The sequence below is a fragment of the Gopherus evgoodei genome, chromosome 1, assembly GCF_007399415.2.
Source record: "Gopherus evgoodei ecotype Sinaloan lineage chromosome 1, rGopEvg1_v1.p, whole genome shotgun sequence".
NCBI lineage: Eukaryota > Metazoa > Chordata > Testudines > Testudinidae > Gopherus > Gopherus evgoodei.
In genome coordinates this window covers 64,116,935-64,405,292 of record NC_044322.1, presented here as the reverse complement: position 1 = coordinate 64,405,292, position 288,358 = coordinate 64,116,935, and the positions used below count along the sequence as shown (strand labels likewise).

The 288,358-nt window shown below is 41.2% G+C and overlaps 1 protein-coding gene and 2 long non-coding RNA genes across 11 annotated transcripts in view; 2 read left to right on the top strand and 1 right to left on the bottom strand.

Annotated features, from left to right (window-relative positions):
* Positions 1–69,253: 69,253 nt before the first annotated feature.
* On the bottom strand, positions 69,254–181,986 carry PCDH17 (protocadherin 17). Of its 7 annotated transcripts, none has more exons than XM_030566105.1 (6): positions 179,249–181,986; positions 151,448–151,506; positions 151,143–151,315; positions 101,615–101,698; positions 83,089–83,163; positions 69,254–73,881 (listed from the first exon to the last, which is right to left on the bottom strand). In XM_030566105.1, exons 1-6 carry the CDS (start codon positions 181,850–181,852, stop codon positions 73,199–73,201), a joined length of 3,678 nt encoding a protein of 1,225 aa, XP_030421965.1. In that variant the 5' UTR covers positions 181,853–181,986; the 3' UTR covers positions 69,254–73,198. The 7 variants fall into 7 exon arrangements, with proteins under 7 accessions (XP_030421965.1, XP_030421977.1, XP_030421985.1 ...); XM_030566117.1 differs by having other exon boundaries at positions 151,143–151,312; XM_030566157.1 differs by having other exon boundaries at positions 73,809–73,881; positions 83,089–83,158.
* On the top strand, positions 181,756–182,176 carry LOC115653240. Its single transcript, XR_004000887.1, has 2 exons — positions 181,756–181,846; positions 181,978–182,176. It is a non-coding gene; the product is annotated as an uncharacterized LOC115653240 (long non-coding RNA).
* Positions 182,177–276,697: 94,521 nt separating this feature from the next.
* LOC115653233 overlaps positions 276,698–288,358 on the top strand; it is a 20,005-nt gene continuing 8,344 nt past the window's right edge. For 2 of the 3 annotated variants that reach the window (XR_004000886.1, XR_004000879.1), the window contains exons 1-3: positions 276,698–276,803; positions 287,796–287,944; positions 288,312–288,358. The exon at positions 288,312–288,358 is cut by the window's right edge. This is a non-coding gene — a long non-coding RNA (uncharacterized LOC115653233). Of the gene's footprint in view, positions 276,804–285,133; positions 285,276–287,795; positions 287,945–288,311 lie in introns of all 3 variants that reach the window. The other variant, XR_004000885.1, reaches the window with a different exon arrangement.

The following is a 288,358-nucleotide window of genomic DNA, read 5'->3' as shown; positions in this document are numbered from 1 at the left end:
TGGAAATCTGACTCCCAGGCCCAGGATCTACCAGATAATCACACTGCTTGTGAGGATTTCTGATTCTTTTCATTAAATTATGCATTACTGGTTACAAGGTTAGTATCTTTTCTCAATTAGATTAAAAAAAAATCTTTGAAGCCAATTACTATAAAATTCTATTTTAAAACAGTTAGAGAACTATAAAACCTATTTCTAAAAAGAAATTCCACCATACTGCTGTGCTCTCCCTGTAATAAATTAGCAACATAACACACAATGATAAGAGTCAGAGTCTCTCACATAATTTCCATTTTTAAAAGTATTTTTGTAGGTCATCCAGACACCTGATGATATCCAAGATGGCAATTTCAGTGTGTCAATATGATGTTGGAGAAAGAGAGAAAGAGAGAAAAGGGGAGAAAAAAAAACTATTCACAGGAACTGACTTCTCATTGTTCACCCCCCAGCTAAGATGCTGGTTCTCAGAATCACTGCTCAAAGAAGAGGTGTTAGTCTTTGTTCCACACAACGTTCCCTGAATGCTGGTTTGCTGTCTGTTCACAGCAAGTGGGAAAGATTAGAAACTGATCCTGTAGATCAACAACTGGTGCTCAGTTGTTGCAATAATCCCTTCAGTCTGCTGATTTCTATGATCAGCTGGCTCACTCTTCCAAGGATAGCCATTGGACTTAGGCTGAAATGTCAGAATGAACAGCAAGGCTAAAGTCAGATATAATGCAAGCAGGCACTGTGTAAGCTCCAACACAAGCCTGCCAACATGACTCATTTCTGATTTGTAAAAGACCTTCAATTCCAGCTCCTCTTCTCTTGAGCAGTGATTGTCAGTCACGCTGGATTACACCACAGAAGAATCTCAACATCAAGCATAAAAATCTGTATTCAGTTTCTCGCCAATGACCTTCTGTTCCTATGAGGGTCTTAGTACTGATGTCTTTTTTGCTCACCATGATAACTTCATCACCAATGAATCTGTTGCTTGTAACGGATGCTCTTGTTTGGCTCAGGCTGAAGGACTTGATACAATGAAGATAGAGATGTTCTTTGCCACAATCACTTCTGCTAACTAAGAACTGAATCCTGGGTAGCTTATTTATGCAGTTAGTCCAGGAGGATTATTTGTGTAAAGGCATCAGAATCAGAGACTAAATGGGCATCAATACCAGAACATCAATGACAGTCATAGCAAGTTGATATGATTACTATGCTATCTTGCTGAAATCTACCCCGGGGCCTGCATGGACACTCCACAGAAGGCGGTAATACAAGACTAATGTAGGTTGGAAGGAATGTTTAGAGCTTTTCATGAGCTCTGTGCACTTGCACTTATTGTATACCAGTGAAATTCATGCAATATTTGTACATACCATGAAGAGCAAGAGCGGACTAATCTAGCTGAACAAAAGTTTTGGCTTTATAAAATCAAAACGCTGTGGCTTTCCGTCTCTTGCTGGAGAGCTTGTGCACAACATATGGTGCTAGAAATTCCATGAGCCACTGTAGCTTGCAAGTAAAAAGCACTGAAATTAATAAGAGATGTAAGGCTAGTAAAAGAGCAGCCAGCCTATATACTGTGCCCAGTCTTAAACTCTGGTATTGTCTGAACCCCTGTTATAAGAGAAATACATTAAAGGGAATTAATATATATATATGAAACACAAATACAGCACTGGATTTACAGGGCTGGACTCCACCCTTGGGTGAGTATGTGCAATTCTCTGTTGATTTTCATTGGGATCTGTACAGGTATAATTGAAAGAAGAATTTGGCCAAAGTACAAAAGGCCTGATCCTACACCTCTGAAGTTTTGCCGTTGACTTGAATGGGTGCAGCAGCAAGTCCTAAATGGATTAACCAGAGTTATGTAAAGACCTACAAAATCAACACAGCTATTGTGGATCCATTTGTACTATGCATCTAGTGAGACATCCACCTTGACTCTCACCCTGACAGCTATCTATGTTCAAATACTACCTGTTTTCCATGAATAGGTGATTAAGTCTTTTTCTGTGATGAGCCACTCTCCCTTGACATCCATCTAATTCATATAATCCTCACCCTCCACTTTAAAAACTTTATATTCTTTCTTTTCCAAAGACTTTTTTTCAGTATCACTACAGTTCACCCCATATTATTACCTTTCTTCTACCCCATTTCCTTTTATTATTGCACTCCGCCATCTAAACTTGTTTTATTTGTTTGCATTTTACTTTTTATTATAACATTCTTGTATTTTATATTGTTTTTAGGAGGACGAACAGTGGCTCAGAGCTTGGCCCAGGGGAAGGTTGCTTTATAAAGATCACTTATTAATTAATTAATTATTACCTGCTAAAGAAATACTTTATCAGTGCACTAATGCCAGAAGCATGTAAGGTCTCTTTCTGTGTCTATTGCAGAAAATGGTCCAGTTTATGTCTCTCTGCACTGCTGATACTTTGTATTTCTGCAGCCAGTTTACAGTTTTACTCTATATGAAAAATATTAATATTGCATGATTTCTAGCGCACCACCTGCAAGAAAAATGTTACACAACAAATAGTCTGCGTCCCTGTAACAATGATATACTAGTTTACAACCCATGTCAACAAACAGCACCTAAATCCAGCACTAATGTATTCCTAAGGGCTGAATGTCAGAGCTGGAATGGAGGCCTGGTCTTCCATTCCACAAAGCAAGTGTTTTTAAAGCATTTCTTGTATTCTTTTATATATATATATATATATTTTAAATAAAAGCCTGAATATTTTGTAATGTTAATTAAAAGTAATAGACAAGATAGCAATCCAATGATTAAAGACTGTGGTCATACTTTTGACTGGTTGATATTGTCCCTCCAATTAATACTGTGTCACGTTTCCATGCTTCATGTGTCCAACTGCTGTGCAGGGTAGCATTCATCCATTCCCCCAGTGTCTCAAGTGGATTAATGATTTTGGTTTCAGTCCATTTTGGATGATAGTTTTCTAAAGTCAAAGGGCATTTTCTTCTTGGTACATTAAATATTATTTCAGCTCTGTGTTAAGCAAGGCATGAGGGTGTCTCTCATTTGACTGAAATGATATGATATTTGGGGGAGGAGGGGTGCAATTCAACAAGCAGAAAAGTCTTAAACAGATTGGAGAAATCAGTGTAACTTCATTTGGAGATTAGCAGGTGCACGATGTCAGGTATCGTCACCTACACATTAGTAGCTGTTTTAGTACATCTGTTAACAGTAAGTAATACTGGCTAGTGCTGATTGCCCAAGAGGGCATCACCATCTTGTGGAGCTAGAGAATTGGGGATTTGCATTAAAATATGACACCTGTCTCTCTGCCCGAGAAGTGCAGAATGCCAAAGAGTACATGGGACATTAGCAACTAGGGAATGAATTCCTACTGTGACAGGGAATGGGCCGGTAGCATTACCTAGTGGTTAGGTCACTGGGCCTCTGCTCTCCCTCCCATCTCTTGCCGGCAATTCCTCCGACATCGTGAAGCCCACCTCTTTGTAGTCAGCAACTTGACCCTCCAGCTGGGTCACCAACTCAGTTGGCCCCCCTTCTGGGGTAACAGAGTTCAAAGACAAATATAGAGTCCCATGTCTTCACAATAGGAAGGTCTTAAGTCTACCTCCTGACCTTTGTAGACAGATCACCCTTGCCTCGGGGCTTTCAGTGTCTCTAATCTCTCCTTACTTCTGAGATGGGGATTGTGGAAAAGAGTTTTATGACTCCTCTGTAACAAGGGTGGTTGGTAGGGGAGTCTGGGCTCTCGCACTCCACTGGGCTCCGACCTAGGGCCCTATGAGAGAGAGCACCCTGAAGTGCCTCAAGACTGCTTCCCTGGGCCATTTCCTATCATTCACCTCCCCCAAAAAGTCTCACAGTCCAATGTAAGAGGGCAAAAGAAAATAACTGAACCTTCAGACCAGCTGGGCTCAACTGGTAGCCTCTCCCTGGCAGCAAAGGCCTCTGCAATAACCTTGTTAATGAGCTCTCAGGATAGGTCTGTCCTTATATCCTGTCTGCCTCCTTTTGAGCTGCCTGATTCCCTTTAAAACTCCTCCTCCATCTAGAGCAGGCTTTGATTGAGTGTGAGGAGCAGAGTTACCTGGGTCCAGAACTGCTCCTTGAGCCATTCAGTTCCAGTGTAGGTTTATACACCACCTCACAAATAATAAACACTGAATTTCACAAATGTCAAAGGTATCCAGGTTCTTAAACTGCCTCTCCTTGCTCTCCTTCAGACTCCTCCTTGGGTTTCCTGTCATCTCTCAGTCTTTTACAACCTTCTGTTGATCTTACTCATGTCTTCTCCATGACTGCTGACAATCTTGTTCTCTATCTTCTTCTTGGCTCCCTCCCTACAAACCACTTGTGGTTTATAGCTCCCTCCCATCCACCCTGATGCTATTTCAGTCAAATATGTTCTCTTCAAGGAGTGAGCAAGATAAGATTTGAATGGAGAAGCACCAGGGTCCTCTTCACAAATACTTTCAGAAGCAAGATCCTTGCCAGCATCCTGCTCTAACTGTAGGGAAGGCCACAGTGTGGTAAAGGAATAGAGGCATATGGACATCTTAGAGGCATTACAGGAAGGGAGGATGAAAATCTCAGGCCTGGTTTACCCTAGAAAATTAAGTCAGCTTAACTACATTGCTAAGGGGTGTGAAAAATCCACACCAGAGTGTTGTAATTAAGATGACCTAATCCCCAGTGTAGGCAGCGCTAGGTCGACAGAAGACCTAACTACTGCCTGTCCAGGAGGTGGGTTACCGACACCAACTGGAGAACCTTTCCCATCAGCGTAGATAATGTCTACAGTGAAGTGTTTCAGTGGTGAAGTCATTAGGAAAGGAGTGTTGTAGTCATCAGCTAACATGAAACTAAAACTGAAGCCTTGGACTAAAACTGAATACAACCCCAAATATGAGGGCCTATATACATCACTCTTAGCACCCAATAAGGAGAACACTTTTCTGGAAATGGTTTACATGGTAGCTACTAAGGCTTAAATTCAGCCAGAGCTGTCCGGAACGGAGCTCCAATAAATATTTTTAGACCAGTGAGGCTGAAGCCCGGAGACCTGGTGTGCTCTGCGAGGCTGAAGTCCGAAACCTCCTGGCTCGTAGCTGAAGCTTGGAGCCCCATATCAAGCAGAGGGTCTGGGGGGATTTAAACCCTGGTGTAATATAACAGTGTAGTATTTTCAGTGTGTCAAGTTATAATAAAATATAATCCTTTCTCAGCTGCATAAACTTTATTTAAGAAAGATTTCAATGAGCACATGTTCGTTTAGTCAATCTTGCACCTATAATTGGGTTTAACATATGAATAACAGCTTAAACATATGTGCGTCTCTATTTATCATAAACTACAGTACCAGCAGTCAGTACTAGCTCAGACTGCTATACAGCAACGAAAGATATCTTTGCATACATATATGCAAATGAACACTGCACTTACACAAATGCACTCACACTTCTATCTGCAGTTTTGTCAACTCTCACAATTTCATTTCAAATCTTGCTACATTCCCTGGGTTTTTTATACTCACAATGACTGGAGTATTACACTTACGAGGGATTCCCAGCTTCCATACAAAATACAAAAACATTATAGCCCTCCTAGATGGAGAAAAATATCTGGAAAATGTGATCCAAGTACATCCTAAAGGCTCAGAAACCAAAAAGAAAAGAAAAGAACCCCAAATGTATTTTTTTTTTAAAAACCCTTCATGATTCCTAAGACAATCTAATAATTTTGGTGGGCCTGACACATGAATTGTGAATGTTTGGGGTTGGCAATACTATGTTTGCTTCTAATAACTATAATATCACACAGTTAAAAAGAAGTTATATATTGCTTTGTTGATTTAACAGAAGAAATGGAACAGACAATAGAGTGAGCATTATCAAATGGAGGAACAACATATTTTGTCTTGCTGCGGTTCAGAAAATTCACAAAAAGGAGAAAGGCATCTGGAGGAAGGGGACAAGCCGGGGTACAGGAAGAAGAAAGACATCCGAGGGGAAAGAAACAGTGGAACAAAAACACCCAGAGGGAGAGTCTGGTCCACACAATTCTAGCCATCTCACCAAAATGAAATATCAAAGTAGACTTCTCTTTATATACCTTTGCAGCATGCACCCGACATTGCCAGCTCTTAAAGTGGCACTGTCAGGATGGAAATAAAATCACAGTGTATTTACACACACACACACACACACACACACACACACACACACACACACACACACACACACACACATTCCTGTTACCTTTTCCTGTAGCACCAGTCAGCAAACAAAGCGATCTCAGACTTTTGACTCTGGCCAAGATCAGCAATATACATATGTACTGTTTATATTTAGTGGTCCATAGAAGTATGGTTCTGAATCTCCTCTTACTTACACAGACGTAAAGAAAGAGTTACTCTATTTACTTCAATGGAGTTACGCTGGAGTTAAATATCAATGTGAGAGGAGAATCTGGACTTTTGTGTTTATTTTCCCCAGCCCTAATTTACAAACACAACTATGGTTCTTTATTGAAAAAATAAGCAATTGCTGGCAAGGTTTTGTTCTCTGGGATTGGATTTTGGTACGTCATTTTCCCCCATATATTTGGTAATGGAGCATAATCCTTTATATATTTATATTTCTGAACATAATAAAAAACCATCGGGCAGCATTTCTTTTGAAATCAATATCAAAAGTGATCCTGCAAAAAGTCAATATATCCTAGGGAGAGGCATAAAATATGGTTGAAACTGGACTGTGATAATGCTGCTACTAACTCTTCCACATGACACAGTGCTACTGTGGTGATGGCTCCATTAGAAATCAATAGATAAATAATATAAATTTCCTAATATGGGAACAAATACAGTATACAGTATTTTTTAAAAAAGAAACAGAAAAAAAGGAAATTGAGCAGGGAGCATGAGGTAAACCTTTTAGCTTGAACTGGCGGTTGCTACTATCTATATGAAAAAAAATAATGGCCCATAGCAGGGATCTTTTCTCCTCTCTTTTTATCAACTCCATTTTAGGCATCTTTGTATGGGAGTTCTATAGAGAGCAGTGCTCTTTCGTGGACTCTGAGAGGGATGAAAGGAAACTGAGGTTTTTACTGGCTTGACACAGAGACCTTGAAGAACTCAGAATAATGACAGAAATGTTGCCCACCACCAGACATAGATTTGCAAAGGGCAGAATGTGATATAAATTTTGCTTCTCTGCTCACATGCAGAGGCCTGATGAAAATCTGAGTTAAAAGATGTTGCAGCATTTACAAAACAACAAAAGCTTCCAGCCCTTAGAAATGGCTGAAACCATTGCCCCTAAAGTTACACTAGGTTTCCTCTCTGCTCCATATGTACACATCAATCCCATCACACTTGTAGAGATGTCGCTGGGTCACCTCAACTGACTTGTAGAGAAGTCGCTGGATCACTTAACTGAGTCTAGGGGCATTTCTACAACATAGGGTTAAGTTGACCTAAGTTAAGTCGAGTCCAGCTTTGTTATTCACGTTGCTGGAGTTGACATAGCTAAGGTAGACCTATTGCGGTGTCTAAACTGTGTTGGGTCAATGGGAGAAACTCTCCCATTGCTCCCTGCTTCTTGTTCCAGTGGAATACCGGAGTTGATGGGAGAGCGATATGTGGTTGATTTAGCAGGTCTTCGCTAGACCCACTAAATCAGGGTTCGGCAACCTCTGGCAGCGTTGGCAGGTTCAGCCAATTGTGGCTCCCACTGGCCTCGGTTAACCGTTCCAAGCCAGTGGGGGCGGCGAGAAGCCATGGCCAGCACATCCCTCACCTGCGCCTCTTCCTACCACTCCTATTGGTCTGGGACAACCAACTGTGGTCGGTGGGAGCCGCAATCAGCTGAACCTGCGACGCAGCAGGTAAACAAACTGGCCCAGGCCACCAGGGTGCTTGCCCAGGCTGCCAGAGTGCTTACCCTGGCAAGCCGCATGCCAGAGATTGCTGACCCTTGCACTAAATCGACCCCCTGTGGATCAATTGCTGCAGCATCGATCTGCAGTAAGTGTAGACATACCCTAGGCTCATGCTCACCAGTACCTCCGTTTCCCCTCTTGTCATAAACAGATAGTTAAGGGTTAATGTCTCTTTTACCTGTAAAGGGTTAAGAAGATCAGTAAACCTGCCTGACACCTGACCAGAGGACCAATAGGGGGACAAGATACTTTCAGATCTTGGTGGAGGGAAGTCTTTTGTTTGTGCTCTTTGTGTTGTTGTTGTTCGCTCTCAGGACTGAGAGGGATGGGACATCAATCCAGACTCTCCAAATCTTTCTGAATCAGTCTTTCATGTTTCAAACTTGTAAGTAATTAGCCAGGCAAGGCGTGTTAGTCTTATGTTTGTTTTCTCAACTTGTAAATGTTTCTTTCTGCTGGAAGGATTTTACCTCTGTTTGCTGTAACTTTGAACCTAAGGCTGGGGGGGGGCCCTCTGGTCTATAGGAATCTGATTACCCTGTAAAGCATTTTCCATCTCAGTTTTACAGAGATAATTTTTACCTTTTCTTTCTTTAATTAAAAGCTTTCTTTTAAAGAACTTGATTGATTTTTTTTTGTTTTAAGATCCAAGGGGATTGGATCTGGACTCACCAGGGATTGGTGGGGGGAAAGGAGAGGGATGGTAAATTTCTCCTTGTTTTAAGATCCAAGGGGTTTGGATCTGTGTTCACCAGGGAATTGGTGAAGCCCCTCAAGGCAACCCAGGGAAGAGACAAAGTTTTGGGGGAACAGAGAGTGCCTCAGACACTGGAATTCTGGGTGGTGGCAATATGCCAGAGCTAAGCTAGTAATTAGGCTTAGAAGTGTCCATGCAGGTCCCCACATCTGTACCGTAAAGTTCAGAGTGGGGAAAGAAACCTTAACACTCATGCTCACCAGTGCCTCCGTTTCCCCTCTTGAACTCCTCAATAATCCACAAAAGCTTTCTTGTGTTTAATAATACCCCTTCTTGTGGCCTGGTTTACATGAAGTGGAAAGGGAAACACAAAACTTCCAGGTCAGGCTTTTCTTTCCACTGACTTGTTCTTTGTACTTAAGCCTTTCTAGCTGGTATAGGCTCTCTGAAGTCAACAGGCATTCTCCTGTCACCTGGCTCCACAGGCCTCTCTGTTCTAGACCCCAGAGACCTGATTTTAACCACATCGTCTGCTTTCACGTGGCATTACTCATTCTCTCCACCTAGGAGGGGAGTTAAACTTATCACCAATGGGGCTGGGGAGGGATAGCTCAGTGATTTGAGTATTGGCCAGCTAAATCTAGAGTTGTGAGTTCAATCTTTAAGGGGACCACCTAGGGATCTGGGGCAAAATCAGTACTTGGTCCTGCTAGTGAAGGCAGGGGGCTGGACTTGATGACCTTTCAAGGTCCCTTCCAGTTCTAGGCGATTGGTATATCTCCAGTTGTTATTATTATTATCTCCCTTTAAAGAGGCCAGCCACTCTGACTGGAGACAAAAATAGACTGATGGTTTTCCTCTTCTGTTCTCTTATTTTGCTTTCTCCCTATTTATTCTTCCCTGCCTCAGATGAATGCATGACTGCAACATGACAGATGAGACTGAAACTCGCAACTCAAGAAATTTTGAGTTAAATCTCCCGCCACAACTTTAGTTTTATTCCTTCAAGTGTATTAACTGGACTTTCATCACAAGATCATGTAATACTGGATAATGTAATTCATTAGGATACAAACATGTACAGATGTATGCCTATCCTTAGCTATGCACTGTGAGCAGCTCTATTGCTGCTAGTGGGGGAGGGATAGCTCAGTTGTTTGAGCATGAGCCTGCTTAAATCAAGGGTTGTGAATTCAATCCTGGAGGGGGCTACTTAGGGATCTGGGGTAAAATCAGTACTTGGTTCTGCTAGTGAAGGAAGGGAGTTGAACTTGATGACCTTTCTGGGTCCCTTTCAGTTCTATGGGATAGGTATATCTCCATTTACTATTATTGCAGCACAAGGTTGCAATCTTGCAGTTGATAGCACACAAGTGGACTGCTTGCACCCAGAGTCCTGTTGACTTCAGATACAGCATCAGAACCTTCATTGGCAAATGTTGATTTTATAAACACGGATTAAGTACGTGGAATGATAGAAATATTTCACACTGTAGTATTTACCACCTTATACAGCAAATTGACATATGAGCACTTCCCAGAATGCTAGAAAATGAGTTTTCACATTTCACACCTTTTCCAAATTGTAACTGTACATTTAATGCATCTTTCAGATACCAAAATTTCCATTTTTACTGAAGAAATTAACAAAGTCATATGAATAAGTAAACATCATCAATGCTACTTACAAATTAAAGATTTAAACATACCAGTACACTCACTAAAGCAAAAGGAAAATAAATTTAAGCTATGAATATTGGTAAACACTTAGGAAAATAAAGAATGTGGCAAATGTATTATGTAATTGAGATGAAAGTACTAAAAATCCTTATGCACTTTTCTGAAAAAGAAATAAATTGGCTCAGTACTCTGGTGTGCCCCATTTCCATTAGCTGCAGAAGGCCATCAGGTAGTTAACTGCAGTTCCCTGATTCTCTGATTAGTTCTAAACCAGTTGTGTGTCTGGCAGACTTTAGAGCAACCACAAGACTGCTTTAAAGTCTGTCAACTGTAATGGTCCCAAAGGGCCATATTTTTCTTAGGCCACATCTTCTTGCTATTTTCTGGCCCCAACATCACCCCAGATCCAGGGGTGACTCTAACTTTTTTGCCATCCCAAGCACAGCAGGCAGGCTGCCTTCGGTGGCTTGCCTGCGGGAGGTCCCTGGTCCCATGGATTTGGCAGCTTGACTGCGGAAGATCCACCAGTTCCGCAGCTTTGGCATACCTCCTGCAAGCAAGCTGCCAAAGGCTGCCTGACTCCTGCCCTCGCAGGGACTTGCAGGGCACCCCCTGTGGCTTGCCACCCCAGGCACGCACTTGGAGCGCTGGTGCCTGGAGCCGCCACTGCCCAGAGCTGCAATGAGGAAAGTGGTGTAGGTACTACACCAACACCGTATCTGCTTGAGATCAGCAGACACCAGGAGGCTCTCCATCCAAGGAGATATTTGTGGCTTCTGCTCCATTTCTGCTACTTGAGAATCTCAAAAAGGAAGGGAATCTGGCTTTGTGCTAATAAGCATCCAAGTATTTTTTAATACCTCCATTAAAAAAAAGATTTTGTTTATTTTTTAACAAGATTTTTAGAATTTTGGAGGTCAAATCTTTTTATTTAGGTCCAAACCATCCCTTCTGCCTGTGCCCTGTGGATCCCAATTTGGAGGAGATGTGGAAGTACAGTGTGATTCCTATTCCATAATTCAGGGATTGGCAACCTCTGGCACATGGCTCGCCAGGGTAAGCTCTCTGGTGGGCCGGGCCAGTTTGTTTAGTTGCTGTGTCCACAGGTTCAGCCAATCGCAGCTCCCACTGGCCGCGGTTCACCACTCCAGGACAATGGGGGAGGCGGGAAGTGGCGGACAGCACATCCCTCACCCACGCCACTTCCCAAAGGTTACAATTCTTCCCTTTCTCCAGACCTTATAGAAATCCTTTTCTGGGATGGGGGAGCCATGTAGGTGGAGGGAACAGGCAGCATCCCTATGTTGTCCCCACACCATACCTATATATACCACAGCCAATATCGCAGGAATCAGAATTCAGTCAAGCATGCATGCATGCATGCTTGTGCACATGCGCGCACACGCACACACACACACACACACACACACACACACACACACACACAGAGGTCATGTTCTAGAATCTCTACCTTCCCCAACACTCCAAAGGTTGGTTCTAATGAAGGTTCTTGCAAAGGCATTTGGAGTGACGCAATTCCAATAAATGCTTCTGCCATGGAGCCAACAGGACACAGAGACAGCTGGAGCATGAACATTCTGTGACTTCTGGCAGATAACCCAAACTCTACAGGTTTTGTGAGTGAAGTCTTGGTCAGTTTTTTTCCCCTTTGGGGGAGTTGGGAGGAGCTAAAAGGGGAGATGGATAAAGACAATCTAGCCCATCCTCATAATAGATTGCTTCAGAGGAAACTCCATAAGGGGAATGTTGCTGTTTCCTATCTTCAACAAAGGCCATCTGTGCCTTTATTTATTTATGGCCATTTCTGTAGCATTCACTACTCTTGTATCTGAATGAATTGTTTTATGTATAGCAACAGTTCTCAAAATTTCCCTTAGCATAGACCACATGCTAACAGAGAGATTGTCGAAATGACTCTTCCCCTCTCATTTTTGATTGGATAACATCTTGGGGCATCTATAGCAACTGTTTACACAGAAAAGTCACATCAGGAAAGTATTTATGTATATTTTTTGTGTAATAAGTGTTTTGTTCTTATGGAAAACAGTTAATCATACAGACTGGTTTTGCTCATCATTTCATCTCTTCTTTCCTTCTGTTCTTTTCCTCTCACTTCCTTTGTGCCCCCTGCTCTATCTGGTCCCATTTGTTCCCTCTAATTCCTTAAACAGCTTTCTTCTCTCACCTTCTTTAGACAGCACCCTCTAATGGAGGAAGTAAGGCTGGCCTGCCTCCTCTTCCTCCTTGAAAAGTTATCCAACAATCCAGGCACTTCTTTGCAATGAACAGCCTGGACGCCTATATTTGAGGTAGGGAGTGACTGGGAAGCTCTCTGTGCAAATACTTTATGGACCACAGTTTCTAGACCACTGCTCTGTAGTGTTTATGGTGCTCATCCTCATATTATCAGAGAAATGAAGGCATTGGAGGACCAAACCTGCCATCTTCATTCAAAGATGGGAATTTTAGATGGGAATTTTAGATGTGGAGTCAATGCAGGACCTGGCTGATGAGGAGTCAGTTTCTGCATTCAGGCACAGAGCCTATTACCTGTGTACCAGTAGCATTGTCAACCCTCCTGAAAATGAAGAGATTAGCTTAAAAATCAGGAGATTTTAAAACAACACCTTTTCATTTTGTCTTTTTATTTCCCCTTTGGTGCTGAAGTGAGTGGTTTTTATGCTTTCAAGCTCTTCTCCACAACCTTTGAGGCAAGAAATGTAATATTTTATTTAGATAAAAGCTGAGATTCTAATGTAATAACCTGATTCCAGAAGGTAGGGCTTAAAACTATGCACCCTAACTATAATGAGAATCACAATAAAATCACATGAGCTGGTAGCATTGTTATGTGTGAGGGTAGAACTGGGACCTAAAAAAGAAATGTAAGGTGGTACAAAAGAATTCCTGCAACTTTGCGTCACTTAAAAGGAGTTAACACGCATATGACAAGCGGCAAGTACTATAGGAGCAGTATATAATTTTACTTAAGAACCAGAGTCTGGTATTTCTTATCCAGGCAAACTGCCCAATGACTTTAGTGGCAATTTTGCCAAATGACTGCAGGATAGGTCTTACTAATAGAGATTTAGTACCAACAGAAGAGGTCCCAGGAACTCAGGAAAAAAACCCATAAAGGAATAATAAATACATTTCACAGATAATTAAAGAAACAAACAAACAAAAATATGTTAAAGCAGCTATTATGCAGAGATCAATATTTGCAGAATCCCTCTATTGAATGCTCACAAAGGCTGTATTTATGACTACAGATGAGCTCATAACAGCAAACCTCTATTCAAAGATTACATTTGTATTTGTATATTCTGAAAGACCTCCAGTATTCACATGGCTCTTCTCTGTTTAATTTAATTATATAAGGGGAGCCAGGGAACAATAAATTGTTGATCATTTTCATTCAAAGAGGAGTGCTTTTCCATAGTCACTGTATACCAGACTCATTTGTAGCCCTTCCCACTCATTTGGCAGAGTAATGTATTCCCATGTTCTGGGAATTGTCTATTTAGTGGCTATGATCATAGGATTGCATATGTCAGGCTGAAGTTAATGGGCCAAAATCTGTCCCCAGTTGTAGTCTTGCATCTCCACTGAAGTCAAAGAGGATTCAACGATGTAAGTAAGAGATGATTTTGATCTAATGTGTTTGTCATATTGGTCAATAACATTAAGAACCCCCTCCCACCAGCCATTTCTATTGCTTATTTCAATGTGTATAGTCTCCAGGTAAGATACTGATGCCCCTGCTGCATGTGAGTGCAGTAGGGGGGTCAGAAAGAGTACAGACAGGCTCTTTCCTCCTCTCCCTCCAGCACACCTGCTCAGGAGCCAGACACAATCCAAACCTACCTGTCCCTTTAGTGACTGACATGAGGCCTGGTTAGTACATCTGGCAGGGCTCCAGAGCCACAAGAGGGTCAGTCAGTTAGGGTTGAAATATAGCCAGGGTTTCCCTTGTGTGCCATTTGGCAGTAGGCACCGGAGACATGGATGTTATACATTTCCAAACCAGCAGTGAAGACTACTGCTTCCTGCATTGCCTCACATGAAGCTACAATCTTGCTCACCAAATGCAGTAATGTAACACACAGATAGGTTCACAAATAGCTTGCATGGAGTTACAAGCCACATGCGTCCTAAGCGCACACCATCTTGGCGTACAGATATGTAAAACAAGAAGACATCACTTGCTTGGTGTATTGCAACACCAGTATTCTATGCAACACAGGTAACTATCCTTCTTTCCCATAGGAAGAACAGAAATGGAGACTGATTATTATGATTCATACATTCAGTCACAGATTTTAAGGCCAAAAGTCATCATCTAGTCTGACCTGGTATGTTACATAGACTATCGAATTTCACCCAGTTACAGTCATGTCAAGCCCAATAACTTGTGTTTGGCTAAAGTCTCTCTTTCGGGAAGGTGCCAAGTATCAGAGGGGTAGCCGTGTTAGTCTGTATCCACAAAAACAACAAGGAGTCCAGTGGCATCTTAAAGACTAACAGATTTATTTGGGCATAAGCTTTTGTGGGTAAAAACCGCACTTCTTCAGATGCATGGAATGAAAATTACAGATACGGGCATAATTATACTGTCACATGAAGAGAAGGAAGTTACCTTACAAGTGGAGAACCAGTATTAACAAGGCCAATTCAGTCAGGGTGGATGAGATCCCTTCTCTTCATGTGTCAGTATGTTTATGCCCGTATCTGTAATTTTCACTCCATGCATCCGAAGAAGTGCGGTTTTTACCCACAAAAGCTTATGCCCAAATAAATCTGTTAGTCTTTAAGGTGCCATTGGACTCTTTGTCGTTTTTCTTCCAGGATGTCATCCAGTGTTTATCTGACAATACTAAAAAACATTAAAAAACAGCTTTTAAAAAAGAGTACACAGTATTCTCCTGAAGCCTGTGATGTGCTGACCGTGGAGGAGTTGCACCAGGGATTGCTCTGTTTAGAGTGACCAGATGTCCTGATTTTATAGGGATTGTCCTGATATTTGGGGTTTGTCTTATATAGGAACCTATTACTCCCCACTCCCGTCCCGATTTTTCACATTTTCTGTCTGGCCATCCTAGCCCTGTCTGACTGGTGAGGAACAGCGGGGCCTGGATACCTTGCTGTCACTGCAGGAGCTCTCTGTTACAGTGCAGTAGCTCCCTACAGGCAAGGCCCCAGGTATCAACGGGTTGCCATCTGAATTCTACAAAGCATTTCTGGCATCTTATTAGTCCTGACTTTTTTCTAGTGATGCTGGAATGTATCCAGAAGAAAGAGCTAGCCCTCAGTTGCTGCAGGGCAGTAATCACCCTGCTGCACAGGAAAGAAGATCTCCATCACTTATGGAATTGGAGACCTATTTCCCTGCTCTGCTCTGATAATAAGATTTTATCCAGAGCCTTAGCCAACTGGCTGAAGGACATCTGGACTCTCTGATACATCCTGAACAAACACTGTATTCCTAACTGCTGTATGATAGATCATTTGGTTTTAATTTGCAATTTTTTACTGTTAGCAAATTTTGTAATCTGGATGTAGAGCTTGTTTCAATGGACCAGGAAGGCAGTCGATATAGTTAACCATAGTTAACTGTTGGAATTGGAACAATGTTTTCTTCTTATATTTCTCTATTGGACCATAACGTTTTTAGTATCCTAAAGATTAATAGAGATCTTCGCTGCTGCTTCCCAGTTCGCAGAGGCATTCATCAGGGGTGTCCTTGTCTGGGATACTGTATGCACATTCTCAGTAGCCATCTGACTGGCCTTTCTGTGCAAGGGTTGCCAGATGCTTTCCCAGGTCATCTGTCGGCCTATGCAGATGATATCTCAGCTTTTATGATGTTTGACAGTGATGCGTAGGCACTTTTTGCTTTTTTACAAGTGTATAAATAGGCATTAACTGAGCTAAGCGCAATGCGATCTTACTTGGCTTTTGGCAGTGCAGTGGTCCCCCTTTCTTGCCCCAGCAATTATAATAGGGCATTTCTGGAATTAAGGTGTTGAGGGTCTTTTTCAGATGTGAACAATATAGGTTAAAGAACTAGGAGGGGGATGGGGAGACAGTGCAAGGCTGGCGCTGGCTCCTTCTTGGACTGTTTTCAGAGACGAGTTTTGATTGCCAATAATCCTGTGACATCAGCTCAATGGCGTGGCACCAGCTTGTGTATCATTCTGGGCCTTTTGGACAGGAGTCAGAATCATATTAACCATTTTTTAAAATAGCTAACACTGGTTGCACCTTTCTTTGCTGTTCCTGCTATTAGATGAAAGGTGACATGGGCACAATTTAGTCAGCAGGGTGTTGAACTTTCACCTCCAGTCTGTTCTGCAATTGCTGTTTTCTGACTTCCTACTGACTTGGAAATACATTGCTTTTTCTCTCATCTGTGATGCTGCAGGGGTGAAGGGGGAGGAGAAGGGTATAAGATGTGACTCCCCTATTTTTGTTGGCACCTGATCTATTACCTCCATTCTGTAATGGTCTTTCTGATGCCTGGTGACTTCTGTGAAGTATGGGACCAGATCAGGTGTTTTCTTCGAAGAGTCACTGTTTTTAATCCACTTTCCCTCACTGAAGCTTTCTTGTCCAGGATCCTGTTTTCTGCCTTTACTAAGGCTAGGTTGACCAGGCTGTTCCACCTGATTATTCCTAATTGAAAATCAATTGATTGCTGTTCAGACCAGAATCCAATCTGTGTGGTTTTTGGATAAGGCCCTGTCTGAATTCCAAGCAGATCTCTCTCAGCAAGCGGTTCAGTATTTGCAGAGATTGCTCTTCCAGGGAGGACTCCTGTGTTCCCCTCACTAGCCAGCTCTCCTTCTATGGCTCAGATCCTGGTGCAACCAGGTGTCCAGGAAGAGTTTGGTAAATGTTCCTTTTGAAACCATGAACAAGAAGCAGCTGTATGGTATGTATGCCAAGGTACAGCATTATGCCATCCTCTCTGATACAGCCTGAACAATGCCTCTGTCCCTTGATGACTCTATGTCCTGAATCATAGAATACGAGGGTTGGAAGGGACCTCAGGAGATCATCTAGTCCAACCCTCTGCTCAAAGCCAGACCAATCCTCAGACAGATTTTTGCCCCAGATCCCTAAACGGCCCCCTTAAGGATTGAACTCACAAGCCTGTGTTTAGCAGGCCAGTGTGAGGACAGAGTAAACACCTCCTTTTCCTACGGTGACTTGCAGTGAAGGGTCCTGCACAGCATCATAGCAACCAATCGTTTTGTGCACCAAATTACCCTGAAGTGTGTGCTCAGTGCATCTTCAGTTCAGCATCAGGCACGGTATTTCATTTTTTCCTACATTGCTCCCACTTGGTTCCTTTTTTTGATTTTTTGCAGAATTTTTCAGTGGTTTGGGATTGGTTTTCTCCAAGCCCCTATTTATTTTTGGAGCGAGATACAGCGCTTGCATTTGGCCAGTTTCCCGCCTGGCTCACTTTTTGCTGGGTCAGGCAAAACTAATTGTTTAGAATTATTTTCACTATAACAGAATGGCCAGAGACAAAGAGAGTTGATGAGCTAGGGCTGTTTCACACACTGATTGTGGCCTGGCTGCAGCTTGCTTACTCCTTTTATAAATTGACTTGTAACCTGGACACTTTTCAGTTGACTTGCTGTGTTAACAATATTTTGAGTGAACCTGGTGATGACAGTGCTTTAGTGATCCATGCTTAATGTTCACTTGAGATAGATTTTGCATGCCAAGTCTGTAGGTGTCAGCTAAGCACTGATAAATTCATAGCTGGAAGGCAGACCAGCTCACCTATATATTAGTAGTGTTTAAAATAGGTGTTAGAATTTTAAGAATGTGTTAGTGCTTAGACACTACAAAATACTTGTAAGTTGCTGCCTGCATTAAGCTTATTTCTAGTGTCTGTATCCCATGCTACAAGGTACATGTACGTTTGTTTTATACTTGTGAATCTAGGTTCTTCCCCCACATCAAGAACTATCAAACCTAAATGGGCCATTCCGGGACCCTTTGTTCATTGCCTCCATCCACCAAAGAAGTAGTTACGTGCAAGAGTGCTGGTCCCATCCATTAGAACTCTGAGGGATGGGCACAAAGATGCTCATAAGAAGCAATGATAACTATTTCTGTTTGGACTCTCACAAGCACTGAAGCTAAGAAATGAAAGTAGGTATCTCCAGGGTCAATCTGGGTTAGCTCTAGAAGACGTTCAGTGGACAGATTACTGTATCTCAGTCACCTTTTGAAAGCATAGACTGTAACTCATTTGTGCATACACATTACCCGCTTTAACCTGTAAATAACTTATTTCTTTTCTTCGTCAATAAATCCATAGTTAGTTTTCTATAGGATTGGCTACCGGCATTGTCTTTGGTGTGAGACGTAAGGCACAAATTGATCTGGGGTAAGTAACTGGTCTCTTGGGACTGGGAGAAACTTGAGTATTTTGTGATCTTTCATATAAGTGACCATTCATCACTAAATTCAGCGCTTGCCTAGATGACAAGATAGGCTAAAGGAGGACTGTCTGTGACTCCTTGATAAGACTGTTACAGTGCTCAGTTCACATTTGTTACTGGGTTGGTGAAATCCAATTACAAAACATATCACCAGTTTGGGGTGTGTGCCCTGCTTTTTTATGGTCTGCGCTGATGTTGGCACTCAGAACTGTGAGCCACACCAGACAGTGTGACACAGATTGTAATTTTATAACATTTTAAATAGTTTTAATGTGAATAAAGGTATTTTCATGTCATGTCTCTCTAATGACTTTTCAAGTATTTATCCAGTGTAAAAAAGTTTCAACAGCAGAAACTTAAAAAGCCCCACATCAGAATAGCCCATGCCAAGCACTCACTTGAGAAGTGCAGATATACTTGTTCCACTCCCTCGTTTTTTCCCTTAAGGTAGAGGAGGGACTTGAATCCAGTGTCTTTCATATCCCAGGTGAGTACTCTAACCACTGTAGTAAAAGTTAGGTGGGAGGTGGTCTGCCTCTGCTGGCTTTTTGGAAGAAGACCATAGGTGGCTAATTCCAGAAGGTTCACAGATGAGTATTGCTAGCAGAACTAGGCATCCTCCTGCAGCTTAGACTTAGGTGCCTAGCTCTGTGAGGGGGTGGGGCTTAGTAGCCCCCTCTGGTCAGCATCTTCTATTGTCTAGCTTAGGCAGCTCCTTACCTAGCATACTAGCTTTTGTGAATCTCAATTTAAGGGACCTCTCTCTTCCCATTCACTGTTTAGGACTATACGCGCACGACTCAGGCTTTACCAACTGCAGTGATTTCATAGAAGTTAGGTATTGTGATGCTCAGTGTCACCATACCTAATTCCTTTTGTGCATCCAGGATTAAGCTCTTTGGGGTGGGAGCCATGTTTTCCTCTGTATGAGAGCATCACAAAACATATCACTTGCTCTACCATAATACAAATAGAAAGCAATAGTAACATACATACTCATCGGGAGAGCTTCTTCTTGCACTCCCCATTCACTCTGCCTTTCTTATATGCCAGCCTTAGTCCATATCTTTCTTTCACACCTGTTAGAGCCTCTTTACACATTGCTCCCCATGCATGTCCCATCAGTTCTAGATCCCCAAACCACCAGTCTCTCTACATTAAAGCCCTTCTGAAGTTTTACCTATTCCATGATAGATTCATAGAAAATCAGTGTTGGAAGGGACCTCAGGAGATGATCTAGTCCAACCCCCTGCTCAAAGCAGGGCTGATCTGCACACACATTTTTGCTCTAGATCCCTAAATGGCTCCCTCAAGAATTGAACTCACAACCCTGGCTTAGCAGGCCAATGTGCAAACCACTGAGGTATCCCTACCCTCTCTGCCCCTTTATGATGCTCATATGAAGTGAGAAAAACCCATAACTCAAAATGAGTGTTTTTTTCTGGGCTTCACAGTGTGTTTCTTCTTTGATTCATGTTTAAGACTGTAAGACCTCTGGGGCAGGGACGCTCCATTCTATCTCTTGTGGAGTGCTGAGTACATTATTGATACATCATGTTCACCATCATAGTGTTACCAACAAAGTATTCCCCAGTGATATGGTCGAGTATTGTTAATGGGCACTTATTGTAATCTCTGTCCTGCTTAATTCTGGCCACATCCTCCTATTACTGGAGGGGAGTGAGTCCCAGGCAGCTGATATGTGCTACATGTTCTGTCTGTCATCAGGAAGCACTGAGTAAGATTAGCGAATTTAGCATTTGTCAGGAAATTCTGTATCTTGATGGTGAACTCAAGGGGTGCAGTTATTCATAATGCAATCACAAGGCAGTAGGTTATAACACTTCCAATGAACATTACATTGTGGAAGACAAACTGAGGGCTAATTATTAACCCTGAAATGCATTCAACCTCACTTCATTATAACACCTGACATATTGTCTCTTCAAAATCACTCAAGGTAAGCTAAATTGCCCAGTGATTGATCACGTAATACAAGACTGTATCTGAAGGGGCAGCAGGAAAGTGGCTGTGAGCCATCCACTTTGATTTTCCAGAGCTTAAATATCAGCTTCCATTTTCTACCAACAACATATGATTCTTTTTTTGCACACTGGTTTATTGTCCAATTTATTTAATCATGAAAAAGATAGTGTATGTTGCTTTTACCTTTCCCTTTTATGGTTCTATTAGATAGTGTTTCCTTATTGTTTCCCAACAAGAACCAGTCAGATGGCTTTACTACACAGCATAACAGGTGTCTGGCACTTTCTCCTAGTGTAACTAGAAAACAAATGAGACAAAGGACATTGGCAGAAGTATATCTAGATTTAAACTAAAATAATTGTAACTGAAGATAACAAAGGAAGCAAACTGATGTTAAAAATTTGCTACTGATTATCCTGGAAAAGCATTATGCGAAACTCTGAATGAAGGAAACAGCATAAGAATAAATAGATTTACTGTACTGTAGAATAGATCAACTAATCAGACAGGTCAGCATGTTAAAATGATGAAATTGTGATATAAAGCAAAAATGTTTATAGAAAAGAAGAAAATGGGAGTAATGATTGGTTCCAGCCACCTGAACATTAACTGGAATCCATGTTAAAACTCCGATCCAGACTTTCACATGTGCTTAGCTTTCATTATGTGAGTGGGCTTATTGAACTCAATGGGACTACAAACACATTTAAAGTTAAGCATGCGTGTAAGTCTTTTAGGATCAGGATGTAGTGTAAATGCGTGGCATGGTCCAGCAACTAGGGTGCTGACTTGGGAAACTGGGGGTTTCAATCCCCTACTCCACTATAGACAGCCTGTCCTACACTGAATAAGTTTCTCAAGTTCTTCAATGGGGATTTTAGGTGTTGCTTGGCGGAAGGGAAGACCATCTAAATTCCTAGGTGGCCTGCAGCCTCATGGAATTTCCAGCTCTGTGTTAGGCAGTTCTGGGCCACCTCAGATCCCTTATGAGTTCCTGAGGATAGTTAAGAACCTAAACAAGGGACTTTCAGAAGCCGGCCAGGTGAGCAGTGCCAGGAAGAGAAGAAGCGTTTAGGTGGCTGACCTAACAGGCCAGAGATATACAGTTCTTTCTGCTTAGGATCCTGAGATATGAATCCTGTCCTGCAGTTAGGACTTGTCTACATAGCATGGCAATGTGCACTAGTAGGGTATGATGTCGCACTCTCATGGGCCAGTGTAGATGTGCTGGCACATACTAAAAGATTAACATGAAGCAAGAAAATTTTAGTGCACACTAGACAGAGTTTATGTGGGCCAGTTAGTGAACAACACATTGGCGTGCTTTAGAAATCACGCCCTTCTAGTGTGCACTGCACTCTGAGTACGCTTACAAGGTCGAGGCCTGCTGGCAAGATAGGTAGTCCTTTGCCTGATTTGAGAATCCCACTCTGGAGCTTCTTGGGCTTTGGCTTGAGCTAGGGTTCCAAACAGCTCATTAGCCGGGGGATGGTAGCAGTGCTTCTGATGCTTTTAAAATGCTGAAGAGAGAGAACTTAGGCCTAAGGGGTTCAGGCAATGCCTGAGATGCAGCTTTGACAAACTTAATGACACTTACATGGTGGATTTAGGTGCCTAAGCCTTTTAAACATCTGGCACAAGGTCTCTCTGTGGCTCAGTTCCCCATCTGTAAAATGGGTACAGTAATATTTCTCAGGGATATTGTGAGGATAAATGTTATTATAACCCTGCTGGCTCTTTAGCAGGAATGGTGTTAAGCCCCAGTGTGACATCCAGCCAACAGAGAGCTCTGTAATCCCTTCAGCACAGGAAAGAGAACTGCTAATGGGAATCTGACTCAGGAGGAAGCCTGTGGGAGCAACAGCACGAGGCCAGGGGCAGCAGCTTGGGGCTGGATGTGGAGAGGTGACCGGACCGCTTAGGAAACACTAACAGTCAGGCAGGAAAGCAGCTTGTTGCTCGCAAGGAGGCTAGTGCAGATTCTTGACAGTGGCTGCAAACAAGGGACAGATCTGAACAAAATGACTGACTTCAGCCATGGGATAGTCTGGCCATTGTCATGGGGTGACACTGGCCTTTTAAAGGACGAAGTGCATCTGTGATTCATCAGCTACTTCCCAGTTAGGACCAAAAAACAAAAAACAAAAAACAAAAACACCTGGGTATATAAATGGGAGAGCCTGGCAACAGAGAAAGAATATGTGGGAGTTACCAGAGACCAGGATACTGTGGATAGCCCCTGAGCAACAGTGCTGAAACTGAGGCTGGGAGAGGAGCAAGAGGAGATTGTCAGTAGTCCATGCCCCCCACTTCTTCATGGGTGTAGTTTGGGAAACAGGGAGCAGGGTTGCCCCTCCCAAACTGCAAGCCTTGGGCAGGCACAGAGTGGCACCAGCAGGGGCTGCACTTCGTGGCAGGGGAGCTATCAGCTGGCACCACTACGTGCTTGCCCAAGGCTTGCAATTTGGCTGGGGCAGCGCTGCCTCCTGTCCCCCAAACTACACCCATGTTAAAAAGCGGGAGGCAGGGGCATGGCCCCCTGGCTTTCCCAGTTCTGGCACCAGTGCCCCTCCTCCCCTTTTACAAAGGTTCTCATGCCCTTGCCCCTGAGGAAAGCTGTAGGCCACTGGTTCCCAAACTTATTCCACCGCTTGTTCAGGAAAAGCTCCTGGTGGGCCGGGCCGGGTTGTTTACCTGCCGCGTCCACAGGTTTGTCCGATTGCAGCTTCCAGTGGCTGTGGTTCACTGCTCCAGACCAATGGGAGCTGCTGGAAGCGGCGGCCAGCACATCCCTCGGCCCATGCTGCTTCCAGCAGCTCCCATTGCCCTGGAGCAGCGAACCGCAGCACTGGGAGCTGCAATCGGCCAACCCTGCAGATGCGGCAGGTAAACACCCGCCCGGACTGCCATGGGCTTTCTCTGCACAAGCCGAGGAACAAGTTTGGGAACCACTGCTGTAGGCAGTTCCTAGGAGAGGCTGAAAGCAGGAGAGCAACAAGAAGGATTTTCTAGCTGAGCTCCCAAAACCGAGATCAGGGCTGAAGGCCAGAGAGCAGCAGAAAGAGTTGCCTGTGTCACCCTAAGACAGTTTTACGGTGACCAAATGTCCTGTTTTTAAAGGGGACAGTCTCGTTTTTGGGGACTTTTTCTTATATAGGTATCTATTACCTGCCATGCCATCCCCTTTTTCACCATTGCTATCTCGTAAACCCTACCCTAAGTGGCCTTCACTGCCCTATGGTAAAGGGTTCTCTGTCATAACAGCAACTCCTGTCAGGTTGGACAAGTTGACTACACTTAACACACTGGTGTCCTCGTATGTATCTATAAAGAATAGGTGTAAGGTTTCAGGTTAAAACTTAGAACACACTGGTCATTAACATCATTTTGAAATGTAGGTATTAACACTGTATGAGGAATTATGGGTACTTGCTGATATTATGCTTTAAATCTGTAACAAACAAAGGGAGAAACACATGGTTTCCAGACAGGAGAGAAAAAGTAGTTCTCCCTGTCTCTAATGTAAATTAAGCGGGTTTAGCCAAAGACAATAGGCTGCTACTCTGAAATTTGGCATAGTAAGTCAATGGGAAAAGTAATTAACAAAGGGATGTGAAATCAGCATGGGAAAACACTACGTAAAAAAGACTTTGGGAAATACAAAGAAAAGAAGAGGAATATTTTGTTATCGATTTCACTGAGGAACATTCCTGGAGGAGGGACATGATTCATGAAAAATTTGGATCCTTATTTAACTGAAAGCTAGCAAGCTCTGCAGAAAAGGACTTTGAGAATGAGAAAACTGCTTTGGCCAAAAGACTGTAGCTTGTCATTTTTAGGTCACTAGAAAGTGTGTTTTATACTCTGTCTTATGTGTAACTATTTTCTGTTTCTATTGCCTTGCTTAGTATCACTTAAACCTCTGGTTTTATTGATAACCCTATAGTCCTTATTATAAATTCATCCCCGGGACTGTTATATTAGATTGAGGTAATGCATCCTCACTGAGTCAACAGGCTGGTGTGGTATATGGTCTCTTTGGAGAGATCATTGCTTAGGGCTGATACTGAAGGGGAATGCTCTTCAAAGTGGGCCTGGAAACTGAAGAGCACCACGTCTTTGTAAGGCAAAGTAAGGGCTGATAGAGTCTTGCGGAAGTATTTGCTCGGCTGGCTAACAGAGGCTGACACAGCAACAATCTCTTGCTTGCTGAGGCAGAGGGGGTACAGAGTGACTTACAGTTCTGAATGCCCAAGAAAGCATCAAAGCCTGCTGACTTGAATCTGGAGAGCTGACTTAAAGCTGAGAATCAGATAGTACTGAAGGCAGGGAAGCAGCAGAAGGGTTTTTGCTAGACAACTGGATCCAAAGGGTTGGAGAGGGCTGAGGGTAAGGGATAGTGAGGGGCGCTCTCCAGATGAGATGAACTCCCAGCAGAGAGGCCCTGGGAACAGTAGGTTTGCACTCTAGATGGATGTGTTGGGGTGGCTGCCTGGTGAAGGACTGAAGAAGAGCTGGAGGGTGGAAGATGCCAGGAAATAGTAATTCTGTTGCTGGACTACAGGATGTGGGATTTTAAGAACTATATGCACTGGGTACTAGAAATGGATTATGTTTTGGGACTTCTGTTGTGGATTATATGAACTATGTTTTTGTAAAAACCTGGCCCCAAAGAGAGGGATTTTTAGGCAAGAGTATTGTTGTTACTTGGGACTCTGAGGCAGGGAAACTCAGGCAGGCATGCCTGTTCTGCCACTGGAGGGTGCTCCAAATGGGTCACCTTATCACAAAGCTTTTCTGGGAGATGAGTGGTTTGCAGTCAGTATTCCTGAGAGTAGGCTAGAGGAGCCCTACCACTGGCTGAATTAGGACTGTTTGATTTATGTTTTGTTTGTAACTTGCAATGCTTATTCCTAACAACCCTAATAAAGGAAGCATTTGTTATTCATCAGACCTCTGTGAGACTTTATGGGAATTCACTGAGAGCTAAGCCAGAAAAACCTGCTGCTGGGAAGTGTTTACCTCAGATTGTGGTACACTCATCTAGGGGAGTGGTGTACCACAGTATTCACAGCAACTCCCTGCAGTGGGGGAAATTACAAAACATTAAAAACTATGAGATGCTCAGATACTACAGTAATGCGGGAGGATATCTAAATACCTTAGATTCTGCATAGGCAGGATTGTAAATGGAGTTTGGGATGACTAATAACAAGGGAGATGTTTAATATACAATCTAATTTAATTTTGAATTCTGCAGCATACTATATTGTAGAAGAAGAAATGTTTAGATAATAAACGAAGGGCAAATCACTGAAATCAAAACAGTGATTTTTCTTAACATTTTACACTTCCCCGGTGCCTTTCTACTCTGTCTGAAAGCATTTTTCAAACATACATTAATTAATACACACAACTAAAGCTGGTTTGAAAATGTTTAGTCCGTGGAAAATCTTGACTCACTAGCAAAAACCTGAAATTTTGGCTGACAACTTTTTGGTTTAAAATAAAAATTTGATTCAGCAATATGGTGCCTCATGGGAATATTAGTTCAGGTACCTCACTCCCCCCCATTCTCCTCTATGAGTTGGACTCTGGTCAGACTCCATCGCCTGATGCACCAGGGTTTCTCCTTTTGGAAAGTCATTGTGGTGCATCCCTGGACATAATCTGGCTGGGCAACCCATATTTCCCATTTCCGGCCTATTTGTTGCTTTTACACAATGTAACATATGTACAGTTATATTGTGAGATCTCTGGGACACGGGCCATGTCTATTTTATGTGTCTATAAATTGCCTAAATGCTCTGCCAAACAATATTATTTTTAATTATTAGAACTTTGTATGTTTTTACAACTAAAGTCCATGACAGATCCTTGCAGTATTAGGGCTGACTAACCCAAGTACCTTCAGGAGAGCTTGGGATCACATTCCACAACAATAGCTTTGACAAAGGGTGCTGTGTTTACTCCCGCTCTGCTATCACAGCTCCTTTGGCTGGCATAGCTAGCAAGAAGCAGTGCATGGCCTGCCCCCTACTGAAGAGTTCACTGCCACTGTCTGTGCTAAAAACCCCTGGCTCTTGTGTAATAGAAGCTCAAGGAGCAAGACGGTAGTGGCCCTTTGCCACTCATTTCAGGCTAGCCAAAATCTAAAGTAATTTTCTCAAGGTCAGACAGTGTGACACAGTGTGCCAGTGACAGAGCTGGGAATAGGACACAGGAGTCCTGACTCTTAGTCTAACTACTAGAGCACACACATATTGCTACTTTCATAGTGCAAGCTTTAAGACTGCTAGAATGTTTTCATGAAATTACCTGGGACAAACAATGGAGGGAAACAATATCGGGAAGATGGAAAACCTTAAAATATGAATGATGAATGCACCACCATTCTTAACACCAACTGACCATAAATATGCTAACAGAAACCAAAAAAAAGTCAATGTGAAGGACCCAGAAAGAACAAAAAGGTAATCAAAATCACACAGAGGCTAATGCAAGGTATTAAAAAAACAGGATAACTGAAAGATTTAGAATGCAGCTGAAGAATGTATAGCTTTCTGCTAAGAACAGTGAAGGTGGAAAATTAAGGAAAATTGCAGAAGAGGGTAAGATAAATAAAAAGATATTTTTCAAATACATAAGGAATGAAAGTCGTTGAAGGAGACAGTGGAATTTCTAAGAGATGGCCAGGGTAATTTACTGACTGAAGAGACAGACATTGCTAAAACACAATCAAATGAATTCTTTGCCTCTGTGCTCACATAGAAGGCTCGGGACAGATGTCAGAAACAGACATAAATTTCCCAGGAGAGCAAGAAAAAAATATAGAAGGAAGCAAGCTTCATGACAGAACAAGTGATCAAGAAATTAGAACATCTGAAGATTACCAAAACTCTAGGGCCAAAAGGAACCCCCCAGGAATTCTAAAGAAAGTGGCAAAAAGGGACAGGAAACATTTCCGTACGGATCTTTGGAAACAGGGGAAATTTGAATAAACTCATGCATCTATTGAATAAGGAGTAAATCCTGCCACATTCTACTCTTGTGAGTGCAAAAGGCACAACTATCAGTTGAATTAGCCTGGTTCAACTGTGCAAAGCTGGAGGCAGAATGTAAGAAGCCCTTCAGAGACTCTACATCCCCCTAGTGGGGCCACTGAAGAAAAGCACATTGAACGGGAAGACAGCATAGAGGTGTAGCTCGTGAACTGTAACCATGAAGATCCAATGACTGAATGCATTTTGGGGGGAAGAGAGGATGCAGGACTGGGTGGGCTTCAGTTGCAATTATAGAGCTGCTCTTCTACCACTCTGAGAAACAGCCCATCATCAGCCTGCCAGCCTATTCACCGGGGATTGGTGCAAGAACCAAAAGTTGGTCTAAGGAAATTCTGCAAACTTGTAATCATTCCATTTCTATTTCTTTTTTACTAAGAAAACATGCAGTTGGAGGATTAATAAGCATTGCAAAGTATTCAGACTTGAATATCTAAGGTTAAGGACCTAAATGTGTATGTAGGATACTTAAATAAATAGCCTGATTCAGAGATGCTATACCTTCCTGGTTCCATTGAAGTCAATTGGTCTTACGGCTTTGTGCTGTTTTTTGCATATATAAAGGGCTACATGGCTGAAATCCACTTCACCCACATAAAGCCAGGGGTCAAATTCACCTCTTAACCTGGTGCGTAGGTGCTGGAGCGCAATTTAATGCCCCTGGCCTGGAAGTTGCTGATTATCTAATCTCTGAGCTGCAATAGTGGACACAGCCCATCTGTGACAAGAGGCTTCCTGCTAAGAAAGGTACTTCCTGCATCAGCCCAGAATTATCTTAAGCAGAATGAGCAAATACAAAGATACACAAAAATGAGAAATTAAAGTTAGCCTAACTTGTTTAAACGTCAAACAATGTAATCTTCTGGCTTGTTATGAGGAATGAGTGCAGGTTTAGAATAGTTGTTATTTTATCTGAACTAGTTCACCCATCCTTAGAAAGTCTTCTTAGAATATAACAATCAGAACAAATCCTTTGATTATGCGGTTCAAGTTAGTGTCTCTGCTCTGCTTGCAACTCTAAAAAAGACTCCTTCTGCCACACAGTAAGAGGCCACTATCACCTCATCTAATATATGCTGGTAACCTCTAAAGGGCTTCTGCACTCCCTGTCTCATCAATAGGACCCTTACCTATGCACCCCAAACAGAATAAAACAAAACAGAATACAACAGTAGTTGCTTAATGATCTCCTCTTTGACAGTAGGCTGGAGAGACAATGCAAGTTTTGCCTGTCTCAGACGAGCAACCCTGCTGCAGGTGTGTTAACAGTAAGACAACTGCAAGTTGTACATGTATTTTTATGTCTGCACATACTACGGTATGCATATTTGATTTTACCTGATTTGCCCCTAGCTGAAAGATAACAAAAGAACAGAATCTCATACTCATATTTCACATAATATTATATGATCCTTCATATTATTTGTCTTCACTCTCGCACTTAGTTTTTGCACATTTTCAGGAACAAGCACACGTCCTTACCACATTGAGAGCACCTTCCCTGTCAGTTACTAGTGTTCACCTTCAGAAACAAGTAGTACTGTTTTATTGCTTTTTGCTAGATGCAGAAAGGCAAATTCCTGCCCTAGGCATTGTGAAGTTTGTATGCCAGAAGGAATGAGGTAGTGCTGAAAGCCTAGGTTTTAATGTATTTAGACTTCCTCAACATCATGGTTCAAATCCTTAAAAGGTCAATGTCATCCTTCTCAAAGATGGTAGATTAATGAAATTTCAAAGGTGGGAATCTTTCAGGTGAGCCCTTAAAAATCCAAACTTCTGACTGCTCCTGCATGGCCATTAAAGATTCCATGTAAGGTTTCACAGCGGTAGGGTCCTGATGGGTGTTCTTGGTCAAATTTCTGCGCTGGCCAATCAGCTGTGGTTTGTTAGTTGCCTGCTATCTTTTATCCTAAAAGCATGTCAGTGACATTCTGTGTAACTAGGACCCAATCTTTTCTCACATGGGTAACCCTTATGAATGTCATCATGCTCACAGTTTGTAAAGTGCTTCAAAGTGACAGCCATTAGATAAAAAAATAAAATATTATTAAAATACCACCCCTCCTTAGAACCCTGATATTCTGAGTGAAATCCTGGCTCCATTGAAGTCAATGGCACAACTTCTGTGTTGAGAGAGAAAGTCTGGAGATCATTTGACATCTCTAGTATCCGTCTCCCAAACCTCTCTGATTTAAGCATTAATTGTGATTATATATGACTGTTCTTCTGTCCTTTACTGCTTTAGAAAACGGTTCCATATCCCCTGTTGTTGACCTTATTCAATGGCCATCCTTACCTAGGCCCAGCAACTAATCAGCACATCAAAGAGAATACATTTCTGGGTAAATGCAATAAATAAAGGTAATGGTGCAAACTTGTGAGAAAGGTCCTAACATTAGTTTTGAGGAATGCACACAGGAAAACATACTTTTAAAAATCAATACCAGGGTCTCGTCTCTCATCAGACACCTTTATTTATTGCATTTACATAAATCCCTGTCATATAAGACAATAAAATTGCATGCAAAGGTTCATTCTAGGAGGTTAGTGAAAACTGAATCCAGATATGGAGTACCTGAAACATTTTACTTCAAACATTCTATTTTTCTTTTGTCACTAACAACATAAATAGTACCCAGAGCCCTGTGTCTGCCCCCAAGCCTGCAACTCCAGACGGTCATCTGGGTCACCTGTCCCTAAATCCAGCCCTGCATTCAAGCCACTAATCGCATAGGGGTTGATCCTGCAAAGTGCTTGGCAATCATGTGAACTTGTACTGATCGCATTGGGAAGAGCTAGCAGGAAAAGTGCCCAGTATATTGCAGAATCCATAAACAGCAAGCCCTTAACAAAATTAACAGGAAATCTGCAAATTAATGAAGATGAGAAAAAGAATGATGCTTTCCAAATCTATTTCATATGTGCTTATCTTAAACCATATATGAGATCATATGGCCCCCATTCCTATACCAACTGAGTGCCTTACAATGTTTAATGTATTCACTCTTAATACTCATGTGAGATAGGACAGTGTTATTATACCCACTACACAGATCAAGAACTGAGGTGCAGATTCACAGTTACTTAGACACCATTTGGGTGCCACTGGCCTTCACAAAACCACTGTTTAGCTGCTGCCTAACATTACAAGTGCCTAAGTCCCTAGGCACCTAAATTCCTGATGAAACAAAAGTGCCTAGGTTTCCACCAGTGGGGGTGCACAAAACTACCAAGGTGCTAATGCTGCCAAGGTATTCTGTGCCTTAGTTCATGGCTAAGCCCCAGGCAGTATTTTCAAATTAGGCATTTTTCCACCTATCACACCTGTGGGGCCTGATCCAGTTGGCATGCTTTAACTCACACAAAAGATAGCTAGGCTGAGCAAGCACGTGTCCAGAATACTCAACAGCCCAGAGATTAGGGCACTCCCCTAGGAGCCAGGTCTGCATCCCCCCCTCAACCTAACTTGAACCCAGGTTTCAACTTCCAGCTGAGTGCCCTAACCACCCGACTGTTGGGTACATTGGGTAATATTCTCTCCTGGTGCAACTGTTCTACTTTGAATAAATAATCAAATATTCACTGAAACAGGGACTTGAACCTTGCTCTTCCATATCTCTGCAGTGTCCCATAGCCACAGGCTGTTGGCTGTAGAGGGAGAGTGTACCTGCCTATTTGATGTTGTTTTTTGTAAGATGAGGTTCATGGCTGTGACTTCCAACCAGAGACAGGTGTCTCCCTTCAGCCTGTCTGTCATGTGCCTAAGTGCTGTTGTGGATCTGAGCCCTAAGCACGTATACAGGAATTATAAAATATGACCCTTACTTTTTAGAGGTAGCCCAGCCCGTGCGGCTTCCCACAGCTCTCATGGGCCGGGAACAGTGAACTGTGGCCACTGGGAGCTGTGAGTGGCTGTACCAGTGGATGCTCAGGTAAAAAAAGCATCTTGCGGCCTGCTAGGGGCTTACCCTGAACAAGGTGCAAACTAAGTTTAGGAACCCCTGGTTTATGTTATACCTTTCTCTGCTAGACTAAAAAGCCCATTGTTAAACATTTGTTCCCCATGTAGGTACTTGCTGACTAATCAAGTTACCCCCTTAACCTCTTTGTTAAGCTAAACAGGTGGAGCTCTTTGAGTCTATCACTAGAAGACAGGCTTTCTAATCCTTTAATCAGTCTTATGCCACTTCTCTGGGATTAATAATAAGAATTTTAGATATACGTTGGGGACGCATCTGTTGGAAGCGACGGAGGAGGAGAAGGACCTTGGGGTATTGGTCGATAGCAGGATGACTATGAGCTGCCAATGTGATATGGCTGTTAAAAAAGCAAATGCGATTTTAGGATGCATTAGGCGAGGTATTTCCAGCAAGGATAAGGAGGTGTTAGTACCGTTATATAAGGCGCTGATGAGACCCCATATGGAATATTGTGTGCAGTTCTGGTGTCCCATGTTCAGGAAGGATGAATTCAAACTGGAACAGGTCCAGAGATGGGCTACTAGGATGATCCGAGGAATGGAAAACCTGCCTTATGAAAGGAGACTCAAAGAGCTTGGCTTGTTTAGCCTGGCCAAAAGAAGGCTGCGGGGGGATATGCTTGCTCTATATAAATATATCAGGGGGGTTAACATTAGGGAGGGAGAGGAATTATTTAAGTTTAGTACTAATGTAGGCACGAGGACGAATGGGTACAAACTGGATATTAGGAAGTTTAGACTTGAAATTAGATGAAGGTTTCTAACCATTAGGGGAGTGAAGTTTTGGAACAGCCTTCCAAGGGAAGTAGTGGGGGCAAAAGACTTATCTGGCTTCAAGACTAAACTTGATAAGTATATGGAGGGGATGTTATGATGGGATAGTTTAATTTGGGCAATTGATCTTGGATTATCACCAGATAAGTCTGCTCAGTGGTTTGCGGGGAGATGTTGGATGGGATGGGATGGGAACTGAGTTACTGCAGAGAATTCTTTCTTGGGTGCTGGCGGGTGAGTCTTGCCCACGTGCTCAGGGTTTAGCTGATCGCCATATTTGGGGTTGGGAAGGAATTTTCCTCCAGGGCGGATTGGCAGGGGCCCTGGAGGTTTTTCGCCTTCCTCTGCAGCGTGGGGCATGGGTCGCTTGCTGGTGAATTCTCTGCAGTTTGAGGTCTTCAGACCAGTTTTGAGGATTTCAATAACTCAGTCCTGGGTTAGGGGTTGTTATAAAGTGAATGGGTAGGGTTCTGTGGCCTGCCTTGTGCAGGAGGTCAGACTAGATGATCATATTGGTCCCTTCTGACCTAAGAGTCTATGTCCAGTTTATCAATTAGCTTCTTGAATTGTGGACACCAGACCTGGACACAGTATTCCAGCAGCAGTCACACCATTGCCAAATACAGAAGTAAAATAACCTCTATCCTCATACTCAAGATTCTCCCATTTATGCATCCCAGGATCACATTAACACTTTAGGTCTCAGCATCAAACTGGGAGCTCATATTTAGCCAGTTATCCATGAAGACCCCTCAAATCTTTTTTTCTCCAGAGTCATTGTTTCCAAGGATAGAGTCTCCTCCATGATGTAAGTATGACTTAACTTTTCTCCTAACTACATTTACATTTACAAATGTATATATGTATATTGTACATATATACATTTCCATTTAGCCATATTAAAATGCACTTTTTGCTTGTGCATAGTTTACCAATCAATTCAGATTGTTCAGTAACATGTTCATTTCATTATTTAACACTGCCACAATGTTTGGGTCATCTGCAAACTTTATTAATGATGATTTTTTTTCCAGGTCATTGATAAAGACGCTAACTAGCATAGGGTCAAAACTGATCCCTGCAAGACTCCACTGGAATCAGACTTGCTCAGTGATGATTCCCCATTACAGTTACATTTTGAGACCTACCAGCTAGCCACTTTTAATCTAGTCAATGTGTGTCATGTTAATTTTATATTATTCTAATTTTTTAAATCAAAATATTGCTTGGTACCAAATAAAACACCTTACAGAAGTCTTTCACTACACCACTATTAACTTTATTCACTATATTTGTAAGCTGATCAAAAGATACCTAGTTTGGCAGCATCTATTCTCCATAAACCCCATGCTGATTTGCATTTATTACATTACCTTCATTTAATCCTTTATTAATAGAGTCCTGTATCAACCGCTCTTGCCTGGGATTGATGTCAGGCTGACTGATTTATAATTATCTGGGTCATCCCATTTCCCCTTTTCAAAAATTGGCACATTAGCCTTCTTCCAGCCTTCTGGAACTTCCCCAGTACTCCAAGTCAACATTAATGGTCCAGAGAACTCCTCTGCCATCACATTTAAAACTCTTGGATGCAAGTTATCTGATTTAAAAATGTCTAACTTCAGTGACTTCTATTTAACATCCTCCAGAGACACTACAGGAATGGAGAGAGCGTTATCACCATATGGTGAGACGATATCATCTGTTTTTCCCCCCTAATACAGAACATGAATATTTATTTAACACTTCTTCCTTTTCTGCATTGTTATTGATAATTCTATCATTTCCACATAGTAATGGACCAATACCATTGTTAGGATTACTTTTGTTACTAATATATTTAAAAGACTCCTTATTGTCCTTAATTCTGCTGGCTATAGAGTCCACCTTGTGTCCTTCGGCTTATCCATTTCCTCCAGTTTCATGCTCTTGAGTCCCTTGGATACTTGCACCTGCTCTGGCCCTACATTGTAGACATGATCCAATTAATACCTTAAACTTCACCTGAAAATTGACCGAAAGACAATGCAGATCATGTAACAGATGTGTAACGTACTGTCTGCCTGAAATTCCACTAAAAAGTGGAACACAGTACTTGTGTCTTGTTGCAGCTGAGGAGATCCTTTCCAGCCTCCTGGCACTGTCCTTCACTTAGCTCTGAAACTTGGATTCTGGATTTCTTTCCTCATTTGCTGTATTGCCATTGGTTGCTGGTTCCCCTTCAACCTGCTCTTCTCCTACCCATCTCTTCGTATTATGCTTTTCATCCTTCTACTCTTCCCGCTGCACTACCACCCTCCCCCTCAATTTCTCTCTTTACCTACTAAACTCCTACTTTAACAATCCCTTCTCTTTCTCCACTTCAACCCCAAATGCCTCCCCAAAGCAAACTACTGCACTCAAGTACATTTGTAATAAAGAACATGAAACTAACACAATTTGTGCCTGCCATCACTCTGACCACTTCATGTATATATTGGATCACTTTCACTCACACTTCTTTGATTTATTGACTTTTTAGGTTGTACACATACATGATTAGACAATCCTAGCACAATGGCATCTTGATCCTGCAGAATGAATTTCAGAGGGGCTCTATACAGTTCTCTTTGTTGGTTCATGATCTTGGACACTACTCCAATAAATAAAATAAAATGATAATAAAACTAACGATCCTGGGATATTGGAGATTGGGAGCCAAATAGATCACAAAGCTGAGAATTTTAAAATAAGTGGTGTAAGTATTTTCCCCAGTCCCACAGTTAATATTGCTAATATAACTTCCACAGTTTTGGTTTTTTTCTCCAACCTTTGATCATTATCTCAATCTTATCTAGGTTGAGCCTCAGCCAACTAGCAAAGAAAGCTTAAGTGAATTATCCTTGACAGATAAAACAGAATAAGAGAATACTCCCCTCTACCATAGGGTCAATTTCTGAGGTCTTTACTCAGTCTTTACTCATTGAAATTTATGAGTTTAATTTCTGAGTTATGCATAGGCAGGGATTAAGTCAAAACTGAGTATTGCCAACTGGATTAAGCACATGGTGATCAGGGAAGTATATTTGACATGTCTTCTTAGTTCCAAGCAGTATTTTTAGTTACATTTTAAAAGTATAATTCTTAATTGTAAAGTGAGCTAGCATGATGTGAGGTAAGAGTATAGGGAACAGCAAGTATTGGTGGAAGTCTAATGAAATAAATTAGTTTCTAGGAGGGATCTGTACTTGATGAGGGAGCACTACTGTAATATCTTCTATGCCCCCCTCCCCTTGATATTTAAGTCTGTTATAATACAGTAATTCCTGCTTTACCAATTATGCCTTTGGAAGGTGAACATGCTCTTCTGAAAAGTTGATTGCATTTCTTACTGCTGTTAATGCACAACTACATAGGCAATAGTAATGCTATCTAAATTTTATTCAATAGCTTAATACTTGTGTGGTGTTTAGATGTTGCTTGTAATTATTAGAACTGGGAGCACTGGCTGTTGAGAGTCTGAAAGGACAGGAAACAGGAGAGGGGAGGAGTTGAGGAGGCAGAGTGAGAGTTACAGAGGGTGAAGCAGCAGCTTTGTAATGAGGTTTCCACTTTAAAAATAAAGTCCTGTTGAAGTTTGTTAGCACCTTATCTGGTTGATACAACAACTTGAATAGACCTTATGCCTTTATAAGGCTGCACAAAAAAGTTTCAGGAAAGCTGAATCTGTGATAGTTCAGGGTCTGATCCTACTCCTGTTGAATTCTATAGAAGTTTAGCCATTGACATCAATAGTAACAAGACTGGGGCCTAAATGGGACTAAAACATTCTTTTAGCCAGTACATCTTAACTGGTCCATAATAACCTGTTGGGATTGAAAAAGTTCAAGCCAAAAGCTGTTGATTTTTCTGGAGCCAATCAAAATGATAGATACACTGGTGCAAGATCACAGTTGACTGGGTTCAATCCTTTCTTCACTAGCTACAGATGGCATGTAATTTAGAGATGCCCATTTGGTGAAATTTACCAGTTTCTCTAGAGATCACACATATGGGTTTGCATTTAAAAGACAATTGCACCACAAATGGCATTTTAAGCAAGAGTTGTAAGCATTGCCAGTAAAACAGTGTCCAAAAAAAGCAGAATATATACACATAAGGGAAAGAGCTTGTATGGTGCTTTATAGCACTCCATGTGGCCTTTTACCTTTACAAAAAGGACAGAAAATAACTATAAAATCAATGTATACAGCACTTGCCAAACCTCCGAAATTAGATATGAGAGTCTGTCTTAACAGTTTATGGCTTTCCGGCATTTAACTTCTTTTTTCCAACTTCATATATCACAGCCACAATCTTAAATCTCCAAAGAACATAGACATGTGGTTAGAAGAATTAGTAGCTGGACTGAGCTCTTTGCTTGCTTTAGAAGCTAGGTGTTGCTGGAAGAAAGCATGCAATGAGATGATTTGATAAAAATCTCTCTTTAATTCGGAGAGAGTTTTTCCACTAGTTATTAAAGATGGTTCTAGATATCAGCTATGCAGATTTCCAGCTGGATGCATGTGTAAAATAAAAAAGGAATGAATTGTGTAAAATTGCCTTATTGGTAAAGCAGATATCAGGGTAAAATAGCAATATTGACCTAAACTAGCAATAAACAGGCAATCACATTCTCAATGACTAGGCATAGAAAACTGTGTAAAATACAGCATTAAAGTTTCCCTGGCAAAACAAGTATCTGATTTCCATTTTTCTATTCAAGCATAGTTATGTACATTTCTTACAGCGAAGGTGTCACCAATTTTTTATTCAGCAATGTAGTCTGGTAAATTTCTTTTCTTCACTATAACATCACATATGGAAGGGAAATATAATTAAGAGGTTAGACTTGGACATCAGGCTTTTCAGATTGATTGCATGAAGTTCCATGCTACTGCCCCCCTCCCCCTTCTGATGTAAATAGCTTGGATTGCAGCTAGACACACAAATTGTGACATTAAAAAGCAAGATTCAGTTTTTCTGGCTGCTTATGAATGGCATCAGCTGAAAAATTGCTAGGGATGGCACTGTTTTTGTTTGTGAAGTGGAAAGCTGGGCAACTGGTGCTGTTCTAGAAAGTTGTAGAATACAAAACTGGCTCTACAAAGCAAAGGACAAATTGATATTAGTTCTGAAATGTTTATAACATCTTTGTGCATCTGTAGTGAGGGACTAGGGGTAAGCCATTCCATATTCTACAGTATATGTTCAATTCAGAATCAGCAGCTGTCATACATCTTCCTCCACCTTCCTATATATATATTTACCTAGAACGTTTCTATTTTAAGCTAGTAGACTGCAAACTTGTAGCAACTTTAGAGTACTCTATTAGACAAGTTCACATGACTCCTATACTTTCCCACATAAGTTGAAAGTGTGAATACAGTTTTTATGTTGTGAGAAGAGTTTATATGGGCTGAGGGGTTTCAATAAATGTTGTTTATGACTTTACCTTGTCAGTTAAGTATTGAGTCAAAGCAAGTGTTAAGGTTACAATATATGGCTGGAAAATATCTTGGAAAAGATATAAAACTGAGGTCAGGATCACCTCCAGTCATTAGAGATGTCATGACTAAAGTGATAGATTTAATGTTCTGAGCAACCTCTGATGTCAGTATTTTTCCTACAGTTTCATTTTGGGGGAGGGGAAGTCACTTTTCAAAGAAAGTTCTGCTGAAGAAGAATGGTGTCTGTGCTCCACCCCACAGATGTCTGTCTCAATGTAGACAGAAATTATCCCTATATATAGGCCATATGTTCAGCTAGTGTGAATTGGCATAGCTCCATTTGCTTTAATAGAAAAAAAAATCAATTCACATGAGCTGAAGATCTGGCCTGTAGCCTCTAAAACAATTTTGGATCCTTCTAGCTCAAAAAGTTTGTATGGGGCAGGTCTATCATAACCTAGAGGGGCAATCACTTACTGAAAAGCAGGGCATAGTTTTTTGGGTGGCTAGATAATGAATAAACACTGCTGGGTCATGTCTTTAGATCAGGTTTTCTTTCTGGGACTCAGAGGAGTAGGCAAGAAAACCACAGGGCTTTCCACTGATGAGGGGATAATTATTTTCTGTTAGAATTCTTGTTCTTGTGAGCGAGGAAGTGAGCAGAAGGGTGATACCTGGGAAAGGAGTTCCATTTCTTTCTCCAGATAAAGTAGCAGCTTGAAAATCAAATTACCACAGGGCAGGTCACTAGGAAAACGGGAATTTCCATATGGGATCAGATCAGTGAGCCATCTAGTCTGGATATTTCACAGGTGTCACAGAACTAGTAGAGCTCCTTCTCTGGCTGGAAACTGAGGCTGTTGTGTTTGGAGCCCACCTCAGTGGGGCCCATGTGACCTTCAAACCTCCCAAGTCTGAACAGAATCCAGGCATGGCCCCGGCTTGGGGTCTCTGGCCCAGATTCTGAAAGGCATTTAGGGGCACCTTACTCCCATTGCTTTCAACCTTTGAGGATCTGGGCATCCAGGCAATTATTTGGGGTGCAGATCTTCTGTCTAGCATCCCTTTCTGAATGCTGCTTAGCCCCCAGGACTAGTGCTGGCCCCTCAGACTTCCCCATAGTTTAAGTACACCCTTTGGCAGAATTCAGAGGTATTTAATATTTACAGTTTAAATTTTCAGGGGCACACGATAGGGAAAGCAAATGTACACAGAGATAGACTTTGCACAGGATCCTAACCATTGATCTTTATTTAGGACAAGAGAGATACGGATCTAGACAAAATAATAAGAACACCTATATGCATTTCCCTGTCTCAGGTTCCTCACCACTTGGGAGAGTCCTTAGGACTTGGGAGGAGTCCTCTGGGGTGTCCAGATCCTTCTCAAAATCATGGAGTCTTTCTGCCTCTGTAAGTAAACTAGCTTTCCTTTGCCCTTGCTCGTAACAAAGTTACAAAGGACACCCTTGCTTCAAAAGCATGCTCCTCCCTCCTGCCCAAAGTTTCCTGTCTATCTCTTTGTATCCCTCAAGTTTATATGTCCCACACTTGGATCCTTTGTTCCATTTCCCTCTCCCTGCAGAGAACTAGCTTTTCCCATGTTCAGTTAGACTTCTGTCCCAGTGTGTTACTTCCTGTATAGCCGACCAGTTAAAGTCTAACAAACAACAATTGTACCTGGTCTGGAAAGAATGGGTTACAGCCCTGGCTGACTCCATATCCACAGAGGCACTCCATGATATAACAATTTCATCATAACTTCATAGAATCAACCAGAACTCATAAATTGCACAAGAAATACTCTCTCTACAGTACTGTAGGCTGGGAATGTGCTGCTTTACTCAACACCATAATAAACAGAGTGGAGGAAAACAGGAAATAATGGGGAGATGGAGCATAGCACCAATCCATAATACTCTGAATAACCCAGATAACCCCTTGATGAGCACTTTACTACAGATTCTCCAAATCATCGCAACAGGGTATAATAAAACCCCTTTGATGGAAAATTTTCTTACTGACCTCAGGTAAATAGAGGCTGTTTTAATAAATTCCCTGAATCATAAGGGTCGATACCGTTATAAGTATTTCTTTTAGCTGTTGCAACTTTGGATATTCTTATGAAGGTTTAATCCTTTTTTGTTGTACTAAGCTCTAAGCCTCAATAATATCTTGTGACTGTGAGCTCCACAGGTTAATTATTTGTTGTGTAAAGCTGTCTTTCCATTTACTATTATTATTCTGTGTTTCCAGAAGAAAACACTTTGTGTTACGAACTGAGGCCCAGATTGTTAAAGGTATTCAGACGTTGCTCTTCTCAGCATTGCAGGACATAAGGGTCCAGATTCATATGAGTATTTAGGTGCCTACTCTTGCAGATAGGCCCCTAATGGGATTTTTGAAAATTCCAGTTTATGTCAGTGGGAGGTAGGTGCTTTTGAAAATACCACTAGGAGCATATCGTCATATTAGGCACCTAGATACCATTAAAAATCTAGGCCAAAAGAAAGAAAAAAGGCAGCACTCAACTTAAAGAGTTGACAGTCTAAAAAAGACAAAACAGACAAAGACGTGGAGGGTGGGGGAAAGGAGAACAATGGGAATACTTGCAGAGCAGGAAACTATTTAGCATGAGTAGGGCTGCTGGTTTGTCCTAAAGGAAAAAGAGTCACAGATACTATGATTTTTTTGTTTGTCTGTGACCTCTTTTCCTGTCCATGATTTTCCCAGAGGCTGTGTCACCAGTCTGGCATGGAGGAAGGGACAGTGACCCTGCTCTGCTCTCACCTCACAGCAGTGGCTCCTGTCCAGTGGGGCTGGGCCTAAATCCCTGCTCTGGGAATTGAGTCTGCTGCACTGCCACTCAGGTTTCACTCCTCTTTCTCACTGGCATGAGGAGGGCAGCGAGGGATGTGTGTGATGAATTCCTATCAGCACTGCAATCCTGCAAAGCAGGGCACAACACCCGGAGCAGGGTGAGCCTAGCCCAGCCTGAGGTAAAAGAGCTGCCACCTGCAGTAAGTGCAGGTTGGGCTTGCTCTCCAGCTCTCCTCCACTCCTGGGGCCTTCCTTCCTCCCAGGCAGAATTACAGTTGTGGACGGAGGGTGCTGCTGGGGTTGGTCAGTAGCACTTAAGCAAGGTGAGGAGGAGAGCTTCTTTAATCAAAAATAAGGGAGCAGTCATGGTAAGTGTGGTAACTCATGACTTTTATGACATTTGCTGTGATGACTATGTGATTTTTGAGACAATCTGCAGCTCTAAGTGTGAGTAAAGTTGGCAAAATCTGGTCTAGTGTATTTTAGGGAATTTCTTTCTTAGACTACACTGCCAACCCATTCAACACTGTTCCTGTGCTGTCCCCTGTCTGTTTTGAACTATAGTCCAATCTGATTGCACTCAGGCATTATGATTAATAAATGAAGGATTATAGATGGTATTTTATTTCTCTTGCACTTCTGCTACTCCTTTTCATGTCATCAGCAGGGTGGGTCTTCTTAGCTTGATTTTTTTTTTATTAAAATCAATATCTACCTCTAAGTATTGTCTGGCAATTTTAGAGCCTTACATCTGTACCTACTAAATTGATTGAAATGATCAGTAAAAACAGAAGAGCAAAACATGTGCAAGATCATACAGTGGAGCCTAATCAGGATGGTTTCTGTAGTATATTGAGGACTGTGTTGGAACTGCAAGCTATTGCTTTAAGTGTGGGGGTGGAGAGATTGCTGGTCCTGCTTGGGGGATCTGTGGGAAAGTATGCAATCAGAGTCAGTTATGGAAATAGCCATCTTAAAACAAGGGGTGGGGGGATGAGTTGTGCCCTTCTGCCTTAGAGAGCAGCCTGTTTTCAGGTTCTTGTATGTAATCATTCTGAATTCTACAAAATAAAGTAGTGGTACACTGCAAGAGTATTTATGCTTTTATCGAACTTCTCTCTGTGTGTGGCATGAACTTAATAGTTTCTGGAAAAGAAAATTGTGTCTCATTCTTCTATAAGAATTCTTTGAATGGGTCAGGAAAGTAGTGGGGAAAGGAGAACTGGTTGACCTAATTTATTTACACTTCCAAAAGGCCTTTGACAAGGTCATAGAGTTCAAGGCCAGAAGAACCAGCAGATCACCTAGAAAGATCTTACACAAAAGACTAATAAACAAGCTAAGTAGTCATGGGGTGTGTAAGCACTAGGGTTTGCCTTGCGGTTAGCACCAGGTACAAGCAGAGGGCCAGAAGCCAATTACCAAGAATCAGGCCAGGTTGGAAAATCAGATCAGAATCAAGAGACAAACCAGAGGGTGGGATCAAGATTCAGTTACCAAAAGTCAGGATACCTAGAGGTCAGGATCAGAAGGCAGTCCATGACAGGATGAAGCCCAGTTGGTCTGACAACTTCCTGTTTCCTCTTCTGGCTTAAATAGGGCTGAGGCCCAATGTGTAGTGTCAAAGCTCTCTCAGTCAGAGTGCAGGAGTGGGGCTTGTTCCTCAGTTAGGTTTCATGTTGGAATCCCAGCAGCTGTCTGTGAGCTGCCAGGTGGAGGATTGGAGTGAGCTGTCTCCCACAATTCCTACAGGTTTAAGACATGTGGGACCTGACATGAGCCTCTCCCCCAGGGGCACCCTCAAGGCACTGTGAGTCCAGGCTTGTTGAGGTGGTTCTCATGGAAGGCTTATATTAGAGTGGGAGCATGACCATTTTCCACTGATTCCCACATACGATCCTCAGATGATCTTGTATAACAGTTTACCCCATCAGCATTTAGAATCCACTGTCATGCACAGCATATTCCTCACTGTCTTGTACATGCACTGGCAGGGGAGGTGGTTGTGTCCTGTTTGGAAACGAATTCTTGGTATAGGGTTTCAGAAGATAAATTCCAGGTGGGTCTTGAGAGAGGTGTAGTTCAATACTGACTAGGTTAACATGATGACAGATTTGATACGATCCAAGGAACTGAAAATCCAATTTACATGAGGATCTGTTTATATGGAGATGCTCCATCAGGAGCCACACTTTTTGTCCCACTGAGTACATGCAGCAGAGTTGACTGTTGGTCTACATCAGGGGTCAGCAACCTTTGGCACGCAGCTCCCTAGGGTAAGCACCTTGGTGGGCAGAGCCAGTTTGATCATCTCCCGCATCTGCAGGTTTGGCTGATCGCGGCTCCCACTGGCCATGGTTCACTGCTCCAGGCCAATGAGGGCTGCGAGAAGCAATGGCCAGCACATGCCTCGGCCTGTGCTGCTTTCTGCCACCCCCATTGGCCTGGAGCGGAGGACCGCGGCCAGTGGGAGCCACAATTGGCCGAACCTGTGGACGCAGCAGGTAAACAAACCAGCCCGGCCCGTCAGGGTGCTTACTATGGCGAGCCGCATGCCAGAGGTTGCCGGCCCCTGGTCTATGTGTTGCTTTAAGTCAGCCTTCACTTTTTTTCAGGTGGCCCCTTACTTCTTCCTGGATTTGATGAATTCTCTGCACCAAATCTGAAGCAGTTGGATTAGGATAGGTCATAGGTGACTGTGGGTGGAATCAGAGGCAGTACTCATAGTTGGAAAAGAAGGGACTTTTACATTATTGTACACAAACTCCATGTAGGTTAAAAGCAAGGACCAACCATCTTGATCGTGGTTAATATAACATCATAGGTGTCACTCTAAAATCTGATTGACCATTTCCATATGGCCATTGAACTGAGGGTGGTAGGCAGAGGAGAGGAATAGCTGGACACCCAGGAGATGTGGGGCCTCGCACCAGAATCAGGCTGTAAATTGTGACCCTCAATCAGAGATGATGAGATCTCGTAGGACATGCAGATGAACCATATAGATAATCTACACCTGAGCTGTCTCTTCAGCAGAAGGTAACCCAATTCAGGGCATGAACTGGGCCATTTTAGTGAAGTGGTCTACCACCATCAAGGTAGTCACAAAGCCATTGTGCTCCGAGAGCGCCACCATAAAATCAATGCAATAACTTCCCAGGATGGAGTGTCTATAGGTTGGAGTAGGTCACAGGGTTTGTGGCTCAGTATTTTGGCTCGAGCATACACATCACAGGATGCTATTAAGGCCTTTATTATTTGACACATTTGGGGCCATCAAAAAAGATGGAACGTCAGTTGCTGAGTCTTAACGAGACCCAGTTGTCCCACCAGGTGGGAGTCCTGTCGTAGCTGGAAGGCTGTTCTTGCCTTGCCTGGAGGGACATAAATGCAGTTATTCACAAACATGACCCCCTCCCCAGTGTCATGCGGTTCCATGTTGATGGCAACTAGTTAGTCAAGTAGCATTTCCAAGGCAGAGGCAGAACACCTAATCAGTTTGATTAGGTCCAGGCAGCATTCAGGAAGTTGCGAGGCTTGAGGATGTGGGCTAGTTCCTGGTTCAGTGTTAAAGCTCCAGGACAGAGACATAGTTTGAGACCTGCACAGCCTGTCAGAGTGAGAGGCAAAATACTGTCATGGATCAAAAACTGGGTGGGCAAAAAAAAAAAAAAAAAAAAGAGTAGAATTAAATGGTTAATGTTCATTAGAGCAAAAGATTAACAGCAGAGTTCCTCAAGGTTCTGTACTATGTCCCATATTGTTTAATATATTTATGAATTATCTGGAAAGGGGGGGCAAATAGTAAGGAAGCAAAATTTGCATATGAAGTACACTGTACAGCAGGGGTTGGCAGCCTCTGGCATGCAGCTCACCAGGGTAAGCACCCTGGCGGGCTGGACCAGTTTGTTTACCTGCTGCATCTGCAGGTTCAGCCAATCTCAGCTCCTACTGGCCGCGGTTCGCCGCTCCAGACCAATGGGGGCTGCGGGAAGTGGCAAGGGCCGAGGGGTGTGCTGGCCATGGCTTCTTGCAAACCCCATTGGCCTGGAGCGGTGAACCGCGGCCAGTGAGAATCACAGTCAACCATACCTGCAGACTCGGCAGGTAAACAAACTGACCCTGCTGGGTGCTTACCCTGGCAAGCCACGTGCCAGAGGTTGCCAATCCCTGCTGCACAACATTCTAAATTAATCATATCCACTCAGGACAGGGGCCTGGGCATCATTGCGGACAGTTTGACATAAACCTCTGCTTAATATGCAGCTACAATCAAAAAAGCTAACTAAATATTTGGTTGCATAAACAATGGTGAATAATATAAAAAGGATAATACCTTTAAATAAGTCAGTGGTGTGGCCTCATCTAGAATACTGCTCACCCCTTCTCAAAAAGGATATTGCAGAACTAGAGGGGGCTGAGAGAAGAGACACTAAAAAGTCTCATATGAAGCAAGATTGAAAAGATTAGGATTGTTTGCTTAGAAAGGAGATGAATAAGATAAAGTATAGAAAATAATGAATAATCTTGGAAAGGTAGATCAGGAACTTCTGTTCTCCCTGCCTCATAATCCAAGAACAAGGGAACATTCAATGAAAATTTAAAAACAACTAAAAAAATACTGTACTGTTTTCACACAATGTGTGATTAAACTGTGGAACTCAGTGCCACAGGAAGTCATTGAAGTTAAGAGTTTAAGATTAAAAAGATTGTATGGATATTAAGAATATCCAGAGTTTTCATAATTAGTGATAACAGAAATTCTGGAAGGGATAGTAAATCTCAGGCATCAAGGATGAAGCCAATCTCTAACTATTAGAGATCAGATTGAGACCTAATGTGAGGATCCTACATCTGCTTACTGTGTGGTTCTTACATCTCCCTCTGAAGCACTGGTGTTGGTCACTGTCTAAGTGAAAGGATATGTGACTATATGTACCTTGGGTCTGGTTCAGTACGGCAGTTCCTATGTTTTCATGTCCTAATTATAGGTGAAGCCTAGTGCAATGCCTATTATTAAGATTGCCCAAAATTTCCTTTTATAAGACATTTTTTCAGTAGTTTATAACTTTGCCAAACTGTAACCACTTGGGTTGAAATTTTCCATGTCTCAGGCTGACTTGTTTTGGAAAATTTCAGTCCAAATGGTTGTCATTTGTGAGAGTGAGGCTAGAGCAATATACATTGTTTGCCCACGTTAAGAATTTCTGATAATCTTTTCTTACCCAGGCAAGCTGCATGCCAAAGGTTGCCGACCCTTGCTCTAGTGTGACATGCATTGGAGCAGGGATTTATAATTCAGCAATGGGGTGGGCTGTGTATCAGCAATGTGCCTTTTGCCATCTCTGTGAAAATCTGGCCAAATCTGGCGAATTTACAAGTCTTTGAAAAATCACAATTCAGGAGAGCTGTCTTAGCTTTTAGCAGCTTATTTCCTCCAAGATTCCATCCACACTGGGCATGCTCCAGCCTAGAGCTGAGCAGATCTTTCCTTTTGATTTCAACTGTGCCTGCTGTAGGACATTCGGGGTCCAGGAACATGACTGTCTCTCTTGTGCCCTCAATGATCTCCACCTCCTTGCAGGGCCCAACCAGCATGGATGGGGAAGCTGCCTAATTCGAATGCAAAGTGGACAAGTGCCAGCCCTGCTGAGGAGGAGGGGGTGAGAGGAATAAATTGGCACAAGAAGCCTAGGGCTAATGGGGAGAGGGAAACAGACTGGAATTGGAGTGGGAGGGAGACTGGGGCTGGCTGGGCAAAGACACTTGTTCAAGAAGCTGGGGAGAAACCATGAAACTGGACAAGGAGCCAAGGGAGGGAGATTTGGACTGAAAGCCAGTGGGGATGGGGAACATGCGTGGGGATGGAGGGTCATCTGGAGGCCAGAGTGTGGGCGGCGTGACAGATTGGATTAGGAATTGGGAGATGGGGAACTCAGATTGTCTGGGCCAGGAGACTGGGACTGGAAGTGGGTATGAGACTGGGAGTCCAGAGACATAAGACTGGGATTAGCTGGGCAAGGAGACTGGGAAATCAATGGGAATGGAACACCTAAATAAAGTTGTGGATTGGGCCTCTGTTCCCCATCTGTTCCCCTATCACCCCCTCACCTCACAGGGGTTTCTGAAGATAAATTCTTTAATGTTTGTAAAGCACTCAGATACTTTAGTGATGAATTCCCTGAAATACGGGGAAAGTAATAGTTCTATCTTCAGAGCAGGGTTTGAATAATGTGCAGTAAATGAAGCCTGGGGCCACCTGTTGAATGATGAGAAAACAAAATAACAGCTCCATACTGAGTACTGAATGACGCAAGGATCCTGTGAGAAAAAATAGTGAGGGATCATGAAATTTAAGGCTATATCATAATGCATATACCCAAGGGGGCAGAAATTCTGGTATTATCTAGTGTTTATTTTGCAACCTTCAAAATGTTATTTTAATATACCGGTAGTTTTTGTGTGTAATATAAAAGATATACTTTTGATCCAATGTCTGATATGATTTTGAATTGTATTTCCCTCACAGGGCGTATAAACCAGTTGGCATTTTATATCCTTTCCTTTCATGCTATAGTGTGGCAAAAATGCTCTGACATGTGAATCATAGCCATTGCCAATATCTGTCACACAATGCATTGGGGTGCCTTTCTTCTTTTCAATGCTTACCCCTAGGTGCAGAACAAAACATCCGGCAAATATGACCCTTATGGTTGCTGTTTCTGAACAGCTTATTTTTAAAGCAAGGCATTCATATATATGGAATTATAATGCTAAAAACAAGCCATACCTTGTTTGCTGATCGCTTTTCCTTTTGCTTTTATGGCTAGATCATGTGTCTGACATTCTAGACCTTGTTTATTTTGCAACTCTGTTGCATCTTTCACAGCTGTCTCCGTGGAAACCACAGTCTTAATTGCACACTTTAAGGTTAAGTCTGTTTCTGTTAAAAGCTGCATCAATGTGGGCTCATTAGTGTGCAGGATGTGCAATGAATCTCTCAAGTATTAGGCGGTAGCTATGTCAGTCTGTATCCACAAAAAACAACAAGGAGTCCGGTGGCATCTTAAAAACTAACAGATTTATTTGGGCATAAGCTTTTGTGGGTAAAAAACCTCACTTCTTCAGAAGCATAGAGTGAAAGTTACAGATGCAGGCATTATATGACACATGAAGAGAAGGGAGTACCTCGCAAGTGAATCTCTCAATGCATCACCAAACTGGCAGTGTTCAACTAGTCACCTTAACTTTGCTTTGTAGGCTGCACTGGATTCACTTTTCTGTTGACACTAATTGTGAAAAACAGGAACAATCTACTACACATTTTGCAGTGGTGGAATAAAGAGAGGTTTACCTTATATCTCTCAGACTGGACGAACTGTTCAATTTACAACAGCGCATAGTGATTAAATTTTTATTTACAGATCCACATTCTGTAGAAGTAAAAACTATGAAATAATAACATAGGGCAGGAAGGGATCTTCGGGTCATTCAGCACCATCCCCTGCTATCACAGAGAACACTGTCAGATAATCCTGTTCATAATCTTATCATTTTACAACCAGTTAGATTTCTTGCTCCCACAAATGCAGTGTCTTGGCTGGAAACGTGGTTCTGTACAGGAGTTTTACACACACACACACACACACACACACACACACACACACACACACACACACACACACACACACACACACTCTCTGTTGTGGTTAAATTATTACAAATTTTTTGCAGACTCTAAAGGAAAAATAAGTGATTGAATTGAAATTCTTGCAACATTTAGGGCCAAATCCTGCTTCCAGAGGCAGAGCTGGTGAAGTCAGAAGCCAGTATATGGGCAAACAGAACCAGAGTTCAGTTTTATGGGGGCTCCATGTGTAGATTTCTAGTGCAGGAGCAGGGTTAGGTTGTAGATCCACTCCTCTGTAGATCCACTGGCCATTATCCCCAGCAAAGCAGGTGCATCAGAGTTTTTGAGGCCATTGCAGCTCAGATGTTGGAGAAGTGAGCCAAAGATTCATAAATTCTAAGGCCAGAAGGGACCATTTTGATCATCTAATCTGATCTCTTGTATAACGCAGGCCATAGAACTTCCCCACAATAATTCCTAGAGCAGATCTTTTAGAAAAGCATCCAATCTTGATTTAATAAATGTCAGTGATGGAGAATCCACTATGACCCTTGGTAAATTGTTTCAATGGTTAATTACTTTTGCCATTTAAAATGTATGCCTTATTTCAAGTCTGAACTTGCCAATCTTTAGCTTCCATCCATTGGCTCATTTTACACTTTTCTCTACTACGCTGAAAAGCCCATTATTAAATATTTGTTCCTCAAACACTATTTATATATACCCAAGTATAGATACAGCTGTTCTGCAGCCTGGAGAGCAAGCGCCTTGCTTTCTCATTTTTGTTTGGATCCCTAAACCAAGTAACTGGTTTAACCCAGTTATTTTGGCTGTGCATGGGGTCAGTGAGTGTTCATTGTTATCCTTTGGAACCTGCTGCATTATGCTGAGAAAACTGTAGATGAGAATTACATGACATCTTCTTTCTCAGGTAAAGAAAGACATGGACAAGAAGCACCACACTACATGCTCAATGGAGTTCAGGATGTCTGAGCTTGGTCTGGTGTAATGCAGATAGCTACACATCATCAAAATTTAAGATAACCATAGAACAGTACATTTAAAGATTGTCAATACATCACATGAAATATGGCAGTACAAAAGCCAAGCCGTCTTTATTCAAACATTCCATATGAGCTTTGTGGGAGAGTAGGTGACTCAGCTATTAGCAATGGTATAATTAGACTTCCCTCTGTATAAGCTGCTGCATCAAATTTGGCTCAAATTGGGAGTGACCTAAAGTTGTTACCATCTACAGGCTACATGGTGACCTATGTAAAATGAACTGATGATTTTAGTCAGGTTCTTCTGGAGCCATGACCACGGCATAAAAACCATCATCACAGTTGGAACTGTGGAGCAGACACAGTTCCAGATGAGAGGCCAAGGACTGAACAGGCATGGACACTGAACGTCCTTTTCACCTCTTGAAACGGACCTTCTAGGATGGTTTGAGGAATACTGGTTGAGCTGTGAGGGGGCAATACCTGGTGACATTGCTCTTTAAAGATAAGATTCTGGCAGCTTTACTCCGGCTGAGTAGTACCATGCTCCACAAGGAGTGCCTCAGGATAAAGTACTATACAACATGAGTAAAAGTATAATAGAGTCCTTCAGCCTTCAAAGCTGTTTGTCTAGCAAGCCACAGAAAAACAGTTTTTGCCTCCTGGGGTAAAACTTGCAGGTGTTTACCAGAGGCTCTGTGCTAGGTACCCTGCGACTCTTTCTATTTCCCATTCAGCACAGCTCCAAAGACACCATGTTGTCAGGACTTCTTGACATGGAGGCTGTTTCTGGGCCCCCTTAAAAGAGATGGGATTTCACTGCACATAAAGGGGACACTGGAAGGGTGACACAGCATGGAGCTGAACTGCCACTTCAGCAGTGTTGCTGCTGGCTGTTTGGAGGAGGGGACAACAGACAACTCTGGCCCATCTGTCCTATTCCTAGAAGGACTCGGTGTAGTCTGAGGCAGGGAACTATGAGGGAATGGTCTGCAGAGGCAATGTGGTAGGGATGATATTCCACAGGTGGAAAGGTCCTTCAACATGGATATGTAGGGCAATAATCTCCCCCACGGTATTAAATGGCAATAGCCCCAAATGCTTTACACGTGTCCTCACAAGCTACAGTATGTTCAAGGAGAATACAGCAGTAGTTGTTTTTTTAATGTGAACTTTTACAAGCACTAAAATGAAGCTAATAAGCAAACTGTATGCAGGTGTTTAAATATTTTCTTTGACATCTGAGTATTTACACACACTTTGTACAACCTTAACCTGTAGAAGACAAGTATTCAAAAAATGAAATAATGCAAAAAACATGGTCCTATAAAAAAGCACACTCAATACAAACTAATCCCCAAGGATTGATATTTTAATACTGATGCATTTGTGTTATTTAAGCAAATATATTTAGAGAATATTTATTAACAGACTAAAAGAAATTCCATGTGGAACTTTTGTTAGAAACAAAATGACTTCAGGAAAAATATAATCTAGCTTCTTGAATATATTCACACAGGGACATGGGAATTGCCAGATCAGATCAGTGGTCTGTCTACACTGATACCTTGTCTTGATATGTCCAGGATCAGATGCTTTAGCAAAAGTTGCAATAAACCCCAAAGAAGAGAATTCTGGAGTAATCTGCCCTTAGGGGAAGTTTCTTCCTAACTCCCATCATTTAGAAGCAGTCTCCACCCTAAAGTAGGAGAATTTCATAGATTTTAAGGCCAGATGGTATGACTGTGATCTAGTCTGAACTCCTGCATAGCACAGGCCACAAAATTTTACCCAGTGATTCCTGTCTCGCTCTCATAAATATGCTTTCCTGACCGTTAATGTGATCCTGGGGTTGAGCAGAAAGATTATTTTAGCTCTGTATTTGGCACTGGTGTGAAGTCTACTGGAGTACTGTGTCCAGTTCAAGTTCCACAATTCAAGAAGGATGTTGATAAATTGGAGATAGTTCAGAGAAGAGTCACAATATTGATTAAAAGATTATTAAACATGCCTTATAATGATAGACAGTAGTGCTGGCACATTTTTAATAGTGGGAGTGCTGAAAGCCAGCCCCCTTACCCCTATCCACTCCTCTTCCCCAGAGCGGAGGCCAGGACCAAAGCCCCGGGTGCAGGCCAGCAGCCAATATCCCAGGCACAGTGCAGCAGCTGGGACACAAGGGGTGGAGCAGCAGCAGAGCCCCGGGCATGGGGCTGGCAGCTGGGAGCCCAGGGATGCTGAAGCACCCTCTGCACTCCTAGTTCCCTCACCTTTGATGATAGACTCAAGGAACTCAACCTGTTCAATTTAACAAAGAGAAGGTTAAGGGTAACTTGATTACAGTCTATAAGTATCTATTTGGGGAATAAATATTTAATAATTGGCTCTTCAGTCTAGCAGAGAAAAGTATAACATGATCTAATGGCTGGAATTCATAGCTAGACAAATTCAGACTGGAAATAAGGCACACATTTTTAATGGCGAGAGTAACTGACCACTGGAACAATTTACCAAGGGTTGTGGTGGATTCTCGATTGGATGTTTTAAAGAAAGATATACTCTAAGAATTATTTTGGGGGAGTTCTATGTTATATAGGTCAGACAAGATGATCACAATGATCCCCTTGGAATCTATGAATCTGTATATAAGATGTCTCAAATTGAGCACTCAAAAATTAAGCCACTCAAATCATTAGCTATTTTTGAAAATCTTTGTGATCCCTCTGTCACAAAAGCCTTACAATCTAAAGGACCAATCCTGCAGTCAGATCTGCCTGGGTGGGTCTTCCCATGGGCATTGGGTGCAGTCATGAATCCAACTGGAGGATCAGAGTCAAAGATCCTGCTTCAGTTCTCATTGAAGCCTGTGATAAAATTCTATTTACTTCATTGAAAGCAGGACTAGGCCCCCAAACCATCAGGTGAAATAATATAAAAATATTTAACACACCCACTAGCTAGCTGGAGGTCCAGATTGAAAACGGATCTAAATTTGGTGGTTGTGTCTGGGTTACTGTTTTGTTTGCAGTGAATTTGTTTCTATGGTGGATTATCACAGAAAGGAAGGGTGCAATTCACCTCAGTGCAGAGGGGTCATACAGATTGTATGCACTACTTAAGCGTCGTGTGAAGTGGTCCGTAGGGTCTTGTATGGGCCCCTTTTAAGTGGGATGCATTTCACCTTGTGTGAAGTTGTTAAGCCTAGTAGGAGGTATATTCTGTGTCCAGTCCCTAGTCTGGAGGTGGCTTAGTAAGTTGCAAAGAAGAAAAGTTTTATCCCATGGGGATGAGGAAGTGGACATTTTATTTCATGATGGCTATTCTGCTTCCTGCCACAGCCAAATCAACAAAACCTTCCTTTTAAGAGCAAAATACAAGATTAAAAAAAACCAGCAAAAAATCTGAAAGGCTGAGGACAAGTTGCTGAAGTTCTTTGTGACTTATGTCTAGAAAAAAAAGAAATTATATGCAAATGAAGCAAATAGACTGTAGTTGTTATCCTCCTAAGAGCTTCAACCCATTGCAAGGGTTCTAGATGGGAGCTTAACTGCACAACTGAATAGGGCCTTCTTCGTAATTAATATAAAAACGTATTTGTGAAAAAAATCCTTTCCTTTTCTCTTTTTTGAAAGACTTTTTGGAAAAAGTCTGTCATCCTGGAGCATTTCTTTCAATGTAGTGCTAGCACATCTTCTTGATGGTTTATTAAAGTTTCAAACAGGACTCATGCAGATTAGCATAAATATCTTATTTTGCCTTACCACCAGATTTCTGTTGAAACAGAACAAATCACTATATTCATTCATCATCATTTGTCTGTGAGGTTGCAGCATGCCAAAAATAGTAAACACTTGTGGAATCTACAGTAATTGAGAGCAACGGTAAATTACATTTTAAGTGCTCATCAAGGTGAGAATGAGGCACTTCAATGCCTCTTCATACATCCTTGTTAGGAATTTTGCCAAACTAGAAGAACATGCAGGTTCATAGAAGATGCCAACTCTAACCTTTCTTTGTTTCTTTTGAAGTTCAGATGAGACAAAATGTTGTTTTTAACTGTGGTTTGCTAGATGTACCATCATAGTGTGATCTGCTTAGTTGACAGCATCTCTTTCCCATCAGCCCTCCCTCCCCCCACCATTCACACACCATTCAAGGAGCTGAAAAAGTTTGTTTTTCCATTAACAAGATGTAAACAGTTCTTTATCATACAATAGTGGCAGTGCAAACAATACAATTTATGTTATTACATGATCACTATATTTTATAGCTGCCTTGCAAAATTGCCATTAACATTTAGCATTGTAGGTACAAAATCCACTCATTTTACCTTTGACATGATAACTGATGATAAAAAAACCTAATAATATTTTACTCATCCATCACAACAATAGCAAAATTGCATACCTAGGATGAGCAAGGAAATAAAATTTCACAATGCTACATATTTTATTATATTATTTCCATCACCATGGTATCTGGGAACACCTTTCATCCCAAAATACAGAGACAGTGTTTCACAGTCCCAATATTTATGCCACAGGACACAATACACCATACAATAGTTTCAGACAGACGCTTTGTCTATACTAGAGTATTCTGTATCTCTTTTTCCATCACAGCAGATGTACTAAAAATGGTGACAGTACTTGGGTACATAAGCAGTTTCATCATTGCTTCATGACCCTGTGCTGGAAGTATCTGACCCCTGTCTACACTAGCACTTACACTGTTATTAGCACCAGCTCAACTGTACCATTGCTGGAAAAGAGCCTTGTTGTTGTTTTTTTTGCTGCAGATGTACAGGAAATATAGCAAAAAGAATTTAATTTCCCAAACTGAAATTTGGTCAGAATAACAGAGTTAAAACCCATTATCTTGCAGAAAGTGCCATGGAGTCATTAATGATACCATGTATTTAGTAGCTCAGTTTTACAACTCATCCAAACCCAGTACTTCTGACAACACACAGGGCCGGCTCCAGGGTTTTTGCTGCCCCAAGCAGCAAAAAAAAAAAAAAAAAAAAAAGACAAAGCCACGATCAGTGGCACATCAGCGGCAGCTCTACCACACCGCTTCATTCTTCGGTGGCAATTCAGCAGCTGGTCCTTCCCTCTGAGAGGGACTGAGGGACCAGCCGCCGAATTGCCGCCGAAGACCCAGACGTGCTGCCCCTTTCCATTGGCCGCCCCAAGCACCTGCTTCCTGCGCGGTGCCTGAAGCCGGCCCTGACAGCACATTATCTCTATTTCTCCTATCACCAGACTGGCCTTTGGTTAACTGACAATTGGTTTACTTAGGAAGAAGAGTACAGTACCATCTGGTAAATAATCAAGCTCATTTACCAGACTACTTAATGTTTTCCTTAGAGGTCTCTCTTCCAAGAGTTCATAGAATCATGGAAAGTAGGGTTGGAAGGGACCTTGAGAAGTCATCAAGTCCAGGCCTCTGCACTTGGACAGGACCAAACAAACCTAGACCACCTCGACAAGTGTTTGTCCAACCTGTTTTTAAAAACGTTCAGTGATGGGAATTCTACAACTTCCCTTGGAATTCCAGAGCTCAATTACCATTATAGTTATAAAACTTTTCTTAATATCTCCTTGGTTACAGATTTAAGCCCTTTACTTCTTTTCCTGCCTCTCACTGTTACCTCTCAGTCTTCTTTTCTCAAGACTAAACATGCCCAGGTTTTTTTACCTTTCCTCATAAGACAGGTTTTTTGTTGCTTTTCTCTGGAGTCTCTCCAGTTAATCCATGTCTTTCTTAAAAATGTGGCACCCAATTCTGGACACCATAGTGCTGAGTAGAGCAGGACAACTACCTCCTGTGTCTTACATATAACAGTCCTGGTAATGCACATCAGAATGATACTAGCCTTTGTTACAGCTGCATCACATTGTTGACCCAGATCCTTTTCAGCAGTATGACTGTCTAGTCAGTTAGTCCCCATTTTGTATTTGTGCATTTGTTTTTCCTTCCTAAATGAAGTACTTTCACTTGTCTTTATTGAATTTCATCCTGTCACATTCAGACCAATTTTCAATTTGTCAAGGTCATATTGAATTCTAAACCTATCCTCCAAAGTGCTTGCAATCCTTCCCAGCTTGGTTGCATCTGCAAATTTTATAAGCATACACTCCATTATCCAAATCATTAATGAAAATACTGATTAGCATCAGACTGTGACTGACTCCAGAAGACCCCACTAGATACACCAGTTTGACAGTGAACCCTGGATAACTACTCTTTCAACCCATTGTGCACCCACCTTATAGTAATTTCATCTAGATCATATTTATCCAGTTTGCTTGACTAGGGCAACCTCTGCTTAACTTATTGGATCTGCCACAAAAACATGCTGTGGTAATACGGCTGCAGTAAAAAGGCCGTTCTATCTAATGAAATGTGAGGACATATCAAGGGTGTCAGGACACCAAGGCCATGCCACACTGGCTTAAAATTTGTATTTCACATACCTTTGGAAAATGGCAGGGAAGTTATTGACAAAGGCCTAGATCCACAAAGGCACTTAGGCAGAAAGTTAGTCCCTAGTGAACTCTTTCAGTGAAAATTTAGGCAGCAAGTGAGTTTAGGCACCTAGAGGGTTAGGAAGTGGCTGAGCAGGGATTTTGTGGATTGCAATAGTGACTAAAATTGGGATTTGGGCACTTAAACATGGGCTTTAGATGCCTGCATCCCTTTCTGGACCTGGGCCAAAGTAACTAGCGATTAACTGAAATATGTAATGTGAAAAATGAATTGGCATGGAGCAATGCTGGTTTAAATCAAAATTTTAGGTTTGGTTCAGATGAGCACCTACTATTTGAATGCTTATCCAGACTCTAAAGGAACCTCTTGAATTTTTGAAAAAGAAATACCATAAGAAAAATTTTTCTAATGTTATTTCAACATTTCCTCTTTTAATGGGACTAGCCATAAATAGAAATGGCAGAGGTATATGAAAATGAAAAAAAAGTTTCAGTAGCCAACTTTGCGGTAAAATAGTATTATTCCTTAGCTTCAAACTTATACATTTGAATCAGATGATAGTTTATCTGAATCAGTTGGCTCATTTTTAATCCATTTACTTTCCCATGATTTTTTCCCTGGTGGTTTTTTAAAAATTCATTTTAACATTCCACTAGAGAACATTCAATATAGTTTGCTAACGATAGCCCTTTTCTCTTTTGCATAGACCTTGAAAGAGAGAAAAGGGACCACATATCTCTACTATTATTTTAAAATGCTTAAAAAGAACTTGGCTAAGTCCTTCTATCTTCTCAAAAATAATTGCACCGTCACACTCATTCACATTTCGCTATAACTGTCAGGTGCTGGTTTTGATATGTAGCAAAAAGCAGAAATCAAGCATAATCAAGTGCTTATTGCAGTTTTTTCTGTACAACATAATTATAAATGATTTTGAGTATCATCTGAGGAAAGGTCAATTCATTATCTTAAATCAGGTCTAGTGGTTGGGGTGATATAGTAAGCATTTATCTAAAATTCCATTAAAACAATATTCTTTCTGCCAGATGATTTGACTTTGAAAAATCCATAGTTTAAATGACTATCTGAATCACATAACAAGACTCAATTACACCAGGTGGTATTGACTGATGTATTTAATAATGCAATAAAGATGCCATCCCTGACAGGATTTGTTAGCTTGAAAATAGGGCAAAATGCCATTTTACTACAAAGTTGGCTAATGAAAAATATTGCTTACAAAGTGATGAGACCTGTCAAGCAAATTTACAGTATGCAATATTTATAAGCTCTCATATATTTCAACAGAGTGTGGCGGCAGGGGCATACAATAGCAGACAATATGATTATGGTCACTGTGAATAAACAAGAATAAACAAGCTAAAAAGGTGCAATAGGTGAAGTTCAGACTGCTAAACAGTCCACAGTAATCAATGAATGAAAAACTTCAGGGTTGGAAAATGGCTCCCAGCTTCCTAAACTGAGTTTGCTATTCTTGTGCTTATACAGGCAATGCCACAATTTTACTGCCACCTGGATGTTTCACAGGCCCCACAATTCAAACAGATTCTGCTTGTGGGGGATTAAAGGTTGTGAGTTGGATTTAGTGAATCCAAATCCCAGAAGTCTGGCAGAGGACTCAGTTGGTTCCTGGGATGCCAGCATTAATGGCTGAGGGCCAGATTCTAATCTCAGATGCATGGCATGCCTCACCTCCTATCTCAATTAGCCACGTCTGCGGCTAGCACAAGTAATGCACAGCAGCAGTTTTTATGAAACACTTGGTGATACCACTGCTGAGCATCTGAGATTAAAATCTGATCCTGAAGATATAAAGATGCATTAAATACATGAGCTTTAATCATTTTGAAGGAGTTGGGGAAAAATGTCTGCCTTTACTTCATTTTACCTTTAACTTTCCATATGCCTTACCCCCAAATGGGGATCTGGTGAGTCAAAAAATACATCACAGTAGAGAGAAAAGAGCAAGTTAGGCTGACATGTAAAGAAATCAAATTAGTAGTAGAGGCATCACAGGAAGATTATTTCCCTCACCTTCTAACTTTCTCAGATATATGTTGGCCATAAAAAGATTTCATAAACTCACAAGTATTTATTCTTTAAGTAATTCCACAGTGTTATAAAACACGTGCAAACTGCAGGCTAGAGAGAAGTAAGAGTGTCAGCATAGCAAAACTCGATTAGAAAGTTTGATTATCTGTACCTTGTTTGCATCACACTGCTGCTTTACTCAATAGTACCTGACTAGAATATTTTCATTGCAGCCTGAGCAGGGAAGCTGGGGTTCTTGACAGAATACTAGGCAGCAGGAAGCATGACATTTTATGCTGGAACTTTCCAGCATACTAATTGCTGCTTTGGAAATTATACTCGCTTGATCTTGTCTATCGGTTCAAATGGAAGATATCCAGAAAGATGTGGTTGATATTGGAGATAAAAAACCCAGGGGTTTGAGGAGCTGAAAAGTACTAAACAAGTAGATTGATGCAATGTCTTAATGTACTGGCCTTGAACTACAGGAACTTGATGGTGAATCCAGCCAGATTAGGGAGACTGAGAATCAATCAGTTTCTGATGGTTGTAAAAGTCACAATAAAACAGAAGTTGGTTGTATATTTATTCTCAGAGAGCTACACATCAGACTCTCTTCTGCAGTAATAATTAAAAAAAAAGTCAACTAAAGAGGTTAGCTTGAAAAGCAAGGAACAAAAACGCCTGACCTTTTTGCTCTCAGAAGAAAGCCCATTAGTTGAATGATTGATTTTGTGCTTAACTTCTTTTTTCTTCTCAGCATTTATTTTCCCCCTTGTTCTCTTTCTGTATGTTAAATGCAATACCACAAAACATTTAGTAGCCATTGGATACTTGTCCCCACCCCCATACACACACACTCACTTTGCTCCTCCCCCACAAAAAATAGGATACTAAATTAAAAGCTCTTGTAGTATTGGATTTCATTCTTGCTGAGCAACTTTAACCTTCAGTTCTAACAGGTTAGTCATGAGAAATCATACAGTATTTTTCTTTAAGGAAAAGGAGGATCTGTGCAAATTGTGTGCCTTCTTTTTATCCTATTGTTTCATTTGTCTTTCACCTGTGTTCACTAAAAAGAATTAAAAGGTGCTGCAAAATTAAGCCTCCTGCTTCAAAATGCAGTAAAGGAGGATTCTGTTTACATTTACTGTTGGTTTGACTTTGAGTGGACTGACTTTGAGTGGACTACATTGTGTGCACTAAGTTCATATATAATGTAGATGAGGCTGGTAAGGCCAGAAATCTTAATTTATTCATTGTACTAGAGTAAAGCCAGCCACCTCCTGTTTTCATTATACCAATCGAATGCCAGCCATTTCCTGTTTTCATTAGACCATTGTAATGCTAGCCTCCTACTGTTCTCATTAGTGCAGGACTGTGAAATGGCAGCCACCTCATGTTTTCATTATAACAGGACTATATAGTGCCAGCTGCCACTTGTCTTACTTTACAGAGTAGCATTTGACCACAGAATGTATTGTTTCCGTGAGATGGGACACAGACAAGTCAGAGGTCTTAGAAATTCCTGTTGAGATACTGGAAACTCAGTGCAGTAGGACTGAATTGATGCCACAGTGATGAAAGGAAAAGCACGTAAAAGAGATAAGCACTCGGAAAAGTGGTAGGCACTCATGGAATACAGATATATTCTAGTAAACATATTAGAACCCTATTTTTTGCCCCATAATCTATCTCATCCTCTGAGGGTAAGCAGAAGGATGGTGTATGGTTAAGGTATATAACTAAATCCCTGGAGAGCTATGCCCATCTCCATCCCAGATTTCCTGTGTGAGCTATGGGAAGCAACAGTTTCTCTGTACCTCAGTTCTCCATCTATGAAATGGAGATAATAATACTTCATTTCTCCCACCCTCTGTCTACATTTCTTCTGTGATCGTGTGAAGGCAGGGAATGTCTTCTACTGTGTTTGTACCGTGCCTAACACAATGTAGCCCTGGTCTTCGATGGGTGCTACTGCAATACTACTAGTAGAACTTATAAGGGTCTGATCCTGCAAAGACTTACACAAGTAAGCCTGTAGAAGGCAATAGGAGATGTACAGTTTATAATACTAGATGCTGCAATTATATCTAACCCCTGTCGTTACCTTCTCGTTATGGGACTTTTGTGCTAGGCACTGGAATCAAAAAGTATAATGTTCAAAGTAATTGAAGTGTGGTGCATTCAGTATGAAAATAAGTGGGTATTAATAAGTATTTTACCTAAACACTTAACCTGCTGGTGATATTAGTTGGTGGTAATAACAGATATCAAACCAAAACATAATTGCACTTTGCACATTGAATGATTTCAGTATAATTATTATAAAATGTCATTGCAATGAAACTAGTAGTCTGAGGAGGGGGTTGCAGGCTCAGGCCCTAATATAACAAGGAACTGGGTATGGGGCATGAGGCAGACCAAGAGCATATATTGCTATGTATATTCCTGGTATCTTGGCCTCCAAAGTTCTAGGCCTGTGAAATACTCAACATCAAGACTTGAAAAAGTGCCATAGTGGAAACCTCTCTTCTGCACCTGGGCAAACTTATCAGTTCTAAACAATGACTTCGTTTTTAATTATTCATGTGGTTCTATCTTGTCATGTTTTATCTGCTCTACTTTTTAATGATTTATGGTTTTAATGTTGGTTGTGACGCGCCAAAGAAGGCTACGCAGACAGATCCCTTAAAAATAAAATTCACTGCTATTACAAATAGTGGCACTTCTCATCATTGCTTGGGAGGAAGAGAACTCTTCTGAAGAATTTTTGTTCTGCTTTCTATGGAAAAGCTGTAGTTTCATGAAAAAAAATAATAATAATAAAAAAATCTTTTGTCATTCTCAGCTTGCTGTGTTATTAACATTACTAAATAATTGACAGATGTATATAAGTTTTGTTCAAATGATTAAAAGCTCATGAAAATCTTAACCTGTTAGTGTTCCCTGGGAAACAAAGACCTATCTATCTGTTAAAGGATTCTGTAAAATCTGTAACGAGTTATCTTTAAAATGACAGCTGTCACCCCAGGTTTTGAGCCTTGAAGGAGGAGTAAAAATACAATGAAGTAAATATGCACTGTTAACCAAAACCAAAGCAACAAAAACCCTCCTAACTTGTTGTTATTGTGATCACCCTACAGTGGGCTGAGGAATCCCTTGTAATGTACCTGTGATCTGCAGTGTTTAGACAGGGTCCAAGTCAATAACAGGGCAGTTATGCTAGAGTGATGTTACGGCTTGATAAAACAATGTATGTCTCCATATATCTTCACACTTGTCTGACACATTCTTCAAAATAAATAACATTTTACAGGGATGGTGGCGTGTGACAGCATCACATGAAAATTACTTCTTCTGAATTGCAGAAGCCAAAGAAATCTGAGAATGAGGGCATGAACACATTCTTTTTTTTTCTTTTTCGGTACATAGGTTGTGCGTTTATCCCCTTCTCCTCCCCCTTCCCCTTTTACCTCGGTTGTGGGAGACTTTGATAAGGATAGCAAATTTCTAATTTCTTTTCTGGTGCCTTTCCATCTCCCCATTCTGGTATGTTGTCTGAAGTAAGGCAGGTGGAGTCATAACATTATTTGTGAAATAAAATGCAAATTCTACTATGCAAATAGACCATTAAGAAGTAAATTAGATTGAACAGCAGTGGTAAATCAGCAATTATATTGTTTTTTATATAGCAAGATTCCAGCACAAATAAAATCCAACAAGTTTGCAACACATGTTGTGGATGGTAATGCGAGTCACCACTGGAACAGCAACCCTAAGGCTGATGATGTGCTTTACTAAATCTGGTGCACATTTTACTGCCACTTTGATGCAGTCTTTAAAGCAGTGAATGCTGAGCAAAGTGCTTTTAGTCTGCTGGTAATACAGTGTATTAATTACTGTTTATAACAACTTCCATTTTTACATAACTGTTGCATATTTGTGCATGTTATGCCAACTAAAATCCTCAGTGTGGACTGATTATGATTAATATTTATATTGCAGTTAAATTGTGCCTGCTTTAGCAAAAGAAGCCTGTCATCCTAGATTATTTTTTGAAACACCTCCCCAAATCCAGGCAAACAAAAAAACAGGTGGTTTTTCAAATACAAGCCGATGTGAATTTTAACTGACTGCCGTATGCAGAAACTGTGTCTGCTGCACAAAACAATATGCACATGTCCAAAAGGCTGGTCTTTCTTTGGTTCACCCTGTAAGCTTAGAAATGTAGCTTAGTACTCGCTAGTATTCCTTAAAAATAATTAGGATGGATTAAACAAAGAAACATGAATGAGGATGGCTGTAAAACACTTCAGAAGGAGCTGTGAGTTAGTTTCGGGATTTAGTTGCAGCCTCTGGTGGCTCTTTGCTGCCCAGATTTGTCATTGCCTGTAAATGCTTGGATTTCATCCAGGTAAGAGGTGATGTGAACAACACCTTGGACTAAAAGAATCACTAGTTATCAGCAGAGCTGTCTCAGCTTTACATTCCTGATCCCACATTAAGCTTGGCCAGGCTCCAGCAAAGCTCTTCAAGCATGAGAGCCTAATTCAGATGTCCTCCAGCCTTCCTGTCTCGCCTCCAACAGCAATGGTATGGCATGTCCCTGGCATTTCACTTCCTCTCCAGAGATGTTAAGGAACTAACACTTTCACCATCTCCAAACAATCTATTTCTCTCTTCCTCCACCTACTCTACCTCCACCATCACCACACATACCCATCCCAAAGAGTTTTAGCCTTTTAGTGGTTTTAAAATTCACCAGTTTGGTAGATATTGCTTTTAAGCTTAAGGGTCAAGGAACAGGTCTTTTAGGAAAGGTGATTCAACTGGAAACCAAATGATATATAAAATCTTCAGCATAATATTGTAGGTCTTTTGTTTGCTTTATAGCAAAGTTCCTTGATCTTATATTCTCCTCTTCTCTTTTAGCTAAAGTGGAGCTGCTGTAGTCATAGGTGCTGAAACTAGGGTGATGAGGGTGTTGCAGCCCCTGGCTTGAAGTCTTTTCCATCATATAAGGGTTTACAGTTTGGTCCAATGACTCTCAGCACTCAGCACTATAAAAATTGTTCCAGCACCATTTGCTATCATTAGAAGTAGTAGTCAGGGCTGTCCTCATAATCATCATCTGTGCTAGTCATCTGTGGTAGCAGTGTACAGTGATGTGTCTTCCATTTCTTTTTTGTTTTACCTCAGAGATATGATTACTCTGTGCTTTTATTGCTCTGGGATCTCTATAGATTACTTTTTTAACCCTTTTAGGCTTCCATAAACTAATGGCGTGTGTGTGTGTGTATACACACACACACACACACACACACACACACACAAACTGTAACCAAGACATCATTAGTTGGGGGTGGTAAGACAGCATTACACAATAAGGTAGAAGGCATTCAAAACATATTAGAGGCTTGATTCATCCATGGTGATGCATGTTACAGGGTATGGTGGGAGTGTAATTAATATATGACCATACACTGGAAGGCTGCCTGGATCTTCTCTCAAGCCAAGGTCAAGAAACCAGTCAGGAGGGGCAAGGAGAGATTGGGGGGCAAGTATAAAACACAAAGAAATGCCTGTCCCTGACAGTAGCACAACCTCAGTCCTCACCCCTCCCATCAGATACAAAAGAGGTAGAATAAAGACTCTAGACTCATGACCCTCCAAAATCTAACATGACTATAAATTGTAAGGGGTGGGACCGAGAGTGTGCATTACAGATATATTTGGGGCCTGCTAAGGAGGAGGTGGGAGACGGGAATGGGGAGGGAGGAATGGAGAATGAGAACAGAGGCAAAGGCTCTTGGTGTTAGAGCTGGGAAGAGGGGAGATGGGGTAAACTCTCTGCAGCATCAGAGCTGGTAATGGGATGCTGGGAAACAAGGCTTTGTGGCATAAGAGTTATGGAATATGTGCTTGCTGGAAACTAACCCCAATAAACATCACATTGCCTGCACTTTGGACTTCAGGTTTTCTGCTTTCTGTCTGCATGACAAGAACCTGAGGAGGGAGTGAAGGGAAAGACCTCTAATAGTGCATGGAGGTGCAAACTGCATCATGGAGGTATTCCCCAACTTCTGTGCATTTTGCCCAGGGTGATGGCAATCTCCATGGTTCCATAAGGCCCTCTGCCAAAGTCTAAGATGCTTTCCACTGGCACAGAATCTGGAGTAAGTGAAAGCTTAGATGTTTTTCAGAAGTCTATCTTGTGGCCAAAGATAAAGATGTATTATCAGTTGTTTATCTACCTTCTAAACACCTAATAAAACAGTTTGTTAAAATAATAATACAAGTTATTCAAATAATTTCACATTTGGACTATTCTTGTTCTATACACATATTCTTTTCTTGATGTACTATAGTGAGTCCTTATCAAATGATATGGGGCCTGATTCTCAACACCCTAGCAACTTGTACCAAGTGGGTGCTAAATGCTACCAAATCAGAATAGTAGTGGTTTACACACACTGTGCACTTGGCTTGCACAAGATGTAAGGCAGTAAAGAATCAGTCCTTTTGGGGAACGTCTATTTTTAAGGCCTAAAACTTGACACCCCTCAAAATGCAACACAAGGAAAATTAACAAGTGTTACTTTTTTGGGGTAATGATTCACAAATATAAGTGGACTTTGAGTGAAAAAGGTCTTTGAAAACCCATGTATAATACACACATACAGCATTATGATACTGGAATATAAAAGTGAAGAATTGCAAAATAGTAAGATTAAGAGCTTTGTTAGTTATACCATGATAATTTTTAATAATAGACAATGAATCAGTTTAGATGAGGTCACTCTTAGGTCAGTGTCTTGCTAGCATGATTGTGATTTCGTCAGTTCTTCTCCCTTTACATAGATTTGTTGATTTGCTTAAAATGATGTTGTTGCTGATAGGACAATGATGATGTGCTGGAGGATTCTAGGTAAAATGTACACAAACCTGTAATGACAAGAAGTCACAGAAGCAGGGTGACACAGAAACAGAATGACATGGAAATAGTATAAACAGAAAAAGTTGTGTAAATTTAAGCTTATGCATGCATATTGTATGGGTCACATAAACAAATGCATAATATGCTAAACATTGATTGGAAAAAGGTTAATTAATATGTAAAGTGGAAATGAATAAAAACATCCAAGTGAATAAGGCCCAAATCAGAGAAAATCTGGACCACAAACTGAAGGAATGGGTCTGAAGGATCAGAAGCAATGATGATCATCATGACATACAGGAGAACTTCCCTGTGCCTGGGAATGTGGTAACTGGTGCCCTGTACTAATTCCATCTTATGTTTATCATCTGTAATAAACTTATGTTCAAACACTATAAGAGACAACACTTCTGTCTGATATTGTATAAATAAAGGCAAAAATTGATTAAGCCTAAATTGGGTGGACTTGTGACTCAGTTTCCCACCTTACACTCCCAACAGTCCCTATGGTAAATATTAATTTAAGTCATTTTAAACTCAAATAAGACTTCAGAGATATTGTAATTTATCACTGTGTCAGTATTCATTATATAGCTATGAACTATAATACATTAAATATATATTAAAGACATATATTAAACATGCACACCAAATAGTTTGACTATTTCCACGTTTTTTAATAGAAAACACTCAAAAGTTATAATCAAGGTTATGGATGAACTATATACATAGTTTCTTGTTAAAGCAATATTTCTATTAGAGCTGTCTTATCAACTAAGACAAGAGCACAATCCTGCTTTTGTTCTGTATCAGGAGCTCCTATCAGACCCCGTAGCAGTTTTCAGTAACAAAGAATGTAGGATTTGGCTGTAAAAGGGCAAAAAAAAGTGTTTGAAATTGGTGAAGTGCTATTTTTTTTTTATAATCTAGGATCTTAAAACATTTTAAAATGTATTGAGACCTTTTCTACCCAAGGATCACTGTGAATGTTTATTGTTTATATAGTGCCAACAGTGTGTTAGGCTCCTAAATATGGACAAGGGTTCTCTGCCCCCAAAAGCTTACTCCCAGAATAAATTTATAATGGATATGACCATAAATCTTCTATTTTATGAAATAAAAGTATTTTAAGTGTATCCTTTGTTTTACATTTTTAAGTAAAATTTTATTATAAAGAGAAACATTATGGGGCTGCTAAAGAGCAGCTGGAGAGCAAATGAGTATGTGATGTAGAAGTTATCTTCTGTGAAACTGTTTCCTTATACTATATGAATATTAAATGAAAACTTACACTGAAAACCATTGTTACAAATAATAGTGGCTACTTGCAACTCTGCTGAGGACCCTAGTAGAAGGAGTGGGTAAAAGGCCTTTTTACATGAGGCTAAAGGGGTGATGTTTTCTTTTGGATGCAGATCTCAGCCTGGTTGGATCAGCAGATCCATGTCTTTGTCACCTTCAGACAGGACTGCTGCAAAGAATTCTACACGTGACTATTTCTTAAGACCACTTAGGGTTTGTCTACATGGTTCATTAGTCCACAAAAGAGGGTTATAAATTCTAGTGTGTTAGCACATCATGCACTAACTTGCCCCTGTGTACCCTGCTGATGTGCAATAAAAGTTCCCTAGTGTGCTAATGTAGTTCCATTTCAAACAGGATTACATTAATGTGCACTATGGGTGCGTTCCACTTGGGTCCATGTAGGCCAGTTAGTACGTAACATACTAGTGCATCCTAGAAGTTACACCCTTTTGGTGCAGACTAATGCAACATGTAGATAAGCCTTTAGAAACTGCAGCTAGCACAGAATGTGACAGGATTCGTTAAGGAATGTTTCTTCTTGAAAGCATGTTAAAAACATGATTCATCTGCACTGGCTTCTAATTCATTTCCACGTGCAAATTATGCTGCTGGTTTTAACCTAGAAAGCTTGGATAAGTCAGAGATTGCCTCTCTCCTTGTGATACAGTGGCAGCAGATTCCAGAGGGGTAGCCGTGTTAGTCTGTATCAGTAAAAACAACGAGGAGTCCTTATGGCACCTTAGAGACTAACACATTTATTTGGCCATAAGCTTTTGTGGGATATAACCCACTTCATCAGATGCATCAGTAACAACAGAGGCACTTTAGCTGATAATCTCCGTGTTAAATAGTGAGGGTCCTTGACTGCTCCCTTTCTCCACAGGTTAGCAAGAGCCCAAATTTGTTGACTACCAGGCAGTGCTGTAAGATCTACCTGTGGTTCGTGTCCTTATCAGGGAAAATAGAAAAGTCTTTGTGGACATATTACATTTCTGTGTGAATAAAAAAAACACCCAATCATATCTGCTCTAAAATACCTGTAGAAAAGAGGCATGCCTATAAGCATGTTTTAAAACAGACTCCACAGATTGATTCCAGCATCTATTAAGAAAGAAAGCTAATATTGTCTCCTAACCATTAAGGGAAACATTTCTCTTAATCTTGAATTTAACATATAGTGAGCGGAGTCATGTTAGTAAACAGAAGCAATGAACAAAGGGCAATATTGTGCTCCCTATGTATCCCTCTGACACCACAAGCATCCTGGAAAATGTGACTCAAAAGGCTTAAAGATAGCTCATTAACTTCCTGATCCATTTCTGTGTGCACTACTGATACTAAACTGACCTTTTACAAGTCAGGTTACACATGTACTGCATAGCGCCATCTACCCATTACTGTTAGTGAAATTCTGCCTGTAGGGACATATAACTAAGTGAAAAAATATACTTTCAGCTGCTTTCTTGTCTCAGACATATAACGGTTGAGAACTGGATATTTGTCCCTTGAGTGAACACCCAGAAGCAGCTATATGTGGTTGGCCTAGTGGGGATCTAACAATCTTTATGCAACAGACTGGAAACTTTCCAAATGAGAAATCAATGACACTGTATTCTGGGGTAATGGGAAGCTAGGATGGTTTATTTCTCTTTGTTCTACATACAGTGTGTTCCCAGCCAAGCTCTGAATTACACAGAGTTCGTGACAGCAAGACAGCAAACATCCCCATGTCAAACAAGGACTTCAGGAGCATAAGGTACATTCTGGCAGGATTCTGCATAGACAGGGCTTGCTGGATTTTGGAATGCAGCCTGTGGGAAGACAAACATATGCTGCAGAAAGCAGAGAAGAAAACGATAGGGGTTTTCTGTGTCCAGAGTAGTCAGTCAATTAGATGCAGGATGGTTTTGTTTCTGCATAATAGAGTTATAGAAGATATGGAATGAGTGAATAGCCATCTTGCCTGTAGGACTGTAAAGATCAGCCTCTGGTAATACAGAACCGAAAAGGACAAAAGACTATGCTAAAATAATCATGAGCTAGAAGTTGGGTATTTACAAATATCTCCCTAATACCTGCAGTATCCTGAATGATCTAAATATGGCTCTGTCAAAAGCAAACACTATTCTCTTGTTGGTTGAAAATTCGTGGAAGAAGCTCCCCCAGAGCTCCACATATATCAACCTGGGGTAATGGTTATGCCACATGGGTAACCACAGAAGACATCAAATTAGAGCACTTAAAAAAAGCCCTTTGGCATATCATGTGGTGAATTCATCTTGATGCAAAAACTGAATAAGTTACAGGCTAGTTAGGATCATATATTTTGTCAACAACTCAAGCAGCCAGATTTAATACTTATTAACATTTTCCCCCCATTGCTTGTCATGTTGCTTACAGCAGAATATGAATAGAGATTATTTACCTCTGTTACCAAGGACATCAAGAAAGATTAACCCCCCCACACCTCTCCAAACTCTACATCTTTTGGATTATTTTCCACATGTACACTTGAGCAGTGATTAGCTCTTTCTTGCAAGGCTGACAGCCTTTGAGAACTGAAACCCTCATTTATAATACTTCTGGTGAGTTCACTTCAGTATAGTAAACCAATATAGTAAAGTCCTATTACTGAAGCTCTATACTGTTGTAATAATAGCCTGTAGGGCTTCATCACATCAGCTGCTTAAAAGATAACCCTACTCAGCTTGATGAAAGGTCTTCACCACTTTCCTGTTGAGAGAAAACGGTTACACATTTCTAATAAATGAAGCAGGAACTGTCATTTTTTTGGCAAACTGTTAACAAGTTGTAACAGCCGCATTGCCACAAGTTGCTTTTCCAAAGTAATTACCATCAGGCTCCCAGTGGTATGCAGTGTTTAACACATTTCTTTTCTGTTAATGAATGCAAGAGCAGGCAACACCACTATTAGTAATTGCTTTTTATTCGTAGTCCTCATTTTCCAGATAGGTCACATTAAACACAGCCATTAAACAATAGCGGTTGAGATAATCCATACAATGTATGCTGCTTTTGTTTGGTTTTTTTTAGTGTTGTTCACTAGTCACTTGGTGCAGCTCTTAGCCATATGGGGAGACAAAGGTTGATAAATGTGAACTGCCAACCTGTGGAATAATGGGACCAGAGAAGTCAAGACCTTAATCAGGTTTCATTCAATTACACTTCAAATCAACAAATCTTGATAGCCAAAACTCCCATTGGAATTAATGCACTGATAAATGCTGCCTGATGTCAAAAGAATGTAATTAGACAATAATGAGTGGGCGTATAATATGCCAGACTTCAGACTACATGTTGACCTCAGCATTTCTACTCCATTAGGCAACAAACAGCTGGAAAGCCAGTTTGAATAAAGCATTGAGCTTCATCACTAGCATCTGCATGCCTTTTTATGGTCATATTTCTAAATGGACAATCTCCTGTGTGCACTAATGGCAAATCACATTTCAAGAGAAGTTCTCTTCTGCTGGACAGGCCTAGAAAAAAGTAAATTTTCAAACTGATTTTGAATTCAGTTGTTTATGATTTGGTTGGTCAATATTTTCTGAAATCACAGGAAATGTTACTCTGTTATTTGCTTAGGTTAATATACAAGTGGCATAGACATCCATTCCTCTTCACTCATATTTCATTCATCTTTATTAGTTGTTTAATGGATTTCCCCTTGTAACAATAATTATTTTTACAACTGTTTGGTGGAAGTTTTCATTTAGTATTAAAAGTCACTTTTAAAATCTGCCTTATGCATGCAAAAAATGCAAAAAATAATCCCTGGGTTTTAGTTTTAATTGCTGGGTTGTTTCCAGTTGTTTGCAGGGAGGCTGAGGGATAGACAGTTATATTTTACTTCTCCCATGTGTGGTATTTCCTTCACTTAATCACAAAGATGCTAACTTAACCCTCAAAACCTCCCCCCACATAAACTTTATCAGTTGATCATGATGTATCAACAGCAGTGGCAGGTGACTCCTAAATTATGAAGCAGATATCATATTACGGAATACCCTCATTGGAAGCAATATGCCAGAGTTCTGCAACACAAGGCAGTTGCTAGACAAATTAAATAAAAGCAAGATTTGCTAAACTCAGCTATAAAGCTGTGAGTCATGAATTCCAAATTACCTCAGACTGGTAAATAAATAATCACTACTAAATACAGATAATGTGTTAAACAGCTCAAGCTAGTAAATAACTAGTGACAGAGAGCCTTAAGGTAAATTTCTTTTACACTGGCACGGCCCTTTCTCAGAATGTTGTGTTTTTATGTCTTCAGACACATACAATGAATTGTACTATTGGTTTCTGAGTTTTAAAATTGTTTACAAAATACAGAAGCCTCCGTCACTTGACTACATTTACATACTGACTTAGCTTTAGCTGAATAATAGATCTCATTAGCTAAACTAAAAGGTTCGTGCCCATGAACTTAAGTGATGGGCACCATGGAAATAAGGATAAAAAACAGACAAAATAAAAAGGGATTCTCTCTGGAATTTTAGCTATCAAGCAAAATCAACTTTGAATCTCCTGGCAAAATAATACTGTAGAACACAGATAACAACACATTTTAGATACACAAATTGTCCAAAATATGGAGAGTAGCTTGAAAAACATGTACAATATCCTTTGACTACATATGATAGTAGTCTTTCAGTACAATGGAAGTTGAGAGCAAACTTTTGGAATGGCTGGTTTTCAAGAACCAAAGACAATTCATTGTAGGACTGACTAGATGAGAACACCTTTTTCACGGAATACACAACATCACAGGCAGGTGTTGGTCAGCTTTGTTTCTTGAACTGATTAATATTATTTAAGTATGGCCTTGTGGGATCTGAAATGGCCAACCTGAATTAAATTCACTCTTTTAAATACATGTAAAGATATGACAGTTTAAATTTAGTGTAATCCAGATCCACAGTTTTCTGTAACTATGTTTCATGGTGCTATGTCATAGAGAGTATTTAAAATACCCAAAGGAAAATGTTAGTCTAAACTTTTCCTCTGCTGCTTCTTGTGCTTGTGCTAGTTTCATTTTAAGTAATTATTTAAATGTGTATTTTTTTCAACTTTCATCTAGAAGCAATTTTGAAGTTTGCCAAACACTGTTAAAAAGGGTTGAAATTAAATACAGGAATGAGGGTGTGTGTGGGAGAGAGAGAGAGATTCTCTTGCAAATTATTCCAACAAGATGATAACAAAGCAATTTAAAATAATAGTTAAAAAAACAAATAAAAAATAAGCAGCCCACACCCTGAACCTTTGTAAACCATAGCACTTTCCAAGAAACCAGAAAAAACAGTGTTTGTACCACACAGGCTCTGACACATTTTTATACTCTATGAACTTAACAGTAGCATAAAACGTTAAATATTAGGATCTGTTGTGATTTCAACCAAGAATGTGTTACTTAAACAGACTATCTGCATATGTGCTTGGAAAAAAACAAGGAGGTTTCAGGTGTTGGTTCAAGTGTAATTTTTGTTATTAAACATGGGTTTGCAATAGAAGGACTTGCACATAACCATGACTGATAGTTGTATTTGTAGGCCGTTCAGTTAGCTCCATCAGCTCACTCAAACACATTCTGAACAGATTATGTACTGAAGTACTTTGTAGACCATACATTAAACAAGAGACTTTGCTCTGAGGCACTGCTTCCCACACTCCATGGGGAAAAGGAAGCAGGAGAAAACAAAACTCATAGAGTTCGACAGCTACTGAGGCAACACTTGCCATTTACAATATAAGCCCAAATATTTTTGCAACACAACTATATATTAATTTAATAAAATACACAATATAGCTCTTATACACTCAACAATTTGGCTCATATGCACTGAATCTGCAATAAATCAATAAAAATATGTCATTTGATGTAAACACATTGAATCTTCTTACATTTGCACATTTAAATGGTCATGTAATTTGTGTAGATGTCTAAGACATTTTCACTTTCCTGAGCTATTTTAGTGTCCACAAATTAATAAAAAAGTGTTAATAATGTTATTTTGTTTCATGTATTACCGTTCAAAGGTAACAATTTTTGCGAACTCATATTATACCTCAGGTTTGTTTCTAACTTAGTGCTAACTATTTATATTTTTGTCGGACACTAAAATGCTAAATAGGCATTAAAACCTTTTTTTTTCTTTTTATCAAGTGAATTAGCTTATGTGTGTGCAGGACAAAATGGACTATAACATTTTACATTTAACTTTAATATGATATGAGTTGTGTTACTAACGACTAGGATATGTTTTGTTGAATAATGATCTGGAATGATTTTTGTTTGTGTTTTTGTTTCATTTTTTTGTGGCAGATAACTTTATACAGAAATGTTTACCACAAATGAATGTTAATGTTTGGTGTAGCTTGGACTACTACAAAATCTTTTTTAGGACTTTCAGTAGAAGTCTGTGGTGACTGCTGGAAATCCACCACAGATCAGAATGATTCAACCCTGCTTTTCATGGGGTTTATAGGTAAACAGTAAAGTCAGCATCAACTATTGAGGACAGTCTTAAAATATCAGACATAGTTCTAGTCCTCATTTCTCATACCTTCCTATCAGATTGTCAAAATGGCACTGTCTTTCCTTCTTTCTCTTGGTTCTTAATGTACTTCACACTGTCCTAATGAAAGTTTGGTCAAAATGAAACAGTATTTTATGTGAAAAAGAAAGAGCAGTGAAAAGAACATACTTGTGGGCACTTCAGACGTTCACTAAAAGCCTTAAAGCAGCATTGGTCTTCCTTCATCCCTGTAAAATTGTTATAACCAGGGGCGATCTTTTATTTTTCTCCAAATAAGCAGAAGAGGCAAGTAAGTGCCAGCCTACACTTTTTTTTCACTTCCTCACAGCTACAGGGTCATTTCCACGACAGTCCTGTAAAAGCTTGTCAATTTCTCTCACAACTTCCTCTGCGTCCACTGACTCTCTCCCTAGATCCCGATTTGAGTGGTCTAACTGCTCCAGAACAGAGTCCATCTCACTTGAGTCTCGGCTCACTCGGGAATGTACATCTGCAAAGACCCTAGCCATCTGATCTGATGCAATGAATGGAATGTCTCTTGACTGTTTACTAGGTGATAGATACTGACTGTCAGTTGACAAGTACTGGCTGCTTGGTTCAGCCAAGGCTCCTGATTTCACTTCACAACCATCCAGTGGTCCTTTTGTTGAGGTGCAAGGCTCAATGCATGTCTTGGTTGGGCTGCTCGATGCTGAGGGAACCTCCTGAAGAAGAGGACTCAGGGCACGTTTGGCTTTTAAATAAGGTTTAACATTGGCAATGAGAATAGTGTGCTCTCGCTTGTCTTTCCCAAATGTACAAAAAGTCTTTTTCCCGGTGGGATTCACAGTTTCGTAAGTCTCAGTCTCAACGTTAGCTTCAACTGTGGGTACAAAGAGATTTGTGCGATAATCTGCATTTTCAGCCTGATTGGTTGTAGGGAACTGTGGCATCCAACACCTGTCAGAATGACCGAGTACTCTGCATTCATCTGTGCAATTAACACACTCTTCTTGTTCTGTAAAGCAAATGAGAAAAACAATAACTCACGTTATTAGGGTTTCCTTTAAACTAATACAGAGGCTACGATCAGCTCTCAGTTTGGCTTGTCTGACCTCTGATTTCTTAATTATGGAAAAAAAGGAATAATTAAAACATTTCAGGAGGACTGCATAAACTAACTGGTTGAGACAATATATTTACTTAACTCTATTTCTCTCACTATTAAAGCATTCACATAACCCAAAGGAAATAAAAAGGGGTCATTAGAGAATCATTCTCAGTAGAATTGAGCTTCATCTGTAAACTAATCTGCTGTAGAAATCTTTCAGTCTTTGTTCTGTAGAACTCATCCTAGAAAAAATAGTGAACAGTACTTAAGGAACTCAAAAGGCATTATCAGGATTAATTTTTCAAATCAAATAACTGAACAATGACTGGCTCTCTGGAAGTACAAACACTTCATAGAAATCAGCTAGCTGAGTTTTCATTTTTGTCACCTCCATTTTATTTGTAATTTCTATGCTGGGTGACAGTCATGAAATAAAAAGATTTTCTTAAAAAGCCAGCTCTTCCTGATGAGAATAGAGAACTGGAATTTTCCATCTGTATGGTTCAGTATAAGCTTGTCAAAAATGCATACTGCTATTTTATTAGACATGAGAATGGATCATGTAATCAGTTTCCTCCTTTTTTGTTTTGGTGAATGCAGGTGAAAATGGATTTGTTCAATACATACAATTTGGAAGAATGATAAGCCTTGACACACTATTTGAATTGATAATGCTTTTCAGTTAGGATTTTTATATTTCTATTTTATCAAAGAGATAATGGAATATAGCTAAATAAAGCATTTTTGTTCACTGCATTTTTAAAGACTAAATGTGGAAATTTCTGGTCCTACAATTCAATTCAAAGGCATACATAAGAACTTTGAGCTAGATTAATGGAGGGACTAACGGTTACCACACCTAACTTTTAGGCACCTTACTGCTCAGAGGAATCCACAGCCTCAAGTTAGGCACCTAGGCTTCCTGTACAGTGCATAGGTAAAAGAGAAATAGGTGCTGATTGTGGTCCCCTTATATCTTTCAGCCCACTGGTTAGAGCACTTAACCAGGATGTGAGAGACCCACATTCAGTTTTCCCCACTGCCTGATGCAAATAAGGAACTTGGGCCTTCCCCATCTCAGGAGATTACTTTAACCATTGGGCTATGACTTATTCTGGGGCAGGTTTCCTTCAGTCTCACCTGTTGAATGACTCTATAGTCCAGTGGTTACGGCACTCACCTAGGAGATAGGAGACCGATCCCTGTTCTCAAATGCCTAGTTAATTAAACCAAGCAGCACAGATCCAACAGGACAGACTGAGAGAAGCCTACCTCAGACTACACCCTAACGCAATGGCTAGGGCACTCTATTGGGAGATGGAAGAACTATGTTGAGATTCCTTCTCCATACAATGCAGAATGAAGAATTGAATTGGATCTACCACATCCCAGCTGAGTGTTCTAACCAGTGGGCTAAAAGTTAAGGGGCACCACCAGCAGCTGTTTTGTGTGGATTTAGGTGTTCTCTGAGAATGCCTACTGGATTGTATTCCACAGGCAGGATAAGCAGGGGAACACGTAGTCTGAGCATTCTGCTGGGGCTTCGGCATGAAACAGGTGTCTAGAATGGGACAGCTGTGTGCATGCTCCCTGGCAGAAATGTAGGTGCCCTAGGGGACTGTAATGATGGAAATTCAGGCACCTACAGAGGTGGGCGGCAGGTGAGCAGTGGTTTTGAGTATCTCAATGGTAACGAAATGTCAGACTTAGACCCTAAATCAGGCTCCCAAGCTGCGGCCCGCATGCAGTCCAAAATTGGCACACAGCTACAGGCCACGTGTGTGCTAAACGCCACTGGACCCACACGGTGAGATCTGGGGCCTTTGCTCTGCTCCTGGCCTCACTCTGTGGAGAGGTCTCTAGGTGGGAGGCACTGGGTTTGTGTGTGTGTGGGGGGGGTTGAGGGGGAGGGAGAGCATTGTGGTTCTCAACTTGCGGCCCAGGTAACACATTGTGGGCTGCATGAAAAACAGGTTGAAAACCACTGCCCTAAATCCTCTGGAGAACGTATCCCATTCTGCTTAAAAAAATGTATTTTGGCTGGTCATCTTGAGCCAAACCAATTATTTTTGGACTGTAGTTCTTCACCCCCGAACTCCACTTTGTGAATGACTCCAGCTCTATATCAGGAGGCTAGAAAATTTCAGAAATACCCTTTGAATCCCTTATTAAGGGAGTCTTGATTGTAAGGGGAACTACTGCCCATATTCTCAGTACTCTCCAGCTAATACTGAGAGAGTAAATATCAGATGTCTTGAGTCCCGGGTTTTCTGTACACTGTTCCTCAGCTGCTAAGAATTTCCACCCACTAAAGTAGCAGACAGGCCTCCAAATCATTATGGTTTTTTAAAGAATTTGTTAGCTATATAAATGTTCAGACCTGGAATTCCAGCTGTACTAAAAAGATTGAGATCCTGATATATGTATGCGTGCGCACACATACGTATACACACACACACACAAAAGGTCTTGATCCTGAAAAATGTTGAGCACCTGTAACTCTTACTGACTTAATGTCAAAGTGTATTGCAGGTGAACTGCACCTATCAGGATCAGACAATAACTATTTAATAATCTTAGAACATACATCTCTATGTATTAAATATATACACACAAACTACACAAATCCACGCACAGATAAAAACACAGAGAGGCATCTAGCAGAATCGAATACTATAAAACAGCATTAATCATTTTCACTTCAAAAAAAATCACACATATGACTGAAGCTTGAGCTAAGTTTAATTAAAGCTGTGCTAAATCACTTTATAGTAAAGTAATTTAATTTATGGTGAGAGAGTTAACCTAGATATATTATTAATAATCATTTACAGAGTACTGCGAATTCATGCAGTGCTCTACACATGTTCTTGACCCCAAAGAGCTTAAAATCTAAGACTGACAAAAGAAACAAACATGAGACAGAGTAAACTGCTATAGGGGGAAAAGAGTGTGGAGAAACTATTGACGAACAGAACATAGCAGGAAGGATTTATGGAAAAAAATAGTAGAGGATCTCTGAAGAACAAGAAGTTGGACACTCTTCTTAGTGTATGGGGAATGGCGTAAAGTAAAGATGGCTAAAAGCGGGGAGTATAAGAAGAAAATGAAGAGAGCACACCAAGAAAGTGCTGGCAAGAGCTTAAAGACTGGGGTTGAAGTTTGTGATGCCTATTTTTATCCTGTACTAATGAGTTGGCACTAGTGCCCATATGTGGTGACAATTGCTTAGTGACAAAAATGCAGAGCCACACAGATAAATTATATTCCTCTTACACCTGCATTTCACCAGTTAGTCAATCTCTATCAGTACTGCTTGAAAATTTCAACTCCCTTAGCAGCTTCAAAAGAACCAAATGAAAAATAAATGGCTGGCCAAAAAAAGAGAAAAAATCCCGAAACAAACCAAACAACATAAAACGTCCATCACCTGCTAGAGCATGGTTTCTCAAACTGGGGTCCGCGGACCCATGGGGCTCAGCAAGGGTCCTCCAGAGGGTCCACCAGCCCCACTGATCAACTCGTCCCTCTCCCTCCCTCAATTCTTCTCCCTCCCAGCTGTTCAACGGCATGCAGGAGGTGCTGGGAAGGAGCAGAGATGGGGCACGCTGGGGGAGGAGGCGGAATTATGTCTGGGGCCACCAGCCTCACTGATCAACTCTTCCTCTTCCCTCTCTCAATTTGACTCCTCCCTCCCAGTGCCTCCTGTACGCCTTGGAATGGCTGTTCAGCGGCGTGTACAAGGTGCTGGGAAGGAGGTGGGGGAGCGGGGACGGGGTGCGCTCGGGGGAGGAGGCGGAATCATGTCCAGGGCCACTGCCTCAGCTGATCAACTCCTCCCCCACCACCCTCCCAGTGCCTCCTGCATGGTGGGGAACAGCTGTTCAGCGGCATACAGGAGGCTCCAGGAAGGAGGGGGAGAAGCAGGGATGGGGTGCGCTAGGAGGTGGTGAAGAAGAGAGGCAGGGGTGGAGTGGGAATGGGAAAAGGTGGAGCAGGGGTGAGGCTTTGGGAGAAGGGGTGGAATGGGGGGCTAGGCCTGAGATGAGCAGGGGTCATGGAATCTGCAAAAAAAATTAAATTAAAATGGGGGTCTCGGGTTGTTAAAGTCTGAGAACCACTGTGCTAGAGAATATTCTTTTATTTTTCATCCCAAACAATGGCATATGCCTCTCCAAATGATGCCAGTCAGGGTTAGAGCAGTAACAGATAGAGTGACGTGTGAATAAGCAATATTTTTGGTTTGCTGGCCGAACTGAAAAAACAAACAAACAAACAAACATGTTTCAAGTTGAAACAAAAGCTATTTGGTTTTCTGGGTGAAACAAAAAATCCTGAAAACAAAATAAAAAATCATTTTGGGTTGAATTAAATGTTTTGTTTAAAGTCAAAGAAAAATCTGGGCTGTGGGAAACCTTGCTTCAAGTTCTTACTCTGTCCTATCTGGTAGAGATTTGAACTTGTTAGATCAGTGGTCCCCAACGCGGTGTCCGTGGGCGCCAATGCGCCCACATCCCGACCCTGGGAGAGCACAGGTAAGCATTGCCCAGAGCCCTCATCTCATACTACACCCCAAATTCCAGCCCTGCACTCAAACTCTTGCTGTTGCTGGAAGGCGTGGAGGCCCTAGACTTCCCCAGCAGCAGTCAGTGAGGCTAGCCTCAGGGCAGCCTCAGCTGCTTGGGCAGCCCTGAGGTCAGCCGCACCAGCCACTGGAGAAGTCACGGAATCCATGACTTCTGTGATCTCCATGACAACCTCACACCCTTATCTATAGTTAACATTCCGTAAGTGTTCCAATCTAAACAATATTTTCAGTTTTATAATTTTTTTGGTCTTTTAACTCTTGGGCTGAAATCTGGCTGTTCTGTTCTGTCTAAGGATTACTTTAAAAAAAATAATAATGTTTCAGCCATTTTTGAGAATGGGAATTGATAACTTTCATATATGGAAGTTGTATTTTTTTCTCATTGCCTCCCATTTTCAAAAATGGCTGAACCAGTTGTACTTTTTTTTTTTTAAAACAGTAGTCCTTGGACTGAGAACAATCCATTCAAAGATAAAAGACCAAATATATAATAAGACTGAAAACAAAATGGAACACTTATGAAATGTTAACTATAGGTCTTGCTGTGCATTCTGTTAACTATAGGTCTCACTGAACGCTCTGTCTGTAATTAGGATATCTTGCAAATTCACGGATATCCATTTTATATCTGCAGATATTCGCATCCGCAGACGTGAACTATTTTTGCTGATTGGGAATGGATGCGGATCCAAATTTTATATCTAAATCCCTACAAATTTTGTATCCATACAGGGCTTTATCTGTAACGTACAGAAAAAAACCATGTGGCTGAGATTTTCAAAGCTGACTAGTGGGCTTCAACATGAGTTCTGTGGCTAAGATCCCTAGTCAGCTTTGAAATTGTCAACCTTTATGAATACATGTGTGTGCATACATATAAGTGTTTACATACATATATGTGTAACTATTACACACTATTTGTCCCTCATCAATAAAGTACACAAAGAAAAATCTATGCTCCATTAGACTTGGCGATCCCTTTAAATAAAATGAATACTTATCTTTATATATCATATTTATCTTTCCCCTCTAGTTTCCTGAATTGGCTAAAGCTGTTTTTATACTTGCATTCATATTTGCAGTATTGACTAACCTTCCATTTCTGTTCCCTGGACATCTTAGCACTGACTGAATTAAATATGAAGCAAAAAAAGGAGAGAACAGTTTTGTGAGGAAAAAAATACAAGTTGACCTTGAAGGGAAAACCACCAGCAGTGCATGAGTTTTTGCATTACATTGCTGAAAATCTGTAGCTTTTTACTTCACTCTTTTATGTCACATCATAGGAAGAAGATTTGGACTATTGATTATCATACATTATAAGCTGCTCACCTCACCATTAGCCTGTAATTTTGACTGCTGCTGCTAGCAGACAGTGAAGAAAATCGAACAGCCACTTTTGTACTAGCAGCAGAAATTATAAACACAAAGTGAACTATCACCACCAAGGGCCAAATTAGTATTTATGAGAAAACAGAATCAATTTAAAGGTAAAAATAAATATATAAAATAGGTCATATGCAGAATTGTACAGCAAGATGCACTGGAAGGGGGATATGCACCATTGGACTTTATCTCTACTCGTCTACCTCCTGTTGAAAATAAACCCTTAACAGTCCAAGTGTGTACAATAAACAGCAGCAGCCTGGAGACTTTCCTCAATCTCTGGAGCTTTAAGAGTAAACAATCAGAAGTGCTGTATGCACTTTAGGGAGAACAAATCCTAAAATAACCTGCTAAATTATCAACCATAGAAAGAAAAGGAAACAAGCTACCTGGCAAATGATAGTCACCTAGATTGGAAATCTGTATCAGAAAGAGAGCTAAAATAGCCCAGGATAAAGTCATGATGGCAAAATGCAGACTGTACAATATAAGATATATATTTGAGCAAAAATATGCTACATCTGATATACTGTTTTAAGCTACAGCAAAAGCCAATGCAAAAAATGGTCATTTGAGCTAACCTTAAAATGAAAGATGAACTTCTGTGGTTCTTTCTCTAATTCCTTACTCTTTCCTCACAGTCTTCATAAAAGAGAATAAAATAAAAACAGTGCCATAGTTCTCTTTACATCACAAATACACTGCACTACAATGATAACTAATTAGTGGGTTCATATTGCTGACTTCTTTCATATGGCTAAAAAATGGGAAATTATAATTTGACTCATTAATTCTTAAGTGTCTTCTTTTTTATCTCAAGGTGAATTTAATATAATTAAATTTTTTTGCTTCTAACAATGATTCAGTGTAGCTAACCTAACTTCACAAATATGGTTTCACTTGGCTCTTAGATGTCTATTTTAAATTACTTTAAAAATAAAAGACCAAACATAAAAAAAAAATTGCCAAGAAACATCTTATATGCTATGTTTATAATCTCCAGGTCACTACAGTTTGTGTCCAATTATTGTACATAATGTAATAGTGTATGTTCATGTTTGTGTGTTTATGTATGTATGCTGACTTCACTTACATATAAGAAATTATATAAAATCAAACAAAACAAAACCACAGTACCCAAAACCACACTTGAATGAGGCAAACAGGATTTGGCCCATTATGCCTTATATTGGCTGACTCGGTAAATGATAGCTCACATGCATTCTTTGCCTAAAATCTCATTCTCGTGGCATTTAGCATGTGTAGCTATGCATCACCATATAGGCATATAGCAGGACTACAAAATAGATAAATAGATTTTGTAACACTACATATTACATTTACATATTAGATAAGTAAAGGAAGAACACTTACTTTTCTACCATTTATGGGCAGTGAATTAAGATGTCAATAATTTTGTTAATATATGTTTTTACAGTCTTGGTGGATACTAGCATATGCTCATCAGTCTTACATATTAATATGCTTTATTCTTTTTCTTCTTCTTTCAAATAACAGCTGATCTCCTGGATAGCTGGAGAGAAAACCTGGTTCCACCAAAATCAATGAAAGTTTTGCCATTGAGCCAAAATTTCACCTGTTTCCTATTTTCTCTGGATACTGCCACACATGTTTTACCTTGTTCACCTTTATAAATGCTAAAGGTAAAAAAAATCAAATCCTACAAATCCTTAATGGTATGCACAGTCCAGCTAAGTCAATGATACTGCTCTTGTGAGCAGGGCTATTCAAATGAGAAAGGGTTTACAGGACTCGGCCCAAAAGTTTATATCTACCTGTTCTTAACGCATGATAATGCTATTACAGTCCACCTCTTGCTCGTGAAATGTTCCCCTTTCTACTGCATTACGAAGTGAACAACAAGAATGTGTTTTTTGAGCTTCATTACATATTAAGTGGGGAAAGATTTGTCTTTGGGTGCATGCACAAAGTTCACACTGACTTTCCTGGAAGCTGACCCTGTCATTTGACCCTGGATTTTGTATATTCGTTACTGAAAATAGTTACATATAGAACTCAAAAATGAAATAACTACAGGACTCTTGAAATCACACATATTTTCAGTCTAGTTGCATACAAAATTATGCAAAGTGAAAAATCAGCATTTACTTTAGACCAATAGAATGCAATAACTTTTATGTACTATTTTAATATTTTAGTCAAAATATTAAAATAGTACATAAAAGTTATTGTGTTCTATTGAATGCCTATATTTATGTACACATAGGTATAAATGGCTGTACACTTAATTGTATATATTTTCCAAAAAGAGATATTAGTAACTCTCTCTTTTCTGATCAGAAAACCTTCTAGAATTAATATGAAACCTTAATTAATATGAACCTTCTAGAATTAATATGAAATTGTGTCTCGCTTTTAATTTGAGGGAGGCAGTTACCTTTACTCAAAAATGTTGTCACCTGAAAGAACTATTTATCAGTAGGCATCTATTAGAGACAAAAAATAATGGCTTCTGTGACATGCCCTAAACATTAGGGTTATATGACACTTCTGATGAGAACAATCAACTAAAGTACTACTTCTGAGGTTGGATTCCTGTTTAATTACAATTGCTTTTGACATAAATAAGCAGAGGTAAACAAATAATTCTCTGCACATGCTTGCATTTATTAAACAGAGCTGTTTGCAATCTGCATATTTATATTGGCTTGTCTGTTTAAAGGCTTCTTTCAGTTAGGCAAAGCAATTTGCTTAGATTAGAACGATGATTGACAGTTGAAACAAAATGGATTCCCATTTTTTTAAACCTCTTAACTCTTGTGGGCTTTTCTTCTGATATTACAACTATCAATACTTGAGGATTATTACCCTTATACAGAGTTTCCCTCTAGTTTTCAAGGAAACAGGGTAAGGGAAGGATATTTCTAACATTGATATGGTATAAAATATTAGAAAGGCAATTAAAAGGTGGTGGCCCAGTATATTTAGTCCTAGTTCATCACTGCTGTGTTAGTCCATAAACATTTAAAAAATAATGCAGGGCTGAGAGGATTATTACATACAGTACATTAAAATATGCTTTGAAATGTATGAAAGAGTTAGTGTCAGTCTTACATATTTTTAGAGGCAGTGCAAAAATAAGAAAATGTACTTGTTACCTGAAAATTTTCCTTCCTCACAGCGGGCTGGTCCACAGATCCCAACAATGGGTCTTTGGCCTCTGCCTTGCTGTTCTGGAGGCAAATCAGATCTGTGAGTCACAGACAGAGATAGGCTCCACTTTCCCAAAGCCCACCAATGTGAACACTTCCTCAGTAGAAAAATACTATCTAAACCTGAGGGGGCTAAAACATGTGGTCCTGGCACCACTTGTGGCCCCTGAGACTCTAAACTGTGCTCCCTTGAGGGTGATGACATTGCTAAGAACATTTATAGTTGACTGTGAATTGATAATGTGTTCCCTGAAACATATCTTGTGTAATTTGTCAGTTGAAGAGCTTAAATCAATCCTCCCACTCTGCAGTGGGGGCAAGGGGATCAGTTTCTCATGTAGCCCCAGGAACAGCTCTGATAGCTGGCCACCTGCTGCACCAGAGGAAAGGGAAGAGAGAGTCTTTCTGGCTGCTCCATGGTACCTGCTTCCCTACCAGGGTTTGGGAGCCCCAAGTGAGCAGGATAAGAGGTCAAGTGGTTCTGTATGAGCCTAGAGAAGTGTTTAGAAAAGGATATATCCCCTCTTTCACACAGGACAGCTCAAGAAAGGGAAAAAAGAAGTAGAAAACCAGCAACCAATTTTGGATCCCTAGTTCTCTGCCCCTGTACCAACCCTGAGAGGGGCTAGAATCTGCTTTAATTTGCTGACCAAGGGACCAAATGCCAATTGCGGATAGACAGAGCACAGCACATGCTGGCTCTCCCCAATCCCACCACCAAAATACTCCCTGAGCCAGAGCTGGAGGGAGGAAGATATAAGAGCCAGCTATGCCAGCTCTATGCTTGCTGAGGAATTCCTCACACTAAGGAAATCCCCAGCAGAAGACTTGCTGGTGGTTTACTTGCTTAAACAATTGGCCTAAACTGATAAACTATTAGCATTTAAACTGTGAATATAGTGACTCCTTGTTGTAAAGCCCAAGAGCTGTTTCCTGGAAAAGAAGAGAAATATGACTGCAGTAATTAATAGGACAGATCTGTGGATCTGTTAGAAAGGACATTTTCAGATGAACACATTTTCCTATTCTTTGTCAAAGGCAGGTCCGTAGATCATACAATGGGATTTTATCAACATTATTCCAATGAGATGGGATTGCTCTAGTTCAGAAATTTACTTGAATTTGTATAATTATTTACCAATAATTCATAAAATTCAAATGATCTTTTATGTTCTGTTCATATCTATTGTGGTAGTCTTTAGGAGCCCAGTCAAGATCAAGGCCCCATTGTGCTGGACACCATACAAACAAATAGTAAAAGCCAGTCCCTGCTCCAAAGAATTTACAGTTTAGTTAGAGTGAAGAGGCAACAAGTGACTATGAGAAATAAAAGAAAAGAATGAGGGAGGACAGACAAAGGTAATGAAAACATGATCATACTCTTGATCCTTCCTGAACTAATATTTTTTTTAAAATAAACAAACATTGCTGTCTCTGACTGGCACACAATCAAGCACCAGTGGTTAGCTTTATATTACCACATTAACTATTTTTCATAAACTATCAATTAGCTTAATACACAGTCTTTACAGTGATAGCCAGAAGAGAAGCCTTTTGCTTTGTAAACTGAGATACACCATCTTAAAAGTTTGGGGATGGCAGATATTTTTAAAGGACATGTCTGACTGCTATGTGGCGTTGGTGACATGGTGGCTCTCTGAAGGATTCTCTCTTGTTTATATACCTGTTTCAACAACCCTGCTGTCATCCAGAGTATGTCATCACTTCTCTTTGATTGTGATAGACTGAAGTCAGTAGGTTTCTGTGAGGGAGAATGGGTTTGCCTATTGCAGGATCATTGCATTAAAGTTTGTCAATAGGTACTCAATCTTTTATACATGGTAGACTATGACAAGGAGACATGGCCTCCCTCAGAGATTGACAAGGAGGGACCACAACCCGCCCCTTGGGTTGCAGAGCCAGGAAGGTCACTCCTGCCCTGCTGGAAGCTGAGAGGTGGGACAAGAAGCGGAAGTATAAAAGACAGGTCCTGCAGCTCAGTTGGGCTGGAGCCACTGAGGGAGACAGATATGTGCATTCCGCTTCCTGCTGGAGCCTGAGGAAGACCCTGGCCATAACAAAGATTTTCCAGAGCTGCGGGTCTACCAAGATGAAGAGGAGCTTCTGGGAATGCTGCTCGCCACCTACTGCAGGGAGATGGAGGACACCCATAGAATGGAGGTACACATCAAGGGGAAGGTAGGAAGTAGCCCATGAGAAACAGATGACAGTCTGGTTGGGCTTTGGCCTGATACTAGGTCAGCGTGTTGTGGGAAAAGACCCACTGACCTAGTGGTGGACCACTTCACCACTGTTATGGCCTTGGGCTGGGACCCGGGCCCCTCATCGCCTGCTACCCCAACCTTCGGGCAGCAGCCTCCACACTGTAGACCACATGGCCTGCATTTGTCTGAAGTCTGCCAAAGTCAGGATGCCTGACTGTTGCTGCTCTACCCTGACTGCAGGCCAGAGCCCCTCACTTGGTGGTGCCCCACCCTGCCAAAGGGCTTGAGCACCCAGAGTCGATGCTGCTTGGCCAGCTCAGGTGGCCTTAGCTTTAAAGACACAAATTTTCCTCTGAGTGAGTGCTGCAAAAAGGGTGTGACTATGAGGAAGCATGGCCTCCCTCGGAGATTGACAAAGAGGGTTTGCCACGCACCCTTACATAGACATAAGTACAATCTGAATCCAGGACCTATATCCTAATTTTGGCCACCTTTCGACCACTATCCTACCAAATGTGAAAAAAATTACTATTTCTCTCACACTTTTGCCATCAAGCACTAATGTTACATTTAAAAACTCTCTTTGCCTGCCAGGGCAAGATCATGTCTGTTCTTACTGATAGGGGAAACCCCCTGAACATCACTTTCTGTTTCCAAAGGTTGATATTATGCTATGGTCATACATCTTAATCCTTGTGGGAGGCAGAATGTTTTCCAATTCCTTCTGAAGGCCATCATTGCTACTTTTGCTTGCCAAGATTCAGCTATCAGATCACCACAAACCTTTCCCTTGCTGGAGTAGGCTGGGAGATATCTGAGGAAACCTAACTTTATATATGGGTTTAGAGATGTTTTTGTAGGAAGGTGGGAAAAAAAGGAAATACCTCATGTGAGATTTGCCCTAGGTCAGGATAACCAGCAGGGGATATTACTGTTTGACTAAATGGCGCCATGGACTGTGATTTTATCGATTGCTGACTTTATGTTTTATTTGTATTATTAGTGCCTTCAAGTCAGAGATTTCCTGGATGGAGTTTTCACTTATCCCAATTTATGAGGAATCCACATTCTTCTATGATTTTGAGTGTCACAAGAATATCATCCTTGGCTTTTTGCCTGGATGATGCTCCATTACAAGATAATTCAAGAGAGAAAATAAATAAAGATGCCCCTTTGTCTGAAAGCTGCCACTCTAACTATGAGAACTTTGGCATAGACTATTGGGAACACAGAGAGATGCAGTCAGATTTTTTTTCACGTTCACAGTCAATAATTATTTTTTAAAAATCTCTAAGATATTCTGTTTGAAGATGACTTTTAGAGTCTTCATGCTCAACTTTAATTTCTCCAGATGCCTGATCAGGAGTTTCAAGTTCCAGATTGTGCTGTTGTTTTTCAATACTTTGAGGATCATAATTAGAATAGAATATAGACATTAACAATTCTCTGTTGGAGGAACTTTCTCTGTTCTTCTGATTTGCATGTGTTGAAATAAGCAGCTGAGTCACCTTGGTATCCATTACCTTTGAACTTGTTGCATCTCCATCTTGTACAGAGATCTATTTGTGTACTATGCCATAACACAGGGGTCAGCAACCTCTGGCATGCGACTCGCCAGGGTAAGCACCCTGGCGGGCTGGGCCAGTTTGTTTATCTGCCGTGTCAGCAGGTTTGGCAGACCGCGGCTCTCACTGGCTGCAGTTCGCCGTCCCAGGTCAAGGGGGCAGCAGGAAGCTGCAGCCAGTACATCCCTCGGCGCTTCCCGCAGCCCACATTGGCCTGGGATGAAAACCGCGGCCAGTGGGAGCCGTGATCGGCCAAACCTGCCGACACGGCAGATAAACAAACTGGCCCAGCCCACCAGGATGCTTACCCTGGCGAGCCGCGTGCCAGAGGTTGCCGACCCCTGCCATAACAAAATGTCTGTCTGTTTTATAGCAAGACCTGTAGTCTTTTTTGTTTTTTTCCCCAAATATTTTGACATTACTTGTCCACAGGTTTCCTAAATAATCTTCTTGCATATAGTCAGGAGCTACTTTGCCTGGCTATTAGCTTCCCACAATCTGGTTTCTAACCATTAGGGGAGTGAAGTTCTGGAACAGCCTTCCGAGGGAAGTAGTGGGGGCAAAAGACTTTCCTGGCTTTAAGACAAAGCTTGATAAGTATATGGAGGGGATGTTATGATAGGATTGTTAATTTGGGTAATTGATCTTGGATTACCGCCAGATAGGTCTGCTCAATGGTCTGCGGGGAGATGTTGGATGGAATGGGAACTGAGTTACTGCAGAGAATTCCTTCTTGGGTGCTGGCTGGTGACTCTTGCCCACATGCTCAGGGTTTAGCTGATCGCTATATTTGGGGTCGGGAAGGAATTTTCCTCCAGGGCGGATTGGCAGGGGCCCTGGAGGTTTTTCGCCTTCTCCTGCAGCGTGGGGCACGGGTCGCTTGCTGGTGGTTTCTCTGCAGCTTGAGGTCTTCAAACCAATTTTGAAGATTTCAATAACTCGGTCCTGGGATAGGGGTTGTTATAAAATTGGATGGGTGGGTGGGGTTCTGTGGCCTGCCTTGTGCAGGAGGTCAGACTAGATGATCAGATTGGTCCCTTCTGACCTATGAGTCTATGAGTCTATCTGAAACATATTCCTTTGAGAAACTACACTACATACTACAGAACTGGACAAGAAGCCAAAGGGCATCCACATGCACAACCAAAATGGAAGATGCTGTTAGTGCAAACTTTCTTAGAAATGTTCTCTATTATTTTATCCTCATGCTTTATTGAGGAGCTACAGTAAGACATTCCATAGTCTAAAAAAACAGCTCAGGCAAAGCAGGTAGATGCTACTGCTGCCCTTAAGACTACTGAGGAAGCCTCATCATTTCTCTTAAAGATAAATCATACAATATGTCGGTCCATGGATTCCTTGGGAGAAAATCTCCATTCTGTAAATGACAGAGCCTTTCATTAAGGCAGACATGGGTGCAGACATTTAGAAAGATGACCTTCATATATGCTTTCTACTAAACCTTGATTTGCTTTTGTTTTATATTAGACATCTGCTCTTAGTCTTTCTGTGTGCATGGAAAGAAAAGGTGAGGGACTTCTGTGAGGGTTTTTGGCTTGGCTGTCTGAATCATTTGGCTCATAGAATGAAAAATAACAGGGATGTGAAACAACTGATCCCCAAAGGTTGTCTGATGGTCCTAAAAGTGACCAGTGGATTTCTGAATAAGACATTGATTTGCTTTATTTTTCTTGTAAAGAAAAATGTTGCTTTGACCATTAAAGGGCCAAAATGGATAAGTAGCACCACATCTAACTGTACTGTTTGTTGTTCTTTAGGAAAAACTGCATAAGGAGCTAAGGATGTAAAGAATTGTTCTTAAGAGAAAGAAAACTATTTTTTTTGTCTTCGTGCTGCCTTGTACTGTACAGGTACATCATATATCATGCTTTGTAGGTTTCAGGCATGTAATCTAGCTAAAATGATACAATGGCAGAGCTTTAAACTTATTTGTCAGGGTCTCAAGTGACTCTGTTGTAGTTCCAACTGAAAATGCATACAAAGCAGTTAATTTGTTACCACCAAGGAAAAAATGTCATAACATAAAAAAAATTCCCTCCCTTAGCTCAAAATTGTCTAGTGTCTGAGGAGCCCACGTATTTGTAAAGCTAGTATAATGCATATGCTTCCAGTGTAACTGCTACACATGTATACTTAGCATCCATCTCTATGTAAAAATAGACTTAATTGTCCCTAGTATGATTATGTGAAAATCTCTGTTTCTGGATATTTAATATAAAATAAATAAGTAAAAGGACAAATGTGATGTTGGAGAACTACTGTTATATTACTGGCAAGGTTTGCAGACAGAATGTGCACCGCATCATGGCTATCAACAAAATAGTTTATTTCTGCATTCTAAATATCTCTAAAGAGAAACAGTGGTCTTTTTGTAGTATGACATTTGGTACTTCTCAAAGCCGCTTACTCAAATTCAGAGCTGTTTCCATTAGGAAATGCTTAAACTGGAACTTCATTTCCATTTGTTCTCATTTTTCTTTTTTGATTGCCATTCCTCCCTTCTTCATCCATATTAACTTTCCCAGAACCTAACTGACTGGCAAGGCAGGTGAGTAGTCATTTTTGACACTATGCCCATTAATGTTTTTGGGTGAGCTGCAGTGGTACTCTACAGCTTAATGTAATTTTCAGCTTGCTAATGGCAAAAGACTGCATTACCTAGGCAAAACACCTGATCTCACATTTTCCAACATTTTGAAAAATTCCAAGCCTATGGCTTCTGGTCTAGCAGTTCATGCAGAATAGTGGTCCATTAGAATAGCAATGCAATTGCACAAAACTAAAGCAAATGCACAAGCTAGAGGAATGCCTAATCTGAAATTATCTGAATCTCTGTGCTAATGTTTGCATCAGAGGAAATGGTGACATTAGCAATTGTCTTAATTCCAGATGAAAAATTTGTGTATAACTTTAATAAAAATGAATTCTTCTTGTGAAGGAGCACAACAATCTGCAACATGCTAGAAATCTGACATCCCTTACGAATTATAACAAACACTATAACTGCTCAAGGTCTTTATTTTTGTAACGCTTATGATTATTCATTTTCCTCCACAAGTTTATAGGCTCAAGTGTTCCTTCTCGTGGAAAAAGAAGTCACTTTGTAAAATGACACGGTGGTGGTACATATACATATTTACAATATGACTTATGTCATATTTACGCAGCATACTAGTCAAAACAAGATTTCACCTATTCTTCCACATAGTTATTTCCATACAAAAATAAAGGTGCATTCATCCTCCTTGTCTATCTACCTACAGAACTGTGGTAGACACTATCAGAAGTATACAATTTAACTTTTGTTTTCTATAGAGTAAGTCTTAACCCATATTTATTTACAGGTTTTTCCATGATTGTCTGCCTGTTCTGGTATTGTATAATCACTGGCTTTGGATTTTGAACTTCGACTTTAAGTAAGCCAGGCTCACCACCAGTAAGTAATAGCTGGGCAGGAGAGAGATCTGTTATATGAAGCTTTTCTCTTTTCTAACAGAAAAACACAGAAGAAAGTTTACTTGACTAAAACAATGTACCTGTAATATTCATTGTGATATATCACTGTTCCCCTCTTGGTATTGGTAGAAATGCACTCTGAGCCAGAAATTCCTATTTCAAAGACTCAAGAGGCCTGACCTCTTTCTTTCCATTAGGTCTGTGGCTTCTGAAAACTAACTCAAATATCATTTATGTAAATACATTCGCAGTTTAACTATTTGATTCAATAAGAGTACTTCTTAGGGAGCCAGAGTGGAGTGATAAACAAAGGTTTCCATATTGTCAATAAACCTCATTGTAATATATAAGCCTCTGCCCTTCTGACAAATTGATATCACATATTTAGCAGCTAATTTCTTAAAACACAGTCAAGTGGAAAACAATGACAGCAATCCTGTAGAGTGCACCTGCATTACAAAATATTCCCATGATATATTGTTACGGATACTTTCATACACTAGAACCTACTGGTTTTACATCATGTTCAAGTGAATTCAGTGGCAGCTGGATGCTCCGATCTGCCTCAAACATTTGCAGCCACAGTTCAATGCACCTGAACACCTTCAGGGAATGTTTCAGAGGCTTACTGACCCTCTGGACAGAGTACTGAGACTAACATCTACAGTAACTTCGGGGCTATGTATTGGCAGCCTGTAGAATGAGAAATCGGAAGGAAAATTAAAAAAAGATAAGCACTGAAGTAAAAGGACATAAGAAAAGAAATATGAAAATGGCCAGTAGAAATTAATAAACAAAAGGTAACGTTAACCAATTAACTGTTCTCCAGTAGAAAAAGTGACTTTAGGTATTCTGAACTTCAAAGTGGAAAACACAAGGGGGATAGGAAATTATATATGAGATCTAAAATGTCTTCCCTAATATTTAATAGAAATAGGCAATTGAAACTCATTTCATATAGACTGTTCATATTCAGTCTCTTTTTCCAAGAAAATCTGAGCTGTAGCATCTAATAAGCGAAAGTTAAACAAAATCATGTTTTATTTTATTTTTCTCATTGGTAGCATATTTTATAAAAAAACAATCAGCAAATGTTGTCTTTGAGTATAGTGGCCACTTCAATCCCAAACTACAAATCTAATGAGGACAAAAGCGGAGAATAAAGTATTTCAGACAGAGAGGATTATTAACTACACTATGTGTACTTCCGTTGCTTTGTATTTTCTGATTTTGAAGGGGAAAAGCACAGTTTTCTAAATGCTTTCAGTGTCACTGCTAGCCAACTCTAGCTCTGATGACAACATGCATCTTTGATGACATGGATGAACACATCTAAAATTCAAGTCCTCCTTCTAGCAAATCCTGTACAGAAGGTCAAGGAAAATACGCCTATTAAACCCAACCAGTTATAAGCTGTAAGCAACATTTTCCTGTTAGGATTTCTCTCTCTCTGCTTTGCTATCTGATTTCTATAGGGATATGCACCTGTTTATCATGCTAAATCCTGTTGTTCATATTTTGCTTCTAACACATTTCCTTTGTTCATTTCCTAGTGGTAGACAAACAGAATTGGTGTTATTGGTAGCATTCTCCAAAGCCACAGTCAGTGCAGATGCAGCTAATCCCCTGCTGCTTATTATTCAGCAATCAGTGCCTGCCAGTAGGATTTGGGAGTCCCAAAAGACTGTGTTAAAAGGAAAGGGTTAAATTCAGCTTGCTTAATGACATTCTCTGCTCTTGAGACTATTCATCATATTCATGGAACCAATTCCATGGAGGGAGCTAAAGTTGCCAGTTAAGTTAAATTAAGCTAGATGGATAGGAATCCAAGTGAAGGAGATCACTGTCAGGATCTAAAGTGTTCTTTTAAGGGTGGAAAGCAATTTGAGCAAAGATGGTTCTTTTAATCAGATTTCTAGTCCCAGATATGCCTTGTAAAAAGTTCCATTTGGTAGATACCACCTGTAGAGCTACACTACCTAAAAAATTATCATATGGAAAATAACGTTCTGGGTTACGTAAGTCAAAACATTAAAGTGACCTTATTCATTTTCTCTGTCTCTCCCTCCAAAACACCCAAAAATTAAAATACTCCTCCCCCCACAACTATTAAGTTGACAATTTCTGAGAGACAAATTGAATCATGAAAGGCTACAGTGGGGAACCTGAGGTCTTTTAGGATAGATTTACACATAGAGTTAAAATCCTTCTGAAATGCCAAATGAAGATCTTCAAACACAGTAATGGGCTAGAAGCTGAAATGCCTGATTTGCCAACCTAGGATTTAGAATTTTTTTTGGTCAGCCCAATACCTAGGCCCATCCACCAAAATCACAGAAAGGATCAAGAGTTTGGGACAGAGCAAAGAAAGACATTAAACATCTTTAGCTGTTTATTGTGTATTCTTTCAGTGCTCACAAGCCATGCTAGGAGCTCTCTGAGCAATTCCCTTCGATTTTGTTGTACAGCTACACATGAAGCTTTGGCTACGTCTTCACTACCCGCCGTATCGGCGGGTAGCAATTGATTTCTCGGGGACCGATATATCGCGTCTCATCTAGATGCGATATACCAATCCTCGAACGAGCTCCTGTCAACACTGGAACTCCACCAAGGCGAACGGCAGTAGCGGAGTTGACAGGGGGAGCCGTGGACGTTGATCCCGCACCGTGAGGACGATAGGTAACTCAATCTAAGATACGTCGACTTCAGCTACGCTATTCATGCAGCTGAAGTTGCATATCTTAGATCGATTTCCCCCCCTAGTGTAGACCAGCCCTTACTTTTGTCTTTTCTCATTTACATCTTTAAAAAGGGAAGCAAATTTCTATTTTGACTTAATTGAGAATACTTATATGCTTAAAAGTAGGCATGTGATCAAGTACCTTGCTGAATTGGGGCCTATAATAGTAACATTTTACATACAGAAAAGCTGTTACTGCTACAGAGCTGAATCTTGCCTATTACAGTTTGGGCAAAGGTGAGTTTTGAGAAGGAGGAAATTTCTGTTTGATGGGTTGACTTAAAATAATGATGGCATTAGAAAGGCTTGCAGGGCTGGACTGTTAGAACAAGTCCTCGGGAAAGGGACTAGTTGCAGGGGTAGGTCAGGCAGGCAAAGGTAAAAGATAAAGTCATTTTATCACATCTCCTTGCAATTTATCATATTGAGATCAGCTTCACATACGTATATGTTAAACTCACAAGGATATTAGGGATATATATTATGGGGACAAAACTGTCATCCTACAAATGGATGAAAAAGATTTAATTATGCTCTTACTATACTGTAATTCTAAAATCACACAGAAGCCATATCAATATTGGGAGTATGGGAATACAGCTCACAACACTTGCATGACAGAACATAAGATACAAGGCTTGCTTTGATCCTGTATGCCTCCCACGCTGCAATCAAGTGCACTGACAACAAGCCAGAGGTGTTCACTGCATGAGCAGGTGAAAAAGGTGATTGTAAGAAGTGTGAAGACAATTCTATATCCATAATACATTCATCCCAATGTGCAAGGACATCTGTTAAAATGCTTTCTCTTAACAAGCACCTTTAGAGATCCCTATGAGAGCAGCTGAAGAGTCATAAACAGAAGATAAATTAACAAGGAGCTGTGAGGTGGCACAATGAAAGTGGAGAACATCTATTGTGAGAAACACAGACCATGAATAAAAGTGGTGATAATTATAGGTAGCAAATAAATACTTTGAGGACCAGCTGTTACTCTTTGTTACATGAAACAAAATCTGCTTGAAGAGTTTCCAAACCTCTGATAGGATTTGCTGTGTTTTCCTTCTGCTTTAAGGGAGGCCTCTTAGTGGAATGTAGAAGCCATGGCTCTGTGGGGTGCAGGTAGGAGCAGAGAAGATGATGAGCAGAAATGAGTAATGAGTATGCAGCCCTTTCTCTGTAGCATGGTCCTCTCAGTGCAAATCTACTTGGGAGTCACCCACCAAAATCATAGAAAGGGTCAAGAGTCTGGGATAGGAAAAAAAGTACCCTTTCCCCGCATTTATTTCACTTACTCTTTCAGTGCTCACAAACCAAAATTTTCATTCAGGCCCTCATATTCTGCAGGTACTGGTTGTTTTGTTTGCAATTTGATTTGATCGCCTCACTACTCCCTTCAAATCTTGACCACACCTTTGTCAGCTTCCTGCACAAATGCCTCTGCCTTCTTCTATGCCCCCTACCCATGACCTCCTTGAACTCATCTGAAAGACCACTTCTCTGTTCACATTTAATTCTCTCTTGAAGACCTACATCTACTATACTGTCTACATTTCTTAGTTGACTATATATATAGATCTATATATCCCTCTTGCATATATAAATACAAGTAAATACAGGGATATTATATATATTATACTCCCTGTATTTATTTTTTCAGGCATTCAAGAATGGAAAGTTCTCGCCCAAGCAGCTCACAGTCTCAGGACAGATAGATAGATAGGACTGGCCATAATATATCTCCATCTTTGTTCTTCTTCCCCTAGCCTCTGTCTACCCTGAGACTATGAGTTGCTTGGGCAAGAACTTTCCATTCTTGATTGCCTGGGAAAGTGCCCAGCATATCACAAGTGCTACAATAAACTAACTAATCAAAATGGGCTAAAATGTTCAAATGTGGGTTTGTGAGGTTAGTCAATTAAGTGTGAATCAAGCACCTAATGAGGATTGAGGTGCCTAAATATAGATTTAGGTTTCTACCTTTAGATATAAACATTTGAAAATTTTGGACTTAGATCCTAATTACTGACTTCATAGCTCTTCTCATGGTAAGGTGGGAAAATATCCTTTGCAGACAATTCTGCTATCAAATATGAGCAAAACTGCAGAGCCAAACATCCAAATGGATAGTTTGTGTTTCTATGGCATACAGAACTCAGTCTATTTTCATAATGAAATCTTATATAAAAGTTTTTTTTGTGCTATAGCTGCTATTTCTCATACTCATTTTTTCAGGAACATGTTTTGTTAATTTCTTGGATGACATGCTATAACTTGTCATGCCCAGTTGGGTTAAATCACTCAGCAAGAAATTTGCACATGGTTAATGAAACACCTTGCATCCACCAAGCAGCAGATAGGAAAGAAGAGCTAATTTAAAGAAACTTGCTTATAACCCTATCCCTTCCATGAAGGTAGAGAGTATCACTGCTGCTAGAGACTGGCCTACAGGGCCCCTAATGGCATCCTCCAGACATGGAGAACAGCAAACAACCTCCTATCCATACGGGTACAGGGCAAGAAAGTAGCAAGAGCTGACAGAAAATCTGGGGCAGGACTGGCCATAATGGTCTGAGGTACTTACATCTACTCAGAACATAAAGATATTAAAAATCAGATATACAAATACTATGGAACTGGCAGCAAACAAACCAGAGTATACACATAAGGCCCAATCCTACAATCTTGATTTGGGCAACAGTACCATTGACAATAATGGGAGCTTCGTCTGAATCGGGACTGAAATTCCAATTCAACATTCTCTAGAATGCAAGACCCATTGGTTCATAAACCTTGACTCACTAGTAATTTAGGTGCTATTTTTAAAATATAATTTTAAGTGACAAAAGGGATTTGTTTATAAAAGGAAAGCACACTCATTAATGGAGCCCTTTAGGTAAGAACTTCAATGTGGGACAAATGTCAAGGAAAGGCAAACTTTATACTTAACAACCTTGATTATGCTTTTTTTTTTAACATAAATAGAAAACATCGTTCACTAAAAAAATTATTTATTCAGAGGTCATTCTGAAAAAATAAAGGCAAAAACCCTAACAAAAAACATTTACACATGCACACACAGTATACACAAACACACAGAGGCAGTAAATAGGATGTCTGACATACACCTGCCTTGCTTAAGGGCAAAATTTAAAAAAAAAAACAAAACTAAAAACAACTCTGCCCAAACATTTAGTGGTTACAGAAAACGCCCAATCCACCTTTTGAGTAAGTTGCTGCCTTTCCCGCCGTTCAATCACAAATCCCTGCAAGATCAGCTTAATGCTTTGATAAATGGCTGTGGTTAAGCACAGGTGGATTTTTTAAAACTGACATCAAGCAAAAATAAAAGAAAATCCTATGCAATGCAAAGGATAACTGTAAGAGTGTGGACCTGCTGCCTTTGCTTACCCCAAGCCGCCCTCTGCAACCCCCAGTACCTATTTGCCTTCTGCTAGGCCAAAGCCTGGGGCTTTCCAGGCTGGAGCGGCCCAGCTCCTCTGCCTTTCCCCAGCCGTGCTTCACTCAAGTACTCCATTTCTAGCTCCCTGCAGCCAGGCCTATCTCCCTCTACAAACAGAGAGAGACTCTTGAGCTCCTGACTCTCAGCCTCTTATATAGGGTCAGCTGAGGCCTGATTGGGGCATGGTCCAGCTGCTGTTACTTCCCCAATCAGCCTAGTAGCTTTTTCCCCTGCCATAGCCCTCTCCCAGGGCTCTCTTTAAACCCCGCAGCACCTCCTGGCCTGGCCCGGCCCAGTCGCGCATGCGCCTCTAGAGCCGCCCGCTTCTTTTCTGACTTCTCCAGCTGGTTCCGCAAGTTGATCCCCTCCTCAACAACAGCTGCACATTCATTCACAAGGTCCAAGGCCCTTGCTTCGGCATTGCAGCGAGCCCGCTCTGCAGCCTCCAGCTATGCGTGCAGGTCAGACTCCTCCGGGTCCTCTTCCCTGAGGGTCTGGGTCCCCACTGTTACATGGGCATCCCCCACTTGAGTCTCAGCCTCCCGCTGGGCCCATGTGGTCTGGGTCTTGTCATCAGTGACTGACCCCTTGACGGTCTAGGTTCCTACCTCCTGCAGGGATCTCTCCGTCCCAGTTGCTGCCTCTGTCTGTTTTGACCCTTTTGGGCGGCACAGGCACCTCCTCCGGCCTCTCCTCGGTTCCCCTGAGGGGGCAGTGCCTCTTATATGCCCGAGTGCCTGGCAGCCCCAGCAGGCATCCGTCTCCGTGCTGTCCCGGGCCTCAGCATCTTTCTTTCATCCCTCTCTGGGCCAACCCTCCCTGGGTTGCCCTGGGCTGTGTTCCTTGGGGCAGGGCACTCCCGCTCTAAGTATCCCTGTTGCTCACAGGCCCAACACGCCCGCAGCTGCCTGGGTCCCCTCACCCAGCGGCCTTCTTGAGGGATTGGGTGTTGTCCCTTTCAGGGTGAGTGTCATAAACAGATAAGTAAGAGTTAATAGAACAAAAGTGATTCATATCTCTTTTGCCTGGAAAGGGTTAACAAGAACAGTGAGCCTGGCTGTCACCTGACCAGAGGACCAATCAGGGGACGGGATACTTTCAAATCTTGAGAAAGGGAAGTTTTTGTGTGCGCTGTTAGAATTTGGTTGTTGTTCACTCTGGGGGCTCAGAGGGACCAGACGTGCAACCAGGTTTCTCTCCAATCTCCCTGATACAGGTTCTTATAAGTTCAGACTAGTAAGTACTAGGTAGATAAAGCGAGTTAGGCTTATGGTTGTTTTCTTTATTTGCAAATGTGTATTTGGTTGGAAGGAGTCCAAACTGGTATTTTGCTGAAAAGATTTTAATTTGTACTTGAATACTTAGGCTGGGAGGGTATTCCCAGTGTCTATAGCTGAAAGACCCTGTACCTATTCCATTTTTTAAATTTACAAAGATAATTTTTACTGTTTTTTTCTTTCTTTAATTAAAAGCTTTTCTTGTTTAAGAACCTGATTGTTTTTTATTCTGGTGAGACCCCAGGGGACTGGGTCTGGATCCACCAGGGAATTGGTGGGGAGAAAGGAGGGAAGGGGGGGAGAGAAAGGTTAATTTTCTCTCTGTGTCAGGATTACTTTCTCTCTCAGGGAGAGTCTAGGAGGGGGAGAGAGGAGGAGGGGGGAAGATGAATTTTCCTCTCTGTTTTAAGATTCAAGGAGTTTGAATCACAGTGATCTTCCAGGATAACCCAGGGAGGGGAAGCCTGGGAGAGGCAACGGTGAGGGAAAGGGTTTACTTTCCTTGTGTTAAGATCCAGAGGGTCTGGGTCTTGGGGGTCCCCGGGCAAGGTTTTGGGGGGACCAGAGTGTACCAGGCACTGGAATTCCTGGTTGGTAGCAGCGCAACAAGTACTAAGCTGGTAATTGAGCTTAGAGGAATTCATGCTGGTACCCCATCTTTTGGATGCTAAGGTTCAGAGTGGGGGTTTATACCATGACAGTGAGGTACCCTGCCTCCAGCCCCATAGGGACAATCCCGTCTTATGTGTCCTGTTCGATCACAGGCATAGCAAGCCCTTGCCATGGGCCTCCTGGCCCTGGCCCTCCGCAGCCCACGCTTTCCACGGTCCCTGTTAAACTCCCACCCAAGGAGTGTCTGCAGGGCCCGCTGCTCCCTCACCAGCTGGTCGACTTGCTCTTGGAGGGCCCACAGCATCTCCCACAGTCCCTGCTGGGTCCCCCAAAGTCCTTCTAGTTCTTGTGTCCCCTTCTGCCGGGCGGCTGCCCCTGGGGCCCACTCAGGGATGACACCTGGAGCCTCTGCATAGTATACCCCAGTGTACCGAGGATCCATCATCCACTGTATCACTCCCTTCAGTATTCGGGCAATAGTCCCGCTGTCCTTACTCTAGCCCCTTGTGTCAGGGGTGGACCGCTTCTGTCCACATTCTCCACCACTTGTAAGGGTGTGGACCTGCTGCCTTTGCCTACCCCTGGACTGCCCTCTGCAACCCCCAGTACCTACCTATTTGCCTTTTCCTAGGCCGCAGCCTGGGGCTTTCCAGGCTGGAGCTCCTCAGCTATTCTGCCTTTCCCCAGCCCTGCTTCATTCAGGTACCCTGTCTCTAGCTCCTTGCAGCCAGGCCTATCTCCCTCTACAAACAGAGAGAGACTCTCAAGCTCCTGGCTCTCAGCCTCTTATATAGGGCCAGCTGAGGCCTGATTGGGGCGTGGCCCAGCTGTGGCTACTTCCCCAGTCAGCCTAGAAGCATTTTCCCTTGCCACAGCCCTCTCCGAGGTCTGTCTTTAAACCCTGCGGGACAGGAGCGGGTGACTACCCCGCTACACTAACAAAGACCGGTGACTGTGGGGCTTGCTTCCGCTCCATGGTCCGATCACGCATCCGGGCGGAGTTCCTCTGGGCGGCATCCACTGGCTCCCTTGACGCCTTCGAGGAGCAGTGGGCGCTGTCCGGGGTTCTCTGCTCGGTGTCCCCGTTAGGTTCCCTCCTTCTGACCCTTTGACCTCACTCCTGTCCCTGTTCTTTTATTAGTTGTCCCCCGCACTCAGTGGGTTCTGTGGCCCTGTGGTTCCTCCCCTTAGGCTGGGGGAGGATCCTTTAGCAGTGGGCGGGCTTCGCCCGCCCACTTCCCAGACACCCAATAGGTACACTAACAAAGAATGTTTCATTTCCAATAAAAGCTAAACAACAATGCATTTCAGCACAACTTCCCCCCCATTTAGCTTTATCAAAAATACCCACCAGGTATTTTTCTTCATGTAGCTTTATCAATAATAAATAACTAAAGCAAATACTGCATGTTAAATTCTGTCATATAAAACTGGGAGTAAATCTACCTTGAGAAAATGATTGGGCTGAATTTTCAGAGGTACTGAGGAACTACAATTCTCTTAGACCCCCTCAGAGTTGCAGTTGCTCTGAACCTCTCAAGAACTGGCTCAATGGGAGTTTTGCATGGGTAAAGAGAGCAGGATTTGGCTTCTATTGTCCAGGGCATCTGCAAGCCTAGAAAAAATTATAGATGAGGAACATGGAAAACAACTACAAAAAAGAAGGTAGTTTCTACTAGCTATAAGCTGATAATGATGACAAATGCTGTTATTTGTTAAAAATCATTTACTTTGTTTTCTTTTTCATTCCACTGTTTTACAACCTATTTTCAAATTCAGAACAAAAATGATGTGATATGCTTTTGTTAGATGACATAGGTATAATAACAAAATGATATACTGATTTCTATAGAGGTAACCCTTTTAATTAATTACTAGAAACCCCCAAACCAGAAGAATATTCATCAAACATGGCAAAACCTGAACAGCTATTCTTTAGTTATGTTACTCCGCATGTGATCATCACTTCCACTCTTTTCTTCTTTAATAACAGAATTAATAAATCAAAAATATTTCTAACCACCATAACATGACATCAAGTGTGACAGTGAGTTTGTATATACATGTCAATCTCTTTCTCTCTCTCTCTCACACACACACAAAATGGAAGAATAATGTTTCAAGCCCAATAAGTTTGGGTCAGATGCAGAAATCTCCACAGACAGTGATTTGAGTGACTATCTTTCTTCTCTGAGCTGCAGGAGAAGCCTCGCCAGCTGATTTCTGTGTCTTGCAGTAAAGCAGATAATGACTAGATAAAGTATTTCATGTACTTTAGCAAAAACTGCCTTTTCAATAAATTTACACTAGGCAGTAATGAGCTATATTGTGTGGCGGTTAATCTGCTCTAAAAAATATAGGAAGAAATTCTTCAGCCCAGCTCTCAGGTGTTAAGTTCATACATCTTTTATGTTGACAGTTCAGCTCCAGGCTATAAAACAGAAGAACCTGTTCTACATCTACTTTTTAAAACAAGCGCAGAAAACCTAAACCCCCATCAATCTGCTGTCTTAGTTTTACGACTTATCTGTGGCAAAAATGAATCATAAGAAAGATTTGTCCTGATTCCACAGACAGATCCATCAACCTGCTGGTGCTTGTGAACCATACGATTCCTACAGAGATTGGTGGTAGTGGTAGACTTGAAGTATTAAATGTGTTAAAGTGTTGAACTACGGATATTCACATCTGATAAATTTCAGTGAAAGTCTGCAATAAGAGCATGCCAAGAAAACGTACACACACACACACAGAAAAAAATTCATTTCTCTCATACCTCTACAATCTCTGCATTGCATACAATCTTTTATAAAGCTCTGTCAAGACTAATGCAAATATAATGAGGCAAAGTGATTTAACTTTGAATATTAGTCAGATGAAATTTTGGTTCAACTCTTCTGGAATATAAAATGCATACAAATCTGCAGTCTTCCTCTTCATCATGTTACTTGTAAGCCCTTTAAGAAATAATACAGTCTAATCAAGTTCTAAGCCATAGCCTTAAAAAAAAAACAAAAAAACAAAACCAAACCAAACCTAAGAAGATTTATAATTACATGTAAAATTCTGATCACAAGAGAAGACAGCTAGCAGATGAAGTATTTGCTCACCTGGCAGAAGCAGATCAACAGACTGAAGTCTACTTGTGATGGTGTGTAGGGTGAGGATAGCAAAGGAAAGCAAAGTCGGGAATGCTTGAAAAATAAAATATTTTTAGTTAACAAGTAGAAAAATAAAATGTTGGGAAAAGGATCCGTTTCAATTCTGAATCCGTCTTCCCAAATGGTCTCTGCTTTTGTATAAAACAACCTTTTTGAATGACCATCTCTAAGAGTAGGGCAGCAGCATCACAGAAATGCATGAGGCCTCCAGTTAAGGACTAATGGCCAATCCTATGTAGGCCCTACTCAGGAAAAACTCTCATTGAAGTCAATGAGTAAATTATTCTATGTGCTAATGATAGTGGGACTGTCATAGTGGTGATGCAAATAGTTTCAGATAATACTGTGTTGGCTCTGTATGTGTCTTTCAGCACTCCATTTTGGCTATACCACGGCTCACTACTGACAGCAACTTCAAAGTAGTAATCTACTAATAGTCAAAGCCAGAAATTATCCGCTAATGAGAGGAAAAAAATGGGTCCCACTCTCTCAAGTAAAAGGTGGTTTATTGCCTTTGCTCTAATGTCTGAGGCGTTTGGGGGATGTCTGAAAGGTGACATTAAAAAAAAAAACAAAAAAACTTTGAGTACAGTTTAATGGCATTTATCCCACAAAGACTGGGAACAACTATCCAATCTATTGATTATTTAAATATTTGTACAGAAAGTAAAAACAATTAATTATATAAGCTAATAGAAAAAAAAAAGCTCATGCAAAGTAATTGCAGTTTTTTTGACCTGATATCAAATTCATTTAATCTACTTTATGAAATTGCTTGAGGAAACATTCAGCTGTTTTCTGAAAGACTGACTTGGGGATTACTGAAGCTGTATAATTGTTCAAATGATCAGACTTAAAAAGAAACACTTTGTTTTACATTAATCTTACTGAAATGGGCAATGAATTTGAGAAATAGATTGCTGTCTAAAAGTCTTGCCAAAAAAATGTCTAGCTGAGAGCAACTGTAGCTCCTTTCTAATTTTTTTTATTTTAAACAATCTCATTTTCTTACTTTCAATCTTTATTCAACATCTGTTGTTTCCCCCTCCTCTGTAACATAATTATGCAGAATTCCAGCGTAAAACAGGTTGAGTAGTTAATAACAGCCAGCTTAAACATTTTTTTTTTGCACTATTGCCTTGCAGATGTTTCTTTCGTTTTTTTCTTTGTTTCTTTTTTTTTTTTTTTTTGGCTTCATGTTTAGTTTGTGTCTGTTTCTGTCCTGCTCTTAAAGTGTGCTCTCACAACATATGGACGCACCTGAAAGTAAGTCTGGGATATGCACATGTTTATAAGGCTACTATTATGATATTCCGCACATCAAAGAGCAGAGTGAAAGGCATGTTATTTGTTTTGTTGAAGCAAAAGCAATTAATCTATGAGTCATCTTGTTACCATACTCAAATTGATACTCCAGTGAGTTTTCCAGAGCTTTTAAAGAGATTCTTTATGTAGGTCCACAGTCTTTCAGTATTCATAAATGTTCTCTTTTCTCCAAACAGGCTTATTTTTGCCTTCCTAAATTTGACATAAAACCACTATATATCTTAAAAGTAGTCATGCTTCTATGATAAATACTTCTCATTTTGTAATACTTCATTTCAGTAAGTAGCACTTGACATTCAACCTAAAAAAAAGGTGGAAAATGTTACACTGACAAATGTATGCTCTGTCTAAAAAGGCCCTCTGAAACACACAGCTCCTCCATGCAAACAGAATGCTATAACATGCTCCGTTTTCCATGAATTTTCAAAGAGATCATTTATTAGGATGAATAAGGGGTCCTAATTCCAATGCACAAGTGAAAAATATGTTGTGACAAGTACGAGCTAACGAAGAAAAACAACAAAATGGTCTAATTAATCTTCACTTTATCCATATTAGAATAAAAGGGTAAAAACAATGAAGGAGCGATTGAAGTCATATTCAAAAGAAGATACTAGATAGAAATAGTGGATCTCATCTTACATATGATGGATCACAAGTGAATAAAACGCAGCAGATTCTGGGAAAATGTGTGCTACAGCAATTCGATATTCCTATCTTCAGTTCTCAGTAAACATCTCAACTGAGATTATCCAGTGAATACTAAATTATTGTAAACAAGATGGATTTAAATCATTCTTAATAATTTAAAATGGAATATTTTATCCACAGGGTTATGAATTAATAGTTAATCAAGTTTGTGCTCTCAGGACTGAGAAAGGCTTTTTATGTTGTAATAGGTATGTGTGGACACCTTTGTGTATTCTCTCCATATTTCTTGGCAGGCTGTTATACAAAACGTTGATTTTAATCTTTTTTCCAGTTTGCTCTGCAGAGTGCAATTTTTATTCCTATGTTGAGTTCCACTGACAGTTCATGTTACAGTGGGAAGGGATACTATCCTTTATTAATAAAACAGAATATCATTTGCAGGCCCCTTTCTGTTTTTTTCACAAAAGATTGCCTTATAATTTTTAGTTTTAGTTTTTTAGTGCCGAAGACAAAACTTAATTTCCTATTATTCCTAGTTAGCATCTGCTCTTTAAAGAAGGTCATAAAATAGTGTGCAGCTCCTAACCTTCAGGCTTTCAGTAAAAGAGAAATCATGATATTTCAGTAGCAGAGTCAGATGTAGATGAATAAAAGAATGCTTTTGAACTAAATATGAACAGAAAATATTTCAGAAAGCTTAATATCTTTTCTTTGGGCAAAATTATATTTAGGAGATAGAGTTACAGATTATCAGATTATTCCCTCCTCCACTTTTTTTTTGGTTCTCCTGAAAGACGTCTTTTTTTTTCCCCAAGCAGAAGGTTAAAAATCATTTTTAAATGAAACACTTCAGATTTTAAATCTCTTTTTGTGACAATGCATTTGATTTTTTTTAAATAGCACCTAGTTCTAGAAGCTGCTCTAATAACGAAAGATGACGTGTAGTTTTTCTAAATGTGGCCTGTAAAGTTAGTCATAAATATGTGCATATTTAACATGAAATTTCTTTTGTAATGTAAAATTTTACTTTGGAAAAAAATACTATTTCTGTGCAGAGGTTCTTCTGCATATGCTTGAGATAAATCTCTTTACAGTTTTGCTTTTAATTTTTGTAGTTACAAAAAATCCTTTTGTTCCACACCATCCTCACCTGCTCTCAACAAAAGAATCAAAGCAGAAGAGGCAGTTTAGAAACGGAGAGAAAATGCCACAAAATGTTAAAAGAAACTAAAAGACAACACCCCACATCTGGCACATCCTCCAACTACCTGAGAAGACTGTGAAGGAAGACTAGTTTGTACTAACTGCCACATATCAGTGTATTGTTAGGTATTGTGCATTCATGTGTGCATAGAAAATTGGGAATTTTGAACTGATCCAGCCAGGTTGTAAGTTGCAGCAAGACTTTTGAACCTAACAGTGTGTAAAAAATGATAACAACATTTTCAATACTAATACAAGAAACTATTTTATATGAGATTGCTACAACTGTGATATTGTTTATAGGAAAATCTTTCTGCCACATTATTACAGTTTCCTTGGATGAAAAAGAAATGCATACTATACTGTAGCACTGCAAATTACACCCTGCTCACTTAGCTTCAAGCAACCTTTTCACCAAACCATACAAATATCTTAGGTTACACTGTTTCCTGGTGGGAATTATACAGAACTAAACAGATTTCTACAGGGAATTATGTTGTGATTTAATTTAATTTTGCATGACATTTAGCCTATAACCCACTATATTGATCTGAAAAAGATGCAGAATTATATTTTAAATTATTATTATTATTAGAATTATGATCAAAGAAAAGAAGAATGATATACAATAGCATTATGGACACATTATCTGCTGCACATTTGAGTACTCTGTAGAGCAGATTATATCATTTCTTAAAAAAAAAAGACATAAAAAGCCATATATATATAATCATCATTATCTTTTAATATGGCTACAAAAAAGGGGAAAAATAATTTCAACCTTTTCCTTTCAATGTTAAAATAAAATGGCACACTGACAGTACATGCTGGATTGTGATTAATCACCTTGTCTTCTCAGATTTTATATATGAATTCAGAGGACAGTTATTTCTGAATTAAAAAAGAAAATCTTACATATAAATTTAATCCAAGGATTTGTGGGTTTTTTTTCTTTCACCAAAAAATACAGACCTTTTAAGTGCCACTCATGTCTGCGCATTCCGGCCACATGCACTACAGTGCAACATCACCTTCTGAGTTCTACCAAGATATGATAGCTGTCAGACGAAAGTACCACACATTCTTTTGCAGGGAAAGAATTTGCTGGGTTTTTGAAAATGACATCACCAAGCTGATAAGCCTGAAATCAGACCTAGCAGCACTTGTGAGTATGTATGCACATTGCCAACCTGCCGATCTGTTCTATTTTGTGAGAAATTTAAGAAGACCTAAAACAGTGGTTTCCATCCTTTTTTGCTGAAGCCTCTATTTGTTGTGGATTAGTAGATGGCCACTCAATAGTCCCCTTACACTATTTCCTCCTGCCACAGATACCACTGACAGACCTCAGACAGAGACCAACACCCATAAGATCTTCACCAAGCATTCTCAAAAGTACGATACCCGCACAAGGAAACAAGAAAACAAATCAGCAGAGCCAGACGTGTGCCCAGAAGCCTCCTGCTGCAAGACAAGCCCAAGAAAGAAACCAACAGAACTCCACTGGCCATCACCTACAGTTCTCAGCTTAAACATCTTCAACGCATCATCAGTGATCTACAACCCATCCTGGACAATGATCCCTCGCTTTCACAGACCTTGGGAGGCAGACCAGTCCTCGCCCACAGACAACCCACTAACCATAAGCATATTCTCACCAGCAACTACACACCGCACCATAGTAACTCCAACTCAGGAATCAATCTGTGCAACAAACCTCGATGCCAACTCTGTCCACATATCTACACCAGCAACACCATCACAGGGCCTAACCAGATTACAACATCACCGGTTCATTCACCTGCACATCCACCAATGTTATATACGCCATCATGTGCCAGCAATGCCCCTCTGCTATGTATATTGGGCAAATTGGACAGTCCCTATCTAAAAGGATTAATGGACACAAGTCAGATATTAGGAATGGCAATATTAAAAAACTTGTAGGAGAACACTTCAATCTTCCTGGCCACACAACAGCAGATTTTAAGGTAGCCATCCTACAGCAAAAAAATTTTAGGACCAGACTTCAAAGAGAAACTGCTGAGCTTCAGTTCATTTGCAAATTTGACACCATCAGCTCAGGATTAAACAAAGACTGTGAATGGCTAGCCAACTACAAAAGCAGTTTCTCCTCCTTTGGTGTTCAAACCTCAACTGCTAGAAGAGGGCCTCATCCTCCCGGATTGAAGTAACCTCGTTATTTTCAGACCGATTCTTGCCTGCATATTTATACCTGCCTCTGGAAAAAGATGGTTACTGACCTCTGTAACTGTTGTTCTTTGAGATATGTTGCTCATATCCATTCTAATTAGGTGTGCGCGCGCTGCGTGCACATTCGTCAGAAGATTTTTACCCTAGCAACACTCAGTGGGTCGGCTGGGTCGCCCCCTGGAGTGGGGCTGTTATGGCACCGGATATATAACCCTGCCGACCCAACGGCCCCTCAGTTCCTTTTTGCCGGCTACTCCGACAAAGGGGAAGGAGGGCAGGTTTGGAATGGATATGAGCAATACATCTCAAAGAACAACAGTTACAAAGGTGAACCGTCTTTTCTTCTTCGAGTGCTTGCTCATATCAATTCCAATTAGGTGACTCCCAAGCCTTACCTAGGCAGTGGGGTCGGAGTGAGATGTCGCAGAATGTAAAACTGCTAAGCCAAATGCTGCATCATCTCTGGACTGTTGTACCAATGTGTAATGTGATGCACAGGTGTGAATCAATGACCAAGTAGCTGCCCGACATATCTCCTGGATGGGAGCATGGGCCAGGAAGGCGGCAGATGAAGCTTGAGCCCGAGTAGAATGGGCGGTGAGGTGGCTAGTCGGAACATGAGCCAAATCATAGCAGGCACGGATGCAAGATGTCACCCAAGATGAAATTTGCTGAGAGGAGACAAGCAGGCCCTTCATCCGGTCTGCCACCACTACAAAGAGCTGAGGCAACTTTCGAAAGGGCTTTGTTCTTTTGATATAAAAGGCGAGAGCCCTGCAGATGTCTAGGGAGTGCAGCTGTTGTTCCCGACGCGACGAGTGAGGCCTCGGGAAGAAGACCGGAAGGAAGATGTCTTGATTGACATGAAAGGTGGACACCATCTTAGGGAGGAAGGCGAGGTGTGGTCGCAGCTGTACCTTGTCCTTATGAAACACCGTATACGGGGGGTCCGCTGTCAGGGCCCGAAACTCAGATACTCGCCTTGCCGAAGTAATGGCGATGAGGAACGCTGTCTTCCAGGAGAGGTACAGCAGTGAGCAGGTGGCTAGCGGTTCAAAAGGAGCACCCATAAGCTTGGCTAGAACCAGATTGAGGTCCCACGTAAGGGTAGGGCGGGTACAAACGTTCCAAGCCCTTGAGGAACCTTGAAATCATGGGCTGAGAGAAGACTGATCGCCCGTTCTCCCCTGGGTGGAAGGTGGAGATGGCTGCCGGATGTACTTTTGTGGAAGAGACCACTAGGCCATGTTCTTTCAGGGACCAGAGGTAGTTCAGGATAGTAGGAACTGGTACTTGCGTGATGAAAGCATTACATTGAGCGCAGCAGCAGGAGAAACGCTTCCACTTGGCCAGACATGTCAACCTAGTGGAAGGCTTCCTACTGCCCAAGAGTACCTGTTGGACCAAGGCAGAGCAACGTAACAGGGACTGGCTTAACCACACATCAGTCATGCTGTGAGGTGAAGAGACTGTAGGTCTGGATGGTGAAGTCTGCCAAAGTCCTGAGTTATGAGATCCAACCAGAGTGGTAGGGGAACTAGGTTTGCCACTGAGAGGTCGAACAACATGGTGTACCACTGCTGCCTCGGCCATGCTGGAGCGATCATGATCAGTTGGGCCCTGTCCCTGCGGAGCTTGAGGAGGACCCTGTGGACCAGAGGGAACGGTGGAAAGGGGTACAGTAGACGGTTCCTCCACGATATCAGGAATGCATCTGAGAGGGAGCCCGGGGAGTGCCCCTGGAAGGAGCAGAACAGTTGGCATTTTCTGTTCTCGTGGGAGGCGAAGAGATCTATGTGGGGAAAACCCTACTTCCAGAAAACAGAATGGATAATGTCTGGACAAATCGACCACTCATGAGACAGAAAGGATCTGCTGAGGTGATCCGCCAGAGTGTTCTGAACTCCTGGGAGAGAGGACGCTACCAGATCGATTGAGTGGGCTATGCAGAAGTCCCAGAGCTGGATGGATTCCTGACAAAGGAGGGAGGAGTGTGCTCCGCCCTGCTTGTTTATGTAAAACATGGCCATTGTGTTGTCTGTGAACACTGAAACACAACGGCCTTGGAGATGCTCTCGAAACACCTGGCATGCTAGACGAATCGCCCTCAGCTCCCGCACATTGATGTGTAAGGTTAGTTCTTGAACTGATCAGAGGCCTTGAGTGCAGCGGCCCTTGAGGTGGGCACCCCAACCCAGAGATGACGTGTCCATGGTTAGGGCCATCGAAGGTTGCAGTAGGTGGAATGGCATCCCTGCACAGATTAGAGTGGGGCTAAGCCACCAGGTTAGGAGCCTAGAACATTTGGGGGAACAGTGAGTATCGAGTCCAGGCTATCCCGACCTGGCTGGTATACTGAGGCAAGCCAGGTTTGGAATGGACGGAGGCGTAGCCTGGTGTGTTTGGTCATGAAGGTGCAGGCGACCATGTGACCTACTAGGCTGAGACAAGTGCGAGCCGACGTTGTCGAGAAGCTTTGGAAGCCTTGAATAATTGTAGCCATCATTTGAAAACGAGGCTGCAGCAGGCAGGCTCTGGCCAGACTGGAGTCCAGAATTGCCCCAATGAAGTCTATTCTCTGCATGGGTATCAGAGCAGACTTCTCTATGTTGATCATCAGGCCTAGGCTCCTGAATAGGTCTCTGACGATGTACAGATGATTTCTCACTTGTGACTCGGAGGTCCCTCAAATGAGCCAATCATCGAGATACGGGTAGATGTGCATCCGACAACACCTGAGGGAGGCAGCGACTATGGCCATGCATTTTGTGAATACTCACGGAGCCGCAGAAAGGCCAGATGGAAGGACCGTGAACTGAAAATGTTGATGGATGACCACAAAACGGAAGTACCGTCTGTGTAGTGGATAAATTGCGATGTGGAAATATGCGTCCTTCATATTGAGGGGGGCATACCAGTCTCCGGGATCCAAAGACGGGATAATGGTCTCCAGGAATACCATGCGGAACTTCAACTTTATCATGAATTTGTTGAGTCCTCGCAGGTCTAGGATTGGTCGTAGACCTCCCTTTGCCTTCGGGATTAGGAAGTAGCGGGAATAAAACCCTTTGCTCCTTAGGTCTTTTGGTACCTCCTCTATGGCTCCAATGGTTAGGAGCGACTGGACCTCTTGTAAAAAAATTGCTCGTGAGAGGGGTCCTGAAGAGGGACGAGGAGGGAGGGTGGGAAGGTGGGGTTGAAACAAACTGAAGGTGGTATCCCAACTCCACCGTGCGCAGGACCCAACGATCTGAAGTTAGCTGGGACCACGCAGGGAGGAAATGGGAGAGGCAGTTGTAAAAGGGAGGGGAAGGATCCGGGAAAACAACTGGTGGGCCGTCCTCGGGCATCCCATCAAAAGTTTTGTTTGGTCCCCGCCGGTGGTTTAGGGGGGGCCTGATTTTGATCCCCCTGTGGGCCAGACTGCCTCCGTCGATTCCCTCGGCCACACTTTCTGCTGAAGTCCTCTTATGGCCTAGGCGGGGGGTAAGTATGGTGAGGCTGGGGTTGGAAGGTCCGGCGTTGGGTCACTGGTGTGCGCATCCCCAGCGAGCACATTATTACACGATTGTCCTTCAGACTTTGTAATCTGGGATCAGTCTTGTCTGAGAAGAGCCCCTGGCCTTCAAAGGGCAAGTCCTGAATGGTTTGTTGTAATTCAGGAGGAAGGCCTGATACCTGGAGCCAGGAGATACGCCTCATCGTCACTCCTGATGCCAGAGTCCTGGCAGCGGAGTCCGCTGCGTCCAGAGAGGCTTGGAGGGAGGTTCTCGCCACCTTCTTACTCTCTTCAAAGAGGACCGCAAATTCTTATCGGGACTCCTGGGGAAGAAGCTCCATAAACTTCCCCAAGGACGTCCATGTGTTATAGTTATACCTACTTAGGAGGGCTTGCTGGTTTGCCACCCTAATTGAAGGCCCCCAGCCGAATATATTTTGCGGCCTAGGAGGTCCATGCGCCTAGCCTCCTTCGACTTGAGAGCAGGAGCTTGCTGGCCATGATGCTCCCTCTCGTTTACTGATTGAACTACTAGGGAGCAAGGAGGTGGGTGTATGTAGAGATACTTGTACTCCTTGGAGAGAACCATGTATTTTTTCTCTACTCTCCTGGCTGTGGGGGGGGATCGAGGCTGGGGATTGCTAAGGGTTAATGTTCTTTTACCTGTAAAGGGTTAACAAAGGGAACCAAACACCTGACCAGAGGACCAATCAGGAAACAAGACTTTTTCAAATCTGGGTGGAGGGAAGTTTTGGGTGTGAGTTCTTTGTTCTTTGTCTTGGTTCAGTGACCCTCTCGGCTCTGAGAGTGATTTTTCTATCTCCAGGCTTTCTAATCTTCTGTTTCCAAGTTGTAAGTACAAGGATAGTAAGACAATAGGTTTATATTGTTTTTTCGTATTTACATGTGTGTAGTTGCTGGAATGTGTTAAATTGTATTATTTTTGGATAAGGCTGTTTATTCATTTTTTCTGTTAAGAAATTGACCCTGTATATTGTCACCTTGATACAGAGACCAATTTTATGCCTTTTTCTTTCTTTTCATATAAAGCTTTCTTTTTAAGACCTGTTTAAGTGTTTTTCACTGGTTAAGGCTAAGAAACGAAGGGAGGGGGAAAATCTCTTTGTGTTAGATTTACTAAGCCTGACTTTGCATACCCTCTGGGTGAGGGGGGAGAGAGATTAGATCTCTCGGTACTTGTGTTTCAAGGACTTGAAGCAGGGAATCTCCCAGAGTACCCAGGGCGGGGAAATCTGGGAGGAGGTAAAGAGGGTGGAATCCCTTTGTTTAAATTCACGGAGCTTGAATCTGTATATCTCTCCAGGAACCCAGGGAGGGAACACCTGGAGGGGAAGAGGGAGAAGGGAAGTGGGTTATTTCCCTTTGTGGTGAGACTCAGGGCATCTGAATCTTAGGGGTTCCCCAGGGAAGGTTTTGGGGAGACCAGAGTGAGCCAGACACTGGAATTTTTCTGGCTGGTGGCAGCGATATCAGATCCAAGCTGGCAATTAAGTTTGGAGGTTTCATGCTAGCTTCTCATGTTCTGAACTCTAAGGTTCAGATCTGAGTAGGACAGTTATGACAGAGATCGAGGCTGGGGATTGCCAAATAGTGTCTGCATTTGCCTGTATAGTGCGGATAAATGGCAGAGCCACTCTAGTAGGTGCATCTGCAGATAGGATGTCCACTACTGGGTCCTCTATTTCAGGGACCTCCTCCATCTGCAGATTCATATTTTGTGCCACTCGTCTCAAGAGGTCTTGATGGGCCCTTAGATCAATTGGGGGAGGGCCAGAGGAGGATGTTCCTGCCACAGTCTCGTCTGGTGAGGAGAAAGAGGAGAGGCCAGGGACAAGAGGGTCCTGTGGGGGCTCCTGTTCTTGAGGAGTGGCGTCAGACTCAGGTGGGACCTGGGTGTCTGCAGATGGTACCGAAACCTCATCCATACCCACGGGGGGGGCGGCTTATGGTTGCCTCTGGTGCCCGGTGTTCCGATGGGGCAGACCATGGTGCTACTAAGGGAGCACCGTGGGCTTGGTGGTACGCCCATGGTGTCCAGAAAGACCACTGATGGGGTCCTTGCTCATGGCCCTGGCTCTTAGGGAATACATGGCTGGGGACATCGGAGTCATGATCCTGTGAATAGGAAATGCTACCAGCCTGTGATGACACTGAGGTGTGTCTCGACAGCCAAAGGGGTGCTGATAGACCCTGAGAGGGAGCCACATCTCGGGATGGTCTTTCCCGGGATGGCACCGGGGAGCGGTACCGGGAACTGTAACGGTACCGCCAGCGAGATTGGGACCTGCAACCGTAGCGGTGCTAGGAGGTCGGCCAGGATCTCGAGTCCCTTTGTCTAGAGCGGCTGCGAGATGCGCAGTGCCGTGGACAGTGCCAGGAGTCGGATTGGTACCGGGAGTATCTGGCGGATTAGTACCGGGAGCGGGATCGCCGGGTTCGAGAGCGTCGGTGAGACCAAGATCTTAAACGACGTTTCTCTGCGGGTCCGACAGAGGGCAGCCTCACCAAGGCAGGTTTCCCAATGGATTGGATGACCCGCACCAGCGGTGCCGGGGGTTGAGGCCGTGCGGTCTCCATCATGGCTATCAGCTCTCTTGCTGTGGAGAAGGTCTCCGGTGTAGATGGGAGAGCATGCTCAACCACAGCATGAGCCGGGGAGCTTTCAGGCACCAGACTCAACGGCCCCTGCGGGACTGGAATCAACGGTGCCTCACTCGGCAGTGCCAGACTCGGTGGTGCCGCGGAAGATGATGGTGCCAGGCGATCCATCTTCGACGGGTGCTCCTTTTGCGGTGTGGATGGTGCAGAAGCAGCTGGAGCGCTGCGTTGCTTCCTGGGGCGCAGGGACAGGGAGCGGAGCCAAGCAGACGTCGGTGCCTGTTAGGTCCGATGCCATGGCTCCTTCGCAGTACTGGAGCAGTCCAGAGCCGAAGGAATGCTCCTCACCAATACAAGCTGTTGAGCGCTTGGTACCGATGTTGCAGGGCTAAGTGCTGCCTCCATGAGGAGCTGTTTCAGTCGAAAGTCCCGCTCCTTCTTCATCCTCGATTTAAATGACTTACAGATGCAGTACTTGTCAGGAAGGTGGGATTTCCCTAGGCACTTGAGGCAGGAGTTGTGGGGATCTCCTATTGGCATCGGCTTTTGGCACGCCGAGCACGGTTTGAATCCTGGTGACCTGGGCATGAGCCCGGCACTGGGGTGGAGGAAAGGGGCTAATCCCCAATTCCCCCTCAACTATATACACTAACTATATATATACACAACAACTAACACTAACTATAATTGTAAAACTCGAACTATAAACACAATTAACAGGAAAGAACGACAAGTAAGCTAGGGAAGTGGAGATCAGCAAAGCCGCGCTCCACAGTTCCAACGACCATCATGGGCGGTAAGAAGGAACTGAGGGGCCGTTGGGTCGGCAGGGGTATATATCCGGCGCCATAACGGCCTCACTCCAGGGGGCGACCCAGCCGACCCACCGAGTGTTGCTAGGGTAAAAATCTTCCGACGAATGTGCACGCAGCGCGTGTGCACCTAATTGGAATCGATATGAGCAAGCACTCGAAGAAGAATTTCCATTACATGCATCTGACGAAGTGAGTATTCCCCCTCGAAATTTTATGCTCCAATACAGCTGTTAGTCTATAAGGTGCCACAGGACTCTTCGTTGCTTTTTACAGATCCAGACTAACACAGCTACACCTCTGATACTAGATAGCACTAACTTTCTTTTCTCTCTCTCCTCTCCCTTTTCTGTCTTCTCTTTTCCTGCTTGCCATTCTCTTCCTTCCACCATTTTCCTTTCTTAGGGCTTGTTTGCACTTACCGGTGGTTCAATGCTTGGTGACAGATGCATCAGATGGCGTTTAGCAGGTCTAGTGAAAACCCGCTTATTGACCACTGATCGCTCTTCCGTCGATTCCTGTACTCCACCTGAACAAGAAGCGCAAGGGGAGTCGACGGGAGAGTGTCTCCATTCGACATCACATAGTGTGAACCCCATGGTAAGCAGATCTAAGTACATCGACTTCAGCTATGTTATTCATGTATCTGAAGTTGCCTAACTTAAATCGATCTCCCCCCGTAGTGTAGACAAGGTCTCGGTCTTTACAACATTTCTACATGTTTTGTCTGATTCACCTCCCCATTCCTAATCTCCTGCTGTCTGGGAGGTCTGAGCCCTCTCCCAGTTCCTTCACTCATACACAGACTATATGCTGCTGGGAGAGCATTATCTATTTGTGCAACAGGGGCAAAAAAAAGTTTGACTTGTGGGATGCTGCCTGAACCTACAATCTTGTATAAATGGTATTGCAATCAGCTATTGCAATCAACTACATTAAGGATCACAAGGAACAGGAGCAGAGAAGGATTCTGGCTTTCAGAGAGCCACCTGCTTCTTTTCCCACAGACACAGCAGCATGTTTGCAATGTGTGCATGTGAATTTGCAAACCTATGGCTTTGCCGATCCAAAGTGATCATACTTATCTACTCTTTTATCTTGGGCCCACATAACTAGTTCCCAAAAGACGGACATGCCCCTCACCCCCAGGTATTAAACACTGTTGTAAAACTGAGGTTCTTGTAGGTTTCAGTACCTTGCCTCCCTAAGTGAAAAAAAGAGAGCACTAAGCAAATGGATGAGGTAACATCGGCATATGATTAAAATTATCAAAAACTGAGTTTGTTTTGTTTGATGGTAGAGGATCAGATACCATGAGGATGAGTGCAGTATAAAGACTAATATATAACAGAGAGATTGGGAGACCACCCAACTCTGCCTGGCTGAGTCCCTCCTCTCCTCCACTCCACTCCCTCCTTTCTGGAGGTCCCCGCCACTTGGCAGTCCTCTCCTCCACCCCCCACCCCACAAGGTTCCTCCTGCTCACTGCATCCCTCCTGTCCTCCACAGCCCCTCTTCCCCCATAGAGACTTAGTGAACCATGGGCAGAAGCCTTGAGGCGCGATGGAGAAGAGGAGGGACGCGGTGAGTGTAAGCAGAAGGGGCCTTAGGGGAAAGTGGTGTGTGGAAAAGAGGAGGGACAGAGGGAATGGTGGGCGGTGGGGGCCTTGTGAGAGAGGGAGTGGAGGAGAGGAGGGATGTGAGGAGTGGCGGTGGAGGGGACCGAGCAGGATAGGGAGATAGAGGTGAGGAGGGATGCAGCGAGTGGCGGTAGTGGGAGGAGGACAAGAGCGGATCATGGGTGGGGTCTGGGGCATAATGTGGGTGGAGTATTGGAGGGGCCCTGGGAGGAATGGATGGGGCCACAGCAGAAAGAAGCAGGACAGGGACCCATGAATATCAGACTGTTTTTTTTCAAAAAGAACATTTAAAAAATCAGGATTTTTTGTTAGAGCAGGCACAATTTGGGCTCATCAACCTTGGCACTGTGTTTCCTTTGCTCTAAGCAAATTGTGAACCAGTAAGCCACCAGTGTTCACTGAGGTTGAGAAGAAAATATGAAATGTGTTTAGCCTATGAACCTATCTTTTTGTTAAATGCACCCACTTCATCACTGACATATGCTCTTTTCCAGTGGTCATTAAGAGTAAATGCAATCACTCAAATGTGGAAACTCCATATTAAAGTATTTCTCAGTTATTTATTCCAGTAATTGTAGAATGTGCCCAACATGATCAGGAAAACTTTAAACACAGTACCCTAATCTATTAAATATTGCCTGGAAGTTGCCATTTAAGTTAAGTCATTTAAAAGAAAGACTACATAGGATATCAAAGCTATAAACAAAGACAAAATAGTGTATATAATTCGTGTTAAAAACAGAAAATAAGATTAGAGATATTGTTTCTGATCAGAGACAGACAAAGTAATAGAACAAGATTAGCTAAAAAAAAAGAGAAACTGGGGTCCCAGCATGTGGGGAAAAGTGAGGGAAAGATTTAAAAGACAGACTTTATGTACAATAGGCAGAAAGTGATCAAAAGGTAAAAAGTCAATGATAAGATCAGAGTAAGAAGCAATGTCATAATTAATGGATATTAAGAGGCAGTCAGAAAAGGAATGAAATGAGAAACTACAAAACAGCATGTGATTAGCAGGGATGATCATAAAGAACTAAACAAGAAACATAAGAAGGGTAGTAGTGCAAGAAAAAAATATGCAAGAACATTGAAAAAGATTGAGAGAGAGAGAGAGAGAGAGAGAGAGAGAGAGAGAGAGAGAGAGAGAGAGAGAGAGAGAGAGCATTAAAAATAAAAATGCAAGAGCCTGAGGAGAAATGTAATGTAATGATTGGATCAAAGGTGTGTGCTGGAATCACATGAGCGTTACTAAAAATGATTAAGAGTAATAATAATGATGAAGATGACTGAGCCTTTAAAAGAAAAAATCTGGAGCCTAAGAACCTTTTCATTCTTTTATATGGAAACTAAAGCAGTTCACATAAAAGAGCAATTTGAACCACTTGAAAACGCCACTAACATCAGTGCAATCTGACTAAATGTATACTTCCTAATGCATATTTTAGTGCCTATCAACAGTACATAAGGTATTACACAGAAATGCATGCATAATAATAATACAAGCCTAAACCATTCAGCTGTATCACAAATAATAATTATCTGGGACACTAAAAGATCATGGCAAAAGCTAATCTAATAAGTCTTCCATTATCCTTTAATACTTTAAATCTGTGCCGTGAGCTAAACAGTTGTCAAAATTGAGTTCTGTTTACAGCGAGTTGAATAACAGTGAAATAAACAGAGATCACTGCTGAGCTCTAATTACAAAAACAAATTGTTCTCTCTGTAATCGAGCTCAAAAGGTTAGCTCCTTCCCACCCACCCCCACCCTACCTTACTTTATGCATGCAGTAGATTTAAAGACAGATGAAAAATCATAGGTCATCAGTTGTGGAGACAGGAATTGTAAGAGACAATATATAATGGAACGACCCACCAGATATCCCCTATTAGCAGCTGGCTTGCAGGGATGAGGTCACAGAGAACACAGTGGCCATTTTATACCAGATATGGTATTTCAATATAACTCAGTTAATGGCATACTCTTCTCTCTCCAGAGCAGGGTGACTGACGTGATGCCTTCATTGTCTTCATCATGAACAGAAACTACATATCCAAACATGCAGTAAAGCCTTCCGCTCAGCTCACGATGGAACACTGTAAACTACTCTCTAGTCTCCATGATCCATACATCCATGTTCAAAATCATGGCTGCATCTTCTCCATTTAATTCAAATTAGTTGCAGTCTATTGGCTACCTGAAAGTTGACAACGTAGTGCTTGAGGAGGTAAAGTTTTGGTAATCAGGACTTACACCGCATGCTGTAAGTCTCCAACATTAGGGAAGTTCTGTTGGATGGTTGGACAGTTCCTTGTACTCAATATTATCTTACGTTCTGATTTTTTTATTTATGGTTCTTGATGAAAGATCACCTGGCATTTATTGAACACAATAAAGACAAACAAGTCTAGACATTGAGAAGAGAACCTCGCCATCCTAACCATCCCAACCTTGCCAACATTCTCTCTTATATCACAGCCACAGGTTAATTCACATCTGGCATCAATACAAATGTTCATAGCTGAAGATAAAATGTTATTTAGTGCATAATAAGAGCCATGGTTGCATGCAAAAAATCACTACTCTATAGGTATATAATTAATTTCTTGAGAGAAACATTATTATAATGCAACTAAATTTAACAGTTCCTCAGCAGGTACCACTGGGGTGAGAATAGCCCACCACAGTCAGACTGTAAAAAACTGTTTTACACAAACTGGTCTCTGCTTGTTCACTACCACAGATAGTTCATTTTGTATCATCATGTAAGCTATTCTGCTTATGTGGCATCATAGTTACAATCTATATTTCTCAGCTCTGCACCCCAGGGACCAAAACTATTGAAGTAAAAGTAAAGCAAGTAGTCTGAAAAAGGATAGTTCCAATTCATTGTGTGAAGAGACAACTAGAGTCACAGATTTCCAACACTCTTATACTCTTATCTAAGAAGGCCTCTAAATTACTATTCTAAAACACTACCAGTCTACATACACAATTTTTATTTTATGAATAACTGGTACAACATGCATATGCTCATTATAGAACTAGTGGAAAGGTACTACCTCAGTATAAATAGCACACAGTTATTCATTTAAAGAAAACAAATGTATGCTGCTCAAATCAGGGGAAAAGGACCTTTGAAAATCCAGACTAAGTGCTACAATGGCCAAGAGTATTGTTTCTGTGAATAGTGAATACAAATACCCAACAGGCAATTAAACTTACTTAATTTCCAGTTCTTACAAATCTACATCAGAAATCCTAAAAATTTAAGGCTCATTTAAAACATACCAAGTGGATAATTAACAGCATGTTGAGTACGTCAATCAACTGGAGATGTGCAAGGAATTTAAGCAGTTATAAGTACTGCCAGTCCTGATGTTTGATGCCTTTATTTTTCTTCTACGAAACAAGAAAAACTTCAGTCAGTTTACTTCCCTAACATAACTAAAAGCTTTCTTAGACTGTAGAATTTCTATTAATAATTCTTTGGCAAGGCATCATTTTTAACACCAGAGATGTGAAAAAGTCTTACACTTTGGAAACAGAATGACTACCTTCTTTATCCAGGGTAATTGATAAAACATAAATTTAAACCTCACTACTTACTGCCATGAAATTTCTAATATATTTATCTAGATACAATGTATATGCACTTACATGAGGTTTGCAAAGTCTGATTTCTATAAATGTTAGGATCTTAACATGGTGTTCAACAATACTTAAATACTTTAAGTTGCTTTGTTTGTCTACAGTACAACTCTTGAGCTTTTTACTAGGAAAGTAATCACTTCACAGCACCCATTCATGATTTGAAAAGAGAGCTATTATCCCTGGATATCCTTTTCTATAATTTTCCTCTTTAAAATATAAAAGCATAAAGTCAATATTCTATACAGAAATAATATCTGAAAAGAAGACTACACCTATTGTTCTCAGTTTAGCTTTATGAAAGTTCACATTTGTTTGCACAGTTTCTGTACAATGGGCAATTTATCTGACTAAGACTGTGACAGAAACATAGAGTAATTAATAAATAATAGCAACACATTTTCCAAGGTCTTACCTGTAAAAAATACTTTAAATTTTCAAATTTACAATATAATCCTACTTCACTGCATACAGACATATCAGTTCAATATCTGATGTCCCATATCACATACAGGAACAATTTTGATCCTACTTTAATTCTGATTTAACAATCAGGAAAATTTGTCTACTGCTTAAACATTAAGAGCCAATTTTTCAGTAGAACAAAACAGAAGCAACTCTTAAAATGTGTCTGCACGCACTGAACACAAACCGAGTAGTTCTGGTAACTGCACAATTTTGCAGGCATACTCATTATGCCCTGCTTAGAAATTGTGGCCCTAAATTCAAACATTCATAGTGGAAACATGCCACCTCCATACAGGTTGTGAAAAAAAACCCAAATTTTCTTCTGCTCCAGCAGTGGTGAAATCACAGTTAATAGAACCGTTCAGTGCAGTCAACTGCCTAATCACCCCAGACAGTATAACCTAAACATCTGGCCAGAGCACTGATCACTGCAAAATTTGTCAAAAATTAAATTTTAACAAAAAATGTAAACAAAAGTGTTACCAATTTTTTTCCATTTTCCAGCCAGTTTAGTAAGCAGGTCCTTTTCTTCCAGGATAGCGAGCAACAGCAAAGAGCAATTAGGCCTATCACTGAAAGCAATTATCAATGCCTCCTTCACTAAAGATAGTTTACCAGACTTCTTGAAAATTGTGACAGTCCACTTTCTCCTTAAGAAACCAACATTTGATATGGATAGTCTCCTCCCACTATTACCCTGTCCCTCACTATCTCTTCAAATTTTTGCAGCATGTGGCATCTTCCAACATCCCAAATCCCACACATATTCAAGCTTTAGGCCAAGGTTGGACATGGAGATGACTCTGATCCACTGATGGATGACTTCCCAAAGGGAAAATGACTGATATCAAATCTCAGCGCTTACAGTATTCAACCTATTTTAAGCAATAGCCATAGTGAGTCACAAGCTGTTGCTGACCTACTTATTAGACCTAGCCAGAGAGGATGGTGCAGCACTATGTGACTCAATTATTTCTTTCAAATAGTATACAACATGTAATGTGCAGCTGCTCTACATTAAGTTCTGCAGGTGTCAAGTATAATTCCCAATTCTGGACCTTAGCGTCCAAAATATGGGTACTAGCATGAATTCCCCTAAGCTTAATTACCAGCTTAGATCTGATAGCGCTGCCACCAATCAGGAATTTTTAGGGCCTGATACCCTCTGGTCCCCCCAAAACCTTCCCAGGGGACCCCATGACCCAGATTCCCTGAGTCTCACAACAAAGGGGAATAAACCATTCCCTTCCCCCTCTCTTCTTCCTCCCAGCTCCTTCCCGCCCTGGGAACACTAGGAGATCGCCTGATATCAATTCCTTGAAACACAACACAGAGAGCTCAAGTTTCTCTCTCCCCCTCACCCAGAGGCAATACAAGCTTACCTTTCCCTCCTTCCTTTCCTTTCTCCCACCAATTCCCTGGTGAGTACACAGACTCAAGTCCTTTGAGCCTTAACTAGGAGAAAACTCAAACAGGTCTTAATGCAAAGCTTTTAATAAAAAAGAAAGAAAAAAGTAAAAGGTTTATCTCTGCACTTTAGATGGTAAAAAGTTACAGGGTCTTTCAACTTATAAACAATAGAAAGAAACTTTCTCCAGCAGAAACACAATTTAAGCTACTTCCAGCAAGTACACACATGTAAATGAAAAAAAAAAAAACAAATTAAAGGACTATGACCGCCTTTTCTTACTCACAATTCTGAATAGATAAGAGACTGTAGCAGGGAGATTGGCAGAAACCTGGTTGCACCTCTAGCCTCATCCAGGACCCAGAGAGAACAAAGCCAAACCCCAAACCCTCAAACAAAGGCTTCCCTCCAAAAGATTTGAAAGTATCTTGTCTCCTGATTGGTCCTCTGGTCAGGTGTTTGCAGTCACTGTTTGTTAACCCTTTATAGGTGAAAGAGACATTAACCCTTAGCTATCTGTTTATGACAGCAGGTATCAGTACTGTTCCCCCTCCTCTTCAATTTCTATTGGAGACTGTTTCAAAATGATGAGACATAAAGGAGCTCCACTGCTGATGGAACCCTGCTTTATATCACCTTCTAAACAGATGTCATCACCAAGATGCCATATTACCGACAAGAGATTAGTATCTGGACGAAAAGCAGCTGGCTTCAACTGAATCAAAGCAAAACTGAAGTGATGATGGTGGAAAAAGAATAGTCTGAGAAGATAATCAGGACACTTAACTTTTCTCACCACCTGAGACATAAGCACTATGTCTATCTAGGAAGTACAATGTCTCAAGATCTTACTATATTCATCACCAATCCTGAATAATAGGTAGAAACAATAGTGAGAAATGCCTTATTTAACTTCCATCTTTAGAACATAAGAATGGCCATACTGGGTCAGAATAAATGTCCATCTAGCCCAGTATCGTGTCTTCCGACAATGACCAATGCCGGTGCCCCAGCGGGGATGAACAGAATAGGTAATCATCAAATGATCCATCCCCTGTTGCCCATCTTTCCAGAAAATTATAACCATTTCTTTTGGTCCTGGTTCTGACCACAGTAATCAATGCATTAGTCACTTCTAGACAGGGACTGATCACTTTGGCCAGATGCAGGAGCAAAAGACAATTCTCACTGTTATTGCTACTGCTATTGTTGGCATTGGAAGTAAATGGGGAGCCAATGGGGAATGTGGACAATGTTGCTTTCACCCTCAATGACACATAAACACTCCAACTTTACAGAATGCTGACGCTTGGTTCTTCAGAAGGAAAAACTATCAATAACATATCACATCCATTTCTGCATTCTCCGCTGGCTCCCATTTTACTTCCAATGCCAATGCAAGATCCTGGTCAAAATATTTAAAGCCTTTTATGGATAGAATATATCTGAGAACACTTCTCCATTCATTAAACACTGAGACAGCAGTTGTTTTCTATGCCAATATATATAACAGCATTCCATGTGAAACTCTAAAGAACAGAGACAAAATGCTCTTAGTTGATGGCTGACATCTGTGGAAAAACCTACCAGAGACATAAGGAGGGATCAAGCCAGAACTTTTCAGACCACATTGCAATCTTAATAGCACACAAAAATCAAAGTCCAAAAATTACAAAAACATCAAACAAACCAAAGTAAGCAAAATCAGCCAAACCTGTGAAAGGTGAAGAGCAGACTCAATAATGTGTATCTGAATTGCTAAGTTTAGCAACATGATACTATATAGACCAGGGATCAGCAACCTTTGGCATGCGTCTTGCCAGAGTAAGCACCCTGGTGGGCCGGGCCGATTTGATTACCTGTTGCGTCCCTAGGTTCGGCCGATTGCGGCTCCTACTAGCTGTGGTTTGCCACTCCAGGCCAATGGGGGCGGTGGGAAGTGGTGGCCAGCACATCCCTTGGCCGGTGCCACTTCTCGCCGCCCCCATTGGCCTGGGACAGCAAACTGCAGCCAGTAGGAGCTGAGATTGGCTGAACCTGCGGACGCGGCAGGTAAACAAACCGACCCGGCCCGAAAGGGTGCTTACCCTGGCGAGCCGCATGCCAAAGGTTGCCGATCCTTGCTGTAGACAGACAGACAGGCCTGCAGCATATGAACTTTCAAAGCTCATATGTACAAGGAAGGTTAATGCAAGGAAAGCTAATGACACATGGGAAAAGGAGATTGTAAAAGATTTATCTGACTTTAATTTGTTTTTAGAAGGCAACAATGGACTCTTTATTTTTGTTTCTCCTCATATTGCATCACTGTCCATTTTTATATTAATTTGTCCACAATACCCAAAAGTCACTATTTTGGCATTCTAATTCTAAACAAGAGGTGGAGAGAGCAACTTTGGGACCAATATCAGTTCTACTGCATAGAACAAATGGTAGGATATCATCTAAGAATTACATGGTTGGCAGTCATTGCAGAGAATAAGTCATGTTAGTTCTCAGTGTGCATCAGAGTGGAACTCAAGCTTAGTTACTCAGAGTTTCAAGTATCCTTATCCACTTTTGAGCTGATCAGTCTGACAGTGTAGTGGACCATGGCTTTGATTCAAACCTGCATTGTTTTTTTTAGATTTGGAAACCTCTGAATATGGGATTGATGGAACTGCTTGACTGAATCAACCTATCTAGTAGGGTGACACTGTCAGGCCAAATATGACACAAATTTCAGGCTTTGTAAAAACCTATTTTAGCTATAGTTTTAGGAATAGAAATATTTCAATTTTTAAGGTTCTGACAGAATATTTTAAAATAAATATAAATTGCAAACCAAACATTACATTAGTGAATGAGAACCTATAAGTGAAAGAGATTAGAAACTGGCCACACCCTCACAAAGTAACTGCCATAAAACAACCACTCCGAGATGCCTCTACTGTGCCTTGAGAGACAAACTTGGTCTGGTGGGACAAATTCTGGAACTGATACTGGACTTATTCAATGCCAGGTTAGTCGATTGGGCCTGATGTGCCACCTCTATCAGGAGGTGTGTCTGAGTCAGCCCAACCAACTCCTGCAGGTCCCAATAGAGCCCAGGCAATACAGGTATCTCATTTTTTCTTTTTAAAGAAAAATGTGAGTAACTGAAAAACTAACTATAAACAAAAATTTGCTTCAAAAAAGGCATAAGAAGAAAGAGAGAAAGCTAAAGAACCAACAAGAAAAGTATTAAGGACACTGTGCAATCCAAGTTAAGAAATAATTAAAAAATATGGGGTGATTGGGGCCATTCCCTGTTTTATACCCTCAGAATCATCCAAAGGGAGGGAGAGGAGAGAAAGGGGAGGGGCATGTGGCCCTAATGGACACTGCTTTCCAGAAGGTTGCAGAAGCTCATGGTTCAGGTGCTTTGATTCTACAAATGGGAATATGTGGATGCTACTCAAAGAAAAAAATGGTCATTTCCCCACAGAGCAACTACCACATTCCTACCCCATTTTGATATGCTGCATAGCGAGGCACTGTGAAGCAGATATCAGGATGGATACGTAGATTCTTCTTCTATGGCCTCTCCATAGCCTTGTTCTCCAATGGAATAGGGCATGGTGATTTCACTACTTTTGAGCTGTGAGCATCTGTGGGTGTCATGACTCATCCCTGATCTAAACCCTTTACATGCTCTGCCTTTTCCTGAGTCCTGCCACCTCCCTTAAGCTAGGATGCAGCAGGCAGTGTGAAACAACATCAGTTTGTGTTAGGTGGCAGAGTAAGTGGCATGAAGCCCCAAATATCTCCATACAAGAACCTGAAACAGCAGTGGATGTAAAGTGGTCTGGTAGCTTAAGGTGTTGTTCTAACAGAATATTATTTTAACACAATACAGTATGTGAAATCTAGAATATCAAATGTTGAGATTTTATACATTTGGTTACAAAACATTATGTAAAAGAAAAAAAATCCAATAATCTTCAAACAAAATAATGAGATTACAAAACATTACTTACTTCGTTTAACAAAAAATGACAAAGGAAAGGCTCTTTGAAAAATAAAAGAAGATATTTCATAAAAATACTTTATAAGTATTTGACTTAGGTCAAATTAAAAAGGATGAATATAAACAAATAACACAAGTATGCAGGGACAAAATTAGAAAGGCCAAGGCACAAAACAAGATCAAACTAGCTGGAGACATAAAGGGTGACAAGAAAACATTCTACTGATACATTAGAAGCAAGAGGAAGACCAAAGACAGGGTAGGCCTATTACTCAATGAGAGTGTGTGTGGGGAAACAGTAACAGAAAATATAGAAATGGCAGAGGTGCTTAATGACTTCTTTGTTTCCGTTTTCACCAAAAAGATTGGTGGTGATCAGAAGTCTAACATTGTGAATGCCAGTAAAAATGAGGTAGGATCAGAGGCTAAATTAGAGAATGAACAAGTTAAAAATTACTTGGACAAGTTAGATGTCTTCAAGTCATCAGGGATCAATGAAATAGATCCTAGAATACTCAAGGAGATGATTGAGGAGATATCTGAGCCATTAGTGATTATCTTTGAAAGCCACAGAAGACGGGAGAGATTCCAGAAGACTGGAAAAGGGCAAATATAGTGCCAATCTATAAAAAGGGAAATAAAGACAACCCAGGAATTATAGACCAGTCAGCTTACCTCCCCTCAGATTTGAAAGTATCTTCTTTCCTTATTAGTTCTCTTGGTCAGGAGCCAACCAGGTTATCTGAGCTTCTAAACCCTTTACAGGTAAAGACTCAGTACAGCTACCCAGGAATGATTTTATGCTATCCTTATCTGTATGTATATGACAATATTGGAGCAAATAATTAAGCAATAAATTTGCAAACATCTAGAAGATAATGAGGTGATAAGTAACAGTCAGCATGGATTTGTCAAGAACAAATTCCGTCAAACCAATCTCATAGCTTTCTTTGACAGGATAACAAGCCTTGTGGATGGGGGGGAAGTGGCAGACATGGTATATCTTGACTTTAGTAAAGCTTCTGATACTGTCTTGCATGATCTTCTCATAAACAAACTAGGGAAATACAACCAAGATGGAGCTACTATAAGATGGGTGCATAACTGGTTGGAAAACTCTTCCCAGAGAGTAGTTATCAGTGGTTTAAAGTCATGTTGGAAGGGCATAACAAGTGGGGTCCAGTGGGGATCAGTTCTGTTCAATATCTTCATCAGTGATTTAGATAATGGCATAGAGAGTAAACTTACAAAGTTTGCAGATGACACCTAGCTGAGAGGGGATGCAAGTGCTTTGGAGGATAGGATTATAATTCAAAATGATCTGGACAAACTAGAGAAATGGTTTGAAGTAAATAGGATGAAATTCAGTAAGGACAAATAAAAGGTACTCCACTTAAGAAGGAACAATCAGTTGCACACATACTGCCTAGGAAGGGGTACCGCAGAAAGGGATCTGGGCTTTATAGTAGACCACAAGCTAAATATGAGTCAACAGTGTAACACTATGGCAAAAAAAGCAAACATCATTCTGGAATGTATTAGCAGGAATGTTGTAAGCAAGACACGAGAATTAATTCTTCCGCTCTACTCCGAACTAATTAGGCCTCAACTGGAATATTGTGTCCAGTTCTGGGCACCACACTTCAGGAAAGATGTGGACAAATTGGAAACAGTCCAGAGAAGAGCAACAAAATGAGTAAAGGTCTAGAGAACATGTTCTATGAGGGAAGATTGAAAAATTTATTTAGTCTGGAAAAGAGTAGACTGAAAGGGGACGTGATAACAGTTTTCAATTATGTTGTTACAAGGAGAAGAGAGAAAAAATTCTTCTTAACTGCTGACGATAGGACAAGAAGCAATGAGCCTAAATTGAAGCAAGGGATGTTTAGGTTCGACATCAACAAAAACTTCCTAACTGTCAGGGTGGTTAAACACTGGAATAAATTGCTTAGGGAGATTGTGGAATCTTCATCACTGGAGATTTTTAAGAGCAGGTTAGACAAAGACCTGTCAGGGATGGTCTAGATAATACTTATTCTTGCCAGGAATGCAGAGGACTGGACTAGATGACCTCTCGAGGTCCCTTCCAGTCTTATGATTCTATGAAATTATAAAGGAAACCAGATGCACATTTTGTGGCAATCTGAATTGCAATCCAAATTGAAACTGTAGCTGATGTATTTGGAAGCATATGTGCCAGAACTAATTTATGTATTTAGAAACTTGTATAATAAATGAACCAATAATAATCTTATTCAAAAGTATTTTCATTGAGATGTACCTTTGTCTATACACTAATCTAAAGTAGATATAATCACTAAATATAACTTATGATAATTTTCCACTCCTGAAGACAAAGCTCCCAAGAAGGATTAAACACAAGCAAGGAATTGGTAGCTTTTACTGATTACTAACACTGTTAGGATATTCCAGAGAGAACAAAACTAAATATCGGACCTTTCATAAGGCATCTAGTAGAGACAGACACATCTGCCTGACCCTTCAGTAACAGACATGACAATGGGAGATCATTTTCATTAAGAGGTGCTGATAAAGTCAGTCGGGTCACAAGGAAGGCTAAAATCTGAGAAAATGACACAGTGATTATTATTCAACTAATTTTGGACAACAGTTTTGCTGCCATGCTCTTCTGTACTAAGCAGGATTTGAAGATGACATCACATTTCAGATTTCCTCATAGCTTCAACCACTATTGCCTGATTTAGACACACTTTCTAGACAGCCTGTGTGTACATAAACTTTTTAATTCACACAGATGTAGATTTTACAAGCTAAATTTTTGAATTAGTGTCGTAGTAGCTGAATCAGTGTTACATGCACCTTGATGACAATTTTTATTACACTTGCTTTCATACCATTATTTTAAATGTGAGTGAGCTATTTTAAGTACCAGCTTAGTTCTGCTTAAAATAGGTTTTAAAATATCTACATTAGAAAAAAATTAAAGCAGTTTAGCTTAATTTATGTTGGTGAAACCAAATGCTTACCCACTCAACTGCTTATCAACATGCAACAAAAAATGTCTGAAAGATATTGATACAATATGCCCCTTTAAGAAAAACACTGTGCAGTCTGCTTTACTACAGTGCCAAGTAAAAAATAGGCATGCCCTCGATGATGAGGAATCATGTCAGAAACACAGTTAAAAATCCCATAAGTCCAGAGAGAATAAGATTCTAGATATCCTTTCAATAGCTTCACATGACAATTATTATTATATATCATATGATATAATTATTTTAACCTGAAACTCCTTTTATTTTTATTAATTTTATTGATAGTCCTGCTTCCTACCCTTCCTGTAATGACAATACTTAGGTCTTATGTTTATTAAAATGTAATTTTACAATGTATTTTCTGTAAAAATGAATGAATAATTTAATGAATTTTCAAAATACAAGAGATCTGGGGCCAAGTTCAGAAGGGATTGATAAGTTAGTCTCCCTAACACCCACTGGACACATTCTAACTGATGCAGAACAAAGTCTAAGAGAGCACAGAGCATAGAGAAGCCCTGTGAAGCTGTACAGTGTGGTAAATGTAAATACGGTGGAGCAGGGGTCGGCTACCTCTGGCACGCAGCTCGCCAAGGTAAGCACCCTGGCGTGCCGGGCAGTTTGTTTACCTGCTGCGTCGGCAGGTTCGGCTGATCGCGGCTCCCACAGGCCGCGGTTCGCTGCTCCAGGCCAATGGGGGCTGCAGGAAGCGGCGTGGGCTGAGGGATGTGCTAACTGTGGCATCCCGCTGCTCCCATTGGCCAGGAGCAGCAATTTGTGGCCAGTGGGAGCCGCAATCAGCTGAACCTGCGGATGGGGCAGGTAAACAAACTGGCCCAGCCCACTCAGGGTGCTTACCCTGGCAAGCTACGTGCCAGAGGTTGACGACCTCTGGGGTAGAGACTACTTTAACTTACACTTGGTTCGGAATCCTTTGTGTGTAAGTTATACACACATGGAATCTTTTATACATCAGCAGAGTGAATTGAAGTGTGTGTAAGGGAGCCTAAAATAATGTAATGGGATCTAACTTACAAAATTAAAACAAAAGAAAACTAACGTTAACATCTCCAGGTCAAGAGGTTTTGACTGGTGTACAATACAGCCAGATTTGTTCTGTAGGAAGTTTTTTGATATACGCCCAGAGGGCTAAATATTTGATAATGAGGCAACTTTGAAGATGGGAATTTATGCAACATGATTTTTTTCTTGGGAAGTCCTGTTCTATTTGCCAAATGTGCAGCCCCCTAGTGTATCCTTACATATGTGGGCCTTTTTAGAAGGCAGAATGTTCACTGTTAATAATGTTGATGCTAAGCAGTATTTTGTGATTCTAGTGCAAATAATGATACATGATGAACTATGATAAATATAGTAGGGCAGGACAGGGCCTCAAGTGTCTTAAATACATATTTATTTAGATTTAATAAGACTGTTTCTGTATGTTTATTAAATGCTGACTGATTCTTAAACACATTTGCCAAGGATTAACAGCTGTTTAAGAATTTAATGAACATACAAGAACTGTCTTAGATTTAATAAGGTTAGATTTAATATTATTGTGAATTATTTCAAACCTCCCAATGATACATTAATTGCTAAAGATTAACATTATGTAAAATATAGATATCATACACTGAAGTTAATCCCTAAATTAATGTTTATAATCATTCATTGGTATTTAATTAACATAACTTTTAACAGCTCAAGTGGTCAGATAAACATGCTAATGATTTTGACTTTTAGTTTGAGTCTCATATACGCTTGGCTATTAGTGAACATTTTCTGTCAATCACTTGAGCAGAGTATTTCTGTGCAATCTGGCTTTTCAGAGCAAAGCTACAGGCAGACCTCAGATTCTAATTTTAAATATTAAATGCACTATTTTTATAGTTTTTGGCACCAGAGATACAAGCCCAAAAGGATTCCAGAGCTAAACAGATGAATATTTGACTATAGCATCAAGAATTAAGGGCCCTATTCTGGTCTCCACTTTTGCAAGCGAAGAATAGCAGAACCTAAGTGTGGGAGCAGGCTCTGATATAGGATGCCTCTTCTCCATAACTTTGTAGAGGCCCTTCCATGGGTAGGTATGCCACAGGTATTACAATTCTGATGTGGAGCAAATAATCACTGTCTCTGGCATCATCTCCCCACTAATTTAGAAAAGATCTGAGGAATAAATTAATGCTTCCATTTCCAACAACAACTTCTGCCAGACCCCTGAATGGCCAGTGTGCAAGTCCATGGTAACATAATTCTTGAAGAAACTTTGCTTCTATATTTAGGAGACTGGAAGGCAGAGGACCTCCATGGCCACTGGCAGATGCTGGGACAAACTGCAAATTTTGGAGACTGAATGTGATTTCCACTTCTTTAGAAGAGCAAACCAAGGAAACTCTCTGAGTTTTAACTCTTGCAATTTCCATGTCTTTACAGATGAATAACCCATCTAGGGGAGAATCTTGGCCTAAGTTTTCATTAGCTTCATTAGTGGAAAAGTTTAACTTTATTCAACTAAACATTCTTTTAAAATTGCTCTCTTTCTTAGGTAAGTTAAATTTCCCGGATTTCATTAACAATGTGATGGATATTTTTCTCTCCCTTTTAAAATTAATAATAAATGTTTATTAAGATCTGGACATACTGACAAATAAGTTATTTTACTTTCTTCTCCAATTTTTCATTATGTTTACTTCTCAACTTCTTCCAATAATTTCTACTAAATGTAAATATTAAATAGTCGCAAAACCCATACACAAAAAAATGCTGCTATGCCTCTTTTACTAATCTGTTTCCCTTTTAACACATAAAATCTCACACAAACAGAAGAGACATTTGGCAGAGAAAACTAAAAGTTAAATTATGCTAAATCGATTTACAGCAGTAAGGAAGGATTATATTGTATTGATCCAAAACAGGAAAGGGCGGGTCTGCTCTGCCTAACCTGATTAGTCTCTACAGCACACAACAAAGTGTACTTACAACATGGTAAACCTCACTACAACTTAAGTTTATTTAACTGCTCCCAATCTTCAGGATGACTAAACAGATTTCTGCTTTATTCTTAACAGAGAATTAAAAAATACCACATTCACCAGAAGGCCACACTATGCTGCTTTATGCGTAGGGTTATTCTTAAGGAATCTAAATGTGTCATGGTTATTTGCGTTTTTCTCTTTGGTATTACATACTACATTCCTACTAAGAATAGGAGTACTTGTGGCACCTTAGAGACTAACAAATTTATTTGAGCATAAGCTTTCGTGGGGCTGCAGCCCACGAAAGCTTATGCTCAAATAAAATTTGTTAGTCTCTAAGGTGCCACAAGTATTCCTGTTCTTTTTACGGTTACAGACTAACACAGCTGCTACTCTGAAACCTACATTCCTATCCAGTGGGAGTCGTGATTGGCCAGACCTGTGGACAGGGCAAGTAAACACACTCTGGTTTAGAGAGACTCTGCATCATCACAGCAGTGCAAAATATAGTGTATACAACAGTTTCCGCCTCCAAAATCTCATTCATTCCTATAGACTCATGCACCCCCTCCCTAAATTTTACCCTCCTTTCTTAACCACCTACATTCCTCCATACACACAAACACCGGTCTTCCTCCACCCAGCCACTCTTCTGCATTCCTACATTCCTCCAAACACATCTTCCCTAGTTTGCACCCTACCCAGTTGCCTGTCCTCCTTGTTGAGTAGACTTGATAGTTTTATAAAAAGAAATATTTAGGAGTATGTACAATAGAACAAACGCTATCTTTCATTACTGAAAATGTGTCTGTCAGTGGAAGCTGAAGAATAAAATCTCTTTCAGAGAACCCAAAAATAATTGCTTTTTTTCAAAATGGCCACCATCTTCCACTGTTCTCTATGAGGCTATGGTCCGAGGCCACTGTCTCTCAAAAGGGAATAAAGCCAACATGCCTTCAGGGAAGATGGTAACCCTCTATGTCTGTCAGAGGTGAATGGAGACAGTGTCCGTCTCTGCTAAGGGCATCCTCTGACCTCAATCCCATTGAGAACAATGGGAGATGGCAGCCAACTGAACTCAGTTTTTCCTGGAATTCTCTGAAATAGAATATTATTATTCTGCCTCTGCTGAAGAAGAAACATTCAGGTATGAAGAATAACACCAAAGCATGACAATTATTCCTAAATAAACAATTTTCAAATTGGACTGAACTATTGCAATGTCAAGGGCTCTAGATCAAGAATTCAAAAGCTAAGAAATTCTAAAAGTTAAGGTTGCAACATTAACTCTGCCATGTTGCACATATAATATGGTACAATTTTCATTAATAATAAATACAGTAGAACCTCAAGAGTTATGAACACCAGAGTTATGAACTGATCAGTCACCCACACACCTCATTTGGAACGAGAAGTACACAATCAGGCAGCAGCAGAGACAAAAAAATAAAATAAGAAAGCAAATACAGTAAGTACAGTACTGTGTTAAATGTATACTAAAAAAATAAAGGGAAAGTTTAAAAAAAATTTGCAAAGGTAAGGAAACTGCTTCTGTGCTTGTTTAATTTAAATTAAGATGGTTAAAAGTATCATTTTTCTTCTGCATAGTAAAGTTTCAAAGCTGTATTAAGTCAATGTTCAGTGGTAAACTTTTGAAAGAACAACCATAACATTTTGTTCAGAGTTACAAACATTTCTGAGTTATCAAAAACTTCCATTCCCAAGGTGTTTCAAACTCTGAGGTTCTACTGTGGTAATGTTTTGCACTGAAAAACTGAGAGAGCAGAATAAAATTGTCGCAGCCCTAAAGCTTATGCTCAAACATGGCGTCTGTTTGGCCAACTGTCGGTCAAAAGGTCACATTGGTACCGTGTGCAACACCGTAGTGCTGTGTGCCTATTCCCGCTTTTTTCCCTGGTCACCTAAGGGTCAGGCTAGTGCCGTGTGCAAAAATACCAGTGTGCCTGTTCTCAAACTTTCTGTCGGTCAAAAGGTCAAGTTGGTGCTGTGTACAAAAGCATAGGGCTGTGTGCAAAAGTAGTGTGCCAGATGTAGCTCCTATTAACGTAGAGGGCACCAGCTTGGAACCTGGCTGGTGAAGGAGCTAGGGACCAATCAGATGCTGACACGAGTAAGAGTGTCCAAATAAAATTGTATCTCGCGCCAAAATCTACAGGAGTATCCGCGGGTTAGCTGGAAGTCCTGATCACCCTTTCAGCCAGGGTCTCCTACAGATTTAGCTGGCTCGCGTCATGTCATTTTGGTTTTTTGGATTACTTCCCCTCCCCAATTCGCCATGTCCTCGGTGTCTGTACTGCTGGTCAGCTGCGCCTGGAGTGTGGTACGTGCATTTTAATTTCTGTAGATACTCTGTTTAACTTCTCCCCTTTTACCCTTCCCTTACTTGGTACCAAGTTGTGTATATAGTATATGAAAGTCAAATTGTTGTATGAATTGCTATTGTGGTTAGTTGGTGTATTTTTATGGTATTCAATTAATATGTGTACAGTTGACTTGGTTTGTGTATCTGCTCTGGTTTTTAGTGAGCAGTTGATTATAGACTGCTTGGTTTCTTGTTGTTGGATGTAAATAGACTGTTTCAAGTTCTGTGTATATTCCTGTTCTGATAGTTTTGTTAGCTGGTAGAAGTGCTCCTCCCCAGCCCAAGCTGCAACTCATTCCCCATTAATAAACAACCACTTGGTTTTGAATTACAATCTGTTTTTCGTTTTGATTTTCCTCTCTCAATCAAATCCTTACTCGAACTTGCATTGGTCTTGGACGTATGCAATGTTGCCAATTGACGGTGCTCAAAGCAATTTTAACTTTTCTTTGCTAGAGGTCACAATCTCAAAGCCTTGCCTAAAGAAGTTCAGCCAGAATATTTTTAATGGAAAAAGCATTTTTTCACCCCTTTAAAAATCAAAACAGCTGAAGGGAATTAGTTAAAACTCTCTGAACTTTCTTTGGACAGATAGCAAGTATTTAAAAAATCAGTCCAAAAGCATAGGAATTTAACCGAAATTGTTTTGCAACTATTCTCATTGCCAGTCCTCTCTAAACCTGTTAGAAGTATATCCTAAGAATATACTGTTAATCACACATGCAGATTTTACACTATCAATGGAATATTGCTGGAAAAGAGATGGGAAGCTGGCATTTTATGAAATAATTATTGCAAAGATGCAGCAGACAATTTTCAAAGTTACACAGCAAATAAAAAGATATTCCTTCTTCAGATTAGAAAAAAATATTGATAATATTATAAATTTACAGACCAAAGGCTAAATACTAGAAATGGAGCAAAGCCCTTTAATGCGGGCTTTGCTCACAGTAACAAAAAAGTCACAGGGCTAAAGGTCAGAATCCTCAACATCAACAGCCCACAGACCCTAGGAATGGAGCAGTAGAAACAACACATGCTTTTCCTGTATGTGGGGTTTAGGAACAGTGGATTTGTATAGTGCAGGGGTTGGCAGCCTCTAGCATGTGGCTCACCAGGGTAAGCACCCTGGCGGGCTGGGCCAGTTGGTTTACGTGCCGCGGTTCGCCATCCCAAGCCAATTGGGGTGGCAGGAAGCGGCGTGGGTGAGGGATGTACTTACCCTGGCGAGCCGTGTGCCAGAGGTTGCCGACCCCTGGGATAGTGGCCACTTTTTGTGGCCACTCACATTGCAGAGATTGTCATAGAGATTTTCTTCACAGTATGAAAGGTGATGCTGTCCTTCTGCTGCACCTGGCCTGCACAGCTTTTAAGAATCTTTGAACCTTATTTGGGCAGGTGAGGCATCCAAGGATTTGGCCCAAAGAGACTGCCAAACTTCAGTTTTTACATAAAAACTGGTTTGAGTTATGCAAGCTCACAATAACCCACAAGGAGGAGGGCTGAAGTTAAATATTCTGTTAAAACCGCCAAGCCTTCCTATATTAGGTTTTTCTAAGGTGCCCATTAATGCACAATTTTTAAAAAAAACACTAACATTTTAAATCTTTCCTCTTATAAAACACTCTCTCACTTTGGTAGGGTAGAGATATTGTACACTAAGTTTTATCCAGCAGCAGTTTTTCCCCTAGAATTCTTAAACTTCACAAACACAGAGGTTAACTAACTGCCCTGGCACAAGAGCACACTTGCAAACTGCATTCACTTTTAGAGTCTGGGAACAGTTATAAGAAATGCACAAGTTCGAATTTTTCACACTGCTCCTATAATTCAAAATAAACTGGGATTTTTTAAATAATCAACTTTCAGAAACTGTTGGTTAATAACATACTATTAAAGAAAAAGTTAACATCTGAAATATTAGGAGTTGTGGGTTATATGTTGCCTGATTGCCTTGATTTCAATGCAACTATTCATGTGAATACGGCTAGCAGAATTTGGTCCTAAATTTGTAGAACACATTTACAGATTTAAATAAAGATTTTCTGATGTCACAGCATAACTTTGTTACATTGGGCATATGCTCCCCTCCATTCTGTGTAGCACAAGGGAGCAGATGGCATTAAATGTTGCTTGGCATGCTGCACAGGGGCTGCTATGCAGGATCACCCCCTAGTAATACGCAGCCACTATCAGCTCCTTTAGAGAAAACAGACAGCAGAGCAGCAACATAAAAAAAGGGCATGTCACCTTCAGGAAAGGGTAGTAGTCAGGGAACATCTGTTATATATGGAGTGTTCTCGGTGTAAAGAACTGTAACATGATGAGATATGCACCAGAAGTTTCTGCTGCTCTCAGGAGCAATAAGTCTCTTTCACAACATATGAAGCCCACTCGGGGCAGGGAGGTTACATCAGTACAGCTGCTGGGATGAAGAGGAAGTGGTAGCAGGACATAGAAGCCAGCTCAGCTGCCATTTTGGATTTTGGGGTAGCTGATAAGTGCATTGACTACATATCCATACACATTGAGTACTTATACATCAGCAACCCTGGGGTTTAAACCCAACTTGTAATTAGTATTAATCAGTAAATGTTGTTACAGCACTGTGTCTAAGCAAAGCCCTTTATAAAGGCTAAATATTATTATTATATTCCATGGATTCTTGCCTTGGAGCACTCAGCAGTCCACACCTCCTGCCAGTTCTGCACCACAGCCAGCCACATGTCATAGAGGAGAGGATGCTCACTGACAAAAAGCCCTGGGATTATTCAATGCAAATTTTCCCTTTCTGTGAATTTTAATGAAGGAAGGGAGGATATGGCCCACCATCATATTTAATTATGTACATGCTCTAATTATGTAATTTAAATAACTGGATACATACACAGACATAGACACGTACTTTTAAATAAAACTGAATTCCATACAAGAAACTATAATAAAGGAAGGGAAAGTTATAATATAAGCCCACCAAAACAAGAACTTTCTCAGAAAAAGAGTAAAGGGTACAATCATGTCACAAGAATACGGGTTTTATAAAGTCACCATGAATTTACATGTGTGTGCCTAAAATTTCTATTCACAAAAGTAAGCACAACAGAATAGCTGTTTACTACACAGAAAAATATATAAAACCTAAAACAATAAGAACTGTCTCTTTTTTGGTTGCCTTGTTCCAAAGTTGTTGATCTCTCAATGCCCCCACTTTTCTTTCCATTTACAGAAAGAATCTGAAAGAACATTGTTAGCTCAAGATAATAATTTTGACACAGAAGTGGTTCATCTTACTGAGCACTGTGAGCCTTTTCTCTGCTTTTCTTGCAGTAAAAAAGCACAAAGCTCTACTATGTGAAATACTTATGAATTCCAAGAACAAATCACAGTACTATGAGTTTGCACCTGACTACAACTAAGGTGGTTTCAAAATAAGGATTACAGAAAAAGGTATAGAGGCTTAAACTGGGGGTGAGGGTATTAAGGAGTGAGTGGCGGGGGATGGAGGGGAGAGGAGATGACTTCTGCATTTCTAGCTTTCAAAAATACATATAGAAATGAGCATCTACAGTATAGTTCCCAAACCTTACCCTTTACACCCAGAGTTCAAACACAAGACCTGTTGTTAAACAGTTGTGAGCTTGAAAAATATCTTAGTTACTGATGTGCAAACAAGCACATCAAGCAAACAGCATTTGAAATGGAGTAAAATTTATCCAGGTCAGGTTTCAATCCCTTCTCCTTTAAGAATTCATCAGCATCATATAGCAAATTAATCTGGTGCTGAAACTTTGTCTATAAAATACAAACATAAAGATATAGAAGCAAAAATATGGAAAACATTTCACAACTGACCCTTCAAATATCAGGGCTGGGTTGCCAGTCCCACAGGACAAGTCTTCTTTCCCACAGCCAATGGGGAGAAGGTCCCTGGAGGAGAGGAGCAGACTGGCAGGCTTGGAGTAGAACTGGGCTGTCTGGCCTGGCTAACCTCCAGTTAAAAAGGAAGGTGAATTGTTGGGAGAAAAAACGAAGCACCCTGTAAAATGTTGTCTAACAAAGTGGCATAACATAGCAATTGGTGCACATACAGTGCCCTGCTGTCTGATTATCCGCTTTGTATTGCAAAGACACATTTCTGTTTCCAGATAGATACACAAGTACTTTTCGGTATGTTTTGAAAGTCAGTCATAGAGAGTTTCCCCCTATTTTTTTTTGCCTAAATAGCTTTATTTAGTTTCTCCCATATACTTAAGTACACTGCCAATACACCAAGATATCCTAGTGAGCCCAAACAAAATGAAACATGCCCTTGGTTGAAAAGCTGGTCTGGATGAACCCAACTTCAGTTAAAATGCAGCTTGTCGTAATAGTAGACAAGGTATTCTCATGCAAAGTGTGCTGCTCATTGACTCTTCAACTCCTGTAACATCTGCCTAAATTTATCTGTTTTATATATATTATAAAGGCAGTAAATAGATAGAAACACTAACCTGACCCCTTCTCCCATCAGCGGGTCAACACTTCATATAATTTTTCTGCCCATTTTTCTCATAGCATCCTTTTCCTCATCCCACTCCCCCTTTGTTTCCACTGCCAGAACTCCCAAAAGCTTCAAAGACTTGAGGGAAGCATATTGGTGGAGGGAGGCAGCATGCGGGAATTCTCTTGTCTTTATGGCAGAAACCCAGCATAGAGGCTTGGACCCTGCTTCTCAGCAGCTGTTATTGTCTCCTAGCCTGACATCACAAAATGCCATCTGAAAACCTACACTCAATACGGAATTGAGACTGAAAATGAAGAATTTCAATCTAAAAATTAAGTGATAGACTCGAGTTTAAAAACAAAACATGCAAACAAAAAGGGGATTCATTATTAAAGGACTTTTAAAGGAATGGGACAAAAAAACAAAAACAAACCCTTCCTCTTGCAATATAATAAACACACTGTACATCCTCCAGTTCAGTAAATACGAGCTGGATATCAGACAGGGTCAGGCTTAGTTTTGTTCAAAATATAATTTGGGGGTAGGTTCTCCCATCATATAAGATACAGAAATAGATACTTCTCAGAATCATACATTTTAGATGTTAAGATCATCTGGTCTGGCCTCCTGCATAACAAAGGCCACATAATTTCATTCAATAATTCTTGCATCTAGCCCAACAACTTGTAGCTGAACTTTGCTAAAGCATATTTTTTATACTCATTGGCCTTACAGGAGAGGCCACTATGAAATATTAGTGGGGCAGTACATTTACAGAGACTAGTTCAGATCTATATTTTTGGTCAGAAACTCTTTTGGTCAGAAAGTCTACCTTTAAAATCCTTGAACAAATATTTAGTGCTATAAGCATTCAAAATGGACAGCTTACAAGATTCAACAGGAGAACCTTTTAAGCAAAAGTGGACTTCGGCAAAGCCATTTGAGTATTATTATTACCAAAAATGCTAGATGATTGTCTCAAAAGCAGTATTACACCAATGGAAAGTCACAATGTTCAGTCTGTTCATTGCACCTAGGACTTTCATGAGGAGGACGCGGCCAGTGGTACAGTTGATCAGACTCACAAGCTTAGATGTGCTGTTTTCTTGAACAATCTACTGATAAGAACATAAGAATGGCCATACTGGGTCAGACCAATGGTCCATTTAGCCCAGTATCCTGTCTTCTTACAGTAGCCAATGACAGACATTTCAGAGGGAATGAACAGAACAGGAAATCATCAAATTATCTATCCCGTTTCCCACTCCCAGCTTCTGCAAACAGAGGCTATGGACACTTCAGAGCATGGTTTTGCATCTGTGGCCATCCTGGCTAATGGCCATTGATGGACCTACCCTCCATGAACCTATCTAGTTCTCTTTTGAACCCTGTTATAGTCTTGGCCTTCACAAAATCCCCTGAAAAGGAATCCCACAGGTTGACTGTGCATTGTGTGAATAAATACTTCCTTTTATTTGTTTTAAACCTGCTGCCTATTAATTTCATTTGGTGACCCCTAGTTCTTGTGTTATGAGAAGTAAATAACACTTTCTTATTTATTTTCTCCACACCAGTCATGATTTTATAGACCTCTATCATATTCCTCCTAAGTCATCTCTTTTCCAAGCTAAAAAGTCGTCAACTTATCTCTTCTCGTATGGAACTTGTCCCATATCCCTAATCATTTTTGTTGCCCTTTTCTGTACCTTTTCCAATTCCAATATATCTTTTTTGAGATGGGAAGACCACATCTGCACATAGTATTCAAGATGTGGACATACCATGGGTTTATATACAGGCAATATGATATATGCTGTCTTATTATCTATCCCTTTCTTAATAATTTCCAACATTTTGTTAGCTTTTTTAACTGCTGCTGCACACTGAGTGTATGTTGTCAGAGATCTATCCACAATGACTGAAAGATCTCTTTCTTGAGGGTAACAGCTAATTAAGACCCCATCATTTTATAAAAGCAGCAAAAAGTCCTGTGGCACCTTATAGACTAACAGACACATTGGAGCATGAGCTTTCGTGGGTGAATACCCACTTCATCGGTGGGTATGCTTTTACAGATCCAGACTAACATGGCTACCCCTCTGATACTTGACATCATTCTATATGGATCATTGGGATTATGTTTACCAATGTGCATTACTTTGCATTTATCAACACTGAATTTCATCTGTCATTTTGTTGTCCAGTCATCTAGTTTTGTGAGATCCCTTTGTAACTCTTCACAGTCTGCTTTGGACTCAGCTATCTTGAGTAGTTTTGTATCACCTGAAAATTTTGCCACCTTACTTTTTACCCCTTTTTCCAGATCATGGATGAATATGTTGGACAGTACTGGTCCCAGTACAGACGATTGGGGGACATCACTATTTGATACTCTCCATTCTGAAAACTGACAATTTATTCCTATCCATTGTTGCCTATCTTTTACTCATAGACTCATAGACTCTAGGACTGGAAGGGACCTCGAGAGGTCATCGAGTCCAGTCCCCTGCCATCATGGCAGGACCAAATACTGTCTAGACCATCCCTAATAGACATTTATCTAACCTACTCTTAAATATCTCCAGAGATGGAGATTCCACAACTTCCCTAGGCAATCTATTCCAGTGTTTAACCACTCTGACAGTTAGGAACTTTTTCCTAATGTCCAACCTAAATCTCCCTTGCTGCAGTTTAAGCCCATTGCTTCTTGTTCTATCATTGGAGGCTAAGGTGAACAAGTTTTCTCCCTCCTCCTGATGACACCCTTTAAGATACCTGAAAACTGCTATGATGTCCCCTCTCAGTCTTCTCTTTTCCAAACTAAACAAACCCAATTCCTTCAGCCTTCCTTCATAGGTCATGTTCTCAAGACCTTTAATCATTCTTGTTGCTCTTCTCTGGACCCTCTCCAATTTCTCCACATCTTTCTTGAAATGCGGTGCCCAGAACTGGACACAATATTCCAGCTGAGGCCTAACCAGCGCAGAGTAAAGCGGAAGAATGACTTCTCGTGTCTTGTTTACAACACACCTGTTAATGCATCCCAGAATCATGTTTGCTTTTTTTGCAACAGTATCACACTGTTGACTCATATTAAGCTTGTGGTCTACTATGACCCCTAGATCTCTTTCTGCCATACTCCTTCCTAGACAGTCTCTTCCCATTCTGTATGTGTGAAACTGATTGTTCCTTCCTAGGTGGAGCACTTTGCATTTATCTTTATTGAACTTCATCCTGTTTACCTCAGACCATTTCTCCAATTTGTCCAGATCATTTTGAATTTTGACCCTGTCCTCCAAAGCAGTTGCAATCCCTCCCAGTTTGGTATCGTCCGCAAACTTAATAAGCGTACTTTCTATGCCAACATCTAAATCGTTGATGAAGATATTGAACAGAACCGGTCCCAAAACAGACCCGTGCGGATCCCCACTTTTTATACCTTTCCAGCAGGATTGGGAGCCATTAACAACTACTCTCTGAATACGGTTATCCAGCCAGTTATGCACCCACCTTATAGTAGCCCCATCTAAATTGTACTTTCCTAGTTTATCTATAAGAATATCATGCGAGACCATATCAAATGCCTTACTAAAGTCTAGGTATATCACATTCACCGCTTCTCCCTTATCCACAAGGCTCGTTATCCTATCAAAGAATGTAATCAGATTAGTTTGACACGATTTGTTCTTTACAAATCCATGCTGGCTATTCCCTATCACCTTACCACCTTCCAAGTGTTTGCAGATAATTTCTTTGATTACCTGCTCCATTATCTTCCCTGGCACAGAAGTTAAACTAACTGGTCTGTAGTTTCCTGGGTTGTTTTTATTTCCCTTTTTTATAGATGGGCACTATATTTGCCCCCTTCCAGTCTGTATCACCTGAAAATTTTGCCACCTGGAATCTCCCCCGTCTCCCATGATTTCCCAAAGATAATAGCTAGAGGCTCAGATACCTCTTCTATTAACTCCTTGAGTATTCTAGGATGCATTTCATCAGGCCCTGGTGACTTACAGGCATCTAACTTTTCTAAGTGATTTTTAACTTGCTCTTTTTTTATTTTATCTTCTAAACCTACCCTCTTCCCGTAAGCATTCACTATACTAGACATTCCTTCAGACTTCTCAGTGAAGACTGAAACAAAGAAGTCATTAAGCATCTCTGCCATTTCCAAGTCTCCTGTTACTGTTTCCCCCTCCTCATTGAGCAGTGGGCCTACCCTGTCCTTGGTGTTCCTCTTGCTTCTAATGAATTGATAAAAAGTCTTCTTGTTTCCCTTTATTCCCATAGCTAGTTTGAGTTCATTTTGTGCCTTTGCTTTTCTAATCTTGCCTCTGCATTCCTGTGTTATTTGCCTATATTCATCCTTTTTAATCTGACCTAGTTTCCATTTTTTATATGACGCCTTTTTATTTTGTAGGTCACGCAAGATCTCGTGGTTAAGCCAAGGTGGTCTTTTGCCACATTTTCTATCTTTCCTAACCGTTGGAATAGCTTACTTTTGGGCCCTTAATAGTGTCCCTTTGAAAAACTGCCAACTTTCTTCAGTTGTTTTTCCCCTCAGTCTTAATTCCCATGGGACCTTACCTATCAGCTCTCTGAGCTTACCAAAATCCGCCTTCCTGAAATCCACTGTCTCTATTCTGCTGTACTCCCTTCTACCCTTCCTTAGAATTGCAAACTCTATGATTTCATGATCACTTTCACCCAAGCTTCCTTCTACTTTCAAATTCTCAACAAGTTCCTCCCTATTTGTTAAAATCAAGTCTAGAACAGCTTCCCCCCTAGTAGCTTTTTCAACTTTCTGAAATAAAAAGTTGTCTGCAATGCAGTCCAGGAACTTATTGGATAGTCTGTGCCCCGCGGTGTTATTTTCCCAACATATATCTGGATAGTTGAAGTCCCCCATCACCACCAAATCTTGGGCTTTGGATGATTTTGTTAGTTGTTTGAAAAAAGCCTCATCCACCTCTTCCACCTGATTAGGTGGCCTGTAGTAGACTCCCAGCATGACATCACCTGTGTTTTTTACCCCTTTTAGCCTAACCCAGAGACTCTCCACACTTCCGTCTCCTATGTCCATCTCCACCTCAGTCCAAGTGTGTACATTTTTAATATATAAGGCAACACCTCCTCCCTTTTTCCCTTGTCTATCCTTCCTGAGCAAACTATACCCATCCGCACCAACATTCTAGTCGTGTGTATTATCCCACCAAGTTTCAGTAATGCCAATAATGTCATAGTTGTATTTAGTTATTAGCACTTCCAGTTCTTCCTGCTTATTACCCATACTTCTTGCATTTGTATATAGGCATCTAAGATACTGGTTTGATCTTGCCTCCCAGCTTTGCCCTGACCCTCCTTTCTCTCTGCCATTATAGCCCGTGCTCCCTCCTGTTTCCAACCCATCTCCCAGGTCTTGTTCCCCACTTATCTGTGGGCTTTGCTCACCTGTCCCCGTCGAACCTAGTTTAAAGCCCTCCTTACTAGGTTAGCCAGTCTGTGCGCAAATAAGGCCTTTCCCCTCTTTGAAAGGTGAACGCCAGTTTTTAACCAGTTAATGATCCATGAGAGCACCTTCCCATGATAGCTTACTTTGCTTAAGAGCCTTTGGTGAGGGACCTTGTCAAAGGCTTTATGAAAATCTAAGTACACTATATTCACTGGATCACCCTTGTCCATATGCTTGTTGACCCCCGCAAAGAATTCTAGTAGATTGGTGAGTCATGACTTCTCTTTACAAAAAATATGTTTACTTCCCCAATAAATCATGTTAATCTATGTGGCTGACAATTCTGTTCTTTACTATAGTTTCAACCAATTTGCCTGGTACTGAATTTAGGCTTACCAGTCTGTATTTGTCAGAATTGCCTCTGGAGCCTTTTTGCAAAATTGGTATACATTAGCTACTCTCCAGTCATCTTGCACAGAAGCTGATTTAAACGATAGGTTATATACTACAGTTAGTAGCGCTGAAATTTCACATTTGAGTTCCTTCAGAATTCTTGGGTGAATACCATCTTGCCCTGGTGACTTATTACTGTTTAATTTATCAGTTGTTCCAAAACTTTCCTCTAATGGCAAAGCAGTCGGGACAGTTCGTCAGATTTGTCATATAAAAAGAATGGCTCAGGTTTGGAAATCTCCCTCACATCCTCAACCGTGAAGACTTTATCTTCTTTGAGTGCTCCTTTAGCATCTCGATCATCCAGTGGCCACACTGGTTGTTTGGCAGGCTTCCTGTTTCTGATGTACTTTTTTTTTCTGTTACTTTTTGAGTCTTTGTCTAGCTTTTCTTCCAAATTCTTTTTCGGCCTTCCTAGGTATATTTTTATACTTCACTTGCCAGAGTTTATGCTCCTTTCTATTTTCTCAATGGGATTTAAGTTCCACTTTTTAAAGGATTCCTTTTTGTCTCTATCTGCTTCTTTTACTTCATTGTTTAGGCATGTTGGCATTTATTTGGTCCTCTTACTATGTTTTTTTAATTTGGGGTATACATTTAAATTGAGCCTCTATTATGGTATCTTTAAAAAGTTTCCATAGAGTTTGCAGGGATTTCAGTTTTGGCACTGTGCCTTATAATTTCTGTTTAATTAACTTCCTTATTTTTGTGTAGCTGCCCTTTTTGAAATTAAATGGTACCAGGGTGGGCTGCTTTGGTGTTTCTCCCTCCCCCACAAAGAGATGTTAAATTTTATTATGCTATGGTCACTATTACCAAGCAGTTCAGCTATGTTAACCTCTTGGACAAGATCCTCTCCTATTGTGGGTTCCAAGAAGCAGTCATTTAAGGTGTCAAGAAACTTTATCTCTGCCTCCCATCCTGATGTGACATGTATCCAGTCAGATAACTGAAACTCCCATTATTACTGAGTTTTTTTAAAATTTTTTATAACCTTTCTAATCTCCCTGAGCACTTCACAGTCACTATCACCATCCTGGTCAGGTGGTCAGTAGTATATCCCTACTGCTATATTCTTATTATTCAAGCATGGACTTACTATCCATAGAGATTCTATGGTACAGTTTGGTTCATTTAAGATTTTTACTTCATTTGACTCTATGCTTTCTTTCATATATAGCACCATTCCCCCACCAGTACGACCTATTCTGTCCTTCTGATATATTTTGCACCCTGGTATTACTGTGTTACATTAGTTATGCTCATTCCATTAAGTTTCTGTGATGCCTATTATGTCAATACCCTCATTTAGTATGAGCCCTCAAGTTCACCCACCTTAGACTTCTAGCGTTTGTACATAAGTGCTTTAAAAAAAAATCACTTTTTAGCTGTGTGCCTTTATGTAATGTAATTGAATGGGACTCTTTCGTTTGACTGTTTCTCCTCAGATCCTACTCACTGCAGAAAATTAAGAAACCTTTGGAGCTGATCATAAAAGCCATAAATAAATAATAAAAGTCACAGTGGGTTCTAAGTCTTAAACTAAAATCCCCATCGTTCAAATGATACCGCATTACCCAAATATGTCATGTGGTGTTGGTAACTGATTTGGTCAGAGACAGCTGGCTAGATAAGTCGTTTCATTGATACAGCAGCTTTGTTGCTAGCATTTCCCATAGCAACTGCTTACATAAAACTACTGATGTGCTTGCTTAAAACATAGAAGTCAGAAAAGGAGTGGGAATACCAGGGAATGTATGGTAAGGAACAAATCTGATAGGGCTAAAACCCCATTTCTTTTGGGCACTATCAAATAGTTTCTATACTCTATAGTTCTAAAAACTGATATTTCTAAATCAGAATGAGAAAAGTCTCTGGAACATCAAAAGGTAAGAGACTCTATGTATAAACAAGCTGGCATTGCTCTGGGTCTGGATAACACTGAATCAGATGAAAGTGAAGAATGGGTATTGCGTGCAAGTCCTGACATACAACAGCAAGGTAGTCTCTTACCTGACCATGTTAGGGGTAACCAAGTTGGAGTGGATGATACTCTTGGACATAAAGATTCTTAGGTGGCGTCAGAACAAGTAGTGCAGTCTGACAGCTATTCACATTCTGGGCACAGAGAGAATGTGATAGAAGATGTTCTGTCCGGGGGGGAAAACCTATGGGAGGAAGCAATGTTGAACAAAATATTTCACAGGTTGTGTCAGTTTTTGGGGGACTCCCAACCTGAATTAGTTTCTCAGCAGAGGCAATCACCAAACTGTGAAAAGGAATTTCTCCACAATCTTCTTGTTTGGATATCTCATTAAATTAATGCACTTGTATAACAACCCATCATTCCAAATGGCACAAAAAGCATTGGTGATGGTGTCAGAGAGCAGAACAGAATTGTGCCTAATCTTTCCTCACTGACCATCAAGGGCTGATTTTCAGTCAATTAAATAGATCCCAATGGCTTTTAATTATCCTGGGGACCTCAGGAATTGTGACAAGACTATCAAGGGGGAAATCAGAAAAATTCTTGGTTAAACATTCTTATAATCTCATGCTTACTATTGGGGAATCAATGCAGAGTACTGGATTTTAAGAACAAATTATCACACTCTTGCTCAAAGAGTGGAAAAAATCAACAAACAAGCTATAACAGACTTTAAGGGACTTTGTTCTGTGGACAAACTCAAGAGTTCAGAATATTCTTTCAGATGTTAAAACACTGATAATGTTTTTGTTATAAGATTGTTGCAGGTAGGCCTACTTCAGTTAAGATGCATATGTATTTTTGTTGTAAGAAGAAAGAAGTATTATATTTTGCAGTTGATGCTTTAGTATCTCTTATTTTTCTTGGGTGTTCATTTTGCTCTTTTTATACTGGTTAGCTGTAATGTGTAAATTAGGGAAAACTGTACCCTCTTGCAGAGAAACCTAGTAAGCACATTATTGGGTTTAAAGGAGTCTCTGACATGAATCTTGAAGAATTTCCTTCTAATTTTCCTCTCAGGAGGCTCCTCTGTCCTTTCTTTTCTCTCAAGAATAAAGTTATTGTTAAGTAGGCAATAGCATTTATGCAAACTCCTCCTACGAGGTGTGGATGAAAAGCAAACTTTGATACCATATATTTGAAATTCTGATACCACACTTTGTGTCACAGCAAATACTGAACAAGACTATCAGATTCAGAGAGACTTGATCTAAAAAGTAATTTTGACAATACCATAAAAAAATAGTTTTATGTAGGAAAAAGTAGGGATGTAAACCAAAACAGAAATGAAATAGAAATCCTGCAGCATTCTAACCAGGAAAAGGATTTAGGGGTTATTAGAAAAAAATCCAGCTTTGTGGATAGCTGAAAGAAATGGAAAATAGATTTCTAGGATGCACTAACAGAAGGATGGAATACAAATTATTTTGCTATTGTATGTACTAGCCATTTTCTAGATATCATTTAGAATATGATTTTCAGTTCTGGTCACCTTTTCCAGGAAAATATATTATTGCCCTTATGTTTAAACCATAGGCATCCAAAAGGATGATTCCAGTATTTAAAAAATACTATTGAAAACAAAAATACTATGAGCTATTTCAGTTGGAGCAGTAAAGAGTTTCAAAGTAACTTAACAGGAACTGTTCAAAACTGTTAAAAGTGTTTAACAGTTCAAACTGTCCTGTCTGGTGAAAGGGTTAAAATAACTCAGGGATACAACCTAAAAATGAGGCATAAACAAAAAATTCTGGCAAAACAATAAGCATATTAAATAAGTTGCTTAGTAAGAATAGTGAATCAGATAGTGTAAATAAGTTTAAAAGACAGCTAGACATTTTTATAGAAAGAGAGGACTGAAGTATACAGCAGGATGGTTTCACTGGAATAAGTGAATGGAGACATGCTTGTTTGGTACACAAGACTTATTGTTCCAGTGACTTTTTTAAAAGTGTGTGGGTTTTTTTTTTCCATTGAGGCTAAATGTCTAGTTTTGATAAAAATGCCCTCATTTGCAGTTTCTCCCATATTTAATAGTATTCAGGCCAGCGCAAAACAAAAAGTGCCATCTGTAGACTTTCCCTTCAAAATCAAACTTTCTCAACAGCAGATGCATTGGAGCTTTGCTTGCCACTGTTTCTTTCCTTTGGTGGAAGCTGAAAAGTGAGCTGGGTTGCACAGATCCTTATATCCAGCCAGAAGCTATTTCTACTCTAGACATTTTTCTCATAAAATTTCCCATTTTGCTACCACTGTGTGGCTGTACAGGTGGTAGCATAAGTGTAGATCAACCAGTGACATTTAAGCGTCATTTAGACCTGCTCTGTGCCAGGTTAGATGACACAGTTGTTAACATATCAGTAACCAGTTCACATTAAGCAACAGAGAATCCTGTGGCACCTTTAAGACTAACAGATATATTGGAGTATAAGCTTTCCTGGGTGAATAGCTTATGCTTCAATACATCTGTTAGTCTTAAAGGTGCCACAGGACACTCTGTTGCTTTTTACAGATCCAGACTAACACGGCCACCCCTCTGATACTCAGTTCACACTAGTGTTCCCGCTGCTGTTACCATGGCTGGGCCTGAAGCTACATTTCAGATAGGAATGCTTGGAAATTCTATACAAAAGTTTGCAGACACAAACTCAGGCCAAGAGTTTCAAAACCCTAACATTAGGTTCCTGAATCCATTTAAGCACTATCTGATATTAAAAATGCTGAACACCTAAAAATTATAATTGACCTCAGATCAACAAAAGCAACAGCATTTTAAATCTATTTAAACAAACACCACCTGGCTAAAATTTTTGTTACAAATTGATGGTTTTCCATCCTTGAATGCAAACTAGAACGATGACAGAGCCAGTAATTTCGCTACCACTTTGAGTTCTGGTCTATACAGCTGGTTTTTGGTCACTCTTCCATTTCCTTTACCCTGGAAGTCAATTTTTCTTTATGGAAAACAAGACCATTTTCTTTCACTATCTTACTTGTCATACGTCTCCTCCCACAAACTAGCCTTTTCGTTCAAAAACAAAACCTGTTTTCTGAAGAGAAAGAATACACTGGTGCAGGTACAATTACTGAGCCCAATACTGCTTGCATTAAAATCAACAGTAAAACAATCACTGACTCGGTAGGAACAGAATTGGGCTTTTGGGCTTCATTTCTGCAACGATCTCTCCATGGATGAACCTCTGTGTCCATATGAATTTCAGTGAAGTTTTGGAACCTTAGTCTACATAACTCTACCATCCATTTTGTTACTGAAGAACTCACAGGAAACAACAAATGAATAGCATCACCCTTTTAAATTACATTTGAAAAATAGCTCCCTTTGACTTCTCTCTGTTTATATTTAATTTGTTGTGCAACTCCCCCCGCCTCCAAAAAAAACAGATTTACCTAAATGTTTCCTGATGATATTCAGCAACAGATTGCACTTAACATTCATAGTTCAATTTCTGGATAAAAAGAAACTGAGGAAGTAATATGAGCCAATTGCATGAGTAGTTTTTTTATTAATAGGACCCCTCATCCAGATATGATGACAAATGCAAACTTCTGAATAGCTCTTTGCATGATTACAAAAATAAGCAATATGAATGGTTGAATAAATTTGCTTACTAGTCTTTTTGTAATCTGACCTGTACCTGGGTTGATGTGTATAACATGTTGCTGCACAAAATGCAATAATACAAACTCTGTCTTTTAACTCTTTTCTAAAAATGCACCTGTTTTGTTTAGATTATTAAAACATAACTTTCCTAATTCCACTTTTTTTCAGTCTTTTGGAATTCCATTGTACTTTCAGGTTACCTGTTATGTTGAAGCCTGGAGACCCTGTCCTCTGTTTTCTATACAAAAACTGAGAAACTTAGATCCATGTTCAAACAGTTTCTTTTTTTTTTTAAAAAAAAAGTCCAGCACTGCATCTTTATACAGATCAATGTCCAATTATAAGTAGAGTCACTGTGGTAAAAGGTCAGGAAAAAAAATAATCTTTCTGGCATTTATTACTTGGAAAACAAGGGCTTGTATGAGGTCAACCCTCCAATACACACAGAATAAATTATACTGCAGCATTATAAATATTGTACACAACAAAAATTATATTGCAATCTCAACATGACCAGAAAAATGAAGTAGTGCGTGTATTTGCTGATGAATGTGCTACAGATCAGAGGATGCTAGAGGCAAAAATCTAATTCCAATTAATAAAAAGCTTATAATGTATTTCTGCTTAATTATAAATACAGCTTCTCATTAAGAATGACTTAATTAATCAATTTTTAAATATCCTTAACACTGGGAATCACTTTCCACACAACAGACTAAAATCACTAACAGATATGTGACAGTAAATTCCAAAGAATTCATTTGTTCATTTCCTCATTACTTTTTGAGACTACAAACAAAACACACAAACACACATGATGCTGGAGCATTCAGTTTGGCTGACATTGTTAGGAAATGTCATATTTCTTTTGAAATAGAAGATATAATTAGTGAAAAGGCATAAAAAAATGAAATGGACACAGACTTTTAGGCAATAAACATGCTTATTTATCAGAATGTATGCTTAAAGAGCATTGCCGCTGTCCTAGTATAAATCATTGTAGCAGCTTCACAGACACTTATCTGCATCTTTCTTAGGGTGTGAAAGAAATGATTATACTGAAAATCATATGATGCCATTATTTGACACTTCACTTCTTATATTGAAATGAATAGTGAAGTCAACGTTACAAATAGGAAAATATAGCCATGACCTGAAAATTTCTTCTGATCCAGTTTTTTTTTTTTCCCCTGATATCCCAGGTCTTTTCTTAAACCTCACTCCAAACTATGTAAAGAATGGAAATAACTCGATGTTATTTTGTCTGTTGTTGTAATCATATCTAATTTCAATTTTCAAGGCATGCCTAGGCAGAAAGACTGTACACTATACATTTATGGAAATATCCATGCAAACAAAGTATACTCTAATAGTTTTGGAAAAACATTATTTTTTAATTATTTTTTTAAATCTTCTTTGGAATAAAAAAAAAGGCCATTGCAATTTCATGTTTATACTGAAAGATATTGAACCTTCTTTGCTCTGGGCCAAGATTTACTGTTTCAGCTGATAGTATTATCAATGGGCTATTCCACCATGATGAACTCCAATTGCAGCACTAATAGGTTTATAATGATTGCTTAAGCTTACACTTTGAAGCCATTGGAAGATTCACTCACCTTGCTCAAGTGGCTGGCTTTTAGTTGAAGTAGTTTTCATCTTGAGTGCCTCCCTAACAGACATGTCACAGCAGGAGCCTTTGTTAGTATCTTGGTCACTGTCAGCCTGATCACTGTCCCCATGCCCGCTGTCCCTCAAGCTGGCTCTTTCTGGGTCCTTGAACGTGGAGCTACTGAAATATATATTTTAAAAAAAGGAGAGAGAGTTGTATTTACTTGTTCCAATTTGAATTGTACTCTCTGGCAAAGCAATTTTGACAAGAATGCAAATAGGGAAGCCGAGAAAGTTATTTAATAGGCCTTACCTTTGAACAAACTGCTGCCTGCTGCCCATGTAATTGGGCTCTGCGGGAAAATTGTCTGTCTGTGAAAGAGAAGGAAAAAAATACGTATAGTTGTACACTGGACAAATCTCCTGCAGAGCAACAAGATTTCCTAGAGGAGAAATGATTAATAATTCAAAAAAATCCCTTAATCTTCAGATTTGTACATTTTAATTAAATTGGAAAATGCTGGCATGTAATTATGTACTCAGAACAATTAAATGATTCCGGTCCACAAATTACCTGCTAAAGTAAACAATGAGGCTCCAATAAGTGGTATTCTCTGTCAGTAACCTGACAGATGACACTGTTTATGTGTTTTTCATTAGTTAGATATTAAGACTGATGTTTATTAGAGAGGAAAGAAAAAATTACCCAATTTTTGCATATTACAAAAGTGAATTATTCAATAATATTCATTTTTAACATAGTTACATCATTCTGATGGCTTTATTGCGAATACAATTTCATTTAAAGGAGCACATTGCTTTTGAATTGCAAAAAAAATAGTTTAAGAAGCTTTGTGTTTGTGGCTTATGGGTTTTTTCTTTTAAATATTACTAGAAACAAATGCAAGCATTATGCATATATTTGATTTTCTCTCTCTAATTAATTCTCATCAGCATTAATAGCTGTTTCTGAACATTCAGGAATGCATGCACACAATAACATTAAATGATTGTTGTTGCCAAACATTTTTTAAAAAGAAGATATTTTATAAAGTTGGTGACTAGTGTATTTTTAGAAGTATGAGCTAAGTAACTGTAGAACAGGAGTATTTACAGCATCCAGACTGACATGGAGTTCTGCCAAAGGGAACTGAATTCCCCTTGTATCATCAACTAGAGTTCTTTGGGAGAAGAGAGAGAAAGAGACTGTATCTTTCATAAAACACCATATACTATACATTCATACACGTCATGACCTTCTTCTTGCAGCTGACTTAGTGACAAAGCTTCTACTGTTTTCTGAAACACTTCATATCACGCCATTATGCTCCGCAGCAATGAGTTCTGGAACGGCATCTAGCGCATAAGTATCAGTAACACAGGGAGCACTCAATTAACGAAGCAGAAGGCCCCAAGGTAAGGTTTAATGTTGCAGGACAAGCATTTACATAAATGACTAGTCTCTTAAATATTTGTTTTCCCTATTCACTCCCAACTTAATTTCTTAGGTTTGTTTATTGTTATGTGCAACTGATGAAGATCCACTGTAATAAGAATGATTTCCTGCCGTTTTTAGGTTGCATGGGAAGTTTGGGAGAATGTGACCCTACGTCTGAAATCTACTCTTCTAAGTTGCTTGCTGCAACCAACTATCAAACATCCATCAGTCTCCCAGTATATGTAAAATAAACGTAGCTATATAACTTGTGGTGAGGTTTTTTTAAACTACAGATTATTTGGGGGAAAAACTACATTCTCTCACCCACTAGCTAAAGAAGAGTATTTATTCTGTGGGTTTTTTCCCCCCCTTACTGCTTATGAACTTTTTGGCACAGATAGCTGGTACAGTATTACCAGGCATTTTGTATTAACATTTGAAGCAGTTTCAAATTTCAGATTTGAAATGCACCACACTGTGTATGTTGATTTAAAAATAATCTGATTTTGCACATGTGAGAGTTTTCTTTTAAGAGGTGTAGCAATGCAAATCATATGTCTGACAACAGAATAAGACTTTTACTCCTCTTTTTTCAAAACAAAATGTTTTAGATTTATGGCTCCAATTCATTGTTGTAGCCTCAATCTTCACAGTGCTTGTCAAATATAGGGGTTTATATATGCATATAGCAACTGATTTTATTCAGATGTTAGAAGGTAAAAGGGAATTCTGTTGTGGGAAACATCATATTCTTAGGTATAACCTAAGAAAACATAGTCTAGTGAAATGGAATTTTGGAGTTATGGGTTCTAATCCCAGCTCTTCCATTGGCTTTGTGTGTGAACTTAGGCAAGTCTCTTAGGATCAGATTTTCAGAAGTGCTCAATTCTCACTATTGAGGTTAGATTTTGAAAAATGCTCAAAGTAGGAGCTGTAGGGAGCTGAGCACTTTTGAAAATCCAGGCACTTCATTTAGATGCCTAAACAGAAGCAGTTTGGTGCTTGGCCCTTTTGAAACTTGATCCTTAATATCTACTATTAAAAAAAAAGCTTCTGTTAGCTTTTTATTTATATTAAGTTTGCTACTTAACATGTAGGCTGTAATATATTAATGAATATTACAGTTTTAAAAGTTAGTTATTTAAAGTAATTAAAATAACAATAATGGAATGGGGAAAGGAAGATAAACTGTAAGAATAGACTCATAGACTTTAAGGTCAGAAGGGACCATTATGATCATCTAGTCTGACGTCCTGCACAACGCAGGCCACAGAATCTCACCCACCCACTCCTGTAACAAACCCCTAACCTATGTCCGAGTTATTGAAGTCCTCAAACCATGGTTTAAAGACCTCAAGGTGCAGAGAATCCTCCAGCAAATGACCCGTGCCCAACACTGCAGAGGAAGGCGAAAAACCTCCAGGGTCTCTGCCAATCTGCCCTGGAGGAAAATTCCTTCTTGATCTCAAATACGGTGATCAGTTAAACCCTGAGCATGTGGGCAAGACTCACCAGCCAGCAATCAGGAAAAAATTCTCTGTAGTAACTCAGATCCCACCCCATCTAACATCCCATCACAGATCACTGGGCGTATTTACCTGCTAATAATCAAAGATCAATTAATTGCCAAAATTAGGCTATCCCATCATACCAGCCTCACCATAAATGTATTAAGCTTAGTCTTGAAGCCAGATATGTCTTTTGCCCCCACTACTCCCCTTCGAAGGCTGTTCCAGAACTTCACTCCTCTAATGGTTAGAAACCTTCGTTTAATTTCAAGTCTAAACTTCCTAGTTTCCAGTTTATATCAATTTGTTCTTGTGTCCACATTGGTACTAAGCTTAAATAATTCCTCTCTCTCCCTGATATTTATCCCTCTGATATATTTATAAAGAGGAATCATATCTCCCCTCAGCCTTCTTTTGGTTAGGCTATGTTCTCTCTTAAATGTTCACATGTTAAATATCACATAACATATCCCCAAAACAACCTTAACTCTGTCCCCATATCCTGTTCAGTCTCAGCCTATAGACTAGAAATGCTATTATACTCACCCAACCTACACTATATACAGTCTGAAAACAGTCTACCACTGCTCACAAATCACAGATCATCCCAATAGAACCAACCACAGACCATTTTCCAGATTCCATTCATCTTAACTATTATTGGCCAGAGATACCAACCTCTTGCTCTTATATTCACTAATCAGACATTTGCCTCTTCCTAATCCCAATGATGTGCTATGTTCAAGAGACCACCCAGAATCAACACTGTTCCCATCTATCATTCCACTGTGAGGCAAAAAGCCAAAATTACCTCATCTAGTATACTTATATAGACTGGATAGCGCAATATAATTTCTTTTTTTATCTTCCTAAAATCAAAGATGCTATCTTACAGATACAGGCCAGATATTAAATTTAGCTCAATCCACCTTACATCTATGCGCATGCCTTGTAATACTCTGTTCAAACTTTCTATCTAGATTCTTGGAACTGCACCAATCATCATACCATCTGTATCATACATTATACCTATCCTCCCAAGGAAAAATAACCAAATCACAACAGGCCATTTCTGCAAACTTCTCACTCTCTTTCCTCCGAGGCACTCAGGGTTATGATGTTTAAAAAATAATAAATAATAAATAAATAATTATTATTATTTCCTTTCCTTCACCAAGGCTTGCACATTACTTACTTATATAAAGGAAGAGAGATAGAGTAGGTCTAGAATATATTATTACACTTTCATTTGTAATCCATGGGCCAGTGCCAATGGTATACCTGGGGAAAGAGTGTAGATGGCTTTTTTCCATCTTTCCCTTCCAATCCTGGGATCATCTGAATGTATTTGATCACTGGTGCAAGACAGAGCAAGCCATGTTACACTGTTTTGTACTTGCCCCATATCAGTACTGTATTGCCAGTATTCTCGGAGCAATGTGTGTTGTGGCCACACCCCCTTCAGTCTCTAGTATCAGGGAGGATAGGAACAAGGTGCATACAGTAGGCTATACCAGATTTGTATCACCTGGGGATTTGCCTACTTAAGGGGAAACCAAGTTGACTGAGTGAGCAAGCTGTTTGCTTTCCACTGCCAGAGAAGCACAGAGGAGCTGGGGGGAAGGGTGGCAAAAAGATTTAGAACTAAGAGTTATAAAATGTCTAATGATGTAGGTGTTATGGTGTAAAGCATAACCCTGCTAGATGGATGACAGTTCGGTATACGGCAACAGAGTTAAAGTTGTTTTTTGAATATTAGATGCGACATTTTATGAACAAACATTTATTCAAGAGGTTGTATGGAGTGAGTATTTGATTATTTACTTCCCATTTCCATAATTTTAATTTTTTTTGTATAAACTAACATTCTTTGGCATATATACATTTGAATTTAAATGTTAAAGTGAATTTTAGCTGAAAATACTTTTTCTATGCCAAGTTACAAGGGATAAGAAAAACAGGGTTCATAATGGAACCCTAATTGCAATCTTAACTATAGAGCTGCTACCATAAAGCTCCATATTCAAAGTAAAGGTTAATGACCTGTAACTCAATAATAATTGGACTGATTTTCTTCATATTATGCTTAGCAGAAAAACAAACAGTTGGGTGCCATCCTACAATAAGTTCATTGTTATAAAAGAACACATACAATTACTAGATAATCTATGTATTGTTGCAGAACTAAGTGTAAAATCCTACTCCTCCAACTCCAGAAACAGACTTTTTACCACTTAAGCTTGGAAACTCCCTACCAATGATGAGCTACAGCAGGACACTCTAAGCTAGAGGACAAAATCCTTACATACACTATCCTTACATACACTGTAGCCATTGATAATAAATACTAAACATTAAGCTTTGAGGCGGACATTTTCAAACGCGCTTAAGGAAGTCAGGTTCACAGCTCACACTGATTTAAATTATCTGGGTGCCTAACTCACATAGGTTGTATTGACAATCCCAGCCTAAATGAGCAGATGTTAAAAAAAAAATTTAAATGTAATACTGATGAAAGTTGATACAAAACATTTTTACCAAACTTCATCTTAAATATTTTCAGCAGACATATTAGTCTTGCTGCTTTATACCACACAGCTGCAGTTCTAAGCAATGTATGGCTTTTGAAAAACCTAGCACCAGCAAAAAGAATTTTTTTGCACTCTGACTATCAAAAACCTTTCCATGTTATTAGCTGCAGATATTGTTAGTGGTACACTGTATGCCCATATTCCCTGCTAACTTTTGAACTCATTTACATGTAACACAATCATTTATAGGAGTTTTATTGATTGTAATGGGATTTTAATTACTTAAGTAAGAACTATAGGATAAGACCTCAAGTGCCATTGATATCACACAACCAGAGTAACAGAGTTAAACTTTAAGACTTAGTGGCATTACAACAGCAGATAATTCAGTCTTTTGTGTTTGGAGGAGAAGGAAGATAAAAGGGCTGGCAAATTACACCTCTATTAAACACTATTTATTATTGTAAATGTTGCAATCTAAGCAGTTCTCTTAAAAATTTTAATTTTTAGGAAATAATTGGTCAGCTTTTGTCTGAACTAGATGTTGAATGGATATTCAAGAATCAGAGCTGAATTGCCATTTATAATTATTAGAACTGTCCACAGAATCATTGCATAGTAGGGCCTAGTTGGGGCAGCCACGCTGGCTGCTAGGCAGGTGTTTTCGACACCAGATTCAAATATATTTGGGCAGAGAGGTGACATCACTTTACATATATTCAGTGATTAGGAATCCCCATATAAGGGGTGCAGGGCAAGAGCTAATAATCTGAAGCCTGGAGTCGCCCATCCAAGGGGCTACACTAATGCACCCTGGTCTGCTCCCCAGTTGAACAGGCAGATAGCATTACCCACCTTCCCACCAAAACCTCAGAGAGGATAGCTTTTATAGCATCAGATTTTGGAGATCTTATTTGGAATTCAAGATGTTCACTGAGTAAAATTAACTAACAGTGCATTAGACAGGGATCAAGCATGGTGATAATAAAGTACTTATGAAGAACATACATACAAATTCTGCTATTAGTCAGAAGAAATGCCGGCTGGATGGAATTTGAAATTGCATGCTGTGGTACACACCTACCTATCCACATTCTGTGATATCAGCTGGGATCTGTGACTCAGAAGTACATTTCAGTACACCAACACTGTAGTTGCTTATTCCTTACATATGGGGAACTTAGAATTCTCAATTTCCAAATTCACAGCCATGTGACCCAGAAATTTGCATGTCCACTGGTTAGGCTCTACTATTTAATTTTACAATAGTTACTACTTGCAAAAAGATTAATTTAAGAGAAAGGAATGGAGGAAATTGAGATAAAAATAGGCTGAATATTAGGAACAGCTTCCTAATGAGATCCACTAGAGCAGGATAGTCTCCTATAGAAAGATATGAAAGCCCCACCATTTTAAACATTTTAAACAAGACTGGATACAGCACTAGATGCTGTTGTATTACAGTGAATATTCCTTTAGTGGCGGGGGAGGATAGCCTGGCAAGGCTAACAGGTCTCTCCTATTTCTAATTTCTGTGAATCCATGCAAGGGAGTAATGTGGGCACTGAAATCTATATTAGTTGAAATGAAATGTTTTTGATGTTTTGTAAATTAAGATTATATCTACAATGGCTCTAGAGGTTTTGTTCTTTTGGGAAGATTCGCAGGAGAAAGGAACGCCCTCTGGGATCCACCAGGTTTGCACACATCCCACTATTTCCCAGTGGAACAACATAGGGCAACTTTATGATACCTGTGGAGATTTTCTCCTCCAGAGTCATTTCCGTTGGGTATTATGACAGAAGAATATGATCTGGATCCATATTGGAAAAATCAGTATATCCCTTACATGAGTATTTAATTTCCAAAGGGGCCTGAACCTTGCCTCTTAATATTTGTGTACGCAAAATCCCACAATGGTGCATGCAAAGGTTTTTACTGGCACAAATTTGGGTGTTTGTGCATGTGTAGAGCTTCCAAAATCATAGGTGCAAATTTAAAAGCTGTTTTACAAAATTAGGCCACTATTACACTGTAATTTTCCAGACTGAAATCCACTATTGGTACATTTCTAATTAGCTTGTATAAAATTATTAGAAAATAAGACAGAAAATTCAAGATTGCAACTTAACAGCTCCCTCCCTTGTAAAAATAAACATCTAAAAACAACACAATTCCAGAAAATTTTAGAGAAACATAGTATTCAAGGATTCTTGACAAAATGTGCTGAGAAATAACTGTCATATTAGAAGAAGATTTATTCTAATATCTAAAAAAGAAGACAAACATTAATCAGATTTATGAATATTAGGCAACTAGAATATTCATAATCTTTCTCAGAATTACAAGAACAAGCATGACATCTGCAAAATGTGTGATTCAATGCAAGTCTATTTTATGTAGATGTTCATACCTGAAACTACAATAAAGCAAAATCTCTTTGCTGACTCTAACATCTTTTTAATTAAACATTAGCAGAAAATGAAATGGAACATCGCTCCCCTTTATCAGTCTGCCACTTAATATCTAATTCAAGCATCTTCCAATTCTTTTCTTGAAAACCTTAATTCCAAGTATTTTCCTCCTAGTGAAACAGAGCTCTTACATACTGGCAATCACTTCGCAAGACAAAAGAACTGTTTTCTGCCAAATCTAGTTTTGAGAGAACAGACAATTGTCTTGATTTTGTTAGAAACGGTGTATGTTCTACCTGGTACAACTTTCCACAAAGAGAAAGAAAAGATTTCTTGGTAAATCTGCTGCTGAGTGTGTTTACTTGGCCAGAAGACGTACTTTTTTATTTCAGTATAAAAACCTTAAACCTCAGACCTTTACCATTAACAAAAGTTATTGGCCCAACGGCGAACAAGGAGTACATATATCAGCAATGAAGAATTTTAGCTATTTGGAGGATAGAATTAAAAAGTGAAACCATTCTAGAGAAATCTAGGAACAACTGTCCTCAGGTGCTGTGCTCTCATTTTCTTCTGGAATTGCACCACTGAGGCATATTTTATATTACATATATACATGGCTGGGAAGCTTCACACTAGTAAACTGTGGGTTTCCATATTATAAAATGTATAGTGTACTTATATGACTTTTTCAATATGATAATATATGATATTGCGCAAAAACACATATTCATCTGCAAATTTGACACCATCAGCTCAGGATTAAACAAAGACTGTGAATGGCATGCCAACAACAAAACCAGTTTCTCCTCCCTTGGTTTTCACATCTCAACTGCTAGAACAGGGCCTCATCCTCCCTGATTGAACTAACCTCGTTATCTCTAGCTTGCTTCTTGCTTGCATATATACACCTGCCCCTGGAAATTTCCACTACATGCATCCGACGAAGTGGGTATTCACCCACGAAAGCTCATGCTCCAAAACATCTGTTAGTCTATAAGGTGTCACAGGATTCTTTGCTGCTTTTACAGATCCAGACTAACATGGCTACCCCTCTGATACATGTTCATTAAGAAAACACATGAAACCAAAAATAAACAAGGGCACGTGTGAAAATTTGTACCACTGGCCTCTGCTGTAGGGATACTGACCGCAGGCTGCTGGTAGCATGCATTTATTTTGCCCAAAGAAAGTAGGATTCTTGTGGAAAGGCCATGGATTGCACATTCAAACCCATATAGACACCTCCCATGGAAAGCAGAGAACAAAAGAATGAGCGATATCCACCACTCTCTCCATCTGATATAATAAACTGGAGCATCTCAGATTATCCTGGCCAAATCAGTCCTCGATCTATGTATTATTATTTATTTGCCAAGTTCTGCCAATGGTGTACTTGGCAATTCACCAGACACAAAAGACGCAAGAATACTTGCCAAATTTTCTCCCAGCCCTTGTAAAAAGGAAAAGTGAAAGATAGAAGGGAAAGGGGATGGACAGATCCTGGCCAAATTTGCATCTGAAATAAAAGACCTAAGAGAGAATGCAATCTCTTCATGATCAATTCTTCCCCTCCTCAGAGGGAAAATTCTTTCAGACTAACACATCCTTTTTTCTTCCCATCACTTCAAGAGGAGATGCAAGAGACACTTAGCAGCCAAATCTCTCTGTGAAAATGAGAACTAGGGAAAGGGTGACATCCTCATTCAGTCCATGACTCCTCTCCTACTAAAATGGGAATCAGAGAGAAGGCTTTGAAGGCCCAACTCTTACTTCCCTTGCTGGATTTTTTTTTTTCCACTAGGAGGTCTTTGAGCCTCATTCATATGAGATGTAAACATCTGATGAGAACATAAACAAGGTGAAGGAAAAGTAGTAAGAAAATATTTTTAATGGTAATATGACTTTTTAAAATAAACTATTTTTTGGAGAAGGCACAAGAAATTCATATAGAAAGATGTGCCAAATACCACACTGTATAAAGAGCTCTGGCTGAAAATACAATAGCTCTGCCTCTGCTATCGCAGAGCAGAATCAATAAATAAACATAATGAAATTCATGACACATTATTACATTACTCTGTATTGCCTCTATTCATTTAAAAAAAAAGATGAGCACATTTAAAATAATTCACAACATGTCAAATGCCTGTAAGCATTGCAGCTGAGACTGATGCTTTAAGAGGTATTTGTGAAGTTCTTATGAGGGGACTTGATATGACTTATATCAAAGTTAAGATGGCAGTATGGGAAACCAGAACAATAACTACTTCACTCTAGCCTACTAGTATAGTTCTATCTAATATATTTTCACTGTTGACCAACGATATGTACTTACTAGAGCCACATTGTCAATAAAAACCACATTAAGAACTTTTTGAAAGAGCTTCCCTGTCAATTAGGCTGCAGATGCATCCTATTGTTCTAGTTTTCCTGACAATTTAATATACTGGATCATATTAACAGCACTGACTTGTCAATAATGTAGATCTGAATCCTATTAACAGAGTTATGCTACCAATATAATCGGCTTTGTATTTATCAAGCTCCCCAGTATTTGGAAAAGCTGTGAAATGGGATTACAAGGTTATGTTGTGTACATCTGTCTCTATATTATATAAAATATTTCAGGAATTTGATCCCACCAGCTGAAGAAACACCTGTCTAATCATTTTTTTCCATCACATGAACTTCAGACAACGGAATAGCATACCATCACTGAGAGGACATTAAATCACGCTCACTTATCACAACATGTTTCCTGCTTGTTCTAAGTAACCCTGTAATTTTACAAGAAACTCTATCTGTGTGCCACACATGTAGGAGAAGTTCTAGGGGATTGTGTGTACTATCCCCCTGTATGAGACAGCATCTGTGCCAGGAAAAATACAAGGAAGGCTATGAAACTAAGCATGCTTTCGGAATGAATACCTGAAGTGCTATGTAATTTCAGTTCTTATTTAGCCTCTGTGTCATGCTGTATAATCTTGGTGTGATTGGAGCTTGTAAGTATAACTTTAGTGTAACATGGACCCCTGGAAATAATTAATAAGAGGTAGTAGTTCGTGCATAAAATAACAGTAAAAAGTTCAGCAAGCCTCCTATTTACCAGAAGCCTTAATAACGTTGAACATTAGTTGCTTTTAAGCATATAAAGTATTAAATAACTACTTTGACTGGATTAGCAGAATATACAACAGACCATTAAAACCTGATTATATTTTTTGTTAAAATTGCGCAAAAAATAATCACATTAAAATGTAGTGGGCATTGCTCTTATCAAATTAACTCTGACTTGAAAATATAGATTTAAAAAACATAGGCCAAAATGACAGTTAAAGGTCAATGAATCAAGTTTCCAATTATATTTTCTGGTAGCAGATGGGTGCAATGAAACTTAATGATTGAATCTGAAATGCTTTAATGCATCTTTTATCTATGGTTCTCACCGTGTTGAATCTACCTTAGCATTCCAAATAAGATGTTATGTTTACTACAATTAAATGACTAGATGATATCTCCACCATCTTATCATTGTATCAGCTTGCTCTAGGACTTGTGAATCACAAGCAAAAAGAGATAATACATCTTTGATATCAACTTTGATACCAATGTCATCCTGATTTACTTATTAAATGTTAACACTGAAAGTTAAACCAATTAAAAATTACATACAAGCTGACAAAAGCAAGGATATTAAGTTAAGGAGACAGTCCAAGTATTTTTGCATAATTTAAAAAAATATTCTCCTTCCTCTCCCTCTGTTTGCAACTCTCCCTTGGAAGTATGAAAACAATCTCTTTATCTTCTTACATTTTTCTTTCTATCATGCACACTGGTTTTACAATGCTCATGAATGCTGATCTGGGGGCATTTTATTTTTAATTTTGAATGAAATCCAAAAGTTCTTACTCAAACTTCCACTCAAGCAAGTAAATACTTCAGGATTTGTCCTATTTTTACTACTATTGTTTTTCTTTTTCTAAGAGCACTGAAACATGTTTTCTAGGGGAAAAATATAAAAGTAACAGTATATGGTAGGGAGTTAGATCAAAATGTGTCCTTTTATTGGTATACTATCCTGAACTCACAGTATACTGATGAGAGACATTCTGTTTTGAATGTCTTAGATTTATTTAGTTTGTATTAACACCTTAATATACTGTTTATATAGTCTGGGGCTGCTCCCTCTCCCTCTAAAGAAAATGGCGAAACTCACACCAAGCCTTATCCAAAGCCCAGTGAAATAAACTGATGTTTTTTTCCCACTGTCTTCAATATGCTTTGGATCAGCCCTTTACTTCAGCTGGAGCAGAACTGAGTACTTACATAGGGGTTTATATTCCCACATACATATACACTGAATGCTGCAGAAAGGTGCAAAGGTGCAGAAAAAAGATTACAATGGGCTCTTTACAAGTGAAATGATGGGTGAAGGAATTCATGTACAGTATGTTCCACCCCCCCATACACACTTGCAGATGCCCTTCTACACAGACACATGGTTGGGGTTCAGTAGGTTTTTGAGGGTGATGATAGGGAATGGTGAATGACCAAGAGAGCAGATCCTGTATGTGACATGTTCTACTCCAAACCCAGCAGATTTACAAATGTAAATCTGCACAGGTGTTAGTACTCTGACTCCATGCTCTTGTCTCCACGGAAAATCTAAGATATAGTACAGTTTTGGAGCAGGGGTTGGCAACCTCTGGCATGCGGCTCGCCAGGATAAGCACCCTGACAGACCAGGCCAGTTTGTTTACCTGCTGTGTCCGCAGGTTCGGCCGATTGCAGCTCCCACTGGCCGCGGTTCGCGTTCCAGGCCAATGAGGGCTGTGGGAAGCAGCACGGGCTGAGGGATTTGCTGGCCGCGGCTTCCTACCGCCCCCATTGGCCTGGAGTGGCGAACTTTGGCCACTGGGAGCCGCAATCGGCCGAACCTGCAGACGCGGCAGGTAAACAAATTGGCTTGGCCCGCCAGGGTGCTTACCCTGGCGAGTTGCGTGCCAGTGGTTGCCGACCCCTTTTAGAGCTATCATGCTAGAGGCAGAGGACACAAATGAGCTTGGCATTGGACCTGCTTGTCAGTGCAATACTTATGAAACATACAGAGGCAGATCTGCATTTTCCCACTGTTTTTTCAGTTACTTTTTACTTTAAATTGGTGCCCTTCACCTGCTTCTGGCACTTTAGGAATTGTAAAGGAGCATTCAGAATATTTTCCTCCCTTGAAGATTTTCTCAGAGCCAGTCAGAAATTAAGCCTTTAATTTTATTTAATTCCTCACTGAAGGCTATCTACATTATTTACATCTACATTATTTACTTCTGTCCGGGCTACTGTTTATTTAGGTTCATGTAACTATTTATTTCAACATTTTAAAGTTGTTATTCATGTACTTTGGTTCATGGATATGATGGTCTATTCTCATGTAGATATAATAACTATGAACTAGCACTAGTTAGAGTCACATCCTCTGTATATGGAAACACCTGCAGAACTGAAAATTGAACCCACAATGAAGGAACACCAAATTATCGAATCTGATGGCATCACATGCCTGTGTGATGTACATCTGCAGCTGTAAAATTTTGTGATGTTGCTTTATCATCTATGACATAAGATAAATAATTTAGGCCTGCAAAAACTTAACAAGAGGTTATTTCCTTAAATAAATGTTAGAACCATAACAGTTATGTATCTTCATATAAGCATTTTGTAAAATATAAGGTTTGGATCCAATGCACCATTAATATAGTAGTGGTGGTAAGGAAGGCATTTCACCATCTATGCCTGCCCAGAAAAGTATGGCCTTAATTGCTGGATGCAGATCTTTCCTCCATGATAAACGCCTTTATGACTTCGAGGTTAACCTATTGCAGTACATAAACTCGAAAAATATGCCCCCTTGGCGGACAGCCTGCGGGCAAAGGGCTACGAGGTTTACACCGATGCCCTGATTGTCGGGGCCCTGGGTGCCTGGGATCCCTGTAATGAACGTGTACTTAGGGCCTGTGGGGTGGGCCGTCGCTATGCACGGCTCATGAGACGTTTGATGGTCTCGGACACTATCCGGTGGTCTAGGGACATTTACATAGAGCACATCACCGGCCATCACCAATACCAAGAGTGAGCCAGCGTGGCTCTGTGCACCCACAGGGGGAGGAGGCCTATAAACCCCCCCTACTGAACCATATCCCCTAAGCCCTAAAGCCACCGACCTAGATTCCACCATGTGAGGGTCATCCTGTCCCCATTACCCGGCCCACTTACTTATACCCATGACTGCGTGTAACCCACTGTATGAGCGATGTACCCTCACTGCTTCCCTACTGCTTCTTGATCCCACCCACCATACACCCCGCATTGGGGGACCTTGCAGACTGTATATGTTATGTGCTAACCAATTCCCACATATCAGCGTCCCCCTATACTCTGTATGTTGCTCCCAATGACCAACAACTGACGCTTTGAACTCTTTGTATCATTTTTATTTAAACATTCTCTAATAAACTTTTAAATGTTTTCACCTCTCTTAGCCAGAAGGCCGAGAGGAGCTGTGCATGAAACTGGAACTAGCACCAAAGGCAGCAAATAGCTTGATAAGTGGTGTATTTATACACAAGACATCTCATGACACCTATGTTCTGGAACCTGCACTGGTTTTCTGTGAGCTTCCATAGATTTTAAGGTGATGGATTGGACCTGTAAAACCCTAAACAGTTTGGGATCAGCCCACCTCAGACTGCCTCTCTCCTGTGATAGATTGCCATAGTTGTGGAGGCTTTGAAGCTAGAGTCGCTTGGTAAAGTAGAGAGAGGACAGCTAGAAAGGTATTCTCTGTAAAGAGCCTGGGATTCTGGAATTCCCTCCTGCCCCATACCAAAATAGAATGGATTTTTGTCAACTTTCAGGGAAGAGCTGCTGGGCCCATTTGTTTCACATGGGGATGGGAGACTGATGTATAGGCCAATATACGTGATTGTTAATATTTGATTATAAGCAGCTGCTTGGTAGGACGGTGAGTTGACTGAATCGGTACTTTGATTTTATAATCTTATTTAAATGACAAGGCACTCAGAGCCACAAAAGGATGCTTTAATTAAGAATAAATAAATCAATTGATATTGTGGTGTGATGTATAAACCTATTTTTTCCCATGGATTTTCAATTAATGGGCAGTAAAGGCTCTAAGGAAGCCATTCCAACCTGCTGTGTTTGTGACAATGCCCAAATCAGAAAAATGCCATAAAACCAGTTAAGTGTAGTGAAACAAATAATTCTTCTGACTTTAAAAAATATCCCAAATCACAACAGCAATACAAAATAAAATTACACACACATACACACACACACACAGGTGAATGTAAAGAAAATGGACACATTAAGGTTCCTTAAATTGCTTTCTTTGAACACTCATAAAGCACTAATCCCTAACACAGGCTAATGCTGCTCCCTGCAGGTGGACTCATGAGCCCATGTGCAGCCACACTGACTTCAACAAGGATTCCATTTGGAGGCAGGAGTTAATCTCTGCAAAGCTGTTTACAGGCTATGAGCCTAAGGACACAATCTTGAAAATACCTATGCACACAAATAACTTTACTCAGGTACGTAAAGTTCATTAGGACTTGAATAAGACTACCACACATGAGTAATTCAGGTGGATGTTTCAGGACCTGATCCTGATGGCTCACTGACATTCCACTCTAAAGAAACATGGTAGTTCATGTGCCATTGTGAACAAAACAAAAGATCCTAAAGGCAATATGTGGCCCCTCAGATCACAAACTATTCCATCAATGTCACTATATGACCGTAAGAACGATCCAGCTATTGTAGTAAACTTTTTTTCTTTTTTTAAATCTGGTCAAGGATAAAATAATAACATATATCCCAATCCTCTTTCTACTGAAGTAAACTCTACTGGCAAAACTCCTATCGGTTTCCCATTCAAGCAGAATTGAGTTCTCACTGCTTGCCTGAGACCTTGTGTGTCAAGTTTCAATTTGGAGAGAATTTTTATGGCAGAGCTATAGAGCCATATTTCTAGAGACTTACAACGGAAGTGCTGACTTAACTTTAGACACAACATTACAAACAGTACCAGTGTAAGTAGACTAAACCAAACCACTAGCAACCCTAAAAATTCACAAGGAACAGATAGACCTTCGCAGGGATTAATCTGCCATTTTCACATATCTGCCCAAGGGAGGTATTGTAATTGCAAAAATTTACTCTTAGACTGCTGAGACTCATAGTAATTATGTTTCTTTTTTTTAATAGAAATAGCCACAGGTGGTAACAAATTGGGTTTTGAGATAGGGAACTGGGCATGTATTCTAACCCAAATTACTATGTAATTGTCTTGATTATAAAATACTGTAGAAAACCTATTGCTCAAAATTTAAATCAGAACAAAAAGTCTCCTTAAAATGTATTCTCCCCTCCTCTTGCTACTCAGCATGGATACCCATTTCTTCATTTATTGGTATCAGCAAGACTAACACAACTGCAAGGAATCTATAATAGATCTTTGCAATACCAGCCAAAATTCCTGCAGCTTGCATTTGTTTAACCGTAGCAGTTTTATCTTGTTTTAACTTCATTCAAGGATAAACAGTAGCCTCACAGAGCAGGTCAAGATCTGGAAAGCTAGACACTAATTATTAGGATTGTTCTGCCAAAAATCAAAGTGCAGGGGATGCGGGGAAGATGGTGATGTATAATTTTGAAATGAGCTGAGCTTAAAAGTTCTATCCAAGCTTCTGGAAGCAGAAACACACAGGCATTTAAAATTGCTTACTTTACTTCTGAAGAAATCTTTATTTCATGACAATCACATTATTGAGTTAATGAGATGTATACTCTTGAAGAGACTTCATATATAATGGTGGTCAATGAATAAATAACAAAACAAATCCATCAAGTTAATTTTATCACTATTCAATATTCTATTCTGCCAGGCCTGAAAAGAAGTTACAGGTGGCTTAAACAGATAGAATACATTTATGGACTTACTTAAAGAAAGGACTATACTTCAAAAGAAACATCATGAAGAATTTTGTTTTCCCCCTTTTCTACCCACTGCCTACATAGTTGAATGATTTGTTACATACCTTGAAGCTATGGGAATGCAAATTACTGTGTGTTTTTAATACCTAATGCTGTTAATAAAACTGATTGAGTGCTGATTATTTCACATTCCACATGATTTACACCGCCTCTTCATCATTATTCTCAGTATTGAAGGTTGATAGTTGAATACACTGTTTTAAGCAGGATGTTTAACTGCAACTATGCACTAGAAAGGGAGGCCGTTCCTTCATTACACTTTTGCCCCAGGAAAACATGACAACAGAATCTGCCTCTAAACCTGATGCTTTCTCATTTGTTGCCAGAGGGTACAGACCGACAACATCTTCTCCAAGACTGCTTAACAGTTCTTTACAGGTCATGTAACACATAAAAACACGCCATTAAAGGTGCATTGTTAACTCACATTCTTTTCCATTCAACCTGTAGATATCTCTTTTTGAAACACATTGCACCCTCTTCTGCACCACACACATACACACACACACACATTTATTTTGTTTGAAGTGTGGGTTAGATATTGAAACAGTTTCTAGGGTTTTCTTGATTGCCATTTTTAAAGCTTTTAAATCCACTATTTCCCAAGCACTCTAAAATCCCTATATTCTTATTGTCATCTGATCCAGTGAAATGATGATGAGATCAGTAAAGAACACACTGGGTACTTTACAGCTGTGGCTGGATAATCTTGCTCATGATCATCAAAGCAAGATTGTTTTTATGATCTTCAAATCTGCATATCAAATTACACAAGTGTATGCAAAACAGCAAAAACTATCAAATATTCAGTCATCAGGATCATCTCAATAGAGTATTACAGAATGCAGTTTGAGGGGAAGTGAAATGAACAGCTTTTGCAGTTTGGATTCAATTTTGGGAGATGCCACAGGGAGGAATGCTGATAGTAAATTCTGGGCCCAATTCTACAGATATTTACACATGAGTAAATATCATGCAGAATTTCACTCACAAGTGATCCCATTTAATTCAATAGATCTATTCCAGTGGTGGGAAACCTGCTGCCCACAGGCCGCATGCAGCCTATCAGGGTAATCCACTGGTGGGCTGCCAGACAGTTTGTTTATATTTGCACAGGCCTCCCGCAGCTCCAAGCGGCCATGGTTCACCGTTCCCGGCTAATGGGAGCTGCAGGAAGTGGTGCAGGCCACAGGGACGTGTTGGCCACTGCTTCCGGCAGGTCCCATTGGCCGGGAACAGCGAACCATGGCCACTGGGAGCTGGGGGCAGCTGTGCAAACGTAAACAAACTGCCTGGCGGCCCACCAACAGATTACCCTGACGGGCCACATGCAATCAGTGGGCCGCATGTTGCCCATCACTGATCTATTCTCATAAGTTAAAACACTTTTCTGAATAAGTATTTGCAGAATCAGCCCTTTTGACCTGTAATGCCAGTGAAGTTGTTCTATCTAAGGAGTTGTTATAGCTAAGGAGGTTAGTTTTCACAGGTGTTAGAGTTAATCATAAACAGATTAAGAGCATGATCCTGATCCACTAAATTAATGAAAAAACTCTCATAATGTTGTGCAAGTAGGATCCAAGTGCTGTATTTGGGTGCAGTAAGAAAGCTATAAAAGACCATTTAATTTAACAATCTTTGTGTTTTAGAGTTTTATGGCAACTCTCTTCCAAATTAAATGACCTTTGTAGTTTTATACAATTAAACATCTGGCAGTTATGACAGTTCCTGATAAAATTTTGTGTACTCTTGCTCAGTTTTTATTGAATTGTAGCCACAACAATTCTATCCATAAGTGGTTGCTTAGCAATCAGTAATGATCCAGGCAGAAATACAGTAAGTAAAGATATTGACTGACATACTCTGTGTTTGAGTCATGATGTTCATTAAAATACAAAAAACACTATGAATGAAAGTTGAAAACTAAATGTATAAATAAAAGACTAAGTATTATTGTCTTTAGGAACAAATTATTAATTTAAAAACTACAGATTGTGATTCACGTCAGTTATATATAAAGATCCTTAGCTATTATTAAAAATACATTAAAATCCTTCAAAATTTTGATGAAGCCATTATTTACCTTTTGTTTTTAATTCAATTGTCAAGTGTACTCTGAATGGTTTTAAAAACATTATATATCTACAAAGCAAGGAAGAGTTTATAGCTTTGAAGACTTGAAATTGATTTTTAATGCACCAGCTTTCAAACACTACAAAGGCTGCTCTTCGCTGATAAAGACAGTAAACAAGAAATACTCCTTTAAATGTTCCCTTTAATGTTTTTCTTTAATTAAAAATCAATCAAAAACATTGCAAGTTTTTTAAAATGCTTCAGGTTTTTGACACACAATGTGTTCAAATTAAAATGGAAACTTATTATTTGTTACTTTTGTTTATTTGTGCTATTTTATATTTTCTTTGCATTGTAAGCATTGGTAATCAAGAAATAAAAAAACACATAAAAGTAGTTTATCACTGAACATAGCTATCTTTATTGAATAGAAACATAACAAAAATAAGATAAAATAAAACTAGATGTCATAAAGCTACTGAAGCAAAATACTTTTTAATACCTTTAAATTATTTTAATGTATTCCTTTCCTCTAATCAGACCAAAGACTATTTATGTAAATTAGTTACATCTAGAGTCTCATTTATCCAACCTGTATTTATCCTTTGATCACAAAGCTTGTTAACTTAAATGGTCTTTTATTGTTATGATTCGTTTTCCCATAATTATGCAGTTTAACTGCCTGATTTTTTTCAAATAAATATATGGAAACGCGCCAGTCATATTCAGCAGTATTATGCTAGATGCTCAATGAACTGTAAGAGTCATTTCAATACAATAAAACTGTCTGGAAGTGTTCCAGGACAAGGATTGCAAATACCAGTAATCATAGTGTCACTAGGATTAGAACAAGCAAATGTAAGTGTGTCATACATATATCAATACATTGTCTAAAACACTGTCTGAAACTAATTTCACGTCTATCACTGAAAGAACTTACAATGAATCGATAAGTTGTGCCATCCACACAGCTGAAATTCTGCATTTATATTTTCTAACAATTCTCTCATTTTACACTTAGAAGTCTGCTGTCCCATTCATTGGAGACTGTAGCACTCAGTCACACAGCACACTGATGTCAGTAAGGCCTTTTTTATTAAAGCTAATTTATTTTAAGTAATCAAAGGACATCTCCTTTACTGCAATAAGCGGACAGTCCATCAGCATAGGACTGTATAATTTTAGAGCTGTAAAAGAAGACATCCTGAAAGTAACTGAGAGATGAACTGATCTTTATACTGTCCTTCTGCATAGCACCACTAACTGGTTGAAACAATTCAGTAATAGAATTAGATGCTTCTGTTGTGACCTTAATAAAGCATGAACTGTATGCTGCAGCCTCTGGGATTTATCTATAAAATATATTAGTGTTTGGGAAGGTTATATAAAGCAATAGCTAATATCTAATTAATAGGTGTGTATGTACAAATTTGCTTACTCTTCAGTGTAGTACTTAACAGTGGAAATTGTATACAAAATGCTTAATACTGTCAGAATGTGTGCAATACTGAGTTCCATCATTTCAGAACTATCAAAAAGCCAGACCTACTAGCTTCTCCCTCTTCCCCAATAAAAAAAACAAAATGTTCCTTACTCTCAAAAAATATATATTTTCCCCAAAATATGCTCTCCCTGGAGCATTTTCATCTCCATGTAAGAATCTGCATTCCCATCTGCATTCCCATGAGAGGCAGATTTCACTCATTCCCTACCTTTTGGTACCCTCTCATCATGAATTTTACACTTCTGTTTGTACAATGTAAGCACTGATATGACTGAAAATAAAAGTCCTCAAGCTACTTTCCAGAAAAAAAAAATATCCAAAATATTTTCTTCTGACCTCCTGACACCAAAATACTGCTTCTCTACTAGTAGAGATAAAAAAGGAGCTGCGTTTCCGCTCTGGTCAACAAATCATTGTTTAAAGATCCTTTCAGTGAAATTCTTAACTGTTGCACAATATTTTTTTTTCTTTCATCTAATATAGACATACACTCCTCAAACTTGAAGAGTTTGTTACCTCCAAATAGCAACACTGCTACAGGTGTTCTTTTGTTTATTTTAAAAACTTCTGACAAGTGAAATACACTGACATGGATTTGTGTAATACTGCCTGAAGGGAGACAAAGTGGCTGTAAAGAGAAACTGGAGCTTCTTCATATTAAAAAATCACACTCAAGAACTGATTTAGGGTCCACTTTTGCAATCCTTAATCAGGTAAAACTCCATTCATTTTCATTAACTTTTTGCGTGAGTAGCAACTGCAATATTTGATCTATACTTGATTATTTGTAGGTAAGAGCTGCAAATACTTTAAATTTACATAGTGACAATTTTCCACAGAGCTATATTTGCCATGTTTTATAAATAATAGTACATTGTATACATGGTTTTAAACAAACAAATATTTGTTTTGATAATATAAAAGCAAAAAATGTTCTTTACGAACAATTCAAAGGAGTCCTAGATATTTCTGACCTTTATATCACTATAATTATTAAATAATAATTATTACTATGTTATTATATTATTTCAAACTCCAAACATAAATTTGGACATTTAAATTATATATATAAAGATTGAATCTCCCCAATTCTTCATTAGAAAAAGATTCTGCACCATTGTGCACAGGCTGTTCCCATATATATATAATGAGCAATTTTCCACATCTGCTATGACAGATGATTTTTATGGCTGAGTTCTAAATATAAAGACCAGATTCTGTCACCCTTACTCACATTCCACAGAACCCTTAGTAGGAGGCTTGATCTTGCATCACTGAAGTCAATGAGAGTTATATTATTGACTAAAATGGGAAATAGATCCCTTGTTGTGAAGTTTGACTGAATTCAATAGGATTATGATTATTTGTAGAGTAAGACAGTACTTAATGTAAGGGTGGAAGAATCTGGCCCAAAGTTATTGCTAAACCAAAAGTTAAATCTTTAAGGGCTCAGCTGTACAAACCTTATTCATACTGGTAATCACTTATACACCTGAGTACTTCCATTGAAATCAAAGAGACTACCCATGTAAATGGTCACCAACATGAGTAAAGCTTCAACAACTGTGCAGCACGTAACAGTCAATGGGCGTTTCACCCAAATAAGGATTGCAGGATCTGTCCCTTAGTCACTTATTTTAACTGCACTAATTTTTTTCAGCTCTTATATGTCTCTTTTAACAGAAAATAAGTCATACAGAGCCCTTGATCCTCTTAACCATATGGTTAGTGAGGATTTTTATTTTGGAGGCATTGTTCTTTTTCTCTACTCCCGATATCTGCGTTTTCTCCTCTTACTCTTAATTTGTCTCTCCCTTTGCTATTTTGTATTGTTTAACTCTGTAATGTTTAACCCCACAATTTTCGAACATAGGGCCTTAGATTAATCTCACTTACACCTGCATAGATCAGGTTTAACTATAGTGACATCAATGGAGTAACACTGTTGTAAAAAGTAGGCAGAAGAAAGATCAGAATCAGGCCCAAAGGGTCTATAATAGACATGGTACAAAAGAGGGGGAGCCTGATCCTGCAGCCATTACCCACATTAGTAATCCCAGTGGATACTACTGTGGGATATGGTTGCAAGATCAGGACAGAAAGTACATGTGCTTTATGTAACAGCGTTATATTCAAACAGAGTAGCAGTTGGGCAATATTTATTGTTGTGCAAATATAAAGAAAATGTTCAGTCCTGCAGGTCTTATGCTGGCAATACTTGCATTGACTTTAACATACAATGAAAAATAGGCCTAGAATAGGGGTTGGCAACCTCTGGCACGTGGCTCACCAGGGTAAGCACCCTGGCAGGCCAGGCCAGTTTGTTTACCTATCATGTCCACAGGTTCGGCCGATTGCAGCTCCCAGTGGCCGCAGTTCGCCACTTCAAGCCAATAGGGGTGGCGGAAAGCTGTGACCAGCACATCCCTCAGCCCGCGCCGCTTCCCGCAACCCCTATTGGCCTGGAGCGGCAAACTGCAGCCAGCGGGAGCCGCGATCGACTGAACCTGCGGACGCGGCAGGTAAACAAACTGGCCCAGCCCGCCAGGGTGCTTATCCTGGTGAGTCGCGTGTCACAGGTTGCCGACCCCTGGCCTAGAAGCTATAGAAATGTGTATAGTGTAATTATACCCAGTGCAATATATATTTATAAATCTCAAATATTTAATAGGGCTATTTTGCATTACATCTAATCTAAACATACACATTATAAAAACTATCATAATACTTCTCAGCCAGATAGCTCTGACATGAGATCAGATGTTACTCTGGTAGTTTTTTATTTGAGCTTAGAAAATACTGCTGGTAAATCCAAATGCCTGGGAAATATAATGTCCAAACTGCAAGCCTGCAATTGTGCAGAATTTCCACTGACTTTTCCTATATTCTCCTCTCAATACATGTCCTAAACTTCCACTAGCTCTAATAGAAAAATTAGCTTCTGCATCAAAAGAAGAATATTCCCCCTTTGCAAAGGATATAAAAAACAAAAAACATAATGTGAGTCTTCTGAGATTGGAATTCTGAATTCTGGGAATGAATGCAATTTGTTTTTTAATTATTTCAGTTCTCCTGATATTGCAGTGTCAGCACATTTCATTCTGCAACACTGCACTCTGAAGAAAACAATAATATATTTGAACACATAACAGCATGAAAACAGCTTACAGGTTTTTTTCCCCCTTGAAGTCTATATCTTCTCAGATACTACTAGACACCTGGTGATGAGGCTGCATTGGGACTTAACAGTAATCTGTTGACACACTGTAAACATCAGGTGCCTGGAAGTATTAAGAATGATCTACACTTTATCTTAAAATGTTACAGGACTGCTTACTGCAGCAACTGTGGTGACTCCCAGCTTGATAGTTCCTTGTAAAATGGTCTCTTTCTTTCTTCTTCTTCTTCTTTTTCTTTTCTATTCAATAAAATCTGTGACCACAGTTTCCCCATTCTGTCTCACTTGATATATTTACAAATCTCTCCACACTGCATCACAAGTATAATAATAAATATTCTCTATGATCATCAACACTCCTGGCATATGTAGAGTTTTCTACACTACTGTCATGTCATTTTAAAGAATCTATTTCTGCTGGTTTCCCTTTATCCATCCACTCTTTCATCTACTGGAAACTTGAAGAAAAAGAAATTGTGGCTTGTTTGCCAGCAGAACTATTCGCCTGTTTTCTGTTAAATATGTAAGCAATTCATGCTAACTATAGAAGTTTTTGATAGGGCTGAACATGAATGCATGTACTTGTAGAATACAGAGCAAAGTCCCGTTTGTTACAAGATTAAGGGCTTGGATGGAAGTTCGATTTAATCTGGCCATGAAATTAATACCTTTTGTCCTCTATGTGAGCCATTTAAAATTTTGGTTTGTAAATAAATTTTGTTTGTGTATATAAACACATAATAGTACATTTATGTCTAAACATATTTATGCTAAATTATTCTTTAAAACCACTATTCTTAATTAGAGGATGTATACAATATGCTGGTTGAATTGTTAAATAACAGAAAGATGTGTTTGTCCACAGTAGGTGTCCTAACTATGTATGACTAGTAAAGTAATAGTCTTTATATGTCATCCTATCAACTGATTAATAAACATGGCCTGATTTTCAGAGTTGCTGAACACCTGCAACTCTCATAGAAATCAATGAGTGCTGAGTTCTCAGTGCTGCTGAATATCCATCCAACATTTTACACATACATAATACAGGAAATTTGAAGATTTTCATAATTAGGGTACAAAACCCCACTAATTCACATTAGTTACTTATAAATCTGCAAATACAGAAATTTACTCACAAATTAGTGAGTAAATGAACAGTTAAAACATAACGCTAATGCACTGCAAAATGTACTTAATTCGGAAGAAAATTATGCCACCTCATTCATACTGAGCAGTACTTTACTTGGCAAGTATTCTCATTGGGCCAGATTCTAAGTAGCACCTTTTCCACGTATCCATTAACTTTGATGGGACTATAGGTGAGATACGATGCTATGCACATGGATAAGGATATTACAATCTGACCTATTGACTTTGGTCTGGGAGTAACTCCAGAGTAAAAAGGTAAGAATGGGAAAATCTGGCCCTTATTGATTAGATAACTGTAGTCTTGATTTAATTATTTATAAATTTTTGGTAGTGTACTAGTTAATGTGGTGTAATGCAATGTAGTATATAGTTTGTAAATATAAAAAATCTTAGTAGAACCTTACTAGAGAACTCTACCTTGCTAAGAAACAGGAAGAGAAAGAAATAGAGAGCCTGACCCTGCACTCTTTAGTCATGAAAAATTCCCACTGACTCCAATGAGAGCTTCCATGAAGTGCAGAATCGGACTCAAAGTAGCATGCGCTTTCTGATTTAAAGTGCAAAGTTTATATATAATATCTATTTTGGGGATAGGGAGAGAAAGAAAGCAAGAAAATATAAAATTTCATTTCATGTAGCCCTGTGGTGAAGATATGCAATTTTTCCACATAGTTCTCCTAATACAAACTCCTGATACTATAAACTTGGACCTCTCCTGAACAGGGCCCAATAACTATGTCAATCTGCAAATTTGTTTTATGATTATGTTGTGACAATTAAATTCAGGTCCACTTGTCACCTAAACTAAATTTGATCCAGCTTTCCATAAATGAAAGATGAGTGTTTCTTAACTCACTAATTGCACCACCTTGCTCCAAAACACTGTGTACAGATATTCAGGAAAACAGAAAGTTATATATTAGGTATACAGGTTCATGCTATCAGGAATTATGGTTAAATTTTTTCACAGTCATCAAAGCAAAACTTTCACAGAAACCACAGGACACCTTTTTTTAAGGGAGGAAATTCCTCTTTCAGTTTTATATAAATTTCAAAAAAAATCATGACTGATATGATACAGTGAACACTGTAAAAAAGGAATAATATTTACGACTGAGATTTTACACTACAGTTGAATCTTTACTATTTAGTAGTATCAATACATATATTAATTGCTTTCTATATACACATTACATGGTTGCAAGAGAATATAATTTTCTATGTTTTAGTAACTATTACACTTGTCACTTGGGAAAAAAAGTATTTTTGTATTCTGACAACTTAATTTTGTAGTAAAAAAAATGACATGACTTAAACAAGAGTCATTGAAAGTTATTTGTCTTTTAAAGCATGAATTATAAATTGAATTATTTTCGGTACTGCCCTAACCTAATATTCTTCCTGAAGTGTCACTTTTTGTTAAAATCAATTTCTGATTTTGAATATTGCTCAACCACCTAATTGATAGCAAGTATAAAATGAAATCGTTTCTGTGACACAACTCAATAGTGGGTTGAGGAATAGTTTGCAGTGACCTTGTACACAGAGCATTTTTTCTGCAGTTATTAAAATATACAGCTTTAGTAGATCAATTATTGGCCACCTCCTCTTGAGAATATTAGTTGCCACTGGAAACTAAGTAAATTTGGTGTTCACAAAACTGCATCATATGAAGCCTCAAATGCATTACGAATTTCCTTTTGATACATCAAGTGTCTGCAGTGCAACTTTTTCTCATTAGCTGGCAACACAAAATGAGTCTGTGTCACTTTTGATACAGTCAGCTCATTCCCCTATGACTCAGAACAGCATATTAGGAGAACCACAGGACAAAACAGATATGACACTTCAGATATATTTAATAGTCATTACCCGGAGCCTGCATTCAATGAAAGCTCTAAAAATTGCTTTGGAGCATACCTGTAACATTTGAACATTAAGCCACAGTAATTAAGGAACACTTTAAATTAGAGCAATTAGGGCCAGATTCTGTCCTCAGCTTTATGATATGAGCCCACTGCTTCAGAACACACCTTCTGTGTTTGAACTTCAAACTACACACAGTATGTATTAAGTTGTTATTTTAATTAAATATTAAACTCAATCCAATGGCCCAAATTCTGCCTTCACTGACATACATGAAAGTCAATTCATGATGGGTGTTACTGAAGGGAGAATGTGGCCCCACTACTGTATTTTTCAAAAATAAGCTTTGATTAAAAAAAAAACCAGTATGTAAGTCTTTCATTGTAAAGCAATAGTCAATATTGATTCAGGCTACTGGAAATCTAACTAGTCATTCTGCCGATTTACAATAAGATTTGAGTTTTGCTAACATGGGAGCAGGGCTATCATATACATTTTAATCTAGTTAACTAAGTAAACTTTCCAAGACTGAAAGTTTTATTGTTTTCAGGGAAGAAAAAGAAGTAATGGGGCCCCAAATTATACTGTTCTATGTCAAAGATAAAAAATATATGTATATATGTTATAAAAAGGAAATTCAAAAAATTAAAAGCATACATCTTGGAAATAGCTCATATTACAAACATACAGGATTGGAAGGCTATATACACTGTTGCAATAGATTTCCTCTGGAAAAAAAAGTGTGTCTTTAGTATGTACAGTTTCTGTAATGTCCTATTGGTTACAGAAGCAGACATAACTTCTTCAAATATTCCCACCCCCTCTCCACCCCAAACAAAAGTACAGTGAAACCTGTGGAAAAGACCACCGTTTGCTTGTTTGCAGTGTTGTTGTAGCCATGTTGGTCCCAGATTATGAGAGAGACAAGGTGGGTGAGTTTGCCTTTCCCAGACTTGAAGAAGAGCTTTGAGTAGCTTGAAAGATTGCCTTCTTCACCCACAGAAGCTGGTCCAATATAAGATATTACCTCACCTACCTGGTCTCTCTCACCTTTCTTGGGCAATTTCCATTTTAGGAGACAACCCCAAAGTATCCCAAACAATTAGGCTTTACTGTGTTCTCACATACACCAGCTTTACACTGGTGTAACTCCATTTACGTCAGCAGAATAACTTTTGATTTAAAACTGGTGACACCAACATGAGAACAGAATCAGATCCCTCAGGTATGATCTACATACCTTTATTTTTATAAGTCCACCTCCCTGACGTGACTGATTTTTGTTGGTGCCTTACAACAGGTTTCACTGCAGACAAAATGTAATGTTTAAACCAGTGTCTAAAGTGAGGTCCAGGTTATTCTAAAAGTCTCCTACCTGAATAATGGACATCCGGCTCGGGGGAGCCTCGCTGGCGTTAGTTCCTTGCCCTGTGAAACTGGTGTGGCAGCCCACATGTCCCTGGGGCACAGTCAGGTTGTTGGAGGCGGGTTTCAGATACATCACCTCAGACCTGGGTGAGCTGAGGGGCAGACGGGTCTGATAGTCAAAGTACATGGGTGAGGTGGCCAAGGATGGGCTGCTCACTACGTTCATGACATTGAGGGGGCCCCTGCTGTCCTCGCCCTCACTGGGTACCAGCATGATGTCATTCTTGCTGATCTTCTTCTTCTTGCCCTTGCCCCCGCCACCACCACCTCCTCCTCCTCCTCCCCCACTGTTGCCCCCTCCTCCCAGCTGGGGATGGCTGTACTCTGCGATGCGGCAATTGTAGGTTCGGATCTCCTTGTTCTCCCGCTTGCACTTCACGGCAATGGTGATCATGGCAGCTAGTAGGATGATGGAGACAGTACTCAAGGTCACAATCAAGGGCAGCGACAGGTCCCAATGTGGTCGCCGATGCTGCTCACCATTCACCTGTGGCTCGCCAGCTTCGGGCAGTGGTCCTGCCAAGGCCCTGACAATCAGCTTGGCCACGGCTGAGAGGCTGGGCTTGCCATGGTCACTGACCTTGACCACCAATTCAGCCACGGGACTGAGTTCTTCCCAGTATGGGTGCAAAGTGCGTATCTCGCCACTAGTGGGGTCCATCTCAAAGAGGTGCTCCTCATTGCCTTCGATGATCTCATACGTGAGGCGCCCACTCTCCCCAAAATCACTGTCCAGAGCATGCACAGTACCCACGGGGTAGCCCACACCAGCATTGCGTGGCACCTGGAGCTCTGCAGTGTCATTGATGAGGGCAGGCAGAATGATGAGGGGTGCATTGTCGTTAACGTCGAGCACCGTGACGCGCACAGTGGCATTGCTCTCGCGGTGGGGGGAGCCCGAGTCTTTGGCCAGCACGCGGAACTCAAAGTGCTTGGTTTGCTCGTAGTTGAAGCTCCGCAAGGCGTAGATGGCACCATTGGTGGGGTTGACGGAGACGTAGGTGTAAATGGAGACGTCGCCCACGTGCCCGGGCAGGATGGAGTAGGACACAGTCCCATTCTGGCCCAGGTCTGGGTCCTGGGCCAGCACAGAGCCTAGGTACTCGCCAGGGATGTTGTTCTCAGGCACCTGCAGCACGTAGAGGCTCTTGCTGAAGCGGGGCGGGTTGTCGTTCTCGTCCAGGATCTGCACGGAGAAGGACTTGGTGGAGTTGAGCGGGGGGCTGCCCCCGTCCCGGGCCAGGATGGTCACGTTGTACTCGTCCTGCGCCTCGCGGTCCAGCGGCCGGTCGGTCACCACCGTGTAGAAGTTGTCGTAATTCTCCTCCAGGGCGAAAGGCACCGCGCCCGCCCCGCCGCCGCCCAGCACCCGGCACTGCAGCTGCCCGTTCTTGCCGGAGTCGCGGTCGGTGACCCGCACCAGGGCGATGACGGTGCCTGGCGGGGCGGCCTCGCTGAGCGCCCCCTGGCGGACGGAGACGAAGCCGATGGCGGGCGCGTTGTCGTTGCGGTCGATGAGGCGCACGGTCACCTTGCAGTGGGCCGGGATGGGGTTGGGCCCCAGGTCGCGGGCCTGCACGTCGATCTCGATGAGGCCGCTCTCCTCGTAGTCCAGGTTGCTCTTGACGCGGATGAGGCCGCTCTGCGGGTCGATGCTGAAGAGGTCGCGGACGCGCTCGGGCGCGTAGCCGCTGAAGGAGTACAGCACCTCGCCGTTGGTGCCCTCGTCCGCGTCGGTGGCGTTCAGGTCGATGACGGCGGTGCCCAGCGGCGCGTTCTCCGGCAGCTCCACCACGTACGAGGCCGCCTCGAAGACGGGGCTGTTGTCGTTGGAGTCGATGAGGCGCACGTTGAGCTGCACCGTGCCCGAGCGGGGCGGGTCGCCGCCGTCCAGCGCCGTCAGCACCAGCGTGTGGTGGCTCTGCTCCTCGCGGTCCAGCGGCTTCTGGATCACCAGCTCCGGGAACTTGGTGCCGTCGCCCCGCGACTTGACGTCGAGCGAGAAGAGGCCGTAGTCGTCGCGGGTGAGCAGGTAAGTGCGCAGCCCGTTGTCGCCGGCGTCCGGGTCGTGGGCGCTGGTGAGGGGGAAGCGGGTGCCCGGCGCCGCGTTCTCCGAGATGTCCATGTCCACCTGGTCGGAGGGGAAGGCGGGCGCGTTGTCGTTCAGGTCCTGGATCTCCACCTTGATCATGCAGATCTCCTGGTCGTTGGCGAAGACCTCGAGCGAGAGCTGGCACTTGGCGCTGCGCCGGCACAGCGCCTCGCGGTCGATGCGCTGCTTGGTGTAGAGCAGCCCGCTCTCGCCGTCCACGTCCAGCAGGTGCGGCGCCGAGTTCTCCAACACGCGGAAAGTGGATTTGGTCCCCCGGCCGCCTCCCCGCTCCGCCGGCGGCGGCGGCGGCCCGCCCGCCCCCGCCTGCAGCCGGGCATCCCTGCCGATGTTCCCGATCACCGTGCCCGCCCCCTGCTCCTCCGGCACCGAGTAATTCAGGTTCTTCAGAGTCAGGGCAGGAGCCCAGCAGAAGAAGAAGCAACAAATGGAAAGGTACATCCCCGAGCCAGGGGGTGGTTGCAGCTGCGGCAGCACCAGGGTGGCCCCTGCCCCTTCTTCCTCCTCCTCCGCTGCCTTATTCCCTCTCCCTTCTTCTGTCCTCGCTCCCTACCCCTCTGTTTTAGGTTGCTGAACCTGTTGCTCTAAAACATCTGCAGAGACACAGGATGCGGGGCAGCAAATGGAGCATGTAGCTCGCAGGGAGGGGCGAGAGGGCGAGAGAAAAGCCGCCTCAAATCAAGCGCTTCTGCGGCCACACAATCCCCGCACAGTTATTTAGCCTGTCCAACTTCAGCTGGAGGAAGAGGAGGAGAATAAAAAATATATCTTCGGATTCCGAATGGTTGTTTAATTTTTTCTTTAATATCCGCCGATTTACAAAGAATATAAAAAATGATCGGTGGTGGTGGTTCTTCCCAAGATCAGTCCAAGAGATTTTTAAAAAATATATAGAAAAGGGAGCTGGCTGTTGGGAAGCAGGACCGTAAACAGAAAAGGCTTATTTGCTACTCATTGCTTGTGATACGACTAATGGAGTGGAGGGTGCGGAGGAGGGGGAGACAGCGGAGGAGGGGGGTAAAAAGAGTCTCTCGCCTGTGTAGAAGCCCGCTCCGTGTGCAGTGAGAGGCAGTGAGATGTCTGATTGCACCGCGGGGTTGTTGGTTTTCAGGGAGTGTTTTGCTGCATTTAGAGATCTAATCTTGCATTGCTTGCGGCGGCGAACTGCATCTCGCTACCATCGGTATTTCCCCCTTGCCGGCTCCTCCACGCTCACTCTTTCCTTTCCGAACAACAAAAAGAGGGAGGGAAATTGCAGTGTGAAAACTAGTGTCCGGGTTTGTAGTTTCCTTTCTCTCCCGCGCCACCAGCCTCCCTTTCCCTTTTCTTGGAGGGTGGAAGGGGGATTAAGAAACCCACCAGCTGCTCGTCATCACTAGTGATAGATGTGTGTTTAAAAAAAAAATCACAGGCTGTGCTCAATCAAATGCACATTTGGGTTTCTTTAAGACAGGCCAGTAGCCGCCGCCACCACCACCAGATCCTCTCTCTCACAGTGTGTGTGTGTGTGTGTGTCTGTGGAGCAGCACTTTTCTCGATGCAGTTTAATTCCAGTTTGCTTTTCTCTTTAGTCGAGAGGAAATCAACAGGCAACCCATGGCTGCACGCACAGATTAAAAAAAGAGAGCGAGGGAGAAAAAAAAAAAAGCAACCCACCGCACACACTCTCTCTTAGTCTCTCGCTAAAAGGGAAACAGTCTCTGCATTCACAAGGCTGGGCTGTCAAGTGTCTCTCTTTTCTTTCTATTCAGCATCTCCTTCCAATGACACTGCCTCCTAGTCCTCTTCATTTAGGGGAGGGGGAATCTTGGCGATGAATAAAGAGAGGCAAATATTTTGATCGACAATTCTTTTAGAATAAAACAAATACAATTCAGTGTTTGGTGTGATGCATTTTGCAGTCTTTTCAAGCTGTAATAGTCTTTCTGGGCATCTTGGTGTATGGGGAAAGAGTGGCTGGAATGCCAGATGCGTTCACCCGGGATGATTTACCTCCCCAGTGATATTATGTATAAGTATATGGCGGGGTTAAATTTTATTTCAGGTTCTTTTAACAGCCGAAAAGAAATGATTGACACATCCAGAAATGCAGGTGTTTCAATCTCCTGGATGAGTCAGATCCAGCGGAACAAATCACATTCACTATCGCCTCATGTTCCTCCTTTCACAGACATTAGTTGCAGCTTCTTCCTAACGCTTTTCTGACTCACGCTATAGACAGAAAAATCAGATTCATGTTTTGGAGGAAAAAAAGAGAAAGGGGAAGAAAGAGGAGGGTGTCGGATCCAGCTGCACTTTTACTATACCTCTTTTTCCGGGAGACTGGGGATCAGGAAAACAAGGCTGTTATCCACTCACGGGCACAGAGGCGCGTCTGTCTCCTGCTTTGCTGAGTGTTTTTAGCCACCTTTCCTCAGAGTTATGTGTGAACACCCAGAGATCTTGCACATTAACGGGGGGAAAAGCACAGGTTCCCATTGAAATGCTCACAGCTCTAGTTCCAAGTCTCAGTTCTGTGTTGTTTTTTCCTCCTCTATTTGAGTCCTGAGCCACTGTACATAGTTAATTCTGCAGTCTGTTGTAGAGGGATTTTTAAAAATTCGTCTCTCGGTCTCATTGATGGGTGGCACCTTTCAAACAGGCATTAGCCAACGTTAACCAGACCATATGCAAAAGAGATGTCGATTTCAGAAGAAACAGATCCACAGTATAAGCCGTCCGTAGGTAAGTGGAGATTTGCGAAAATTCAACAGTTGGAGCACTGTCTCTTATAGCTCCCCCTCCCTTACTGCAGCATTTACTGGGTTCCCAGCCCCTTCGCTCTCTCCCAGTGCCTCTTGCCGACTGACTCTATTCACCTCACGCTGCTGCTTAAACATTGATACTGATTCCCTGCCAGCCAATCCGTGCTGAGGAAAGGAACCTGCCTCTGAAGCTAGCCTCCAATGGGAATCAGCGGAAAGGCTTGGGGAGGCGGTGCTAGAATCCCCAGTGCTTTGGTGTCATTGATTAGATCAGTTAGATTGGAGACTAACAATGTGAGAAGGGCTTGTTGCTTGTAAATTGCAGTCTCTCATTTCTACACACTGCAGCGTCTCTCTGGCATTTTTTTTTGTAGAAATAATAAGTCGTCTTCGGTGATCTCTGAAAACAGAGAAAAAATAGGATCAATACTTCTCATATGTCAGACATTAAACAAACTGTAATAGCGGCTTATGACGTTATAAAATTTGCATACATGACATACATCGCAGATTCCCAACAAGTTCTCCACGTAAATCCCTGATTACGGCTAGAATGCTTCTCTGTGGGAATGAGAGAATGTGCCTCCGTGTTATCCAGCTGCCGGTCCTATATATCATCTGTGATACCGGTGGGTAGGCAGCGATCTTCACTCAGTTCCCCCTGCCTTCGGTAAAATATTTGAGTTACCACTCGATAAACAATTATTTGAAACGCACTAATATAGTAATGCAGTAATGCATGGCAGACACCCCGAATATTATAATTTTTCCAGCACATACTGATCAATAAGTGTCTCAAGAGGGGATAATCAAATATCTCCGCCCTCTCCTCAAGTCCGTTAAACATTTCATTAGAAATTGGGCCTCACCCTAATCACAGTTTGCAGGTTTCACAAGATGACCAAAATATAAATCTTATCAAGCACAAAGAAACCTTTGTCCGAATGCTGTGTGGTACCTATGGAAGCTACTCCGGTGGTAAACAACTTGAATAGGCAATTTCGGCACTTTTGCAAACGATTCTGGTCCACAAGAAGCTTCTTTTGCATCCAAATATTACCAATATTTAGAAGTACCTGGTGTGCTCTCTCACCTCTTTCTTTTCCTGGATTAATGTTTTAGTACCGAAACTAGGACTACTATCTCTACACATGTATTCCCTTATAAAGCAGCCACTGGGAGAGCGCTGTAAACTTCGACTGCTATTCAGACATCCCGGGCTAAAGTTGGGGGAGGAGGAGGGAAGAAGCATGGTGTATTGAAATAGAAAGATGAGTGTTTTGATTGCTAACGTATTGATCTCAATTCATGAATACTAAAGTTGCCATTTATAAATTGTGAATGGCGAATGTGTAAGTGAGTAACATAAATCATTTAAGAAGTAAAGAAAATAAAATCTAGAGCAATTACAAGATGCTTCTGGAAATTATTTTAGAGCAGGTTGTTAAAAAAATCAGGTGAGGGAGGATTTTTTTTTCCTGAGTCAATGAAAATTACAGTCAGGCTTTTTTAGTTATGTCCATCAATATCATTCAACTAGGAGTACATCTTCTACATTTATATGTTCAAATCAGTGTTCTTGCTAGAGCTTCCCAATCCTAAAACCTCTTTGTAGCTTTAAAATGGATAGTTTGCCATGCAGAATGATTCTGCTTCTAACCATTATGAAACTAATGCTGTGTAAAATCTTATCTATCTATCTAATCTATCTATTGTTAGTTACAGTGTGGAATCACTAAACTGAAATGTACACATAGTCTGTGTGCCAAAGAGAGACCTATATGTGGTATAATTATAAAATGGGCTTTCTGAAAGGAGGATTCTGACTGGCTGATGAAAGCTCAGTGTGTGTGGCTGTCTGCTACAACTCATCTGTTTTTATTTACCAAAATAAGACGTGAACCAACAACACATTTTATAGTGTGGAACATTGATACAAAGATACTCCGTTCTCTCAGCATGTTTGCATTACCCATCCTTCGGTATTATGCTGTTATTATTATATAATTAAGCAACTGTTGCCAAATTAAATACCGCAGGATATCTAAATATGTGACATAAATGCTCTGTGAACATGAAAAAATGTCTCATTGCATTTATGTACTAGCTCCCTCTAGTGTACTGAGCCGTTACTACTGCATTTGGGGCATCTTGTGGGTGAGTGGGGGGGTACCCGTTTGTGTACATATGTTGTCTCTAGTTTGCCTTACTGTTAGAGACCAGTAGGGTTCAAACATGCCAAAATAGTCACTTCACTTTTAGTATGGAACATGATGAGTAATATGCAGCAAAGGATTTCTTTCTAATTATTATGTTCAGTTGAAATAAGATGCATTTGGGGATTTGTTCTCTCTTTTTTCCCCCAATTCAGCAATTGCCTCTTTCTATTTGATATAATTAAGTATTCAACTTTATAGGCTGAACAGTTCTCAACACACTCTGGAGTCAATGAAGGTGAGAGCACTCAGCATCTCATAGGATAAGCCTCTAGGGCCTTGAAACAAGGGGCAAACTATATAACACATACTCAGCCAAATCTTCTATTCAAATCAGTGGAAGTTTTGTCTGCAAAATTTGCTGGGAAGATTTGCCTAAAAGCACCAAAGAGCTGCATACCATTTACACTAAGTAGACATGTAGAATATTTGGAAAAAAATATCAAAATGTGAGTGCCTAAAGTTAGGCCCCTAAAGCCATATCTGAACACTGACATAAGTAGTGTGAAGTGAAATCCATCCCACTTCAGGGTGGGGTGTAGTATTTCACCCCCTGTTTTCAGAAACATTGACTATATGTAGTTCCTTTTGATTTGATAGACTTAGGTGCTCAGCACCTCTAAAGCATGTGTCTCCCTTTCTGGTATTTGTTTTGCCAGGCAATTTATAGCCATGAAAAGCCATTTATTGATTTCAATCCACATGTGCAAATAGTACAATTTTTGTTTGTTTAACAAATCTCAGATATTTCTAAAATATTTATTTCTGTCAAATATGTAGCATATATTAAATGATGGTGTAGAGTGTTATAAAGGTTTTATCTGCATTAACTTGTAATAGGTACATTACTCATGTGTGGAAAAGCCACAAGAGAGTTGTGAAGGTCATTGCAAATGAGTGCCAGTAACACCTTGTGTAGTGCACCACACATCATGTATTCTGCCTATGCCATGTGTTTGGGGGGGGGGAACCTATTAGAAACATTTTGTGAGTTAAAATTTCTGAATAGAGAGGACCATACAAAGATAAACTATATGCATATAACTCTCAGGACATAAGAATACAAATATACTGGGAGGATTATAACCAGCCTCCTGATCCAAAAAAAATATATTGAGTGTTGAGGATGATCAACAAGAGAACTGAGTCCAATAAAATAGCAATAATGAATTATTTCAATTACCTGCATATGAACTGGTCAAATGGCACAAGAGGACAAGATTTAGAAAACCAATTTCTTGAAACCTGGAATGATTGCTTTTTGGAGCTGCTAGTTCTAAAATAAACAAAAACAGGGCTATTCTCAACTTTGTTTTAAGGTACACAGCAGTTGCTTCAAGAAGTAACTTTAACTGAACTGTTAAATAATAGTGAACACAATATAACAAAGTCCAAAATCTTTGGAGTAAGGATTCATCCCAAACACTAGGTCTTGGTGACCCTATCCCGAGAAAGAAAGATTTCTTTTATTTCAGTTTAAAAAGAGAGGAAACTAGTCAAAAGGACCTTAAATCAAAAGTATTGAAATTAAAATCCTTAGTTTCTGGGTAGGGGCCACTTAAACATATCATAACAGTGATAGAAGACATTCATATCCCTAAACTAAAAAAGAAAGTAGGATGGCAAGGAGAAAATGGCAAGGTTCAAGATTTAGGTAATTTCAGTCTAAAAGGTATCCTTCAGAAATCCAGTCATAGTGAAACTAACAGAAAAGAACATAAACTACAGCAGGTATAGTGGAAATTAGGAGGCCTAAGAGGGAATTTGAGGAGCAAAGTACCTCTAGATAATTGAACAGAAATAGCCAAACACTTACAAACAAATATATTAAGTAATCAAAATCAGAAAGCCTGTAAGAGAATTGGTGGGTGGGAGCTGTGATCAGCCAAACCTGCCAACTCGGTGGGTAAACAAACCGGCTTGGGTGCTTACCCTGGTGAGCCATGTGCCAGAGGTTGCTGACCCCTGTCATAATGCATACGCCTGAGGGGGCTGAATTAGCATTGCTTGCGTAATCTTAATTTTGGCATTTCCTAATTGAGTGCTTGACTTTGCCACAGCAACATTCTTTCCAAAATAGCTTTTAATATAATAATATAAAAATACATACACGCATTATACTCATATGTATATACATTTATAATATTGTATTACGAGTACACTTATTAGTCATATCAAAATCCATTGATATAAATATTTGTCCCTTAAAATTAAGTCCACTATTAAATCTAGAATTTGTAGTAGGTAGTCACAAAAATTCTTCCTTATATATTTACTCTGTGATTAAAACAATAAGGTGTTTCCATAGTTTAGTTTAGTGGTTTCAGTTTTAGTGTCTGAATGTGTATTTCCATCAAACTACATGTTTCAGATGGTGATTTGCATGTGTTGCTGACTCTTGTAAAATTGAATTTTACTAATCGTAATTATTAAATACTGTATCAGTCAATGGTGTAAGCCTGGTTTTAGTCTAAATTGCTAAAACCACAAAGAGAAACTTTCAGTATTTCTCAGATGAATTCATATCTACAGAGACAACTATCTAGCGCAGTTAGCTAGTGAGATTTTGTTGTGAAGAAGTCATTAGAGACTTTGTCGAGAGAAGTTTCAATAGAGTATAGAGGGGTGAAGCCATATTACAGAGTGCTTAAGATGAAACTGAAAGAAAGGATGCCCACACAATGAATGTAGAAGCCATGTTTTGTGAGTTTGGATATAAAAGGGAGATGGAGTGGTAGTTGGAAAAGCAGATAAAATTATGGATTTTTTTTTGTCTGGCCATCGTCTCAATTATTTTCATATACATTTTCTTTACTTAACAAGTACAATTTTTTTTTCTCTCCTATCTGTAAGCCTTAGAAACTCCTTTAGGAGTCACACTTGGTTCTTTCTTTCCTATGCATCTTGCACTAAAAGTTCTACAGACAAAATTAGTCTTTTGGTTATACCCTGTGCAGCCCTATTGTTGTTCAATTTCAAAATATTCCTTTACTGATTCCAACCATATGGCTTTAGCAGATTTGCACAGGTATAACTGATTGCAATATTATAAAAAATTCAGTGGCTAATCCTCAGGAAGGAATAAAATCTTATTTACTCTTTCCTAGCTGCTGCGGTGACATGAGAGACAAAAAGCAGTAAGATATCTTATTTTTGTCACTAAAGTCAACAGATGGAATGGTGAATAAAAACAAGGAATAGAGCTGTTGAGTAAAAATTAACCGTTTTTATAGTCATTTTTTCCATGCACAGCAGTATTTTAGAACTCTTACATTGTTGAAAACCATTCTCTAGTAGTGTGCACATTTATTTGAACCATTTAGGTGATAGTTTTGTTTCTGTGGACTTTTTTCATTTGTATACTCCTGTGCGAGGTCCAACATAAAGCTGGTAAACAGCATACAGTAGATAAGCTTTCAAAATGTTATGTGACATTTTATCCACATATCTGTCAAGTAAAAGGTTAGGATTCTCACTTTTTTAAAGAAAAACATACCAATTAGCAAAAATGCAAGGCAGTCTAGAGCGTGAAGTTTGGAAAAAGTTTAACATTTGTAGCTGCAATACAGTCCATTTATGTGCATGAGGCTTCACTTAATCTTGTTATGGGGATAAGAATTCTGTGGGGCCCAAACCTCCAGTGAGTTGATATTGCTTAGCACTTGCAAGGTCATGTCCTTTGTCCAATATGGCCCCATCAGGATAACTGTGTATAAGATAACTGCTTAATTTGGCTATTTGTATGCTAAATTGAGGCCTCAACATTGCTCTTAACTGTGTAATCATCAATTAAATTGATGCCCTTAAACAGCTTGCAGGAGAGTAAGGGGGCTTAAAACAGGGCCAGTTCCATATTTTCTGCTGCCCCAAGCAGCACCAAAAAAAAAAGCCGCAGCAGTACATTCGTGCCACTTCACTCTTCGGCGACAATTCACTCCAAGAGGGACTGAGGGACCCACCACCAAATTGCCGCTGAAGACCCGGATGTGCCACCCCAATAGCGGCTGGAGTGCCACCCCTTGGTATTGGCCTCCCCAAGCACTTGCTTCTTTAGCTGGTGCCTGGTGCCGGCCCTGGCTCACTCCTTTGCATTGGCTACCTGCATCCTGAGTTCCAGCAGAGGCTGCTGACCCACCTCCGTGGCCTTGGCCAAGGAACTGCAGGAGCTTTGGTTCTACCCCCTCAACATGTTGGCCAGCTGGGGTGAACAGATCTGAGATGGAGTCAGGAGGTATCTGCTACTTGTGCAGAGCAATAGGAGTCAGTGGGGATTAGGTCTCTACAAGTCTTGCTCAATGTAATCCTAGAGTGGTGCTGCTATGCACCACCCCTTACTCCAGGAAAACTGTTATGATACAAACTTGTCATAAGTGATTAGACTACAGTAGTGAAAATCAGCACCAAATGAACAACCAAGGTGAAAAAACCTTTTAAAAAGTAACTCTTAATGTAAGTTTTTTAAAGGAAAATATACCCCAAAATTGAGGCCAAGATTTTCAAAAGTGTCTAGTGATTTTAGATGTCTTAATTTTTGACTGCCTAAAATAAGATACTTTAAAAGGGCCCGATTTTCAGAAATTGCCTAGTACCCTTGTTCTTAAAATGAAGTCCACTTAAGATGTCTTATGTTGGATACCCAAAATGTGAGGCATCGAAATCACTAGTCACTTTTGAAAATCAGGCTCTTAAATGCTATCTTAGTTTTCCTTTAAACTAAACAAGAGTAAATTAACAATAACCAAACAGCAATGTTCTTTTTAGAAAAGAGAAAAAAAGAAAACATGCACCTATTTTCACTAGTTAGTATTCCTATCACTAGTTATTAATTATTAAGTACTAAAATATTGTTTGGTTCTGCCCAAGAAAGAGAAGAATTCATGACTGCTGCCCCTAAATGTTTATAATTTAAATAAATTAATATAAATGAACTGCTATATTGCTTCATTTTATTATAATATCTTAAAATGTTAGCAGAAATAACATCTTAACATGCATTCCAAGTTAAGATTTGCATTGCATATAAAATCAGCCTGAAAATGTATAGTGTGCACTTGCTTTTAATGTATTGTGTATAACTGTTTAGGTATTCTAACTTTCAGCAATTCACTGATGTGCATATTCAAGAGATGTCTCCATTGCAGTGTAAAGAAGAAAAGTACAGTGTAATAAAAAGGGGTAACATTTTAAATTAAGGTTCTGTTTAAATTATAGATGTTTAATTTGGATGTAATAGGTCACTGTATATTCATAAAATTAGGATAGTTATTTTATACTTGTATTCAGATTTGAGGACTGTGTAATTAGTTTGTATCTATCCTTAAACGTCTATGTTTCTTGGTAACTAATTCATAGTTACCATTCAATAACTGTGTTATTAACTCTAAATTAAATGTATATTTGGAAAGTTGACTTTAAAGTGTTTCTCAGAAGGTTAGTTAATTTAACTTCAAAATGCAACTTCACCACCTCCGACTGGTTAGGAGACTTGATCCTATCCTGGGAATTAAACGCGCTATTCATGCCTTGTCACTCGTTGGCAGGACTAAAGCACGGCAATATACCTGGGCATGAAGCCTTAAGTGCTTAGGAAACTCCAACAAGTACAGAACGCTGGAGTGTGTCTTGGCAACTCTGGCTTCTGAGAATCCATCAGAGCTGTCTTCCACTCTCTACACTGGCTTCCCATAGAATTTCAAAACAAGTTCAAGGTCTCAGTTCTTATCTTGAAGGCATTCAATTACTTGTACCCAGGGTATCTAAAAGATCGCCTAACACCCTGGGATGTAGACTGGTTGACAACTTCACTCCTCTGGCACAATGGAATTTTTTGCACTAAGAGTAAAGCTCATCTGTTCAGGAGATGGAACTTTCTCAGAGGCCAGTCCAAGACTGCAGAATAACTTTCCCAGAAACTAAGGACCATCACAAACTCCACCACCTTTCACTTTAAGTGCAAGCTGCATTATTTGACCTGCAACATAGCAATGTGTGTGTTTATATATTTAAAAATAAATCCCAAACAAAATATTACTGTGCATGTACTTCTTCCCCTACGGAGAGAACAGATGTTAAATTGTTTAATGCATTACTGGAAGCTGCTCACATATGACAGTGATGACCATAGTATAAGAGCCTATATAGAATAGAATTGATATAAGGCCATAACACTGATGCGAACACCTCTGGTGTTCAGGGACTGAAATGTTTGAAGTACATTTAGGTCACAAGAATGGCTGACTGAATGCAGATGTTATTGAACTCTTAATGCAAAGCTTAATCATGTAGGAAACTGTTGAGTAAGCACATTTTAAGTTATTCTGCATTATCTTCCCTAAGGAGGGTGACCATCTTGACCATTATTTCTGTTCTTTAAGGTCTCTATTATGTAATATAAGAGTTCAATACTTTACAGGGTGGAGACCTAAATTGTAATTATGGGGACATGCCCACAGTCCTTACTCAGGTAAAACTCCCTTTGATAGCAGTGGAAACTTTTCTCGAGTAACTATTGAGGTTTCAGGGTAGCAGCCGTGTTAGTCTGTATCCGCCAAAACAACAGGAGTACTTGTGGCACCTTATGCTCAAATAAATTTCTTAGTCTCTAAGGTGCCGCAAGTACTCCTGTGCTTATTGCAGGTTTGGGTCCTATCTGTCTGGAGCCAAATTAAATTATTCAGCTACTTGACAACCTTGCCACTAGGTAACCAACATAATGTAACTACTGTAGAGCCTTGCAGTCAATTGAAATCATACCAAGACACATTTAATTAATGTATACAGCGCCTTAATGTGTTGAAGGCATTACACAGAGTGATTACAAAGTTATAAGGGGACCTCCTGTCCCACTGAAGTCAAAGGAAAGATTCCCATTGACTTCAGTAGAGGCTAAGATTTCACCCATAGTCCCCATCCCAAAGAGTTTGCAATCTAATTAAAAAAGAAATATTAAAATTTGCAGCAGTGATGCTTATGCAATAAATATTCACATACTCACATGCTTAATCCTCAAGTTAAGTTGATTGTATTAGCATTAGTAGTCCAGAAAATTTCATAATTAATATATTAAGATTAGTTCTCTATTTGTTTTGTCCATTTTTTTCTTTAGAATGGAATTTGGAAACCCTCTGACAGATTCTGCTATATGCATTCTCTAGTGAGTCAATGGAAAATGACAGGGATATAACAGGAACAGCTAGCATTCAAATCCTGATCACAAAAAGATGATGATTAATTGACAGAGTGAGCCAAATCGCTCCACTATGTTGGACTTGCAGTCATGTGTGATTGACATTCATCTCAAATGGGTTAACTGGCGACAAGCTCTGCTACAATCTCATTAAGGGCCCAATTCTGTTGCCACTGAAATGAGGGGCAAAATTCCCATTAGCTTTTATAGGAACAGGATGGGAGCCTTTGCTGGCAACATCTTTTTACAGATTTAATTGAATTAGAAGATACTCATGATTTAAAAAACGCTTTTGTGTAGGGTAAATTGTGATTGTCAAGGTTAAGCTCATCAAAGCAAACATTCCTTCCTATCCGCAGACCTGGAACTTTATTCATCTATGTGCAAAATATACATCCTCATAATATATCAAGCTAACTATCTGAACCCTGACCCAGCGTGTCCACCTTCACTTTGGCTGTAGCTAAACAAGAACTTAGGTTTACTCAGTCTTTTTTAATTCCAGAGCAAAGAAAACCAAACAGTGTCAAATTTTGAAATATAGAATGTTGCTCATAAATGAATGAGCTGAGACCTCCTGAGTGGATTCTGAACTGTGACTCCAAAGATAAAAAGTCAGCCACCATATAAACAATAAATAAATCAAAGATTAAATAATCTTATTTTATCATTGATACTGTCCATGCTACACTGTGTGAAAAAGCATAAATGATTATTCATTTCCAGTTCTATGTTGTATTATTTACAGTCAAGTAAATAATTTAGTCGTTTTCATTCAATAATGTGTGCAGCTCATTATCACACAAAATCTTGGGGTATCTTAAGCTGTCAACATGGGGAATTATCTTCCTCTCTTTGAAGTCAGTGGGAGTTTTGTCACTGATTTCCAAGGCAGCAGGAACAGACATATTGACGTTGAAAATACATGTTTGTTTTTAAGTTAGTATAGGCAAATACAACACTAATAAAGTCTACAGTCAATATATTATAAGATCTCTAACATATCAACCAGAGTAAAACATTGCATAGAGTGAAACTATCTCAGTAAAAGGTAAATTACTTAAAATTAAGTATGTACATATATTTTATTGTCATATTTGCTGAAATATTCTAATTTGATTCAGAAATACACTGAAAAAGAGAGAGCAGAATGTTCTAGTGGATTATGAATTGTCTTTCAAATAAGAGACTTTCAATCAAAATATTTAGACTTTGCTCACTATCCACACTGACTCACTAGCTCCACAAAGTGGAGAGCAGAGTCACTGATAGCTTTAGTGCACTGATACTTTAAAAAAGTTAACAGGTGTTCATTGAATTTAACAGGTTATAAAAGTGTGCTAGTCAATTTTAGGTGTCAAAATATTTCTGGATTTGAGACTATGTTTAAAAGAGAGAATGCTAAACATTTTCTGTTAGTTCTTTTAGATAGAGTACAAGTAGGTATATACATTAAAGAAAGTCCAAGTCTTTAAATGCATGTGGTGTAAGTCACAAATCATGTTAATGCATATTTGAATTTAGGTAAATAGTGATCAATAAATAATATGTTAAACATTTGAGGGGATTTAAGTTTTGTATCATTTTATGATCTACCATTTCTCCATGTTTAATATTTCTCCAATCATCATTATAAAATTGCTTCAGCATTTTTTCTTTGAATTTATTTACAGTAGCATCAAATCTACAAATTTTAGTGACCTGCGTTACTCATATGTCATAGACTCATAGACTCTAGGATTGGAAGGGACCTCGAGAGGTCATCGAGTCCAGTCCCCTGCCCTCATGGCAGGACCAAATACTGTCTAGACCATCCCTAATAGACATTTATCTAACCTACTCTTAAATACCTCCAGAGATGGAGATTCCACAACTTCCCTAGGCAATCTATTCCAGTGTTTAACTACCTTGACAGTTAGGAACTTTTTCCTAATGTCCAACCTAAATCTCCCTTGCTGCAGTTTAAGCCCATTGCTTCTTGTTCTATCATTGGAGGCTAAGGTGAACAAGTTTTCTCCCTCCTCCTGATGACACCCTTTTAGATACCTGAAAACTGCTATCATGTCCCCTTTCAGTCTTCTCTTTTCCAAACTAAACAAACCCAATTCCTTCAGCCTTCCTTCATAGGTCATGTTCTCAAGACCTTTAATCATTCTTATTGCTCTTCTCTGGACCCTCTCCAATTTCTCCACATCTTTCTTGAAATGCGGTGCCCAGAACTGGACACAATACACCAGTTGAGGCCTAACCAGCGCAGAGTAAAGCGGAAGAATGACCTCTCGTGTCTTGTTTAAAACACACCTGTTAATGCATCCCAGAATCATGTTTGCTTTTTTTGCAACAGTATCACACTGTTGACTCATATTTAGCTTGTGGTCCACTACGACTGCTAGATCTCTTTCTGCCATACTCCTTCCTAGACAGTCTCTTCCCATTCTGTATGTGTGAAACTGATTGTTCCATCCTGAGTGGAGCACTTTGCATTTATCTTTATTGAACTTCATCCTGTTTACCTCAGACCATTTCTCCAATTTGTCCAGATCATTTTGAATTTTGACCCTGTCCTCCAAAGCAGTTGCAATCCCTCCCAGTCTGGTATCGTCCGCAAACTTAATAAGTGTACTTTCTATGCCAACATCTAAATCGTTGATGAAGATATTGAACAGAGCCGGTCCCAAAACAGACCCCTGCGGAACCCCACTTGTTATAGCTTTCCAGCAGGATTGGGAGCCATTAATAACTACTCTCTGAGTACGGTTATCCAGCCAGTTATGCACCCACCTTATAGTAGCCCTATCTAAATTGTACTTTCCTAGTTTATCTATAAGAATATCATGCGAGACCGTATCAAATGCCTTACTAAAGTCTAGGTATATCACATCCACTGCTTTCCCTTATCCACAAGGCTCATTATCCTATCAAAGAATGCTATCAGTGTGACACAATTTGTTCTTTACAAATCCATGCTGGCTATTCCCTATCACCTTACCACCTTCCAAGTGTTTGCAGATGATTTCTTTAATTACCTGCTCCATTATCTTCCCTGGCACAGAAGTTAAACTAACTGGTCTGTAGTTTCCTGGGTTGTTTTTATTTCCCTTTTTATAGATGGGCACTATATTTGCCCCCTTCCAGTCTTCTGGAATCTCCCCCATCTCCCATGATTTCCCAAAGATAATAGCTAGAGGCTCAGATACCTCTTCTATTAACTCCTTGAGTATTCTAGGATGCATTTCATCAGGCCCTGGTGACTTGCAGGCATCTAACTTTTCTAAGTGATTTTTAACTTGTTCTTTTTTTATTTTATCTTCTAAACCTACCCTCTTCCCGTAAGCATTCACTATATTAGACATTCCTTCAGACTTCTCAGTGAAGACCGAAACAAAGAAGTCATTAAGCATCTCTGCCATTTCCAAGTCTCCCGTTACTGTTTCCCCCTCCTCACTGAGCAGTGGGCCTACCCTGTCCTTGGTCTTCCTCTTGCTTCTAATGTATTGATAAAAAGTCTTCTTGTTTCCCTTTATTCCCATAGCTAGTTTGAGCTCATTTTGTGCCTTTGCCTTTCTAATCTTGCCTCTACATTCCTGTGTTATTTGCCTATATTCGTCCTTTGTAATCTGACCTAGTTTCCATTTTTTATATGACGCCTTTTTATTTTGTAGGTCACGCAAGATCTCATGGTTAAGCCAAGGTGGTCTTTTGCCACATTTTCTATCTTTCCTAATCATCGGAATAGCTTGCTTTTGGGTCCTTAATAGCGTCCCTTTGAAAAACTGCCAACTCTCCTCAGTTGTTTTTCCCTCAGTCTTGATTCCCATGGGACCTTACCTATCAGCTCTCTGAGCTTACCAAAATCCACCTTCCTGAAATCCATTGTCTCTAGTTTGCTGTACTCCCTTCTACCCTTCCTTAGAATTGCAAACTCTATGATTTCATGATCACTTTCACCCAAGCTTCCTTCTACTTTCAAATTCTCAACGAGTTCCTCCCTATTTGTTAAAATCAAGTCTAGAACAGCTTCCCCCCTAGTAGCTTTTTCAACTTTCTGAAATAAAAGGTTGTCTGCAATGCAGTCCAGGAACTTATTGGATAGTCTGTGCCCCGCGGTGTTATTTTCCCAACATATATCTGGATAGTTGAAGTCCCCCATCACCACCAAATCTTGGGCTTTGGATGATTTTGTTAGTTGTTTGAAAAAAGCCTCATCCACCTCTTCCACCTGATTAGGTGGCCTGTAGTAGACTCCCAGCACGACATCACCCGTGTTTTTTACCCCTTTTAGCCTAACCCAGAGACTCTCAACACTTCCATCTCCTATGTCCATCTCCACCTCAGTCCAAGTGTGTACATTTTTAATATATAAGGCAACACCTCCTCCCTTTTTCCCCTATCTATCCTTCCTGAGCAAACTATACCCATCCACACCAACATTCCAGTCATGTGTATTATCCCACCAAGTTTCAGTAATGCCAACAATGTCATAGTTGTATTTATTTATTAGCACTTCCAGTTCTTCCTGCTTATTACCCATACTTCTTGCATTTGTATATAGGATCTAAGATACTGGTTTGCCTCCCAGCTTTGCCCTGACCCTCCTTTCTCTCTGCCCTTGTAGCCCGTGCTCCCTCCTGTTTCCAACCCATCTCCCAGGTCTTGTTCTCCACTTACCTGTGGGGTTTGCTTCATCTACATAACTGACATGATACAACAGTTTGAGGAGTGTTACTTGTTAATTAATCAAGTTCTTAAATATATTTCAAGAGGCAAAACTAGTCACTAGGCATTTTTATTTCTTCTGGCTGGTTATGATTTCTAAATTAAAAAGAATGAATCAAATGCCACATTTTTGTTAGCAGAAGAATTTGCTGATTTGCTACTGCAAGGTTTTGCTTCTACTTCCTATTGCTTTTGTCAATGAAACTGAAAGCAGTTGCCCTTTGATGCTTCGGATATTATAATATTGTCAGTGATAAAGATTCACAGACATTAATTTAACTGACAATAGATTTGAGAATCCAGATGCTTAATAACTGAGTCACAGGAATGATTTGTGAGATAAAGAGGCTCATCTAAAAGAACTCAAAAGAATAAAGGCTTTTGTTGTTGTTTTGGTTCCTTTCTTATTATTTTTCCTTCCCCAAATTTTCTTTCTACTTTGAGAGAAAGCAGGTTGAACTGACGGCACAAACTCTCAGTTAATCTCCCCCATTTCTGTTCTTTCTCACCATGCACCCTTTTTTTCCCTTTCCTTTAAATTTATCTGCTTCTCTGCACCAGTAGCTGTGTTTTGTTGACAAATGCTCCAGAATAAGCCCATTTTCCAGAAAAAAATCCCCTTCTCTAAGAAGAGCTAAACCAGATGGGGGATAAGGAATGACGTCCTTAACTGAGAACGCTTTGGAACTGGTAGCTGGCTATCTTGGGCCTTGTCTTTACCAGGATCAAAGGTGTATTTTTAACATATGGTAATTAACATCTATTGAATCCTAATATAGACAAGGCAAATTATAGTTGTAGTTTGGCTGATTAAGGTAAACCTTATTGGATGAGGGTGGTGAGAGGGAACACCTAGCATTTATCTTGACCACCTAAGGTTTAAAAACTGTAACTTGCCTTGCCTATACTAGACCTTTAAAGTGTTTTAGTTATCACACATTAAGTTGCAAGTTAAAACACTTTTTCCTCCTAGTTTAGATGGGGCCAAGGTTAATTCTGGAGGAAAGAGAATCTGGACAGATTTTGGTTGTTTACTTCCCTTGGACTGATCATAGACTAAGACACTATACAATGTGAAAAACGCTAGCAGAATCAGATCCATAATTATTATTTATACAGTGTCATTGACATGGTTGATACTTTACAGACATGTGAGAAAACAAGATTCTTGTCCCAAAGCACTCACAATATAAATCTCATCAAATACAAACAAATTGGACAGGGAAGGAAGGATGCACCATAGAAGCAAAATGGCTGAGCGGTGTATTTGATATGTGTCTTTTTACTACTTAAGGTTTCTATTTTTTTTATACTTTTCTCACAACCCAATATGAATGAAAGAGTTATGAGGTGAGCGGGTGTTTAATTAATTTCTAGGAGTGACTTCAAGGAGGAAAGTATTATTGCTTGGCACACTGGAAGGTGTTCCTGTTTTTTCCACACAGTTCCCTGCAGCTGGGAGTCCTGAGTGGGAGACAAGTGTACAGAAGAGGCAGGGCATTGTGTATGGGCAAAGATATAGCAGCACCTGAGAGCCAAGATGAAAGCAGGAGTGGCCCCAGGCACTGCCTTGAAAGTGAGGAAGGATGAGAAATTTGACCTAGAGCATGTCTACTCTATGAAATTAAGTTGATTTTATAGAAGTCGATCTTTAGAAATTGATTGTATTCAGTTGATTGTGTACCTCTCCACTAAGCGGATTAAGTCGGAGTGCGCCCTCAATACCGTGGCTAGCATTGACTCACGGACCGGTGCACTGTGGCTAGCTATCCCACAGTTCTCACAGTCTCTGCTGCCCATTGGAATTCTGGGTTAAGCTCTCAATGCCTGATGGGGCAAAAACATTGTCGTGGATGGTTTTGGGTACATGTCGTCCATCTCCCCACCCTCCCTGAAAGCAATGGCAGACAAACATTTCACGCCTTTTTTCCTGGGTTACCCGTGCAGATGTCATAGCATGGCAAGCATGGAGCCTGCTCAGCTCACCACTGTGGTTGTGAGCATTATAAATACCTTGTGCATTATCCTGCAGTATGTGCAGAACCTGGCTAAGAGAGGCCAGAACGAAGGTGATTGTGATGAGGACATGGACACGGATGTCCTCATCACATCAATTGCCACAGCCTGAAAGTGCGGGCTGTGGCAATTGGTACATCATGATGGTGGTGGGGCTGGTTGATACAGTGGAACACTTTCTGCAAACAAGCACAGACTGGTGGGACCACATAGTTTTGCAGATATGGGATGGTTCACAGTGGCTGCAAAACTTTCGCATGTGTAAGGCCATTTTCCTTGAACTTTGTGAGTTGCTTTCTCTCACCCTGATGCGCAGGATGAGAGCTTCCCTGACAGTTGAGAAGCGAGTGGCAATAGCCCCGTGGAAGCTTGCAATGCCTGACTGCTACTGGTAAGTCGGGAATCAATTTGGAATGGGTAAATCTACTGTGGAGACTCCTGTGATCCAAGTAGCCAATGCAATCAGTGACGTTCTGTTATCAAGGGTAGTGACTCTGGGAAATGTGCAGGTCATACTGGGTGGCTTTGCTGCAATGGAGTTCCCTAACTGTGGTGGAGCGATTGAACACATATCCCTATCTTGGCACTGGACCATCTTGCCAACGAGTACATAAACTGCAAGGGGTACTTCTCAATGGTGCTGCAAACACTGATGGTTCCCAAGGGAAGTTTCACCAACATCAACATGGTATAGCTGATAAAGGTGCTTGACACTTGCATCTTTAGGAATCCAGGCTGTTCGAGCATCTGCAAGAAGGGACTTACTTCCCAGACCAGAAAATTACCATTGGGGATGTTGAAATGCCAATAGCTATCCTTGGGGAGCAGTTCAACTATAGGCTGAGCAAGTGCAGAATGGTGGTAGAATATGCCTTTGGATGTTTAAAAGTTCACTGGCACTGTTTGCTGACTAGGTTAGACCTCGGTACAATCAACATTCCTATTGTTATTGCTGCTTGTTGTGTGCTTCATAATATCTGTGAGAGTAAGGGGGAGATGTTTGTGGCAGAGTGAGAGGTTGAGGCAAATCGCCCGGTGGCCGATTTTGAGCAGCCAGATACCAGGGTGATTAGAAGGGCACAGCTAGGTCAACTGCGCATCAGAGAAACTTTGAAAACCAGTTTCATGACTGGCCAGGCTATGTGTGACCGTTGTGTGTGTTTCTCCTTGATGAGAAGCCTCCCCCTTTGCTTTTAATTCCCTGTAAGCCAACCACCCTCTCTCCTTCAATCACAGCTGGCAAAGGAAATACAGTAACTATATTGTTTTGAAACCATGCATTATTTTTATTTTTTTTAAAGTGAGATAACTGACAAGGTAGCCCGGGTGGGGTAGGGTGTGGAAAGAGGGACGGACAAGGCCACTTTGCTTATTGTAGCCCCACTACAAATCAAAACTGTTTGAATGACAGCCTTCTGTTGCTTGGGTGATCCTCTGGAGTGGAGTGGCTGGATGCCTGGAGCCTCCTCCCTCCCTTTGCCCCCTGCATTCCTGGGTGTCTGGGTGAGGAGGATATGGAACTTGGGGAGGAGGGCAGGTGGTTATACAGTGGATGCGGGAGTAGTGGTCTGTGCTCTTGGCTTTTCTGCAGCTCCACCAGATGCCTCATCATGTCCGTTTGCTCCCCCATTAGCCTCAGCATCGCCTCCTGCCTCTGTTCATTGTACTCACTTAATGATTTCCTGGATTCTGTCTGAATGTGCCCTATCAGTATGGGAGGACTGCATGAGCTCAGAAAACATGTCATCGCGAGTGCATTTTTTTCACCTTCTAATCTGCGATAACCTCAGGAACAGAGATGATGAGGGAGCATAGAAACATTTGCACCTGCGGTGGGATAAAAAGGGGGAGTAAAATTTAAGACGATACATTTCTGAGAACAATAGGGGGAGACTTTATTTCACAGTGAATCAAGCAATTCACAGCAGACAGCACATGTGCTTTAGGTACAAGGTCACATTTTGCCTTTTATATTGAGCGCCTGCCGATATGGTGACACATCACACATGACTGGGCAACAGAATTTGGTTTCCAGGCAGCCTTGGTAAGCCAATAGGTATGCAGGGTTGGCTTCTTACGCCTTCATAACATGTGGGAATGGTTTCAAACTGCAGAGCCCTCCTTTTCCATAGCAAGCAATATCGGTTGGGTTTCATATTTAAAAGGAGGGGCTGCAGTTTTCAGGTGGATGTGCAGCACACCCCTCCCTGCACCCCTCCACGTGGCTATTCTCTGAGATGATCTCTTCACACATATCCTCCATCCCCCCCTCCCACCACCACCACCACGTGGCTATTCTCTGGGATGATCCCTTTTAGCTAAGAACAAACAGCCCAGCATGAACGGGGTCATTTTACTGTTCCCTTACAAAAATTCCTCTATTTCAACCAGGTGAACATGAATGATCTCACTCTCCTGAGGCTAACACAGAAAGATATAAACCGAATGTTGCTTGAATGTGACCAAAACCCAGGACCATTAGCTGCCATGCTTTGTGCTGCAATGATTCCAGACTACTTGCTACTGGCTTGGCATAGTAAAGTGTCCTACCATGGAGGACAAAATAAGGCAGCCCTCTCCAGAAACCTTCTGCAAAGGCTTTCAGAGTACCTCCAGGACAACTTCATGGAGATGTCCCTTTAGGATTCCCAATCCATCCCCAGACGCGTTAACAGACTTTTCCAGTAGCTGTACTGGCCACAAATGCATCCCAAGTCTTTGGGCAAATCAAACATTAAACATTATTGTTTTTAAACCAGGTACTGTAGTTACAAATGTGCACTCACCAGAGGTGCCTTCTCCGGCTTCAGGGTTGGGGATCCCACCTTGGGAGGATATTGGATCCAGGGTGATGAAAAGGTTCTTGCTGCTGGGGAGAACGGATTCTTGCTTGCCTGCTGTGCATTCTCTGCCTCCTTCTCTTCCTCATCCACAAAATCCTCCCCCCTGTTGTGTGAGACTTCCTGTCATAACCTTAGTCCCAGATTTGGACCTTAGCGTCCAAAATATGGGGGTTAGCATGAAAACCTCCAAGCTTAGTTACCAGCTTGGACCTGGTACTTGCTTCCACCACCCAAAAAATTAGAGTGTTTTGGGGCACTCTGGTCCCCCTGAAAAACCTTCCCTGGGGACTCCAAGACCCAAATCCCTTGAGTCTCACAACAAAGGGAAATAATCCTTTTTCCCTTCCCCCCTCCAGGTGCTCCTGGAGAGATACACAGACACAAGCTCTGTGAATCCAAACAGAGTGACTCCCCCTCTCCGTTCCCAGTCCTGGAAACAAAAAGAACTTTCCTCTTCACCCAGAGGAAATGCAAAATCAGGCTAGCCAATTCAACACACACAGATCTCCCCTGATTTCTTCCTCCCACCAATTCCCTGGTGAGTACAGACTCAATTTCCCTGAAGTAAAGAAAAACTCCAACAGGTCTTAAAAGAAAGCTTTATATAAAAAGAAAGAAAAATACATACAAATGGTCTCTCTGTATTAAGGTGACGAAATACAGGGTCAATTGCTTAAAAGAATATTGAATAAACAGCCTTATTCAAAAAGAATACAAATCAAAGCACTCCAGCACTTATATTCATGCAACTACCAAAGAAAAGAAACCATATAACTTACTATCTGATCTCTTTGTCCTTACACTTAGAAACAGAAGACTAGAAAGTAGAAACTACTTCTCCAAAGCTCAGAGAAAGCAGGCAGACAGAAAACAAAGACCTCAGACACAAAATTCCCTCCACCCAAAGTTGAAAAAATCCGGTTTCCTGATTGGTCCTCTGGTCAGGTGCTTCAGGTGAAAGAGACATTAACCCTTAGCTATCTGTTTATGACACTTCCCCCTTGCAGGTGTCCACAAACTGTGGTGGGGTAGTGGTAGGGTCCCCCCTAGAATGCCATGCAGCTGATCATAGAAGTGGCATGTATAGGGCTCTGACCTGGAGCAACTATTTGCTTCCTTTGTCTTTTGGTAGGCTTGCCTAAGCTCCTTAACTTTCACATGGCACTGCTGTGTGTCCCTGTTGTAGCCTCTGTCCACCATGCCCTGTGCAATTTTGGCATATATATTAGCTTTTCTTCTTTTTAATGGGAGTTCGGCCTGCACAGATTCTTCTTCTCATACAGCAATCAGATGCATGAACCAAAGGGGAGACACTGGATCTGATTGCTGTATGGGAAGAAGAATCTATGCTCGTTTACAATTCTGGGGGAACTGCATGGTCACCTATGCTGCTGAGCTTTCCACGCTGACCAAACAGGAAATTAAATTCAAAATTTCCCAGGGCTTTTCTTGTGTACCTGGCTAGTGCATCAGGGTTCAAAGTGCTGTGCAGAGCAGTCATATTGGAGCACTCTGGGATAGCTCCCAGAGGCCAATACCGTCAAATTGTGTCTGCACAACCCCAAATTTCACCTAGCAAGGTCGATTTTTTTAGCACTAATCCCTTCCCCGGGGAGGAGTACAGAAATCAGTTTTAAGAGCCCTTTAGGTTGACGGAACGGGATTGGTTGTGTAGACACTTTCATTTTAAAATCAACCTAATGCAGCTAAATTTGACCTAACCCCATAGTGTAGACCAGGGTTTAGTGTAATGAGTTGGAAAACCTGCAGAGATGCTCAAGCCATGGGGTGATATGATCAGAGCTGTGACCAGGATAGATAACCTTGGCTGAAATGTGTTGAGTGAAGTGGAAAGGAAGATCAGAGTGAAGAATGTTAGAGAAGCCAAAAACAGGTCACAGTAGGTGAGAAATAATGAGAGCCCGAGGCAGAGGTTCAACAGTGGAGAAAGATAGGAAGTAATGAATGCTGAGGATGTTATAGAGAGAGAAACAACAGGCTTTGGCCAGACCTGGTATGTAGGAAATATAAAAGTTAGAGACCCTAAAGTTAGAAATTTGACTGTCTGGGAGGAGGGATTATCTACTTTAGGGTCTTGTTGTTTTTATTCACTTTCTCACTTGCATGCTACAGCCACCTTGTTTGCAATAAAAATCACATTATATAATGAGATGGAAATGTGGGTTCTATTGTTGGCTCTAGCATGGATTTGCCCTATGACCTTGGACAAGTCACTCCCTCTTGCTGTGTTTGAATTTCTACATCTGTAAAATGGAGATACTGAAACTTATGTCCCTTTGTATAATGCTTTGATAATGACAAATTAAAAAAAAATCTGTAGAAGAGCTAAATTTTATTATATGGCATCCAAAATCTAGATGTAGATGTGATATTTAATGCATGATCACCTCACTCCAGGAATTATGACAGTACATCGTCTACTATATTATTTAAGGTACATGTATGTTCCAGATATTAAGACTGAGGCAAACTATGTTTAAGATTGATAGAAAGTTTAAAATGCTTGTTCCCAAGGAAGTAGACTTGGAGGTGGAAGTGACAAAAATCTGGTGTGTGAGAGAGACGATAAAAAAAATTCAAAGATGTTATAGGACAAACTTCACCTTGTATGAGGCCTGTTTAATTATGCATGACTCTAGAGTGAATGCCATCAAAAAAAATGGAGGCAAACTTCCCTGGAGTGCTCCACTCAACATATCAAAGAGTTTTTTTAATTATTTGTGTAAGAAGTAGATACTACTTGCATCTTTTTCCTGCAATCCCTAGGCAGGCAAAATTGTCATTGACTTCAATGGAAATTTTGGCTGTGGTGCAGCTGGAAGATCATGCCCATGTGTATATGGCTTTGTAAAAAAGTGGTAAATTTCTAGTGCGTAAGAAATGGAATTAGGAAATAATATTGACTGGCTTGAGAAAAATCTAGTAGATTGACCTGAGGTCCTGAACCATGAACTCATAAGTGCTAAACCCAGTCTGATAATGAATCATTAGCAAACCATAGGCTAAGTCAGGGATCAGCAACCTTTGGTCCACAGCCCGCCAGGGTAGGCGCCCTGGCAGGCCGAGCCAGTTTGTTGACCTGCCGTGTGTGCAGGTTCGGCTGATCACAGCTCCCAATGGAAGCTGCAGGAAGCAGCACGGACCAAGAGATCTGGTGGCCACTGCTTCCTGCTGCCCGCATTGGCCTGGAGCGGCGAACCACGGCCAGTGGGAGCTGCAATTGGCCGAATTGGTGGATGTGGCAGTTAAACAAACTGGCCCGGCCCAGAAGGGTGCTTACCCTGGCAGACCACATGCCAAAGGTTGCCGATCCCTGGGCTAAGTTGTACTATGGTGCATGGAGGAGATGGGGGACAAAGCACCTTCCTTCTCCATATGCATTCCTGGGGTGGATTCCTGACCTCTCTAAAGTAAATGAAAGGTTTGCCGTCAACTTCAATCAGGTGAGCATTTCATTCCAGGCAATAATCCTGTTAGGAAGCTCCATGCTAGTGCTACTCCCAGTGGAGCTAAATTCACAAGTTTGAGAGGCACAGAAGGGATTATATATTTTATACTGTCAAAGGGAGTTGAAGCTGCCAATTCCCCTCAGGAGGAATTCTGTTAGAGTTAGCCAGAATTCTTGCTGAGGCCACTGCTGCAATCCTTACCCTTTCACTGCAGGCCATGCCATTAGAAACACACCTACTAAGAGTATTCTGAGGCTTTAGTTAATGTTCACAAAATCCTTTAGAAATGAAAGCAATAAGTAAATTGTGAAATATGAATAAAGCTGTGGATTGATACATTTTATATTACCTGTTTTTTTTTTGTTTTGTATTTGTACAGCACCTAGCACTGTGAGGTCCTGGTCTATGGCTGGTGTTCCTAGGGGCTATTATAATTCAAATAATAAAACCAGGATCTCATTACAGTGTGCATGTAAGCAGGATTTCCTCCATATCCTCTCTGCTATTAATATGAAAGTCAAACTTAAAATACATATTTTAACTTTTTAAAATGAAACTGTTGCTAACTTCTGCTGAGACAATTAGCAGGTGTCAGTTAGGAGACACAATAGACTGTGTCCCCAATTGCTTTCTCTTTTCAGATGACAGTTTGCAATCACAAGAGCATGTGATGAGGCTTAATCAAAGATCAGAACTTTTTAATTAAATAGGGCCTTTTGTGACTCATCATTTGACATTAAGTATTGTTTTAGTTGGATTCCTTTTGATTTGTAAAGGGCTATGAGCACTGCAAAAATTATGTCACATCATGGAAATTGCTGATTATTAAAACAAAAAGTTGTTTTTCATCAGTCCCGTCACACACCCTTGTAAAGAAAACATCATTTCAAATGTTAAATAGCTGCCTTAGATAAACAGACCTGTGAGTTTTAAAAGCAAAATAGCAGCTGGCACTTCAGCTGGCTTGCTTTAGAACGGGCAGTCATAAAGCACTTAATTGTAATGATTGATAAGGTCTTCTGTCAGTCTCAGCAAAACTTTCAGGAGGCTAAACAGCTGGCATGAGGTACATTTGGAGTTTTAACTAGTCAACTAGCCTTTGGGGGTGTCTTAAAGCTAACTAGCATCACTGGTATTAATAGAGGACATCAATCAAAATGAAACATTGAAGCAGAAACTGATCGGAGTCTTCAAGTAATATTTTAATTTGTCAGCCCACAGAGAGTAGGATAAATGTTAACAGCATTCTTGTGTGATGACTTTAAAATTCAAATCCAGCAGTGGCAGCAATGTTAGCAAGTCATTCTTTTGTGAGTTTTGCTTTTTCATACACTCTGGTTATTCATAATAAAGTGGGTACAGGGACAATGAAAACCCTTATCTGAATAGACTATGGAAAGGAAGAAAATGAGAAAGCTGTACAAGTAGCAGGAGTAATTCGTAAGCCATAGGAAATGTAGGGGTGAAGTACACACAGGCATATGCCCAGAGTAAATGTGCTTTTTGTGGTGAATTTTGGAGGGGTTTGAGGAGGTTGTGTGAACAGAGGAGGATTAAAGAAAACAGAATTAACTCCCAAACCATTGCGCGGCAACGCAATCCTCACAAGTCTGAACAGATCCAGGAACTCCTCCCTGGACCTACCTTGATGGCTTCATTTGTGTGAGCCTATGTTGGCCTATACAGGGGTTCTTCGCGGTGAACAGGGGATTGCTTATCCATGCAATATTTATGTTGTGAAGAAAGTCTTATGTGGTATCACTGCACCTAGATGAACTTCATCCTCAGGGCATGTTGAATTAATATCAGTCTGGATTTTAGAAATGCCAAGCACCCACAGCTCCCAATGAAATCTCAAAACTGGGCCCTAAATTCTCTGCTCTGTGGCAAGCTAGTTGGAGTAGTAATTTATACCTCAGCAAATCAATTAAAAACCTGTTTTCCATCACAAACTACACAAAATGCCTTACGTTGAGAGTCAGATATGGGCAGAGGTATTGACAGAGAATTCGTTTTCCCCCCAAATTAATACCTGATTTACTTACCCAAACTGGGGTCAATTTCAGGCCATCAATATAACAGATTAATCTGTAGTTTTAGTAACAACTAAATGGAGGCAAGTTGCTTGAGAGAAAAGATGGTCTCCTGGTTAAAGCACTGATGGGGGACATAAGGGATCTGGGTACAATTCCTCACTCTGATGCATCTTTCCTCTGCGAGCCTGGAAAAGTCACTTAATCTCTGTTCCTCACCTCTAAAATATGAATACAGTTTCTTTCTTGTATGAGCCTGTAGGTACCACTGTTATTTAAATAAGTAATACTTCTAGCATATGTGGTAAGATGAGGCCCCGAAACATAAACCCTTGTATCAGAGGCCTGGTATGAGACCTAAGGCCTGAGCTAAAGTAATAGTCAAGATTTTGCTAGCATAAAGCAAAGTTAAGCTGTGAGCCAGAGGCAAGCCCTGCTCACAGAAGATGACAAGAAGCAGGCTGCTAATTGCATGTATACACATAGTTTATCAAGTACTAATAGGATAAATATGGGCCGAGATGACACCAGAACAGTCTGGTACGAGCACATTCCACAGAGATAATGAGGAACAGACTGATCCATCCTAGAAGACAGGGTCAAAAGGATAATATGATGGATAGACTTGTTTGTTCGAACCAACATGTACCAGGAGAGAGGCAGAACCCCAACATGCAGAGGGCTTGTACCTCGATATGTCAGGAGAGATGAGTAACTTGTTTGTACCTATGTATAAGAATACATCCCTGAGGGGATGTCTTTGTCAAGCCTAGGGGGCAGTGGAGACTCCCACCACTGACTGAGCTGTTTCCATTGTCAGGGGGCACAAATTCATAGTATGTCCTGCAGTGTCTGCTGGAGACTATAACTGTGCTTCGTTTAGCAATACACCTGGCCGAGTACCTTCGTACTTTATCAGAGTCTATTTTCATTGGGGGTTTTCTCGGGGTCTGCTGTGTCAGATATCTGCACAGAGCTGGGGCAGCACACGGAGAACACACGCACGCAGCTGACTGTTAACAACATTGAATAGAGTAGAGCGCCACACCCATGGCATCTGACGACAGCATAAATTATATTTATTCATTTTTTTCACAATGTAGTTACTAGCTTGTTAGAGCCTGAAAATCACTATAGAAACCATGGTAGCAAATTAAGTAGTTAGCAACCAGCTTTCAACCAATTAAAGATACGGTGGCTATGTTAATTCTATTCCTAAAAAGGACTAAATTACAATATATCTCCTATAGTATGATGCCTTCTGAAATGGACAAAGGCATTATCATTCACAGAAACAGTTTTCCTTTTTAATTAAGAAAGTTAGTAGTTGTTTATGAAGACAAAAACATTTGAGAGAATTTTAAACCTAGACTGAATGCAAAAAAGTGTGTTTTATTATTGAAAATATATTGTTTTTCAAGGAAATACACTGAGTAAGAACACAAAATTAACATAGCATTTTGTATTCTTTGCATCAGTTATTTCCCAAAGAAAGCCTATCAGTTAAAATGATGAATTTTAACCTTTTCCAATTCTTCTAGAGAACATTCAATTTATATTCTTCAGACTCTTTGCTACTTGTTCACCATACTAATGCACAAATTATTGTTTTTGTAATATTTATAAAGATCTAGTTACAAGTTTTCAAGGACAGATTTCACATTTCTTTCAAATGTGAACCCTCTAGTATAATTTAAGAAAAAAATGAAACAAAGTAGTTAACATATGGCCTGGTTATGTGATCTAATGCTTTAATATTGAAATATAGTGTTACATTGAATATGATTCTGATGGTCAATAGAAAATACTAAGGTCATGTTATCAGAGAATACAGAAAGCTTAAAGACTTGAATACCAATGGATTGACATTTCTGTGCAATCCCTTTTTTGCTCTTGCGAGTTCCAGAAATGTCCTTATAAAATTGGTAGTTTCAAAACCACTTCACAAAAATAACCCTGTCAATATTACTGGAGACAACTAAATCAAGATAAATCCAAGTTTAAATGTAGGTTTAAATTTCAGGTTAGGAAAAATCTGAATTTCCATATTTGTGAAATCAAACCATTTCTATAGCCTTGAAGACAATCCTAGTCAAAGAACTCTAAACTTCCAGTACTCAGAGAAAGACCCAAAGACCCCATTTAATTGTAATTAAAAACTCCCTGGTGTCTATTATCCCCTAAGTTACACCTGTGCAAACTCCATGAAGTCAGAGAGGCTGAACAGATATAACAGAGGACAAAATTTATCCCATTATTGGATTGTGGCTCTACCTTTTACATCTAGCAGTTCCTAGAGTTAAATTTTCTAAATAATGGCCTTATGAGCATGCTATCAGTTGTATTCACAAATGGCAGAGTTCATGAGTACAGATCGGTTTCCATAGTTAAATCCAGCAACAATAGGTTTGTATATATTCCTTCTATCACAGTCTATGGTGTTGTGTACATTCAGTTCTAGGTGTTTGTGTGCAGTCAAGTGGAAATCAGATTGATTAAGTGTGGCCCTGGGAGCCCCTTAATACCAACTGGCAGAGGGACCCCATACTGTAACTCACTCAGGCCTGACACTCATTGTCTCAACAAACTGTTGTCATAATATATATCCCAAAGATGTTATGTAAGGTATCATATGTAAACTGTTGACACAATGGTCCCTAACAGCACTTTGTGATGTAGACAAGTGTTGTGAATATTGAGTTATAGATATATGCTAGAAATATGTTCTTAAAATGTGTTTGGGAGGCAAAGCATAAGACCAGCCTATACTAGACAAAGGAATGTGTATTCATTTGTCCACCTAGTTTGGTTACAGGCAGAAAACAATGAAAGCATCTTTACATAAAAGGTAAGAAATCCGTCAAGTGAAACAAACAGGGTGGAAGACTCTTCAACAGTCATGCTGGGGGACAGAATCTGAAAGGCAAGAGTACTAGAAACTTGATGTAAGTGTGAAACTTGCTTAGATAAAGATTGTACCTTGTTAAAATTAAATTGTAGTAAGTAGGAAGTGTGTTTTGTTTTATCTATAGCCACACCTGTCTCATTGATTCTTGCTTGGTATCACTTAAATACCTGCTCTTCATTAATAAACTCATTCTTGTTTTATTACAAGACCACTGTTGTGTGTATCAGCTAACCTAACAGGCTGGTGTGTATGTCTTTGGAGGCAGAAAACGTATTCATTTCTGTGCATATCCAGTGAAAGGGACTGGACCGTGCAGTATTTTGCTGAATTGGGACCTATATTAAGTGTCTGGGGAACTCGGAAATTCGGGCTCACTGACTATTACCTGCAAGGCAAGGTTTGGACTGACAGTCCTGAAGAGTTTCCTGGCAAACTAGACAAGCTGGTGTGTCAGGAAACTGACACACAGCTTAGCAGCAGCAAAGCTCAGTCCTGCTGAAGCAGAGTGGTAGCACAGTTTTGCGTGTCCTCAGCAAGACATCTTTTAGAATTGGCTTCTCATGTTCAGAAGGCCTGTAGGGATGGGGCAGTTATAGTATATCAGAACCCAAGTGTCCTGCCAGCCCTTTTAGAACTGTTTTGTTGCCATATTTGGAATTGAGCATTCTGTAGTACAGGGATCAGCAACCTTTGGCACACAGCTCTCCAGGGTAAGCAGCCTGGCGGGCCAGGCTGGTTTGTTTACCTGCCATGTTTGCAAGTTCAGCTGATTGTGGCTCCCACTGGCTGCGATTCAACATTCCAAGCCAATAGGGGCGGTGGGAAGTGGCAGCCAGCACATCCCTCCGCCTGCTCCACTTCCTGCAGCCCCCATTGGCCTGGGACAGTGAATCATGGCCAATGGGAGCCATGATCGGCCAAACTTGCGGATGCAGCAGGTAAACAAACCGTCCCAGCCTGCCAGGGTGCTTACCCTGACGAGCCGCGTGCCAAACGTTGCCGATCCCTGCTTTAATATGCCCGAAAATAATTCTCCATACCCACAGAGGGACATATTTTTTCCACCCTTTCTCTCAGGCCTGGTCTACACTACGCGTTTAAACCGATTTTAGCAGTGTTAAACCGACTTAACTGCGCACCCGTCCACACTACGAAGCCCTTTATATCAATATAAAGGGCTCTTTAAATCAGTTTCTGTACTCCTCCCCAACGAGAAGAGTAGCACTAAAATCGGTATTACCATATCAGATTAGGGTTAGTGTGGCCGCAAATCGACAGTATTGGCATCCGGGCGGTATCCCACAGTGCACCACTGTGACTGCTCTGGACAGCAATCTGAACTCGGATGCAGTGGCCAGGTAAACAGGAAAAGCCCCGCGAACTTTTGAATTACATTTCCTGTTTGCCTAGCGTGGAGCTCTGATCAGCACAGGTGGTGATGCAGTTCCAAATTCAAAAAGAGCTCCAGCATGGACTGTACAGGAGATACTGGATCTGATCGCTGTATAGGGAGACAAATCTGTTCTATCAGAGCTCTGTTACAGAAGACGAAATGCCAAAGCGTTTGAAAAAAATCTCCAGGCTACACAGTGCTGCGTGACAAGCGTAATGGAAAGCCAAAGAATCAAATGGACACTCATGGAGGGAGGGAGGGGGTACTGAGGACTCCAGCTATCCCACAGCAGTCTCTGAAAAGTATTTGCATACTTGGCTGAGTTCCCAGTGCCTGTAGGTTCAAACACATTGTCTGGCATGGTTCAGGGTATAGCTCGTCAATTTACTGCCTCTCCCCACCATGTGAAAGAAAAGGGAAAGAAATCGTTTCTTGACTTTTTTCAATGTCACCCTATGTCTACTGAATGCTGGTGGTAGACACGATGCTGCAGCAGTGAAGAGCAGTATCCGCTCCTCTCCCCTGCCTGGTGGCAGACAGTACAATATGACTGATATCCGTCATCACCATCAGCCCATGAGTGCTCCTGGCTTGCCTCAGGTGAGGTCGGCCGGGGGTGCCTGGGTAAAAATAGGAATGATTCCTGATCATTCCCAGTAGATGATACAGAACGGCTGGTAACCCTCCTCATCATAGCAACTGGAGGCTGAGCTCTATCAGCCCCCTCCCTTTCCTGTATAAAGAAAAGATTCTGTACTGCCTGGACTATCACAGCAGTGGAATGCTGGGCTCCTCTCCTCCGCACTGCTTAATGTGCTGCCTGGACTGTCATAGCACCAGGAGGCTGCCTTCCCCTCATTTTATCTCACTAACAAGTCACTGTTTCTTATTCCTGCATTCTTTATAACTTCATGACACAAATGGGGGGGACACTGCCACGGTAGCCCAGGAAGGTTGGGGGAGGAGGGAAGCAATGGATGGGGTTGTTGCAGGCACACCCCCTGTGAATGACACGTAGCTCATCATTTCTGCGGGATCTGACACGGAGCAGCTGTGCTCTCTGATACACTGGTTCTCTAGCACACTTGCCCCATATTCTAGGCAGGACTGACTCTATTTTTAGAAACCATAAAGGAGGGATTGACTCAGGGAGTCATTCCCAGTTTTGCCTTTGCGCCCCCTGCCGACCTCAGCCAGGGGCACCCATGATAGCGGCAGACAGTACAGAACGACTGATAACCGTCTCTGCTATCATGCAAAAGCAAACGAATGCAGCTGTGTAGCGCTGCAGTAATGCCTCTATTAGTGGCATCCCATACACGTACGGTGACAGTTAAAAAAATAAAAATAAAAATAAAGGCTGAACGGGCTCCATGGTTGCCGTGCTATGGCGTCTGCCAGGGCAATCCAGGGAAAAAGGGCGTGAAATGATTGTCTGCCGTTGTTTTCCCGGAGGAAGGAATGAGTGACGACATTTACCCAGAACCACCCACGACAATGATTTTTGTCCCATCAGGCACTGGGATCTCAACTCAGAATTCCAAGGGGCGGAGGAGACTGTAGGAACTATGGGATAGCTACAGAATAGCTACCCACAGTGCAATGCTCCAGAAATCGATGCTGGCCTCGGACCACGGACGCACACCGCTGAATTAATGTGCTTAGTGTGGCCGTGTGCACTCGACTTTATACAATCTGTTTTATAAAACTGGTTTATGTAAAATCGGAATAATCCTGTAGTGTAGACGTACCCTCAGTGAGCAAACTTTATTAGTAGTTGCACTGATTTCAATTGGACTATTTACAAAGTAAGAGTACTGCTGTATTAATTTAAATGGAATAAATGGGCCGAAGGTATTAACATAACCAGGCACTGTTCACCATTAAACAATGTTAAACAATGTATGGAGTTTGGTATACAGAGACCTCAGTCTGCTTAGTACCATGGCAAACATACCATTAAAATCCTTTTAAGCTTTTATTTAAGATAAAGAAAGGAAGGAAAAAAACAGTTAAAGGATTTGAAATGTAAAGTATTAAATACGACTTTCATTTTAACAATATCTCTTGTTCCCTTTCCAGTTAGCTGGGAAGAGTTTTTAGAAGGAAAACCTCCATGTTTGACAGTCTCTTAGATGGTATCAAAGATGATGTTAACTGTCGTTTGGGGCAGGGAGAAGAGACGAAATTAGTTAAGATAGACTGGAGCTGTTGTTGTTAAAGTCCAATTCCATTTCATCCAAGGTGGTGGTTGGGATTCAAGGGGAACTGCTAGAGGTGGTGTTATCCGGGTGCCTCTGTCTGACCCGATTTGGTCAGGACATCTCTCAAGATTAGGATGAAGAAGGCAAGGGGTCCCAGGAGATGGTGAGGCTGGTAGCAAGGACAGTGAAGCTTGCTTCAGTAGCCTCCATCTGTTCTTTCTATATTTCTTAAAGGACCCATAAAAGGGAAAGATGGAAGTGATAGGAGATGGGTTATTCCCATTATTTTGTCCACCACTTAGGCTTAGTTTCTGACACACCAGTTTTGGTTTGCTGATTTCCAGACCCACACTTTCTTGTTTACTAAGCGTGATCTTAAACCAATCCTTAAGTTATATCAGTAGGCCTTTTTGTTTAGACTAATTCAGTATTTCTGTCCTCTTTTTGTATCTTTTTCCCATCAACATTTGTTACTGTCACATTTTATGAACTTTCACATACTTTTTACAGTTGAGCTAACCATTAGAGTAAATCTGTAGGCCCTATTATCACAACGTGACTACTCAGCATGAATAAGGGTATCAGAATCTGGCTCAAACAGAATAGAAGGAAATAAATTTGCTGAAGAGCTAGGGCCAAGTAAGAACCTTCTTCTCCTTCACTGAGGGACAGAGAAATTCTGAGAATGAAGGAATACTTACATTAGATAGAACTTGCTTTGGATGTCATGGCTATGCCTATGATAGAGCACTCACAGATGTGGTTAAGTTTTTCTGAAGTCAAGACTTAACTTTAAGTATGTACTTCATTGTTTTGTTGAACTAGGAAGTGTTGAGAATCTGAGTTAGAACTTACAGCAGCTGATTTAAATACCAAACATAGGTTAAAAAGCAATGATATATTTACTTATTATTTGTCATTTTATTAATGTGCAATGTCAAAAGTAATCAACAACAAAAAGCATATAGGTGCATCATAAGCATGACCAACTGGCACCATTTATATCCTGCATCTGAAAATAGATATCCAGCATATTAACCATCCACATTAAAAACGAACATGCAAATAAAATAAAAAATTCCCATGTAGTCTTAAGAAAAGGTTTCATTTTGACAGAGGGGATGTGACTATAAGAATGTTATATTGAACATGGTGATTTTCTACTACATTTACCTAAGGCAATAGTACAGTGAAATTTAAACAAGATAGTAATTATATCAAAGGTGTCAAATAAAAAACCTTCAAAATTCAGATTTACACACGTTCCTCTGAAAAAAGAGAAATCAGTCAGCTCTCATACCTTATTATATAAGTTTCTAATACAAATCCAAAGACAATTCTCTTTTCAGGATGTCATAAGAGTGGTGGGTGTAACTCGTATATACACTGGAAGAAAAGAGGAGTTCTGAACTGTTGGTTGGCAAAATAAAAAAAAAATTAAAAAATTGTTGGTTTGGTGCACTTTGCTACACATCAAACTCAAAATGAATCACTTTTTATCTCTGAAAAGATATTCTTTCCAAACTGTCTCAATCAATTGGCTTTGGAACAGTGAAGAGATTCCACCCCACCACTACCATCCTAGTGACCTCACCACACATAAAGTGGTTGAGGCTGCTATCTGGCTTGTTGGAAAAGGTGTGTGCCCCTTTAAGGGCTAGAGAGCCTGGTATCGACTTTCAGCTGCAGCTGCAGACTAAGTCAGCCCCCTGTGACTGGAAGAGAGGGGGTACTATATAGGTCCATGCCGGTGCAGGAAAGGCCCTCTTTTAATTTTAACTAGAGTCATTAGATTAGCAGGTTAAAAATGAAGACAATAATTCCCTTCTCAGTACATTTTTTTTTCAGCTGCATACAGCTTGGACTCTGTGATTACTGCTGGTGTTCTAACTACATCAGAAAAATAAATTCTTAATCATGGGCCAAATCTCAGGTGGTGTAAATCAGTGGTTTTCAGTGGAAGCACTTTTCTGTTCCACCTTAAAAATATCCAGGTGGCTATTGATGGAACAGTCACAGGTCCCAATACTGAAAGGTTCTGAGCAGTCCCTGAGTTATCCCAATAACACCGCTGGAGAGAGGAATGGATATAGCACCCTGAGAGGGGAGGCTGAGTCCATTGTAGGATTGGCTTATGGTAATATGCTTGTCCCTCAAATCATTTGATAAATCTACACCTACTCTAAAACTCTAACCCAGGGATCAGCAACCTCTGGCATGCAGCTCACCAGGGTAAGCACCCTGGCAGGCCAGGCCAGTTTGTTTATCTGCAGCGTCTGCAGGTTCGGCGGACCGCAGCTCCCACTGAGTGCGGTTCGCCGTCCCAGGCCAATGGGGGTGGCAGGAAGCCACGGCGAGCACATCCCTCAGCCTGCGCCACTTCCTGCAGCCCCCATTGGCCTGGGACAGTGAACCAGTGGGCCAGTGGGCCAGTGGGAGCTGTGGTCTGCCGAACTTTCCGACGTGGTAGGTAAACAAACTGGCCCAGACTGCCAGGGTCCTTATCCTGGTGAGCCACGAGCCAGAGGTTGCTGACCCCTGCTCTACCCTCTGTTAATACCAGATCTAGGTCTTTCAACAAAATATTAGTCTCTCCCTGAATCATTGGTTCTCCTGCTGTGGTCTACTATCAGTTTGTGGGACCCTTGCTGTGTCTGCTGGCTGGTTACATGGTGCTGGTTCCTCCTTTTTTCCCACCTGCTAAATTGTTTGTTTAAAGACAACTAAGTATAAATTAAATACTTCACTAATATTACTCTGCCATGTAAGTAATTGTTGTAAGTGCCACATAGATATTGTGTGATTATGAATGTGAAGAGAATTGGTCTACGAACCACTCTATGAAAAAAATCTCAGGGCTCAGTCCCATGGCTACTTTCAACAATTTTTTTTCCAAAAAGCTTTCAATATCACTCCCTTGAATTCTGACATGTAGATCCAGACCCAGATTTTAATTTTTTAGGATCTATTTCATTCTCTAAGAATTTCCAGTTAAACTGTAAAATGTTTTTATGTTGCAGGTTGTTAGCAGCTGACAGCAAATGTGCCTTTTTCTATGGGCAATCAGATACCTTGGTGAAACTGAAGAGTGTGCTAGCTACACTTCAGTCTGGCTAAATGGGAGAAGCAGTTAAGTTCCTTTATTGAATAAGATAGCTGAAAAAAATAAAAGCCACTACCCAAAACACTGGTGATATGAAAGGCCTAAGAATTAACTCACGGAGAATAAGAGGGGTGTCCTTAGGAACTAATTGCAAACACAAGGGCTAGGGCATTGATTAGATTGCAGTTGAGTATGCTTGTGTATGTCAGAAGTTATAACCCCGAAAAGTGAGAAGAAAGCCAGAGAAGCTTTGGGTGAATGTGACCCTGAGAGGGAGCCAAGAGAGAAAGCTTCTTTGGGCAGAATGCTCTCTGGAAAGAGGCTTATAAACCAGCGGTTGGCAACCTCTGCCAAGTGGCTCACCAGGGCAAGCACCCTGGCAGGCCGGGCCAGTTTATTTACATGCCGCCTCAGCAGGTTCGGCCGATCGCGGCTCCCACTGGCCGCAGTTCGCCGTGCCAGGCCAATGGAGGTGGTGGGAAGTGGCGGGGGCCGAGGGATGTACTGGCCGTAGCTTCACACCTCCTCATTGGCCTGGGACGGCAAATCATGCCCAGTGGGAGCCATGATCGGCCAAACCTGCCGAGGTGGCAGATAAACTGGTATGGCCTGCCAGAGTGCTTACCCTGGCGAGCCGTGTGCCATAGGTTGCCGACCCCTGTTGTAAACAGTGAGCAAGTAAATTGCATCCTGTCCTACTGTGTTTGGGGAAACAGGACTCTGTGTGCATTCTTTGTAAATAAACAGAATTGCACCAAATAAATACTTGACTCATATAATAAATTTCTTCAAATGGAAACAAGTTGCAAGGTCTCCCAAATATAGCCTAAGCTCTTGGGCCAAAAGGAACAGCATTATCTATCATTATGACATCCCTCGCAATGTGTACAGAATTAATGCTGGATTGTTGTGATGGAATATATCATCCACATTTACAACTGTAATGTTCAAATCCCCAAACTGATACTGCATTAAGAAAAATTAATCTTCTTTTGATTCTAGATTTTCAGAGTGAATCTCAAATTGAATTTTGTATTGAATCCTTGTAGAAGTGCCAGAAAAGTTTAATTACTCTAGATCTTATCCGTTTTGGAAGTCTCTCTGCTCTGAGAAGTAAATAACATGGAATCTGGGGGGACTTGTCCCTGGTCATGTGGAATGTTTTGATCTGATTTCTTTTTGGTGCTTCCCCGCTTACTAAAGGGTTGAGATCCTTGGGTAGGTTCTCTTGCAGGGGCTTTGGCTGTCAAACTGGAGGTCAAATGAGCCTTCTCACTGTAAATATGGGCTGAGTAGCCCCTTTTGCTGGAAGAGGGTGCTGGGCAATTTGACCTCTGGTTAGGACAGGGGGTCCCATCACTAAAGTGTCAATGGCCACCCCATCAGTAGTGGGGAATTGCCCTCAAGAAACCGAAATCAGCTAGGAACAAATACAAATGTGGACTCAAAAGGATAACAAAAGGGAACCACCATTCCCCTCTCCCCCTTTCCATCTGCAGACCCAGATCATTTAAATCGTAATCCAAAATGAACAGGCTAGTGTTTATGTGTAGGAGACAGCCAGCAAAAGCAAACAAAAATGTAATCTAAACAAAGAATACAATCAAATCTGTCTCTTCTTCCTTAGTCCAACAGCTTCAGATCAGATTTGGAGTCCTACTCTTAACTCCTAGAAAAAAAACATGGTGCCAACAGGGCTGGTGTGTGGAGAACTGTGGCTATGAAGTTTGTACAGGCTAGGGGTGTATTTCCAATAAGGCCTTGTCTATATTAGCACATTTAGTGGCTACAATTCATCACTGGGGCTCCCTCCATACACTGGTGACTTTTCCCAGTAACTGGCTATCTAGCATTTATCCACTATTAGAAAGTTACTTTGCGTAACCTGAGTCAGTCATTTTCTGTAGAGAGTCTAAAAGCAAGACTAGTCATTAACTAGGACACATTTTGTTATCAGCCTGAGTTGTTCATATATCATGACCCAGAACTCTTGAATATATCTACCTTGGGTATATCTAGCTTATAGGATAGAATTTTCACAGCTCCCCCCATTCTCTGTCACATAGTCACTGACATGCTTGTTTGACGGAGTCCTGCACTGAGGTGGTGAAGAATCTCACTGTCATGGAAGAGGCACCAGAGTCATCCTTTACAAGAAGCTTTCCATTGCACTGATGGGAGTAGGACCTGCTTACCTTTCTAAAGGGCATAGCATAATTTTCCACATGTGAACAGCCAGATCCTCCTCCTCTCTGATCCTCCTCATAGACTCCTAGACTTTAAGGCCAGAAGGGACCATCATGATCATCTAGTCTGACCTCCTACACATTGCAGGCCACAGAACCTCACCCACCCACACCTGTTGGAGGCCCATAACCTCTGGCTGAGCTATTTAAGCTTTCCTTTGGGAACTATACTTCTCATTCACTTACTCCCTAATCCAGCTCCTCACTTTTTGGTACCATACTTCCTCAGGGGAACATATTAGTAACAGCCCCAATGCAGGGACTGTTGTTCTACCTGGATTTTATCCAGACTGTGCAAGTTGGTGGAGAGATTCTTTAATTCTTCCCTCACAACTGCCAACCCACAAAGGGCCAGGCAGATTCTAGCCCCAATGATCTATAGATTGTGGGGATGTGTCTCATTGGAATCATAAACCATTGGTATGAAAGTTTGAAGTACGTTTCACTTCTAACATTGTGAATGGATGATATATGGCCCATATTCTATTCTGGAACCATTTGGACTTTTGTCTCTCTTTTGTACTATCACCCTTTCCCATAAAGTCTGTTTTGACCTTCGTCTCTCCCAGAATAAAAACTTTATATGGTTGGCCATAGGAGACCAGGTTATAACCATAATTAGAAATACTCTATGTAAATAGTTTATAATCGAACAAACAATTTTCACCTTTAATATGGTATGAAATATATCTACTAATGTTACATTTTCTAAAACTTTTTACAAATTAATTAAAATTTGTATTTGAGGCTTAAACTATGGGGCAGTGTTGCTTTAAGAGGATCTACACATTTTAATTTGGTCAAATACATTTAAAAATATCTAACTCTTAATACGAAAATATTGAAATAAAAATAGGATTATCAGAAATTATTCATTATTTTTATTATTAAACATAAAAAGTGCCTAGAGGCCCTAATCTGGGTTTGGGGCCCATTGCACTGTATACACCTAACAAGAAGTCAGGCCTTGCCCCAAAGAATTTACAAGTAGGAAAACAACTTTAATTATAAACTAAGTACAGTGTTTTTCAGTGTTTTTCATGAAAATTGAAGGAAAGCATGATGGTTCTTTGTGTTGCTGTTCTTCCACTGTCCTACATGTAAAAAAGATAGTAATCATGACTCAATAATCTTTCATGAATTTTCAAGTACTAGTAAGACAAGCTGCACTCCAGGACTTTCAGTGTGCTGTAGAAATGTCCACACTGGCCTAGTAGATGCGGGGAAGCTGTAGACATGATATATCTTGATTTTAGTAAAGCTTTTTGACATGACATTCTCATAAGCATACTAGGGAAATGTCTAAATGAAATTACTATAAGGTGGGTGCAAAACTGGTTGAAAGATCATATTCATAGAATGATTATCAATGGTCTACTATCAAACTAGGAGAGGGAGCTGTGGGGTCCTTCAGGGGTCTGTTCTGGGTCTGGTACTAATCAATGTTTTCATTAATGACTTGGATAATGGAGTAGGGAGTATGCTTATAAAATTTGCAAATGACACCAAGGAGGGAGGAGTTGCTAGCACTTTGAAGGACTGGATTAGTATTCAATATGACCTTGACAAATTGGAGAATTGGTCTGAAATCAACAAAATGAAATTCAATAAAACCAAGTGCCAAGTTCTACAATTATGAAGGAAAATCAAATGCACAACTACAAAAAGGGAAATAACTGGCTAGGCAGTAGTGCTGCTGAAAAGGATCTGGCGGTGATAGTGGATCACAAATTGAATACAAGTCAACCATGTGATGCAGTTGAGAAAAAGGCTAATATTCTAGAGTGTATTAACAAGACCATCATGTGTAAGGCATGAGAAGTAATTGTCCCACTTTTCTCAGCACTGCTGAGGCCTCAGCTGGAATACAATGTCCACATTTGAGCACCACACTTTGTGAAAGATGTGGACAAAGTAGATAGAGAGAGTCCAGAGGAAAGCAACAAAAAATGATAGGTTTAGAAAATCTGATCTGTGCGGAAAGGCCAAAGAAACTGGGCATGTTTAGTCTTAAGAAAAGAAGACTAGGGGGACCCGATGCTATGGGCAGTTATAAAGTGGACTGCGATCAATTGTTTTCGGTGTCCACGGAAGGTAGGATCTGCAGCAAGGGAAATTTTGATATTCGAGAAAACTTTTAAACTATAAAGATAGTTGAGACTGGAATTGGCTTCCTAGAGAGGCTGTGGGATCCCTGTCATTTGAGGTTTTTAAGATCAGGTCAGCCAAACACCTGTCAGAGACAGTCTAATTATACTTAGTCCTGCCTCAGCTCAGAAGGTTGGACAACATGACTACTAAAGGTCCCTTTCAGCCCTACATTTCTATGATTCTATTACTATGCAGTAAGCTGATGCAGTGTTACTTTGACTTGCCATGCATTAACTTGCTGTGTAGACAAGCTCTAAGAGATGGAGTAAATATTGGCTTTCATTAGGAACAAAACTTAAAAAACAACACAGTGGCTGTGCCGTGAAATGGAGGCTTCTGAATGAGCAGACGGGGTCCTGGAATATTTTTTATAGTGGGGGTGCTGACAGCAATTGGAACAAACTTTTAAATAATGTATATAAAAGAAACCTCTTCAAGCCAAGGGTGCTGCCTGCACCTTTAGGAGCAGGCACTAAGGTTCCTCCACCTACCTTGTTCACTTGGATCTTGCTCCTGTGAAGACTTACTCACATCCTGTTGAATGGGACTATTCACATGCTGTTAAGCACATGCTTCAGTCTTCTCAGGATTGCAGAGCTGCTAACTCTCCCCACTTTATCATGAATCTAGTGGCATTTGGTGTTTTTCTTAACACTTTCACTCTGGAATCAAGAGACCCCAGGAAATTTCAGCTTTTATATTTTTTAATGTAGCCCTCATAGTTGTAGAGAACACCTTGAAAATATGGCTTGAGTTCACTCTCTATTTCCCCGAAAAGGAAACAGAGAACCTCAAATGTTTCTATATATAATATAGCATTTAAAGCCAATCTTATGATATTTTGGGGCTTAATCATGATTTTTGAATGTTTGAAGTTGGCAATACTTGGCTGTGCCAACGTTGTATAGAACAGCATGGAGGATGATAGATGGGAAAGGAGTGGGACCAGGTGGCATTGTGAAGGTAGATTTCACTCCACTTGCCCTGTACCTGCAGAAAGCCAGCTTGTTTGGGCATTATGAAGAAAAAAATGAATTTCACCCTTAATGAAGCCTGCAGGGTCACCTGTCTACCCAGTGTGTATGCTTTCTAGCAATATTGGGTCATTGTTGACATAGCAATTTCCTTTTTACTAAGAATATAGTGTTATGGTTCTATAAATAAATGCTGTTTTCTGCGTAGGGTTTTGACTAGAATGCATTCAGAAACAGTATTTCTCCATGAAAATCATTTGGGGTGATTTATATAAAATTTTTTTTTAGTAATCCCCTAATTCATTAGGAGCAGTATGTTCTGTCACCAGATTACTATGTAAATCTATGTGCATAAGTCTATGGAAATTAACTTTTCAAAGGACAGACATCATATTTTTAGTAGCAATCAGGATGTTCTATTTGTAATATTGTTTCTTGTCATGCTAACTCCAGGTGTGAATTCAGAAGATATGCTTGCATTGGACAATTTATTAATTTAGGCTTCAATCCTGCAATGAGCTCCAGGTGGGCACAGGGGTTTGCCAGTGCAGAGCTCATTGCCGGATCAGGGCCTTAAAACCTAAATTATTAAGGTCTAACTATTTTTATTCACTAGTGTTCAAATAGATTGGTTAAAATACCTATAAATGCTTCATGTAGACAGCAGGGCACCATTTCAGGAACTGATTGCCTGTTATAGTGCTGACAATGAAAGAGGAAAATACCTCAAAGGAGTGAGAGCATGGCCTATGACTCCCATTGAACTCATTGTAAAACTTCTAATTTCCTGCCCCCAATTTGCAGTATGCGTCAGTTTTGGTGGCCATTACACTATGCTTCTAAGCTGCTTTCCAAATAAAACTGTAATGAGTGGAAAGCCATGTGAAGACATCAGTACTGCAGTTTTCGGAGTCCCACGACAATAAAGATTTATTTCATATACGTACAAGAGTATTCTCCTGTTCTTTGTTTTGGTTTTCTTACCTCCCTCATGGAATTAATCAACTACAAATATCTTTAGCCTGATTTATTTTACAGTCCCTGGTCTAGGTCGTGAAGATGCACTCTCTCATAATAAATACATCCCTTTTAAAGATTCCAACAACAATACTTAAGAAAGGAAAAACACACACACACAAATAATCCAAACAGTCACCATTTTCCATGGCAGAGGTTTGCACAGAGATCAGACACAATATGCAAACTCCAGCTCATGTTGTGTCTGCTCTGGTAGAGAGCATCTGTCTGGTTAATGTGAAGGGATAAGGAAGTATGTTAACCAAGGACAGAGGGAACTGGGGAAGGATGCAGGAGATCGGATGCTAATTGAAGCAAAGTGTTCTCATAATCTAGCGTGCTGGCTCCAAGCATGCCTAAAATCTAAATAATGATTCTAAACTCTAAAGACTTTATCCTGCATTCCTTGTGCACTCAGTACTCCCATTTAAATCAATGGGGCTTTTATGGACCTGAGAAACACAGGATCAGATCATAAGCAAATAAGTTGTCAGAACTAACAGTAAAATCTCACAATGTTTACAAGAAAATTTGCTGATTTGGTCAGTTCCCTCCCACCTAATAATAAATATATTGCAGGTACAGTCAGACCAAAGGCACCATTCTGCTCACTCTGACACTCTGGAGGAGCATCTAACCCACTGAATTTCCTTTGGGCTTTTTGATACTTTCCAAATGATCCCTCCTGTCATTTAGTCCTACAGCCACTGGACAGTTTGTGTACATTGCTCTTCAAAGGCTTATAGATAATTTGACTGCTAGGTTGTGTAGCTTCTTAGGATATGCTTAGGGATTTGCCTTGTGCATTCTCAAACTAGCTGTTGTTTCAATTTCTTTGCATATTGGAATATGTTAATGTTATGTAAACATTAATTACTTGATGGTTGTGCAGTGCTTTGAAGCTGTACAGTGCTTTAAATATGGTAATTATTATATGTATTATTATTTTTTTCCCAAAACACAAAGGGCAGCTGATCCTCTTTTTAAGAGCATTCACCTATGTAGAGCCACAGAGCTCCATCCTGTCTCCATTCCTATTCAATGTGCATACTGGACTCCAAGAGGAGAGTATAAAACACTAAAATCTTGATGTGGTCATTGGAGACTGGGGTCAAGGCATTCTCAGAAACAGCAGCATGATGTGGAAGACTATCTCACAGGGAGACAGAAGGAACTTGGATATTAACACCTTCAGACCCCACAAAAAGGATCATCTTTTTACACTTGCCTTCCTGTAATGAAACTACTAGAATGATAGGCCATCTTTCCCCCTGAAGATAACTCCTCTTTTTTTTTAGTATGCTCACTGGAGCAATTGTGGGCAACCTGTGGCACGTGGGCCACATGCAGCCCATGAGGGTAATCCTCTGGCAAGCTGCAAGACAGTTTGTTTACATTGACCATCCACAGGCACAGGTGCTCGCAGCTTCCAGTGGCTGCAGTTCTCCATTCCCGGCCAATGGGAGCTGTGGGATTACTCTGTCAGACTGCGTGTGGCCCACAGGTTGACCACCACTGCACTAGAGTGAAGGGTTTAGAATATAAACCCTTTGGACTGAATTTTGCTTTGTAATTCTGTTAGTGCCCAGATAGATTATGGTTGCTGCATAAAGGTTTAGGTAAAACTGATAAATGATATGAACAAGTCCATCTAACACATTATAGTTATCAGATTATAATAATGATAGTAAATAGAACCTAGCTCTTCTATAGCATTTTTCATCAGTAGATCTCAAAATGCTTTACAAAGGAGGTCAACATAATCATCCCCATTCTACAGAATCATTTTTAATTGTTCTAAATCTTACTGTACAGTACAGCTACCAGTTAAACCCTATGCCATAAATGGACTTGCTAGCACTCAGACACAGCCCTTTGGATTTTGGAGGAAATACCCATCCCCATATTCATATATTGGTTCCATGTCTTAGAAGGACATCCTCTCTGAGGATGTTTTAGAAGATTCTCAGATTTTGTTATGTCTTGCTTACTGCACTAAAAACAAGTAAAGTTATTAACATTGAGCTAAAATCACCTAGATTGATTTGAATTTGTAAAATACCCAGGCAGATTCTTCTCTCATGCCTACCTTTCTTTAGGTAAATTTGGCTACCCAACTAAAGTCTCCACTTAAGATATTAACCACAAAAGCTGGTTGAAATTTTTGACTGAAAAAGTTTCCTGCGGTTTTACAACAATTATCTGTGGGAAAATGTCTGTTTTAATTAATTTTTTGTCTTTGCTAATCAGAAATTTTAAAACAAAAAATTTAATTTCAAAACTAAACAAAATAAGATAATTAATTTTGTTAATTAATTTAGAAAACATTAAACTTTTTGGTAATTTTTAAAGGGATTTTATATATGAAATTTTCCATGGGAAAAAATGTTGTTTTCTGATCACCTCTAATTAACACTGAGTTGTTTCACTGCTAAAAGCAACTACCTTCTCCTTAAATTTTACCATTACAGGTAGAAGATTTAATTATAGCAACTTCTCGCAATTCCTTTTTCTTCAGTATTCCTATAATAGCCTAACCTGCAATTACACCTTCCCTCCATAGGGGGTTCATCTACAAAGTAATTTGTGACTTTTCTGATTCCTCAGCAACGGGGTTCAGAAATTCATCTTCTCTTTTCTTCATGTTTCAATGGCCTTTCAAATGCCATATCAGAAGCTGGGAAGTAGAAAGATTGTCTTGTCTTTGCCCTCTGCTTGTTTAGATAAAAGAGCAGCTATCAGCCGAATTACATGAGTATGGTCAGTGCACAGAAGAGCAGACTAAGGAGCAGACTATATGCTCACCAAAAAAATAAGACTTTTAACCAAGAGAGCAGGCACGTACAATGAGTAAATTGCTGCCATGCTAATTTGCTAAAGCTTTTCTTCAAAAAATGTTAAGGGTATTACAACAGTACTTCTTATAACGAAATAAATAACCTGATGCAGACAGTAGGTTTGACTAGTGCCAATTAGATAGCTGATGGTGATAGTGTATAGTACACAAACTTAGGCCCAGACATTGCAAAGACTTATTTACATGCATAAGTTTACACACTTAAGTAGTTTCATGAAGACAGAGAGACTAGCCTTATGTGTAAAGTTACTCACACGCTTAAGGGTATGTCTTCACTACCCGCCGGATAGGCAGACAGCGCTCCATCCAGCAGCGATTGATTTATTGCATCCAGTCTAGATGCAATAAATTGACCCCCGAGCGTTCTCCCATCAACTCCTGTACTCCAGCGCCACGACAGGCACAGACAGAGTCGACGGGGGAGTGTGAGCAGTCAACTCACCGTGGAGAAGACACCACAGTAAGTTGATCTATTATTCACATAGCTGAAGTTGCGTAACTTAGATTGAACCCCCCTCTCCCAGTATAGACCAGGGCTAAGTCTTTGCAGAATCAACACCATATTTAATTTAAAAAGTCAGCTCTCTTTTTTTCTTGCAGTGATTTTGCTACTGCTAATGGCCACTTGCTGTCTGTAGGCTGCAGTAAAGAGGAGGAGGAAGGGAACAAAAGATCAGTACAATATAATCTGCACAGGAGACAGCAGGGAGAGCTATCACCACTCATGGAAGCAACTGGTGAAGCCAAAATATTCAGCAACACAATGTATACCCAGGTGGAGGTGAAACAGTGGTACAGAGAAAGGAAGTGCCTGTGTGGGTAAATCAAAGAATATTGTGATACTATGGAGGAAGAGTTGCCTGGGTGATTATGCCTGGGAGATGAGACGAGACTGTGGTACTGGGATGATAGTGGCGGCCTGTAATCGAATGCTAAACTATTCAGCCACTAGGTGGCACTGTTTATAAAATACCTTAATTAAACAAACCTCACATTTGGTGCGAATAAGCCAGCTCTTTAGCCAGCCCATATCTGTAAAAGGAACATGACATGCCTTGCATGGTTGATTTGCGGGGATGGAGGAGATTTTGATGTGACGAGGTGAGGCCAGATGTTGGATTTGTCAGAGGGGATATCCAATATTAGGTGCTATGGAGATGGAGAAACCAGTTGTTCCAGGGTGGGTGAATGATTGTGCTGTTGGGGAGGGGTGATGAAGACTGTGTGTCTTGGTTGGAAAGTGTTCATGACAATTTTGAAAGGCCAGTGGAGATTTGTGCATGCAATGTGGATAATGCTGTTATTAAATTGAAAGGATGGAGGGTGGGTAGGGAATCAGCATATTGCACTGTCCCATTTTATTGAAATGTCACTGGGTTTTGCTAATATTTGTTTGTGCACTAACACAGCAAATGTGTTGTAAAGTAATCATTACTTCAATTATGATATCTAATAGAAAGTTAGTATAAGATTTTTGAAATGCCATTTTTATGTTAGTATTTAGGTGTGCAGAAGTAATACTTTTTTTCCAGTTAGTTTTTGCTAAATCATAATGAGAGGATAACTAATTGATTGTGCTCTTCTACATTAGTCTCCACATTTGATTTCTGGTCCTGGTCTCTCACTCCACAGAACTGCCAGAAAAAAGGCTGCTCCAATGGCAGTTTTCGGAAAATGGGAGAAGAAAACTAGTTTCAATCAATATTGGCCCCCTCTAGCTCTGATTGATGAGCAATGTTATTGGGCTCTGAGGAGAATCCCATACAGTCCTCCTCCGCCAAGAGGATGAGTGATAGATGCAAAACAGGTTTAGTGAGTGAAGAAAGCATTGAACCAGGGAAAATGTGGAGAGTGCCTTCAGCTTTCCATCTGAATGCAAAGAATTCCCTTTCCTTCCACTCAGGGGACAAAGATAACTAATCCCGTCATTTTTATGAGCTCCTAATAAACACACAGCAAGTGTGTTACAGAAATTCATCAAAAAACTGCTGTTTTGCCCAACATTTTATATTTTCTCCTTATTCAATTGATCAATAAATAGCTGCTATACGCAGCCAACAGAAGTTTCATGTTGGCTGTGCAGTCATGAGGGATAACAGGCCCATTATGTCTAGTAATAAGAGTACAAGGCTTGGAGTGAGAACTCAGGGCTCATTTGCTTCTATTTCTGACTTGCTACTGACTCAGTGTGAAACTTTGGGTAACATTTGGTCAACATTTATTAATGGATATCTAAAATTAGGCATCTACAATTCATAATTAGGCACTAGTATATAACTGGTCTGAATTTCAGAGGAGCTTAAAATCAAGCCACTTATTCTGGTGCCAAAGTATGTATTTTGGTGCCAACTTTAAGCACCCAAATTTAAAAATCTTGCCTTTACACTTTTCTATGCCTTAGTCTATCTGTAAAATGTTTATGATAATACTAACCATGCAGAGTTGCCATCAGGCACAATTTAATGAAAGTTTCTGAGGTATACTTAGCTCCTCAGATGACTGGTGCTATGGCAAAGGTATTTATTTAAGCATTTCTGCTTTCTCTGGCTTGGAGGAAGAAGAGCACATTTTTCCACAGCATGTTACTGAAGTATATAAAAGACGAGACGGGAGAAATATGGAGCATTCACAAATCATTTAACAGATTATTCAATTTGCTGGCCAGGTAAAAAGCCGATTGCTCCAGGTTCAATAAAGGTCTAGAAATCTGGAAAAAATTTCAAATTGAATAAAATAATTCCTTTATTCAGAACAGGTAAATGTTCCTTGCCCTTGTGTAGAGTAATGCTACATCATGATGGCTTGATCTAACCAAAAGCAGACTACATTTGCTAATAGAAACAAAGTTTCAAACTAGGTTACTCAGAATCACCTGACAGGAGGTAATTGCAAAATCATGCATGATAAACAGGAACATTTGTATATTATGTTTAAAAGTTTTAAACATATAAATATTGTGCTAAGTCATCATGAATATTTTATATGCAGTGAGCTACATAATGCTACTAAATTGAGCTATTCAACTTAAATTACATGAAAGTGCCCAATCCAAGAATAATATTTCAGTTATTTTACATTACTATACAATATTCATATTTAAACTCATTTCAGTGTCTTTTTTCCATTTTATTGTTAGGCCGGTCTTTTATAACAGCCCTGCCAGTCTAGTTGGTAAACACATTTGTCTCATTTTCACAAGACACTCGAATAAAAACAGATTTTAATTCTAACTTGCATTGAACTAATGTGAGTCTCTGTTAAACAACTGAACTGGGATTTCACAGTTCTTTTGCTATCACTTGTGACATCAATGGTTAACATTTTCATTCTCTCTTTTCCCTTTTAATTCCTTTCTCTCTAGAAATGCTTATTGATAATAATATTGCAAAGCAATAATAAGGGCAAAAATCTTCTTGCTTGATTCATACCTTATTCATTTCATTTGTCCCAAAATGATACTAAGGAGAATTGTGTGGCCTGACACATGACTATGTGTTATCCACCGCTCTCCAATATTTAAAAATGTAATCCAATTAGCTCTGGGTGATATGGTAATAAATGGTGGTAAGTGGTGAAATCTGTTTCACCTCTCCCAAGCTCTGCTCCATTCTTTATATTATTTTGTTTTACCTCTCTTCTACTTTTTGTTTCTGACCTTCACCCTTATTGCAACTTTTCTTGTTTTACTCTTCCAACAGCTTATCAGAAAAAATAAGCACAGAATCATTTGAGCACTAACGTTAATTTACCTCCCCATTAAGAACTTTCTGCTGGTTGTGCCTGCTGTAGTTAAAGTTGCAAAATGTTTCCATTATGCCCCCCTCTATCCCCCATTTAAAACATATTAGCATTTTCTGAAGCATTCATCTTTTGGACTATAATTATCCATATCCAAGGATCATGATATAGTCATAGCTGAACATTAATGCTCATAGGTCAAATCTCAGAGATTATCAAACAAACCAAACTCTTATTGAAGACCTAGAGAAAAGCATCTTTCGAATGACATTTGGCATGATATCTAAACCAGAATAAATTCTACGAGTTTGTGTCTCAATCTTCATCTAAAAAACACATTCAAATGAACACAATCACCATAGTATAAGATGACATCTGTCAACCAAACTAAATTCATATTTCCTTATGGTTACATTTTGTTTGACATACCTTTCCTCTCCACCCAGAGATACCCTCAGACTACAACTTTGATGTAACCAGAAGCTAGCATAAGACCAGTTAATACGTTTGGTTCACTTTCTATAGAACAAACATTTTTTTTTATGATCATCGTATTACTTAAGTATTTTAAATTCATGGTAAACTGAACACTAGGTCACACAGATGGGAGAAAAAATGTAGACAGCAACATCCTGGTACTTCAATGCTCTTGCTATATATATATATATATAATATTACTGAATTTTATACATCTCCAGTTCATCCACTGCAATACTTTTTCCATTGTGTTAATTGTGTACATATTAAATAGTAAACATATTAAAACAACATAGCAACATTATTTGATATTTCCTTTAAAATTACAATTAGGAGAATTTTATAGCTTGATCATTTCCAAAAACACTAACCGAAACTTTTCAATGCTTTGCATATTTTCATTTTTTAACCCAAAAAAAGGTTAATTTTTTTGCATCTAAAGCAATCAATCATATTTTTGATTATTCAGATTAAAATTAAAACATGAATTTCAGAAAAAGTACATGGCTGCCTGATCTTGCCGTTTCTATAGAAGCGGCAAGATCAAGTAGTCCAAGAGAGGCAAGTATAGTTACCACAAAGGTAAGTGATTTATTAGTAAAACTGATCAGAAAAAAAGAAAAACACATTAAAGTGTTCTAAAAATGTTTTCTTTTCATCATCAATATTTTCTGACCAGCTCTGTTTATTAGTAATACTCTGGAAGAAACATAGTGAATCAACACTACATCTCATTGCAATTAAATATACAATTTTAATACATCATCAAGTAGATCTCACTTGTATTCACTTTAAAAACATCCTGCTCTCTTCTGCTTGCCTTTAAACTGGCCTTTTTTTTTTTCTTTTCTTTGGGTCCAGATTTATTTATTTTTCTTCTCTTTGTCTTTCTGTTCTTTGCTTTCCACAGCCTCTAGGCTCATGATTCCACTGAGTAGCCAAATCATAATTCATAGTTTCACAATCAGAGTGACAAAAGAAACCATCTTCTTACACATTATCAGAGTTGTGAATGGCAAATGTACAACTGTCATTACAATCTCTACCATATATTATATGGGGTCTGGGCCTGTGTAAAAGGAAGCTAATTCTTCCTGTATTTCACAACAACAGTCTGCAAGTTCTCTAGTGAACTAGACTTTTAAAAATTCAAAGTGGGACTAAAATCTTTTGTGATAGCCTACATTTTGTGTCCAGCCTCAGAAATTTAAATGGACGTTTCCACTATATTTTTTGCCAATTTCTTATACCATAAATCTGTCACATACTGCTTTTAAGTTCCAATCCCTCAACGGAAAATTAATATAAAATATGTAAAAGAAATAGAGGACCCTAGATGGTGAAAGCCATGGAAATTCTGAGCTAAGGCGTGCATGTTATTCTAACATAACTCCACTGTATATAGACACTGAAACCTGTGTGATCTCAGAATAGAGGGTAACATGTATTGTACTATACTGGTATGCACTCCAAAGTTTAGGCATGATGGACATAACTAAGAGATACTGTCATCATATTTTGCTTCTGTCCTTGGTTTAAACTTTTAACAAATTAATTACAAAGGAATTTTCATTTCTATTCTGCCTTTAATTTTGAACATGAAACAGCATACCAAAGGATGAAAACTAGCCTTAGTTGTGAGACTATATCTATTACCCCATACAGAAAACATTTTCCAGGAATTGCAATTCTAATTCAAAAAGTGACTTTTTATAAATTTCATTGTAGACTTCCATATTTATTGTGTTGCAGTGGTTTCCAGATCCAATATGCTCAGTGTACAAGTTATTCTGTTTTCTTATTAGATCTAAAACTCCAACTGGGATCCAAAAGTCAAATTGTATCTTTTCTTGCTTCTGGATCATAATCAGTAACATTTTCCGCAGGTTAAATTTGGCTTCAGTTACAGTTTCATTGTCTTCAGATTTTGCCCTCACTTATACTTGTCCAACTCCAAAGAAGACAGTGGTGGGGCATAGAGGTAAATGAGGCAAATTTGGCCTTGAAACAGAAACTTAGTTCACAGTTTCATTGATGACATGTGAGCCACAATAAAATCCATGTCCTTTATCCATAACTGTACTGGCTCTGCAATGGTAACAGAAGCAGACAATAGTAGACTATTTGTGGCATTAAAGTAAGCTGACCCGAATACACAAAGGGAGTTGATCTTTTGATTAAGAAGTGGCCATTTTTGTACAGTCTCTTTGCAGTGGAAGTGCACTTTAATATTACATTAACAAACTTTGTTTTTACTTGTTATACTAGACCATATGATATCAGTTGTAACTCCATTTAGGTTAGTAAACAACTGTTGGATGCATTTGATGCTAGAAAGTAATATTATTTTCACTGATAATCACTGTATTGAGTGATACCCACTGAAAAAAAAATGCGTCTCCTCGAATCAAGTGGGGGAAAAAAAGCCCTTTCTTTTGCCCTGGGGATGGGAGGACTTCTTTTTTAAAAAAGTAGCACTCTGTACCTATAGTGTTGTCGCGAATGTGTACTTTTGAAGATAGTGCAAATATTTTTACCCAGTAGGAGTACACAAGCTTTGCAATTGCATGTCTGTTGTATTGGCAAGTGACATTTAGCATCATTTACTTTTTGGCTGCCATTTCCTTGTCTTGCATAATATATTTTTCTTACATTAAAAACTGAAGCATAGGGAAACTTTAAAGTTTGAGTGCACCTGTGGGATGACAGCATGATAGACATCTTTGAAATAAATGCAGACTTATGGTGAGCAGGATCAGCAGCAACCCCATAAAGTGACATTTTAGGATATGGCTGGCTTAAATTTTATAATGCTGAACAATTACAGAAAAACATTGTATCATGTAAAACTGGAGTATGAGGGGAAAAAAGTCAGCAGTGTTTAGAGCTGCAGCTGATCCTGCTTGCCATATGGCATGTCACTCATAGTAATAGCACTGGCATTTCTTCAGGAAGTGCACTTAGATATCAGTTAGTGAACAAGGCAGTACACATATTTTAATAGAAATTTGCAATCATATGCACTATGATCTTTGTACAGTCAAGGAATATGTCATAATCAATATATCCACTTAAATCTGAATGGCATTTTAAAAGTTCTTTTATTTAAGATTATTCTAAGTGCTGCATTTTAAAAATCATAATTATTGTGCATATGGTTCATAGCAATTCTTATTAAAACAAAATAAAACAAAACTCAAACTCATGAACAAATAGTGAACATAGCTTTCTGCTTGCATGGGGTACAATGATTTTCATATGTTACTTTTATAACTTTACCAAACTGGCTGTAGTGTTTTCTGAGGTCCTGATGGAAAGCCAGTTGAAATCAATGGAAAAGTTTCCATTAATTTGAATAAGTTTTGCATAAGTCTGAGGGGCCTACTAGTTTAGTGCTTGTCATAAACAGATGGTTAAGGGTTAATGTCTCTTTTACCTGTAAAGGGTTAAGAAGCTCAGTAAACCTGCCTTACACCTGACCAGAGGACCAATAAGGGGAGAAAATACTTTCAAATCTTGGTGGAGGGAAGTCTTGTTTGTGCTTTTTGTGTTGTTCGTTGTTCTCTCTCGGGACTGAGAGGGACGGGACATCATTCCAGGCTTTCCCAATCTTTCTGAATCAGTCTTTCATGTTTCAAAGTTGTAAGTAATAGCCAGGCAAGGCGGATTAGTCTTATGTTTGTTTTCTCAACTTGTAAAGGTTTCTTTTGCTGGAAGGATTTTTTACCTATGTTCGCTGTAACTTTGAATCTAAGGCTGGGCGTGGGGGGTGTCCCTCTAGTCTATATGAATCTGAGTACCCTGTAAAGCATTTTCCATCCTGATTTTACAGAGATAATTTTTACCTTTTCTTCCTTTAATTAAAAGCTTTCTGTTTAAGAACCTGATTGATTTTTCCTTGTTTTAAGATCCAAAGAGTTTGGATCGGTGGGAAGCCTCTCAAGGCAACCCAGGGAGGGGAAAGTCTGAGGGGAAAAGAAGGGGGATGGTTAATTTCTCCTTGTTTTAAGACCCAAGGGGTTTGGGTCTGGGTTCCCCAGGGAAGGTTTTGGGGGAACAGAAAGTGTGCCAGACACTAAATTCTGGCTGGTGGCAGCGGACCAGACTGTAAGCCGGTTGCGTCGGGGCTCGTCCCTCTCAGGCGCGGTGGGGAGCCAGGGCGCCTCCTAGCATGCTGCAGTCCGGGTAGGCTTAGCCCCTCTGCAGGTGCTGAGGGGGGTACAGTGTCTGCAGACAAGGTAGAGCCCCGGCCCTCTGGCCGGGGTCGGGGCTCTCAAAGTAAATAAGCCCCAGCCCTTGGGCAGGGCGGGGCAATAGCAGTTCAAGCTCAGGCCTCTAGCAGGGGCTGAGCAAACACAGTATCAGCCCAGGCCCTTGGCAGGGCGGGGCAGTAAAAGTTCTAGTTAGCCCTGGCCCTTTGGATCAGGGCAGAGCAGTGGCAGAGTCAAAGGGGCCCAGCCCTTGGTTCGGGCGGGGCACCAAACACAAGTCTAGTTAGCTCTGGCCCTCTGGATCAGGGCAGAGCAGTGGCAGAGTCAAAGGGGCCCAGCCCTTGGTTCGGGCGGGGCACCAAACACAAGTCTAGTTAGCTCTGGCCCTCTGGATCAGGGCAAAGCAGTGGCAATAGGTGGGAAGAGGGGGAGTCTGCCACCCGGTTACGGGTAGCAGGGGGAACGCAGGCCCTCCCACTCCACTGCGTTCCAGCCCGGGGCCCTAGCAGCGGTCAAGACCCACTGCGGTCAGTGGGGATCCTGGCCGCAACACACTGACATGGGTTCGGGCTCTTCAGGAGCCAAACCAGGGTCGGCTATCCCCGTGCCACTTCCAACCTCCCCCTCTTTGGGTACCTGGTCCTTGCCAGCGTCGTCTGGGGGGTCCCAGACCATGAGCTCCTCCGGGTACCGGTCGTGGGGAAGCTCAGGCCACTCTTCGGGGTATCGGGCACACGGCAGGTCAGGCCGACGTTCCTCCGGGTACCGGGTCTGAGGCAAGTCCAGCCAGCGCTCCTCTGGATATTGGGCACGGGGCAGGTCCGGCCAGCGCTCCTCTGGATAGTGGGTGCGGGGCAGGCTGGGCCCGGCGGGAGCCCGGGCACCAGCGTCTGTCCTCTCCAGCAGCCTGCCTCCAACTGAGCGCTGGGGCCGGGCTTTTATACTTCCTGTCCCGCCCCTTGACTCCCGGGGGGCGGGGATAGGCAGTGCTGACTCCGCCCACTGAGGCACCTGCTCTGGCTAGTCCCTCTCAGGCGCGGTGGAGAGCCAGGGCGCCTCCTTACACCCCCCCCCTCAAGGCTGGCTCCCGGGCAACGGGGTCAGGCTCGTCCATGCCCCCCAGGCGGGAAAGGAAGTCTGCGTTGGCGTGGTCCTTCCCCGCCCTGTGGCGGATGGTGAAGGCATAGGGCTGCATGGCCAAGTACCACCGTTGAAGCCGCGTGTTGTGGTCTTTCATGCGGCATAGCCATTGGAGGGCAGAGTGGTCAGTAACCAAGGTGAACAGGGCCCCAAGGAGGTAGTAACGCAGGGCATCGCAGGCCCACTTCGCCGCGAGGGCCTCCTTTTCGACGACTGCGTAGTTTTGTTCTCTGGGGAACAGCTTCCGGCTGATATAGAGAACCAGATGTTCCTCCCCATCCACCTCCTGTGAGAGGACAGCCCCGAGCCCGACTTCCGACGCATCTGTCTGTAGGACGAATGGTCGCTGGAAGTCCGGGCTAAACAAGACTGGCTTGCTGCAGAGTCTTGCCTTAAGTGACTGGAAAGCCTCGTCACACTCGGAGGTCCAGTGTACGTGTCGCGGGCTGTCCTTGGTGAGGAGCCCGGTCAAAGGGGCGGCCATCGCTGCAAACTGGGGAATGAACCGCCGATAATATCCCGCCAGCCCCAAGAACTGGCGGACTTGGCGCTTCGTGGTTGGTGGTGGAGAGGCGGCAATGGCCTGAACCTTGTCGACAAGAGGTTTCACTTGTCCATTGCCAACGGTATACCCCAAGTAAGTGGTCTCACGCCAGCCGATGCGGCACTTCTTAGGGCTGGCTGTTAACCCAGACTCCCGCAAGGACCTTAGGACGGCAGCGACCTTGTCCAGGTGGGTTTCCCACTGCCGAATGTAGATGACTACATCATCGAGATAGGCTGCGGCGTAGTCGTGATGTGGTTGGAGGAGGCGGTCCATTAAACGCTGGAACGTTGCGGGTGCTCCATGAAGGCCGAAGGGCATCCGCGTGAAGTGGTACAGGCCGGTCAGAGTGGCGAATGCAGTTTTCTCCCAGGAGGCCGGATCCAGGGGAATCTGCCAATACCCCTTGCTTAAGTCCAGGGTCGTGATATAGCAGGCCTCTCCCAACCGGGCCAGCAGCTCGTCTATTTGGGGCATGGGGTAGGCGTCAAACTTGGAGACAGCGTTAATGCACCTAAGGTCGATACAAAAGCACTGGGAGCCATTGGGTTTAGGCACCAGGATGATGGGATTACGCCACTCACTTTGTGATGGCTCAATTACTCCTAGGTCCAGCATCGCCCGTACCTCGTCTTCAACGATTCGACTTCGGTGATATGGCAGGGGTCTAGTCGTGGCCCGGATCACCACCCCGGCTCCGTCTGAATCTGATGATAGGCCATGGAGGTGTACCCCGGCTGGGCCGTGTCATAAACAGATAGCTAAGGGTTAATGTCTCTTTCACCTGAAACACCTGACCAGAAAACCAATCAGGAAACCGGATTTTTTCAACTTTGGAGGGAAGTGTGTGTCTGAGTCTTTTGTCTGTCTGCCTGTTTCCTCTGAGCTTTGGAGAAGTAGTTCTATTTTCTAGTCTTCTGTTTCTAAGTGTAAGGACAAAGAGATCAGATAGTAAGTTCTATGGTTTCTTTTCTTTGGTATTTGCATGAATATAAGTGCTGGAGTGCTTTGATTTGTATTCTTTTTGAATAAGGCTGTTTATTCAATATTCTTTTAAGCAATTGACCCTGTGTTGTATCATCTAAATACAGAGAGCACATTTGTATGTATTTTTCTTTCTTTTTATATAAAGCTTTCTTTTAAGACCTGTTGGAGTTTTTCTTTACTTCAGGGAAATTGAGTCTGTACTCACCAGGGAATTGGTGGGAGGAAGAAATCAGGGGAGTTCTGTGTGTTGGATTGCTAGCCTGATTTTGCATTCCCTCTGGGGGGAATAGGAAAGTACTTTTGTTCCAGGATTGGAAACGGAGAGGGGGAATCACTCTGCGTAGTTTCACAGAGCTTGTGTCTGTGTATCTCTCCAGGAGCATCTGGAGGGGGGAAGGGAAAAAGGATTATTTCCCTTTGTTGTGAGACTCAAGGGATTTGGGTCTTGGGGTCCCCAGGGAAGGTTTTTCAGTGGGACCAGAGTGCCCCAAAACACTCTAATTTTTTGGGTGGTGGCAGCAGTACCAGGTCCAAGCTGGTAACTAAGCTTGGAGGTTTTCATGCTAACCCCCATATTTTGGACGCTAAGGTCCAGAATCTGGGAATAAGGTTAAAACATGAGTGGCAGCGGCGGGATATAGACAGAATCCAGAAGCCAGTAGGAATATTATATTTTTCTTTTCTCTGCTAAGGGCTTTTTAGCAGAGAGAAACAGTTTGGTTTTAAAAGGAAACCAGAGAGAATTTTTTTTTTCTGCTCTCTCTAGCAGTTTGTGGTTTGCATGTTAAGCGAGAAGACTGTTGAGGGTCTTTTGTCATGCAATAGCCCTCCCATTAGGAGGCAAGTACCAGCACTTATATGCATGCAAATAAAGTGGTTTTTCTGGTTTCCCTTCATTGAACATTAGCTAGAGAGAGAAAGGGAAAAAGCACTGTTGCTAGGCAGACTTCAGGAGGCAACAGAGCCTGCAGTTCAACAGAGAAACACCGGAGGGCACCCCAACACAAGAAAACAGGAACCATGTCTACTAGGACAAAAATGGAGGCCGAAGACCAATTAAAAGAAGCTGAACACAGGCGACAACTGGAAATAAAACAAAAAGAGATGGAGATAAAAGAAAAGGAAGAAAGCATCAAACTGGCAGCCTTCCAAAGAGAACAGGCAGCCCAAGAGGCAGCACACAAAAGAAAACTAGAGGAAGAAGAGGTGGCCCACCGCTGAGAAATGGAAAAACAACAAAAAGAAATGGAAGAGAAGGAAAAACAGAGAAAACATGAACTGGAGATGGCAAAAGCTGGGCTGCATGTGCCAGCCAACCCTAACAACCCGGCGCCAAGTATTGCTCCACAGCACAGGAAATTTCCCACCTACAAGGCAGGTGATGACACCGAGGCCTTCTTGGAAAATTTTGAAAGAGCCTGTCTTGGGTACAGCATCCCCGAAGACCAGTACATGGTAGAATTAAGCCACAACTCAGTGGACCTTTAGCAGAGGTGGCAGCTGAAATGCCTAAGCTGCAAATGAACGACTATAAACTTTTTCAAACCAAGGCCAGATACAGGATGGGGATAACCCCAGATCATGCCCGTCGGCGCTTCAGAACCCAAAAGTGGAAACCAGAGGTGTCATTTCCCAAACACGCCTACTACATTGCAAAAAACTATGAGGCCTGGTTAACAGGAAACAACATTCAAACCTTGGAAGAAGTGAACCTCCTCATACAAATGGAGCAGTTCTTGGATGGTGTTCCTGAAGACATCACACGGTACATACAAGATAGAAATCCCAAAACTATCGCTGAGGCGGGGGAGATTGGAGCCAAATGGATGGAACTGGCAGAAAGCAAAAAAGCTACTGTCAAGGGGAACGATTACCCCAGGGGGCACACAGACCATAAACCCTACAACCGAGGACAGCCAAAGACCCTACATACCACCCAAGTAAAGCCACAGATACCCTACTCTTCAACCTCACCAGTCTCCAGTAACTCACCTCGGCCCAGTGACCCATCAGATGGAAGACGCTTTAAGTGTAATGAACTGGGACATATCAAGGCCAACTGTCCCAAGAACACCATGCGAGTGCAATTCATTACACCACCATCACCCCAAAGATCCCCAGGCCCAGATGCCTCTCAAATACCCTTGGAGCGAAGGGAAAATTTGAGAGTGGGCGGAAAGAAGGTTACTGCGTGGAGAGACACGGGGGCACAAGTGTCAGCTATCCACCAATCCTTCGTTGACCCCAAATTCATCAACCCAAAGGCCAAAGTTACAATTTACCCCTTCATGTCACAAGCTGTAGACTTGCCTACAGCTCAACTGCCTGTCCAGTACAAAGGCTGGTCAGGAATGTGGACTTTTGCAGTCTATGACAATTATCCTATCCCCATGCTACTGGGGGAAGACTTGGCCAACCAGGTGAGGCGGGCCAAGAGAGTGGGAATGGTTACCCGTAGCCAAACCAGGCAAGCTTCCAGACCCATTCCTGTTCCTGAGCCGTCCACAGACGCCCCGTCTGTGTTACCAGAGACCCAGACAGAGGTAGTGGACCCGGATTCCATGCCTACCACTGAAACAGCCACAGCATCTCCAGTACCAGGCCCGGAACTGGAACAGCAACCAGCACCAGCAAGTGCAACCACATCTTCAAACTCAACGCCAGAGGGCGCCAGCGAGCCAGAACTGGCAGAAGCACACGACAGCCATACCCAAAAGGCTCAGCCAGAGCCTGAAATACCCTCAGGTGCACCAGCGGAGAGCGGTTCACCAGCAACGGAAACAACCCCATCACCTACATCGCTTCCAGAGGGACCAAGCCCAAGTCCACAGTCTGAGGAAGAACTGGTGACCCCAGCCTCAAGGGAACAGTTCCAGGCTGAGCAGGAAGCAGATGACAGCCTTCAGAAAGCGTGGGCGGCGGCACGGAGCACCCCACCGCCTCTCAGCTCTTCTAATCGATCCCGGTTTGTTATAGACCAAGGACTTTTATACCAGGAAATTCTTTCTGGTGGACACCGGGAAGAATGGCAGCCGCAAAAACAGTTGGTGGTTCCAACTAAGTACCGGGGGAAGCTCTTAAGCTTAGCCCATGATCATCCCAGTGGCCATGCTGGGGTGAACAGAACCAAGGACCGGTTGGGGAAGTCCTTCCACTGGGAGGGGATGGGCAAGGATGTTGCCAAGTATGTCCGGTCTTGTGAGGTATGCCAAAGAGTGGGTAAGCCTCAAGACCAGGTCAAGGCCCCTCTCCAGCCACTCCCCATAATTGAGGTCCCATTTCAGCGAGTAGCTGTGGATATTCTGGGCCCTTTCCCAAAAAAGACACCCAGAGGAAAGCAGTACGTACTGACTTTAGTGGACTTTGCTACCCGATGGCCAGAAGCAGTAGCTCTAGGCAACACCAGGGCTAACACTGTGTGCCTGGCCCTAACAGACATCTTTGCCAGGGTAGGTTGGCCCTCTGACATCCTTACAGATTCAGGATCTAATTTCCTGGCAGGGACCATGGAAAAACTGTGGGAAACTCATGGGGTGAATCACTTGGTTGCCACCCCGTACCACCATCAAACCAATGGCCTGGTGGAAAGGTTCAATGGAACTTTGGGGGCCATGATAAGAAAATTCATCAACGAATTCTCCAATAATTGGGACCTAGTGTTGCAGCAGTTGCTGTTTGCCTACAGGGCTGTACCACATCCCAGTTTAGGGTTTTCACCATTTGAACTTGTGTATGGTCACGAGGTTAAGGGGCCATTACAGTTGGTGAAGCAGCAATGGGAGGGGTTTACGCCTTCTCCAGGAACTAACATTCCGGACTTTGTAAGCAACCTACAAAGCACCCTCCGACACTCTTTAGCCCTTGCTAGAGAGAACCTAAAGGATGCTCAAGAAGAGCAAAAGGCCTGGTATGACAGACATGCCAGAGAACGTTCCTTCAAGGTAGGAGACCAGGTTATGGTCTTGAAGGTGCAACAGGCCCATAAGATGGAAGCATCATGGGAAGGGCCATTCACGGTCCAAGAGCGCCTGGGAGCTGTAAACTACCTCATAGCATTTCCCAATTCCTCACTAAAGCCTAAAGTGTACCATGTTAATTCTCTCAAGCCTTTCTATTCCAGAGACTTACAGGTTTGTCAGTTTACAGTCCAGGGAGATGATGCTGAGTGGCCTGACGGTGTCTACTACGACGGAAAAAAAAGACGGTGGCGTGGAAGAGGTGAACCTCTCAACCACCCTGGAACGTCTGCAGCGGCAACAAATCAAGGAGCTGTGCACTAGCTTCGCCCCATTGTTCTCAGCCACCCCAGGACGGACTGAACGGGCATACCACTCCATTGATACAGGTAATGCTCACCCAATCAGAACCCCACCCTACCGGGTGTCTCCTCATGCCCAAGCTGCTATAGAACGGGAGATCCAGAACATGCTACAGATGGGTATAATCCGCCCATCTACCAGTGCATGGGCATCTCCAGTGGTTCTGGTACCCAAACCAGATGGGGAAATACGCTTCTGCGTGGACTACCGTAAGCTAAATGCTGTAACTCGTCCGGACAACTATCCAATGCCACGTACTGATGAGCTATTGGAAAAGTTGGGACGTGTCCAGTTCATCTCTACCATAGACTTAACCAAGGGGTACTGGCAAGTACCGCTAGATGAACCTGCCAAGGAGAGGTCAGCATTCGTCACCCATACGGGGGTGTATGAATTCAATGTCCTTCCTTTCGGCCTTCGAAATGCACCCGCCACCTTCCAGAGGCTGGTAGACGGTCTACTAGCTGGACTGGGAGAATTTGCAGTTGCCTACCTCGATGATGTGGCCATTTTTTCAGACTCCTGTCCCGAACACCTACTCCACCTGGAAAAGGTCTTTGAGCACATCAGGCAGGCAGGACTAACTGTTAAGGCCAAAAAGTGTCAAATAGGCCAAAACAGAGTGACTTACCTGGGGCACCAGGTGGGTCGAGGAACCATAAACCCCCTACAGGCCAAGGTGGATGCTATCCAAAAGTGGCCTGTCCCAAGGTCAAAGAAACAGGTCCAATCCTTCTTAGGCTTGGCCGGATACTACAGGCGATTTGTACCACACTACAGCCAAATCGCTGCCCCATTGACCGACCTAACCAAAAAGACCCAGCCAAATGCCGTTAAGTGGACTAATGAGTGTCAAAAAGCCTTTACCCAGCTTAAGGCAACGCTCATGTCTGACCCTGTACTCAGGGCCCCGGATTTTGACAAACCATTCCTAGTAACCACAGATGCATCTGAGCGTGGTATAGGAGCAGTGCTCATGCAGGAAGCAACAGATCACAACTTCCATCCTGTCGTGTTTCTCAGCAAGAAACTGTCTGAGAGGGAAAGTCACTGGTCAGTCAGTGAAAAGGAATGCTATGCCATTGTGTACGCCCTGGAAAAGCTACGCCCATTTGTTTGGGGACGGCGGTTCCAACTACAAACTGACCATGCTGCACTAAGGTGGCTTCATACTGCCAAGGGGAACAACAAGAAACTTCTTCGTTGGAGTTTAGCTCTCCAAGATTTTGATTTTGAAATTCAACACATCACAGGAGCTTCTAACAAAGTTGCTGATGCACTCTCCCGTGAGAGTTTCCCAGAATCCAGTAGTTAAAAAGTGTTCTTAAAATGTAAAAGTCTGTTAGTTATATACTTAGTAGTATATGTAAAGGTGCATGTGTTGTATTAATCTGTTTATTTTCAAGTTCTAGAAGGAAATTGCCGCCAGTGAGCTTCCCCACTGTCTGCAATTTGGGGGGCGTGTCATAAACAGATAGCTAAGGGTTAATGTCTCTTTCACCTGAAACACCTGACCAGAAAACCAATCAGGAAACCGGATTTTTTCAACTTTGGAGGGAAGTGTGTGTCTGAGTCTTTTGTCTGTCTGCCTGTTTCCTCTGAGCTTTGGAGAAGTAGTTCTATTTTCTAGTCTTCTGTTTCTAAGTGTAAGGACAAAGAGATCAGATAGTAAGTTCTATGGTTTCTTTTCTTTGGTATTTGCATGAATATAAGTGCTGGAGTGCTTTGATTTGTATTCTTTTTGAATAAGGCTGTTTATTCAATATTCTTTTAAGCAATTGACCCTGTGTTGTATCATCTAAATACAGAGAGCACATTTGTATGTATTTTTCTTTCTTTTTATATAAAGCTTTCTTTTAAGACCTGTTGGAGTTTTTCTTTACTTCAGGGAAATTGAGTCTGTACTCACCAGGGAATTGGTGGGAGGAAGAAATCAGGGGAGTTCTGTGTGTTGGATTGCTAGCCTGATTTTGCATTCCCTCTGGGGGAATAGGAAAGTACTTTTGTTCCAGGATTGGAAACGGAGAGGGGGAATCACTCTGCGTAGTTTCACAGAGCTTGTGTCTGTGTATCTCTCCAGGAGCATCTGGAGGGGGGAAGGGAAAAAGGATTATTTCCCTTTGTTGTGAGACTCAAGGGATTTGGGTCTTGGGGTCCCCAGGGAAGGTTTTTCAGTGGGACCAGAGTGCCCCAAAACACTCTAATTTTTTGGGTGGTGGCAGCAGTACCAGGTCCAAGCTGGTAACTAAGCTTGGAGGTTTTCATGCTAACCCCCATATTTTGGACGCTAAGGTCCAGAATCTGGGAATAAGGTTAAAACAGGCCGTAAAAGTACGAGGGAATGCTTGAAGGAGGCAGCGGGTTTGTTCAAGCTGCTCTTCTGTCAGCGTTTCCCCAAGCTGGGGTCCCTCGGGGTCTTCCATGGTGTGTACCTGGGGTCCTAGTTCGGGTTCTGGTAGACAGGGACTGATCAGCAACCCTTCTCGTTCCCGCCAGGGCTTAAGGAGGTTGACGTGATACCGTTGGAGCTCTTTCTGTCGGTCGGGCTGGCGAATTTCATAGGTGACGGGGCCCACCTTTCGCACCACCTTGTACGGGCCCTGCCATCGAGCCAGGATGTTGGACTCGCTGGAGGGGAGGAGGAGTAAGACCCGGTCTCCAGGTTGGAAGTCCCGGGTGCGCGCATCCCGGTTGTACGTTTAGGCCTGCATCTCTTGCGCGGTTTTTAAGTTTGCTTGGGCCAGGGTCCCAGCCTGTTTGAGATGCTCCTGGAGCTGGATCACATACTGCAGGAGACCCTGGGCGGGTGAGGGAATTTGCTCCCAGGTCTCCCTCATCAGGTCCAACAGGCCCCGCGGTTGGCGGCCATACAATAGTTCGAACGGTGAGAACTTGGTTGAGGCCTGAGGGACCTCTCACACCGCCAAGAGCAAGGGCGGGAGTAGCTGGTCCCACCGGCGGAGGTCTTCTGGGGGGAATTTCCGCAACATATCCTTTAGGGTTAGATTGAACCTCTCTACCAACCCATCGGTTTGGGGATGATGCACCGAGGTTCGCAGTTGCTTGATCCCCAGGAGCCTGCACACCTGCTCCAACAGCCGCGAGGTGAAGTTGGTTCCCTGATCCGTGAGGATCTCCCGGGGCAAGCCGACGTGGGCGAAGACCTTAACCAGTTCGCCTGCGATGGTGCGGGCGGTGATGTTACGGAGCGGGATCGCCTCGGGGAACCAGGTAGCATAGTCCAACATCACAAGTATGTACTGGAACCCCGCAATACTCTTAGGAAGGGGTCCCACCAGGTCCATGGCCACCCACTCGAAAGGGGTCTCTATTAACGTCATCGGGACCAGTGGTGCCTTGGGCGTCCTCGCCGGCGCGGTCAACTGGCAATCCGGGCACGAGGTACAATAGTCCTTCACCTCGCGATATATCCCTGGCCAATAGAAGCTCCCCAATATTCGGGCTAGGGTTTTTTCGGTACCCAGATGTCCGGCAGCCGAGACGTCATGGGCCAGTTTCATGACCGCCCGCCGATGACAGCGGGGTACGAGGAGTTGTGATTGGGGCTCCCTGGTGTGTGGGTCCCTCTCAACCCGATACAAGCGGTTCTGTCGCAACTCGAAGTGTGGCCACCGGGCAGCTTGTCCGGGATCGAGGATAGTCCCATCCATGGCAGCGAGCTGTTCATATGCCTCGCTGAGGGTCGCGTCAGCTCGTTGGTCCCGGCAGAAGTCCGTGGAAGCCAAGGGATCCCTGGCCTCGCCCGGGGAAGCATCGTCCCCATCCTCGGCGGCGGGGTGCTCCGGGGGGTTCAGCTCATCCTCTTCCATTTCTGGGGGCCCCCGCTCATCGTCCTTCCCTTCTGGGGCCTCTCCTTCCAAGGCCGGTACGGGACCCAGGCCGCCTCCGGCATGTCGGCGTAGGATGGCCGGAAACCCGGGCCAGTCCCGGCCTAGGATTACTGGATATGCCAGACTCGGTACGAGACCTACCACCATCAGTCGGGTCACCCCGTCTATTGTCAGTTGGCCCAGGCGCTGGGGTACGGCCATACGTTGCCGTGGATACATTGTAGGCGAATTTCCCCCAGGCGTGCATCCGCCGGGAGACCTAAACGGTTGCGGATTAGCGTCTGTCCACAGCCAGAGTCGAGGAGGGCCATGGTCAGGTACCCTCAAACACCACGGGCGCCGTAATCTTGGCAGGTTGTCGGCGACGGGCCCGAGCCTCCCCGGAGCAGACTTGGCCAAAGGTACACTCCATTTGGGGGCAGTCCCTCTGGAGATGTCCTGACTTGCCGCAAGAGAAACAAGGCCCTAGGTCGGATCGTCCTACTTGGAGCCGGGTCCTGGGGGAGTCCCTTGCAGGGTTCCAGGGCACCTTCCGGGGAGCGGGAGTTGGGACTTGGGCCGGCCGTGCTGGTGGGGCTGCAGCTCGGGTGGGTGTCGCCTTCTTCTCGTGGTTGGGGCGTTCTAGCCCCGGTGGGGTTGGTCGGCCTGTCGGGCCCACTGGGGCTTCTGCCGCCAGGAAGTCCTCCATCAGGGTGACAGCGGCGGCCAGTGTTGCTGGTCGATGACGGAGGACCCAGGCTCTTCCTCACGATGGAAGGATGTGGGTGAACTGTTCGAGGATCACCTGCTCTGCTAGCTCTTCCGACGTTCGACGCTCGGGCTGCAGCCACCGCCGGCAGGTCTCTCGCAGTTCCTGGGCCACCATACGAGGCCGGGCCCCCGTGGGGTACGTCAGGCCCCTGAACCGCTGTCGAAACATCTCCAGGCTCACATCGAGGGCGTCCAGGATAGCGGACTTCACCTGCCTATAGTCCTGGGCGGCCTTGGCAGACAGGCCTCGATAGACTGCCTGGGCCATTCCTGTCAGGTATGGGGCCAGAATGGAGGCCCATTGGTCCGGATTCCACCCCGCGACAGTGGCCACCTGCTCAAAGGTGACCAGGAAGGCCTCAGGGTCATCACCAGGGCCCATCTTGGTCAGTCGGATCGGTGGGCGGGGCCCCGGGCCGCCATCGGTGCCCCCCGACTGGACCCCCTCTCGGGGCCCCCGCTCCGCTGCAAGGCGCTGGAGGCATTTCAGCTGGAACTCCTGCTGCCGCTGAACCAGGTCCTGGATCAGCTGGTGCTGTTGCGTCCTCAGCTGCTCGATAAGCTGCTGCTGCTGCTGAAGCTGGGCGGCCTGCTTCTCCTCTTGCCGTCGTGACTGCGCCGCCTGCTGCCGATCCTGGTTCTCGGTCAGGAGGGCGGCGAGGTGGGACAGGTTCGGCTCGGGGGAGGGGGCTCCCTCTCCCGCAGCCCCCGTTCACCGGCGTTAAGGGTCCGCGCCCACATCCTGGGCGATAACCTCCCAGTGGTGCTTCCACGTGTAAGCCGGTCGCGTCGGGGCTCATCCCTCTCAGGCGCGGCGGGGAGCCAGGGTGCCTCCTAGCATGCCACAGTCCGGGTAGGCTTAGCCCCTCTGCAGGTGCTGAGGGGGGTACAGTGTCTGCAAACAAGGTAGAGCCCCGGCCTTCTGGCCGGGGTCGGGGCTCTCAAAGTAAATAAGCCCCAGCCCTTGGGCAGGGCAGGGCAGTAGCAGTTCAAGCTCAGGCCTCTAGCAGGGGCTGAGCAAACACAGTATCAGCCCAGGCCCTTGGCAGGGCGGGGCAGTAAAAGTTCTAGTTAGCCCTGGCCCTTTGGATCAGGGCAGAGCAGTGGCAGAGTCAAAGGGGCCCAGCCCTTGGTTCGGGCGGGGCACCAAACACAAGTCTAGTTAGCTCTGGCCCTCTGGATCAGGGCAGAGCAGTGGCAGAGTCAAAGGGGCCCAGCCCTTGGTTCGGGCGGGGCACCAAACACAAGTCTAGGTAGCTCTGGCCCTCTGGATCAGGGCAGAGCAGTGGCAGAGTCAAAGGGGTCCAGCCCTTGGTTTGGGCGGGGCACCAAACACAAGTCTAGGTAGCTCTGGCCCTCTGGATCAGGGCAGAGCAGTGGCAATAGGCGGGAAGAGGGGCAGTCTGCCACCTGGTTACGGGTGGCAGGGGGAATGCAGGGCCTCCCACTCCACTGCGTTCCAGCCCGGGGCCCTAGCAGCGGTCAAGACGCACTGCAGTCAGTGGGGATCCTGGCCGCAACACACTGACATGGGTTCAGGCTCTTCAGGAGCCAAACCAGGGTCGGCTATCCCCGGGCCACTTCCAACCTCCCCCTCTCTGGGTACCTGGTCCTTGCCAGCGTCGTCTGGGGGGTCCCAGACCATGGGCTCCTCCAGGTACCGGTCGTGGGGAAGCTCAGGCCACTCCTCGGGGTATCGGGCACACGGCAGGTCAGGCCGACGTTCCTCTGGGTACCGGGTCTGAGGCAAGTCCAGCCAGCGCTCCTCTGGGTAGTGGGCGCGGGGCAGGTCCGGCCAGTGCTCCTCTAGATAGTGGGCGCGGGGCAGGTCCAGCCAGCGCTCCTCTGGATAGTGGGCGCAGGGCAGGTCCGGCCAGCGCTCCTCTGGATAGTGGGCGCGGGGCAGGCTGGGCCTGGCGGGAGCCCGGGCACCAGCATCTGTCCTCTCCGGCAGCCTGCCTCCAACTGAGCGCTGGGGCCGGGCTTTTATACTTCCTGTCCTGCCCCTTGACTTCCGGGGGGCGGGGACAGGCAGTGCTGACTCCGCCCACTGAGGCACCTGCTCTTGCTCGTCCCTCTCAGGCGCGGCGGGGAGCCAGGGCGCCTCCTTACACAGACCTAAGCTAGTAATTAAGCTTAGAAGTATTCATGCAGGTCCCCACTTCTTGTACTCTGAAGTTCAAAGTGGGAAAAAAACCTGGACAGTGCTGTTTTCCAATGCATGCAGACAGTTAATGAAATGTATATGAAACCTCTTTCCTGTGGAGTAGTCCAAACTTGGTCTGTCAAAAATGCAATGATCATGTAGGCAGAAACCAAGACTTGCAAGGATCAGCTATTCCCTCTTGTTGGTATGAGTGACCTTTAAGAGTTAACGCTTTGGGGTCATAGTGGATAGTCAGTGGAACATGAGCTTTCTGGGCGGTGCTATGGCTAAATGGGATAATGTGTCCTTGGATATATGAACAGGGAGATTATATTACCTCTGTATTGGCAATGCTGAGACTGCTACTGGAATACCATATCTAGTTCTGGTGTCCACACTACAAGAAGGATGATGAAAATTGGCTAGGGTTCAGAATGACTGAAGGACTGGAAAACATGTCTCATAGTGAAAGACTGAAAGAGCTCGATCTCTTTTATCTTATAAGAGAGAAAGTCTGATCACAGTCTATAAGTGTGTATGTGGGGAAGAGAAGTTTTATAATGGAGGGCTCTTTAATTTAGCAAAGATAGAATAAGATCCAGTGTCTGGAAGTTGAAGCTAGACAAATTCAGACTAGAAGTAAGGTGCAAATTTTTAACAGTGAGGGTAATTAGCCATTGCAACAACTTAACGAGTGACTTTGATGGATTTGCCAGCACTGGCAATTTTAAAATCCATATTGGGTGTTTTTCTAAAAGATATGCTCTAATTCAAACACAGGTATTGGGCTTGAAGCAGGAACAAATACAGGGAAGTTCTATAGCAGGGATCGGCAACCTTCGGCATGTGGCCTACCAGGGTAAGCCTCCTGACAGGCCAGGTTAGTTTGTTTACCTGCTGCATCCGCAGGTTCATCCAGTCGCGGCTCCCACTGGCCTCAGTTCACTGTTCCAGGCCAATGCAGGCTGTGAGAAGCCGTGGCCAGCACATCTCTCAGCCCGTGCCAGTTCCCACAGCCCCTGTTGGCCTGGAACGGCTAACTGCAGCCAGTGAGAACCGCGATCAGCCAAACCTGTGGACACGGCAGGTAAACAAACCATCCCGGCTCACCAGGGGGCTTACCTGGGTGTGCCGTGTGCCAAAGGTTGATGATCCCTGATCTATAGACTGTTATGCAGGAAGTCACACTGGATGATCACAATACTCCTTTCTGGCCTTAAAAAAATCCCCAAAATAAATCTAAATTTATAAATCAAGTCACTTTTTATTTTAGTGTATCTATAGCTGTTGATGGAGTCCCTTATAATTTTCAGGGATTATTTTGATGTTCACTGTTTGATACCGATGTTTTCTGATCTATCCTGTAGCTTATTTGTTCTGTCTAACTACTCCTGTCTTACAATATCCTAGTCAGATGGCCAGGAATAGTATTCGTTTTGCAGTTTGCAATTTCCCAGAGCCTTTCTCCTGTTAGGAGAGTAAGTGTTTTTTCCATCAGTCACTCTGCTAGAAGTCAGCTAGTCATTCTTAAACTTATAGATGATGGTCTTGCGGTCCTACCTCAGGCAAAAATCCCATTGATTTCAATGCATTAGTGAATTGGGCTTTATCTATAAAATTCTTTGTCAACAGCAATTTAAAACCAGCTTGACAAATCACTAGAAAACATACTAAAGGGAAAAATCCCATAGTGACAGGAAAAAGGAGTACATGACCAAACAGATCTTTTCCATTTCTAAACTCTATTGACCTGATTATCATCGAAACTGGTGTAAATCAGGAGTAACTACTGAAGTTACAATAATGTGAAACCCCTGGAAATGAGGGGAAAATCAGTGTCTGATATTATAATGTAAATGAGTTGAGCAAACAGCACTCTTCTTAAGAATTCTTCTTCACAGCATGTTACTACTGAGATTTCTCTTCATGTTCAGTGGCAGAGGTTCTTTTTCAGCAACAGGCAGAATTTGCATTCTGACAAACATCGGACAGCAACATAGGGATATTGGTGAAACTTCTTTCGTTTCCCCACATTTTCCCCTTATTCTGCTTAATCTGCAGAATATTGCCTTTTGTCTGCTTTGTCCACTTAAAGGCAGACCACATTCACTTGTGTGAGAATTCTCTTACATAACAAATCTCCCATTTTTTGCTACTCAAGCTCTTCATGCTCCTGCCCAGTGTGTGCCAGCTCATTATCTTATTGGAACTTTGCTCTTTTCAACTTTCTCTCTTCTGCCTTCTCATCACTCCTCAGGGTTCGCTCTGACCAGCTTGTACAATTTCATTTTTCTCCAAGCTATTTCCTCTAAAACAATTGGTCTTTTCTGGTAGTGTTTTATCTTCAAATATAACATGCAGGTGAAAATACCTTTTATTTTTCTTGTTGTCCTAGTCCAGCACCATATCAACTGTGTCTATTTCTGCTCTTCTGCAGTACTGTAGTGGATGGGCCAGAGCAGGTGAAACTAGATAGTTTAATTTTCTGTGCCTGCAGACCTGCACACTGCCTTTTGAGTCATGATACTTGTAGTTGTAGGATATCTTAGAATCAGGGTTTTTACAGTTGATGATACTAGTTTACCATCTCTTCTTGATTTCCTGGTAGTTTCTCAGGAGCTGACAAGGGTGAGCTTCAAGTACATTTTCTTCTGCTGTAATGTTGGAAGAAAATTTTAGTGAGAACAAGCAGATTATCTAAACAGAGCCTGATGAGTCTGTGTCCCTGCTCATTGATCTTTCCTAATCCATGTTTGTTTAATTCATTCTGATCCATGACCTTTGCTCCCACTTTAGCTTTGGAATGTCCCATATTCAGCAGCACATCAGGTCTTGGCACCGTGTCAGTGAGTTAGAACTCTTGAATTTCATCATCCTTGGCTGCTGAGGAAGAAGAGAGGCCTGAATGATGCTCAGGTTTATTGGACATTCTTTAAGAGAAATAAGATAGGCTTTGAAAGGATTGTATCCCATTAGGGCTGGGATTTTATCCTTATTTAGAACAAGTACCAACATGTTCTCATTTTTAAAACTTAATCTTTATTTTTTTAAAAATATGGATAGATGCAGATGGCAGCTCACTTGCCGCATTCCAGTGTCATTCAGTTCTTGATGATCAGCATTTTGCCATAATGGAGACTTTAGAACAGTAGGTTATTAATAGAGGAACTGGTTGATGTATACCAGTGGTTCTCAAACTTTTGCATTGGTGACCTCTTTCAAACAGCAAATTTCTGAGTGTGAACCCCCCTCAGAAATTAAAAATATATTTTTTATATTTAACACTAGTATAAATAGTGGAGGCAAAGTGGGATTTCAGGGGTGGAGGCTAATAGCTCAGAACCCCTCATGTAATAACCTCACAACCCCCTGAGGGGTCACTACCCCTAGTTTGAGAACCCCTGAGTATACAATATAAGATTGGGTGTTTTTACACCATGAGAGCACAGATTGTTCTGAGTACTGTATGAAAGGGAGAGACAGCTCTAAATAATTTTCTAGTTCTAGCCATTTAGCATAAAGTAACTTTTCCATTACAAGGCTTTCCCATATTAGGATATAACAGTGAAACATTGAGAGAATACTACATAAAAGCTTTTCAGTTCACCTTTAACCTTGGAAGTGCAGATCTTTTTCACTCCAGAGTCTCATTATGAGTCAGGATGTATAGCCCGTTAGAAAATAGAAAGGTTTTCTCTTTTTTCATTTGGTGGACATACTCTGTATGCTTTAACATGCATTTGAGATAGGTTCCCTGCAGCCTTATTTATGAACGTTATGCCTATGTTAAATTGCATGTAAAGTATAGTATACAGAAAGATTGCATAGCTTTGTACTGCTCGTGTGTTTTAAACATATACTAATATATGCCTCCTGATGTATAGTGAGACTCTTGGTTGGTATTAAACTGGGCCAACATAGATTGAATTGGGGGAATTAGAAGAGACAAAAGATAGAACTGGCACGTAGGAGCTATGAACATGGATAAAAATGTTAAACAAAATGTTCTGAAAAGTTAGATACTACAACTATACTAGCCCTAGGGTAGTTCTACTGCAACTTGAACACCTGGCACTTATATAGCAAATAGAAACTGACACTTGCCAGAATCTGACCTTGACAGAATTATATAATATTTCTAACATGATTGAACAATGTATTTTAGGCACTCAGAGGTTTTCTATGAATATTAGGCAGGCATGTCTTTTATTGTATCCTTTGTTTCTGTAAAATCATTTGTGTGTGTGTGTGGCCAAAGGATGAGAAATCCCACTCTATTTAGTTTTGAAACTCCTTTTTTTAATCTAGATGTTTATATAGCCCTCATGACTGTAGTGTCTTAATACCACACAAACATTAACTAATTCAGTCCCACTTCTGTGAGGTAAGGAAACACAGTTACTCTCTCTAAAAGAAAACAAAACACCTGAATTCCAAAAACAGATAGGGACTGAGGCACAGAGAAACTAGAGATTAGTCCAAAAAGATTTAGATGCCTAAGTCCAAAATTTGCATCTTCAAAACCCCCACTCAGTTGGTGCTTAACCCTGTAGGCACTTAAATTCCACAGGAATGTAAGTCTCCACTGGTAAAGTCCCCAAATTTCTGCTGGTGGGCATGCATAAACCTGGCTAAGACCTGACACCTAGCTCATGCCTAAGCCTCCGTGTGATGCTCAAACTGGGTATTTCTTCTCCTTGCCCATATCTCTCCTCTGGGGCCCAATCTGGTATGTACTGTCAGAAGCTGCCTAAGAGCATGGCAGACTGGGCCCTGCACAAAATACAGGAGGTGGTAGCGCCTCTCTTTTACCATATAGCCCAGTGGTTAGAGTACTCACCCAGGATGTGGGAGACTCAGGTTTGATTGCCTATTCTGGCTGATGGGCAGCCAGGACTAGAATCCAGGTCTCTTATCTACTAGTTGAGTGCCCTAACTACTGGGCTGTAAGGTATGCGAGAACAGTACTGTCTCAGTCTCTCCTGTTGAAGCTGTCCACTTTATCTGAAACACAGTAATTGGAGAAGGGACTGGGACCTGGATCACCCAAGAAAATGTGCTAACAACTAGGCTATGGAGTTATTCTCTCTTTTTCTCTCATCCATTTGTGAATTGTATCCTTATATCACCTAACTTTCTGCATGCATAGTATAGGGAGCATAGGCACCTAATTTGGGGTGGTAGATTCCACAGGGTGGCGACAGGATCCTTCAGGTTAGGTGTTGCTGAGCCTATGACTAAGTCCCCTTTGTGGATCTACCTTAAGTGACTTACCCAAGAATTTTTGTTAGGACCAGGAATTGAACAAGGTTCTCTGAATCTCAAGCAAGTGCTATGTGAGTTGTCTCTTTGAACACAGTGGGATTACTTGCATGAAAAGGATTGTTCTCTCTGTTATAAAACCTCCTGTTCCCTATACATTAACAAAGCAATTTCCTATCTTGATTCATATGGTATATGCACTATATTTTATATTTATATATGTATGCTACTGCCCACATTAAGGCCTAGATCCTGCAAATGCATCTGCATGGCTAGATTTCTACAGAACTCCAGTAACTTTGGTGTAGCTATATGTAGACAGAGTTGCAATTTCTCTGTGTGGATGATGTTGCAGGATCAGAGCTTAAAATACATTCATTTGTATCACAGTTCACCTTGTACTCAAAAGTAGAGGTTCTGTGTTCTTTTCTCTGAGATTCTTGTCTTTGTTGTCCAACCAGATTTTGTTGACATACCAGTATGTTGCCGTGTAATTTGGAATTTCTAGCTGAGGCAGGGAGTTCATCTATCTCGCTGTGTAGCAAAGAGAAAGTCATGGAAGAAAATAGGGAGAAGAAAACTGAGTGCTAGAAGTGAAGAGCAATGATGCTTGGAAAGAGAAAGTCAAGGCCAAACTGTTCTATCATTGATGGCCCAGGGACTGCATGTTCTACCTAGGGGGTTGAACATCTTAGCAGTTTGTTAGATAAATAGGAGAAGAATTGTAATTATTCTGATTACTGTCACTGATTGTCTACCAAGTGCTCACAGCTATTTGATACTAAACCACCCTATTATTAGTGTCAGCCTATCCTCTGCCCCCTCTCCTCTCCCAACCCACTTATTTGTTCCATCCACTTGTTATGTCTTGTCTTTTAGATTGTAAATGGCTAGGGGACCTGGATTGTCATTTATTATATGTTTGTAGAATGCCAAATACAGTGGGGTTCCAAACCTGTTTGGGGCCTGGTCACATAACCACAAAATAATTAGTTTATATTTCTTAATTAAACAAACTGAACATGAATTTAGTGTAAAGTGTTTATATTGCATAATGTATAATTTCTTTTTGAAAAAAATGTGTTATCAAAACAATGGCAGTAAAGCCAGATTATACATTTTTTCAACATTTCAGAGGAGAATGTATGTCATGATTCATTGTGCACACTCTAATTCTAACTAGTTTCCTTAAAACGATCTTTATGTAAACAGAATATTGATCCTTTTATACATTAAGGGAAATCTACCTTATTTTTATCGGATTTCTTTTGAACATACATATAACATGACTTTAACTCTCTTCCACATTTTAAGAGAGAGAGAAAGAGAGAGTGAGAGTATAAATGTAGGCAAATAATGAAATTGGCAAGAGAGCTAAAATATGAGATACCTCCTCTGCCTGCACATCCCTTCTGAAAGTATTGGCTAATTATATTTAACATGGAATGAGAACATAATTTCCACTGTTTTGACAAGCAACAAATTGCACATTAGCTCCTTGTAAATAATATTATTAAAAACAGTTGTCCTTGTCTGTAGTTTCTTCTTTGTAGAATAAAATTAATTTAAGGTCCATCATTCACAAGATAAGCATTATAATATCAAAACAGCAGTTATAAGAAATTGGAAACTGAAGATCCTGTATACCCAATGAATACTAGGATAAATTTGGTGTTGCAATAAGAAGATAAAGGGAGAAGATAGGTGAAGTCTATGATAGCAGCATGGTGCTTGTTGTAATCAGATTTTCAGTCATGATTCATTTGACTCAGTTATTCTACTAATATTATTATCCTGACTATAATCTAAACAGAATATTGGTTTCCACTGAGAAATGTAAATTACAGATTGTTAAGCATTTTTTCTATTTTTTTCCTAATTGACTAAGTAAACTGAGATATCGGCTTTTTTCTCAAAGATGCAATATAAAGGTGAATTTTAATAATACTTTAAATTTATAGATCACCTTTCATCCAAAGAGCAAAAGGTGATTTACAATACAAATATTAATTAAATATTGCAGCTACATTGTGATGTACATCCCTAATTGTTGTTATAATACTCATTTTAGACTCAAGAGCTGATCCTGCAATGGCATTTGCTAGCATGGACTTCTGCATCTCTGCAGAATCCTTATAGAATCATGGGACTTCCCTATGGCCTCAGTGTCCACATGAACTAGAATCACAGAAATGTCCCCTGCATCGAGGCAGGACTTAGTATTATCTAGACCATCCCAGTCAGGTGTTTGGCTAACCTATTCTTAAAAACCTCCAATGCTGGAGATTCCACAACCTCTCTAAGCAACTTATTCAAATTTTTTACTGCCCTTACAGTTAGGAAGTTTCTCCAAAGGTCTAATTTAGATTTCCCTTGCTGCAATTGAAGCCCATTACTTCTTTTTCTGTCCTCAGTGGATAAGGAGAATAGTTTATCACCATCCCTTTTATAACAACGTTTTAGGTACTTGAAGACTGTTATGTCTGTTATGAAGACCGTCAGTCTTCTTTTCTCCAGACTAAACAACCCATTTTTTTCAATCTTTCTTGGTAGGTCATATTTTTTTAGATCTTTAGTAATTTTTGTTGCTCTTCTCTGGACCTTCTCCAGTTTGTCCACATCTTTCCTGAAGTGTGGTGCTGAGAACTAGGCACAATACTCCAGTTGAGGCCTTATTGATGCTGAATAGAGTGGAAGAATTACTACTTGTGTCTTGCTTACAGAACTTCTGTTATTACGTCCCAGAATGAAGCTCACTTTTTTGGTAACAGTGTTACACTGTTGACTCATATTTAGTTTGTGATTCATTACAACCCCTTGATCCTTTTCAGCAGTACTCCTTCTTAGGCAGTCATTTCCCATTTTGTATTTGTCCAGTTGATTATTCCTTCCTAAGTGTGTTTGGCCTTATTTAATTTCTCCCTATTATTTTAGACTATTTCTCCAGTTTGTCAAGATAATTTTGAATTCTAATCATGTCCTCCAAAGCACTTGTAACCTCTCCCAGTTTGGTATCATTTGCAAACTGTATAAGTGTACTCTGTGCCATAATAACTTATCAAGCTACTGAATGGAACTAGACCTAGGAGAGATTCCTGTGGGACTTCACTTGATATGGCCTCCCAGCTTGACTGTGAACCACTGATAACTACTCTCTGAGTATGGTTTTCCAACCAGTTATTCACCCACCTTTATAGCAGGTTTGTCTAAGCTATATTTCTCTAGTTTGCTTATGAGAAGGTCATGTGAGATAGTATCAAAAGTCTTACTGAAGTTGAAAAATATTACATCTATTGCTTCCACCCCATGAACAAGGCTTGCTACTCTGTCAAAGAAGCATATTAAGTTGGTTTGACATGATATGTTCTTGACAAATCCATATTGACTGTTACTTATCAGCTTATAATCTTCTAGATGCTTTCAAACTGATTGATTATTTTCTCCAATAATTTTCAGGATACTGAAGTTAAGATGATTGGTCTATAATTCCCAAGATTGTCCTTATTTCCCTTTTTATAGATAGATACTATATTTGCCCTTTTCCAGTCCTCTGGAATCTCTCCATCCTCCATGGCTACTCAAAGATAATTGCCAGTGGCTCAGATATCTCTTCAGCCAGTTCCTTAAGTATTCTAGGATGTATTTCACCGGACTCTGTAGACTTGAAGAAATCTAACTGGTCTAAGTAATTCTTATCTCAATCTTTCCCTACTTTGGCCTCAGATCTTACCCCATTTTACAATGATGTTCACTATATTAGTCATCCAATCACTGTTAATCTATTTAGTGAAAACTAAAACAAAAAAAAAAGATTTAATACTTTGACCATTGCTGCATTTTCTGTTATTGTCTTTCCTCATTGAATAATGGGCTGACCCTATCCTTGGTCTTCCTGTTGCTTCTAGCGTATTTGTAAAATATTCCTTTTTACACTTTATATCCCTAGTTAGCTTAATCTCATTTTGTGACTTGATAGACCTTGAGGATCAGAGCCCATATTAAGTCTCACATGGTGAAATCTTGACCCTATTAAAAGTCACTGGGAGTTTTGTCATTAACTTCAATGGGACAGACACTTCATCCATAGTACTTAAGTCCAAGGGCTCAGTCCAGGATCACACATGGAGTCAGTGGCACAGCTAGGAAAAGAACACAGGAGTCATAGTTCTCAGCCCTGACTACCAAATTAAGCTCCCTGGAATGCAATATTTTCTCCTGTGTAAATAAACTGTATATTTAGAGACAGATTTCTGTTAAAAAACTAAGGGCTAAATTCTATTCTTGTTCCCATGAGGTGCAAAACCAGAGTGACTCTATTGACTTCAGTTGAACTACTGCAGTTGAGTTACTCCAGATTTACTCTAGGGTAAATTAGACCAGAATTAGGTCCTAATTGTTAAATATATGTCTTAACTGGTCATGACTGACAGTGGAAAACCAAATTAAGCTATATATGACTTTATGAATGCTAAATTTATTATTTGTATTAGGGGTTTTTCTGATACATTCATAGTGATAGCGCACTTCAAATAAAATAAAACTTCAAAAAAAAGGAATTCTTACTTGGGCCATGGTTCTGGGATGTGCTGCATGCCTTGGGTGTTACTTTGGTCTCTCCTACTGAAATGAATGGGAGATAGATTCTCAGCAAGTCACATGACTGGGCCAATTATGGTAACGTGCAGTGGACATCCATACAAGTGCATGTAACATCTGCAGAAAATTGCACTGTGCTATTATTATGTTGAAAATAAAATGCATCATTATAAATGGAACACTTACATACTGTTATCAGTAGAACAATTGTTATGTATTGAGCAAATCAGAAGCACCCACTTGAAAATCCTTAACAAAATGCTTAACATTTAATAAACAGAATTTCCAGTGAACTTAGAGATCAATACAGCAGTCTAGTCACCTTTCAGAGACTGCTCTTCACAGCTTTGTCTTTAGCCTTACTGAAGTAAACACATATTCAGAATAGAACATTAGTTTCAACAATGCATCCCATTTTACAGTTCCCTGGCACTTCAGACTAAGAAGTAACACATGCGGCACCTGAGCCTAGATCCTCAGAGGTATTTGTGGAAGTCAGTGGGAGTTAGGCACCTAAATACTTTAGAGGATATGAATCCCGGTATTCTACTTAATCCAAATGCAACCAAAATCTAACTTTCGCCTTTTCTTCCTGGTTTAAGATATCGGGTTCTAACAGTCCTCATTTGTAAGGAGTATCATGTAGGTGTCTAACTGAGTTACTAAAATTATAGGTTTAGCCTCTCTATGAATGGATGTTAATTCTGCTGCTCCCCTCCTAGAAGAGTATTATTTAGAATATTTTGGGTGTATGTAATTAAGGGAGAGCTCAATAGGTGTGTAGTACCTTCTGTTGCAGATAGGACATCTCAAAGAAGTGAGATTTGCAGTTATTTTAAAAGCAAAGATACTGTACATGGACTTATCTTGATCTCTAATAGCAGCTTATTGCACAGTCAGAGAACTTTTTCTAATTTATTCTTACTCTTGCATTGAAGATATTTATCTTGGGCTCGATGACTCTGGGGATCACAATATTCTTTAGGCTTCCATAGAAAGGGGCTGTAACTGAGCTTATTAGTTCCTAGCCTAAAGAGAGCTTTGTAGAGCAGGATAAGGACCTTACAGTGAATCTAGAATTCAATATACATCCACTGCATGGAACCAATGTAATATTCTCTCAGAAAAGTATCCTGTCAGGAGATGAGCTACAGCATGCTGAAGCTTTCCATGGTGTTCTCAATTAGCCTCAAATACATAGGTCTTATATGGTCATAAAATAGATATCTCCATAATCAGATTAAAAATTGCTGGTGTTTTATGTATTCACCAAATATACAACTGTCATAACATTTCTTCCCAGATCTGGACCTTAGCGTCCAAAATATGGGTGTTAGCATGAAAGCCTCCAAGCTTAGTTACCAGCTTGGACCTGGTAATTGCTGCCACCAGCTAGGAATTATACAGTGCCTAGCTCACTGTGGTATCCCCAAAACCTTCCCTGGGGAGCCCCAAGACGCAGATTCCTTGAGTCTTACAACAAAGGGGAATAAACCATTTCCCTTCCCCCTCCTCCCCTCCAGGTGTTCCCTCTCTGGGTTCCTGGAGAGATATACATAAGCAAGCTCCATGAATCTAAACAAAGGGATTTTACCCTCCCTGTTTCAAGTCCTGGAAACACAAGTACCGAGAGAGCTAATCTCTCTTCCCCCTTACCCAGAGGGTATGCAAAGTCAGGCTTAGTAAATCTAACACAAAGAGATTTCCCCCCTGACTTCTTCCTCCCACCAATTCCCTGGTGAGCTGCAGACTCAATTCCCTGGAGTCCCCACTAAAGAAAAACTCCAACAGGTCTTAAAAAGAAAGCTTTATATAAAAAGAAAGAAAAAGACATTAAAAATATTCTCTGTAATAAGGTGACAATATACAGGGTCAATTGCTTAAAGGAAAAAAAATGAATAAACAGCCTTATTCTAAAAGAATACAATTTAAAACATTCCAGCAACTACACACATGTAAATACAAAAGAAAAACAATATAAACCTATTGTCTTACTATCCTTGTACTTACAACTTGGAAACAGAAGATTAGAAAGCCTGGAGATAGAAAAATCACTCTCAGAGCCGAGAGGGCACAGACACAAGACAAAGAACAAAGAACTCACACCCAAAACTTCCCTCCACCCAGATTTGAAAAAGTCTTGTTTCCTGATTGGTCCTGTGGTCAGGTGTTTCAGGTTACTGTTGTTACCCCTTTACAGATAAAAGAACATTAACCCTTAGCTATCTGTTTATGACATGCCCCACAAATTGCAGACAGTGGGGAACCTCACTGGCAGCGATTTTCTCCTAGAACTTTAAAATAAACAGATTAATAAAACACATGCACCTTTACATATACCACTAAGTATATAATTAACAGACTTTTACACTTTAAGAACACTTTTTAACTACTGGATTTGGGGAAACTTTTTCTACTTTGTTAGAAGATTTTGAAATGTGCTGAATTTTAAAATTAAAATCTCGGAGAGCTAAACCTGAACGAAGAAGTTTCTTGTTGTTTCCCTTGGCAGTATGAAGCCACTTTAGCACAGCATGGTCAGTTTGTAGCTGGAACCGCCGTCCCCAAACATATGGGCGTAGCTTTTCCAGGGCGTACACAATGGCATAGCATTCCTTTTTACTGACTGACCAGTGGCTTTTCCTCTCAGACAGTTTCTTGCTGAGAAACACGACAGGATGGAAGTTGTGATCCGTTGCTTCCTGCATGAGAACTGCTCCTATATCACGCTCAGATGCATCCGTGGTTACTAGGAATGGCTTGTCAAAATCCGGGGCCCATGAGCGTCACCTTAAGTTGGGTAAAGGCCTTTTGACACTCATTAGTTCACTTAACTGCATTTGGCTGGGTCTTTTTGGTCAGGTCGGTCAGTGGGGCAGTGTTTTGGCTGTAGTGTGGTACAAATCGCCTGTAGTACCCGGCCAAGCCTAAGAAGGACTGAACCTGTTTCGTTGACTTTGGGACAACCCACTTTTGGATAGCATCCACCTTGGCCTGTAGCGGGTTTATGATTCCTTTACCCACCTGGTGTCCCAGGTAAGTTACTTTGTTTTGGCCTATTTGACACTTTTTGGCCTTAACAGTTAGTTCGGCCTGCCTGATGCGCTCAAAGACCTTTTCCAGGTGTTCTAGGTGTTCGGCCCAGGAGTTAGAAAAAATGGCCACATCATCGAGGTAGGCAACTCCATAGTCGCCCAGTCCTGCTAGTAGATCATCTACCAGCCTCTGGAAGGTGGCGGGTGCATTTTGCAGCCCGAAAGGAGGGACATTAAATTCATACACCCCCGCATGGGTGACAAATGATGACCTTTTCTTGGCAGGTTCATTTATCAGTACTTGCCAGTACCCCTTGGTTAAGTCTATTGTAGAGATGAAATGGGCGCGTCCCAACTTCTCCAATAGCTTATCGGTGCATGGCATTGGATAGTTGTCTGGACGAGTTACCGCATTTAGCTTATGGTAGTCCACGCAAAAGCGTATTTCCCCATCTGGTTTGGGTACCAGAACCACTGGAGATGCCCATGCACTGGTAGATGAGCGGATTATACCCATCTGTAGCATGTTCTGGATCTCCCGTTCTATAGCAGCTTGGGCATGAGGAGACACCCAGTAGGGTGGGGTTCTAATTGGGTGAGCATTACCTGTGTCAATGGAGTGGTATGCCCGTTCAGTCCGTCCTGGGGTGGCTGAGAACAATGGGGCGAAGCTAGTGCACAGCTCCTTGATTTGTTGCCGCTGCAGATGTTCCAGGGTTGTGGAGAGGTTCACCTCTTCCACGCCACCGTCTTTTTTCCCGTCGTAGTAGATACCTTCAGGCCACTCAGCATCATCTCCCTGGACTGTAAGCTGACAAACCTGTAAGTCTCTGGAATAGCAAGGCTTGAGAGAATTAACGTGGTACACTCTGGGCTTTAGTGAGGAACTGGGAAATGCTATGAGGTAGTTCACAGTTCCCAGGTGCTCTTGGACTGTGAACGGCCCTTCCCATGATGCTTCCATCTTATGGGCCTGTTGCGCCTTCAAGACCATAACCTGGTCTTCTACCTTGAAGGAACGTTCTCTGGTATGTTTGTCCTACCAGGCCTTTTGCTCTTTCTGAGCATCCTTTAGATTGTCTTTAGCAAGGGCTAAAGAGTGTCGGAGGGTGTTTTGGAGGTTGCTTACAAAGTCCAGAATATTAGTTCCTGGAGAAGGTGTAAACCCCTCCCATTGCTGCTTCACCAGCTGTAATGGCCCCTTAACCTCGTGGCCATACACAAGTTCAAATGGTGAAAACCCTAAACTGGGATGTGGTACAGCCCTGTAGGCAAACAGCAACTGCTGCAACACTAGGTCCCAATTATTTGAGTGTTTGTTGACAAATTTACGTATCATGGCCCCCAAAGTTTCATTAAACCTTTCCACCAGACCATTGGTTTGATGGTGGTACGGGGTGGCAACCAAGTGATTCACCCCATGAGTTTCCCACAGTTTTTGCATGGTCCCTGCCAGGAAATTAGATCCTGAATCTGTAAGGATGTTGGAGGGCCAACCTACCCTGGCAAAAATGTCTGTTAGGGCCTGACACACAGCGTTAGCCCTGGTGTTGCCTAGAACTACTGCTTCCAGCCATCGGGTAGCAAAGTCCACGAAAGTCAGTACGTACTGCTTTCCTCTGGGCGTCTTTTTTGGGAAAGGACCCAGAATATTCACAGCTACTCGCTGAAATGGGACCTCAATTATGGGGAGTGGCTGGAGAGGGGCCTTGACCTGGTCTTGGGGTTTTCCCACTCTTTGGCATACCTCACAAGACCGGACATACTTGGCAACGTCCTTGCCCATCCCCTCCCAGTGGAAGGACTTCCCCAATCTGTCTTTGGTTCTGTTCACCCCAGCATGGCCACTGGGATGATCATGGGCTAAGCTTATGAGCTTCCCCCGGTACTTAGTTGGAACCACCAACTGTTTTTGCGGCTGCCATTCTTCCCGGTGTCCACCAGAAAGAATCTCCTTGTATAAAAGTCCTTGATCTATAACAAAGCGGGATCGGTGAGAAGAGCTGAGAGGCGGTGGGGTGTTCCGTGCTGCCACCCAAGCTTTCTGAAGGCTGTCATCTGCTTCCTGCTCAGTCTGGAACTGTTCCCTTGAGGCTGGGGTCACCAGTTCTTCCTCAGACTGTGGACTTGGGCTTGGTCCCTCTGGAAGCGATGTAGGTGATGGGGTTGTTTCCGTTGCTGGTGAACCGCTCTCCGCTGGTGCACCTGAGGGTATTTCAGGCTCTGGCTGAGCCTTTTGGGTATGGCTGTCTGTTGCTTCTGCCAGTTTTGGCTCGCTGGCGCCCTCTGGCGTTGAGTTTGAAGATGTGGTTGCAATTGCTGGTGCTGCTTGCTGTTCCAGTTCCGGGACTGGGACTGGAGGTGCTGTGGCTGTTTCAGTGGTTGGCATGGAATCTGGGTCCACTACCTCTGTCTGGGTCTCTGGTAACACAGACAGGGCATCTGTGGATGGCTCAGGAACAGGAATGGGTCTGGAAGCTTGCCTGGTTTGGCTGCGTGTAACATTCCCACTCTCTTAGCCCGCTTCACCTGGTTGGCCAATTCTTCCCCCAGTAGCATGGGAATGGAAAAATTGTCATAGACTGCAAAAGTCCACATTCCTGACCAGCCTTTGTACTGGACAGGCAGTTCAGCTGCAGGCAAGTCTACAGCTTGTGACATGAAGGGGTAAATTGTTACTTGGGCCTTTGGGTTGATGAATTTGGGGTCTACGAAGGATTGGTGGATAGCTGACACTTGTGCCCCCATGTCTCGCCATGCAGTAACCTTCTTTTCGCCCACTCTCAAAATTTCCCTTCGCTCCAAAGGTATTTCAGAGGCATCTGGGCCTGGGGATCTTTGGTGTGATGGTGGTGTAATGAACTGCACTCAGTTGGGGTTCTTTGGGCAGTTGGCCTTTATATGTCCCAGTTCATTACACTTAAAGCATCTTCCAGCTGACTGGTCACTGGGTCGAGGTGGGTTACTGGAGACAGGTGAGGTGGAAGAATAGGGTGTCTGTGGCTTTCCTTGGGTTGTAGGTGGGGTCTTTGGCTGCCCTCAGTTGTAGGGTTTATTGTTGGTGTGCCCTCGGGGGTATTCGTTCCCCTTGACAGTAGTTTTCTTGCTTTCTGCCACTTCCATCCATCTGGCTCCAATCTCCCCCGCCTCGGTGAGATTTTTGGGTTTTCCATCTTGTATGTACTGTGTTATGTCCTCAGAAACACCATTCAAGAACTGTTCCATTTGTATGAGGAGGTGCATTTCGTCTATGGATTTAACATTGGTTCCTGACATCCAGGCCTCATAATTTTTCCTAACGTAGTAGGCATATCTGGGAAATGACACATCTGGTTTCCACTTTTGGGTTCTGAAACGCCGATGGGCATGATCTGGGGTTATCCCCATTCTTAATCTGGCCTTGTTTTGAAACAGTTTATAATCGTTCATTCGGTCCTTTGGCATTTCAGCCGCCACCTCTGCTAAGGGTCCATTGAGCTGTGACCTCAGCTCTACCATGTACTGATCTTCAGAGATACTGTACCCAAGACAGGCTCTTTCAAAATTTTCTAAGAAGGCCTCTGTGTCATCACCTGCCTTGTAGGTGTGAAATTTTCCTGTGCTGTGGAACAAGTATTGGCGAAGGGTTGTTAGGATTGGCTGTGTTTTGTTGCTTAGCCTTTTCTAATTCCAGGGCCTGCCAGTGGGTTTCCCTCAGGAGTTCCAAATCTCTCCTGTGGGTAGCCTCTTTTTCTCTTTCTCTCAGCTCCATCTCTTGTAGTTTTTTTTTCCATATTTCGCCTGTGCTCTGCGTCTTTGATTTGTACCTCAGCCCCCATTTTTGCCTTAGAAGTCATGGTTCCTGTTTTCTTGTGTTGGGGTGCCCTCCAGTGTTTATTGTCTGAACTGCTGGCTCTGTTGTCTCCTGGGGTTTGCCTAGCAACAGTGCCTTTTTTTCTTTCTTCCTCTAGCTAATCTTTTAAATGTAAAGTAAACCAGAAAAACCACTTTATTTGCATGTGTATTGTGCTGGGTACTTAACTCTCAATGGGAGTGCTATAGTATAACAAAAGACCCTTAATAGTTCCTTAATGGTTCCTTGCTTAATATGCAAGCTACTGCCAGGACACAACAGAAAAAAACTTCTCTCTGGTTCCTTTTAAAACCAAACCCTCTCTGCTTAAAAGCCCCTAGCAGAGAAAAGAAAAATATAATATTCCTACTGGCTTCTGGATTCTATCTTTATCCCACCACTGTGCCACCATGTCATAACATTTCTTCCCAGATCTGGACCTTAGCGTCCAAAATATGGGTGTTAGCATGAAAACCTCCAAGCTTAGTTTCCAGCTTGGACCTGGTAATTGCTGCCACCAGCTAGGAATTATACAGTGCCTAGCTCACTGTGGTCTCCCCAAAACCTTCCCTGGGGAACCCCAAGACTCAGATTCCTTGAGTCTTACAACAAAGGGGAATAAACCATTTCCCTTCCCCCTCCTCCCCTCCAGGTGTTCCCTCTCTGGGTTCCTGGAGAGATATACATAAGCAAGCTCTGTGAATCTAAACAAAGGGATTTTACCCTCCCTGTTTCAAGTCCTGGAAACACAAGTACCGAGAGAGCTAATCTCTCTTCCCCCTTACCCAGAGGGTATGCAAAGTCAGGCTTAGTAAATCTAACACAAAGAGATTTTCCCCCTGACTTCTTCCTCCAACCAATTCCCTGGTGAGCTGCAGACTCAGTTCCCTGGAGTCCCCACTAAAGAAAAACTCCAACAGGTCTTAAAAAGAAAGCTTTATATAAAAAGAAAGAAAAAAACATTAAAAATATTCTCTGTAATAAGGTGACAATATACAGGGTCAATTGCTTAAAGGAAAAAAATGAATAAACAGCCTTATTCAAAAAGAATATAATTTAAAACATTCCAGCAACTACACACATGTAAATACAAAAGAAAAACAATATAAACCTATTGTCTTACTATCCTTGTACTTACAACTTGGAAAAAGAAGATTAGAAAGCCTGGAGATAGAAAAATCACTCTCAGAGCCAAGAGGGCACAGACGCAGGACAAAGAACAAAGAACTCACGCCCAAAACTTCCCTCCACCCAGATTTGAAAAAGTCTTGTTTCCTGATTGGTCCTGTGGTCAGGTGTTTCAGGTTACTGTTGTTACCCCTTTACAGATAAAAGAACATTAACCCATAGCTATCTGTTTATGACAACAACAAACATGAAAGTTGGAATACAGTGAAAATTGTGCACTTATTGATTGGCATATACAGAAGAAAGAAATTAAGCCCTCAAGACCAGAAATAAGGATCTTTATATATAAACTAGAGGATTCCTCATCACTTAACAATGGAAGGAGAATAAAACAAGCAATGCATATTCTTCTGGCTATTCTGTGAGAACATTCTTGCTATGCTTATTAGTAAAGTGTGGACACTGCTTGACATCATAGTTCATGAATATTCCTGTTACTGTAGTGCCCAGAGACCTCAATCAGACTAGCAATCCCATTGATCAAGATGCTAGATATTCTTGCAACAGGATTTTACAGATAGTGGCCCAGATCCACAATTGGAATTAATCAACATAGCTCCATGAGGATCTGGCTGCACAAGTCTTTTTAAGAGATCAAGGCTCTAGGGCCCTAATGCAACATATGTATATACAGAAAATAGAGAGGTGAGAGAATATTGACCACAAGGTGATGTCTCCTCCTGGTGGAGCCAGATGTGTGGTGATCGGTATAAATCATCCTACAGGTTGGATGTGTGCTGAAGGTGAGATCTGGAGGAACACAAGACATACACCTCTGTGCCTGAGGAGAACATATTACTGAAAGCCAGTCAACCAATGAGATCCAGAAGAGGGTGCTAGACTAAACCACATGGCCATGAGGAAAACTCAGGAAACCCATTTTAAATAAAAGGGGGGAAGTCCTTGGGAAGATGTAATTATTGTCCTTTTTTAGTGTTTGATACCTGGCAAACATTGAATCAGGGCAACTTTGAAAATTAGTTGATGGTGGTAAGAGTCTTAGCACTAAGACCCTATTGGATCTCTTGCAGTTTTGAGAGCCAACAGTGTGCTGAAGGCTTGGGTGAAGGGCAAGATTATTCTGCCCAAAGAGGACAGTCAAGAATGCCTGCCTCCTGAAGCACTGGGGAAATATGCTCAAAAGTGGTGACTACTACCTCCTGTAAAATAGTGTAGCATCACACTCCCTTCAGCGTTGTCCTCAGTCTTGCAGCAAATGTGCAGGGTGCGCAGGACCAAGACAAAGCCTGTAGTCCTCTCCAGAAAAGTAGAAACCTGTCACACACTATTTTACCTTTTCTTAAACTGAGAGAGCACAAGCACTGGCTTTGTGACTCCCTTTCTCAAGGAAGGGCAGGGCAGAAAGTGTGTCCTGCATCATTTACCCGCTCCTTGTATATCTGCCCTAAAGCAGCTCTACTTGAGCCCAATCTGGGAAGTGGAAATAAATACACAGACAAATTAGATATTTTCAAACTGTTTTTTCAAATAAAGAAGAAATATTTTGTATCTGGAGGATGTAAGAGCTAGTATATCAAGTATTCATGTACCCACGGGGTCCTACTTCCACTGCAAAATTTAACAGCTGACAAAATTTGGCCAAAGCTGCAGAGGACCTGCAACTGCAGCAAAAACTCTTCGGCTGACAAATTGCCATATACTACAAAATATGCAAAGGATATAAGCAGGAAGCTTGAATTGAAATGGGAGTGTGGGGTAACTAATTCCAAAACTCTCATTGGATGAAGATGGCCTTGAATTGCTGTTAGAAAGTACCCAGAGGAATACCAATATGAATGGATAATGAATTTTTCCTTTCCCTTGTCCATAATAAGTTTGTTACATTTTGAAAAAGACTTGAAAAGAGAAGTCCTTCACTTTGAAGATAAACAAAACCTTTTTCCCATCTAATTCTGCACATTGCAGAAACTGTTCAGGAACAATTCATCCATGTGAGAATCTGACCCTTGTAATGCTGCCAAGGTGAGAGAGGCTTAGGACAATCTGTGACGTAAGGGCTGATTGCACAAGTTAAAGCTGCCTGAGGGCTGCTTTAACGTATGCTCCCAATTTTTCTAAAGCTTCTGGAAAGAGAATATTGTGTGCCATACTTCACTCTTTCCTACCTCTCTTAATCTTTCTACTTCTTTTGGACAATCATCAACCAGACTCTCTAGTTGGCTGATAAGAAGCCTAAGTGCTACCTCAGATGCCATGAAAGATTTCCAGAGTGTATGATTTATATAAGATACATGTTAGTGAAATGTCTGCAGAGAGACTGCAGAAATGTATAACACAGTTAAGAGTAGAAGAGGTCCGATCTGTTGAGTTTGGTTGATGCATTAATGCCTCCATGTGGGAGATCTCCATTTTGAGTTCTTGCTTTGGAGTCATAGTGCAGTGAGGAAAGAAAAGGATTGTGGGAGTCAATTTACATGCGCCACACAGTAACTGATCTCTAGTTTTATAATTTAAAGGAAAAAATAGTCTTTAAAATCCACAAGCAGATGGTAGGGAATTTAATGCAAGGTAATAGTAGCTGGAAATAAATATAGGAGTAAATATAGGTGTAATTTTGCAAGCCTGTCTTCAGCTCACGGAAATAATGAGTCAGTAATGAGAATAGTTTAGCATCTGAAATCAAGCAGAATAAAAGAACTCTAGTATTTATGTGTAGGATTTACTGCTAACAACGCAAACCAAAAAAAAAAAAGACTAAGAAAATATCATGTGTACATCACTCAGTTATTCATATCATAGTTGTAAGATTAAAAACTACTGATAGCAGGTAGTATGTATTAGGAATCTACTATATAGTTATAAAGTTATATTAATTTACATATTCTTTAAAACCTACCCTTTTTATGCTCACATGCCTTTTTATTGTATTTTACACTTCATGCATTTGGTATAGATAATTCAATCCTTGAAAAAAACCTTGGACATCTCTATTCAATCTGGCAAACTGATTTGAACATATTTAATGAAGAAATTCTCATTTTAAAATGTACTTTATAAAATTGGTTTTTTGGTGTACACTATATAATGCTTAAAAGGAAATGCACCTTTACTCTTTTATCTGATTAATATGAATGATTTAATAAAAACATCTTAAATTCATAGAAACTGGTGATCATATATCCTACCCTGATGTCACTGCGGTTTATAAGTACACAAGCAACCTCTCACATCTGTTCTTCTATTTTCTTTTTCGATTTAAGAGGGAAATTGACCTTACAATCTTTAACGTGACTTCAGGTCATTGTTATTAGTGATGAGAAAATACTGTGTTCTCCTTCTGACTGAGCCTGGCAAACCTCCCAGATATTTTACAATCACAGTATAAAAAAACCTCTGAAATGCTTTTTATTTCTCAGGTTTAGACACTTGTTGTAGTACTCTATACATCTGGCAAACAGAAAAACTTTTTGCCAGAGAATGTGTGCTCTTTCCACATGAATAGTGTTTCTTTTCTGAAGCACTAAACCTTTAGAATATATAATTCACTAGACCTTTCTTAAGGTCTTAAGATTAGTTATTTTAGTTTTGGGGCGAGGAATTTCATGATTTTAAGTGTTAGCTGAAGAGAGTGTGAAACATCTGAGTTGTATTCAGGTTCACCTGTGGCCGGCCTAATCTAAATGTGCCGCATGTGGGGTTTGGGATGGAGGCTGACAGCCTATGATCCCCCATGTAAGAACCTCCTGACCCCCTCAAGGGTCCCCCCCCCCCCCAGTTTGAGAACCCCTGGCTTAGAGGGCTGGAATTTTCTTGTCCTTCTTTAGGGGAAAAGGGGAAAATCCTGCTTTTGCCAGCTTCATTTACATTAATTATAATCAATGTTCATAGTCATGTTTTGTTTGCTTACTTTTTCTCAAATAAAAAAGATACTTGTGGTTCCAGCATTCCCAAGGAGTCCTGAGTACTTGTGAGTGAGGAAAACCACCAACAAAGGAAGGTTTTAATTTAGTTTCCCAAGGGCAGAAGTATAACTATGCTTGGCAGAATTTGATTTTTATATTTTTGATGAATAATATCAATGTAATTTTAAAACTTTTTTATTTTAAGGGACTTAAATTTTTGCAGTTGTAGGAAGCTATGTGGGGAGGTCAGACAATAATTATGTAATGATAGTAGAGCTTGCAATTTAAAAGTTAAAGCTTCATGACAGTCAAAACACAAATTGCCAGCATCACATGTCAAAACATACAAAGTAAACATCCCCAAATCACACTGTAGTTCTAAAGCAGTATTTTTCTTATTCTGCCTATCTGCAAATTTCCATTTTCATTTTTCATCAGTTTGTGTGTGTACTGTAAAATAGATGTTCATCGACATTTACCAATAAAAATCTAATCCTTCCAAGTCTAAATGTAACTCTAGGTAGGGACTTGAGCTATGCATTCATTACATTTATTTATTTTTACAAGAGGACCCCCAAGACAGATTGAACTTTGCCCCTATTGCTGCCATTGGCACCTGACTGAAGGATTACAGTAGTTTGTAGAACCCTTGGTCAGTACCACATAAATTTATAGCATATACTCATTGTTCAAACACAACTGCCACAATACTGGTCAATATAGTAAACTATTTCCGTTGTTTGTAAGCTCTTGGAGGAAGGGACTTCAGGTTCTGCTTGTAAAATAAGACCAAGAGGGTGTGGCCAGAATGATAACCCCTTGGGGCTGCTACAAAACAGGATAGTTTAGAACGGTACTAAGGCTACTCTAAACTATGACAGGGCTCAGGACACGGAAAAACAGTTATAAAATGAAGGAGCCGTAAATGGCTCCTTTGTAACTCTGCATTTGAGATGTAGGTAGTGCTCACTGAGCACAGCGAAGGAATATGTACATAATTTTCTTATCAGTATATTTTTACTACTGTAGATGCTATGTACGTCATAGGCACTGTCAAAATAACTAATAATAAATAATAAGAAATCGAAGTACATAGGACAAGCAGGGCCAGCCCTAGACCAAATGGTGCCCCTGCATTTGTTAAACTTTTGAATACCCTATTTTTTATTGCATTTGTAGCCCATGTCAAGACTTAGATGCACAATTTGCATGCATGATTTATGCCTGTCATATAAGACAATACATTTGCACACTAGGATCTGTAAATCTGTATTTATTCACGCCATATATGAACAAATTAAAAAAAATGGTTTCCTCTAAGCTTATAGAAACTTTATAATTTTAAGAATAAAATGAAATGTACTAACATCAAGAAACTGAACTGTGCCCCAACAGTTCAATTTGGACCAATATTAAATGTTGTTACAGTAGGTGACAGCTTTAGAATATTAACTGTAGTCCTTTAGTTGAAAAGGTTGCTTTTTCCCCTTGTACCTTGTGAACAGAAGAATAGCATCAGAGAGATCCAAAGACTGGCCAATGGCATTTTCAAGTGATGTAATAGCAAGCGATGTCAGTCTTTCATCAGCCATTGTTGATTGAAGATACATTTTAATAAGCCTGAGCTTCAAAAAGCTGCACTCACCACTCGTGACTATGACCGGCACCCTGAGCAGAATCCTCAAAGTGTCCTTCAGCTCTGCATCATGAATGAATTGAAGAACTTGGTGTGGAGAATTCTTCCCATGTTGCAAATGTGATGGATGTTATCCAATTTGACATATGTGTCTTTATCATTGACATCTGAACATTCTCCATGTGTCAGTGTCCAGTGAAGGTCTGTACAATCGTTCAGCAGTGTTTTACTGTCCGCTAGCAGCTTACTAAGGTCATACAAAAATACCCAGCTATTTTTGTGAAGCTTCATTTGTCCAAACCTTTTTTTGATGGACACTCAAGGAGTGTCAAGGAGTGAGCAAAAAACTACCTCTTGAATTTTTTCCCAAGATTTGAATCATCTTGTCTCTGCCTTGTAATAAAGCTGTCACTTCTTCTGATTAATATGAGCTTCCTTGAAGACAGGCTCAACTCCTAAGTTTTTGGTTGTTTCTTTGGCAACAGGGATGGCATCTTCAAATCCATTGTCTCTGTAGTCGACAACAAAATCAAGGCAGCTTCTCATCAAAGTACTAGTGATTGTGATGGCCCTCAACTGAGTTTGTAATGAATTGCTTACAACATATCCTTGGAACAGGATATTGTGCCAAAACACAGTTGAGACCAGTGATCTGGTTTGCCAGGCTTTGTCCCTCATGTTGGATTCCAGCCTCGGCTTTAGTTGACAATGCCAGTTCCATCAGGGCATTGTAAACCTCATTCACTTGGTACCTCAATGGCCTTATGCAGTCAATGCAGCACTCCCAGTGAAGGTCACTTAGTGACTTCATGGTCAGATTTGTAACATTGTCCATAAGGATCTTCCACTTGATAGTTTATCTGAAAACAGAACATATATCCTTTGGCAATTTCCCCTCTTTGTCGCTAACAACAAAAACAGCACCCTAAGCCTGGCAACCCCCCCCAAGCCTGGCACCCTAGGTGTTTCTTGGGTCACCTGCCCCTAAATACAGCCCTGGGGATAAGAGACTAGGAGAGATGTGAAGTGCTGGTAATAGTAAGCATAGACATAGGGGATTGATCAAAAGATCGCTGGCTCTACACTGTGTAAAAGAGATATATCTTGAGCTGCAGATTTGGCACACACGTGGAATCAGTGAGGCAGAGGAACACGGGTAAGCTGTTTTTCCATGTGCAGAATAAAATCTACTTCATTAGAGTGTCATATGGTTTAACTGATTAGTGGCTGAAAAGCATTTTGCGTTCCTCAGATAAACTGCAGTTATGTAGCATCATTCATCACTGCAGAAAGGAAGATGAAGAGGACATATCCAAACTCCAGGTTTGGATATGAGCAACTTTGGGAAGCCATAGAGGAGGAAGCTGAGGTAACCAAGGCATTGAAGGATAGATTCACAAAGGTATTTTGCCACCTAAAGAGACAGGTGAATAAGTCTAATATTTAGGCACCATTGACATTCATAAAACCATTGCTCAGCTGCCACCTAAACATGTAGGTATCTACATTTGTGCCAGTAGGCATATGCAAAGTGGCCTCAATCTTGATGGCAAATTGGAGTGCTACCTCATGCCTAATCCCTGGCAGAATTCTCAAACTAGGTGTTTCGCTGCCTATCTGGCCTGTGGGGCCCAGTCGGATAGGTGTGTCTGAGTGCCTACAAGATCTGGCTTCACTCAAAACACAACAGCCTGTGTTTGTACATGCTCCAGCATACCCAACAGTCTATTGATTAGGAGACTCACCTAGGATATGAGACACCCAGGTTTCAATCCAATTTGGAGCATTTGAACCCACGTCTCCCACATGAGTGCCTTAACCAGTGGGTATAATGGCATGGGCTCTCTCTGTTTTTTGAGAGAGAACATGGGATACCTAGGGCATGAGATACCTAGGGCATTTAACTCTTGTTAGTCCCAGCAGACATCTCAGGTGGTAAGCAGGGATTTTCTCATGACTGGCAGCCCTTTTTGTCCTGCTCCACCCCCTTTTATAGCTTTTGTACAAGGCAGGAATATTTTGTCTGTGCTTGTTCCACCCCTACCTCATCAATGGAAAAGGACAAGGATTAAGATGGATTCCAGTATCATGTGACATTTGGCACACATGTGCACTATAAGATCCCTAGTCTCCATTCTTCCCTGGTTGGCCCACATGTACACGGGAAGGTTTTCAGTTAACTAAGGCCATTTACAATTGACTGTTTCTGGAGCACCCTTAATAGCCTCCATTTAATATGTTTACATTAGTGATACAAGTTTATATTTTATTCTTCTATCTCCAGATATAGAAATAATACACGCAAACAAATAGGATGAACACACTTAGTAGATTACAAGCTTTCTAATGATACCATCCAAGGAGTACTTAGCATAAAGCATATTCCAATTATGTTATATTCATCAGCATATTTCCATAAAGAATATGGAGTGCAACATCACACCTATCTCTGACCTGTGAGTCCAGGTCCTAATGTCCAAATCAGTGGGAATTAAAAGCTTAAGTATCTTTGTGAATCTGAATCTTAAGTCCCAACCTTTCCCCCTGCATTTCACTCCTGACTACCTCAGGTGGTTCTCCGATCAGCTTGAATCCCTTACTTAGGTGCATAACTCTACCTCTGGACTGTATGGGAAACCTGGGTGCCTAACTTGGGTCAGAGAATTCCACTAAGTGCACCTAGGTGTTAGGCATTGCAGTTCCCAAGTCTTCGTGTATCTAGACCTGAATACCTTGCTACTAGCAGAGTGAGAAAGCTGGAGGCATAGTCTTCTAAAAAGTAGACCCAAAGCTCTGTAACGCCGTCCCTAAAGAAATCAGCAAAAGTCAACCCTCACCACCATCTGATGTGACCTCTCTTAATCTCTCCTGTTGAAATGGTTCCACTTTGTATAAAAAGTCATTGGAGTAAGAATAAGAAACTGGATCTCCCATCTCTAGGCCCCAACCCCCAGACTATGGAGTCAGTCTCACATTCTCTCTGGCCCAATGACTATTCACTGTTATTCATAATCTCTTTTTCAATATTGGCAGCCATTCAAAGTCAGTTATTTGCAGCTCTAATGAACAAATGCAAATACTGTTCCTGACCTCATTACATGAGCAAAGCCAATCAAGTAATCTGAATGGATGGATAGCTTATGTGCTTCATAATATTCTGCAATTTTGTTCCCTGGGCAAGTAGAGAGAAGTTAAACTGTGCTATTGTTTAGACAGCAACAGTGAATTTTAGGACTATGAGTCTTAAAAATAAACCTGAAGTTTTTATTGCCAGTGAGAAAATAAAGACCATATTTGTTTTTGTTCACAGGGCAATATGGTTTTTGTGCTGAAATATTTAAATCAGTACAGAAAATAATAGAATAGAAACTTCAGAAAGAAAAAAAGAGAAGCCAGCTTTAAAAATCCTCCTCCTCCTCCCCATCAATTTGTCTACACTTGTTACCCTTTAAAGCTTGCCAAATTACCCCAAAATTTGCAGAAATTCCACACTATTCCCTATAGTAAGTATACTAAAGTGACCGTATGTATTTACCTATGGAAAATTGGCAAGTTTTTACAGGCATTCTCTCAGACGATCGCCCTCAAAACCTGGATAAACAGATATACCTTGTAGGATGCCTTGAAGATCAACAAACCTGCTTCTGCCAGACTGAGGGGGTAGCAAGATCAAGGTCCTCCACTGAGAATGCTCTGCTGTCCTGTCAGATCAAGCATCCAATTGTACTCAGATATTTAAGGTAAAGTACAGAAAGAGAGGGTATTACCAAGACATACATATGTCTATTTACATGTGTCATGTCTATTTACACTGTGGTTATCAGCTTAAGTGGGCATATTTTTATATAGTTATTTACCCGGATTGTTTTACTGTAATTTTAAAGTTACTGAAACAATTTATAAGTGTAGATAGCTTCTTAAAACCCTAGAATTCGCTCCTATTTTTCCAAATGAGCCAGAGATGTTTTTCAGAACCCCAGAGTATGCTCTATTGGCTTCGCTTATTACATTTTCCATCATTAGCTTTTATTTAATAAATCCAAGTAACAAAAAACATAGACAAGGGTCTGACTTAAACTCACAAAGGCCAGAACATTCAGAATTCAGGCTTCTCATTCCTTCTTTAAATCAGGTCTTTGTGTCTTGATACTGCAGGAATCTGGGACCCATAAGCAAGCTCCTCTAGGCACATGCTATAGTACGTAGTATTATACGTGCAGCAAGACACCTAGTGATATTAGAGAATTAGGGGGGAAATGAAGCAATATGTTATAAAAGCCAGAATGATGGTACTTCAGATCATCTTCATCATAATACTATTATTCAAGATGCCTTCTTTTTATGTGCTTAAGTGCTATTGAACTACTGGTTAAGTTTGAAGGGAATAACTGTGAAATATTGCCCTTTAATCCACTCATTATTTTAACTTTTTATAGTGATTACTTAGGAAGCAATGGAGAAAACAGCACAACATGTGATATATCAGTGGAATTATTTTATTTTCATGGATTTGAAGAATTTAGATTTCTAACAAATGGATAACAAAGTCTGTGATCAGACTTGTGGTCAAGGCATCAGACTAGAGTTCAGGCAAACTAGATTTAATACATGGTTCTGGCATGAACTAGCTGTGTGACCTTGGACAAGTCTCTCTGTGCCCATCTGAAAAACAGCGATAATAATACTTATTTTCTCCCACTTCTTTGTCTGTCTTATCTGTTTAGATTGTAAGCTTTTAGCAGGGACTTTCTCAGACTATGCATTTGTACAATTCCTATCATAATGAAGCTCCAGTCTTTGTTGGGGCCTCTACTGTAAGAGCAGAGTAGGAGCTACTGTAACACATATACAATAAGTGCCTATACCAATAGACCAAATGTGTCTGGAGCCAGGACTAGAACTTGGTCCAACTCTAAAACATAATTCATTTGAAGACAATCCATTTATTTTTCCGTTGGTTGACCACATTTGAGCTGATCACAATAACTTACAAATATCAGTGTGTGAGTTCATGTTGCTCATTAGGAATATCGTTGTAATTGAGAGATAATTAATATCTATTTTTTATTTCCAAAAAGGAAAACAGATGTATAATGTTCAATGGAACTAGTGTGAAGGATCCATCATGAAGTAAATGGAGGTGACAGACATTTTCATTATGTATGGATCATTAGTACAGTACACCATAATGGCCTCTCAAGAGCCATTATAGTGCATCCTGTGAGTACATAGTGACATAGCCTGTAATACATGAATAACTAACATTCTAAAGCAAAATAATTTAATTTAATATCAGTAAATCATCTTGGTAGATCTACAGCTAGGTCAAAATGCAGCTGCCCACTTTTCAAGTGGATTGAGATGCTGTGAGAATTAATTTTGAGAATCTGTGTTTTGTGCTTCCATTGGCTACTATTGGTGGGAGACAATGATAAAAATATTTCCAAGAAAATGTTAGATTTATTTTTCACTTTTTTTGAATTTTACAGCATATAATTCTCAATGACTGTAATCAGAGTAGCTGCACTGAATTCAGTGGAGTTATGTCGATTGCTGAGGATTGGCTCCAAGATTTTTTTCCTGCTATATATTAGCTTGTGAAATGCATTTTGGTGTAAAAGTTCATATCTGTGAAATTAGCCTCAGCCACTCTAATGACTGCCTATAGCTTCTCCAAAATACTGTTAGCCATGAGATTCTTCTTAAGGCTACATGTGCATAGTGTGGCAAGATGCTGAATACTGTTATTGCTTCTGCTGCAATCAAAGCAGATCCACTCTACAGTAATGCATATATAAATAGTGGCTTTCCCACAGGTCCAAATGTACCTACTACAGTGGACCTTCCCACCTGGCCAAAATATGGCAATTCACATTTACTGCTATGTAAAGCTTGAGCAGAGCTATTATGCTGGGAATGGAAGAGCCCAAATCAACAGGCCAGCACCAGCCACTGAAGGGATCCAACACTCATAAATTTTCAGAAGCCCTGTCTTTCCACACTTGAGAAGAGAAGATCTACTGACTTGGCAAGGAGTAAATCTATATCTACTGTCTATGGCTCGGTCTTCGGTCTTCTAATTCTGATATTCAAACAGTCACCTTTGTGCTCTCCCCATGCAGTCCATCACTTTTGGGAAAAGTGCCGTGTAAACATCAATTCAAGTCATGCATTATCCTCCTTCAAACTCTCCTTTGTCATGTATCCTACAAAAAATCTTGACAACAGTTAGCTGTTGTAGGAAGTCCACTTCCTATGATGGTCACAAATACTGTTTCCTTATACTCCCCTGTCTGTATCCATGTGTTGTCTTTTGTCTTATAATTAGATTGTAAGCTTGTTGGGCAGGGATTGTTTTTTGTTGTGTTTGCATAGCGTCTATTACAATAGGGTCCTGGACCATGTCTACAGCTCCTAAGTGCTATAATAATGCATGGTGCAAAACAGCTTCTGGTCTCCTTTCTCCTTGGAGTTACTTCCCTTGACACAACGTACCGGCATGGAAGACGCTCCCCTGAACCCACATTCTATTCCTCACTTGGTACAGCTAACAGCATTATATTCTTAATATGGGTACTAGGACTTCCACTCAGGACTGTCCAGAGGATTCAGGGGGCCTGGGGTCTTCGGTGGCGGGGGACCCTCACAGCCGAATTGCTGCTGAAGACCTGGCACTTCGGTGGCAGGTCCCGAAGCGAAAGGACCCCCCACCGCCAAATTGCTGCTGAAGACCCAGAGTAGAAGAAGCTCCAGGGGCCCAGGCCCTACGAGTTTTCTGGGGGCCTCGGAGCGAGTGAAGGACCCTACTCCAGGGACCCCAAAAAACTCTCGTGGGGGCCTGGGGCAAATTGTCCTACTTGCCCCCCCCCCCGGGCAGCCCTGCTCCCACTCTTGTTTCTCATTTCGCTCTTTATAAACCCATCAGTCTGCTTTGACTTGTTTACAGGAATGCACTTAGTTCTGCTACTACTTCTTTGTGGGAATTGAGGAGAAAGTGCCTGGGAATCACCATCACCACTATCCCTCCTGCTCACTGGAGAGGTCCTGAGTAGGCTAGATGGATTTCGAAGGCAAAGTGTTTGGAAATATTGGATGGGAAAAGAATGGATATTTTTGAATGGAGGAAATGTTATAGTCAGGGAATGTCATTTATAGCTCTCAGCTGTAAAGATTTTTGGGAGCCCCTTATGGTTTTGGCCAGACATCCTCACATTGTGCTATTATAATGATGCCACTGTTTGTCTCCCTGCATGGACTGGAGTCCGAGAACGCTCCTCTCTTTCCTACAGCTTTTCATTTATTTGGTAACTTTTCTCCACAGACGCTAAAGAGGAAACACTCCACATTTGTGGAATTGCTTTTATTCTCAACATTTGCTGTTGCCAGATTGTGGTTGGGCTTGCACGCCCATGCAAGGTAGTAAAAGCCCCCTTCTTAACTTGTGACAGCTACCAGTTATCACCACATGCAATGCAGGAGGAGAAGCAGGCTCCACAGAGTTACTTATATGTCCCCCTTGGAAGCATTATGGGACAGTGAATGGATGGAATCTTGGCTACACTACCATATTAGCAAAATATACATTGCAAGGTATATAGACCCAGGGAAGTTTACTCTGTCCCTGGAGCAGGGAGATGGGTTCTGCTTGAGGGCAGTGTAACAACATGCTTCCCCATGCAGAGGACAGATACTAAGCCATGATCTAGACCTTCATCTTTTTTATTCAATCCTTTTTCAATCTCTCTTGTACTCTATTGTTGCATCTCATATTTTTTCCAAAGACCGCCATTGGTAAAGTTGACAGCAGCCCAATGTGAACTGCTGTCAGGCCTGCTAAAGGAATGAGGTTTGTTTCTGCTGGGCTTTAATGGCTATTTAGCTTGGCAGCTGCTCTCTGAGACATGGTTCTCTTCAGGGGATCTCTTCATTTCAACAGCCACCCTATAGGTTTCCCTTCTGGTACTGAGCATCAGACATCTGCTTTTGTCCTCTCTTTCTTTCCCAGTCCTCGCCATATCTGACACTGGGCTCTGTGGGCAGCAGAGTCCCTTGTTCCTCATGTTTTTAATAAACAAAAGCTTGTTCTTGCAGGAGCTTACTATGCTCAGGAGCACCATAGCTATTCCTGGAAATGTGGAGAATTAGCTGTGAGCTGCTCTTTGTCTCTTCTGCTGCATACCTCACAATGATCTCATTGTGCCTGGGGTGTTTTTGAAAATGCCATAGGCACCATCAGCTGGCACAGGGAAGAAAGAGCTCTCCAGTCCTTGCAGCACTGACTTTTGCACCCCACATGCCTCGGGGTGCAGTTTCAGGCAGGTTCAGTTAGTTATTTTCAAGTAGATTTGATTCCTCCTCTCCCTTTCATTTTTTCAGAATGGAAACTGGGACAGCTGATTGAGTTTATTTTGCATTTTTTGAAAATTTAGTCCATTGCACCTAATGCCCAGGGACATTATTAAGGTTGAAAAGCCCTGATCTTGACTTACTCCACCATTACCCCTTTTATGTCTGTTTGTATTTAGGCATCTCTTCCTGCTCACTCCTTTATTACTTTTTTTTTTAAAAAAGCAATTTCAGTAACAGAAGTCTTGCTCTCCTGTGTGAACCTGTAATAAGCATGTTTGTCTTACATGGAGAGAAACTGATGTAGGTGGAAGTACAGATTTTCATTTCAGGCTTCCAAAGGAATGATTGCAATTATATATATTAACACCATCCTTTTTGCACAAGTTAGTTATCAGAGTACTTTATAAGAGAATACAATATTGGCTTCTAATGAATGTTCTCATTTTGGGACTTTGTATTATTATATGAGAATCCATTATCTCCTATTAGCAAGGTAAACTCTGCCCTCTACTACTAAGTATATTCAGGGCTAAAATGAGATTGGCTGGCAATAGCCCAACAAATTGATACTTCTTTTGAAGCCTGTCATCTTTGAAGGCTCAATCATCTGAGCTTTCATTTAAAAAAAAAAAAGCAAGCAGACTTTCAGAGCCCCAGCACTCTGCTCCTTTACTGGTAAATTAGTGCATTTACATAGAGTTTGAGTAGGAGTTTTTAGATAGTTAAGTGCCTTTCTGTTCTGAAAATCCAGTCACAGTTATCCCCACAGATACTAGGGGTGAGGTATTGAACAGATGGAGAAATAGTATGTTTACTTAAGTGGGGTATTCAGAAAGGGATTTGGAAATACTTTGTGGACTTTGAGTTGTTGTGTGAATAATTGGGTGGTCCATTGGCTCATTGTTTGTTGAAGTTTCAGACTCTGCTGCTGGATGCTGAACAAATAGTAATATCCTCTTGTATTTTGTACCTACTTTGTCATGATATTAGTATGTGGCTACAGATGACTTCAAATTAAATATGCCACCTAAACATTTAGTGAGACGTTCTTCTGAGGTCTTCTCCAAAAGTATTTCACACATCTTAGGTGAGAACTGCAAAAAGGACTCCCTTGCAGGAGGATCAGATTTTGCTGGTAATGGTGAGATATTATATTATAATGAATTGGTATGTATTCACACTGTAGAACAAATGTATTAACACAGTGATTTGCAAACTTGTTCCATTTGTGACCATTTTCCCCTTAACTGAAGGAACTACTCTGGGATCCCCCTCCCATCCAACTAGGAAATAGCTAAGACTCCCTATCATTTAGTAATATGGGAAAGATAGGTTGACATCCCCTTGATATCTGTGTGTGACCTACAAATAGAGAACACCTATTTTAGTAGATGGGCAGGGGGGAAAGCATATTTCCCTGCAGGCTAGCCAGATAGGTTGAAATCCCTTTTGCTAGTTATTCACCTTGCCATCACCACTTTTCTCTTTGGCACAATAAAGATGCTCGTCCTACGTATTAATTCTGCAAATTTATTTCAGAAACTGGTCAAAAGAATGATATACCTAGATGTTATCACCAGCTGAAGAAAGAAACTGTAATGTGATGGGAAAGACAGTCACTACCAGGGAAGGATAGCACTCCTCAGGAGTTTTGTTCCATGGGGAAAAAAAAGATTCCCTAGGTGGAGAAAAAAAAATAGGATCAATTACTATTTGAGATAGATAAACCACAGGAAAAAGAGATCCACTCTGCTGCTGAGCTACTTTTCACCTTCTCATCTCTCTTTCAGGCATCCATTCTTTTCCCAATATGGCATGTAAAATAGAGAATTCACTGATGCAAGTGGCTGGAACTACTTTACACAACTGCTTGTACTAAATTTGTCAAGAGATAAATACTAAATTATATCAGTCCAATAAAAACCTAAAGTGCCTTTGTGGAACAGTACATTGAAGGATCCCCTCCTGTCTGTTTGGGAACATGGACTGATGGCTAGGGAAAGGTTCCCCTATATCTGCTGAAGAAAAAGTGTCCATAAAGGGTCAAATTGTAGGAGTAATCTGTGTCCAAATTTACAAGACAGATTAGGTGTAAACTCCACATACAGTAACATGTTAGATGAACAAATTAAGGGACACACATTTACTATCACAGTTGGTTTGTCTGAACTATCTTATCTGGCACACAGTTGGGATAACTCCTGGCACAGGCTCAGCTCAGCAAGCCTACGTTCCTGAGCTGATAAATCCAAATTCAACACTTACTTGTAAGAGACAGGCTGTGAAGGTATTGACTCTGAGAGGATCTTATCTTGGTTTAGAGATAGATGATGCTGAAGAGAGTAGAAACAGACTGTGACAGCCTCAAAAACAGGAGAAGGTGGTCTTGTGGAAAACACACTGATCATGGATATAAGATAAATAATAGGTCCCAAACAGTGGTAATTTTAAAATACTCTTCTAAGCATATACAGTACATGTAGTAGACAAACACCATCCAATATAGCCACTTCAGGTGCTCCATTATGAGCTTGTGCAAGATATCCACCAATCCTGGCTGATGCAGGGAGGTGGGGGGAGTACATATGGATGTGTGTTAAGATACAGATTGTGATACGCATCCAATCACTAGTGGAATTTTCAAAAGTGAAGCTCATGGTTTGCTAGTCGTATAGGATGAAGCCATGGGTCCAATCCATGATCTAAGTCATGTACATATTATAATGAGCTGTTAGCATGTATTCAGAACATTTCCTCACCCAACCCAGAATTTTAAAAGCAGATGAGTTTGACAGGGTAGATGCTGTGGGAGACTCTGGGAGAGCTGACATATACTGAGGCAGTGATGGTGTCCTGCAATCAGGAGGTCCTGCAGGATCTACAAAGAATGAGATGAACATGAAAATTGGGCCAAAGAATAGCTGGCATTTACCAGAGAGATCATGCATTTGGCTTTCTTGAGTACAGAGAATCAGAGTGGAATGCTTAGCTCACTATGTATTGGAACAGATTCTTTGAGGAACTCTGTAAGAGAACTGATTTCCTTAACATTAGAGTCAGATAGCTGGTTACCCAGAACCAGATGTGCTCATTCTACTTATGAGGTCACTCAGTCATAATGAGTCTGCAACTCCCCATCATAGTTTGATGTTGGTACTCCTACCCCACTTGCCTGTTCTTATAGAATTGCAACCTCCCCATGACCTGCCATGTCCACAAACATGCCTATCACCATTGCAAATGGTTTCCTTGTTTTCATAGCCTGTTTCCAAGAAATCCCTGACATATCTGCAAATCCAGTGGATGAGAGAAGCCACACAGTGGACTATCAAGGGTTCAAACAGGAAGCCATGCAGTAGAAGATAAACTCTTGTCCTTCTTGCCTTTTTTAAATTTAAGCTTAGATGTGTCCAGTTCCTTTCCAACCTTCTCTTTTCCTTTCTATACCTGTAGCCTGCCAACCCCCAGGTTTACCCTTTTGCAAGATAAAAGTAATTTTATAGTCATCTTTTGCTTGTATTTTCTTGTCTTAATCTTCTATCTTCATTCGGTAAGCAGTTGTTGCTATGAAAATTGCTGTGCCATGAATATCTCTGTCTCTGTACCATTGCTGACAGGACCTGCAACAGTTACATACTACTTAACTTTAATGACTTCACTTTGATTGGTTTATAGATATGCTAAAGAGGATGCTTAAGTTCTCTCTAACTTCTTTCTACAGCAGACTAAGGGAGTGGAAAGTTACCAGCCAGAACAAAGATAACCAATTAGAGCCTTTAAAACTCAGAGGCCAGGCAGGCCTGGGAAAAACAGAACCATAAAAGAAATTTGAGAAGGGGATTGATCAACCAACATAAGAATAGGTAAACTTGGAGAAAGTAAACCATATACTGCAACAGAAGAATTTTGGATGGTCCCAAATAACCTTGACCCCAGACTAAAGAATGCTATAGAGTGGTGAATTGAGACAGGGAAATGCATATTGTTTTTTTACTTTTGTATAAGTTTGTGTAGACGTGCAGACTGACCCCTGCAGCACCTCCTGCTGGCGCCTTCTGGGAATTAGCTCTTTTTCCAGACAGGAGCACCCTCTGCAGGCTGGTGATCTGCCTGTCCTCTGGGTCCTGTGTCCCTCCCTGGATCCCAGTTCCCCTTTAACTGGGGTGCTGCCCCCTGGCAGTATCCCACCAATCTGGATCTCCCCTCCCTGGGGAACCCCCAACCCACTATCCCCACTTTTGGCTACTGCCCAGTCTCTATCTAGCCTCCATTCACTGGGGCAGACTGCAGTATCAGCCACTTGTCATAGGCAAAGGGATTTGGACCTGCTGCCTTTGCCTACCCCTTGGGCTGTCCCCTGCAGCCCCCAGTACCTCTTGGCCTTATGCTAGGCTGCAGCCTGGGGCTTTCCAGGCAGAAGTTCCCCAGCTCCTCTGCCTTTCCACAGCCCTCCACTCAGGTACTCTCTGTCTAACTCCCTGCAGCCAGGCCCTTCTCCTCTACAGGCAGAGGAAGACTGTCTGGGCTTCTGGCTCACAGCCTTTTATAGGGGCCAGATGGGCCTGATTGGGGCATGGCCACAGCTGAGCATACTTTCCCCTAATCATCCCAGACTTTTAGCGCTGCAGCCCTCTTCAGGGCTGCTTTCAAACCCCTCAGGGCATGAGCGGGTAATCACCCTGCTACAGTCTGTATATTTCTCCCAGAACCCAATAGGTACAGTCTGTATATTTCTCAAGCTATTAAAAAAAAGTTGTAAAACCCCATGCAAAGTGTCTGTATGTGTTATATGCTATACCTTATGTGCCTCTTAAAGGGGAAAACAGCCAGAAAGCTCACAACTTTGGATGGCATCTTGTGACAGGGTGTGTTTAAGCTGTAGAGGGAAATCTGAGAGCTCAATGTTGGTTCCAGGGACTGGGCAGTGGGCCATCTAGTCTAAACTCTCAGAAGGGGTTGCTTGATAGCACATCTGTACCCTCAGAATGTGCCTAGGGACCCCAAAACAGAGACAAAGCCTGGGCTCTGTTCAAACTCCGGAGGCTTAAAACATATGGGGGACCCAGCAACTAGGTCCTCACAGCAGTCAGGTTAGTGGCAAAGAAGTGATGCTCAACTGGAACTGTAACACTGCCGGGGCAGCTTTAGATTTTTTGCATCCCCAAGCACGGCAGGCAGGCTGCCTTTGGCGGCGTGCCTGTGGGAAGTCACCCGTCCCATGGATTTGGCGTACCCACTGCTGAATTGCCGCTGAATCTGTGGGACTGGCAGACCTCCCTCAGACAAGCCACTGAAGGCTGCCTAACTGCCACCTTCACAGGGACCGACAGGGTGCCCCCTGCGGTTTGGAGCACTAGTGCCTGGGGCTGCCACTGGACACTGCTCCATTTTAGTTACAGTGTTAACACAGAGCCCTGATGATGGTAATTTAAAATTTCAAGTGTCAACAATTTTACCCTGGATCAAAGCATGTTAGAAACAAGAGGAATAATCCTAATCACAGTTTGAAGAGCTGCTGAATCTACTAAGTATCACGGTTTCTCAAGTAGGAAGGGCTTGTTTATGGGCAGAGTATCACTACTTTCTTTTCCAATTTGATGCCTGGCTGTGGAAACAAATAGCAGAAAATCTTGGGCCTAAATGAAGCCTCAAGTGAGGATTATGTGTTGTTTCCAAGATTTAAGACAAATAAATCCAAATTTGATCACTAATATTTCTAAGATCAGAACATCATTATGTTTTAAAAATAAAATGTGAAAAATTTCTATTTCATGGAAAAAATGTTAGAACAAATATCTAACATGTTAGAGTATTTGTAGCACTGTTATAGACTTACAAGCTTATAAGAAATATTGCATGCATAACATTAGAGAAATTTTGAAACTTATACAGAGTTTAAATTAGTCTTTTATAGAATAAAGAAAAAGGAGGAATCTAGGCAGAAATGCCAGCTTTAATAAAAAGGATCTGTCTGGTGTGTGACCTGCTGCCTTCTAGGCTCAGGACAAGACACCACCAGATCCCTAGTCAGATGTAAGCAAAAATAGAAGACCTTTTGTTTCACATCACTCCTTCAGGCAGGACACCACCTGGAGCAAATTCACTGAGCACAAGCAGGAAGGTCACTGGAGACAAATCAAATAGTTGCACATCAGACATACCTTCCCTCAGGGAGGCTCCAGCAGGCAGTAGACTCTAGTCCACACAATAGTCCTGCATCAGGTGCTTACTTTACCTCGAATTGGCCCTGGTAGGCAGCCACCTTTCAAACAATTCCTAGCCCCAGCTAGGCCTCTCTCTCTCTCAGAGTACAAGACGAAGATCTGCTTTCTTTTAGTCAAGCCATAATTGAGCTGGGCTCTCTTCTTTTAACCCCTCTGTAGGGATGCTCAGTACATGCTACCAGCTATCAAGTTTTATAGGAGCTCAAGATCATCCTGGATGTCTTTTTGTTCCTCAGAGGTGGCAACCCCTGGTTTCATGCCATATTCGTCTGAAGAAGGAATACAAGTAAACAACCGAACAACTGATGGTAAGCAATCTGCAGATAATACAACATCTTCTAAACAAACTGGAAGACAAACTGCTATAGGGCCTTTGTTATGTAGACTTTTTATATAGACAAAAACCACAAGCTTCCAACAGCATTTCAAAGGAAAAGCTGAGTCATGCTTATAAATATACATGTTCCATAATTTTTGATAAGGGGAAAACTGATTGTTGTGAACAATCTGTGCATAAATAATTCAGAAAAGAATTTAATAAATTCAGGAAGTTTAAGACCAGAAGGAACTATTAGATCATCTAGTCTAAACTGTATGTCAGAAGTTGTTAAATTTCACCCAGTTAGCCATGTTTTAAGCCCAATAACTTGTGTTTGGCTAACATATACCTTTCAGAAAAACATCCAGTCTTGATCTGAAGACATGAGAAGATGGACATTCCA

What these genes read in the sequence shown, in the direction of transcription:
- PCDH17 (XM_030566105.1), bottom strand. Translation starts at nt 181,852, where the DNA reads ATGTACCTTTCCATTTGTTGCTTCTTCTTCTGCTGGGCTCCTGCCCTG. An exon ending in AAGCCAGCCACTTGAGCAAG is followed by an intron (nt 101,699 to 151,142) that starts GTGAGTGAATCT and finishes TTATTTTTCAAG; the next exon opens with CATTCCCGACTTTGCTTTCC. An exon ending in TGTTGATCTGCTTCTGCCAG is followed by an intron (nt 83,164 to 101,614) that starts GTGAGCAAATAC and finishes ATTTGCCTCCAG; the next exon opens with AACAGCAAGGCAGAGGCCAA.